Raw genomic sequence first — 262,386 nt, forward strand, 5'->3', positions numbered from 1 at the left:
GGAATGTCAGAATCAAGTCCTCCCCTCCAGGTATTTGGATCAAGTCCTCCACTCTTGCAGTGTTTGGATCAATTAAGTCCTCTCTAGGAATGTTTATATCAAGTTCTCCGCTCCAGGAATGTTTGCATTGGGACATGCACTCCGACAATGTCACATCCTCCTCTATCTGGATGTCTGGATCGTCCTCCGTTCTAAGAATGTCTGAACTAAGTCCTATTCTCTAGGAATGTCTGGATTAAGTCCTTTTCTGCAGGAGTTTCTGGATAGCGTCCACCTGTACGACGAACCAGTATCCCGACCACCCAAGCAACATGCTACATCTGTGCTAGGTAAAATGGTAACTTTTATCCATGGCACTTTGCCCTCTTTAATGCTTTGCACTGATGAGACTCCAGGGAAATGGCAAATCAGGCACAATTGTGTCAAAATCCCGTCTTCCAATTTCATTTCCAGTTGCTTCGCTTCAATGACCATAGACAAAGTGATCACGAAGTGCGCAAAAACACAAGAACTTAAGCCGAGAAGAGATGCATATCTACTCGCGCCTGTCGTGTTGCAAATAAAGGATTGCTTGAAATCACGCAAACTGGACCTCGGATCTCTGATCGCCCATTGTGTGACTAACAGTGACTAACAAACCTCCCTGTCTCGTGAGATCTCGCCATACACGCCAGCAGACGACAACCCATGTGGAAGAACAAGTTGGAACCGGACCTTCCATGGGTTGAACCACAGATGGTGGGCTTCGCAAAATGTCACCTACCTTATCACGAAAGGTAGCCCGCGTTTGTCACCTGTTTGGAGCATGTTATATGTGATACCCTCACATCACAATGAAGTTGCGTCGTTGTCTATACTTGAGGGAGAAGATACGTTATACAAACTTCATATCATGGGTAAAAGTGGAAAGTAATTGCCAAGATTACAGGCTTGCCTCGACGGTCGCCATTGAAAGGAAATACCACAGTTTGTGGTACAACATCTAGGTGATTTTGTTGTTTAACGTCGCACTCAGCAATATTCCAGCTATATGGCGGCGGTCTGGAAATAATTGGGTCTGGACCAGACAATCCAATGAGCGACATCATGAGCATCGATCTAAGCAGTTGGATACGATGACATGCATAAACCAAGTCAGAGAGCCTGGCCACCCGATCCCATCGCTTCTTGGGACAATTTGGGTTGCTGAAGATCATAGTATCAACTAGTATCATCTTCACAGGGACTTATTGTTAATGTTGATCATGATCAAAATAAATTCAGCATCTCATAATGTTGCAGATTGTGCAACTACGTGACGTTCCACAGTCTTACGTTATACCTTACGTAGTTGAACAACAGGGGCGGTGGGGTAGCCTAGTGGTTAAAGCGTTGGCTCGTCACGCCGAAGACCCGGGTTCGAATCCCCACATGGGTACAATGTGTGAAGCCCATTTCTGGTGTCCCCGCCGTGATGTTGCTGGAATATTGCTAAAAGCGGCGTAAAACCAAACTCAGTCAGTCAGTCAGTCAGTTGAACAACAAGACATCAGTGGTGACGTTGGTTTAAGCCAAACTGTTATCAACTGAAATGTGGGGTGTTGAACTATCCTCATGGTTTAAGCTCATCACATCGAAGGTCCAGGTTCGATTCTTAACATGGTTACAGTATGCGAAACCATACCCGCTGCTACGTTTCAATATTGATCTGGATAGCGCTGTCAGATATAGGCCTGTATATTGGACCATGCTCACCGTACGATACAACTTACTGGATCAGGTTCGGAAGACGGCGTGTGAAATTCCCACGTTATCACCGGTGCTCACAGAATCAACCACTCGATTGTCTGGTGCCCGTTTCGAGTGAGTGAGTGAGTTTAGTCTTACGCCGCTTTTAGCAATATTCCAGCAATATCACGGCGGGGGACTCCAGGAACGGGCTTCACACATAGCAACCATATAGGGAATCGAACCCGGGTTTTCACGTGACGAGCGAACGCTTTAACTACTAGGCTTCCCAACCACCACTGCACGTTTCGATCATATACTGTACGCCGTCAAACAAAGCACGCACGTATTTGACTAGATTAACGTTTAGTCTCTGAAATATATATAATTTTGATGTAACAAATAAACCGATTTAAATTGAACTGAGACCGAGGAAATCTAGACTTTTTTCATATAAGGCTTTAACCCGTGAAGGTCCGGGTTAAAATAATGCTCTTTAGTAACCCATGCTTGTCGTAAGAGGCGACTAACGGAATCGGGTGGTCAGGTTCGCTGACTTGGTTGACACATGTCATCGGTTCCCAATTGCGCAGATCGATGCTCATGCTGTTGATCACTGGATTGTCTGGTCCAGACTCGATTATTTACAGACCGCCGCCATATAGCTGGAATATTGCTGAGTGCAACGTAAGGCTGTAAAAACTAAACTCACTCACTTTTCATTTAGGGCTTTAGCATTGCAGAAATGGGAGGGCTAGGCTGTGGGGAATCGAAATTATATGAGCCAACGCTTTGACCACTAGGAGACCCCACCGCCCCTAGGCTGTAGGGAAAAATTATATGGTGCATTGACAGTGAGACAGACTAGTATTTGACTAGAGTAACAACTAGTCTTTGAAATGAACATATTTTACAGAAAAAAACAGTTCATAGTGAAAAAAATGAAATATAATGATAAGGAGCCCTGAGACTTTCTTAATTTCTTGAAACTGTGGAAATCTAGACTTGCCACATATTCTAGACTTGCATGGGCTTTTTGGATATATTTGTTTTAGTATTTGACCAGCAATGGCCAATGGCCCTTACACTGTTGAGTCACTGTTGGGACAGCCAGTCATAAAGTCGGCTAACCACCGTTCTCGTAAAATGATATAGACGTGCAAAACAACCGATTTTTTATATATACTCATGCCAATAATGGTTGTCACCCCACCCCCCACCCACCCCTCTCCAATTAAAAGAATTGAAGGGGGTGACAACCATTATTGGCATGAGTATATTTGTAACAAAAGCTTTGATTGTCTTGATCGCTGCCTGATTTCAGTAAATGACGTCATACCCGATCTTATACACAGCAAAGCCTTACAGATAAGTAGGTCAGGTTGTATACATTACATCGTAAAAGACTCAAGTTCTAAATCCACATGAATTAACCGTATTTATAAATATACACATTCATATGTAAGTTGAGACTCTAATCGTCCATATCTGATTGAGAATATTAAAATCATAATTAATTCATAATAATTGCAGACTCGAGCATAACTAGTAATTCGTGTTACTGAATACAATACCACAGGTACCTCGTGGTAAATATGAGTAATTGTCTAGACGAGACACACCAGCGGTCGAGATGATGCAGATGAGGCAGTAACCCTCAATCAAAGTGGTTTGGTCCCCACTTCCCGAAGATCCGACAACCCAGTGTTGACTGACAATCGGAATACAGGTTGACGTGTTCGTGCATCTCTGCAGCCGAATGCACTCATATTGTTTGAGTTAAACAGATCGGAATTGTAATAGCATTGGATCGTCGGATTGATACACCACAACTCACAAACACACAGTTGTGCTATATGGGGTGATTGTGACAAAGCGTATTGTTTCCACTCCCCTGATCCCGAAGGGGTCCGCTAACACATAACCACCGTCGAAGTCTCGCGTGAAGAAGGAGGTCGAAGGTAAGGAAACCTGATACCTTTTAGGCAGGTTTTTGACACTCAGGACGTCGCTACACACGCGATGTCAGATCCAAACTTCCCCCTCTCACATTACAACGACGCCGTATTGTAAATCACGTGACATGGGAGAACTAGCAAATCGTGCTTGCGGATCACTCGTACTTTGTCGACTTCTCTCTCGAGATTCCACGCACGACAGCACGTGCATGTGTGACGTCATTCACAAATTAAACTGTTTCATCAACTGATGAACTAATTAGATTTATAAAACAAGGGTCGTGTAGAGTGTATGGGAGCAGAGGCGAACCCAGGATTCAAAAATGGTGTGTGCGGGGTGGGGGTGGGGGGTGGTGGTGTTGTGGGGGTGGCTTGGGAAGGGATGTGGATAACAACACATTATACTCATTCCCTGTACCCCCAGCACCAGCACCACCCCCAACCCCCTTCACACCACACACAAACGCCAATGAATACAGACGCACGGGGGACAACGACCGTTTGAAAACATCGCATTTAAAAAAATCCGTTCGTTGATGCAGATATCTCTTCAAATTGAATTTCAATTAAATCACATGATGTAGCATCGTCGTATTGATTAACAAGGGACAGTCTGCAGCACACGAAATACACCGAAATTACGAACAGACTTTGTAACAGCGAGTCGCGGGATGGTTAAACCTTGGATCAGATTGCATTCTCTAAATCTGTCATACAATGTGAATTGATATCAACTATTTAACCCACGTGTTCAGCCGACCTAATCAACCTGAGTGCACTTATGGCTGCTCAGATTCGGTTATCCCCTGATTGAACGCGGTCACTGACAGCACGGTGAGTGAGTGTTCCGAAGTGTACAACGGTTCTATCAGTACTGCAGCAAAGTTGATGGTTCAACGTTAGGATTTGTCTCATTTGTTTAAACTGGGATTCGAACCAGATAGTTGATGTCCATGCATCAGTGAATGAGTGAGTTTAGTTTTACGCCGCACTAAGCAATATCCCAGCTATATGGCGGCGGTCTGTAAATAATCGAGTCTTGACCAGACAATCCAGTGATCAGCATCATGAGCATCGACCTTAGCAATTGGGAAACTATGACATGTGTCAACCAAGTCAGCGAGCCTGACCACCCGATCCCGTTAGTCGCCTCTTACGACAAACATGGGTTACTGAAGATCAATTCTAACCCGGACCTTCACGGGTTTTTCCATTCATCAGCAGAGCTTACACGGTATTGATGTCTGGTTGAACGTATTTAAATACCCAGCAGTAACTAACGAGGAGCTTCACCGCATTACGTTTTACTGACTGACTGAGTTTTGGTTTTACGCCGCTTTTAGCAATATTCAAGCAACATCACGGCGGGGACACCAGAAATGGGCTTCACACATTGTTCCCATGTAGGGATTCGAACCCTGGTCTTCGGCGTGACGAGCCAACGCTTTAACCACTAGGCTACCCCACCTCCCCGCATTACGGTTTAACCACTGCTATATATGAACAATGTGTGGATAATGTAAGAACGATATGTACACAATGTGTAGACACGTGAACAATATGTAAACATTATGTTGACAATATGTGAAACACGTGGACTCTATGTGGACAACGAAGGGCATAATGTTGACAATATGGTGTAATATATGAACAGTATGTGAACAATGGTGAACTATATATATACAATATGTGGACAATCTATAAACCATATATGGACAATATGTGACGTAAACAACACGTGAGCAATATACCATCACTATATAAAGAAACGGCGAACAAAACATGCAGCCAACCAACAGTTGGTAACCATGCAGCTTTGAAGCCACCAAACCAGTGATCAATAACGCGAACACAGAATCACGACATCGTCGTCCACATAGGGTGAAACAACCAGTTACTGGCCAGTTCGGACCACGATCGTCGCATGCCGGCACTGCTAAGGGAGACAATCTGCACACCTTATTGCGACACCTTAGATGGCTGTTCACCTGTACCCCAGTATTTCACACAGACCAAAATGAGAAGCTTATACAGCCTTTAATCTATAACAGAACGTATTTTTATCTTAAGTTTCTCTTCATTTGAAACCCATTCAAAACAGGTTTATATTTAATTCGAGAAAGAATACTCTACTCGTGATCACCAGCGCCTGTTAGCTCAAACGTGTTCACGGTACTGACACACCCTCAACAGGACAGGCATCGTGATCAGGACACACATGAGTGCCATTCACATTCGTCACAAAACCAAACCTACTCCTAGACAAGCCGAACGGAGACCTTTTATTTCACGGAAGGTGCGAGTGTGGCGACGAATGTTGCCTCCAGTGAGGAGGAATAGCCCGGATATAACGCTGTATCTTCTGACGTTATAGCGTTATCTCCTGATTGAGATTTTCCACAACAATTGCACCAAACTTTGCCGACTGTATTAAAACACAATAATCAAGTTGTTATACAAAGTGCGTTCGTGCTGCCCGCCCTGCTCGTGACTCGCCTATTGATTGCACCAACGTGCTGCTGATCAGAGGCAGGTTTGTGGGGTAAATCTCCCCCAATAAGTCCTGCTTTGTACAAAAACTTTTATTCCCACTGTGTAATATTCTCGCAAAGGTTGCATTCTTCTCGTTTATATCCCATGCTAAGCCGGAAAAGCAATTCAATTTGGATAAGATATTTTTTCAATGAATTAATGGTCACCCATGATGGCAGGACGACCTTCCGTGGGTGTTTTGTGCTGGGGTGTGTCACCCCCGGCTGACGAATCATCAGTGAGCCGTCTCTAGGCAAGGGAGGGGAAGGTCAGTTGACAGTTGTGGGTCTAGGCTGGGGTATGGGGTGTGGTGTGTTGGTGTGTTATGTCACTCCCACAGTCAAGCCTACCACACTAGGGGTGACGGATGTCTTGTAACGAAATAACTATATGGATTTAATTGAAAGGGTATATATGCGGGGATTGATTAATTAAGTGAGTTAGTGAGTGAGTTTAATTTTACGCTGTTTTTAGCAATATTCCAGAAATGCTACGGCGGGGGACAGCAGAAATGGGCTTCCCACATTTTATCCATGTGGGGAATCGAAACCGGGCATGACGAGTAAACGCTTTAACCACTAGGCTACCCGACAGCCCCCGGGGGCTGATAGAGATTAGGGATAAGGATTAGGACGGGAATGCAAGACAAGGTAGGCGGGATGAGTTAATACGTGATGGGGGGAGGAGAATGGGGATTTGAGGGCGGAGGCTGGGAGAAGATGAGGCTGCGAGGAGATAGAGAGGTATTGGCGAAGACTGGTTACACCGGTCTGGCTAAAGTATAAACACTAGGGAACATAGATCAATCCAACAATTGATTCTCGCAACTGCCAGATACTGCTAAGGCGGCTATGATGCACCAGATCTTCTGAAAATATAGTCAGTCAATATTTCCTTTGCAGTCCAGGTTAAAAATGTTGGCTTCGGAGTGTAGCCCCGACCCACAACCAAGACACTTTGCCCCAACCTAATCCCAACTCAAAGCCGTTCCGACACCTAGTCCCGTCCCACAACCTAGACACCCGGTGCCCTCCACAACCAAGTCCATCCCACGTCCAAGACACCACGTCCCGTTCCACAGCCACGCAGATACGATTGTCACCCAGACATCCAGCCCCACCCAACAGCCGTTCCGTCACCCACCCCTCCAACACCCAGACACATGGGAGTCCAGACTAAGGACCCATAACGACACTAGTCTAGCATTAATGTAAAACCCTCGTAAACATCGCCCCAAAGTGCCAGGAAATGTGACAGTTCTGTACACACTACAACGCTCCCCAATACCCGGAATATAATCAAATCTCACCTGCTGAATAGCCCTGGCCCTCAATGACAGCTAACTTGGCCATAACAACACGCATATACACTGACTTAAGGTTTCGCGTCACTGAAATAACAAATGGAACGAATCCATATAAAATGACATTAAAAATGTCGGCAAGTTATCTGGCAGGTTTTACTGGCTGTGTATGTTTGAAATACGCTGCGGGGAGTCGAAGTAGCTGACTGTGATGGAACCTCCGCAACTGTCGGCGAAACAGATTATCTAATAGCGTAGAAAAACTTCCAGGCCTATAGATGATCGTTAGACCATGGTCTCCTAAACATCCACATTTGTCGGTAATGAATACCGTAACACTCAGGATGTGTACAGGAGATTTTTATCTAGTTTGTCAATAGCAATAAATTCGGGTTGGTAAATAAACAAATATGCACAGTAAATCATGGAATTCTTTTCAGTCAATTATAGCGGGATAAAAATCTTTAAAAGCTCTCAGCGTCTAACTGGCCTCGCTTATACCCGCTCTCAAACCTTCCTTTGCTATCAAAATGTTTACAATCGGATATGATTCTGGGGAGACCGTTAAAACATACTATTTTGAACTGGACAGCAGTGCCTAGACCAACGTCTAGTCTCTGAATATATATCATTTTGATAGCAACAAACAAACCCATTTAATTTGAAAAGGAGTCCCAGACATTCAGAACCTGAATGAATCTAAAATTGCTTCATTTAGGTCTTAAAGCATTACAGGGAAGGTTAGCCAAAAGGGTAGTCTGTCGTACAGACCCTGAAGCAAATATATCCAAGAAAGCCCACACAAGTCTAGAAAAATGTGGCAAGTCTAGATTTCCTCAGCTTCAGAATGAAGAAAGTCTCAGGGCTCCTTTTCATTATATTGTAATTTTTTTACTACGAACCTTTTTTAGTAAAATATGTTCATTTCAGAGACTAGTTGTTAGTCTACCAGAAGGGAAAATAATGTGGTTGAGGGACTGTGAGACAGACTAAACAGGGCCCTGTACTGATTGAGTATCGCTTTTAGCAATACTTCAGTAACATCACGACTGGATACGCTTGAAATCGCATTCACACACATTACTTATGTGGGGAACCGAACCCAGAACTTCTGTGCGATGAGCAAACGCAGCGCAATTCGCCCAAAACAAGTTCCCTACCAAAAGCATCTTGTTTTGAAATTGAATAGTCCGCGGGTCCGTAACATGTGGTGATCGGGTCTTCCAATGTTCCTCACCCTTTGTCCACAAACATCAAAACCCGTAAAGATCTGTGTTAGAATTGGTCTTCGGTAACCCATGCTTGTCGTAGGAGGCGATTAACGGGATTGCGTAGATCGATGCTCATGATGTTAGTCACTGGATTGTCTGGTCGGTTATTTACAGACCGCCACCACATAGCTGGAATATTGCCGAGTGCAGCGTTAAACAACAAACCAACCAACAAACAGACATACAACCTGGCTGGTACCTATAACCTGGCTGGTACCTATAACCTGGCTGGTACCTATAACCTGTCTGTCATACAGACCCGGGAACAAATATACCCAGTACAACCCATGCAAGTCTAGGGTATTTGGCAAGTGTGACTACTGTAGATTCTGGTCTAAAGTGAGGAAAGTCTCTGGGATGTTTTTTATTATATTTTATCGAGGTAATTTAAGACGTTTTTGTAAAGTATGAGACTAGTCTAGTGCCTACCCAGTATAAGAGGCACTGAGTTTTTGCATCACAAACATTTTGTATTCCCTTGAAAAACAACCCAGTCCAAATTGACCTGTTGTCTAATGAACCGCGACAGGCACTGGCTCCAAACAACACACAGCTATGCGATGGAAGAGCTTAGTCAGGGGGGTATAAGATTACTTGATTTTCAAATATTTTTTTTTTGTTTTCATGGGAGTAAAGTGAAGGGGAAGGCCCCCCTGGTCGAGGAGTCGGTTGTGTTATCTCATCTAGAGCACACCTCTACCACAACCAGCTCACTAGCTTCAGTCAAGGTCCGAACGTTTTCACTGATTTTCACATTTACCTAATAGGAATTTTGCCCATCATTTGCGATGGTTTTCTCGACTGACCTCCCCTCGCCGCCCGCTGCCTATCTACGCGCAAGCCATCCATCTACGATATCAGAATCTGTCCAGCTAATAATGATTACGGTGATTTCGTCTGTGCCCTTTGACTTGGTAATTACCAGTTGCAATGGCGCGCTACGGCTCGGGACGCAACTGTAGGGGATGGGGCAGAGGTCGCCACATTGGCAAATGAGGAGAGACGAGACGATTCTCCCTGTTAACCTTTGACCTGTCATCGCCGCTCACATCGACGTTTCAGAGCTGGCAGACCTCGAGAGGTATCTGGTATATGTTAAAGTGAAATTAAATCATTAACAACATGATTAGCGATATCACGTACACATTGGGTAATCTTATCTGTAGGGCGGTTCATGCCGTGAATAGAGCTGACAAGATACTGGGGACTGATCTGAAAATTCAACGTAATGTACCCAGAAGTTATCTTATATTAAATATATATCTCCAAAAACCCAATCCAAAAGGGGTCAAATACTATACAAATGAAATTAATATAATGTAACTCATTAATAGGAGGAATGAGTATGTTTGTATGTTAGGTTGCAGGGGTGCCTATCCCCTTTTCCCAAAAAAATAATTACCTGAGGAGCATTTCCCCCTAACCTTTGGACTTCATGATTTATGTGCGCCCCACTTTTCCATAATGCTGGATCCGCCCCTGATGTAAGCTCCACAGTTGGTGTTGGGCATTTTGGAGATGAGCACCAATGGTCAAGAACAATTCCGTATAATGGAATCTGATTTGAAAAGCATGTACATCGATACTCTTGAAACTATGTACTGATGTGGTGTTCACTTCTGCTGCGACAGTAATCCACCATTGTCTTGGCCACCCAGGCAGAACTCGCATTCTTTCTTAACACAAAAAGGCAAATAAATGTTCACGGGTAGTAATTGCTTCAGTATAAATTTGCACTGTCACCGAGCCTTTACCGTTTAATGCCTAACGCCCAATGAAATAGCCGAGCCATTTCAATCAACACGAAACCCAGTGGCGCTGATTGGCAGGCCGTGAATTGGAATACCTTGTAAAACACTAGGTCGCTTGTGACAGGCAATCAGGTAAGGCGCAGTCATGCCATAGTTCCCCAGGGGGGCCCGGGACATGCGGGAGGGTGAGGTCAGATCTTGATGCAGGGTCGAGGGTGGGATGGGTGTGGGTGGTTCATGAGACAATGGACGACGGTGCACCGATGGGATGGGCAGATCTTAGAGTGCTGAAACGATACTGTTGTCATTCAGCGCTGTAAAAGTGATCGAAATTTCAAGGGTTAAGCGTTCTTGGACGTTTTTGATCAAGTATATTCCTATACGTTCTTCAACGTTCTAAGTTGCTCGGGCATGTTAGTACGTTCTTGTACTCTGTTGTTCCCGCATATTACTACGTTCTTGTAGGTGAGGTGAGGTGAAATTTGAGAATATTTCGCTCATATGACGACGTGCATCCGTTTGTATGTGTAGGTGCGGCTTCTTGTACTAGCCAAGACTGAAGCTGGTTTTATAGTGCTAGCCCACTGAGATACCATGCCGCAGTGAAGCATGAATACCCCACTCAGACACATTATACTGACTCCAAGCCGACCAGTCCTTGTTGTACCCATTAATGCCGAGCGCCAGGCAGGGACCAACAAGTACCATATTTTAACGTCTTTTGGTATGACGCGGTCGGGGATCGAACCCACGACCTTCCGCTCTCCGGGCGGACGCTCTAACCACTACACCACTGAGGCGGCCACGTTCTTGTACGGTCTTACTCACGTGCATTACTGCGTTCTTGTACCCTGATGTTCACGTGCATTACTGCGTTCTTGTACGCTGATGTTCACGTGCATTACTGCGTTCTTGTACGCTGCGCACGTATATTACTGCGTTCTTGTACGCTGTTGTTTCCGTATATTACTGCGTTCTTGTGCGATCTTACTCACGTATATTACTGTGTTCTCGTACGTTTTTGCTCACGTATATTACTGCGTTCTTGTACCCTGGTGTTCACGTACATTACTGCGTTCTTGTACCCTGGTGTTCACGTACATTACTGCGTTCTTGTACGCTGATGTTCACGTACATTACTGCGTTCTTGTACGCTGCGCACGTATATTACTGCGTTCTTGTACGCTGTTGTTTCCGTATATTACTGCGTTCTTGTACGATCTTACTCACGTATATTGCTGTGTTCTCGTACGATTTTGCTCACGTACATTACTGCGTTCTTGTACGCTGATGTTCACGTACATTACTGCGTTCTTGTACGCTGCTGTTCACGTACATTACTGCGTTCTTGTACGCTGTTGTTCACGTGCATTGCTGCGTTCTTGTACGCTGCTGCTCACGTACATTACTGCGTTCTTGTACGATATTGCTCCAGTATATTACTGCGTTCTTGTACACAGTTGCTCACGCATATTACTGCGTTATTGTACGCTGCTGCTCACGTTTATTACTGCGTACTTTCATTAACCTTGTGTTACCTCAATGACATGTAAAGGGTGTTGCACTATCAAGAATGTTGGTGTAACCGCGTCTTTCTGTCACTAGCACTAGCTAGCGCTTTCTAGGGACAAAACGATAGCTAAATATCACCGAATTGGGTCGCTTAATTGCCAAGCAACTGAATTCAGACAGGTACCATCTCTGCTAGCGGCTACAGACAGGTCAGCAGAAGCTTCCAAAATCCGCTCGAAAGGGTCGTATTTCCAGATCCCTTCACACTGGTCGATAAATGTATTAGAAGGTGGTGCTGACACTGTGGGTATGCTAACATGAAGCTGGGCCATGATTATACCTACTGGAAGTACACTGCATACATTGGTTCAACTTGGCGGACTACAGGCTAGATGGGGTTGTGTGTAATGGTGTGTAACGGTGCGTTCAACATTATTGCACTTACAGAACGGAGTACATGCATGGTTGCCTGTATGAGTCCATATAGTCTGTCTCACAGTCCCTGAACCACATTTTCCCCACTGCCAAGCCCTCTCTGCAGTGCTAAAGCCCCAAATAAAGCAAGTCTAGATTTCCTCAAGTTCTGAATCTCTGGTCTCCCTGGGCTTCCTTTTCAAATTGAATGGGCTTGTTTGCAACTATCAAAATTATATATATTCAGAGACTAAGCATTAGTCTAGAGTCCATACTAATGCCGGTGTTATAGTGCTAGGACATTTAGATACCGCAGTGTTAACATTGGCACCATGCTCTGATTCAGTATACCGACGTGCAGTCGCGCAGTTCTTCTTTTATCCCATTAGTGTCGAGCGTTAATCAGGGAAACAAGGGGCGGCGGGGTAGCCTAGTGGTTGAAGCGTTCGCTCGTGACGTCGAAGACCGGGTTCCATTCCCCACACGGATACAATGTGAAGCCCATTTCTCGTGTCGTGGAATATTGCTAAAACAGGAGTAAAATCTAAACTGACTCACGGGCAAACAACAAGCACCATTTCATGATCTGTTAACGTTTTTTTGGTAGGGCGCGGCCAGGGATCGAATAACCGACAGAGAACTCCGGGCAGAAACTCTCTAGCTGGACACAGATCAGCCTTGGCTGTTTGCAGTGTCAATGTGGAGTATTGATGGGGTATGGAGTTTCCGATTGCAAGTCACACTGGAGTATCAGACGTCACACCTGAACTGGTACTGCACTTGCTTCGTGCCAGACGCCGAAAGAACATCCGGATAGACGTGTCTGTACACAACACCCGGACTGTTCCGAATGCTGAGAATGATTGCATCGGGATATAAACATCAATATTGAACTGAAACAGCACCCGACTGCTTCCAATTACTGAGTGCACAAGACATCGTGGACATGAGTGCAAATATTGGAAACTGCGCCCGATCTATGCCGAATGCTGAGAAGGTAAACGGCCTGGTACATATGTGTCAATATTGGAAACAGCGCCCGATCTATGCCGAATGCTGAGAAGGTAAACGGCCCGGTACATATGTGTCAATATTGCATTGACACATGACCTGATCGGTGTGGAGGGCTGGGTAGGGTGTTTGCTGTAGGTTCAGGGATATGTGAGTGATAATTTTGTTCAGTCACACATTAAATCCGCCTCCATTATTTGCTATGCCTTTGATGAGTGTCTGAGGCTGTGGGGGTAATGTCCCCTACCCCGACATCACCGAACACGAGACGGACGTGGTAATGTCAGCCCCCACTGAGCCACAGAGCCATCCACAAAGGGAGCGTCTCACAACAACCGTTAACCTTTTTCTAACACTCCTGTCATATTACGCATAAATACATACAGCTTTATAAGAAATCCAGGTTTTAGGAAATCACGGTTTCCATGGCCATGGTAATACCTGCCCATAAGGAGCATCGTTGTGTTAAAACAAAATCTGATCTTTAATAAATAATTGAAATGTATTGTATAAAAAATATTACCTTGCAATGATAATGTACACCAAATAACGTTTGCACCTATCTTTTAACCTATATGTGCCAATATGCAAGCGCATTGTAACTGTACCTCGGTAAAAAAAATAAAAACATTTTTACGAGACAGTCCCTATACAGATGAAAATGTCGGCATTTGGTTAAACCTGATGGGCGCTGTCGCGGTGGGGGTCGGGGACAACCTTTGTTGTAGACGCTCCACGACATCGTCGTCTGTGTATACCTCGCTATTGGAAGTAAAGATGATTTACCTTTGTGAATCAGTAAAGAGGTGATCCCTGAGTGCCCGATATCCCCGGGCCGTAATGGCTTTCGGTATGATCATGCATACGCAGAGTTTCACACTCGCCCACCAAAAAGGGCGTTTAAAGAAATGTTCTGACACAGGAGAGAAAAGTTGATGTTTTGTAAAAGATCCCTCACACCACACATGTTCGCATGGTGAGAATACCTCAATATGTAAAAGAGCGGGTAATGAAATAACTTGGATAAAAATTAATTTTGCCCGCATGTTGGGGTTAAAGATTAATGGTATGTACGGTTTAACGTTGTTATCCAATAGACAGCAGCAGGTGCCCGGCGGATCAGTGATATCTCCACTCACTTCCTACCTGCCACCACGTTACTCTAACAGTTCCCCTCCTAATCTGGGATAACACATGGCAAGTTCCTGGATTCATTGGCGTCAAGGTATAACTAGATGAGGTATCGGGTGTGTTGTTTCATTGGCGTCAAGATATAACTAGATGAGGTATTGGGTGTGTTGTTTCATTGGCGTCAAGGTATAACTAGATGAGGAGGTCATTGGCGGATATAACTGTGTTGTTTCATTGGCGTCAAGAATCAGGTGTGTTGTTTCATTGGCGTATATAACTAGATGAGGTATTGGGTGTGTTGTTTCATTGGCGTCCAGATATAACTAGATGAGGTATTGGTGTGTATTGTTGTTTCACTGGCGTCAAGGGTATGACGCCAAGATCAGTATCAGGTGAGGTTGTTTCAGATTTCATTGGCGTCAAGGTATAACCAGGTGTGTTGTTTCATTGGCGTCAAGATATAACTAGATCAGGTATCAGGTGTGTTGTTTCATTGACGTCAAGGTATAACTAGATGAGGTATTGGGTGTGTTGCTTCACTGGCGTCAAGATATAACTAGATCAGGTGTGTTGTTTCATTGGCGTCAAGATATAACTAGATCTGGTATCAGGTGTGTTGTTTCATTGGCGTCAAGGTATAACTTGATCAGGTATCAGTTGTGTTGTTTCATTGGCGTCAAGGTATAACTAGATGAGGTATCAGGTGTGTTGTTTCATTGGCATCAAGAAATAACTTGATCAGGTATCGGGTGTATTCTTCCATTGGTTTCAAGTATTAACAGGAGCAGGTATCAGGTGTATTGCTTCATCTGAGTTATTTTTATTTTGATTTATTATAGGATATTTATATAGCGCACATATCCAGGCAACTAGTGCATGCTCAAGGTGCTGGTATTTTTGCCCTCGATCATTGGATGTCAATCTCAACGGCACATCGTATTATCAATTTCAACTCCCTGGGGATTATACAACTCTTGCTGCCACAAGGCGCACCGAGTTATTGTGGTTTTCTCATCCTAATGAGGTACCCACTCACAGCTGGGTGGACTGGGACACATAGTCATAGTACTTTGTCCAAGTTCACTGCACGTTGCTGTACCCGCAACTAGGTGTTTGCACGTATTCATGTGGCCACCATCTGGTCATATACCAACGGATTATTCAGAACTTTGAGAATCAAGAGTCGTTTCATAGAGGCTATATAAGGACCGCATTAATGGGAATATACTGAAAGCCATTAAAAACGCGATTGGTATTTGTTGTCCTGAAACTTACAAAAGTTCTATTGAAGATTTTTTCCTGCGATACAGAGGATGTAGGGATAAAAGGCTGTTATTCTGGCCCATTTCGAGTTCGAGTCCCGGAGCATTCCTCTCACATGAACTTTGATACTTAAAACTGAACCTTTGACATTTCTCGTAAACACAACCACATTCATGAAACACGTTGTGCACATGCATTACCTGCACCCAGGCCCTGTAAAAGCACAAGGAATTGTGGAACTCAATCACTTTGAGAAAATGCCACACTTGACACAAGACGAAAGGAATCAGGTTATCGGTATGGTCAGCCAAGGTGCTTCAGATATGATGATTGCCAGGCACTTTAATGTGCATCCATCCACTGTAAGTCGACTCAGACAACGTTTTCGGGCTACCGGAAGTGTTGCTGTTCGTCCGCGACCTGGTGCACCACCTGTGATAACAGCTCGACAAAACCGCAATATCCGAGTTTCACACTTGCGAAATCGGTTCCAAACAGCTGATGATTAGGCAAGGAGGACAATTGGGACAAGTCAGCGTCATTTTCAGCGCCCAAAAGGTGCAAGGACGCCTTTCTGCCTTCAACATCCGGTGTCGTTACCCGTACCTTGGTCCAACCTTATTGCATCGCCACAGACTTGCCAGACAGCGATGGGCAGCAAATGGGGCCAATCTTGGCAACAGGACATGGTCAGATGTCATTTTTTCAGATGAATCCAGGTTTAACTGATCCTTTGCAGATGGACGTCAACAGATTTATCGACGTAAAGGAGAAAGACTTGCGCCAAACTGTGTCCTTGAACATGATCGTTTTGGAAGGGGTGGTGTCATGATCAGACAAAAGACCATCAGAGGCTGCAGACCATCCAACAACTGTTCCTGAAAAATGTGTGCCTTCAATGCCCCAAAGACTGCGAGCATGTCTTGCAGCGCACGGTGGACACACACGATATTGACTGCAAGTGACCCCTCCTTTGTGTGATGTCGTTGTTGCGTCACTGATGTCGTTGTTGCGTCACTGATGTTGTTGTTGACTTGACATTTTCAGATGAAATTATTCACAGATGTTCACTTAAAACATATCTGCCAGTTAGGTTTATATATGTTGAAATTAGTGTGAGTAAAGAAAGTATGAATGTCAAATTGCATTTTTAATGTCTTTCAGTATATATTGGGTTGGGCGGAATACAAGGACCTGTGAGATAGACAGGTGTTCCTACACAGGTACAGGCACCCTGCACACCTTGCACAGTCCTGCACAACTACAGACGTAGTACACCTTATTGGTGCAGTGAATCATAAGCTGTACAGGTTTCATAATCTGTTTGTACAGGTATCATAATTTGTTTGTACTGTATATCATAAGCTGTCCGTACAGTGTATCTCAAGCTGTTGGTACAGTGTATCACAAGCTGTAGATACAGTGTATCACAAACTGTTGGTACAGTATATCACAAGCTGTAGATACAGTGTATCACAAGGTACAGTGTATCACAAGCTTGGTACAGTGTATCACAAGCTGTTGGTACAGTGTATCACAAGCTGTTGGTACAGTGTATCACAAGCTGTTGGTACAGTGTATCACAAGCTGTTGATACAGTGTATCACAAGCTGTTGGTACAGTGTATCACAAGCTGTTGGTACAGTGTATCACAAGCTGTTGGTACAGTGTATCACAAGCTGTAAATACAGTGTATCTCAAGCTGTTGGTACAGTATATCACAAGCTACAGTGTATCACAATACAGTGTATCACAAGCTGTTGGTACAGTGTATCACAAGCTGTTGATACAGTGTATCACAAGCTGTTGATACAGTGTATCACAAGCTGTTGGTACAGTGTATCACAAGCTGTTGGTACAGTGTATCACAAGCTGTCAGTACAGTGTATCACAAGCTGTTGGTACAGTGTATCACAAGCTGTTGGTACAGTGTATCACAAGCTGTTGGTACAGTGTATCACAAGCTGTTGGTACAGTGTATCACAAGCTGTTGGTACAGTGTATCACAAGCTGTTGGTACAGTGTATCACAAGCTGTTGGCACAGTTTATCACAAGCATGCACATCTTCCATTAAAACAGAAACATACATTATAATGTACACATGAATGCACCAGGGAGCATGCTTATTTCATGAATATTTTTTCATTCTTGTTGATGTATTATTGTGTTCCTGTCGTGACGTATTCTAGATGATTACATATGTATTTATTCATACATGTTTTGCTCATTCGGAAACTTCTCTTTATTTGTGTGAAGGGTTGGTTCCGCTTATTTGGGTATGATTTTGTTTGAGACCGATATAAGCTGAATTAGAATACAAAGTAACCCTCGACATGCTACATTCGATCCTGGTTTCTATTATTAATGTTAATTCATTAGCTTTTGTTCAGTGCATAAAAGATTCATAATTAAAATACTGATGGCAAGGATATACTCGAAGATCGATCGATGACAAGTGCAGTTTTTTATATATTTTTTCAACGCTTAGTAACCAATAACACACTGTATATATAGAACAGTTAATGGTAAACAGTATATCTGCTTGCTGTAAGGTGCGTGTTGGTGGAGGCGCAGGTAAGTACTCCGACATGCGAGACGGTTGCATCAGGTATGGAGACGGAGGCTGCTTCGGATCAGCGTGACACTGTACACTTCATCGTAAATAAAACATTGACAAGCGATCCAGGGATCCGTATCGCATGAAGTGGCTGCAGACCGGGCTATGACAACTTGTATAATTGGTCGCGAAAACAACAGCACGTCACCATAAGCCCGTGTCACCTTATCGTCGACTCAATAATTCAGAGAGATATGTTAAGGGGTTGGTTACTTGTAGATTGTATCTCTGTATACTCAATTGACTACGTATAAACAGGCTATAAGCGGTGTTCAGTAAAACATGACTAAATGGGGTCGCGCCGTAAGGAGTCGTTGCTTGGCCTTACAAGATTGTATCAATAATAGACGCTTTGGGACGCACTCGTCGTAATGGCTGACCGCACGTGAGGGATGACCAAGACCACTGTACCTGGATTTTTAGACTAATTAGAAAATTACAGGTGTTCAGTTTATGTCAAAGTTTTAAACAATTAATAAAATTGATTATTTAAGAACGACGGTTATTGATTTGCCAGCCGGAGGTGGCATCTGACTGGCTGGTTTCTTTGACGGAAATTACGTTAAAGTAGACTTTTCTTTTGTGTAAGTAAAAGTACATGAAATTACGTTTTTTGTTCTTTTCTCTCGGGAAATATTACGTTTTGTTTTCTCGGTATTTTGTCTGCAGAGAGAGATGTTTCTTTGAACCCATGGACCTCCATGGAACAAGGGATGTTTGGCCTGCTATTATCCGTACCACAGAGGGCGATGGGGTAGCCTAGTGGTTAAAGCGTTCGCCCGTCACGCCGAAGACCCAGGTTCGACACGCCACAAGGGTTCAATGTGTGAAGCCCATGTCTGGTGTCCCCCGACGTGATATTGCTGGAATATTGCTAAAAGCGGCGTAAAACTAAACTCACTCACTCACGTATCACCGTCCCACACATGTATATGGGTAGATAATCTCGGAGTGACAGGCGAACACCTTTACCAGCTATGAACACACTCTGTCATTTAGAAAGTGGTTAAATATAACGCATGTTATGTTTGGGATTACACTTTCTCTGTAAGGTACAGATTCTACTTCTACTACCTTTGTTAGGTTGAGTTCCGTCCGGGATTCGAACCCACACTCTCAGAGTCAGTCCACATCACGTACGTGCGCCCCTCTGACAAGGGTTCTAAATGGCATTGTGTGTGTGTGTTCATAGCTTTCGGTCGTGAGAGCCGTCCAATTAACACTTGTCAGAGAGGTACACAAAGTACATAAAATAGACTACAAGTTGTCCGACTTTCATTCTTTTGGAAGCCGCGGTTTCAGAGTGGATTAGATCACTAACTTCGTGTGCTGGCGAAAAGGCGTCTGAGTTTTTTCAGTTCGAATCCCGGAAGGGATTCAACCTTACAAATGCACTAGAATCTGTACTTTACTTGAGAAAGTGTAATCCCAAATGTAACTTATGTTACTTCAAATATTTTAACAGCTGCATCGTGGCCGTAGACTCCCGAGTGGGCTGAAGGATCACTATTGCCTACTACAGTACAAGGACTACCATTACATACATGTATACGTATATAGAGGCCACATTCACGAGTGTAAGTAGCACATATATAATGACATTCACAAAGTAATTCTGCTTTATCCTCAGAATGAATTAAACATTAAACGTCCACAAAAATATGATGCGATATGCCTACACACGAATTCGCTGGATTTAATGAAAAGAATGAAATAATACTTTGACGACAAAATCCTGTAATAATGAGACTATATGCATGGCGTATTTCACTAATAACATGTTGACACACAACATGCGGTGTTAACACGCTATGGCAGCAATGTTTCCGCTTTGGAATAACAATAAAATCTAATTTTATGGCTGCATAATACACTTTCTCTGTTTACTGTAAAAATATGCGTATTTTGAAAGAGAATATGGTATTTGTTTCAATATTTTTCAATAATTATATAGCTTATGCATATCTTGCAATGATATGAATTATTTATCAGTGTTAAATAACATCATACATGCATGGTAAACGTCCGTGCTCGGCAGCTGTGCCTTCCATGCAGAGAGCTGCGATAGCCCAGTGACTGTGTGGTATTCTATAGTATTACCGTATACTAATTCTGTGTGTCGGAGCTCCTGTAACTCCACCCCCAGGCCCGTTACTCCCGCCTCACCGTTATCAAATTGTTTGACCTTGTAATTGATCTTTCAATCTGAACACTCATTACTCAAGTGATTACGGCAATGATACGCCTAAGTGACTTCCTAACTTAAACTAACCCGCAACGAACACTCTGCCTCCAGCCCCCTTCCTGATTACCCTAGTGATAGACCAATCTAAAAATAGATTTCTCGGGATTATTTCTTTCCTCGCATTATACAGTCAGTTAATGCTATGTGCAACGTGTAAGTGACGGTAATTATGTATAATATAGTGGCAACCTCCGCATCTTATCGGCGTCATAAACCCAGCGAAGCACGTAACGGCAACAACATGCCCCAATGTTCCTAGTTACGTCACTCAGGCCTTAACAACCAGTCTCCGTAAGAAAGGTAGGCTATATAAACCAGTCTCCGTACAAGGGGAGGCTATATTAACCAGTCTCCGTCAAAAGGGTAGGCTATATCAACCAGTCTCCGTAAGAAGGGTAGGCTATATAAACCAGTCTCCGTACAAGGGGAGGCTATATTAACCAGTCTCCGTACAAGGGGAGGCCGTATCAAAGGGAGGCTATATTAACCAGTCTCCGTCAAAAGGGTAGGCTCTATCAACCTGTCTCCGTAAGAAGGGTAAGCTATATCAACCATGCAGGCTTCCTAAGAAGGGTAAGCTATATCAACCAGTCTCCGTAAGAAGGGTAAGCTATATCAACCAGGCTTCCTAAGAAGGGTAAGCTATATCAACCAGGCTTCCTAAGAAGGGTAAGCAATATCAACCAGGCTTCCTAAGAAGGGTAAGCTATATCAACCATGCAGGCTTCCTAAGAAGGGTAGGCTATATTAACCAGTCTCCGTAAGAAGGGTAGGCTATATCAACCAGTCTCTGTCAGAAGGGTAGGCTATATGCAGGCTATAAACCTAGTCTCCGAAGGGGAGGCTATATTAACCAGTCTCCGTCAAAAGGGTAGGCTATATCAACCTGTCTCCGTAAGAAGGGTAGGCTATATAAACCAATCTCCGTACAAGGGGAGGCTATATTAACCAGTCTCCGTCAAAAGGGTAGGCTATATCAACCTGTCTCCGTAAGAAGGGTAAGCTATATGAACCAGTCTCCGTAAGAAGGGTAGGCTATATCAACCTGTCTCCGTAAGAAGGGTAGGCTATATCAACCTGTCTCCGTAAGAAGGGGAGGCTATATCAACCAGTCTCCGTCAAAAGGGTAGGCTATATCAACCTGTCTCCGTAAGAAGGGTAGGCTATATAAACCAGTCTCCGTACAAGGGGAGGCTTTATTAACCAGTCTCCGTCAAAAGGGTAGGCTATATCAACTAGTCTCCGTAAGAAGGGTAAGCTATATCAACCATGCAGGCTTCCTAAGAAGGGTAAGCTATATCAACCAGTCTCCGTAAGAAGGGTAAGCTATATAAACCAGGCTTCCTAAGAAGGGTAAGCTATATCAACCAGGCTTCCTAAGAAGGGTAAGCTATATCAACCAGGCTTCCTAAGAAGGGTAAGCTATATCAACCATGCAGGCTTCATAAGAAGGGTAGGCTATATTAACCAGTCTCCGTAAGAAGGGTAGGCTATATCAACCAGTCTCCGTAAGAAGGGTTGGCTATATAAACCAGTCTCCGTACAAGGGGAGGCTATATTAACCAGTCTCCGTCAAAAGGGTAGGCTATATCAACCTGTCTCCGTAAGAAGGGTAGGCTATATAAACCAGTCTCCGTAAGAAGGGTAGACTATATCAACCATTCTCCGTAAGAAGGGTAGGCTATATGGACCAGGCTTCCTAAGAAGGGTACAGACCAGTGTCCAGGGATACGTTATATCCACAAGCATCAGATAATTCAAGACTGGGTTGTATGAACTGTAGGGAACAGAAAGATATCTGACATCTATGTTTGATGGGGGCAAAACATAAAGCATACAAGAAATGGCTATTCGTCTGTGGTGCTATAGATACGGCTTTTCAATATATATTTTGTACCATATGTTTGCATTTGTCTGCAACCTTTTTCAGCCTAATAACGTTTGTATTTCATTGGGGAAATTTCCAAGCATTACTTTCTCTTGCCCGGCAATTCAGTCGGGGTGGGGATCCTCGTGTACGCCGTCGGTACCTGGGTAGATGCTTCCCTCACAGGTATGCGTACATACCATACCATACCATACCATATCGTACCGTACCGTACCGCAGAACAGGGAATATAAACGCGCAGCAAGAATATCAAAGAAAGTTGCAGCATAGCATGAGACGGTTTACCACCTCAATACAAAATAACATAGTATAGCATTGCTTCGCAACATATAGCAGACTGCAGCTTAAGAAGCAGCAAAGCAAAGCACTATTTGTCTTCTCCACAGCAAAGCTGTGGGGAGATGGGAGGACTCCGAACGCTCAGATTTGTACCCGTCAGTCCAAGGTCATCCTTCACCATTACGGATTAAGGTACGGGTGAATGCAGTCACAAGAAATGAGGATCAACGGGAGTGATAACTCTTTCCTATACAGCTTTGAAATGATACCTCAAAAACATTTATAACTTCTCCAAACTGTGCAGCCAAACACCAACTTCGTGAATTTTACACAATACGTGCATTCCGACCTGGTGATGTTGTATTGTTTATATTTCTACTTGTCAAATAGCAGGCATACCAATGTAAACATGATCTCCTCGCCACAAACACATGTAGGTATGTCTGTGTCACACATACAGGAAGTAGAATTTCAGCCTTGTGCTTCAGGGGTCAGTATTGACGATACAGACACACTGGAGATGCCATACACACGGGAATTATTATATAAATCTGCAGAATGTAGATAGGCTTACATCGGCTCAGCACCACCTACGCCATACGCCAACACTTTCTTCTTAAGGCGCAGCTCGTCGTGCATCTAACCTGCTACATCAGCTTAGTGACACTAACTGTATTCGCATATTAAACTGAGAAAAAACATCATTCATTTATTAAAACTCGTCAGATGTGCGTACAATGGCAATTTCATGCTTATTCTGGTTGAGAGTTTATAACATTCATTTGGATTATATGCGTTCAAGCCCAGGGTTCAACAATGTTTGCAACAGGTGCGCGGGCTGGGACCTTTTTTCGGAAAATGCTTTCTAGAATTGACCAGAAGTGTTAAAATTTTCATTTTGTATCAAAATACAGTATATAACTGTCTATTCATCCAGTAATTCATATATTTTATCTAAATGCGATATGCGAATTAACCAGTGCAACCTCGTGATATTTCACTCACCCTGTAGGCTACAGCAAACCTAGTATTACTGAGTGAGTAGGCTTTTACGTCGCTTTTAGCAATATTCCACATAGTACCCATGTGTTGAATTAAAGTCAGGAACTCGGCGTGACGGGCGCTCTAACAACCATAATAACCCACCACCCCACCTTCCATTTGTTGCATTTGTATGCAGTGATTTTCTAGGCTGCAGCAGTTTGATAATTTACTTACTTTCCCTAAAAATAGACCCTGGTTAATTAAAGCACAGCAAAAGTGAAGAAAATTAAATCCTAAACTCTAAAATCAATATCTATTACCAACGGGGGACGGGAGAATGGACGTATTAATTCTGATGTAAATGCACAATGGGTATTGCCACTTAATGGTGTTACCTCGGGGCATTGGATTGTTTGAATAAGCTTTTACGATACAGTTCGAAGTAATTGTTATGTCACGCCGTTCCATTCTGCATATGACTCCTAAACAAAATAAACCCTGTTGAAAATGATGGAAAAGAATGTTATCTGTCACAATGGGACATAAAAAGAACAAATAGCGGAAATATTCAGCCAGTACCACACATAACTTTATATGTCCGTCTGACTGGCTTGCGTCGTAATAAACTAAAACTATCTAAACTGCGAGTGATATATAAAAATATATCCGAGACAATTGCTAATACCTTGTTGGTTGGTTATTTTTTACGTCGTCACCATTATTCCATCTGTTTCACGACGGTCTGCAAATAATTAAGTTGTCAAGCCAGTGATTGACATCGTGAGCATCGATCAACGCATCTAGGGTACGATGACATCAACCATATTCTCGTGTCTTACAACCCGATCATAGTCGAATCCTACGACAAGCATGGGTTACTAAAGATAAATTCCAATACGGATCTTCACAAGCAGTCTGTCCTAGGGACTGTAAAGAATGTACTAAGAAAATAACCAAACTCAAGTCGAGAATGAATTGGTAAGTTTAGACTGCCTCATAACTGAAACTAAGCACGCACTTGCATTTTCTTTTCACTATGCAGATATTTACATGTATTTTCAAAAAATAATCTTTTTCTTAGAAGAAATCTTAGTTTACTTCCGGGAGTCAGTTGTATGTACAGATATAGTAGTATGGCAAGGGAAATCAATGTATATAGAATTAAGCAGACTCATGTCTTGGTGTGCATATGCCTCAAATGTATGAAAATTGTCGTCTTTTTGTCCAAAGAGAAGAATTGTTCATTGTCAGGACCGGCGTGGTGACCACAGTGACAGCAGCAGACGGGCTACGCGGAATAATGCATAAACTCACCCCAGCGAAATCAGGTTAATACCACATTATCTCATCAAGATACTCTGCCTTTCCGACTGACAAGTGAGTTGTTGTCTATATATCCGAGATGTAATTTAATTATGTATGCAAATATAACAACCACCTCTTGCTGGTGCAGCTGAAACCGAGGTTTGTCCTTGACCTTTAGTTAATTATGACGTCAGCTTTGATATATTCACAAGTACCCAACAATACCTCAAGCTCCTTCTCAATAACACTGACATGCTGTTTTGACGTCCAGGCTCCGTTAGTTGTGGGTTCGAATCCCAGGTTCTCCATGCTAATGGCCCTTGACCCGTTAGCACCCTTGTCCTAGGGTTCACGTCATCATGCGCATCGCCTTAGCTCTCTCGTGCAACAGACAGCCACCAAGAAAACATACTCCAGGCTGAAACCGAATAATTAAACGTTATACGTAAACACCAATAACAAACAGTGTCCACCTGCTTTGAGAAAGTTTTAGTATTCTTCATAGCTAATCAATATCAATTTTGTCATTAATAAAAGAAATCGTTCAACGAATCTTTATTTTTTCTGTTTTGGTGTTTTTATTCAACGGCAAACTGGTGTGTCTGGAGTGAAGTTGCGGTAGTGTGTTATACGTGAAATGATTCTACAGGCGGACCCTTTATGTCCGATCTGGAAAAAACCCGGAACAAATTGAGTTGTGAAAATATGCATTAGCTCAGTACGTGATTATAATGGCTTGGCAGCTCTGTCCCAAGTCGCGCGCGTGTGCAGTAGCTGCACATCACACCTCGCTGAAAGTACGATGTTGACACTTGGCGTAAGAGAGATATTTACATTTGTCATTTCACACCTGTTGGATCCCATAATAACGCTTGTTTATTTATCAAAGTGACCTAAGGTGCTTCCCGTCAGTGGTAGTAAAGTCCACACAGCCCCGCCTATAGTGAAGTCGTCGAGTGTGGCCCTGGGTGCCATCTCCCCCGGCCCGCTAGTGTGACCTCTAGCCCCTACTCACTACACTAATGGGGTTGATGTTTACCTACTACAAGCTCCGGTCTCGCTGTTTATTTTTATGATTAGGGGAAAACGATGTTAAGAGAAAACTATTGTCATACAGATTTTATAGCCACGACAACGCTCCCTTCCTCACGGATGCTAAATACCGGTATGAGCGGCCCATACCAGGCCAGAGCTTGTCTCAGGATATATGCATAGTATATTTGGCTGTTTTATGTACGGGATGATTAACCGTTCTGAGCCGTGCTGCTCCCTGACGTGTTCCATACTGCATGATAGTCCCAGCCGGCCGGCTACCATACACTCAACAAAGACGTAAGCTTGTAGTATTCTTTCTTAAGACGAGGTCTGCAGTCCCCCCTCGCTGTTGCTATGTAAAACACGAGTACATGCCTCTCCTCTACCAATGCGGATCTTGTTTCGAGGCCTCGGAATAATTGGTCCATATCATGCGACAAAACGCCTCTAGAATCACGTTTTGTCCCCCGAGATGTTTCAAATGAACGCGGACAATACACGGAAATCTATTCCCCCAAGTGATAAAGTAGGTAGACTGCCTGCCCATCGCTGTGGCGCCTCGCCTCCGTCCCAACTCAACTAACTGCAAATATTTGAGGCCGTCATGATGGAATTTCGTCATTTTTTTGGTCCGGCAATATTTATTCCTTGCTTCAATAAATGTAAAAAATGTACAAGCAACCTTTTCCAAGTACACAATGGCTGCACTGGCGTTTCTGAAGATCCGTGGAAGGAGGAAATACTCTTGGAATGGAATCCATCTTTGGTTGTGTCAGAGTTGTTACAAGACGTTCCCGATGCAAGTCCTCCCCCTATACTTATATATGATATATATCTCGCCCTAGCACAAAACATGCGGGATGGTTTATGGTCAATACACGAGGAAACGCATGCACATGTGAACTACACACACACACCACACACACAAAACACATAGATACACAGACGCACACGCGCGCGCGCACGCACACACACACATACATATGCCACGTCTATTGTTCTGTGAGAATGAATTAGTCTATCAGCCTTGAGGCTCCCGGGATTACATGCACAATGAACGCATGTTTATACTGCTCGCTAACAGTAAATACTTTCTAAACATACTGTGTTCCTCTCATGAAGACTGTCACCAATGACGATGCTATATCAGTAACTATGAAACTGATAAAAGCATTTATCATGAAATTGGAAATAATTTCCCTTATAGACCAAATCAAACTCATATTTATCAGCAACTCTGCATCTGTCCTATAAAGAACCATATTTATCAGCAGCTATATTTTAAATTTTTCCTGCATTTATCCAAACCGGGAATAGACGCCATATCACGTTGACAGTTGGAAACAAATTCGCGGCGATGATCGTTGAACGTTTCAACTATGACACACACGTCAAGACGGTAGTGTTCCATCAATGCGTTACTTGATATCATCAGGCAATTACAGTAATCTCGCTGATTCCCGGTCTGTTTCAGTCAGTCGTCCACCCGCCTTTTGTTCTGTAGCCGGGTAGATCTACACCCACCAGTGTGAGGGGATTACGGTGTTCTGCTGTGACTACAACCAGTATGTTTCTGCATGAGCCTGTGTGTAGAGAAACGACAATCAGGACTATCCAATCACTGTCAGCGTCTTTGCCAAACCGATATAACACAAGGGATCATCGAGAATGGTCCAACCCCTTTTTAAAGCCTAAATACAACCTATTTTGATTAATATAAAACCTCGGTATAAGGTGACTAAATTCTTTGTAATTACCTCAAATCAAGTTCAGCTACTTTTAATGGTTTTTGATCGGTGGGTGGTCCAGTGGTTAAAGCGATCGTCGCGCTGAATTAATGGGCGGCAGTGGAGGTAACAGTAGCAGTAACAGTAGCAGTAGCAGTAGCAGTAGCAGTATGGTTGTTTACCATCGACGATACCATTACTTGTATTGCGTAAGTAACATGCGAGTAAAATTTTCATTTTAACGATTATCGTCGACCCTTTTCCTGACACGAGATGAGGCAAACATGAAACGAAACAAAAAAAGCCATTTTTTAAAATTTCATATATATTTTATCTCTTGTTTCACGTGTGTTTAGCCTGTAATATATTACGTCACGTGGGCCGCCTGAAAGTAGTTCAATCATAAATACAACGACTCTGTCACTGGAACAAAACATCGATTATATTGTTTTAGAAAAACAAAAAAGTTTATCACTGATTAAAAAACAAATAGATGTACTCCTCAATCATTACATCTATAGAGAACTTCATTACTATTTTGTCGAGCGATGATATGCACCAGGATGATCTGACGTGGGATTAACGAAGTAATACGATATCGTTGTCAATGTTCAATCATTTCCACTCCAACATACAGTTGCTTTATGATCATTTTGCGGATTCAGAATGCCAGTGGAGGGATGCGTACACACGTCTGTGCCTTTAACCAGTGTTTGTATCTCGCTTTAATCAATCAATGGTTTTGTATGTACAAGCGGGTTACATGGAAATACAGTTACAATAATAGATATAGTAGAATGAGGAGTGTCAAGACAACAGCAGCTGACGTAACATAACATCAGAATGAACGTATAAAATACTTGTGGTGGTAAGATATAACAGAAGACATACAGACTGTTTAGTCTGTAGATACATATGAATTTGACAGGGCGGTTTTATAATCAATTCCTATGTTGTTATATTTAGGGGGCGGTGGGGTAGCCTAGTGGTTAAAGCGTTCGCTCGTCACGCCGAAGACCCGGGTTCGATTCCCCAAATGGGTACAATGTGTGAAGCCCATTTCTGGTGTCCCCCGCCGTGATATTGCTGGAATATTGCTAAAAGCGGCGTAAAACTAAACTCAGTCAGTCAGTTGTTATATTTAGGGGAAAGATATGATTGTGTCTTTATCACCAAGGTAACATACGGGGAAAATACTTATTGACCTTTCTATATTTTAATGTCTTCTTTTTAGTACCCATTAAAAATGACCTAGTTCATAAATATTGTATGAATTAGGGCAAATAAAATTCGCACTAATGTAGCGCGTTAGCGTATGGTTTACGTACTGTTGATGCCATTCGATTTTCATTTTTTAGTGGCGTAAGGTTGGAATGACGTGACACAAGAAACGACGTCGTATGTGAAGTTTGTTGAAGACATTTGAAAATTACCTAAAAGGATACATTTGTTTGTTTATTTATTTGTTGTTTAAGGCCGCACTCAGCAATATTCCCGCTATATAGTTTCGGTCTGTAAATAATCGAGTCCTGACCAGACAATCCAGTGATCAACAGCATGAGCATCGATCTACGCAACTGGGATACGATGACATGTGTCAACCAAGTCAGCGATCCTGACCACCCGATCCCGTTTGTCCCCTCTTACAAACATGGGTTGCTCAAGATCAATTCTAACACTGCAAAACATGGTCGTGTCATAATCTCTATTCATTCCCTTTCAGATCCACCATCCATCACTGTCAACAGGCTAGTCTGTCTCGCAGTCCCTGAACCACATTATTTTCCCCACTGCCAAGCCCTTCTGCAGTGCTAAAGTCTAGATTTCCTCAGGTTCAAAATCTCTGGTCTCCCTAGGACCCCTTTTTTAATTTAAATGGGCTTGTTTGTTACCATCAAACTTATATATATTCAGAGACTTAGCATTAGTCTATCAACAGGTCTACCCCACCCTGCTACCCAGCTCCCCAACACCCACCACTGTCATCTGACCTACCCCTACCTTGCCTAGAGACTAAGCATTAGTCTAATCACCTGGATGAAAGCGAAAACACCATTGGCATTGTGGAAGTGTTTTGGACATTTGAAAGATATGAGTCAAGGAGAGACATAATGTTACAGCATGTATCATATCTGCAACTTTCTGAAGTGTAGGAAGTTGTAAAAATTGTACAAAATATTGTTGCAACAAAACAGTTTAATAGTACTAATATATAGATGAGATCCAACTATTTTGTCCCACGTTATGATTGGTTGGTTGTTTGGTTGGTTGGTTGTTTAACGCCGCACTCAGCAATACTCCAGCTATATGACGGTGCTCTTTAAGTAATCGAGACTGGACCAGACAATCCAGTGATCAGCATCGTGAGCATCGACCTTCGCAATTGGGAAACTGTGTCAACCAAGTCAGCGAGCCTGACCAACCGATCCCGTTAGTCACCTCTTACGACAAGCATGGGTTACAGAGGAACCATTATAACCTGGATCTTCACGGGTCTATAAACGTTATGAAATCCCCATCCTGGCAACAATTGCCGCCTTCGTGGTCTGAAGGTTAGAAGGAGCGCGGAGAGGGCTCGATGGTTCGATTCTCTGTCAAAAGATGTTAAGGAGGTGGCATTAATGTCACCCTGTCTGGCGCTGGGGGATAAAACAACAACTGATTGGTTTGGAGTCACTAAACTGTTTCTGAATGGGATCCATGCTAAATGATATGTATATAAAACACGCACGCACGCACGCACAGGGGACAAGAAAATATAATCTTTCACTCGCTTCATGATTACGTTAATGTGTACGTGTACAAGGTGCCAACTCCACGCCATGAAACATGCTGAAAACATTATTAACGATGTCAGCGGATCAGCGAGCACCCTGTTTTCGTTCTCTCCACCACACGCTGTCTACTAGTGTCTTCTGGAAGCTGACTGAACACAATACACCGCATCCAGGTCAGGGTATCGTGCAAATACACAGTTAACTCCACCAGCTCCAGATTAATGAAGGCTGTGTCACGAAGGTACTTTCTGACAGTCGCGCGATTTCCGTTTCCGTAACGAGCTATGACGAGTAAGCTAGTACGAGTTTAGCTACAGTTGAGACGTGTGTACCTACATTCCAGACGGGTTTAGCTACAGTCCAGACGGGTTTAGCTACATTCCAGACGGGTTTAGCTACAGTCAAAAGTACTAATATATAGATGAGATCCAACTATTTTTTCGATGTTGGCCACGTGTGTACCTACATTCCAGACGGGTTTAGCTACAGCCCAGACGGGTTTAGCTACAGCCCAGACGGGTTTAGCTGCAGTCCAGACGGGTTTAGCTACAGTCCAGACGGGTTTAGCTACAGTCCAGACGGGTTTACGGGATCCAGACAGGTTAAGCTACAATCCAGACGGGTTTAGCTACAATCCAGACGGGTTTAGCTGCAGTCCAGACGGGTTTAGCTACAGTCCAGACGGGTTTAGCTACAATCCAGACGGGTTTAGCTACAGTCCAGACGGGTTTAGCTACAATCCAGACGGGTTTAGCTACAGTCCAGACAGTCCAGACGGGTGTACTGCTCCACAATAGCTACAGACGGGTTTAGCTGCAGTCCAGACGGGTTTAGCTACAATCCAGACGGGTATACCTACAATCCAGACGGGTTTAGCTACAATCCAGACGGGTTTAGCTACCATACAGATGGGTTTAGCTACCATACAGATGGGTTTAGCTACAGTCCAGACATAACACAGTCTGATATAGAAGAAATAGCCTTCAGATATGGTACACATGTGAAGATTCGAACCCGGGTAGTCGCCGTCAGTGATTTTTAACGAGCAAGACTACTCCAGCAATATCAAGGCGGGGACACCAGAGATGGGACCCTCACATTGTCCCCACGTGAGGAATCGAACCCAGTCTTCGGCATGTCTGGTGCTGTTGCATCCCTAGAGCTTGCGTGTCTCACAGTCCCTGAACCACATTATTTTCCCTAAAGCCTAGCCCTCTCTGCAATGCTAACGCCCTAAATGAAACAAGTCTAGATTTCCCCAGGTTCGAGTTCTGAATCTCTGGTCTCCCTGGGGCTCATTTTCAATTTAAATGGGTCTATTTGTTACAATCAAAATTATATGTATTCATCAACTAAGCGTTAGTCTACCCTATATTAGTGCCACAGGGTAGAAGAGTAGGAGAGGAAGCAAAATGTTCACGTGTTGCATGTATTACACCGTGAGTGAGTGAGTGAGTCTAAAGCAGATTTCTGGTTATATCAGGGCGTGTCAGCCCAAGTGATGCAGGTGTAAGACGTCTACCAGTTTGGTGAGACCCACGAGCATGACTATGGAGCAGACAAACCTTGAAACATAAAGGGAGTGAACCGTACCTTTCTGGCGCGCCCGACGAACGCACAGTTCCCCCTTCACGTAATTACAAAGGTGTACCCAAATGTTTGGGGAAGCTGGAGTAGTGTTTGAAGTAGGGTAAACCCTATTCACTCACTCACTCATGTTACGCGATGTGATGACGTGGAGTGTTTCTACAGGGATGTTGGTCGGGGTCACACAGTTGGTCGGGGACGTGGACAAAGAAGGGTATCGGGGCGCTGAAAGCAAATACTGTGTTGTCGTTCGATGTCGATCGTCACGCAAGTTGGGGGAATGGATTTCTCACGACCGAGGCTCACACACACACAATTCAACTGGGCTAGCGTCCGAACACAGTTCTCACTCGACTGTTGAGGCTGCATACTCAGTGGCGTGGGACATTCCCACACTCAGGCAGTTCGTGAAATGTATACCTGTATAATACATGGAAATAACATTTGTCAACTTCAATACACTCCTATCAAGAAACTCATTTAGTAAGCAATAGATCACTTGATGCCATATGTCATACATTTTATATGCCATATGCCACACATTGTCATGCTATCCATTACACTGCACCAAAAATGTATGCAAATGCATAACGAGAGTAACTGCATCTGAATACTTCTAAGATTGTTTTTTCTATGGTATGCATGCTAATACACAAACCTGATCATACCGCAAGAGAGCTAATATATCAAATACGTATGTGCACCTTAAACACACCAAATATCAATAACCAACAAAATAATATCAAATAAAGTTCTAAAATGCACCAGCATTATCTCTTCTCAGGTATGCGAACGTGCATGGAATGATATGCATCTCTACAACATTGGAAGTGTGACAATGGCCAACTCTCATTATTAGATAAATGTTTTGGCGTTTGCTATTGTTTTTCAAGCAAGTTGTTTCAGTCTGTCTCAAATATGAAGTCTTTTATGGCGATATTATAAAATAATTAAAAATATTTTTTATATATTTGTGTCGGGCTTAATATAAGTAATGTGCTGAAAGCTAAGTGACGTGTGCGACTTTGCGTAATCCGGCGTGTCTCATTTTCTGGGGTTTTTTTTAAATCATCAAACTTAGGTCAGTAAAAAAATGTTAGACTTTAATCACTCAATAAACGCATGGTGTGATGCATTATCATAGTTGTTTGTTTATTATAGTTTATTTATACACATTGTGTAAATACAGCTCAAGTACAGGAGATTGGGCGAAATATAAAGACAATAAATTTCGTTTTCACTGACAAATTTATCAGCGTAAACGTGTGACTGGTTTATAAATGATACAGAATTTGCGATTGTAACTGCTACCATTATTTCTATGTTTGTCTATTTCTGCTCGAGAGAATGATGTAACGAAGCGATGTGCATGTAGTACAGCCTTTCAATCTAAATGATATGTTTCAAAAATCGATAAATAACATTTGACATGAAAAAGATGTTCCAGAGGAATTTAATCAACATTGATTCACCTACTCCGTGTTTGAGCCCGCCTCGATTCAGATTCATGTCAACATGCTTCAAGACGTAAGAAGCACGTGGTTTTGTTTACAGCGGAAGTAGGGGAATCTTTTCCCGAGGTGAATATTTACCGTACTATTATTGGTTAAAACTGCGTGAGAACCAACATGGCGCTGTTCAGTAAACCTATAGTTGTACATAATACTTGTTATGAAATTGGACATGGCTGGACACCGTATTGTGTTCAGGCATCTTTGGATGTTTCAAAAATCGTGTTTCAAGAGGCCTTTAAACTCTACGGCTCTCTTTACTTGGTGAGTTCTCAAATGGGGTCACAAACACTCCGAAAGCGAGTCGGTAAACAGCTAGCTCACTGCACTGACTTGACACAGATGTTTTCATTCCTTAACAACAGGAAAACTGTTTTATAGCTCGTTGGATTTAGCAATTGTTGTTTGTTGCAATTGATTGGATATACACCAGTGTATGTTTATATGCACGTACATCACTGACTGTGTATCCGTGAGTCTACAGCTGGACTATGATCGCCATCAGTGACGACATGCATTAGGGGCATGTTCATTGTGGACTTTGAACGCCATGTAGAAAATTATTTAGTGTCACACTCAAAATGTCGTCCGATATGATTAAGTTTGTATTATTTCGCACATATGCATTAAATAATCCAAGCAAGACATTGTCACCCGATATAATATCAGAGATATATTTATGCCAGGTGTCCATCGTTTTATTTTGTTTGGGATAGTCTTTCACTTTGACGTTCTTTTAAGGATTTTTTATTGATATAAAAAAGACAATTATGAAAAATGATGCTTGAAAAGGACCTAAAAGACTGGCTGGCCCAAAAGACTAAAAATATACTGATGACCAAGTGAAAAATAGTTTAAATTGATGCCCAAAAGTCACCTGCCTTGTTTTTCATGTTCGTGAAATAAAACAAATCACACCCTTCTTATCTTTAGTTCTCTGATTAATGCCCATGAATTAGTGACTATTTGGTATAAAAATTATGTGCAAATAAGTTGACCTTTGACTCCCAAGATAATATGCATGTGTCGTGCATTAGATTGTCAACTTTAGGCCATTTGGAGGAAAATGATTGATTATGGTGAGCATTTTTTAAATAAAATTTGATTTTATCGGTTAAGTGAGTGTGTTTCAGTATTTTGCAAAACTATTAATCATTGATTTATTGAACTATTATGTTCTTTTATTCATCACATGTTAAATATTATGCAAATATAAACATTTACTACATGTAGTGTTAGACATAAGTCAGGGAGGTCCTGATGCCCTAATGAATCAGCATATGTGGCGAAAACTGTGTAAAGTTACATCATTTTTACCCAGTTAATAACCAATACACATGAAGACACAGAATACTCCATGGGTGTAACAATGTGGTTGCTAATCACTCACTGTTGTCATTTCAGTTTTGCTGCAGGTAATTCCTCTGGTATTTCCTGATTAGGCCAAATAAAAAATATGTTGTGGTTTTGATTACACCTCTTTAAAATTTAGGGCAGGTGGGTAGGATTTTTTTTTTTTTTTATTTTTTTTTTAGAGATAAAGTGCAAACTAATAACACATTTATCAATGTGTAATTGTTTATTCAATCAAGCTTGCGGCCATCTTGTCGACTTTCTCTATCAGAATGACTGATGTTGTCGGTGCTGGGAAAAAACAGTGGTATCTGAAAGCTTATTTTATTCATACCTCTTTAAAAAAATAGGGTCAGCATCAATATTCAACATTGTTTTAGGCCTTAAATGCAGGCATCACATACATGAACTCCACTGTAGTAAATAATTAATAGGGTGTTACCTCTCACTGTTGTAATTATGAAATGCAGATCACATGATTTCTTGTCAAAGGAAACATTTCTACCAAATATATGTGATGCACAAAAATATCACTATATTTGCCTATGTAAAGGCATCAACACAAGATGAGGCCCTTAAAATTTGTTGAATTCATAATTGACAAACTTTAATAATTTTGTTTAGAATTAGACAAAAAGTGAGGACCCAAAGGAATAACAATATATTCAATACCTAAACATAAATAAATTGAAATACCTTTTTGGAATATGGTATATAAGTATATACATATACTTGATGACTCAACAAATTAGCTTGAGCAAGTTTTTAATCTTTGGTCCAACATTTTAACTTTGAAATATTTCACAGATTATAATATAAATCTCATGTTTAGAGATAAATATGAATTATTTCTTCTAAAGGCTGATCTTAACATGAATATAATGAGTAATGAAGTATCACCCACCCATCACTGAAAAAAAAAAGATAAACCAATAACAAGAAAAGCAGAACCCCTCCATTTCTGTCATCACACCTCCTTCCTACCAATGTGATGTTGCTCAATCTGAAAAAACATCAGTCACTGCTCTTTTAATGGGAAAAGATCATGTGTTGAGGTCTCCCAAATCTTGCTTGAATCCTCTTTGCAGAGAAAACAATTGCATGTATGTTAGGTCAGGAAAAAGCACACGTAACTGGAGAGGTAACAGCCAAGCTGGTCAGAATCAGTATTTGTAGGAAATGTGCAGTAAGTGTTGCTGATCAAGGGGTAGTGTGGTGGCCTTGTTGTCAAAACTTTCACTCATCACATGTTAGGCCTGGGTTCCATTCACAACTTCAGAATGATGTGAGAAGACCATTTCTTATTAGCCTTGCTCTAAGGCTGTGCTTACTGAAAGCTAAGCTCATGGATGTATAATAATTCTATCTTTTCAAGATGCAAGTCTAGACAAGAAGACAGTACAGTGTCTCATTGCAAATCTGGATTTCACAAGTCTCTAAGGATGCCAGTCTGTTGTAGGAACAAGTTTTTCTTTGTATTAATATTTTCTAGAAATTATAATTTAAACTGAAAATATTGCCTAAGTTCAGGTCTCTCCACTTGGTATTCCTGGAATGTTGCTGGAGTAAAACCATGCACACATACACACTGATTTAAAATTCAATGTAAAAAAATACTACATGATCAGATTTTCAGAATAATCTTATAGTTTCAATGAATAAATGAAAAGGAATGCATCATAAAATGAAACTTCATATCCTCTATTGTAATACATGAGAATCCTCACGTTGGTGCTTCAATGTTCATGCTACATTTGCACTAGCCTGTATATTCATGCTGAATGTGCATTTTATGATTTGATGGTTGTAGCAAGTACATTTTAATGCTAAGAATTAGTAATTAATGAAAACAATTGTGCTGCTAAAAGTAGGTCAGTAAAGTGTAAGCTGATTAAGTTTTCTTCAAGATACCAGGCAATACAAATCATATACAGTGTTTTTAATAGTTTAGTAACAGGCTGATTCCAGGACCATCAAAGTATGAAATCATATCTTGAGCTTTGGAAATATCTTTGATCCTGACCATCCAAGATAGACTGACTGTTTTCGTCTTAGGCAGAATGTTTATTAAATGTATGCCCAATTGTTACATAGGCGGATCCAGACAGGGGTTGCAGGGATGCACACACCCCATTTTGTCCTGAAAACTTATTAAGTGACCATTGAAACTCTTGTGAAAACAGGTGAAAATGAACTGTGCACCCCCCTTTCTCAAAAAGCTGTAATCGCCCCAGTGTTGTGTTAATATTTTAAAACCTTAAAATTTATTTAGAACTCATGTTAGCTAAAATGATGATCTGCGAATACAGCCAAGCGACTCATTTGCGACTGCATTAAATATTTCTGTAGGCAGTGCTAACATTCCGAAAAATCTATAAAGATTTAGCATGTATGCCAACAACCATGCAATAATGCATGGTACCTGTGTGACATAACAATGTAAGGCCATCAAAATAGTGTGTTGATTTTAACTATTAACCTTACTGGCTTTGTATTATCATTTACAAAGATTTGATTCTTAACTTTACAAAACCAGGGCTGTCAACATTCTATGGGCAGATAACATTTTTTGCTGGGCCAGCTGTCTGTCGAGGTGTTTTGTGAATATTCAACTCTGTTATATAGAAACAATATGGATATTGTGTATATTGCAGCTGCAGGAATAAATACAAACATATTCCTCTAATGTGACTACATGCATTTGAAGACTGTGTATTTTGGACAATATAAACTGAAAAAAGACAAGTATTACATTACCTTCAGATACCCCGTGGAGAAACACAAGGAGGGTATTTTTCATGTGGTCTGAAATGGGTGTATTACAATTTTGTCAACTATAGGTGGAGATACCTTTTTGTTTGATTTTGTTGTAAACAATAAAAGCTTGTATTTGTGGCCCAATTGTCGTATTAATACAATTACCACTGGCAACAGCTGAGTGTCTTTGTTACTGAAACATTTAATCAGCTACAAAATGCTGGAATAATTAAACTGAGATGCACATTTTATTATTTATGGTCATAACAGCATTATGTGTAACTGAATAGAAGTCTATCTGGCCTGACGTAACATCCCATTTTTTTACCGGATGTTTGTTATATTTCTCCTGAATTACCTGATTAATTGACAGGTGTTGCATATGTTATTTTGTTGTGTTTGTTTGGGACATGTTTGTTGTTTGATGTTTCTTGTTCATCAGACTTTATAACTGTTGATATGTACAAAACATACATAGATCAGTGCATAAGATTTTGTACAATGGTACCAAGTGTATTTCTTCATTGGTAAAATATTAACCTTTGCATATGTACCATGTCAAGTTTTATATGGGTACCAAACCTGTGAAGATCTGGGTTAGAATTGGTCTTCAGCAACTCATGCTTGTCAAAAGAGGTGACTATCGTGATCGGGTGGTCAGGCTTGCTGACTTGGTTGACACGTCATCATATCCCAATTGCATAGATCGATGTTCATTGGATTGTCTGGTCCCGATTTCATTATTTACAGACCGCAGCAAAATAGCTGTAAGATGCTGAGTGCTTCATTGATCTACAAACAAAAATAGGTACCATGTTCATTTTCACAATGGTAACTTGTCTTTCTGTTTTCATACCATGTCAGTGTTTATTTGTAGTTGGCTGCCATACTTCGGAAGAGGGGCAAGTCTTACTTTGTAAAGAGACTACTTCCTGAGACCTTGCAGTCCAGCATCTTCCTATCTGTCAATGGAACCTTGTTCTTGACGTTCTTCTGTTTGTGGAGGTAGGAAAGTCATCAGTTTGTGTTCCATGCCACCGAGGCTGCCATCATACATGCATATTAGTCATGCTCAGTAAAGTCTTCTAGTCTTCTAGTGCATTGAACATTGCATGACTATTGGTATTTTAGTGGTTTAATAAAGCTGAACATTTGGAGAGGGAAAAATGATATATATTTTCCAATTTTGTAGCTATCATGGCTTTTATATGCAAAACACACTTAGAGCCAGCTGGTTAGTGTCACAGTATATCACACATGTTATACATCATCAGCTGAATTGATAGACCTATGATATGTCACTGACACTTTGGGCATTAAGTGGGATATACATATACACATTGTAGATGATGAGATAATTAAACTTATGCAAATAGATATGACAGTGTATTCCAGTAGGCTACTAGAGATATACAGTGTAGGCTACGAGATATGCACAGTGTAGGCTACGAGATATGCACAGTGTAGGGGACAAGATATGCACAGTATAAGCACTAGACATACACAGTGTTGACCACTTGACATACATAGTGTAGGCTACTATATATGCACAGTGTAGGCAACGAGATATGCACACTTTAGGCTATGAGATATGCACAGTGTAGGGTACGAGATATGCACAGTGTAGGGTACGAGATATGCAAAGTGTAGGGTACGAGATATGCACAGTGTTGACCACTTGACATACATAGTGTAGGCTACTATATATACACAGTGTAGGCAACGAGATATGCACACTTTAGGCTATGAGATATGCACAGTGTAGGGTACGAGATATGCACAGTGTTGACCACTTGACATAAACAGTGTAGGCTACTAGAGATACACAGTGTAGGCTACAAGATATGCACACTGTAGGGTACGAGATATGCACAGTGTAGGGTACGAGATATGCACAGTGTTGACCACTTGACATAAACAGTGTAGGCTACTAGAGATACACAGTGTAGGCTACAAGATATGCACAGTGTAGGCTATGAGATATGCAGTGTTGACCACTTGTCATACACAGTATAGGCCACTAGATATACACAATGTAGGCCTGAGATATGCACAGATTGTCACTAAATATCCACACTGTAGGCCCTTGATAAACCCATTGTAGACAACTAGATATACATGTTGTAGGTACATCATATACACATTGTAGACAACTAGATATACATGTTGTAGGTACATCATATACACATTGTAGACAACTAGATATACATGTTGTAGGTACATCATATACACACTGTAGACAACTAGATATACATGTTGTAGGTACATCATATGCACATTGTAGACAACTAGATATACATTAACACGTGGTGTTGTAGTTTAGACTACATCATACAATCAGTAATGCGGAACTGCCAGCCGTCTCTTTGCAGCCACTAATGTGAAAACAAACAGACAACTGTAGATATACATGTTGTAGGTACACATCGTTTACTATGAAAAACACACAGTATTATGTTGTAGACAACTAGAAGCTCTTTATTTCAAACATGATGAGATGATTAGGTACATCATATACACATGTCATAGACAACTAGATATACATGTTGTAGGTACATCATTTATGCTACATCATATACACATTTTTGTAGACAACTACACATTGTAGACAACTAGATATACATGTTTGTAGGTACATCAGGTACATCATATACACACTGTAGACAACTAGATATCATATACACATTGTAGACAACATTGTAGACAACTAGATATATACATGTTGGCGGTACATCATATACACATTGTAGACAACTAGATATACATGTTGTAGGTACATCATATACACATTGTAGACAACTAGATATACATGTTGTAGGTACATCATATACACATACATGTTGTAGGTACATCATATACACATTGTAGACAACTAGATATACATGTTGTAGGTACATCATATACACATTGTAGACAACTAGATATACATGTTGTAGGTACATCATATACACATTGTAGACAACTAGATATACATGTTGTAGGTACATCATATACATCATATACACATTGTAGACAACTAGATATACATGACAACTGATATACATGTTGTACATCATATACACATTGTAGACAACTAGATATACATGTTGTAGGTACATCATATACACATTGTAGACAACTAGATATACATGTTGTAGGTACATCATATACACATTGTAGACAACTAGATATACATGTTGTAGGTACATCATATACACATTGTAGACAACTAGATATACATGTTGTAGGTACATCATATACACATTGTAGACAACTAGATATACACATTGTGGGTACTAGATAAACAACTGAATGGCCTCAAGATATACATGTTAGAGGTCCAAATATTTGGGCAACAAGCTGTTGTTAGGAAGTAATGGATATTGGGGTGCTGGGGTTCCCAAGTGGTTAAATCGTCCGCTCCTCACACCAACGGCCCGGGTTCGATTCCCCACATGGGTGTAATGTGTGAAGCCCATTTCTGGTGTCCCCCACCATGATATTGCTGGAACAATGCTAAAAGCAGCGTAAAACCAAACTCACTCACTCACTCTTTGGATGTTATTTTACATTTCACACAGGAATCACTCAGAAAGCAAGGTTTCAAGACTAACAGGGCATCCCTATATTTAATTCCACTTGACAATATTTATTCCTTGTGTTTGTAAAATAGCTCTCCTGGACTAAGGACCAATAGAGCTTGTGTTGTGTCCGTTGCATGTCATTATCAGTTATCATGCAGCACCATGTAAGTAGGGACGAATGAAGTTTCGTCAGAATTTAACCTCCACTGATTTGTGAAAATCTTAATGTGTTGGGAGCTATTTTTTACCTCTACGCTCAAAGACTTGACGAGTAAATGGTCAACTTGACCATAATCGTTCCTGAGCCCGCGTATATATTTATAATGAAGTATATTTGAGTCACAGGTATGAGTCATGTCAAAGTTAAGGTCTGGGTCAAGTCATATGCCTGGAAAAAAGTTAATTTGAATAGTTCAAGAAGCATCTGCTGAAGGTCAATGAACCTATTTTCTGTCATATAAAGAGCAGTCTGTAATGTCAATAACTGACCATAATGGTTAATCTTACACTGAAGGTCATGATTTATAAATACTTGCAGTTTCGTCTGCAATGCCTTTTCATGTACATAGTGGTTAGATAATTTGACAAGTTATGTATGACGTGATGACAATGTTATGACATCAAGTACAGGTCATGGCGACCTACTTTCAATGAATAGCATGTGCTGTTGCAGTTGGAAGGACTACTACTTGCAGAAGGTTTTCAAGTTTTCTTTACAGTAGTTTGTTCACATCAATCAGGCTCATTATGTGCCACACTGGCTGTCGTTGAACCCTACATCCAACGACACATGCAGTCTTCTTTCACAGTATTACACATGGATCAATCTGGGCCCTACAAAGTCATGCCATCAATCATCTGTTTATTCACCTGTTATCAAAAGGTCTAAAACTTTGCAGGTTTAATTCCAGCAAGTATGATTTTAAGAATGATTTTAAATACCAAAACAATAGCAACCATACTGTAGGTTCCATATTTGTTCTATATACAATTATTGTATCATTTTTAAATTTGATGCGTTGTAAGTACTTGCTGAATAACAAGGGCTGTTGAGTTTGGACACATATTTCATATTTGTGTTGACAAGGTTTTTCTTCATAACTACTGTCTTATTGATCCAGACTCAATTGTTTACAGACCGTCGCCATATAGCTGGAATATTGTTGAGTGCGACGTAAAACTAGACTCACTCACTCCTATTGAAGTTTAGATAGTCTAATGTTTATTTCGAATGTTAAGAGGGGCAGTGGGGTAGCCCAGTGGTTAAAGCGTTCGCTCGTCACGCCGAAAGCCCGGGTTCGATTCCCCACATGGGCACATTGTGTGAATCCCATTTCTGGTGTCCCCCGCCGTGATATTGCTGGAATATTGCTAAAAGCGGCGTAAAACCCAACTCACTCACTCACTCACTCGAATGTTAAGCTGTTTATTTAAAAAAGGTGAGCTACAATGTTTAGTGACATTGTTACTTTTGATCCAGAGGATGAATAATTCTTGAAACTTGTGATTGTAACATGCTTGTTGTAAGATACGACTATGCTTGTTGTATGATACGACCATGCTTGTTGTAAGATACGACTATGCTTGTCATAAGAGGCGACGATGCTTGATGTAAGATACAACAATGCTTGTTGTAAGAAACGACCATGCTTGTTGTAAGATACGACCATACTTGTTGTAAGATACGACTATGCTTGTTGTATGATACGACCGTACTTGTTGTAAGATACGATTATGCTTGTTGTATGATACGACCATGCCTGTTGTAAGATACGACCTTGCTTGTTGTAAGATACGATTATGCTTGTTGTAAGATACGACCATGCTTGTTGTAAGATACGATGCTTGTTGACCATGCTTGTTGTAAGAGATGCTTGTTGTAAGATACGATTATGCTTGTTGTATGATCGACCATGCCTGTTGTGTATGATGCTTGTTGTAAGATACGATTATGCTTGTTGTAAGATACGACCATGCTTGTTGTAAGATACGATTATGCTTGTTGTATGATCTGACCATGCCTGTTGTAAGATATGACTTGACCATGCTTGTTGTAAGATCACGATTATGCTTGTTGTAAGATCACGATTATGCTTGTTGTAAGATCACCATGCCATGATACGATGATGCTTTGTTGTAAGATCTGACCATGCTTGTTGTAAGATACGACCATGCTTGTTGTAAGATACGATTATGCTTGTTGTAAGATACGACCATGCTTGTTGTAAGATACGACCATGCCTGTTGTAAGATACGACCATGCTTGTTGTAAGATACGATTATGCTTGTTGTATGATACGACCATGCCTGTTGTAAGATACGACCATGCTTGTTGTAAGATACGACTATGCTTGTTGTAAGATGCGACGATGCTTGTTGTAAGATACGACCATGCTTGTTGTAAGATACAACCATGCTTGTTGTAAGAGTCGAGTATGCTTGTTGTAACAGGTGACTATGCTTGTTGTAAGAACCTACTATGCTTGCTGTAAGAGGCTTGTTGTTTACATTATAACAGCAAATATATATCTCTTCCCTCTCAGAAATTTAGTTGAAGACAGGTGAGCTGCAGAGCCCGGGTTTTGTTTACAGATGACAACAAGTTGTTTACATGCTCTTCTGATAACATTTCTTTATTTTTTGTAAGAGCATTTTGGACATGTAAAACTAATCCTGTCATAAACTGAATATCAACTTCAGAGATTAACCAAACTTGATTATCCACTGACTTCATTTTGCAGAAAAAGCAAGCTTGGAACGTTAAACTTAAAGTTACATTTTGAACAATTCAGGTGTCTGTTCATTTATATTCTTTCATTGAAATGCAACAAACTTTTCAAACTGATTAAAATTTAATCATGTTCAGGTATTCAAAGAGGTCAGAAAGATGTTTTCTATCTCCAAACTGGAAGAGCATGCTATCAATTTGTAAATAATGATCTGTTTGAATGAAATTATTTGTTTCAGGAAATTAGCTGGCTGTTACAATTTCTACAATGCATTTATTTGTGGAATACCTGCGTGCACAATGTCGTTACTGATAGAAAGAAAAGACAGGTATCATACACTCATTCCTTCATTATCTCCTGTAGCCAAGTAGTGTCTGTGTTGGCAGAACACAGGCCACCACAAACAGGGGGGCAGCTCATGGGGGGAGCAATTCACTGACCGCGTCTTGATCTGGACCTAACAATCTGATCGAAAGTAGTTATTGGAACGTTAATGATTTGATGAACATAAGACATTTTTCAGTTATTTGGGTGGAGGCATGTCAAGAATACCAAATTTGGCGGGCGACACGGTAGTACAGTGGGTGCTGCTCCTGTTGGTATGCCCCCCTGTGTGTTCTGTTCCTGAATGCTTGTGTGATGTGGTTTCCGACAACAAACCAACCTGCTGTTGTGTAACACAAGATTCAAAGTCCCTGTAATATTGTTAGGTCCCAATCACCAGCTAGTGATCCCAGTCTCATATTGGAGATGATAGTGGTTGAGGGTTCATGCAGCTGGTTTGTTGTCACTTCTATTTAGGAATGTTGTTTCACATATTTTTTACCTCTTTTTGTAATAGAAAACTTATTTTGTTTCTTTTGACTCTCCAGGAAAATCTTGGGCGGTTTTTATTGCATCAACTCTGCTTTTCTGTCGGCGTATTGTGGCGCCTTTATAGCTATTCTAATGGAACGGAAATCCAGGTATTGTGAATGTTCAAATATCTGGCAATAATTGGCACACACTAAAATAACTGCCAACTGTGTTACACAAAGTACAAGTGTAACATAATCATTTAAAAATAAAATCATTCCTAGATTACTACAGCTTATTGATAGCTTATGCAATGATAAATAATTTCTCATATGCATTTTGGGGGAACAATGTGACATATCAAAATTGACTTTTCATGAATGCTTGGCCTCATTAAGGAAGTTGATACTTTCACAAGATGCTTACCAATATAATGTTTACTACCTATCTATTTAGATGTTACAATTGGCAAATTTTTATGTTTATTGTTCTGTTAAGATGACCAGGATTTTGTTGGTTTGTAAGATTCAGTTATCCAACAAAACTTCTTCATTTAAAAATTATGAGCAACACACTATGCCGTGAAAATATAAGATTTAATATCCCCCATCTCCCCACATGCACAACTTTCAGAAGAGATAGTTTGATGCATGAAAGTGACAATAAGCAGTAATCCTTCCTAAAATCAGATCTCTGCTAAAATATATGTAAGGTGCCTATCTACCAGTTGCCTAACTACTACTTTCAAGTCCATTCATTTGGAGGCAAAAATTGTCAAAATAGGTCATCAGTACAATCAATGGAAATTTTTGTTTTGTCAATAAATTATTTTTTTTCCCTCCTAATTTTTACCTCATGTGACAGAAAGTCAGGTGAGCTTGTATTGTGGTGTTTTGTCCGTTGTCTGGTTTGGTTATCTGTCCTATATTACCTGTTTGCAACTTCCACATTTTTCAATTTCTGCTGTCCCCAACCAAGATATTGCTGGAATATTGCTGAACATTGTGTTCAAACTCACTCACTCACTCACTCTCACTCAATGAGGTCTTTAGTCAATTTCAGACCACCCCCCATCCCCCACCCCCAGTGAACTGTTAAACAGTAACAATTTGGAAATCTTGTGTTAGAGATATGTGAAATTAAAGCTTCACTCTTGATTAGTGTCATATTATCTCTCTCAGAATCCATCATGATTTTAAGTATTTAGTTGACTACTAATTTTATGGTCAAACTACTGATTTTGATCCTTGACACTACTATTTCCAACACTTTGGGGTTGGCATCTCTGGGTACAAAGTGTGAAGCCCATTTCTGGTGTCCCCCACTGTGATATTGCTAGAATATTGCTGAAAGCTGTGTAAAACCAAACTCACTCATCACGTTAAATACATGCACACATGAAGTGTCCCAAAAATATTTTTGTGTATGTGAGGTGAGCTACAGTGCCTAGTTTTTGTATGTATGTTGTACATTCATTTACCTTAATGATTCCTCCCTGATTCTCTCCTCTCCCACCTATATAAATTGTATAGTATAATGAACAGCAGGCCTATAAACCATATCAGTCTTCTTATTACACTTTAACCTTTATTACATTTTGCAAACTTATTAACACTTGTCTTTCTCGCCCCTTTCACACACTTGTACTAAATAATACTAGGATCTTTGTTGTGTAAATGGCTGTCGCTATAAAGATACAGGATATAGATATATAGGTGTATGTTTGTTTCACTGGAATTAATAATCACTGTCTTTATCACTCTCTGCACTTAATCTGTCATTTATTATTTTTTTCTGTATAACATTTGAAGCATGAGTTTTCAACATCTACATTTGATCTAATTGGTACAGGATGTTTGATCTAATTGGTGCAGGATGTGTGTACGATTTTTAAGCATGATTTTTATGTCTTCTTCTAGTATGTCTCATGCCAAATATACATCTCAATTTTTGATAGGGAAAATCAGATGTGTCATATTGTTATGTATACACTTAACATAATATGATCATCATTTTTGTTCATCATGAAAAGAAGAAGAAAAAATATCCCTATGAAAAGTGGAGTAGTATATGTTTTTATCTTGTAACAATTTATGGAATATAACTTAATGTATTTTATTAACATATATCTTAATATTATTGATAGCTGTGTGATTGGCGTAATGTTCTTCCTGCCCTAGCCACGTGATTCCAGCGGAAGCTCTCGTCTTCCATGATAACTAGGTTTAGTATTACTGTGATTGCTTGGAGAATAGGTGTGTGTTGAATACAGAGACACAAGGGAGACAGGAGTTAGATGTAGCAAAGGTAAAATGTTTTAATTATTTAGCCATCATATCAGCAACCTACCCAAGTAGCCATGTCCCATCCACACCGGTACCACTGAAGATCTGGGATAGAATTGTCATAAGCTTTGACTAACAGGGTTGGTGGTCAGGGCTGCTGTACTGGGTGCCGTTGTACAAAGCGATCTTAGAGCTAAGGTGACCGTAACTGCCATACCTTAACATAGGCTTAAGGTAGCCTTAGCGCCAAGGTTGGTTTGTACAACGGCACCCTGGTTGATGGATGTCATCCCAACTGTGTAGATTTATACTCATGATGTCAATCACTGGATTGTCTGGACCAGACTCAATCATTTACAGACTGTAGTCAAAGAACTGGACAAATGCTGATGAAATGTTGAAAACAACCATACAAACAAACCACTGGTACCATATACGTCCATCTCATCTATGTTGGTACCACTTCCATCCATTCCAATACCACCCTGGTACCACCCAGGTACCACCCATTACCAAACCCTGTACTTAGTGTTGCAACACCCTATCAACACCCCAGCCACCCTGCCTCCATACTCTACCCACCCAGGTACCACTGAGTACTATACCCGGTGCTATACCCTATCAAACCAAGTGCCAAACCCCCCAGGGTTAAACTAACACCCATAATCACAAGAAGCACATGTTGACCATACGCTGCCATGCCTTCCCTTTACCTGTCACACCTCCAGCCCCACCCAGTTACCTGTATATGATTCTCTAACATTTACATTTGGTAACCCAACATCCAGTGTCGGTTTCCCATGTCTGTGTATGAGCTGAGCGTGGTCATGTGCACATGATAAGCCTGGCAGCCGGCGCTGTACCATGGGATGTGGATATTACTGAATCTGCCTATGATTTGCTACCGATGTGCAGCGAACAGAGCGCGATAAACTTTCAGCGCTTGCACTATTTTGGGAACATATCTTTAAGCCTGCGACCTGAAGCCATATTTGTAGTGACCAAATGATTTGTGGGAGCAGTCAGTCAAATGCCATCTTGTATTCATAGACAGTTGGTATTCTGCTGGAGCTGGTTATGTGTCAGACTGGCTGGTCTGTCGGAGATAGGAATTTACTTGTGTATAAAAAGTAAATCAGGGAACATGTTTTGTAAGTGGGATGTAACTAAGCGTCACATTACCTGCCTGTGATAGATGACACTGAGTGATGTGATGGATAATGTTTCTACATTTACGTCCATCTTTTGTGATATACCACAGTTTCCTAGGTTTTTATATACACAGTTTGATTTTTCTGGGCTACAGTTCTATCGGGCTCAGGTGCTCTTATCTCCACTCCATGAAAAGATGGCTCTAAGAAAATGTTCATTATCTTTTAATGTTTATTGAAATAATAAATATACATACAATTTGTTGGTTTAAAATATTCATCAAAACTGATATTCATAATAATAATAATAATAATAATAGGCCATTTATATAGCGCCTTTCCACGTCACAGGGATATGCTCAAAGCGCTTCATTAATGAGCACTTATGACTGAAGCTGAAACTCAAGACATCCCAGCTGTATAGTTATTGACTGTGAATAGCCTACACTTGTCATTTGAACAGTTAAGCAGTTTGGTAGGTGTTCAGCCCCGGGAAAGCCACATTTGAAAAATACCATTTGCCGCTAAAGCCACATTTCAAGTATAAACCGAATCGCCGCGAAAGCCACAATGAGTAAGGGAATCAATACCGTTTTTTTTCAAATAAGCGTCACCCATTGATCACAATGGATTAAAATTGTTTCAGTGACTTGTCCTTTGTTTGTTTAGTTAACATATGATGGGCGGCTTCTTTATTCTCACTGAAGTTTTTAGTTAACATATGATGGGCGGCTTCTTTATTCTGGTTGAAGTTTTTAGTTAACATATGATAGCATATGTTCAGAGATAAAATGATACATGCTAATGGGTCATTCTATGGAAAAGGGCAATTTCAGCTTTTGCTCTTAAGAAAATTTTATTTGTATTTTTTAGTATTTTTTATGTCTTCATGTAAACTACTGTGGTTTGTATGATTGGTATATTGCATCAGCAGAGAAGTTTGGACAAGAATTTTCCTTTAAATTTATTGTGACGTTTCAACTTGAAATCAAAATGTCATTACTGCAACGGTGGGAAAAATACAGATTTTGGAACAATAACTAAGGCAACAACAGCATTATCAGAAAAAGATAAAACATTGAATTGACCCTCCCATAAGTTAAAATGCTTCCAAGAAATAATTGGTTTCATAATCATAATTTGACATACATGAAGGTGTTTGAGTACCTACGTGAGGCAGCTAGCTTGTGTGACATGGACTTTTCTCAACAAACAATTCAACTAGATTTCTAAATTTTACATAATGAATATTTCACGTTATTTATGGTAACATGGATTAGCTAATAGTGCATTGCCGGGAGAGCCACACCATTTTCAGCTCTGTTTTTCTTAAATGTGTCTTTCCCAGGCTATAACCATTTGGTAAGCAGAACAATGATATCAGGTATAAGAATGATCAGGCAAGGCTAGTTTTGGTATTTTAACGAATATTCTAGATTGCTATGTCAAATGAGAGGCCAAACAAAAAGAATTATTGATGTAACATTGACTAAGATGGAAAAAAATCTTAAGCTGAAAGTTATAAAACCATAAAAGCAAAACCATGTAAAAACCAATAATTTCAAATTACATGTACTTTTAAATTTAAAACTTTTTGGAAAGGTAATTTATTATAAGAAAATAAATTGGAAGTGGTCTAAGCCTAGAGGTAATGTTTTAGACACCACAGACATGGGGTCACTATTAACACACACAACAGCACTGTGGGCATAGATAAAAACATGTGTTGTCATCAGAACAAAGGACTTTCAAGGCAACAAATATCCCCAGTTTACAACATGAATTACTACATTAAAAACTGGTACGTTAATGGTGTGAGCATCCTATTTCCATGTGATCTGCTGTAAAACGGCGGACCTGGCTACCATGTGGAACAATGTGACATACGTTTTGTGACATTTATGCCTGTTTCTATTAAACAACACCGAAATGCTAATATGCATTACACACTTGGCTGGGTTTGTTTCAGCTGGTGAGCTTGCTGCAGTGCATTGTGCAGTGCATTGCACAGTCTCTGCCCGCCAGAGCATGAATGTATTATGAGGGTGCATGTTTGTCTGTTGTGGAGTTAAGAGTGACATCCTGCACATGATAAGCAGGTGAGGTGCAGTGGGTTTTTAACGTCATTTTCGTGATGGTGACGTGCATGCACATGAGTGTGTGTGTGTGTTTGGCATATACCAGTTCAGACTGACGTCGGTTAATGGTGCTAGCATACAGAAATACCATAATGCAGTTTAACATGGAAACCTGACTCGACACTATATACTGACTTTGGACTAGCCAACCCAATGTCTCTTTAATGCTAAGAGCCGTTCCTTGTCCCCTCAAAGTTAAGTGGGGCGGTGGGGTAGCCCAGTGGTTAAAGCGTTCACTCGCCACGACGAAGACCCAGGTTCGATTTCCCACATGGGTTCAATATGTAAAGCCCATTTCTGGTGTCCCTCGCCGTGATATTACTGGAATATTGCTAAAACTAAACTCATGTAAAACGGCGTAAAACCAAACTCACTCACTCAAAGTTAAGTGCTGGACAGGAAGGTACCGTTGACTTCCAGCTCTCAGGGTAGACACTCTTTCAGTTTGACCATTGACACAGTCCATGAGTACAGGAGCATGTCATCAATATTGGAGGTATCCACATGTGGGTGGACAGATGCAAGTTACACTCTAAATATACCAGGAACAAATATATATTGTCTGAGTTGTTTGTTTCTTGTTTAATACAACAATCAGCAATATTCCAGCTGTATGATGGCAGTCTGTAAATAATGGAGTCTTCACCAGATAATCCAGTGATTGACATCATGAGCATCAATCTTAACAATCAGTATACCATGACATCCATGTAAGACCAGATAATCCAGTGATTGACGTCATGAGCATCAATTTTAACAATCAGTATACCATGACATCCATGTAAGCCCGAATCAGCGAGCCAGACCTCCCTGTCCAGTTTGTCGCCTCTATGGGTTTGGAAGAGCAATTCTAACCTGTATCTTCACAGATTCTGTCAAACCACTTCATTAAATGATAACAACTACAAATATAAAAAAATGTGTTGCCCAAATTATTATAGAACATATAACATTGCCTTGTATTTTACAAAACTATTAAATGGTATGATTTGTTCAATCCCTAACCCTGGATGCTGTGGCTGTAAAGCTGCCTCCAGATCAGGGAAACCTTGCCGGGGATAATCTCTCACTTCCTGGAATATGTCTTTAGTCCAAATTGAAATATCTTCAAGAATACACTTTGTTTCCAAAAATAATTAAAAAATACATTTTGGATTCTTAAGCAATAGTGCTTTGTCAATTTGGTCCAATACTTGCAGACTTAAGAAACAGTAGTGGGTACAATTTATGTGAAATTATGTTGTCCCTCCAAGTGCAAACTGACAGAAAGATTATTCATTCATAGATTATAGTATATTTATACTGTCAGACCAACAAGACCCGCTTATACACTACATCATGGTAACATATTCGCATGAAATTTTTGAATTTCTTTCTATTTTAGATCTTTCTTCACTCCATAAATTTGAAAATCTGAATGAAAGAAGTGTATTACATTTTACAAGAAAACTGAACGGAAATGTTAACAAAGGATCCACTTGCCTGTGTTACTCAATGCTTTGTTGGTGATAATTGTTTTTTGGCATCATTTGTCAACTGTCAGATAAGTATATGATACAAATACTCTACAAAAGTTTACTTACCTAGCTGTCTTTTAACATGTACTTGTGAGTCTTAATTTCATGGCTACTTTTCTTTGTTTGAAATGTGTATCATGCATACAAACGGCTGATTAAACTTTGAAAAAATATCATACATAGAATAATTATGGCATTCAACATGTTTAATACAAATGAATATTGTAATTAATGCGAGAATTAGTGAGATAATGTGTAGCAAATGAAGCAAACCTTATGTTAGTTTATAGGAGAAATATACAAACTGCTGAAAATATTACCAAAATATTTCCGTTAAATTTTAAGAGAATAATTACTAAATTTGATATTTATCATGATTGTGATCAGTGCACATTTGGGATGAAGGGGACATAATATATTTATATTAATTTTATGGAAATATAATTTTTTTAAGATTAAACATTCAAAGTGCTGAAAATATAACAAAAATGTTTCATGTTGATATTACCAGAATAATTACAGCATTGAACATTAATGAAGATTGTAATCAGTGGCCATGTTGTGTAATAGAGCATCTCTCTACTGGAAATGGTACAGCTGCCCGTCAGTTACAGGCAGCAGAAGTTGAGGACATTAAACTGAACTTACTGTCTCATGGAGACTGGAAGCAGTAATATCTGAATGCCGTTGTCCGTTTTTCTGTGACAGTTTTCTTAACTGACATTACTACTGCTGTATGTTGATTATGTTCGCCATAAATGTATTGAGAGTTTTTGGAATACAACAAAAACTCTGATTCAGGGAGGTATTTATTACCTATTTCTTTTAACAGTTTTCACAGCACCATATGGAGATTTGGTTGATAAGATGAAGTTGAAAATGGGAGATTTATAGCAGTTATGATAAGTTCTACTTGTTTGGTGTGTACAGGCAGGGCTGATTATACACAGGTAATGCATTCAGCATGAGAACATTCCAGGGGCTGTATTTTTGTAGGAATATTTAAGCGAGGTAAAATTGACAGTGACATATAGTGTCGTTTTTAGGGTAGTGACAAGAATGCTGTGGTAGATGATATGTTTGTTTTATTTTCTCCGTGATAGATGATCTGCAAGAAGGGGCTGGAATGAAAGTGTGTCTGAGGGGAAATATTGCTGTTATTTGCTGGTAATATTAGTGTTTATTCTATGTCTGTTGGTCCTGCTTCTCATGGCCATATGTAACAAAGTATGGAGACAGCATAGAAAAGGTGACTGAAACTCTACAAGATGCAGAAACGTTATACCCTATACCTCAACATCCTTCTGTCATCCTTCCTCCATCGCCTCCGTCCCCAAAACACTGGCATAGAACATGCTGTGTATGAGTTTTATAGTCTGAAAATTTAATCGAACTTGACACAAGCCTAATGCTCCAAGTCACAGAATGCATTAAATCCTGGCCTAAATGACTTGTTTTATTGAAGGCTTCGGCAACGGTTAGCCTGCACGAGACTGATGCAGATCGCTGCTCCTGTTGCAATACCAACGTGCAGTCATCCTCCCCAGACCAAAACATGTCGTGCCTCCATTCGAAACACACTGCATTAATCTCTGTCATAAACATTTAGTTTCAAGCAGAGAAGACGAGGAATAGGGCTCGTTGTTGTTCATCATTTTCAAAGCATTTGGAGCAAAAAGTTATGATATATTGAATCGCAAATTAAAAATTGAGATAAATGCAGTCCGGAAACGTGGAAGAGTCTGGATTGTATCAAGATTGTGCATGGAGTGATGGCAGTGTATGCTGGCGACGATCCGTGGTAACACAGACGGTAACGTCTGACTCACCCTCATCCCTGACCCATGCAACATCATCACCAGGTCGGGTACTTTGTGTACGTGCTGCACGGCCTTTGGAAAATCTCAGAATTATTTTTGACTCTTCAATGTTTACAATGAAAAAATAGCAGTTGATTTATCATATTTATGTTGAGAGATTGTGGTATCTTCACAGCAGACTGCTTTTGGTTTGATGTCAGTCTTGGACACACAGATAGTGAGTCAGGCTTTCTGTAATTTGTCTCCTGGATGATAATTGCAACATTGGATCTGGCAATGAGCGATCATGTAGGATGGTGGTTTTAGAAGATAACCCAGGTTCAGAGCACTGACACCTTCACCTCCCATCTCGTCCTCCTCTTGACAAATCAGTGTCACACAGGCAGTCTCAATTGCTCAGTGTCACATCAAACACACTGACGTTTCTCCTGCTTATTGTCTCATCATACACAGGCTGTCTCACCTGCTTGTTGTCTCATCATACACTGATGTCTCACCTGCTTATTGTCTCATCATACACAGGCTGTCTCATCTGCTTGTTGTCTCATCATACATAGGCTGTCTCACCTGCTAATTGTCTCATCATACATAGCCAGTCTCACCTGCTAAGTGTCTATTCATACAGAGACTGTCTCACCTGCTTATTGTCTCATACAAAGGCTGTCTCACCTGCTTATTGTCTCATCATACACAGGCTGTCTCACCTGCCAAGTGTCTCAGTATACACAGACTGTCTCACCTGCTTATTGTCTCATCATACACAGCCAGTCTCACCTGCTAAGTGTCTCATCATACACAGACTGTCTCACCTGCTTATTGTCTCATCATACACAGACTGTCTCAACTGCTTATTGTCTCATCATACACAGACTGTCTCACCTGCTTATTGTCTCATCATACACAGACTGTCTCACCTGCTTATTGTCTCATCATACACAGACTGTCTCACCTGCTTATTGTCTCATCATACACAGACTGTCTCACCTGCTAATTGTCTCATCATACACAGACTGTCTCACCTGCTTATTGTCTCATCATACACAGACTGTCTCACCTGCTTATTGTCTCATCATACACAGACTGTCTCACCTGTTTATTGTCTCATCATACACAGACTGTCTCACCTGCCAATTGTCTCATCATACACAGACTGTCCTACCTGCTTATTGTCTCATCATACACAGACTATCTCACCTGCTTATTGTCTCATCATACACAGACTGTCTCACCTGCCAATTGTCTCATCATACACAGACTGTCTCACCTGCCAATTGTCTCATCATACACAGTCTGTCTCACCTGCTTATTGTCTCATCATACACTAGTGCATTTGGGTGCACAGGTGACCACAGGACCGATTCATCTAAGACGCCACAGTTTGCTGTGTAGAATTACTTCCCTTGAGCACACTAAAAACCCAGTATTGAGGGTTTGAATCCTGCTTCACCTGATTATGTTTTGCCAAAACCTTCATTCACTCTAATACACCCTATTTGTAAGGGAAATATGAATTTTACAGGAATTTCTATATTATCAATTACATTGTCATCTTCCTTTTGTAGTCAGCTTTATTAGAAACATACAATGTGACATAACATGGTTTTCCGTCTTCTTGAAAGTATTGGGGCGGTGGGGTAGCCTAATGGTTTAAGCGTTGGCTCGTCACGCCGAAGACCCGGGTTCGAATCCCCACATGGGTACAATGTGTGAAGCCCATTTCTGGTGTCCCCCGCCGTGATATTGCTGGAATATTGCTAAAAGCAGCGTAAAACCAAACTCAGTCAGTCAGTCTTGAAAGTATCTGTTCTTCATTAAGTTAGAAAAGGGTTTCATGTTTCCAGATATGCAGAACAAACAACTGATATGTTGTCAGGGAAAACTGAACTTTACAAACTATGCAGGAAATTCCCCAGTTTATTATAAGTGGAGTAGCCTGAATGGTGATGAGGGAGTGATGTTAACACTAACTGCTTGGATGAGGCTGGGTGAGACATCTGGTGGGTTGTCACCAGGGATAAAGAATTATCTGTCAAATAGGTGTAGCCGATAATCATCAGAATATTGTTCAGACTGTTACCTGACACAACTGATGATCTCAATCAAGTCAGGTGATAGATAGTCGTCAGGGGACATGTATGACTTGTTGTCGATAGCTGTCTTTCCAACCATTATTGAAATAACTGATGATGTGTTACCTGTATTGATAACTAGTTTTCAGGAGACATGTATAAATGGTGTCGTTAATAACTGTCAATCAAACTGACAAATTGTAACAGGTCACATTGATAACCAGTGTTTAGGAGACATGCATCACTGATGGTGTCAATTAATGTCACACCAACCGTGACTTGACGTAAATATTGAATTGTTACATACCCATCATGTAACATACATTCACTTACCGGTCACTTTGTCTAAACTTGTCCACATTAGACATGCATCCCTCATAGTGTCAATAACTGTCTCATTCAAGTCACAGTGATGACTTGTTTTCAGGAAACATGTATCACTGATGTCAGTAGTTGTCACTCCCACTGTCATACGTATGACCCTGTATAGAAGATACATGTCTTAACAAGAAGGCAGTATGGAACGATGTTCATATGTGATCTGCAATTATCATCCTATATAGCCGCAGAATATAAATGCAATTTAATATATTTAAAAATATAGCATACCGGAAGCCGAATGATACTTTTAGTGATATACAACTTCTTTATTGTACTGTGTATCCATAAAAAGTATCATCAATATTCATCACTAAAATGCCCATCAAGTTATACCAGAAGCAGTCATCGGAGAATATATTGGTAGAAGTGCTGCAAGACTTCTATGGTATTCCTGTTACAGCTGCTCTGCAAGGTCATGTTTTCTCTTCATAGACATGTCTGTTTTTGCAATGGTTTGTATTAAGGGTGCTTTGTTTAACCCAAGCAGCTGTGTTAAATTTCATGTGAGAGAATGCACATTATGACCAAAATTATAACCATTTGAAATAAAAATTGACTTCAGCGTGATAAACATGATTTTTTAAATACTTTGAATGCTCTCATTCTTCAAATGTTTGAAAGAAAATGTTGTCAGTAAGATTGTCCGAGTCTTGAAATACAACAAAGCAGACAGTGTACATTTCTACAATGGCTTATTTTAGAAAAGTGTCAGGAAAACACTTATTTGTTGTGAACAAAATTTAGAACATTAGTCAAATAATCTGTGAGCTGTTGTGCCATATGCACGTAGAGGCATTCTGCTGTGGTTGACACGGGAATAAAGTGGAGCCAAAATACATGGATGGGGGTGGGATTTCACATGCAAATAAACATTTATTTTTGGATGTGTTTGAGTTAGGGTTGAGGCAGGCTGCAGTGTGAGTGTAGAGAAACAGGCAGGTGGGATCAAGGTAATTAATGTTAAGGCTTGTGTGAACACTGGTGTATCTCACTGGTACAAGACATGCCTTACACTTACTAGGTGCCTTGGAGAAACAGGCACAAAATAGAAATAGTTGTAGATCGGAATTATCAAGGATTTAAAACATATCATTTGACCAAGATAGTTCTTCAGAAAATAGAAACAAAACTGATTATAAGAGCTTGTTTTACATAAGTAACATCAGGTCATTTATAACACTGATAGGGCCTGACACTTGGATAATCTGTGAGTTGTTCACTGGACCTATGGGTTGTTTTCTATTTACATTTATTATGAACCCCCAAACATTGTCTGATTCTTCTTTTCAGAGAAAACAGTTTTGTGATTTTAGTAAAAAATATTTCTTGAACAAAACCTCCCAGACTCACTTTAGAATTATTAAAGGAGACATTGGACCATAAGGACATGAGACCTTAAGGTAGCATTATTAGGATGTGAGACATTAAGGTAGCACCATTAGGATGTGAGACATTAAGGTAGCACCATTAGGATGTGAGACCTTAAGGTAGCATTATTAGGATGTGAGACATTAAGGTAGCACCATTAGGATGTGAGACATTAAGGTAGCACCATTAGGATGTGAGACAATAAGGTAGCACCATTAGGATGTGAGACATTAAGGTAGCACCATTAGGATGTGAGACATTCAGGTAGCACCATTAGGATGTGAGACATTCAGGTAGCACCATTAGGATGTGTGACATTAAGGTAGCATTATTAGGATGTGAGACATTAATGTAGCACCATTAGGATGTGAGACATTACGGTAGCACCATTAGGATGTGAGACATTAAGGTAGCACCATTAAGATGTGAGACATTAAGGTAGCACCATTAGGATATGAGACATTAAGGTATTACCATTAGGATGTGAGACATTAAGGTATTACCATTAGGATGTGAGACATTAAGGTAGCACCATTAGGATGTGTGACATTACGGTAGCACCATTAGGATGTGAGACATTAAGGTAACACCATTAGGATGTTAGACATTAAGGTAGCACCATTATGGTAAGAGACATTAAGGTAGCACCATTAAGATGTGAGACATTAAGGTAGCATTATTAGGATGTGAGACATTAATGTAGCACCATTAGGATGTGTGACATTACGGTAGCACCATTAGGATGTGTGACATTAAGGTAGCACCATTAGGATGTGAGACATTAAGGTAGCACCATTAGGATGTGAGACATTAAGGTAGCACCATTAAGATGTGAGACATTAAGGTAGCACCATTAGGATGCAAGACATTAAGGTAGCACTATTAAGATGTATGACATTAAAGTAGCACCATTAGGATGTGAGACATTAAGGTAGCACCATTAGGATGTGTGACATTAAGGTAGCACCATTAGGATGTGAGACATTAAGGTAGCACCATTATGGTAAGAGACATTAAGGTAGCACCATTAGGATGTGAGACATTAAGGTAGCACCATTAGGATGTGAGACATTAAGGTAGCACCATTAGGATGTGAGACATTAAGGTAGCACCATTAGGATGTGAGACATTAAGGTAACACCATTAAGGTGTGAGACATGTAGGTAGCACCATAAAGACATCACAGGCAATACCCTCTTGTAATTCATAGCGGAAGAGTTACTTTAAGGGCCTTTGAATGAATCTTTCGAAACAATAATGGTGGATAATGAAAGCTTCAAAAGATTCTGCCTTATTCCATGAAGCTTCACACCATGAAATTGAGTGTTTGTGATTAATTGTGATTCCGACATGTCAGACTGATACTGTATGGTGCTACATTAAACCTAGCACAACGTTGTGACATAGAGTGTGTACAGTTCTCACACTGGGAAGGAAGGGAGTCTGTGAGTCGGTGTGTTTGTCTGTCATGGTGTCAGCGTGACACGGCATGCCAGTTACCCTCTCCAGGATGGAAGGTCTCAACTCTAGGCCCAGGTCATTGTCAGCCTGTCAAGTTGAAAGGCAATCCGTGCACCAGTGAGACATTAAAAATTATACAGATTCATTGGAAAAAAATAATTTAAGCTTTGTAGTTTGATTACCATACCCAGGTCCTTCTCTGTGTCAGATAAATATTGTTGATCAGACAAAGTAATCTGAATGAGACATTACTCTGAATGTTCATCTCAAGTTTGAGATGGTGCTTTTCATTGGGTGTTGGTTGGGTTAAGGAGAGGGAGCTTAAGCATTAACATTGCATTAACATTGCTCAAATTCTGTTCTCCTCTCTTTGAATGCTGTAGCTGCAGGGTAATAGCTGTACAATTACTGATTTCACTACTGAAGAACATCTAACTACTGATTATTCCTCAAGTTGGCTGCTGGAAGGGTGGATGATACAGGGACAGTGATGTGGATGGTGGCTGCAAGGAGGGTGGGGGTTACAGGAACAGTGATGTGGGTGGTGGCTGCATGGAGGGTGGGGGTTACAGGAACAGTGATGTGGATGGTGGCTGCAAGGAGGGTGGGGGTTACAGGAACAGTGATGTGGGTGGTGGCTGCAAGGAGGGTGGGGTTACAGGAACAGTGATGTGGGTGGTGGCTGCAAGGAGGGTGGGGATTATTACAGGAACAGTGTGATGTGGATGGTGGCTGCAAGGAGGGTGGGGTTACAGGAACAGTGATGTGGGTGGTGGCTGCATGGAGGGTGGGGGTTACAGGAACAGTGAGTGGATGGAGGATGGTGGCTGAACAGGATGTGGATGGGGTTACAGGGTGGGGAACAGTGATGATGGGTGGTGGCTGCATGGAGGGTGGGGGTTACAGGAACAGTGATGTGGGTGGTGGCTGCAAGGAGGGTGGGGGTTACAGGAACAGTGATGTGGGTGGTGGCTGCAAGGAGGGTGTTACAGGAACAGTGATGTGGGGGTTGCAAGGAGGGTGGGGTTAGGAACAGTGATGTGGATGGTGGCTGCAAGGAGGGGTGGGGTTACAGGAACAGTGATGTGGGTGGTGGCTGCATGGAGGGTGGGGGTTACAGGAACAGTGATGTGGATGGAGGGTGGGGGTTACAGGAACAGTGATGTGGATGGTGGCTGTATGGAGGGTGGGGTTACAGGAACAGTGATGTGGATGGTGGCTGCATGGAGGGTGGGGGTTACAGGAACAGTGATGTGGATGGTGGCTGCAAGGAGGGTGGGGGTTACAGGGACAGTGATGTGGATGGTGGCTGCATGGAGGGTGGGTGTTACAGGGACAGTGATGTGGATGGAGGGTGGGGGTTACAGGGACGGTGATGTGGATGGTGGCTGCATGGAGGGTGGGGGTTACAGGAACAGTGATGTGGATGGTGGCTGCATGGAGGGTGGATGTTACAGGGACATTGATGTGGGTGGTGGCTGCTAGAAGGGTGGATGTTACAGGGACAGTGATGTGGGTGGTGGCTGCTGGAAGGGTGGGGGTTGTAGGTTACTAGACTGTTGGACTTCCGTGGTCATGGTGATGACTTGGAGAAGAGCTGGATGTATTGTGGGGAGGGGGTGGGTTGGGAAGGTAGACAGACCATGCCCCTAACATCCCCTTACAGCAAACACCACCCACCTGGTCATCCCTCTGACACCCCCTTACAGCAAACACCACCCACCTGGTCATCCCTCTGACACCCCCTTCCAGCAACCACCACCCACCTGGTCATCCCTCTGACACCCCCTTCCAGCAACCACCGCCCACCTGGTCATCCCTCTGACACCCCCTACATCAAGTAGCCACCATCCATGTGACCAGTCGCCAACCCTAGCCCCTCCCCCTAGTCCAACCCCTCCCCTAACACTGTGTGGTCCAGCACCATCTGACATATGTAATGACACAAGATTACAGCCTGATCTGCGCTGCTCCTTGAAGAATGTTATATACCACAGATGTCCTTGGTAAATAATACCAACTTGTTTGTCTGTTTTGCTATTTATAATGAGGATCAGGGTTAGATAGGCCTCCATTGGGCCAGGTCAGTGTCAGGGGATATATAAGTGAGGTAGATAGGTGTAAGATAAACTGGCAGATCAGGCAACATGGTGACACCAAGGTGAAGATTTGTTTGTGGGAGGAGGATCGGTGTCAGGGAGGAAAAATACTCTCTGAGGCTTGGTGTCAGATGTGACAGTCTACCTAGGATCATAGCAGATTTAGATGGCAGCTGAGAGAACTGTACACCTCTACCTGGCCAGATTAAAGACAGGGATTAACATAGCCTCATTGACTGACTCCTGTCCTGGTTTCATGCTAGTGTGGTTAGGCAGGATGGTGAATGTGATAGGTCAGCAACTGCCATGTGGCAGCTCACACCGGGGGGAAGGGGCCTTGATTGCGTGACATCTACCTGTCATACCCAGATTATGCACACATAAGAGGCCTGGATTAACTGGGGGGTCAACACAGGGTCTGCACACCTGGATGGTTGTGTTGACCAGGGATCTACTAGTGTGACTTGGGGTCAGTGAATCGGATTGAAGCCAGTAGATCTAATGTAGGGGATCAGCGATTCTAAAGTGGGGTTGCCTGCTGCCATCAGCCAAAAAGACATGTAATTACATTTGTCCAAAGGCCAAGTATGTTACTTGTGCCTCTTCATGTCAGCTGGTAATATACTGCTTGGCTAATTCTATACCCCCAACATTACATGGCCATTAGAATACAACAATCACATTAGCATGTGCCACCATTGTAACATTAGTATATCTTTTAGTGTATACATCTGTTTGTGTTGGTTTGAATAGCCTGAATGTGGCTCACGGTGCTCTACATACAGTGTGACAGATTGTTATTATTTACTCTCCCTTGACATGCTAGCTCCGACATCAATCACTCCTATAAACCCCATGACTTGAATAACCCACAGGACATCCCACCTAACCTCATTACCACCTCTCTAAGCCCACTGACCACGTGTCTAACCCCCCATGACAACCCACTTAACCCCATGACCACCTCTCTAACCCCCATGACCACCTCTCTAACCCCCATGACCACCTCTCTAACCCCCCTTGACAACCCACCTAACCCCATGACCACCTCTCTAACCCCTCATGACAACCCCATGACCCCCTGTCTAACCCCCATGACAACCCACCTAACCTCATGACCGCCTCTCTAACCCCCATGACCATTTCTCTAACCCCCATGACAACCCCCATGACCACCTCTCTAACCCCCCCATGACAACCCACCTAACCCCATGACCACCTCTCTAACCCCCATTACCACCTCTCTAACCCCCATTACAACCTCTCTAACCCCCATGACCATCTCTCTAACCCCCATGACCACCTCTCTAACCCCATGACAACCTCTCTAACCCCCCATGACCACATGTCTAACCCCCAATGACAACCCACCTAACCCCCATGACCACCTCTCTAACCCCCATGACAACCTGTCTAACCCCATTACCACCTCTCAAACCCCCTCAAACCCCCATGACCACCTCTCAAACCCCATGACCACCTCTCTCTGACAACCTCTCCCCCAATGACAACCTCTTTAACCCCCATGACAACCTGTCCCTAACCCCCATGACCACCTCTCTAACCCCCCATGACCACCTCTCTAACCCCCATGACCATCTCTCAAACCCCCATGACAACCTCTCTAACCCCCATGACCACCTCTCTAACCCTAACCCTCTAACCCCCATGACAACCTCTCTAACCCCCATGACCACCTGTCTACCCCCCATGACCAACTCCTAACCCCCTGACACCCCAACCTCTCCTAACCCCCATGACCACCTCTCTAACCCCCATGACAACCTCTCTAACCCCATGACCACCTCTCTAACCCCCATGACCACCTCTCCTACCCCCATGACCACCTCTCTAACCCCCATGACAACCTCTCTAACCCCCATGAGCCTCTCTAACCCCATGACAACCTCTCTAACCCCCATGACCAACCTCTCTAACCCCCATGATAACCTCTCTAACCCCCCATGACCACCTCTCTAACCCCCATCTCTAACCCTATGACCCCATGATCCCATGACAACCTCTCTAACCCCCATGACCACCTCTCTAACCCTCTAACCCCCCATGACCACCTCTCTAACCCCCATGACCACTTCTCTAACCCCATGACCACCTTCCTTATCCCATGACCCATGACCCTCTCTAACCCCCATGACCACCTCTCTAACCCCCATGACCACCTCTCTAACCCCATGACAACTTTTCTAACCCCATGACAACTTTCCTTATCCCATGGCAACCTCTCTAACCCCCTTGTCTAACCCCTCTCTAAACCCCATGACACCTAACCCCCCACCTAACCCCATGACCACCTCTTTAACCCCCATGACAACCTCTCAACCCCCATGACCATGTGTCTAACCCCCAACCTCTCTGACAACATGACCACCTAACCCCCATGACAACCCACCTAACCCCATGACCACCTCAACCTCTCTAACCCCCATGACCAACTCTCTAACCCCCATGACCACCTCTCTAACCCCCATGACCACCTCTCTAACCCTAATGACAACCTCTTTAACCCCCATGACAACCTGTCCAACCCCATTACCACCTCTCAAACCCCCATGACAACCTTTCTAACCCCATGGCCACCTCTCTAACCCCCATGAAAACCAACCTAACCCCATGACAACCTCTCTAACCCCCATGACAACCTCTCTAACCCCCATGACCACCTCTCTAACCCCATGACAACTTCTCTAACCCCATGACAACCTTCCTTATCCCATGACAGCCTCTCTAACCCCCTTGACCACCACTCTAACCCCATGACAACCTTCCTTATCCCCATGACCACCTCTCTAACCCCATGACAACTTTCCTTATCCCATGGCAACCTCTCTAACCCCCTTGACCACCTCTCTAACCCCATGACAACCCACCTAACCCCATGACCACCTCTTTAACCCCCATGGCCACCTCTCTAACCCCCATGACAACCTCTCTAAGCCCATGACCACCTCTCTAACCCGTGACGACCCACTTAATCCCATGACAACCCCATTACTACCCTCCTAACCTCATGACCATCTCTCTAACCCCCATGACCACCTCTCCTAACCTTATTACAACTCTTCTAGCTCCATGTAACCAAACCCTCCAACCATAGCCACCCATCTAACTCTCATGACAACCCTTCTAAACCCATGACAAACCTTCTAAACCCATGACAACTCTTCTAAACTCATGACAACCCTTCTAAACCCATGACAGCCCTTCTAAACCCATGACAACCCTTCTAAACCCATGACAATTCTTCTAGCCCAATAATACCAAACCCTCCAACCCCCATGACAACTCTTCTAAACCCATGACAACTCTTCTAAACCCATGACAGCCCTTCTAAACCCATGACAACCCTCCTAAACCCATGGACCCGTGAAGATCTGGGGTAGAATAGGTCTTCAGTAACCCATGCTTGCCACAAAAGGCCACTATGCTTGTCGTAAGAGGCGACTAACGGGATCGGGTGGTCAGCTCGCTGACTTGGTTGACACATGTCATCGGTTCCCATTTGTGCAGATCGATGCTTATGCTGTTGATCACTGGATTGTCCGGTCCATACTCGATTATTTACAGACCGCGCCATATAGCTGGAATATTGCTGAGTGCAGCTTAAAACTAAACTCACTCACTCTAAACCCATGACAGCTCTTCTAAACCAATGACAACCCTTCTAAACCCATGACAACCTTTCTTAACCCATGACAATCCTTCTAAACCCATGACAATCCTTCTAAACCCATGACAACTCTTCTAGCCCAATATGACCAAACCCTCCAACCCCCATGACAACTCGTCAAGCCCAAATCCAAGACTGAAAGCGGTCACTTGATTATAGTCTACGTGATATTGATTGGGGAAAGGAAAATAGAAAATAAAAAAATTGTCCAGCTATGTGGAATAGGATCAGCTGGAGCAGGAAGGAAACATTTGATGATAATGTGGTCTTGTATATCAGAGATTCAATCAGGCATGCCCGTAGAAAATAGTTCCTGAAATATATACTCCCCATCAAAAGTTTAGACACACTAGTGTAAATGTAGCCATTTACTTAAGTCAACTGTTCTAAAATAAATTTTGAAAACTTTCCATACTGTTTAAAGGTACTGTTTACACATGAACTGATGTATTGAAAAACACATTTGTAACATTGAACAGATTATTGTCATGAGTTCAATAAATGATGAAACTCAGTGAAAATTGATGAATTAGTAACAAAACTGTACACCAAAATGCAGCTGTTCACATGCATGATATTTGCACAGGCTTTACAGCAATTTGATGCATGATTCTCATGCAATTCATCTGCATAAGGTTTTCAGTTGGTTCCCCCAAGTTAGTGGAGAAACTCATCTTCAATGTAACCATACATATATACATAACATATAGTGAGTTCTTTAAGTGAGTCTAAACTTTTGATGAGTAGTATAGTAAGCTTTCTGTATTCTGTATCTGTTTATATTATTATCTTCCTGTAATGACAAGTGTCATCTGACAAAATTTACACTTCAGTTCCTATGAATCAGTACAATGACTGGTGTTGTTAATCAGGGAATATAAACTTCATCAAGCATTAACTTGTCCTTACATAGGCATCAAGTGTCTTGGTTTAATCACTGTATGTGGTGGAGTGTTGTATGCATCCTCCAGGACTGGAGACACACTGACTCGTCACGTCGTCCTCGCAGCCTGTCCATTCCAGGCATTCATCATACCCAGCAACAAAGACATGATCTCATCACTGCCTTTCATATTATTTGAAGGACTTTGTTTTTTAGGAAATACTTGTGGGGCAAAAATAGCCGTCTATTTTCTGTATCAATCACATCAATGTCCACCTGTTTTTCAAATGGAATTTTGTTTCAAGGCCAGGGCTTTTTCTGTAAAAAAAACAGAAACTTCTTTTGGGGGGCTAGTAGACACATTGTCACCACAAGACCACATCTGAATAGCTATGTTTTGTTTGAAGGGATTATGAAAATCCTGACTGACAGAGAACCTGATTTCTGATATGAACATGATCAACTTTCTTCCATCAAGATCTCAACTTGGCAATTTTGGCCAGGAATGAGTGGAAGGGGGAAAGAGATGCTACCCATTGATTGAGCACTTTCCCTGTTGTATGAATGCCTCTTTCACTTTTTGGGGGAAAAAATACAAGTATCTGAGCAATTTTGTATGTTCTTGATTTGCAAGCATCAGAATTTGTTTGATATGGCTAGAATGAAGGATGTAAATAAAACTCTGGTTAAATATAGTGTTGTCAGTAGAGGGAGGGAGAGGTGTTTGCCAGGCTTTACCTGGAATCTCGTGGCAGGTACTTGTTTTTGTGGGCAAATTACACACTTCCCGGCAGTTATTTCATGAATGTGTGACAAGCTAGCAGGGGAGAAGGGCGTGGGGGCTGATTGTCACGATTACAACACTATATCAACTTATCTGTCGAAATTCAATTAGCATCGGTTGTGTGATTGTTTGTACATTTAATGTTGATTTGCTGTGTCCCTTGTAGTCTGTGGGCTGTTGCGTCATGTACTGCATCCTGTCATTGTCCCTCTGTCCACAGATCGACCTTGTGCCCCATGCTTTGTGGACAATGATGAAGACATGTTCACAAATACTGGGGACGTTTTATTTGCTGATCTGACGTGATTTTTTGGTGTTTCTTTTTTAGGCGGGGACTGCTGGCTGTTTACCTTACAAACTTGGTGAGTTGCTTGCCCAGTGATGGCCTCGCTGCGCGTCTGCTTCAGGCACAGTTTGGAACCACATGCAAAACACAGCACATGACTGCAAAATTCAACATGGCTGCTCCTGCTGGGTTTCAGCAGGCCACAATATTTGCTTTGACCCCTGCCCATTTGAGCCAACATTTGGCAGTAAGGCTACTGACCTCTCCCAAACCCATCTAAACAAAGCTCCCAGTTTCTCTCCAATAATTGCTTCAAACTGGCAGCCTGTAGAAAATTGCCCAACATTTGTCAGCATGTTATTTATAGTGTTTTCTCTATTTGTCCACAATCAATCTGACATCTATTTCCTCTCTTGGTGTGGGAATGTGGAACAATTTTAAAATCCTTTAGCTTTTGCTTTATTGCTGGCTGTTTGATAGTATGATATAGTGTGTTTCATGTCAGGCAATCTCCCCATGTGGCTGGAACCTGTCGTCCACTGGGCATGAAGGTGTTGTGGTTGGCACAGATACTGCAGCTGAAGGGGTACTACAGATGTGTACCCTGGATGAAATCAAAATATAGAAACGTACCCTAGGACGATTTAATTCCGCACTGAGTCATATCTTGATCGGAACTGTCATACTATTGTATTAGATGCATATGATTGACCATGCACAAAAAGATATATTTCACGAAGCACAATACCACTCGCAGTCAGGTGAACAGGAACTACTAAATGCTGTTTCGGTTTTCGGTTGCGGAATATGGACTCGTCCGCCTTGTAGGGTACCGGCTACGTTTCTGTATTTTGACCTGGGGTACATATCTGTAGTACCTGTGAAGCCAGTGACCCCTTCAGCGGTACTACATGCTGAACCCAATCAGATACAATGTATCAGTCTGTGGTTTCTTTGGTACGTTTCTGTATACAGAAATGTACCTTAGCCACAATTAGAATACAGAACAGTACTTGATACCCAAACTGCTGGATGATTCTATATTCCTCAACATGAAAACAAAACTAGTTCATGATGTAGTTTCACAGTGCATGGTGTATAATGCTGTGCACTGCGGAATATAAGAGTATTAATGTACATCATTGAAGATGCCCGTTTATTTTTATTAAGGCTCATTTGAAAGCCTTTCATACAACAGTATGAAATTTGAATTTTTCTGTGTCTGGTAACAAGGACCTTTATAAACACACTGCACATTGAGGAATGGACGCATCAGTGGGTACTATTTGTATTCTAATTTTGGTTAGGGAACATTTTTGTATATAGAAACGTACCTGGGATGCATAGTTGTAGTACCTGTGCCGAAAATGCCCCTGCAGCCCTACTATGCCTGCTGTGCCTGCTGTGTATTGCTGTAGCCTGCTGTGGCCTGCTGTAGCCTGCAGTGTCTTGCTGAATCACCTCTGTAACTCTTCTGGCACCAACCATGTTTAACACACTGATGCTGATGTTTCAACAACTGCTCCATATTACTACAAAACTAACAATCTGTCTCTGTGAGAAAAAGGAACACAATGCATGAAATCTGAAAAAGAAATTTCAAAAGGTTTTGTGTCGTCGATACTTTACCAAACTGATTTCACTACAGTCATGTAGACTTCCTTACATATAGACTTAATTAGGGATCCTTTTTGTAACACCCAATAGAGCTAAAAAAGTGAAACAGTTTTAGGAGCCTAAGCCTAAGCGGAATATAAGAGTATTAATGTACATCATTGAAGATGCCCGTTTATTTTTATTAAGGCTCATTTGAAAGCCTTTCATACAACAGTATGAAATTTGAATTTTTCTGTGTCTGGTAACAAGGACCTTTATAAACACACTGCACATTGAGGAATGGACGCATCAGTGGGTACTATTTGTATTCTAATTTTGGTTAGGGAACATTTTTGTATATAGAAACGTACCTGGGATGCATAGTTGTAGTACCTGTGCCGAAAATGCCCCTGCAGCCCTACTATGCCTGCTGTGCCTGCTGTGTATTGCTGTAGCCTGCTGTGGCCTGCTGTAGCCTGCAGTGTCTTGCTGAATCACCTTTGTAACTCTTCTGGCACCAACCATGTTTAACACACTGATGCTGATGTTTCAACAACTGCTCCATATTACTACAAAACTAACAATCTGTCTCTGTGAGAAAAAGGAACACAATGCATGAAATCTGAAAAAGAAATTTCAAAAGGTTTTGTGTCGTCGATACTTTACCAAACTGATTTCACTACAGTCATGTAGACTTCCTTACATATAGACTTAATTAGGGATCCTTTTTGTAACACCCAATAGAGCTAAAAAAGTGAAACAGTTTTAGGAGCCTAAGCCCTGTACAGATACAACAGACTGGATTATGTTCCTTCCAGAGAGTCAGTAGCACTCCAAAATGGTAAATGGCAACTTATTAGAAGTATATTTTTGTTGTTGTAAAATATGTTTGAAAATATATAAATGTTGTATGAGGAAACAATTGTCTTGGTGTAGACATTAAAACATTTTTATACAATATGTCCTTAAAGGGGACATTTGGGTAGCCTAGTGGTTAAAAGCATGTCAAGCCAATGGCCGCGGTTTTCTTCTGATGTGGAAGGGTTAAATTCTAAAATGGGATCAGAGTGTGAAGTTCATGTCTTATATGCCTTTACTGATTTGATGGAATATTACTTAAGCATAAAACCTCACTCACTAACTCAAACAAATCACCAAATGAAAACCTCACTTACCAACTAAAAAATCACTCACAATTCACTGATGACCTTGGCTACTGTTTGGTGAAGGTCACTAATAACACTGTCCAAAGCATGTGTTTATCAGTCTTGACTTGATTGCATTGTGATGCTCGTTTGTGTTTTAAATCATTAATCCCTTAAAATGTCTTGTTCTAACAAGTTCATGTGTGAAGCTCATTTCTGGTGTCCCCTGCCGTGATATTGCTGGAATATTGCTAAAAGCGGCGTAAAACCAAACTCACTCACTCACTCTAACAAGTTCATCTTTGTGGTAAACTTGAGTTTATATTGATTTTATGTTTGTTTGGATATTGATTTTCAAGGTTTTGAAAGTAGACCACAGTTCTATGTAATTGTGCTCACAGGATTTATTTCATTAGTAGATCTGAGAGAAGTACAGAGGCTTTGGTGAGCAAATTAAAAACATCTTCCTTGAGTAAGACTTTCATTTTAAAATGTGATTGGAGATATTGTATTTCTAATGTATTTTTAACCAAAGACAATATCTCACTGAAAGGGATGTTAGTAAAATTGATTGAATGGTTTTGTTATAAAAATTTGTTTGGTGAGCTGACCATTTGAAAAAGATATGGCCTCACATGTATGTTAGTGAAGAAGCTCTGAGTTCACACTGCCAATCAGACTTTGGCAATGCGTTGTTTGATTAAATTTACATACACAACAACTAAATGTTAGTTTTTAATGAAAAAGATGTATCTGTAAAGGGATATTTTATTGGGGTTTTTTTAACGTTCATTTAAAAAATTACATATTTTAAACAAAAGATCTGGCCCCAAAGCATGCTTTAACAAGGAAGCAATGAAACACATTTTCAGTTTTCATTATTCCTCCTATTGTTATTCAACAAATCTCAATACTAGCGAATGAAAATAAGTCTTAGATAAAGTAATAACAACCTAGAGTGGTTGGATTCTGATCGGACACAGCATTTATCAGGTAGCATTGCAGACATTGAGAGGTGTAAATAGAAAGACTCAGGAGATACCAGGTGGGTGGTATCTGGTTGACAGTGAGTTCTTCCTCCAGTGCCTCTACACAGTGCACTTTTCTTCTCCCCAACCCCCCAACGGCAGCGGGCAGCATCACAGTAATGTGAACTTTCCATCCCCCTAGAACGATAGCGCTGTGCACTCACCCCCCCCATTCCCTTTCCCTCCTTAAAGTATCACAAGACACACTTCCCCAATCAGTAGTCATTATGTTCTTCTCCCACCCTACCCCCACCCCCAAGAAGGGGAAGTGCTCCTACTCTCTAGTGCTGCCTCATTGCCCTCTTCTCCCACACCACCCCATCAGTACCACCACAGCATGCTCCACTCATCCAGTACAGCGCTATACGTTCCTCCCCTGATAACCACAACACCACTCTCTCCTTCCCTAGGGATCGCAGCTACAGTCCTCCACGCACCTTGTCGGGCTGTTGTGCCGATACTCTCTCCTATAAAAATTAATTAGATTGAGACGAAACTAAAATCATTGCTTTAATGATGGGTTATTGATAAAAATAAAAAAGTAGCTAATCTTCCCCCTCGTAAATCTGTCAAGTGAGTTGCAAATTATGTGGGAGTGATGATTTTCTCTTGTTACCGTGGGTACGGAAGGGTTGAGGAAGGGTAATATTTCTGTGTGCTGATTGTTTCATGGAGGATTTAATTACATAGATTCTAGGCTAAAGTAGCATATTTAGACTTGGTCTTCATGGGGCATGTTTCAGGCAGTATCCCATAGGTGCAGGGGCTATCAGGGTAGTAGAGTGGAGTATGTTGGTGGTAGGGGTGGGAAGTCAGGTGGAGGAGATGGTAGTAGAGGTTTTGTAGAGTGGAATAGATGGGTTCCAGATGGGTAGTAGAGGTGGAGGAGATGGGTAGTAGAGGTGGAGCAGTAGATGGATAGTGGAGGTGGAGCAGTAGACGGATAGTGGAGGTGGAGCAGTAGAGCAGGATAGTAGAGGCAGTAAATGTAGAGGGGATGGGATAGTGGAGGTGGAGTAGAGGTGGAGCATGGATAGTAGAGGGGATGGGTGAGCAGAAGAGATGGGTAGTAGAGTGAAATAGTACAGAGATGGATAGTAGAGTAGAGGTGGAGTAGTAGATGGATAGTGGAGGTGGAGCAGTAGACGGATAGTAGTGGAGAGGTGGAGCAGTAAATGTAGAGGTGGGAGTGGGGATGGAAGAGGTGAAACAGATGGATAGTAGAGGTGGAGCAGTAGATGGATAGTAGAGGGGATGGAGTAGTAGATGGATAGTAGAGAGGAGGAAATAGTAGATGGGTAGTAGAGGTGGGAGTGGATAGTAGAGGTGGAGTAGTAGATGGATAGTGGAGGTGGAGCAGTAGAAGATAGTAGAGGTGGAGTAGTAGAGATGGGTGTAGAGGGGATGGGTAGTAGAGGTGAAGCAGTAGATGGATAGTAGAGGTGGAATAGTAGATGGGTAGTAGAGGTGGAGTAGTAGATGGATAGTAGAGGTGAAATAGATAGATGGGTAGGAGATGGAGTAGTAGAGGTGGAGCAGTAGATGGATAGTAGAGGTGGAGTAGTAGATGGATAGTAGAGGTGGAGTAGTAGATGGGTAGTAGAGGTGGAGTAGTAGATGGGTAGTAGAGGTGGAGTAGTAGATGGATAGTAGAGGTGGAGTAGTAGATGGATAGTAGAGGTGGAGTAGTAGATGGATAGTAGAGGGTGTAGTAGTAGAGAGTAGTAGTAGAGGAGATGGGTAGAAAGAGGTGAAGCAGATGGATAGTAGGGGTGAAATAGTAGATGGGTAGTAGAGGTGGAAATAGTAGATGGATAGTAGAGGTGGAGTAGTAGATGGATAGTAGAGGTGGAGCAGTAAATGTAGAGGAGATGGGTAGTAGAGGTGAAATAGTAGATGGGTAGTAGAGGTGAAATAGTAGATGGATAGTAGAGGTGAAATAGTAGATGGGTAGTAGAGGTGAAATAGTAGATGGATAGTAGAGGTTGAAATAGTAGATGGATAGTAGAGGTGGAGTAGTAGATGGATGGGTAGTAGAGGTGAAATAGTAGATGGGTAGTGGAGGTGGAGTAGTATATGGAGGTGAGAGGTGAAATAGTAGATAGTAGAGATGGGTAGTAGAGGTGGGTAGTAGTAGATGGATAGTAGAGGTAGGAAATAGTAGATGGGTAGTAGAGGTGGAGCAGTAGATGGATAGTAGAGGTGGAGCAGTAGATGGATAGTAGAGGTGGAGTAGTAGATGTAGAGGAGATGGGTAGAAGAGGTGAAGCAGATGGATAGTAGGGGTGAAATAGTAGATGGGTAGTAGAGGTGAAGTAGTAGATGGATAGTAGAGGTGGAGTAGTAGATGGATAGTAGAGGTAGAGCAGTAAATGTAGAGGAGATGGGTAGTAGAGGTGAAATAGTAGATGGGTAGTAGAGGTGAAATAGTAGATGGATAGTAGAGGTGAAATAGTAGATGGGTAGTAGAGGTGAAATAGTAGATGGATAGTAGAGGTGAAATAGTAGATGGGTAGTAGAGGTGGAGTAGTAGATGGATAGTAGAGGTGGAGTAGTAAATGTGGAGTATATGGGTAGAAGAGGTGAAGCAGATGGATAGTAGAGGTGAAATAGTAGATGGGTAGTAGAGGTGAAGTAGTAGATGGGTAGTAGAGGTGAAATAGTAGATGAGCAGTAGAGTGGTGTAGATGCATAGTAGAGTGGAGAAGAAGGATAGTAGAGGTTGAGTATTAGAGTTGAGTGGTTGGTAGTAGAGGTGGATAGTAGACTGGGTAAGTGGATAGCAGAGGTGGATAGTAGAGTGGAATAGGTGTAAGTTTGGTAGGTGGAGTATCAAAATGTTTAGAAGCAGTATAATCAGTCACTTTTAACCTGTTTATAGAAGGAGCCAAGCATCTGTTTATAATAGGCCTGTCATTACCATGTTTGTTGCTATTTATGCTACACTGATTACACATGCTATTCAAACTTGAAGGAGCCATTACTTGAAGAATGTGCGCTTTTTGCACCCTCACTCATTTGAATGAGAAATGTGACATATATATCCTGCAGGGAATCCCTGCTCAGACACACGGAGGATGTAGATAAAGCTGTCAGTATGTATAATACCTAGACACATAGGCCAGGTGGGGGAACTCACATTAACAACACGACCAGCTGAGATGAACCCTCATAAGTGAGGGTTTATGGCAAGGTGAGCTGAATGCAATTCAAACGCTGGAGACTGATCCTACTGGCTGTCATGTAATTTACTGATCAAGAAGCAAGCTTGTGTGCTTCCTTATGTGTCCTGTTATTATCACGTATTATCAGACTGGAAAACAAAGACAAAGTGGTTTGTGATGAAAGATATTGTAATGCATTTCGAAAATTCAATAGTCAAGGTGTTGTTTTCAAACCTGAAACACATGGTAGCAGCTGTAAAATTGAAGCTGAGCTTCTTGTAGGACTATGAGGTCATAAGGCTAAGGTGTGTACTTTTGAAATGGTGTACATGCAAACATTGCTTCATCATGATAGTGAGCAATGTACATTTACCTGATCTGGAAACACACCTGAGCACTGGTAGATCAGACAGCCAGGTAAGCTTGATATCCTTCCAGACATGATGTAATCAGTTATTGTTGTAATTAGAATAGTCCACTGTAGAAAAAGCTCTGAATTGGCTCTCATGTTCTATTTATTCAGTTTCCTTAAATATTTGTGGAGTTTGATTAACTAATGTAACTTTCAGATATTTTTTTTCTACTTAAATCTCCATAAAAGTTTGTTTAAATCTTTGTACAACATATCTTATTCATGTCAGTTTCTAAGGAGTGGGAGGCGGGGGTGGGGTTAGCCTAGTGGTTACAGTGTTCGATTGTCACATGGAAGACTTGGGTTCGATTCCCCACATGGGTACAATGTGTGAAGCCCATTTCTACTGTCCCCAAACTAAGCTCACTGACACTCTAAGGAGTGATGTCTACATGTATCTTAACAAACCCAACCATGTGAAGTGTCAGTTGCAGGGTTCCTTGAGGTCATTGAAAAACATGGTTCATGTCATCAGTCATTGCAAGTTATTTACAGCCCTCAGAATTGTGTGAGTGAGTGAGTATGGTTTTATGTCGATTTTAGCAATATTCCAGCAATATCACGGCAGGGGACACCAGAAATGGGCTTCACATGTTGAGCCAATATGGAGAATTGAACCCAGGTCTTCGGCATGATGAGCGAACGCTTTAACCAGTAGGCTACCCCACCGCCCACTCAGAATTGTTAGTTGTCTTAATTACCTTCAAGGTTAGGACATAATGTTTCAAACTGAAAGAGTGAGTGAGTATGGTTTTACACCGCTTTTAGCAATATTCCAGCAATTTCACGGCAGGGGACACCAGAAATGGGCTTCACATTGTACCCATGTGGGGATTCAAACCTGGGTCTTTGGCGTGACGAGCAAACATTTTAACCACTAGGCTACCCCACACTGAAAGAATATAGTTATATGTTCGGTGTCTTTAAGGTAACCGTGGCTTCTGCTTTCAAAGCACTTTTAGTACCTCTAGTTTGTGAACATGCTATGCCTGTTGTTTTCTTGGAATGAAGGTCAGAAAGTGTGTATATATTGAACATTATTAAATCTCTGTGTGACTCCATCATCTAATCCTAACAAGGGGTATGTGCCAGGTGACAGACTGATTCAATTGTGCCACTAATATAAGCCATGGTTCAATTTCTTGTTCACCAATTGTCCCACAATTGTTGTCAGTGAATAGCTTTTCTTAGAGAGTGTCGCATTCATACGGATGAGATTATCGTATATTGTGTCGGAAAGGACTAGGAGTGGAGGGAGGAGGGGACGTTCAAGGGACAACTGCTGGGTATTTGCAACAGCTTGTGCCATCCTATGCCAATGGAGCTCCCTTGTATTCATATAAGTGTCATTTTCTTGAGTTATCTGCCCTTTAGTTGTAGCGATTTCAGTAGTACTGTTGTTGTTTACTCAGTCCTATCCTAGGTGGAAATGCTTGTTTGTTGCCCAGTGTGGAAGGACTGTAGTATTTCTATTGTACTTTGTTCCAGCTGTTGTCTCCAAAGGTCACCAGGTACTGATACTCAGTCAGGTGTGGCTGAGAGATTGGTATTACCAGATCTGATCAATGGCAAGCCAGAATGTCATTCTCACCTCAACAAAGAACGTACTTTGTTATTCTCCCAGCGCTGGGTTAAGTAGCTGAATTACTCCGTAATTCCGAATTAAAATCTGATTATACTTGGAAATTACAAAGACATATCACAGCTGATTTGTACGTTGTCTGTGTGTAACTTTGTAGTACGTGACTTTGAACCCCAGTCCCTGTGTCAAAAGTCCTAAAGTAATAATTTGCTTCAGTCAAAAGCATGGACAAGCACACATCTTGTTTATATGGTAAATACTTTTAAATGCGACAAGGTTCAAGGAAATTCAAGGGGAATTATTTATGATTAGGTTTTTGTGAGATTGCTTAGACTGTGTAACTGAATACATACTGAGGGTGGCCTGTTTCTCCAGATAAGACAGGGTAGCAGTCTTCAGGGTAGGAGTCAATCACAGCCTCGTCAGGGTACAGGTCTGAACACAGAACACTTTCATGTTCTCACTATTGATCCCAACTAGTCAATTCTAGCATTCTGAAGTAGAAGGTGTGTGACAGAAGTCTCTGAATCTGCTACTTTCAGTGCTAATCCATTCTCATTACTTCAACAGCAGTTTTAGAATGTAATTTAGGGGATTAAATGTTGGATAATCATTCTGAGAGGAACTTGATCAGAATACTGAGGTCAAACACAAGGAACACCATCGCGAATGCGGACTCCAGCTTTGAGGACCCGAGTATACTCATGTTTTCTGGGAGTAAAGGCGGCAAGCTGTCAACTTCACTCACGACGCGGGAATGAGCTTGCATATATTATAGACAGAAGAAGGAGAAGGCTGTCAGACATCAAAGTTAAACGATCATAATCTGCTCTGTGAGTGCCACCGATTGAAGAATGTGCACTTTGTACTGTGGGAGTGATTCGCTAGACCTCCCCACCTCCTTCTGTTGTTGATGTTGCATCAGACTTCGCAACAGACTGCTTGTTGTCAGTATGGGGTGCTGTGCTCCAACCAAGGATTTGCTTCTTCCTTCAACAGATCATAGACCTGAAAGATACTTGACTTACATATGATATATATATATATGAAATAAGTATGAAACAGAGACCAAATACCCTAGGATTTTATTTTGTTAAAATTTGTAGCATAAATTGTAGAAAAAGGGTGTGAAGGTTATTAAATGTGGTCATATATGTTGGCGTGAGTGAGTTTAGTTTTATGCCGCTTTTAGCAATATTCCAGCAATATCACGACTGGGGACACCAGAAATGGGCTTCACACATTGTATGCATGTGTGGGAATTGAACCTGGGTTTTTGGCATGACGAACAAACGCTTTAACCACTAGGCTACCCCACCACCTTCATATATGTTGGACGTGCAGTGTTTAACATAACACTTAAGTTGGGCAGTGTATTATGTGCTGGAATTAAGATTACCATGTGTATTTGTCTGGCATATAGAGCCTGAAATAGCAATCAGCTGCGCACACGTTTCCAGTGATTTAGTTGAAACATGCCCAATAATATAATGAGCTGAATTCCGATACAGTGGTCGTGAAAGTATCTGAAAGTATTATTTTATCAAGAGAAATATAGTAATTTGATACAGTACGGCACAGCTGTGTACCACAGAAGGGGTGGATTATATCTTTTACTAGGCAGCATAGTGATATGAGTTACATCGATGTACATGTAAATGTTATGATGCAGTATTTTTCATGCTTTGGGCTATTTTATCATACCAGATGATACCCAGCAGAATGGTAGAATTTCATTGCCATAAATACAAATTTGAAGTTTAGGCCAGACCAAATTTATTTCTTGTTTACGGATATTTGTCATCAGAAAACCTAAAGGCAGGAGGGAAAAAAATAAAATAAAAATCACCAGTCAAAGTAATATTCCTTTTAAATGCTAAAAGTATTTTACTATTGGCAATTTATGAAGTTTATATGGGGCAAGAAACAATCTGAAAAAGAAAATCTTGTAGGTTTACATTTATGGCCAATAATAACATTAGGATTTTATTTTTTGAGTGGGGGGGAATTAATTTTTATTTTTATTCTTATTCTTGAAAAAATATGACCGGCGGATCCGTAAACAAGAAATAAAATTGGTCTGGATTGTATTTAATATGTATACATCAGAAAGGTCTTACAGTAGACTCCATATCATTGACTCTTCAGGATCACAGAGCTGGTGATGCTGGTGTCGTTGACCTATCATTGACTGTTCAGTGATCACACAGCTGGTGATGCTGGTGTAAATAGAATCCTGATGATGTGACCTATCATTAGATGGTACTGATGATGTGACATAGTGGACGTGACAACCACCTGTTGATGACATGGTTTGTGGGTAGAATGTTTGATGGTAAATGTGATGTTACATCTCATATTTGACACAGTTAGAACTCTGAGGATACTGTGGCACAACGTTTGATGTTAATGTAGCTGTTATCATCCTTGAGACAGTCTGTTCTCAGAAGGAGTTTCAGGACAGACTGTATGTTGGCATCCTCAGAAGGAGTTTCAGGACAGACTGTATGTTGGCATCCTCAGAAGGAGTTTCAGGACAGACTGCGTGTTGGCGTCCTCAGGAGGAGTTTCAGGACAGACTGTGTGTTGGCGTCCTCAGAAGGAGTTTCAGGACAGACTGTATGTTGGCGTCCTCAGAAGGAGTTTCAAGACAGACTGTGTGTTGGCATCCTCAGAAGGAGTTTCAGGACAGACTGCGTGTTGGCATCCTCAGAAGGAGTTTCAGGACAGACTGCGTGTTGGCATCCTCAGGAGGAGTTTCAGGACAGACTGCGTGTTGGCGTCCTCAGAAGGAGTTTCAGGACAGACTGTGTTGGCGTGCTCAGAAGGAGTTTCAAGACAGACTGTGTGTTGGCGTCCTCAGGAGGAGTTTCAGGACAGACTGCGAGTTGGCGTCCTCAGAAGGAGTTTCAGGACAGACTGTCTGTTGGCGTCCTCAGAAGGAGTTTCAAGACAGACTGCGTGTTGGCGTCCTCAGAAGGAGTTTCAGGACAGACTGCGTGTTGGCGTCCTCAGAAGGAGTTTCAGGACAGACTGCGTGTTGGCGTCCTCAGGAGGAGTTTCAGGACAGACTGCGTGTTGGCGTCCTCAGAAGGAGTTTCAGGACAGACTGCGTGTTGGCGTCCTCAGAAGGAGTTTCAAGACAGACTGTGTGTTGGCGTCCTCAGGAGGAGTTTCAGGACAGACTGCGAGTTGGCGTCCTCAGAAGGAGTTTCAGGACAGACTGTATGTTGGCGTCCTCAGGAGGAGTTTCAGGACAGACTGTGTGTTGGCGTCCTCAGGAGGAGTTTCAGGACAGACTGCGAGTTGGCGTCCTCAGAAGGAGTTTCAGGACAGACTGTATGTTGGCGTCCTCAGGAGGAGTTTCAGGACAGACTGTATGTTGGCATCCTCAGGAGGAGTTTCAGGACAGACTGCGTGTTGGCGTCCTCAGGAGGAGTTTCAGGACAGAGTGCGTGTTGGCGTCCTCAGAAGGAGTTTCAGGACAGACTGTGTGTTGGCGTCCTCAGAAGGAGTTTCAAGACAGACTGCGTGTTGGCGTCCTCAGAAGGAGTTTCAGGACAGACTGCGTGTTGGCGTCCTCAGAAGGAGTTTCAGGACAGACAGACTGTGTGTTGGCGTCCTCAGAAGGAGTTTCAAGACAGACTGCGTGTTGGCGTCCTCAGAAGGAGTTTCAGGACAGACTGCGTGTTGGCGTCCTCAGAAGGAGTTTCAGGACAGACTGCGTGTTGGCGTCCTCAGGAGGAGTTTCAGGACAGACTGCGTGTTGGCGTCCTCAGAAGGAGTTTCGGACAGACTGTATGTTGGCGTTCTCAGAAGGAGTTTCAGGACAGACTGTATGTTGGCGTCCTCAGAAGGAGTTTCAGGACAGACTGTATGTTGGCATCCTCAGAAGGAGTTTCAGGACAGACTGTATGTTGGCGTCCTCAGAAGGAGTTTCAAGACAGACTGTATGTTTGCGTCCTCAGAAGGAGTTTCAGGACAGACTGTGTGTTGGCGTCCTCAGAAGGAGTTTCAGGACAGACTGTATGTTTGCGTCCTCAGGAGGAGTTTCAGGACAGACTGTGTGTTGGCGTCCTCAGAAGGAGTTTCAGGACAGACTGTATGTTGGCGTCCTCAGGAGGAGTTTCAGGACAGACTGTGTGTTGGCGTCCTCAGAAGGAGTTTCAGGACAGACTGTATGTTGGCGTTCTCTGAAGGAGTTTCAGGACAGACTGTATGTTGGCATCCTCAGAAGGAGTTTCAGGACAGACTGTATGTTGGCATCCTCAGAAGGAGTTTCAGGACAGACTGTATGTTGGCGTCCTCAGAAGGAGTTTCAAGACAGACTGTATGTTTGCGTCCTCAGAAGGAGTTTCAGGACAGACTGTGTGTTGGTGTCCTCAGAAGGAGTTTCAGGACAGACTGTATGTTTGCGTCCTCAGGAGGAGTTTCAGGACAGACTGCGTGTTGGCGTCCTCAGAAGGAGTTTCAGGACAGACTGTATGTTGGCATCCTCAGAAGGAGTTTCAGGACAGACTGCGTGTTGGCATCCTCAGAAGGAGTTTCAGGACAGACTGCGTGTTGGCGTCCTCAGAAGGAGTTTCAGGACAGACTGTATGTTGGCGTCCTCAGAAGGAGTTTCAGGACAGACTGTATGTTGGCGTCCTCAGAAGGAGTTTCAGGACAGACTGTATGTTGGCGTCCTCAGAAGGAGTTTCAGGACAGACTCTATGCCAACACAACACAGCATACAACAGAGGTGAAAGATCATGGAGCCTGACTGTTGGTACATCGTCTTACCCATAGGTGTGGATCAAAGCTGCTGACAGATGTGCTGTAACTGTATCTAACTACATGCAAGTCTGAAGTGAATGGAAACTCGACTGTCTAATGACTAGATCCATATATTGTTCACTCTGTGGTCAGATGAGACTGGACAGTCAAGTGATGAGTTTCATATACCATGCTCTCTGGTCAGATGAGACTGGTCAGTCTAGTGATGAGTGCCATGGGCCATGCACTCTATGGTCAGATGAGACTGGTCAGTCTAGTGATGAGTGCCATGCACTCTATGGTCAGATGAGACTGGTCAGTCAAGTGATGAGTGCCATGGGCCATGCTCTCTATGGTCAGATGAGACTGGTCAGTCTAGTGATGAGTGCCATGGGCCATGCACTCTATGGTCAGATGAGACTGGTCAGTCTAGTGATGAGTGCCATGGGCCATGCACTCTATGGTCAGATGAGACTGGTCAGTCTAGTGATGAGTGCCATGCACTCTATGGTCAAATGAGACTGGACAGTCAAGTGATGAGTGCCATGGGCCATGCACTCTATGGTCAGATGAGACTGGTCAGTCTAGTGATGAGTGCCATGGGCCATGCACTCTATGGTCAGATGAGACTGGTCAGGGTCAAGTGATGAGTGCCATGGGCCATGCCATGCACTCTATGGTCAGATGAGACTGGTCAGTCTAGTGATGAGTGCCATGCACTCTATGGTCAAATGAGACTGGTCAGTCAAGTGAGTGATGAGTGCCATGCACTCTATGGTCAGATGAGATGGAGACTGGTCTAGTCAGATGAGACTGGTCAGTCTAGTGATGAGTGCCATGGGCCATGCACTCTATGGTCAGATGAGACTGGTCAGTCTAGTGATGAGTGCCATGCACTCTATGGTCAAATGAGACTGGTCAGTCAAGTGATGAGTGCCATGGGCCATGCACTCTATGGTCAGATGAGACTGGTCAGTCTAGTGATGAGTGCCATGGGCCATGCACTCTATGGTCAGATGAGACTGGTCAGTCTAGTGATGAGTGCCATGGGCCATGCACTCTATGGTCAGATGAGACTGGTCAGTCTAGTGATGAGGGCCATGCTCTATGGTCAGATGAGACTGGACAGTCTAGTGATGAGGGCCATGCTCTATGGTCAGATGAGACTGGTCAGTCTAGTGATGAGTGCCATGGGCCATGCACTCTATGGTCAGATGAGACTCTCAATTTTGGGATGTTCTGGAGAGCTGAAGGCATCAGAGTGGTGAGATGGCTGTGGCAGGTAATTGCCAAACCCCAACCTGACCTTCAACTCTCCAGTTTAGCTTCAGCAAATAGGGATAGTCCACCAGCAGAATTTCAACAATGGTGAAAGGTGTTGAGGAATTTGTTCTTTCAATTGTCTCTAAGGTAAACCTGAACACTGAGCTGTGCCAAGTATAAGCTTAAATCATAGCGCTGTAAATACTCAGTAAATGGCTGTGTGTTTGCGTGAAGCTTGCCGCGTTGTCCCACGCTGTCTCGCTGAGGCCAGGCAGACCAACCTCTCAGATTGTCGTGGTCTTGCTACATGTACTCACACACATGCCTGATCTGAATGTCCAGTAGTCAAATACATACATACACCAATAAGACAATGTATAAAACGTAGTTAATCTGACATAATATATCAGTTCGAAGCTCTCTTAGCGCTAAGATAGTCGTAAGTGTCATACATTAACATTAACTTACGACTGTCTTAGCGCGAAGAGAGCTTCGAAAATCTAGGCCCAGGGTATTGTGACTGGTGATACAATACACAATGACACCACAGCAATATCACAGCAGTGTCATGGCGTGACATGCCTGTGCCAGACAAACCAGTTCCTAAGTATGTAAGAATCAATACCAATGGTATTTGATGACATTCCATCATCCAAGTTTACAAAGCTGGACCCCTCTTTAGTTGACTGTTGTGATAAGCATGAGGTTGTGGGACCTTTTCTGACCTTGACCCCCCAGAGGGTGATCAAGTGTTTGAAGTGAGTGATTAAACAGGGTGTTGTAAGTGGTCTGGAGTGCTGTCTTGAAGACTGACACGTGGTTGCACTCAACTCTTCTGCATCTCACAGTGAGGAACATGATTCTGTAGTAGAGGGTCTTCTTCCCAGACAAACTATGACCTGAACATGGTATGATGCTGACAGACCATGGCATCCTGGGTTCAAACCCAGGACCAGTGATTCCTGACATTACCAGAAAACCTGGTGAGGTAGCGAGTGGTTGAGGGGCTCGTTTGTCACTCTGAAGACCCAGGTTCTATTCCCCACATGGATACATTATGAGTGAAGCCCATTTCTGGTGTCCCTCCATCATGATGTTGCAGGAATAAAAGCGGCATAAAACCATACTCACTCGCTCACCCAAGAGACCCAGCTTTGCTCAGTAGTGTGTTGAATGACCGGACCTCCTTGTCTCCTATGCAGTGAAAAAGAGGATAATATGTTACATAGTGTATGTAGTTGAGAGAGTTGACAAAGATTCCAGCGCACAGGGTTCCAAGACTTTTAAATCCTGATCTAAAATGCTTCTGGCTCACTCTTACATCGTTTTGAAGCAAATCTGACTGATTTTGTTGAGCACACTGTGACTATGGACAACACACTCCGGCGCAGTGATGACTTAGCATAACATCACTGCCACAGGCTAATTTGTATATCACGTGACCGGACTTTTCTCTTGTTTGTAAACAAACACGCATATTCATAATAAGAACAGACTGGCCTTACGCAAGCTTTTCGGCGTGCTCTTCACAATGTTTTACATTGTTACATATATATTCTTCCACAACTGCGACAGTAAGATTTATGACAGTACATATTTAGATATCAAACTGGCTGCATCATTGCTCTCCGTCGGCTTCGATGACAGCACATGGAGCCGTACAACCTAGGTTAACAAAGGATCCGCTACGCAAATCGAAATAGTGTTACATGTTTTAGGATATTTTCTCAGTGAAACTAAACCATTCTATCAAAGATGTTTAATTAGACGTGTAGACTCGTCAAAAATAAAAGAGTTAAGAAATATGTACATGATATTGAATGGACAGTGCAAGATGTGACAAATCGTCACATTTTTATGGCCTGTGGCAGAGGTACTATGCTGGCTTGCCGCATGGAACTCTGGGTAGGAGAGTGTATGGACAACTCTTTGGCTCACCTCTTACAGACATTGACTAAACAACAAGCAGTAGAAATGTCTAAAGTCTTGAAGGAAGCAGCAAAGTCTGTCCCAACAGCTGGCAGGTGATGGCTTCATTTTTCTGGAATTTCAAAGGAATCCATTCTACTGTTGACTACCTCCAGAATTGACAGACTGTTCATGGCTGATATAATAATGCCTATCTGCTTAGTCACAATATGAGAATATCAAAGCTTTGCTGCCAATGTGCTCCATATTGCTGAACATGAAATAATACCACTCACTCATTCACTCACTCACCCGCACACTCACTCACTCACTCTTACACACTTTGTGTCCGATGGGATATTCCTGGTACATTATGGGACATAAAACCTACCTCACACTGTGCCCCATGTTTTACATGCCAAAATATTGCTAACTGCATCAGTAATTTACTCACTCACACATTGGTTTATTGTGTTTGTTGAGTTTTTTCCAACCATTTCATTTTGAAGTTGTCATAGCCTTTAAGTGGCAAAAGAGCTTCGTAAAGAACTTAGTGCTCACTGAAAAACCACATGTTCGACAAGAAAACTGAAACCTGTTTTTCGTGATTGAGCAGATAAAATCGTGAGACATGCAAAGTTTTTATGTCCATTACCAAATAAAATCCTGTATTTTGTGTGTGTGTACGAGTGTTATGGTTAAATCATCATGAAAAACACGCAAGAGGCAATCTTTACCCAATATGAAATGTTATGTTCCATGCAATGCAGTTATAAGCATGGTGTGACATGAAACAGGACATAAAGGATGGGAGTAGTGGCGGAGGCAAACAAACCCACTGCATTAGAACCATCTTTGTGGCTCACGGTTTTCCTGGTATCACGCTCCACTATATAGTATGTTTTATATTTCCCTGTATGATGCTACATTAAAAACTATATATTCCCTGTATCAAACATGTTTTATATTTCCTTTTATAAGGCTCCAGCTATATGCGATATTTCCTTGTATCAGGCTCCGTCCATATTGCATATTTCCTTGTGTCCAGCTCCACCAATATGCTATATTTGCCTGAATTAGGCTTCCACCACATACTATATCTTCTTGCATCAGACTCAAATCATATTTGATATTACCCTGTATCAGGCTCCAACCATATCTTATGTTTCCTTGTATCAGATGCAAGCTAAATGCTGTATTTTCCTGTATCAGTCTCCAGCTATAAAGATTATATTTTCCTATATCAGGCTCCAGCTATATGGAGATTATATTTTCCTATATCAGGCTCCAGCTATAAAGATTATATTTTCCTATATCAGGCTCCAGCTATATGGACTATATTTTCCTATATCAGGCTCCAGCTATATGGACTATATTTTCCTATATCAGTCTCCAGCTATAAAGATTATATTTTCCTATATCAGTCTCCATGGACTATATTTTCCTATATGGACTATATATATTTTCCTATATATCAGGCTCTCCAGCTATATGGACTATATTTTCCTATATCAGGCTCCAGCTATATGGACTATATTTTCCTATATCAGGCTCCAGCTATAAAGACTATATTTTCCTATATCAGGCTCCAGCTATAAAGATTATATTTTCCTATATCAGGCTCCAGCTATATGGACTATATTTTCCTATATCAGGCTCCAGCTATATGGACTATATTTTCCTATATCAGTCTCCAGCTATAATGACTATATTTTCCTATATCAGGCTCCAGCTATATGGACTATATTTTCCTATATCAGTCTCCAGCTATAATGACTATATTTTCCTATATCATACTCCACCTATATTCTATATATTCCTTATCAGGCTGCCACTATGTGCTGTGTTTGCCTGTATCAGGCCAGCTCACACTGTGATAGGAGACAGGTTGTTGGTAGACAGCCTGGCTGTATCTCCTGCCTTCAGGGCTGCCACCAGATGTGACACACTGTTGCAGGATGAGTTGCTTTATGATGTCCCTCACCCCTCTCTGCCACATTCATCTTGGTCCCATCCCACACCAGCCAGATTTATGATGACATACCTGATAATGTTCTCAGAAACCGTTAATGCCCCTTTTATTGCTCTTGTATCATGAGTTTAAATATAACTTTTCACTTGAGACACCATGCAGGAGTTAGCAAGATTCGACTGACGCCTTCCGTAACATCATTTATGTTAATGTAGAATACCCTATGGCATGCAAACATATAGTATAATGAAATGAAGTCATTACCATATATAATTTCTACTAATCCCACAGCAGGGAAAGAATAATATCTTTGAATTTTAGTAATTGGTTGATAAAGAAATGATACGGCAAGGTTGAAGGAGTAGAATGGAGAAAACTGTGACTTGTTCTCAGGGCTTTTATTGTTGAGATTCTGCCAGAGAGGAGTAATACAAGTTGGAGGTTTTAGTCGGGAGATTGACAGTACGGCTTGCCGCCCCTGTTATCAGGCGTCTCCCAGAGCCTGGTAGTCTTTTCCTTCACCAGCACCACAGCCTTCACTCAAGTTCACATTGTCAAAGGGAGATAACCCTTGTTTGTCTCTTGTTTCAGGCACTGGAGACGGGCTACAGAATGGCCAAATACAGAGGCCTGGTGAAGCCAGTCCCACATGGAGAGGTAGGTGTTGCTGGCTCTCAAGAACCTCTCTAAGAGATGGTGTTCAATAAAATAAAACAAATAATAAAATTTATGAAATTGAAGAAATCATCATTGTTTGAATTCAACAACACTCATAGTTTTATATTGTCTTAATAAACTAGATGAATAAGGAACCAGATACACCTAATTTTCAGAACTCAGGGATCAGTGCTTGCCGATTCTGCTAGTCAACATTTGACCAAAATAGTCAAAGTTGTCCTCTTCAGCAAGTGTTGAGAAGCATATTTTAGTCTTGCTGTGTGTGAGACATACTACATGACATCACTTGCACATACTGTATTCATTCACTCACATGTCTAACACATGAATTATTTGGTTCATTTCTCAGAATTGTATACCTTTTTTAACACATACCTTTAGTTTTTGTTTGTACAGTATTTGCCGGAAGATAATCATTTCAGTATATGAATCATCTGGTTTTTGTATCATACTTGATCTTATCTCCTTGACACATCTTTTTTGTAATATTTTCAGGAATGCTTAAAGGGATTTATTTCCAAAGATACAATCTATAAAAATAATCTATTAAGTCACTGTTACAAAAATTGTAGTTCTTGAAAAATCTGTTGATGTAGAGCAGCTGAGCCTGTGTAGAAGAAGATGAATTGATGCAGATGTCTCCATGATGTGGAGCCCCTCTAGGAGTGAAGCTGTACACTAAGCAGCCTCCTGGTCCTGCTCCTTTACATAGAGTAACTGCAATCAGTTTAAACACAACCATTATCTATCTACAATACATGTTAGTCCCAGCATCAGCTCTGTCTGAAAGTCACAGCCATATAATTTTAAGTCTAGTCCTTATTGTATTGAGTGAGTGAGTGAGTTTTAGTTTTACTCGGCAATATTCCAGCTATATGGTGGCGGTCTGTAAGTAATCGAGTCTGGACTAGACAATCCAGTGATCAACAGCATGAGCATCAATCTACACAATTGGGAACCGATGACATGTATCAACCAAGTCAGCGAGCCTGACCACCCGATCCCGTTAGTTGCCTTTTACGACAAGCATGGGTTACTGAAGATCAATTCTGACCCAGATCTTCATGGGTCCTTATTGTCATGCTATAGCTCTAAATGATTACATACTCTAGTGTTTACATTTTCAACATGTTATGAATCTGGCATGTCACTGGGTTTCCTTTTCTATTTAAATTTAGTTGTTTGTTTCTATCAACATGATATATTTACAGAGACAAAGCGTTTGTCTATCTAAGCTTCCTCCGACTGTTATAATATTGTCCCTCTCACAAACCCAAGGAGATAATGTTTTACACAGTAAGAAATGGCATTCCATTATCACCTATTGGTTTGAGGGTTCCTTTACAGAATTATTTTAAAATCTTATAAAACTATATTTGTGGGACTATTGTGGTCTATCCACAGATATATTGATTGTTCCACTGTCCCCATCAGGCACAGGGGATACATTCAACTTGCACATGTCTCTCTATAGGTAATAAGCAATAGTTTAAATGATGATTTCTAAAAAATATAAATATCCCTCTAACAGACTAGCGTCCTTATTGTACTGTCCGCTTTTGTAGACTTGTCTCTTTAAGGGATAGCATTATTATAGATTCATGGGCTTAGCATACAGTACAGCCTTGGCACAAGGCTAGGGACACATGTATAGAGACTGCTGTGTGATGGGGCTTGAAGCAGTTATAGCTTGTGTTCCTATTGAGGATCCTAACACAATATGATCGACAGTCCTGAGTAATAAGTCTTAAGACAAATCCACTTACCGGGTATGTTTTTTTCATATGACAATATTTTTTTTCAAATACTCATTAGAAATCTTCTTGCACCCAATGGCCACATCAGATTTTAGCTCTCCTGGCCTAAAGTAATTTATACTGTCAGACTGTTATTATCTGCCTGTCATAAAGTTGTACAATTCTGACAACTGGACTCTGCTGAATGTTTCATGAGTGATCCTAACTGTATCTCTAAAAGGTGCTCACAAAAGGAGACCTGAATATAAATATTGCATCAGTGGCAGCCATAATGAAAATGAAATGTTGATAATTATTCATCTGCTTGGTCATTTCTTTTTCGTAAAATGGAATACGAAATTAAATTAGGTTTTTAACTTATTTTTTTATTAACTTGCAATATGCTGGAAGAATTGAGATGTTACTGCAGTGAAGATTGGTTAATATTTAGACATGATTACAGGAATTGCCGTGAGACTGTGAGCGAGATGTGCTTGTGTTGGGGGTACACAATTCGAATTTTGCTGATGTAAACTGGAGTAGTCAATATGTTTTGTTGTTCATCATATATATGTGATTCATTATATATCTTGTTTATGTAGTTTCTAGAATATTGTCACTGTTTCTATATGGAACGTTTGCACAATAAATATATTTGATTTGATTTGAAATATTTGATTTGATTTGATATGATATTTTGAAACAGACTTTTGAAATGGAAATATGTAAACAAACCAATTGACATTTACCTAACAAGAGAATAACAGAAATTTTAAAAAAAAGTTTTGTTTAGATTGAAAATGTATTTGATATACCGTTTTTGCTCCTAAAATTTCCATTTATTTGAACTTTACATATAAGACTTGAGGAACATCTGAAGAGCATCTAATTACCCTGACATTTATAGAAGATGGCAAACTTAGTGATTACCACACAAATGGATTGTCTTCCTGGCTAATTACTGGGAATATATTGTCCTCATAAAGTTGTAATGACGCGTTCGCTCATCACGGAAATGTCAGGATCCCACACAGATGTGGCTGGGGTGTGGGGGGCTGTCTAATTAATCAGCTGGCCACAAGCCTCATTTGCCACAATCATCATCTCCTCTGAAAAAAACCTTAAAGATGTTTTACTGGTCTGACAGCGTTGACAATGATGGGACGTTTCCTTTCATGGCACAATGGCAATCTATTAACAAGATCATGTGGAAATAGCTTACATATGGCTTCAGATACGTGATGGTTTATACAGCTCAAAACAATAAGGATAACCCAATTAACTGCAGTAATAAAGAAGAATCTGTGCACCTTAACTTCTTTTCGTAGCATATATGTGAGTGCATTTGAATATAAGTGTTTTCACACGTTATCTAATTACATGTATGTCTCCTGATTATCAGTTGTTATCTAAATGAGTGTTATCATCTGCTTGCTAATATTTGTTTCAGGAAGCCATTGTTTTACCAGATCTGTTTTGTCTGATAATTCATTGTCTAAATCACTGAAACATGTCTTAATGATGTGCTGCATGTGAAGAAAATGATGTCCCTTTTTAAATTTATGAGAATTGTTGAAATAAACACACAAAATTGTATCAAATTACATTCCTTAAGTAACATTTGTCTGTTGTTAACTGAATACTGAAGTCATTCAATATGAAGTAAGATAATTATGTCATATTTGCACAACTTAGTGCCCTGCGTCACTAAGCACTCTCTGACCAACTTTCAGACAAGTCTGCAAGTAGTCTCTGTAACGCTACTAAAGCTGACAATTTACTTCACAGTCCATATTTTCTTGTGTACATAATAGAATTTTTTTACACAAACCGCAGTGTCATCGATGCCTGAATCATGTTTGTTTTCTCTGATCCCTGAAACAAATTGTTTTTTCTAGTTTTGCTTTGCATTTTGGCAACAAGTTGACAAGAAAGACATGAAACTGTGACGTACCTCTGATATTAGTGTAGTGACTTGGAGGTCCAATCCTCAGTACTGACTGTATAGCCAGGTACTTGGAGGACTAATGCTCAGTACTGACTGTGTATTGACTGTTTAGCCAGTGGCTTGGAGGACCAATCCTCAGTACTGACTGTGTATTGACTGTTTAGCCAGTGGCTTGGAGGACCAATCCTCAGTACTGACTGTGTATTGACTGTTTAGCCAGTGGCTTGGAGGACCAATCCTCAGCACTGACTGTGTATTGACTGTATAGCCTGTGACTTGGAGGACCAATCCTCAGTACTGACTGTATAGCCAGTGACTTGGAGGACCAATCCTCAGCACTGACTGTGTACTGACTGTATAGCCTGTGACTTGGAGGACCAATCCTCAGTACTGACTGTATAGCCAGTGACTTGGAGGACCAATCCTCAGCACTGACTGTATTGACTGTATAGCCTGTGGCCTGGAGGCCAGTACTGACTATAGCCAGTGACTTGGGACCAATCCTCAGCACTGACTGTGTATTGACTGTATAGCCTGTGACCAATCCTCAGCCTGGAGGACCAATCCTCACTGTATAGCCAGTGTGGAGGACCAACTCAGCACTGACTGTGTATTGAATGTATAGCCAGTGACTTGGAGGACCAATCCTCAGCACTGACTGTACTGACTGTATAGCCAGTGACTTGGAGGACCAATCCTCAGTACTGACTGACTGTATAGCCAGTGACTTGGAGGGAGCCTGTGGCCTGGAGGACCAATCAGTACTGACTGTGTACTGACTGTATAGCCAGTGACTTGGAGGACCAATCCTCACTGACACTGACTGTATAGCCTGTGACTGTATAGCCAGTGACTTGGAGGACCAATCCTCAGTACTGACTGTGTATTGACTGACTGTATAGCCTGTGACTTGGAGGACCAATCCTCAGCACTGACTGTGTACTGACTGTATAGCCAGTGACTTGGAGGACCAATCCTCAGTACTGACTGTGTACTGACTGTATAGCCAGTGACTTGGAGGACCAATCCTCAGCACTGACTGTGTATTGACTGTATAGCCTGTGGCCTGGAGGACCAATCCTCAGTACTGACTGTGTATCTGAATGTATAGCCAGTGACTTGAGGACCAATCCTCAGCACTGACTGTGTACTGACTGTATAGCCAGTGACTTGGAGGACCAATCCTCAGTACTGACTGTATAGCCTGTGACTTGGAGGACCAATCCTCAGTACTGACTGTATAGCCTGTGACTTGGAGGACCAATCCTCAGTACTGACTGTATAGCCAGTGACTTAGAGGACCAATCCTCAGCACTGACTGTGTATTGACTGTATAGCCTGTGGCCTGGAGGACCAATCCTCAGTACTGACTGTGTATTGAATGTATAGCCAGTTACTTAGAGGACCAATCCTCAGTACTGTCTCTGACATCCCTCTGATATTAGAGTATTGAGTCTATAACCGGAGGCCAAGAAGACCAACCATCTCTGACTGTTATTACCCAACTGATTTTGTATATATCCAGGTAATGAGAGGACCTCACATGTTAGAATCCTGATTTTCTCTAAACACTATTTCCAGAAACTGTGACATTTGCTGGGTATAAATGCAAACTGACCCTTCTCATACACTCAGAAATTATGAGAAGTTTCCTCACTTTTTCAGTCCAAACCCAAAGTATTCAAACTATTTACAGATGTGACATAGACATGAAGCGTTATTAAGCAGGTCAATAAGTAATTATATTCCCCATCTGCTGTGAAGAAACTGTGTCATGTCTGTCATGTTTATGACATGTGTCTAATGGATACAAATTTCAAACCTCAGGTGCTAAAGGTCCATAACATACACATGCACCCAAGTCTAACACAGAACTTTTAACTTTGAGGAGCGACAAGAGAAGTTTTGCTGGCCATAAACGTACATTTGGGTTTATGGCTACTTGAGGTGATCTCCGCAGCCCCTGCCATGATGTACTTCCAGTCTTCTCTCAGTCGTGAGGAGAACCTGGGGGCATTGAAACTTATTTAGTCGTCATTGGCTTGATTTACAGGTGCACTTTTCTCCTTTAGACATTCTTACATTTTAAATCTCATAGTTTTTGAGGAAGTGGGTCTACTTGTAGCCTCTGAGTAGGTGGTATGGGAAAAGGAGTGTGCCAGTTACCTCCCCTGACAAACCTGTTTTATTGGCCATTTAATGTTTCAGTCCTAACATTAGACCAGATCAAAGGTAGTTAAGTAACATTTTTCTAAACATTTGTTTTATCTGATGCCAGTTGCTTCATGTGGTTCACAGAACTGTCAGGGAAAGTGTCGATATTTTGAACAAATTAAATAACAAAGTCTAGAGATTATGTGCAAGTGGTGCAATTGTCAGTGTGGCTTACAAACACACAGATAAAATAACATTGTTGAGGAAGGTCACTCTCCTAAACGTGGTTGTAGCTGCTCTTGTAAAGTTTCAGCGTTTGTTGAAAGTGGTTGGACAGATCCCTTTGTTAGGAACATAGAAAGGCTTTACATATGACCCTTCCTGCATAATGTATGTACCCCAGTATATGTCTTCTGTGTATTAGTTATATCAGATAGTCAGATGTTAGTCTCATGTGATCTGTGGGTCTGAACAGTAGGAAGGATATACCACTCTGTGTGTTTAAACAGAAAATATATATATATCAATACTACCATGTTTGTCTGAACAATGCAGGAGGTATACTACCCTGTGTGTCTGAACGATAGAGGTGATGTACTACCCTTTGTCTGAACAATACAGAAGATGTACCACCCAATGTGTCTGAACAATACAGGAGGTATATTATCCTGTATGTCTGAACAATACAGAAGATGTACCACCCCTGTGTGTCTGAACAATACAGGATGTATATTACCCTGTATGTCTGAACAATACAGAAGATGTACCACCTTGTGTGTCTGAACAATACAGGAGGTATATTACCCTGTATGTCTGAACAATACAGAAGATGTGTGTGTCTGAACAATACAGGAGGTATATTACCCTGTATGTCTGAACAATACAGGAGGTATATTACCCTGTATGTCTGAACAATACAGGAGGTATATTACCCTGTATGTCTCAACAATACAGATGTACCGCCGGATTATTTGAACAATAAAGGAGATAGATCACCCTGCGTGCTGAACAATAAAGGAGGCATACCATCCTGTGTGCTGAACAATATAGGGTATATTCCACCTTGGAGGTCTGAACAATACAGGAGGTATATTACCCTGTATGTCTCAACAATACAGGAGGTATATTACCCTGTATGTCTCAACAATACAGATGTACCGCCGGATTATTTGAACAATAAAGGAGATAGATCACCCTGCGTGCTGAACAATAAAGGAGGCATACCATCCTGTGTGCTGAACAATATAGGGTATATTCCACCTTGGAGGTCTGAACAATACAGGAGGTATATTACCCTGTATGTCTGAACAATATAGGGTATATTCCACTTTGGAGGTCTGAACAATGCAGGAGGTATATTACCCAGTATGTCTGAACAATATAGGGTATATTCCACCTTGGAGGTCTGAACAATACACTAGATATACCACCCTATGTATCTGAACAATACAGGCCATATACCACTGTGTTAGTCGGAACAATAAAGGTATTATGCCACACCTATGTGGGATTCCCACATGTCTCAGGGCCCACTCTCTCAGTCTGACAGAGATGTATAAGTGGATTTCTTTACCAATTTTTCTTCCTAGGGAAAACAAGAAAGTGAAATGGTTCGTGTGACACATTCTGTGTAATTCCAAGCAGTGTCATGTTCAGGAGGATAGCACATATATCACACGTAAGCTATCACTCCCTGTGTGTAATCCTTGAGACAAAATGTGGGAACGATGTTCGCTTTGCCATAGGTCATGGAAGGAACATCTCTTAAGAGAAGTAAAGAATTTCAAAACATTGCTGAAATTTTGAATATAAATCACCAGAACCTTTTTAACTGACATAGTTTCAGAAGTGATGATTGCTGCAATTTATTTTTTAATTTCCCTGTATGTAAATTTTGAAGATGGGAAGAGAAAGAGCATGTTAAGTTTTCACCATGTATGGCGAAAGGAGTAGGTTCAGGGGGGTGGGGTGTAATACAAGCCAGTGCTTCTCCTCCAGGGCTACATACAACTGGCAAGACGTGACTCTTCAGGCATATTTCTGTAACAGCTCCTAATTAACACGGGAGAAATTTCACAATGTATATTAAACACAACTTTTATGTATTGAGTCAGTGTTTATCTTACAACATAGTTTGTGATATTGGATTTGGGGAATTTAATCTACAAGGCAATTTGTTCTCTCATTTCTGTAATGGTGTTTTGGTCTTCAGTGCTGAGAGGAGCCTTGACATCACGTCCAGCCGGAAGTGTGTTTCGTGGGGCTTCACATGTAATTACACCAGTTCAAAGACTCTAAAAGCAGGCTATTCTTCCCCTATCTGTTCAGTAAGTGGGGGAAATGTAATTCCAACAGGCCTTACATTACCCTCTCAATCATGTGATGGATAGCCTTAAAGATACAACATCCCATAATGGCCGTTGCACACACAGATTTTCTGCCTTGTATCACAAAGTAAACGGCATTATTTGCGTTCTGTTTCTTCTAGTGCATGATATCATGCATGGATGCTTAGTGGTTTTCAATATCATCTTTCTTTTACTGAAGTTTTATTGTCCGATTAGTTTGAATGGTAAGCACATAAAACTTTAATGCATCATTGTCAGAATTTTATGTCGTTTAAAATGTTTTTATTGATAATGTTTATGTTTACGTAAACATGATAAATATGATGGTTATTGCATTGCAATAATTGGTTGTAGATTATGTGTATGATTGAACTCATTATGATGGGAGGTTTATGTAAACAACTAGGGTCATACGGTTAATTGCAGTATTTCATGGTTGGAAATGAAAGCTTTTAGTTGGATGATATGGGTCGTATCCTTCTGGGTGCATATGGGCCCCACACACATACCTATGTCAAACCAACCACAGCCACCCCTTCTTCTAGAGTTACTCTCACTTTGTAATGGGAACAAACACACTGTTAACTTCTAAAATTGTTAGTCAATAATGTTTATTGATTCTTTCTATCTGCTATAATTCTCTGATACAGGCCCAGTAGTACTGTCTCTTGTGTTGAAATGAACAATCTCAAAAAAGTGATTTATCAGACTTGACCAATTTATTTATATTTTCAGCCTGAATTTTGCAGGTTATAAATTCATATTTGCTGTGATTGTTTGATAATTTGTATTTTAAACATGTTTTTGTTCATAACTTTGTTAAACTACCCATAATTAAGCTTAGCAACATTTTCTTCCCATGCTGCCTATATGCCTACTAAATGAATCTTGGGAACTTCAAACCATATACAGCTGCCGCATCAATAATAATTCACTGTCTCTAAAAAAACACTCTTGTAATCCGATGTATTAAACTTAAAAACTCCAAATATTTTTCTTATATTTATAATTCTTAATTACAATAACTCATCTCTTGTTATTATTGGTGCTTTAGTTTTGACTAGTTTTATGTTCTGAAAATATCTTCTTTCAAACTGTTTATTGTGGTTGTGATTTAAACAATATTTATTCATTATTAAATGAACGGATTGGTAAACTATTGTGGTTGTCAGACTAATTTCAACACCCAGTTGTGTAATAGTCTGTATAGTCGAGGGGCGGTGGGGTAGCCCAGTGGTTAAAGCGTTGGCTTGTCACGCCGAAGGCCCGGGTTCGATTCCCCACATGGGCACATTGTGTGAAGCCCATTTCTGGTGTCCCCCGCCGTGATATTGCTGGAATATTGCTAAAAGCGGCGTAAAACCCAACTCACTCACTCACTCACTGTATAGTCGAAGGGAGGGTACAAGATCATTACCTGATCTTCATACAGTTTTACCCACAAATAATGGAGACATTTTAATGTATATTTCCCAGAAAGAATAAACATGCTAACTGGATTTGTAATTTTGGCACATATTATTTTTAAACTGTGGGTTTTTATAAGGAGTTGGCAAGGGATGATAACCTGATAATCAGTTTATACTGGCCTTATGATCATTCCAGATGAAAATAACTGATCCAAGTTTTGAGTTTCCCCATGAGTTATAGTACGGTGAAGAGAAAGTGATATCTCTCTCAACGTGGGCCCCTAATATTCATGATGTCACTGCTTTTGAACTATGCTGGCTGTAGAGAATTTTACATTGATTTGTTGTCGTGGTTTCAGGAAAAAGAAAATGAAGAAAAAAATGAGCAAATTTCCAGCCCGAGAGTTTCAGCTGCATTTAATGAAATAACTGGTGTGGAGGTGCTTTAAACAAGCAGTTTCCTCTAACATAATAGGAAATTCATTTGGTGATGTTGTTATCAGGCAGAATTTATAGTGTTAGTATTGACAAAGTGTCAGTGGGCCCACATTGTATAGTGCTTGCTCTTCTAGTGGTACGTGCCTTGCAGAGTAGAAGACGTAGTTTCCCTCAACACTGTTGTCACTGATGCTGTCCTTCCATCCCCAACCTCATCCCAGTTCTGGATACACATAAATTAACTTTCCAGAAATGAAGGCAGGAAATTGAGCAATACTACAAAATGTTATCCTTGCTCGGGACTGTCTTTTGTCAGAAGGGATGATTTAAGTCCTCGTTATCTCACTGGTAATTATCAAGTGGAATATAAAATATATGGCTGCCAATGCACAAGCCATGGAAGAGGGGGCTGTTTATGATTTCAGACATTACTGGGAGCATTGCAGTCGGAGTTATATCTTCATTGAATCTGTTTCAGCTCTTATTTCCAAATAACAGGATCACCTTGTACTTCAGTTGTATTTTTTGTGCTTTATATTTTTTAAAAAGTGGTTTGCATCTGAAATTGAGGCATTAATTATGAAAAAAAACAAATATCAAGGGTGTTTTAAATAATGCTTTTATGTTGTCGAAGAAGGTAGTCTCACATGCTGCTAATTATAGATGTGAAGCATATATGACTAGTTTCAAGGAAACTTATTTCATTCAGTTTGCCTTGATGCATAATAATATGTGAATATACATCATTCACCTGATGAAGGGTAAAAATATACTGTGAAACTTAGTGTCCCTCAAAATAAAGAAGTTGATATCCACAAATTCACCTTCACTGAACACTAGTATATCACATAGATAAGATAAGATATAGATAAGATATTTATTGCGTAGCATTCCATGAAGTAACGGTGGCAATATTCTTTAAAATACAAATATAAAGCAGGTACAACAAATACAGATATATTTCACTCATAAACCATGTACATTGTAACAATTTTTAGAAATCATGTGGTATAATGACATGGAAATAATATATGAGGAGACTATGGTAATATACCAAATTCATTTAAAGTTGTAAAGATGGTGACATATTTTGGGAATTGTGTCAGGACTTCTGTTTGTGAAAATTATTAGGAATTTTTCATTTTTAGAGAGTGTAGGAAATTCTATGTCATAATAAAGCATTGTTTGTTGAACTGATTCCCTTTCTTTGCTATACTTGGTACATGATATAATATGGTGTTGCTCATCTTCTAAGACACTGCATATTTCTCAGAGACTTGTTCTAATGGGGTTGCAGGTTTTATGTGTCTTCCAGTTTCAATTTTGAGTTCATGATTACTTAACCGTAGTTTTGAAAAATGTCATCTATGAGCTTTATTATACTATTATACTCATATTCATTTAGAACTGTTGTAACTACACGATTATTTCAGTATGGAAAATCAATTCAAGTAGGACTTTAGTAATATGTTTAACTCTTCACTAGGGCTACAGTAAGTGACTGGGTCTAAGTTCCCAATTCCAAGATGCTATGAGTTTCAATTCCATGGCAGGGAATTGGCATATCCAGATTTAGAAACAACCCTGTTGTTCTGCATTTTGATCATGGACTTGAACTATATCTGTACTGGAGCTGTGGATTGAAAACAGATGTAGATCATCAGTTGTATTCAGTGTTTTTGTTTATTAAATTCAGCATGAGAAAAAATGTAGTTGTGTATTTCATGATTTCACTGTATGTTAGTCCAGATTCGTATATGCCATAATCACTCACTCACTCACTCACTCACTCACTCACTCACTCACTCACTCCACCCTCACTCACTCACTCACCCACCCACCCATATTGTTATACCCTTAACTTACGCAGTGGAGAGCCCAGTTGTTGCCGTGTCATGCCTCCAATTCTGGTTCAACTTCTAGCATGGGTATATTGTGTGAAACCTCTTTTTGATTATGTCTGAAATATTTCTGAAAATGTAAAGCAGGACTTCATCATTCCTTCTGGACTTAGCTGAAAGGTGATCTTTTGTTTGATATTTGTGTACAAGATCGCAGAAAGGAATAAGTTTAGACATTTTCAAGGACAATTAGACATTTGAGTGAAACAGCTCAGTTTCAAAATTTCAAACTTAAGCAATTAGAAAACAGTTTTGGCTGACTATCATAGCATATCTATTATTTCAAATACTGATAGATCCAACGACTTAATTCAGGAAAACATGAAGTGTCACACTCTTCCTTACCAGGTCTCATGTTCAGTCGTTAAAAAAATCTTTTGTAGTTTCATCAAATTTCAATTTTATGATCTATTCAGTAATTACTGTCACAGTACACTCCATCATCTTATTGATTCGCCTCATATCAATATTTGTTTCAAGTGGATTGTGGATGTATAAATATTTTTGAATAATTGATCTCAACAAAGAAGTTACTTCATAGGTTTCGATCATGTTAAATCCTGTCTTTGTGATGTGTAAAGTGGCAGAGGAGCTACCCAAGGCTTGGAGGAATCCTCTTTGAAGTTAGTTTGATCTTGTGATATCTGTTGGATGATGAGGTGATGATCAGAGGGATGCAGCTGAGGTACCTGGAGGGTGGGCAGGGACTCCAAGTCCTCAAGAGGGGATATTACTGTGGTTTCATAAGCTGTCACAGCTAGATGAAACTGTTGGATTTGATGAAGCATGGAGCTTGAATAAACTAATTTTTCCTCACTCCTCTTGAACCGTTTTTGGTTGAATATGGTCGCGTTTTGCCCATGGCATTGTTTGCCTGTGCTATAATGGCAGGCGGTGAGCAAACAGCATGTGTGATGGTGTGTCATTGATTGCCTAATTGCCAATTATGAGATCGTCTCTTTGATGTCTGTCTGCTTCAGGACTTGTAGGCCACAGAACCTTGTCCAAAGTTGTTTGCAGATTTGCACACCTTGCTTCTTGCTAGCCGAATGATTCAGACAATTGTTTTCATCATCGACCTAATAGATCATTGACACAACATCCACAGCCACATCACATCACATGGTCGTGCAGCAAAAACACACTGGGACAAAAGCTGCATTTTAACAAGTATTTAAGTGGAGTTGGGAAGTTTGTGAGATGCAAGAATAAGGATTGTCAATACACTGCGTCACCATCACTCAGGTGAGGGTGTGTTTAGGCACAGAATGCTCAATACTAGTCCAAGTGTTTAGTTTTCAGGAGGCGTAGACACGTCCATTGTGGAATTTGCGAGCAGACATCCTCCAGGCCATGAGGGTCTGGCACCTCTAAACACTCGTCTACCGCCCGATGTATTATAAACTCCGCCATTGTTCCCTACCTGTGCCTTTACAGAGCCCATCTTTGATGTTGGGACCCAATCATATAATCCAATCACCATTAGAATGACAGTGTATAATTACAGCCTTGTTGTACCTTGTTGTCAGCGATGTCTTCGACTTGTTGGCAAGGTTATCCCGCTTCAAAGCTTCCAGTGAAAGGAAGTTGATTTTCCCCCATAATGGGATTCTGAGCTCAGGTAATCAGAGTCTTCAAGTCAGGAATTATCTTGGATTGAATGTTGTCCAGATGCCCTGCATCTTACGATAAACAAAACAAAATTCCAGGGCTTTGCTTTTATCAAAAATTACTTTTTCAACATGGCTGATTAGAAAAATAATTGAATGACGAATTGGGCAGTATTATAAAGGGCTGTGATGTAGGTCTTGTTTGGGAAGTCCTATTTGAGGGATATCGCTGGCACTCAAAGGAAGGATTTATGCTCAGGAAATTTCGCTCTCTATACAGTTGCTGGCTTTCATGTTACCTGCTCCCTTCATTAACTACCATGATATATGTTAGATAGTTTCCAGTATTTAGTGACTGTACAGTTTTAGCATCCATATTCATTTGTGTATATTGAAAGTGAGGTGAAAGGTATTCTTGATGACTCAAATTCTGAGTTTACATGAAATGGCTGTGGGGATTGAGTGCCATGTTGAGTACCAAACTGTTGTCAACATTTCTTATTCTTGATTTTGTAACAATTGTCCATTGAGCATCTTATGTATCGACCGCCTCCGTGGTGTACTGGTTAAAGCGTCCGCCCGGAGAGCGGAAGGTCGCGGGTTAGATCCCCGACCGCATCATACCAAAAGACGTTAAAATATGGTACTTGTTGGTCCCTGCCTGGCGTTCGGCATTAATGGGTACATCAAGGACTGGTCGGCTTGGAGTCAGTATAATGTGTCTGAGTAGGGTATTCATGCTTCACCGCGGCATGGTATCTCGGTGGGCTAGTAGCGCTAGCACTATAAAACCAGCTTCAGTCTTGGCTAGTACAAGCAGCCACACATACACATACACACGCATGCACGTCGTCATATGAGCGAAATATTCTCAAGTTGAACCCAGTTTCACTTCACCTCACCTCTTATGTATCCTAGGGTACCATGCCTACCATTTTTGCAAACACCTGGTGTTGTCACTGATTTTCAGTGATCCATTTGCATTAGGCTCACCACAATTTGTTCTTTTATCTGGAGTGAATAATTTTCAGCAGATAATCAAGACTGTTTATACTCTGGCTTTGACCGTATATTTGTTACACATGTGTTGTTCGTGCAACAAAGGGATCCTCCTGAACAGAATATGGCCCAATTGGAAGCTACTTTACAAGAGGAGGGGGTATGAGGAGGAGGGTGCTGGCCGTCATACAGTCACATGGAGGCTACACTCGGTATTGACCTTGAATCGTGTAAGACACGCAAATAGACATTTTGAATGTTCACATTCACCAATAAATTCAACATTAGACCATTCTTGTACAGACATGGTTTTGTATGAAAATCAGTGGGTTTTTTTTTCAGAATGAGCAATTATCATCATAAAATCAACATGGATTCCAATCATTTTGTTGTTTATTATGAGGCAAAGGATCAGAAAAACACATTTTCCCATCATGGTCACCACAAGAAGTTTTATGTACATGTTGAAAACCTGTCATTGTAAATATATAGGGGGGTGCTTCATTAAGTTCTTTGTGTATATATTAATATCAGATGGTTCTAGAGTGTTATAGTGGGGCAACTATGACAATTGTAGAGGGCAATATCCATTATGATACATGTAAAATGTAGAGTTTCTCCAGAATGTCTTGTGATGTAAATTATATATTACACAAGTTAGATAAATGTTTAAACATCTATCATTGTCCAAGGCTTATCGTCAACTTGTGCTGATACATCTGATATTAAAAGACATGAGGGATAGATTCCATTTATCATGCAACATCTTTCCTCCAACACTGTTTGAAAACAATATCCACTGTCTTTGGTATGAAAGGTACAGCCTACCAGATTCAGTGGCATAGAGATTAGTGATTTTGTTTGATTGTGATGTCATTGTAACTGATGATGTCACAATGGTTTGCAAAGTATCTCACCCTGGCAATTTCTGATGTGGAATTTAGTTTTGGAACTTAAAAAATCATTAAGTCCCAGATAGTTTTGAGAGCCTGATATCCTTTAGGTGTCCTTATGAGGTGTTACAAGCTGTTTCTTCAGATGATTCAAGCATATGATATCCACTGTGTGTCATCATAAGGTCTTACAGACAATTATATATCCCAGGTGGTGCAAAAGAGTGATATCCCCTGGGGCATTGTGTGGTGTTAGAACACATTATATCCGAGATGATTCGATATTGTGACATCCACTTTGTGTCATTGTGAAGTGTTATACAGCATTATGTCCCAGAAGATTCAAGGGTATGATATCCACTTTGTTGGTTGGTTGGTAGTTTAACGCCGCACTCAGTAATATTCAGCTACATGGCAGTGGTCTGTAAATAATCAAGTCTGGACCAGACAATTCAGTGATTAACAGCATGAGCATAATTCCAGGCTATTGGGATACATTGTCACTTAAGTCAGTGATCCTGACCACTCAGTCCTCTTACGACAAGCATGGGTTACTGAAGACCAATTTTATGATCTTCACGGTTCTTATCCACTTTGTGTCATTGTGAGGTGTTATAGAGCATTATGTCCCAGACAAGAGCATGGAATCGTGGGCATGAGGGGAAAGTGAATGATCCTGGTAGACTGTGGATGTTGGACAGAGGTGTCCGTGTTATCAGTCAGTGATGATGATGCTTCAGCTTCCCATGTTCAGATACAGTGTACTGTTGACAGATAACGTCTGGGTAATCATGCTGTCTTCATCCCAAGAGGGGAGACCCCTTTTTACACTGGCACATAATGTTTCTGGCAGACCCTATCAGTTGATCAGCTGCCTGCCTATATCATCCAAACAAATGTATGTGGCCAAGGTTTGAATGGTGATAAAACATAACCTTATCAGTAGTTTTCTTTTCCTGAAGTGTAATTTATTTACCCAAAGCTGGGCTGACTAGCATGAAGATGATAGGAGAGCCAGCCCAGGGCTTATCTAGATGTTGCTGGAGCCCTCTCCCTGCCCCCACCCTAGTTGCCAGGGGTCATAGCTCTTGGAGATGTATACTTGAAACACCCCTATAGACGCTTCCTGATGCAGGCCTTGTTCAACCTGTCAATCAAAGTCAGTGGAGAAACATGGGTATACTGGAGTGCTCAACTGGACTGATTGGAGTGCTCATTTGGACTGATTGGACCCTGAAAATATATGCATCTTGATGATCATCACTGTGGATCTTGATGATCACCTTGCTGATCACCTTGTCCATCTTGCTGATCACCTCTGTCCATCTCTGTCCATCTTGCTGATCACCTCTGTCCATCTTGCTGATCACCTCTGTCCATCTTGCTGATCACCTATGTGCATCTTGCTGATCACCTGTCCATCTTGCTGATCACCTCTGTCCATCTTGCTGATCACCTCTGTCCATCTTGCTGATCACCTCTGTCCATCTTGCTGATCACCTCTGTCCATCTTGCTGATCACCTCTGTCCATCTTGCTGATCACCTCTGTCCATCTTGCTGATCACCTCTGTCCATCTTGCTGATCACCTCTGTCCATCTTGCTGATCACCTCTGCATCTTGCTGATCACCTATGTGCATCTTGCTGATCACCTCTGTCCATCTTGCTGATCACCTCTGTCCATCTTGCTGATCACCTTTGTCCATCTTGCTGATCACCTCTGTCCATCTTGCTGATCACCTATGTGTATCTTGCTGATCACCTTTGTCCATCTTGCTGGTCACCTGTGTGCATCTTGCTGATTACCTGTGTCCATCTTGCTGATCACCTGTGTGCATCTTGCCAGTCACCTCTGTCCATCTTGCTGATCACCTCTGTGCATCTTGCTGATCACCTGTGTGCATCTTGCCAGTCACCTCTGTTCACATAAGCACACTTGCCAGTCACCTCTGTTCACATAAGCACACTCGCACACACACACTAAGGAACACAAAACCATAACTAAGGAAAGCACATAGTTATACCAAATAACTTCTTTTGAGGGGTTTAGAATTATTTTTAGGAACAAAATTTAATTTACTTCCTGGTGATGAATTTCTTGAATTTACGACATTGTAGTTCATTCGACCAGCAATATTCACTCACTCACTAGCCTTCTGTATCCTTGTTTGTCTGTCAGCAGCACATTTTGCTTGTGGTTTTTGTTTGATTATAAGACTTAGATTAATATTTATTACTTTTCTGACAAAAATTCAAAAGTAAAGTAGCAGAGTAATTATGATTGCAATTATGAATAATGATTCTACTGGTATTTCTTTTTGTAGAAAATGCAAAATAACGGTTGTTTTTGTCATGTATTTTTATGTAACAGAATTAAAATTGTCCTGTTGATAAGACAAATTATCTATGTCTATGCCCTTTAACATTGGTCCATGAAAACCACAGCATTTCTTTGCAGACATACGTGCATACAATTAAAAGCTGTAATTTCTGTCTATTTTGCGTCTTCAGTAACATAAGAAAACTGAAAAAATCTGACTTATTTTAGCTCAATCAATTATCAAAGCACAGTAATTAATCTGTCAGCAGGAGGTTCCCAGTTTTCTGCTTTTCTTGCTCCTGTTCCCAGATTGATCAGTGTGTGGTGTCAGAATATTCTGGTTACAGTCAGAGTTTGCCGTAACAGAAACAGACAATTTTACAAATATTCCATTATCTCTAACAAATATAGTTGTCATGTATAGACTATAGAGATTGTGCAATAATGGCTTTTTTCTGCATCTACTCAGTGAAGATGTAATTTTGAAACTGATATTAAATTCTTATTAGATACTTCTATCATTGAATGAGATCTCGGATTAATATTTCAACTGTACAATGCAAAACAAATATGAAGACAATATTCTGTATGTCTGGATAAGATTTGATATATAAAATATCAGATGTTAAGCTTCATGTTCTTTGAGTTATTATAAGCCTCATTTCTTTAACTGTAATGTTGTCCTAGTTTTCAAGTAGGAATTTGTGAAAATGTTTAACCGAATTTCTATATTGAAATGTCAGATTCTTTAGTACAGGCAGTCCCATCTCTCCTGTTGTATTGCAGCATATTAGTGATAGAAATTCACATTATTCAACTGATGAAGGGCGGTGGGGTAGCCTAGTGGTTAAAGCGTTGGCTCGTCACGCCGAAGACCCGGGTTCGATTCCCCACATGGGCACAATGTGTTAAGCCCATTTCTGGTGTCCCCCGCCGTGATATTGCTGGAATATTGCTAAAAGCGGCGTAAAACTAAACTCAGTCAGTCAGTCAGTCAACTGATGAAACCCAGTGTAAAACTTTCCTGATCAGAAACTGCTGTGTGTCATTATCATTTTCTGCCTCTAAAATGCCCATTTTTCAATAACTCATCATCAGTAGGTTCAAAACCATTATGTACGGGGTGTTAACAGTTAAGCTTATGAAAAGTTTAAATACACTTTTGCCCTTGGCAGTATAAGGCCTGTGTTAAAGAGTTTTCAATAGCCCAATGTTACAGTTGTGTGAAGTGACGTTGGTGTTAATTACAGAGATATCTAAAGAGACAATAACTCATCCATCCCATGACTCAGAGTCCTGCATGAGACAGTAACAGGGGTGGTGTTGGAGAGGTGGTGGCGGATGCATCAACACAGGACGGACACATAGTAACCAGATCAATCTTCAGCCTGCGAAACATTTCCTCTTATGCCTTTACTAAAAAATGGAAATGCAGGATTTTTTTGTTAATTTGTGTGGTGTTGAGCAGACGTCATATCTGCTATCATTTGGGCAAGCCAGAGAGGTCGTCCTGCGATGTTGGGCTATAAATCACACACCATTGTCATTGGATCATTCTCTCTGCCAAACTGGGGATACCGTTAACAAAGGTTGCTGTCAGAACTAAACTCCCGTCATGGCCTCTCTAAGACTTGAGGACAGGCATGGGACATATTTGATACAACTGAAGATGCCTGTATATGCATGGGTGAAGGGACAGGGCTGCGTCAGACAAGAGGATCACGTGCATCCCATAGGCCTCATTAGGGCTACAGGCACACATTCGCCTCAGTGCATACTTCACCCATGTTTTCTTTAGAGATGAAAGCAACATTAGGAAGGTTTCCTGTAGGGCTCCAACCCATAATAAGATGATCGCCAACAACTGGCAGTGTTAGCGTTAAACATTGCTCAATTTTGACATGGTCCGTTCGTGGAAAACTATTTATTTAGGCTTATAATGAATTATTAATATTCAGAGAGCTGCACTAATGCTCTGTTGAAGTGAGTCATAGTGTTAACCTTAAAATGTAACTTTTAGAATTGACAGTAAATCAATTTTAGTCAGAAATAGGAAATTTGAAATATGGTAAAAATTTGACAATCAGCTAATGAGCTAGATGTTCATTATGCCTTTGTTGATGGATGACCAACTTGAATAAAAAATTTTGGGAGTGAATATGTTTCATATCCTCTATTTCTGCTACTTGAAACACAATCTCAGCTACTGCTACGCAGCCTCTGATACAGTGTATGTCAGCCAGACTATTTATTCCTATCACTCCAGCTAGATTAGTTTCATAAACAGCTGATTATCTCTGTACATGTGTCATGTTTCCACAACACAAAATATGTGCTTTTCATTGTGTAATTATTTCTGTTCAGTTTGTGAAAAATAATCAGATGAAGAAGAAGAAGAGGAGGAAGAAGAATAATCTTTCAACGAAAGTGAATTAATCATTCCAAGATTATAGAATATTAATTGCCACTCTTCCTTCATAGAATGCTATGCAATAAATATCTTATCTTATCTATTTCTAATTATGTCGGGGAGGAAATATTAAAACTTGAATCAGAATTTTCAGGAAAGGTAATTGTGCCATACATCTGGAATGGGAACAGAGACTGGTTACTGTTTTTGTCAACACTGGTCAGGCAGGCAGTTTGTAATTTATGTTGGGTAAGCCTTGATTAGGTTCACTAGGCTTCAAATTCAAGATGTCTGACTACTCTTTCTGTGAAATAACGTACAACTCAATCCTGATTACGGAGTAATGTCCTGATTAATGTCACTGAGCTCTGACTTTTTGGGCTATCCAGTTTCAAACATTTTCGAAAAAATTAACAATTTCTCATATTTTCATCAAGACCAAGGTTTAAGATGAATAGAAGATTTGGTTCATCATGTGAAAAACATGAATTTCATCTGCATTCTGATCATGATTATATTGTTGATATTCTTGAAGTCTTTTAATTGATGCGGAAGAAAAAGAGGGCAGAGTTTTTGTGATTTTCCCAGGGTTCAAGGAATCCCGCTACTACCAGTCACGAATACCCCGTGGAAATGCTGCATCACTTTTACGTTAAAATTAAGTTACTTGGATTGCGATGTTTATACTTAGTTAGGGACTGTATTGAGACAGCAGCGAGGGGCTAGTTATATCAGATACGCAGCCCAACCCTGGCAGGCTCGTATTGGTAAATTTCATTTTATTGTATTGTGGTCATGTCTGTTCCCCATGGAAGGATATCTGTTTAAGTGGAAATTGGAAAGTTTAGATAATTGAATCACTTGGTGCTGGGTTTGTCACTTGTGAACTACTGACTCAAGTTATTTGATTAAAATGGCGTGATGTCAGGGAATTCATCAAGTCCATTGAATTACACCGACTTTTTGTGCGTTAACTTAAGATTACTTTTTGTGGCTGGACAGCTCCGATGGTGTTTCGCCTGCTGCTGATAACTAGAATGTTTCTCTCGGGGAAATATTTTAAGGTAAAGTTTGTTTTATTATGTGTTTGTTAAACTCGATCATCCCCACCCAATATAATGATGGCTTTCATCTTCAGCCTACTTTAAAACAACATTAAACCTTCGTATGCTCTATTTCTGCTCTGAAGCCATTCTCTCCAAAAGCAAAAACAGTCATATAGAAATAGAAGAACTTGTGAAAGGGACTTCTTTACTAACAATTGCTTTTATGACTTGAATAAAATACGGTCCCTCATATGCATGGCATGATCCGTGCAGCAGAATTTGATATTGATGAAAGTGCCCAAGTAGACATAAGACTGGAGCAAAATGGTAGAAATCATATATTTCTAATATAAATGCAAAAAAGTACCGCCACTAGAGTATTTTGTTTCTACAGATTACCCTTATGAATATTCATGATATAAATGCCCAATTTGAGGGTACAGACGTCTATCATGATGATAGAAGGTGCTGTTTTCAGGGGAGCAGCTAGTACCGTTCCAAGATTGAGTTACATGTTGAGGATATTCAATTCCCTGTTATTTCCTTGTCTCAAGAGCATTTCAATAGTCCGGTCACAGACCTGTGTACAGCGTCTCCCCCTTGTAGTCTGCGGTAGTGTCTCTTGTGGGGGGTCAATAGTCCCTCACAGATCTGTGTCTCAGACACTGTGGTAGTGTCTCTTGTGGGGAGTCAATAATCCCTCACAGATCTGTGTCTCAGTCACTGCGGTTGTGTGTCCCCTTGATGGCAATCGTCTTGTCAAAGCTGCCATTTCATAGTAACAAGAAGGTTAGTCAGGTAGGAAAGAGAAGGACATTATGGTACAGAGTTGCCATCATGGCTACCTGGAGCCATGTGATAGAAAGCAGGCAGTAAGGAAAGAGAAGGACATTATGGTACAGAGTTACATCATGACTATCTGGGGCCATGTGATAGAAAGCAGGCAGTAAGGAAAGAGAAGGACATTATGGTACAGAGTTACATCATGACTATCTGGGGCCATGTGATAGAAAGCAGGCAGTAAGGAAAGAGAAGGACATTATGGTACAGAGTTACATCATGACTACCTGGGGCCATGTGATAGAAAGCAGGCAGTAAGGAGAAAGAAGGACATTATGGTACAGAGTTGCCATCATGACTACCTGGGGCCATGTGATAGACTGATTGACTGAGTTTGGTTTTACGCCACTTTTAGCAATATTCCAGCAACATCACGGCGGGGGACACCAGAAATGGGCTTCACGCATTGTGCCCATTCAAACCCGGGTCTTCGGCGTGACGAGGCAACGCTTTAACCATTAGGCTACCCCACCCCCCCCCGTGTGATAGAAAGCAGGCAGTTAGGAAAGAGAAGGACATTATGGTACAGAGTTGCCATCATGACTACCTGGGGCCATGTGATAGCAAGAAGGCAGTAAGGAAAGAGAAGGTTGCAGTAGGAGTGTCCGTCTGTTGGTAGTGAAGAATCAGGACAGTGAAGAAAGGAAGGAGAGAATGATGAACCATGGCGCCCCTGCCTGCCTAAGTTGTGTTACCAGATCCTTTGTCTGTCAACACCGAGATTGGCAAAGTTGATGTTGGGAAGTCAGGGCCTGAATGAACAGAGCCTATGTTGATGGCTGATGCACTGTAAAACCTTCACTTCCCTGGATCACTTACCACAAGACCAGGCAGGAATGTTCCCCAACTCAAACTGTTGTGCCTCCAGTATTCCTTGAATGTCAGATGGAATACTTTGATGGGTCACTTTTCAGAACTTTAATGGATTTGATCCCTACAACTTAACATCTGGCTCTTTTTAACTAGGGAATCATGACCGAACAGTGGATTATGAAAGTATTGCATTTGAGCTCTGTAATTAATATCTGACACATCATTATGCTGAGGGGTCATTGTCAGTACGGGTACTACAGATATGTAAGTAATGAGAATACACAGTAACAGATGTTTTGCGATGCACATGAATACCACTCGGAGTCAGTTGAACGGGAACAACTACATACGGTTTTGGGTTTTGGATCAGGATATATGGACACGTCCGCCTTTTAGGGTACCGGGTACATTTCTGTATTGTGACTTTGTTTATGGTACATAACTGTATACAGAAACGTACCTGGGGTACGTATCTGTAGTACCCGTGCCGACAACGACCCCTTCAGCCATAATTATTAACGCTGAAGGGGTCGTCGGCACAGGTACTACAGATGTGTACCCCAGGTATGTTTCTATAAACAGATATGTACCCTAGCCAAAATCAGAATACAGAAACGTACCCTTGGACAATTCCATTCTGCATTGCGGAGTTTTCTTGATCGGAACTGTCATACTGTTGTATTAGATGCAATTGATTGCGTTATATAAGAGCGTACACAGTAATGAATATTTCACGGTGTACAACGTACACCACTCGCAATGAGCTGAACGGGAACAACTACATTCGCTTTTGGGTTTGGGTTGCAGAATATAGAGTCGTCCGTCGTTTAGGGTACCGGGTACATTTCTGTACTTTGTTTTTGTTTAGGGTACATGTCTGTATACAGAAACGTACCTGGGGTACATATCTGTAGTACCTGTGCCGACAACGACCCCTTCAGCATTATTAACAGAAATGGTCAAAGACCTGTAGAGCAGAGTATATTGTGTAGTATCCGTTCACAGTTGGCTGTCATCTGTCTGTCATCATGTTCAGTTTGTCAGGTTTTTAGATGGTAACTGTCACCAATTGTGATGTGTCGTGACAGTAGTATGTGAACATAGGGCAAGTTTCAATATCTGCCTAATTTACCAATATGTAGGAATTATATATGTTGGTTTGATGTTTAATGCCAAGCTCACAATTATTCAAGCTAAATGACTCCAGTCTGCAAATAATTGAATCTGTACCAGTCAATCCAGTGATTGACATGAGTGGGATATTGGGTTCTTGGAGACATATTCTTACCCTGATCTTCATGGGTGAATTGTAATGGTGCAACTTCTACCTCCAGGATGGGGAATGAATGTGTCCTGTTCATCTTCAGAACAACACTCGAAAGGTGCAATGACTGTCTGTCTGTCTGTTTACTGTATGGTGGCGCCACACAGAATGTGATTGTAGTCTCCTGCAACTGTAACCAGCCCTTCATACCAGTCAGGTTAGATGGTGAATACATGTGGCAGCTTGTATTAATTATTCATGTGTAATATGATGGTTATACAACTGATGGTAAGTATGACTGTCATACCATCTCCATGTCTGTACCTTGTCATGTCATTGGCAGCTAGCTAGTGTTTGGTACAAGTTTCAAGATTTCATTATTCTCATCAATCAATATTCTGCATGAATGTTTGAACATTAACAAAACACTTAAGAATGACATGTATAACTTTCAAACTTGAACAACAAGACGCATGTAGAACCTTCAAACTTGGTCTCCTTGGTACATGCATAACCCATAACCTTCAAACTTGAACACCAAGCCACATGTATAACATTCAAACTGGGACGCCAAAACATATGTAGAACCTTCAAACTTGGTCTCATTGGTACATGCATAGCCTTCGAACTTTAGCACCAAGGCACATGTAGAACCTTCAAACTGGGACACCAAGGCACGTGTAGAACCTTCAAACTGGGACACCAAGGCACATGTAGAACCTTCAAACTAGGACACCAAGGCATGTGTAGAACCTTCAAACTGGGACACCAAGGCACGTGTAGAACCTTCAAACTGGGACACCAAGGCACATGTAGAACCTTCAAACTGGGACACCAAGGCACGTGTAGAACCTTCAAACTAGGGACACCAAGGCACGCGTGTAGAACCTTCAAACTAGGACACCAAGGCACGTGTAGAACCTTCAAACAAGGCACATGTAGAACCTTCAAACTGGGACACCAAGGCACATGTAGAACCTTCAAACTAGGACACCAAGGCACATGTAGAACCTTCAAACTGGGACACCAAGGCACGTGTAGAACCTTCAAACTAGGACACCAAGGCACAGTGTAGAACCTTCAAACTAGGACACCAAGGACACCAAGGCGTGTAGAACCTTTCACCAAGGCACAAACTCAAGGCACCAAGGCATGTAGAACCTTCAAACTAGGACACCAAGGCACATGTAGAACCTTCAAACTAGGACACCAAGGCACGCACATGTAGAACCTTCAAACTGGGACACCAAGGCACATGTAGAACCTTCAAACTGGGACACCAAGGCACATGTAGAACCTTCAAACTGGGACACCAAGGCACGTGTAGAACCTTCAAACTAGGACACCAAGGCACATGTAGAACCTTCAAACTAGGACACCAAGGCACGTGTAGAACCTTCAAACTGGGACACCAAGGCACATGTAGAACCTTCAAACTAGGACACCAAGGCACATGTAGAACCTTCAAACTGGGACACCAAGGCACGTGTAGAACCTTCAAACTAGGACACCAAGGCAAGTGTAGAACCTTCAAACTAGGACACCAAGGCACGTGTAGAACCTTCAAACTGGGACACCAAGGCACATGTAGAACCTTCAAACTAGGACACCAAGGCACATGTAGAACCTTCAAACTAGGACACCAAGGCACGTGTAGAACCTTCAAACTAGGACACCAAGGCACATGTAGAACCTTCAAACTGGGACACCAAGGCACATGTAGAACCTTCAACTATGGACACTATGACTTGACTTGGCAATTTCTAGCTGAAACCAGTTGGAGTTTGGATTTTAGTTGTTTCTGTTTAGAGATGTATGTGTTGTTTATTTATCTACATGTTGTATACATGTCAATAGTTTATTTTTGTGTACACAGACACATAGTCACAGCTTAAAGTAAGTACATTTTACATTTGCAAACAAACTACAGGTGATTTACCTGCAAGATATGCTGCAATTTATGTTCACCATGATTGAAATGAACAAAACAACCCAACAGAAAAATGTGCACATGAAACATTCAGGGTTTGTGTATTTGTTACTGAAAACATGCATTCCAGCATTAATAGATAACATATACTGCTCAAAAGAAGTTAAAGAACACAATTTTTTCATATTACTACAGTTAATCTGTCATGACATCTTCAAGCTTGGACACCAAGGCACATGTATAACAGATGGCATACGTGCAATATTTGAGTTAATGACCAAAAAATCAAAAATCAAACTGGCAAAAGGAGCAAGGTACATTTCCCTAACATCATCTCACAGCAAGGATTACTGGTCCTCAATTCAGGAGTACAAACCAAAAATTGAAATACTACTATTGTTTACAACTCGGTAACTGTAGACCATAGTCTATCAAACACACAGAAGTTGCCATATATAATTGACAGCTAATTGATGATATTATAAATTTATTATATGTCTCTGATATAACCAATCACATATTCAATCCCTTTTGTAGTAATGGCTGCCAGAGATGTTTGTAGCGTATTCAAGGGGAGGTAACCATGTGTTAGACAACAGATGTTTCCATAACCAAACAGTAAGTGAAGTCAGGGTCTGTACCTATGGCAAATGTCAGATGGCATCAGTGCTGACGTGAGACTGGAAGGAATGTGGCATGTTTATGGTGGGATTGTTTACCTGTGTGTACATAGTTAAAGGTGACATGCTGTTATTCAAGAGCAGGCTTGTTTAATATTTTATGACATTTCAAGTACCCCCGCCCACAACCTATGTCTCCGCCCTATACAGAAATAACACCTTGCTAACTAGGGTTTACCATTAGCATGTGTTTGTAAACATAGAAAAGCTGCTTGCTTTGAGTGACACTTTGATTGTTTTCCTCTGTTTATCTTAATCTGGTAGTAACAGTCAGCTGTGATATATTACACCTCTAAATCTTACTGCTTTGTTTTCCCCAAATTTGCAGAAAATAAATGTCATTGTGAATGCCAATCAACTGGTTCTGTTGAAGGTGGAGATTGGTTTCGCTATCTGTTTATTTTGCTTCCATGTTTAAAATTGTCAAATGCCAAAATTAGGCTGTCTTTATTCTTCTGAATTGGGGTTCATGAAAAATATCAATAGAACTTTCAGAATTGAGAAAACAAAGTTTATCACCATTGAATGGCCTGGATTAGAGAGATATGGGGACATGACCTCCAAGTGTGACCTCGTGTCCTCGTGTGGCACTATTCCAGTATTATGACAGATGGTAAAAATCACTATCAGCCTCCCTCCAAGCCCCTCCCCCTCTTCCCTCCCCCCTCTTCCCTCCCCATGTCTTGCTGCCACTGTGATTCAGCTTCCTGTGGCACAAATTAACTCCACGTCCCTAGCAATACAAACAAAACAATGCTTTTAATGCATTCATTTCCAATGTGTTTGTTTGGAGTGAAAATCTGAAAAGTATAGAATATCATGGAGCATATTATTTCTTGTGTGGCTTCTATAATTTTGTCCAGGTTTTAGTCCAGATATTGTAGCCCATATAAAGAACAAAATGTGTTATGGGTCATGGAATAATTTGGGGGATATTTCGTCGTCGTGAAGATTCAGCACGCAATGATCCCGAAGTTTTGTTTCTATGTGTACTGCATATTTAGGGAATCAGGAATATAAGAAATGATGTCCTTAAAGAATATGACAGACTTACAAATATTAATACACCACTCAAAATAAGTTAAACAACATCCAATTCTGTCAGATTACTACCACTCATAAAGCACAGACTAGGAGATTTATGGTTGTTTTATAAGAGAATAAGATCTTTTCCTTTTTTATGCACGAGAAAATCTATTCTTCATAAAACTATTATTTTTTTAACCTTGTTTGAATGATGATGTGTCCCGAAACTCATAAGTAAACATAAGAAATATTTCCTTATATATCTTATACTTAATTTGCTGTATGCATCATTAGGAAAACGGTTGCCTATAATGTTTTTTTAAAGATATGTTTTTGTAATGTTATTACACATCCAGCTGTTGCTAAGGTCAAACCCAATGATACGAAAATGTTTTATGGATTAGGAGACGGCCCTTATCACTTGCAGGGTATACGCCGCGGTATCCACCTACTGCACGTAGCAAGTGCTAATTGAAGCTTAACGAGGGTATTAATGAATTTACAGTCATTATCTCCCCTGACAGATAGGATAAGCTGCAGATGAGCAGCAGACGTGTGTTGGAGGAAGGATTACGTGTATATCATGTCTGCAGCAGGATCGTTAAAATGTCGGCACATCGTGATATACTTCTGTCAATGTATTAACAAGTTAATTATCTGACTGAAATAATAGAATGTGGTGAATTAGAAGTATTAGACATGAAATGCCATGTTGTCTAGATTAATGCTGCACATATCGGATGTATTTAGAAGTAGTGGCATGGATTTCCAGGAAGTTGAGGACGTTGTTGTAAAGTTGGAGTGGACCTGGTGAGATAAGGTCTCATGCATATAACACAAATGATGTTGGATAAGGGAGAAAGTCAGCTGTGTCAGTGTTGGATATGGCAGTATGGGTTCGAGTCCTGGATGGACACCTCAATAACTTGTACTTTGTACTTTATCAAGATGGAATAAACCAAAATACAACATTTGTTAGGTGTGGCTTTTATCTGAAAGCACATAGTTTATGTATCTGAAGCAAACGAGGACAGTGCACAAGCACAAACGAGGACAGCGCACAAGCACAACAGTTTGTTTGGTTGCTGTGTAAGGTTTCAGTATTATTATCCTGTTGTTGTTAGTTCATCTTTCATTATCATAATCGTCATAATAATCATCAATCATCAATGGTCTTCTGTGTCAAAACTGGTTTGTTGGTTTGTGGAATAAGTACAGTTGGGATACTTTAAATGTTAGTATTTCAGTGATATTACCGGATTGTTGGGGTGGTGTTGGGATCTTTGACACCCTGCACTTGGTTTATATGTACAACTAGGCACTGTCACTAGGGACAGTGGGTAGCCTGGTGGTTAAAGCGTTTGCTCATCACGCCAAAGACCTGGTTTCGATTCCCATGGGTATAATTTGCGAAGGCCATTTCTGGTGCCCCCACCGTGATATTGCTGGAATAGTGGGGTAAAACTATGCTCACTCACTCACTCACTGATCATCATTGCTTATTATGACAACATTGGGTGAAAGAAACATCAGGAACAACAAATAGAGAATCTTACCCAATTGTCATTTGATATCAAATATGTCAAGATAGATCAATAAAAGTTCAAACCCGAGGCTTGCCGAGGATCTTGATACATTTATTGTCTTGTGTAAATGCTAATAATAACAAGTCACTCAGACGAACCGTCGACGTGTTAACTTTTGGATATCTCCGATTGAGGACAGACGTGAACAGTTTCACATAGAGGCACATGAGATTGACACAACAGTGTGTAATGTTGGACCTTTGAATAGGAATTAGCTATCATGGTTTAGTCATCTGAAAGATCTTCAGTTTTCCCACAGAGAAGGACCTATTGATATGGTCTTAGGAGTCCAGTACATGCTGACCAAGAAGTAAGAGAAGGTCAGCCCTTTAAGCCGATTGCAGAACGTACAAGACTAGGCTTGTGCCTATGATAATTTCTTTAAAAAATATGAATAAAAATAATGCATTGTCTGTCTAACAGACTGGCGTCCTTCGACCGCTTTTGTAGACTTGCCTCTTTAATGGACAGAATTACCCTACATCCATGTGCTTAGCATTTAGTACAGTCTTGGAGCAAGGCTAATCCTAATGCACCATGAGCTTGTGTTTGAATATGGTGTAAAACTCTTCATCAGAATGCTTTCATATTTATCCATAAAGTTGCATGTTTATGTATCGTAAACACCCAGAAGCCTGAATGCCATTATTCATATATCTTGATAAATACTATTTTGAATATTCCATCCTTCCCCATGTCCAAATTTACAGATCAGTAAATCAAATATATGGAAGCTGAAAACAATGGCAGAGATACTTATCACTTCTTTTACAAACTGATGCAAAAATACTTGAACTCTTGATGAAAGTGTAAACCGAGACTACACTGTTCTGTATCATTGGCCATTTCATCTGTAAACTTAAAAAACAGAAAGGGATTCAAAATACATCCTTGAAGGAGGCTGGTAAAGCAGATGTATGTATCAGATACCTCAATATTTAATTCCACAAATGTCATCAGACAAACCGATTTATTGTGGAGCCCCTGATATCCAAGTTGAAGTTCAATGGCATCTGAGGACTGACTGTAAGGTTTTTAAAATCAAACGCCTACTTGAAATCCATATAAAAGTAGCTTAAGTGTTCCCTCTTTTATTGCATCATGACCTGTATAAAGAAACATCACCCACAATGTTAGAACCTTTCCGAAAATCACTTGTATGGTATGCATCAGACCAAACCACCAATCATTGATTCAAGTCAGAGTTTGCTATCATCTGTTTGTTCACATGAATTGATGTGATGTTGTTTTTGACTGTGCGTCTTCTGTATGGTTGCCGGAATATAAGTATCAGAGTGGCAGACTTCTTGACAGATCCCATGCAGTAACAGGCTAACTAGGGCATAGGTGGAGCAGGTGTCTAAGATGAGACATTTGCTGTACACAGTTGCTGGCCTTGGACATGCCCCAAACCTCTTAGTCTGGGTTTGAATGAAGTTATATTTCTCATTGGTTTTATCAAAGTGGTCAATGTCTGAGACTTGAATCACTACAGTCTTTCCTCCCATGTTTACTGTTATGCCAAGGTTTTGCTGGAATATTGTTAAAAAGCGACATTAAGCCAAACTCACTCACTCACTCACCATAGACTAGCCTATAGTAGGAATGAAAAGAAAACTTCATGCTGTTCTTAAAGGACTAAAGAGCTTCTTCTTATAGTCATCCATTACCTGACCTCCTTCAAGGTCACCTTCTCTTCTTCTTGATTACCCCAATAAAACACTTTAGTTCTATTTTAGTCATGGTTGGTCTTGTTGAAGTCTTCAAGTGCCCTCAGACAGCCAGTAAATTATGTTTCTGCTAGCATTTATATGGCTCTGGGCAGCATTCATTCATTGTTAACTCGAGGAATGTTATCCACCGTTGCATTATGGGTCGTCAGTATCTGACTGGTTGAAGTATACTGCCCCTGGATTACCAAGACAGTGAAGATCAGAACATTGTGTAAGCATCCTCAAGTCTTGAGGTGGTGCTGTTGGACCATTCTGTTTTATGGTACTCAAGAAACGTGGAGGTACCCAACTGGCCAATTTGGTTTGGCTCGAAAGTGGACAATGCTGGTCTGTTATTGATCTGCTGAAATTGCAGACCCTAAGCCATAATCCTTTTTTAATGGAGTTGTATATTGGGTATTAGACATGACATAATATTCACACAATGGAATACTTGTTTGCCAGATCAAGAATTGTTCACCATAAATCATTGGTTTACCAGATGAAGATCTCTTCACAACATCGACCACTGCTTTACCAGAACATGGTCTGTTAACACCCTTGACCACTGCTTTACCAGAACATGGTTTGTTCACACCATCGACCACTGCTTTACCAGAACATGGTCTGTTCACACCATCGACTACTGCTTTACCAGAACATGGTCTGTTCACACCATCGGCCACTGCTTTACCAGAACATGATCTGTTCATACCATTGACCATTGGTTTACCAGAACATGGTCTGTTCACACTATTGGCAATTGGTTTACCAGATCAAAACCTGTTCACACCATCGACTACTGCTTTACCTGATGAATATCTGTTCACACCATTGACCTTTGGTTTACCAGAACATGGTCTGTTCACACTAATGACCATTGGTTTACCAGATCAAAATCTGTTCACACCATCGACTACTGCTTTACCAGAACATGGTCTGTTCACACCATCGACTACTGCTTTACCTGATGAATAAGTGTTCACACCATCGACCACTGCTTTACCAGAACATGGTCTGTTCACACTATTGACCATTGGTTTACCAGATCAAAACCTGTTCACACCATCGACTACTGCTTTACCTGATGAATATCTGTTCACACCATTGACCTTTGGTTTACCAGAACATGGTCTGTTCACACTATTGACCATTGGTTTACTAGATCAAAACCTGTTCACACCATTGACCACTGCTTTACCAGAACATGGTCTGTTCACACTATTGACCATTGGTTTACCAGATCAAAACCTGTTCACACCATCGACCACTGCTTTACCAGAACATGGTTTGTTCACACCATCGACCACTGCTTTACCAGAACATGGTCTGTTCACACTATTGACCATTGGTTTACCAGATCAAAACCTGTTCACACCATCGACCACTGCTTTACCAGAACATGGTTTGTTCACACCATCGACCACTGCTTTACCAGAACATGGTCTGTTCACACCTATTGACCATTGGTTTACCAGATCAAAACCTGTTCACACCAGAACATCGACCACTGCTTTACCAGAACATGGTCTGTTTACCAGATCAAAACCTGTTCACACCATCGACCACTGCTTTACCAGAACATGGTCTGTTCATACATTGACCTTTGGTTTACCAGAACATGGTCTGTTCACACTATTGACCATTGGTTTACCAGGTCATAACCTGTTCACACCATTGACCATTGCTTTACTGAACATGGTCTGTTCACACCATTGACCATTGCTTTACCAGATCAAAACCTGTTCACACCATTGACCATTGCTTTACCAGAACATGGTCTGTTCACACCATTGACCTTTGGTTTACCAGATCAAAACCTGTTCACACCATTGTCCACTGCTTTACCAGAACATGGTCTGTTCACACCATTGACCTTTGGTTTACCAGAACATGGTCTGTTCACACTATTGACCATTGGTTTACCAGATCAAAACCTGTTCACACCATTGACCATTGCTTTACCAGAACATGGTCTGTTCGCACCGTCGACCATTGGTTTACCAGTTCATGATCTGTTCACCATTGACCATTAGTTTACCAGTTCATGATCGGTTCACACCATTAACCATTGGTTTACCAGTTCATGATCTGTTCACACCATTGACCATTGGTTTACCAGTTCATGATCTGTTCACACCATTGACCATTGGTTTACCAGTTCATGATCTGTTCACACCATTGACCATTGGTTTACCAGTTCATGATCTGTTCACACCATCGACCATTGGTTTACCGGATCAAGGTCTGTTCACACCATTGACCATTGGTTTACCAGATCAAAATCTGTTCACACCATTGACAACTGGTTTGTCTCATCTAAATCTCTTCACTCCACCAACCATATGTTTGCCAGAGCAAGATCATCATCCATTGTTTGGGCAGATCCTGATCTTGTTAGGCCATCAACCAATGGTCTACTGCTGTTTATGTCATCAAGTATGACAAGAGCTTTTAGTAAAAGTTAGAAATTGGATCCAAGTTCCGAGTTCTCATGCAACATCTCAATCACTCCAAGAACAAGAGTGAGGTGGTCAGTGGTTCAGAAGTAAACTGTAAAAGTAAGATAACTATCAAATGATTGCATGCTTAAAGTAACTGTGATGTGATCAATCTTGGTACACTATATGCTTGTCTGGACCTTGTTCCCAGTACTGTGGTATACAACCAACTTGTGGTACCCAGTGACAGCCAGGGATCCAAACAGTGTCCAGTATGTGGGATATAATGTTCCGCACATGTCATCAGTAATGTGTTCCTCTTGGCAAGCTATTTTGCTGTTCCCCCGTCATTACCCACGCATTGTTTCGTTTAATCATGTGTAAAAAATCTTCCACTCATTTGTCTGGTTGTAGATGAAAAAACAAATGAGGGTGTTGGATTTTGCATGCAGTAAAACAAGTCCCTTAATGTGTAGGCCACGGTTAACGAGTGAATATCGTCATCTCTGATTGAGTTGGGGAAGATTTACTGCAATACAATCCTCCATAAGGCGCATTATAATCCACACAGCACAAAAACGCCCACCATTTTGATTACAAATCTGTCATCTGTTCTCCTCACTGGAATATCATTGTAGATGTATAGCCTGTTAGCTAATAAATTTATGATCTTAATGAAAATTATGTCATCAGTGAGTGAATGTAGTATGTCACAAATAATAAGGGCTGATTAGAACCCAGTAAGAGATATTCCACGTGGGATTCATGGGTCGAGTGGGAACCCTGACGGGGCATGCTTCGTCAGACGAGCCTCCTTCACGAGGCAGACACCGAGACACGATGTCGAGCTGGTCCGAGCTTCGCTGCCTTCGCTGATCATTCTTCGTGCTTCTGTGTATCAATTTGGTTACGTGATTATAGCTGGACAGAAAAGGCATCAGTCATTCACATGCGATTGTCACAGACTAATTGATGGAAATCTTAAAATGTCTGTATTTTTCTGACAATTACCATTTATAAAGTTCAATTTGAATTGGAAACTACTCTCTTGCATTTCTCAAAGACACTTTCTGCCACCATTTTCCCCAGAAGGATGCTACCGTCAACTACTAAATGAGTTTATCATTTATCAAATTTAACGTAAAGAAGTATAATCTCTGGGAAACTCTGTCTGAAATATGACTGAAATATGACCATCCTTCATGAGGCGATGTCAAAAGGTCATCAACTGAGTCCATTACATCCAAACAACTAATGTTCAGTTGGGACAGAAAATGGATATTGATGAGGGAAAAAGGTAAACAGGCATAAACTAAATATATATACAGCTAGACAGCGAAGTGACTTTGGTTGAATGAATACAGATATTGATGAGGTCAAATCTAGAACTGTCTGTCCAGTATGGCAAAACTGGGACAAAGTTCAAATAAAAAGTTGCTCAAAGGTCAGATAGTCAACTTTTGGTATTGTGAGTGAGTGAGATTGGTGTGATGAGTGTGTCAGTTATATCAGTTTTTCAGTTATATCACAGTGTATCATATGGCCAGGCAAGCTAGTGTTATGAGGAACAGTGAAAGCAGCTTGGGTCTTACAGGTTGTATGACATGATATGTGGGTCGCTATGGAGACTTGATTTTTTTCTGCTTCAACTGCAGATAGTTATTTAATCGAAGATGTGAACTCTCATTTCATTTTTTGGTAAAGATCTTGCGTTGTGGCTGGACAAGCAGTGGACTGTATGGACTAATGACATCCTGTCCTGAGTGCAGGAAATGTAGTGTACAGGGGGGACATCCAGTTGTTAGTGCAGGTAATGTGGATGTACAGGGGGGACATCCATTCGTTAGTACAGGTAATGTGGATGTAGAGGGGGGACATCCATTCATTAGTACAGGTAATGTGGATGTAGAGGGGGGACATCCATTCATTAGTACAGGTAATGTGGATGTAGAGGGGGAACATCCAGTCGTTAGTACAGGTAATATGGATGTAGAGGGGGGACATCCATTCATTAGTACAGGTAATGTGGATGTAGAGGGGGGACATCCATTCATTAGTACAGGTAATGTGGATGTAGAGGGGGAACATCCAGTCGCTAGTACAGGTAATGTGGATGTAGAGGGAAGGACATCCAGTCGTTAGTACAGGTAATGTGGATGTACAGGGGGGACATCCAGTCGTTGGTACAGGTAATGTAGATGTACAGGGGGGACATCCAGTCATTAGTGCAGGTAATGTAGCATGGGGGGGGGGGGACATACAATTGTTAGTACAGGTAATGTGGGCATTGAGAGGGGACATCCAGTCATTAGTACGGGTAATGTGGTGTAGAGGGGGCGTCCATTCGTTAGTGCAGGTAATGTATAGAGGGTGGATACCCAGTTTACAGTACAGGTAAGGGGGCATAGAGGGTGGATACCCAGTTGATAGTGCAGGTGAGATGTGGAAGAATGACATCCAATCGTTAGTGCAGGTAATGTGGCATGTAGGGATGACATCCAGTCGTTAGTGCAGGTCATCCAGTTGCAGGTAAGATGTGGCAAGTAGGGATGACATCCAGTCATTAGTGCAGGTATTGTGGCATGTAGGGATGACATCCAGTCGTTAGTGCAGGTAATGTGGCATGTAGGGATAACATCCAGTCGTTAGTGCAGGTAATGTGGCATGTAGGGATGACATCCTGTCGTTAGTGCAGGTATGTGGCATGTAGGGATGACATCCAGTCGTTAGTGCAGGTAATGTGGCATGTAGGGAGTGCATCCTGTCGTTAGTGCAGGTAATGTGGCATGTAGGTAATGTGGCATGTAATGTGGGGATCCAGTCGTTAGTGCAGGTAATGTGGCATGTAGGGATCGTTATGGAGGTAATGTGGCATGTATGGGGACATCCTGTCGTAATGTGGCATGTATGGGGACATCCAGTCGTTAGTGCAGGTAATGTGGCATGTAGGGATGACATCCAGTCGTTAGGCATGTAGGGATGACATCCAGTCGTTAGTGCAGGTAATGTGGCATGTAGGGATGACATCCAGTCGTTAGTGCAGGTAATGTGGCATGTAGGGATGACATCCAGTCGTTAGTGCAGGTAATGTGGCATGTAGGGATGACATCCAGTCGTTAGTGCAGGTAATGTGGCATGTATGGGGGACATCCAGTCGTTAGTGGAGGTAATGTGGCATGTAGACATCCTGTGCTATGGAGGGCATGTATGGGGACATCCAGTCGTTAGTGCAGGGATGACAGGTGCAGGTAATGTGGCATGTAGGGATGACATCCAGTCGTTAGTACAGGTAATGTGGCATGTAGGGATGACAACCAGTCGTTAGTGCAGGTAATGTGGCATGTATGGAGGACATCCAGTTGCAGGTAAGATGTTGAGATATGTCCTCAGTGCAGGTGATCTGATATGGAGGGAGAGAGGGGCAAGGTGAGATGAGGTCCAGTTATTAGCACAGGTATTGTGAGGTTGATGGAAGGACTGGCAGTGCAAGATGTACACATAAATCAGCCCAATTACGGACTTCTGGCTGACTCCTATGTTAGCTTGGTAATGAGACTTTAATAGCTAGTGTCAGAGTGGGGAATGGCTTTAGTATCCTGGCTGTCTCTCACGCATAGCCACAATCGTAAAATTAGCAACAGGCAAACTAAAGTGCATGAGCATTGCATCAGACTGCCTGAATAGGTGGTGTTGGTGCTGCAGTAGTGATGTAGAAGTAGATGAGAGCAGCGGCCGTGGCAGCAGCACGCTGCTGTACGAAACCAGATTCTTCCCCTCCTCTGCGGAGGTGCACTGTTTGCACACATTGCCATGTTCGCCAGAGCTGTAATTAAACTGAAATTTATCAAGCATAGGCTGTCAGACAAGGTACACTGCGAGGGAGCGAGGCTGTTGGGGATAATGAAATTCTTTTTAAAAAGTGAAAAATAAAGACTAGCTTTTAAATATTCATTTGTAAAATCATTTTACAGAATCATTTTTTTCAACATTAATCCATTAACTTGTCTCTTCTTTTCTGGCCATTGTTAAAAAACACGTCATGCTTACCTGTAGAAGACTGAAAAAACCCAGATGTATTTGAGAGTAGGTTGTATATTTAGCTCTTGCTTGTTTTGGTCCTGCATGAACAGTTCTTCATGAATCGGCGGACACATGCTGTAGCTCAGTTACAACGCTTTTCTATTCTGACACTGGAGTAATGACAAATATTCAACTATTCCAGATTATTTTCAGTATGAGATTACAGGTAGTCAGTTCTGTAACCTTGATTGTTTTCAGTTTCAGAGTGAGTGAGTATGTTTTTACTCCGCTTTTAGCAATATTCCAACAACATCACGGCGGGGGACACTAGAAATGGGCTTCACACTTTGTACCCGGACCCATTGTACCAATCAAACCCTGACCTTTGGTGTGACAAGCAAACGCTTTAACCACTAAGCTACCCAACAGCCCCTTCAGTATCAGAAATGCACTAGTTAATTCTATGTGACAGATAATTATCAGTATCACAAATACAGATAATTAATTATGTATGATAGATCAGTATCAGGAATACAGGTAGTTAAATTCTACACGCTAAGTCGTTATCAGTAACCTGTATACAGGTAGATAATTCTGTATTTTAGATCAGTATCAGAAACAAAGGTTGTTTCCATTATCTCAACATAAGTAATCATTACTTCTTTATCAGAAAATAACATTAACCATTTTGGATGTTGATTGGAACTTACTGACATTTCGGCATTTAAATCACACATGATATGATGTAAGCAATAGAAGAGAGTAAGTCAACAGAACACTGGAGGAAAGACCATGAATTAATGGCCTGATGATGAGATACTGTATCTCTGTATATTGAACACCCAATAATTAACATGTGTGAGCTGAGGACTGTCAAAATTGAGACGATGGTAAGCTCACTGTCAAAATTGGGACAACTGGCAAGATCAATTACAGAAGTGTGAAATTTCACTGTCAAAACTGGGATGGTCAAAGTTGGGACTGTCAAAATCCGGGACTAAACCTTATCCAAGCACCAAACTGGGGTAGCCCAGCGGAAAAAGCATTGACTTGTCATTCTGAATACCTGGATTCGATTAGCCACATGGGTACAATATTTCATGCCCATTTCCTGTATCAACCACTGTGATATTGTTTGCCTACATGACAGTCTGTAAGTAATCTATGTAGATACCCCGACCTGTTGTAAGCACCACTCAGCAAGACCTAGTATTTGCAGTACAGTCCAGTGGTTCTTTGTTACAGAAAACAGCAGGGCAGAAGGTGCATCCATTTGGCTGGGCACTGTTTTTTCGACAAACTTAATTTCATCAATGTTGGAATGAAGTTTGTACACTGACGTTCATTCTGTGAAAAGAAAATTGTGTATCCGTATTAATGAATGAGGTGATTAATAATCTATGTCTAACTGGTTTGTGGAATAACTACAGTTGGGATACTTTAAGTGTTAGTATGTCAGTGAAATTACCGGATTGTTGGGGCGGGGGTGTAGCCTAGTGGTTAAAGTGTTAGCACGTCATGCCGAAGACCCGGGTTCAATTCCCCACATTGGTACAATGTGTGAAGCCCATTTCTGGTGTCCACCTGCCGTGATATTGATGGAATATTGCTAAATGCGGCGTAAAACTTAACTCACTCACTCACTCACTTATAGGATTGTTACAAACAGCATGGTTGTCATCGCAGCTGTCTATCATGGAGGGGTGCAACCTTGGCCTCCTGGTGAATTATTTCACATTCCTCTTACCTATTTAATATAATTTATAACTCTCACTCTCTCTAAGATAACCACAGCCAGTTATGACAGAGCTTCCAGAATTCTGCCCAAAATATTATCTGCCAAAAATTGGTTGAAAAAAACAGGTGTATGGTGATTAAATAACACATCACATCCCGTTTTTCGCCAGTTGTAATGATAGATGCTGGCAAGGTGTTTGTTTTTGAAGCAGACAGAACATGAAGCTGTTTTGCTAGGTCTCTCTGGAGGCCATTCGCTCATCACCAGGCTATTTCTTGTGTATCTGCTGCTTACTGAAGAGCCCCCCCTGGGATCTAACATGGGAACCCCACGGTCATTGCAGGTCCCAATCCACCCATACTCCCCTACTTATGTATAGACTTATGTATATAAGTTACCACAACAGTTTGTTCTGTGAGTAGACCAATCAGAAGGTGTATTTCAGGTGGGATATCGTTGATATATTACCTATGTTGTTGCCATATCTGCCAGATGCTAATTATTAAAGATTTAGTGGAGATATACGAATCCAGTATTGTTGGGCATGATGAATATGTGTGTTCTGTTTGAAGATGTCTCTCAACATTTGTATTATTTTACTGGTTGTAAAGTTACGGTGTATATTTTGTTTTCTTTTGTTTCCACGGTAACTGTAGAAGAATATTTGCCCCCACATGCTTTGAACTCTACAAAATACTCCATATTGTATTACAGCCCACCATTAGGATGCATTACTAGCACCACAGGGAGAAAAGTATACAAGTAATAGGGTTTGAGGGGAAAAAAAGCATTATTATTTTGTCATTTTGTCTGAATTTTCCTTGCCATGTAAATCATTCAAAGGTCTATAAATAGATTGTTTTCTCCCATTTGGGTAAAGTTTCACTCAACTTTGTTGAAAATTTGAATTTGATACCAGTTGAGCTGTGTAAAAAGTGTGGTTTGGCTTCAGTACGAGGCTCCTGTGGTTTTTGTACTGACACAGGAGTAGTGCGTCTGCTCTGTGTTTTTGGGTGAGATTGTGGCAGGGAGTGTGAGTGATCGCTGGCCTGACACGTCAGACAAATGTAATGTCACTCCCGTGAACAAAAAGGAAACTCAATTTGCTTCAGGAAAATATTGGGAATTTAAAGGAAGCCGTTGTTTTATCAAGAAAAGTTTGAGCGATAACAGGACAGTGTGTTTGTATGTGTCAGCTGAAATGTTTACTTTGTTGAGGTTTTGCAATCATGAACCAAGTCGTCTTCCATCATTATTCTTAATCTAAAATTCTTACCATTTTTCCATTGCTCTAAAAACTGTTTGGACAACTGATGTCAGTTTGATTAAGTCAAACACTTGTGTTTGCTGATTAGTGGAGTTTTCATTGCAAGAAGTTGGTTTGGACATTTGATCCGGGAGAGATATTTTTTTATCTATCATCATTCTTAAGTATGCCATAACTCCTGTTTTAACAGAAGGGGATTGTTATTGAAGGGCTGACTCAGGGCTTGTTCAAGACAGCCGTTCACTTTATCCAGCCAATTTGATCTTTTCCATTTTCAGCTAGAGGGGTAATGATAATATTCCCTCTGGATACAATACAGTGTATGCTGGATGCTGGATGCTTGTACTGCGCGAGATGTATCTCATTGCTTTTACTGGAGGGCACAGGTACCCCCCAGATTGTTTGCTGCTGCCTAACTGTGGCCCTTAGTTAGACCATGATCCACTGATTCAAATTTCAAAGCCACAATGATGATGTCTGTGAGCACAACACCACAAAACACAACACAACACCACAAAACATAAAACCACTACACAACACCATACAACACAACACCACAAAACACCATACAACACAAAACCACAAAACACAACACAATACCACAAAACACCATACAACACAATACCAAATAACCATACACACACAGTCCCTTTGGACATGCCTTTGGACAGCGCACAGCACTGAAGTGGATACGGTATTTTTTTATCTTGCAGTGTTGCATGTATGGTTCAATGTTAATTTCAAGTTAACTTCATTGAAACTTTGTGTTTGCATTGATATAATGTATTGAGTAGAAGATAAAGCTACTCTGTTTTCAATTTTGCGGTCCTTTATCGTTGATTTAAGACCGCTAAACGTTTAATTTACCGGTCTTAAATCAATGATAAAGGACAGCAAAATTGAAAACAGAGTAGCTTTATCTTCATTCTAGCACAACTGATAAGCGTTTTAAAACCGAACTGTTTGGCACGCAAGAACACAAGGCGTAAAGGGGCCTTTTTCCTGGAAATCGCTTGGAATCGTCCCGTTGAGGGTCAGGTTGTGTAATGAACAAAATAAGACATTTTCAACAACATAAATGCTATATTTCAGGAACCAGTATGCTTGTATTTGTAACAAGTAGCATACATAAATAAGCAAGTACAATTATTTGATTTTTCTCTAGCAAATTATTGATATCCCCTACTATATGACAATTGACTTGCCCAAATGCAAGCCGTGAACTCACTAAGTTTAGTCGCCGCTAACTTTATTCACGGAAATAATTGTTGATAACCACCCTACTATTCCCAATTTGGAAAAGACCTGACATGCCACGTTTTATGTGGGATACATGGACAGTGAAAGTGGAAGAACTGGGCATTAGGGCCGGGACGGAAGCGGTCAGGTTAGGATGTGTGTTGTCGACGTCAACACACGTAGATATGGACCCGCTTTGAATATACTGCCGCCTTTGCGCTGCTGACGGATTTTCCAGCTTTGTAGTTTCTTCACTGGGATTAGAGTCAAGAAATTCTTCTTCAAACCATTCGCTTTTTACTTCAAAAACACCAAAGATGCTGCCGAGATAGAAATTGCCGATGTCCGACATGTTTGTTTACAAACAATAGGGTCAACGAGTTCATTGTATTCATACGCGGTGAATCGGTCACTTTAATTAGCGGTCCTTAAACTGTCATTTAAGTACGGTTTTGATGAGCTCTCAGCCAATCAGAATCGAGTATCACACATTGTCGTGCTAGAATATACATTTATGGCATTTGAAGCAGACCCATCAAGATCTGGGTCAAAATTGGTCTTCAGAGTCGACTAACGGGATCGGGTGGTCAGACTCGCTGACTTGGTTGACTCATGTCATCGGTTCCCAATTGCGTAGACGGATGCTCATGCTGTTGATCGGGACGGTGGGGTAGCCTAGTGGTTAAAGAGTTGGCTCGTCATGCCGAAGACCCGGGTTCGATTCCCCACATGGGCACAATGTGTGAAGCCCATTTCTGGTGTCCCCTGCCGTGATATTGCTGGAATATTGCTAAAAGCGGCGTAAAACTAAACTCAGTCAGTCAGTCATGCTGTTGATCACTGGATTGTCTGGTCCAGACTCGATTATTTACAGACCACCACCATATAGCTGCAATATTGCTGAGTGCGACATAAAACTAATCTCACTCGCTCACTCATTTGAAGCCATTTTAGACTTCGCATATCAAAACTGATGAGGTCTTAAGAGATTATATGCTAAGTCCTACATGACCTGGTACATTGTGAGCTGTTCTCTGATATTTTCCTGACACAGTATACCTGAAATAATGTTTGAAATGGCCTTAACGAACCAAACTCACTCACTCATTCGAACTTGAATCGTAGGATTTTCATCACCATTAAATTTGTGAAGAAAGATTTTGAACTATTTCTTTATATTTTAAACGTAAATAACCTTACTTATAACTTTGTCTAGTTATGATTAAGGTCGAAATTAAAATTTAATAACCTGATATTGACACTAATATTCTTCATGTTTGTTCAGAGACATCACATAGGTAATATTTTCAGTTCAATATTCTCCTTTAAGCTTTGGCTGAAACAAATCTTCAACGTTTGAATTCTTTCTGTTTCTCACATGACATTTTAACGGACAATAAAGCTGTAAGTGAGTAGCCTCGAGATTGATATCAAATTCATAATGCCAGCTGCTGATGACCAGCATCTTCTGGCTGATTAAGTTCTTGATGTGTTCGGGTCCATTTTCCTCATTGTATACAGTGCCTGTAGATGTACACTTTATTGATACTGGCACTACAAAAATCAAACAGTAATGTGGATTCCTTGTTTTTGCAGACAGTGAGTTGGGAACGCGAACAGTCTGGCTTGCCCCAGGCTTTGACGAAGAACTTTTATTACCAAATTTGCCTCTAAATTACAGTGTCTTCCAATTTTAATGTGTTTTTTACCTGCCATTAATGACAGTGACATTTCAGCACTGCTGGAGGCTGTATAATGTAAGGAAATATGCCGGGAGGAGATGGATGTGGAATCCCATTTCAGAGAAGCAGTCAATTATTACTCGATATGAGAACTTTCTAATTTAATTGCAATTATTAACTTAAAAACTGCATTAGAATCGTTCGTTTTACAAGATTTCAAATATGATGTTTTGAAATGAGGATTTAATATTTTCTTAGACTAATTTGTTGAGTTTAGAATCAACAAATGTATTTTTGGGATCAATATCTTCAGCAGATTGGATTGTTAATCATTCTGTATATGTTTGTGCGTATACTGGTGTGTAACATATTTATTCAACTTTTGCCATTGTGGAGCATTATCTGTGAATTTGGGGATAAATGAGCCAGTGAAATGTTCATATTGCCCTTGCTGCTCTGTCCACCCATTTCGGGGTTGGATATCAGATAAAACTGGAACCAAATTGTCTGCCGGTCTCCCTGGAGATTCTTGATGACTTTGACTTCTTCAGGAAAGATTGGGATAATTCTGGCCCCAGTCACCGTATTTCTAAACATGTTTGACAATACAAGTGTATCATTCTGACAGGAGAAAGCTCCAATGGCTGCTACTCCAGGTCATCTGTGATGCAGAACAGCTCGTATTGTAGAGGAAATTATGGGGTAATATGGTGATGGCGCCTGCACCCTTCTCACGGTGTAGCATTCTAAAATCATCCTTATTGATTGTCTGCAACATCCCATCCAAAGTCTTAACATGTCAAAGTACTGGAGTTCACCTGGACAATGCTTTGGTCCCAATTCAGGCTCTTGTTCTAATGATCTGTTCCTGTAAACCCCAGAGGAAACGTTTTTTAATCAAAAGCAATTGAATCCATTTTTTGTTCTTTTGCTATCCTTGGTACTGTTAGTCCCAGATACATCCCACAGTGTGTGACTCATAGAGACAACATATGACCCATGTGTACCCAGTAGAGACAGGTGTCCTGGCTGCCCTTTTAACCCATGTGTCTGTGTACCAACTCGAAACAGGTACCCTGGCCGCCCATGTGACCCATGTGTCTGTGTGCCCAGTAGAGACAGGTACCCTGTCAGTTCATGTGACCCATGTGTCTGTGTACCCAGTAGAGACAATGTGACCCAGGATGTGTCTGTGTACCCAGTAGAGAGAATGTGACCCATGTGTGTGTGTACCCAGTAGAGACAATGTGACCCATGTGTCTGTGTACCCAGTAGAGACAGGTACCCTGGCAGTCCATGTGACCCATGTGTCTGTGTGCCCAGTAGAGACAGGTACCCTGGCAGTCCATGTGACCCATGTGTCTGTGTGCCCAGTAGAGACAGGTACCCTGGCAGTCCATGTGACCCATGTGTCTGTGTGCCCAGTAGAGACAGGTACCCTGGCAGTCCATGTGACCCATGTGTCTGTGTGCCCAGTAGAGACAGGTACCCTGGCAGTCCATGTGACCCATGTGTCTGTGAGACAGGTGCCCTGTCAGCCCTTGTGACCCATGTGTCTGTGTGCCAAGTAGTGACAATGTAACCCATGTGTCTGTGTACCCAGTAGAGACAGGTGCCCTTGCAGTGACCCAAGTGTCTGAATCCCCACATGTGACCTCTGTGTTTCTATGCCTATATGTAACCCCATGTCTGTGTGCCCATGTGGTTGGAATACCATTTGATTGGAGCCACTCTGGCTTCTATCTTGTTCCCCGTTCTGACACGGTAGCCACCAAGGTGATCTTTTCCTTTCTGCCTTTCTAATTTAAAAAAGCTTGGTTAGTTGGTGATTGGCAGGAGCTGACATATGTGATCTTTCTCTTTTGTCTATTTGTATGTGAGAAAATCAAGATGTCAGGAAAGTGTGTATGAAAACCATACTCAGTTATGAATCCGGTGCGCCTTTGTTGGGAGATAGGCCATCTTCCTCTAGACCGTTCTTCATCATGTAGATCAAAAGCAGCTCGACAGCATCGCATGCCACACTAGAGGACTTCCTCCTCATATTCAAGCAATATCAGGACTTTCTAACCCCAGGTTCAAGAAAATAGTCGACACAGAACACAGCTCTGTATTCACCCAACCTTACATTTGTTTGATGTTTACATCTAAAGCACTTCATTTACTTCATGACAGATGAGTAAGTTATTTCTGATATTACTTTGTCAACAATCATACCCTGAACTAGAGAAGTAAGTCACACCATACTGGCCAGCAACAGACAGACAGGAACAATCAAATGAAACTTCTCAACAACAACTCTTTATTTATTAATAATGGTTGTTTTGTGTGAAGCTGTTTAACTGATATTACTTTCTTTACCACTGCTAAAGTTAATATTATTATTTTGCTTATGTAGATGGAATCACAGTGATTTATGTTGCAGTAAATTTCTAAATAAAACTGGTGTATCCAGATATTCATTTAGAATATTCATCTTCAGTAACCCATGCTTGTCGTGAGAGGCGACTAACGGGATCGGGTGGTTAGGCTCGCTGACTTGGTTGACACATGTCATTGGTTCCCAGTTGCGCTGATCGATGCTCATGCTGTTGATCACTGGATTGTCTGGTCCAGACTCTATAATTTACAGACCGCCACCATGTAGCTGGAATATTGCTGAGTATGGAGTAAAAACTAAACTCGCTCACTCACTCACTCACTCACTGTCTCTCTCTGTCTGTCTGTGTTGGAGACAAATAAATGGGTCACATGTCAGTCTTGAAATGGTAAGAGGCAGATTTGTAGAGATGCAGGCAGAGGATGCAACTTTGTCCTCCTAACTACGCAGAAGATGATCAGCCCACACTACACAACATATTCTGTTGAAAGGTATCTCCTTTTCAGTATAATAAACTCGGAGAACATGATTGTTTGGTTACAAAGATGCTGGTCCTTATTCTAAACACAGGACCAGACCATGCCAAAGTCTTCTAGTCGTGTTTTACATCATAGTGCTTCTCAAGGCAAAGTTGGCGATTCAGGGAAAATTGTCATAGTGTTCGCCTATCACCTAAGTAGCTAAGGTTCAATTCTCCCCATGGGTAAAATATGTCATATTGAAGGAATGTTGTTTAAAGTGTCGTAGACCCCACTGCTGGACTAGATAGGCTGAAGTGAATACAATGATAATTTGTGAAAAAAGGATTAGTAAGAGAGTTGGGATTTTCACCACCTCAGCAATATGCCAGCTAAACTACAGCAAGGAATACCAGAAATTTGCTTTGTAGTTTGTACCCATGTGGAGGATCAAACCCAGACCTTCCGTGTGAAAAGCAAATGCTTTAACCAGCAGGCTATCCTGTTGCCTTTCTTTTTAAAAGGAGTAATTGACCATGTTATACTCATAGCTTTGTCATCATAACTGTAATGCCAAGCTGTTTTGTCATAGTAATTGTACTGCCAAGCTTTGTCATAGTAATTGTTTATACGCGGAGGAGTTTGGCCCTTTTCAAGCAGAGAATTAATGTGTTGGATCTATTGTTTCCTAGCAGCTGAGCAGACAAGCCGTTTCACTGCAGGCTGGCAAGTTGGCCAAAACATCTGAGGCCATGATCTGGCCACCCGGTTGACACCTCATATCATCTTCATCAGTGGAGACCCACATCTTTCGTTACTTGCTTGTTTCCACAGGTTTTTTCTTTAAGTGAAGTCTTCTATTTCTGTCATAGATTTGCTCAAGAACTAGCTAATCTTGCTGCCTATCAGAACGGCAATGTACAAAAACAGCTGAAAAAAGTGAAGAATTCGGATTTGCACATGATTTGTGTGTATGTCGACAGCGAGCGACTGTTATATCTATCTACTGCTGGTGAGATCGCCTGCTGTACGACTGCCAGCAACCTGGCCTGTCACTTGTATCTGCCACAAGGGGGCAGCACCAACATCCTCTACAGAAAACACAGGTACCCTGCCTAACAGACGAACTGGGTGTGATCGCCAACCTGTCCGGGCCAGGCTTTGTAATCAGCTGAAACTCAAGAACCGAGAAGAACTTTTTCCTTTCGGTAGAAGAAGATGAATTAGTCCTTCGTAACCTCCTGGTAAAATCTCAAGAGAATGTGTCTGGATACAGAATGTATATGGACTTGGCAGTCAGTGCTAAAACAACTCACTGTGTTCCATCTTCAGCTGGCATTTCCCATTCTGACAACATGTCAGCATCCCACACTCGCCTGAACCTGGGAATTAATGACGGCATCACAAATGAAAACTATTACTTCCCCAACTGATACTGGGGAACCTAGCTTCCCTTACACGTTCTGCCCCCACGGCCTCCAATCATTAATCAACCTTAAAACCCCTGTGTTGATTTATGTGCCAAGGTTCTGTATCAACTGTTGGGTCGATGGGGAGAGTGTGATGAAAACATAAAGCCATTTTGTTTTGGGTTTCTTTTAACTAAAGCCAGGAGACGATAAATCTGTAGAAAAAAAATAGTAAATGTCAGCATGGTTTGGTTTGGGAATTATTTTTCTTGTTTTGTTAATGTGACTTAAACTGATATAATATCAGTGAACAGACAGTCCGTTTCAGGAAATGAGTGCGGGCAAGAACCCAGACAGCACTGATGATGACAGAACCCAGTACCCTCCTAGTAACCATGCACATACCCAAGTAGCCCTAAGTACCCATGTGACCAAGTAACCCAGTAGCCCCAAGTACCCATGTGACCAAGTAACCAAGTCACCCCAAGTACCCATGTGACCAAGTAACCAAGTCGCCACAAGTACCCATGTAACCAAGTAGCCCCAATTACCCATGTGACCAAGTAACCAAGTCGCCCTAAGTACCCATGTGACCAGTAACCAAGTAGTCCCAAGTAACCAAGTCGCCACAAGTACCCATGTGACCAAGTAACCAAGTAGCCCCAAGTGACCCATGTGACCAAGTAACCAAGTCTCCCCAAGTACCCATGTGACCAAGTAACCAAGTCGCCCCAAGTACCCATGCGACCAAGTAACCAAGTAGCCCTAATTACCCATGTGACCAAGTAACCAAGTAGCCCCAATTACCCATGTGACCAAGTAACCAAGTCGTCCCAAGTACCCATGTGACCAAATAGCCCCAATTACCCATGTGACCAAGTAACCAAGTCGCCCCAAGTACCCATGTGACCAAGGACCCAAGTTGCCCCAAGGACCCATGTGACCAAGTAACCAAGTCGCCCCAAGTGTCCATGTGACCAAGAAACCAAGTCGCCCCAAGTACCCATGTGACCAAGGACCCAAGTTGCCCCAGCTGTGATAAAGTAGCCGAATGGTCAAAGCATTCATAGAAAGTATTCAATCTAAGTTTAATAACTGTGAAACAGGTCAATGTGTGAAGTTCTTGGTTGTTGTTTCTTCCCAATATTTTTGTAGGCTGGTTGAGTGTCATTCTGTGGGCTTATCTCACCCAGGGCAGCTAACTAACTCACTCACTCACTCAGTCACTCACTCACTTGCCCCTTCTAAATGCAAGTGTTAAATTTCATTTTACTCAAAATCAAAAATGCATTTTCATCCCATATTGGCACAAATTGCAATACATGTCTGATGAACATGCTATTCCTTATTTGACTTGTGAGGCTTTCAACTGCTCCATGTTGAATTATGTATCAATGGGGTAGGCCGTTTGCCTGGATATCTTGCATATGCCATCCAATTACTGTGGCCAGCTCAGCATCATGGTGGGAGCTGAAGGAAGGTGAGATCCTTGTTGAGAGTGTGATTAATCAGACCAGGAGCATGTGGGCATGTTCCTCTAAAAACAATATGGCCACCTTTTCTAATGATGTTTAGTTTGGGAGATCCATGTTCCATGAATAGTTTATGTCTTCACTGGAGAAATCACTCAATTAGAGACGAGGGGGATCTCCTCTTTTATCCCGATACATATGAGTTTAAACTGTTTCAACTTTCAAGTTTGACATGTGTAAGTGACTTGTCCCACAGGGCACTAGTGACAGAGCTTTTGGAGCTCCGCTGAAATTAGCCTCATTCCTGCTTTCTAATTTCAACAAGGTTTGTTTTTCAGCTTGTCAGCAAGATAATTGAACATCAGCGAATTGATGTTTTTGGAGGTAGTGTGTCTGTGCCATGTCTAGGTAGGGTAGTTTCAATCCAAGGCTCGTGTGTGCAATGTTGATTCAGCATGCCCTGGGCCAAGGCTCAATTGCACACATCCCTGTGTACCATCCATCACTGTGACACAGTAATTGCTTTCTCGTTATGTTTCTGCATTTCTCCACATCATTACGCCACTAAATTGCCACTAATAACACGCAGGCTGCAAGTTTTGCCTGCCAATATCATGATTTTGATTAAAGTGTCAGTCTGCCTGATTAATGGGAGGGACGGGGCCAAAGACAGGTGACTTTAGTCCTGTCACCTTGAACTTGTTTAGATAACCAGATACATCCAATGAGGCTGATTGAAAGCTTTCATTACACCTTCGGCAATGTTACGCCAATTTCAAACTAAACATGGGATTACCTCCTTACACAAATGTTTCATACCTGATTACCCCTAATGAGGCAGGAGTGATTGGGGGCTGCTGTATACCTGATGCTTCAACACCGATGTTCCTCTCGTTCATGATGCTGTCGATGATGTTGTTCAGATTTCTACTAATAGCAATACATCCCGCCCCTTTCACATTCCAGCTTGTACTGTCAATGTCGATGTCATCACCAGGTCTGTCCCTGCAGACTGGTAAACTTCATTTAGATCTCCAGCAGATATATATACGGTGTATATTTTTCACACTACTGTTATTTGTAGAACTGTTTGATGTTGTGTGTGTGTCTCAGAGACAGAGAGAGTCAGGCAGACAGAGAGAGAGAGAGAGACAGACAGACAGACTGACAGCATACAGACAGAGACAGAGAGAGTCAGGCAGACAGAGAGAGAGAGACAGACAGACAGACAGACAGACAGACTGACAGCATACAGACAGAGACAGAGAGTCAGGCAGACAGAGAGAGAGAGAGACAGACAGACAGACAGACTGACAGCATACAGACAGAGACAGAGAGAGTCAGGCAGACAGAGAGAGAGAGAGAGAGAGAGAGAGATAGACAGACAGACTGACAGCATACAGACAGAGGGAAAGAGAGATATTAGTTTGTGTAACTCTTCCCTGACTCAGGGATATAATAATTCTTTATTAGTGAGTGAGTATGGTGTTACGTGCTTTTAGCAATATTCCAGCAATATCAAGGCGGGGCACAAAGATATGGGACACATTGTACCCATGTGGGGAATAGAACCTGGGTCTTCAGCGTGACAAGTGGACGCTTTAACCATTAGGCTACCCCACCGCCCCCTTTATTAGTAAATTCTTATGTGGTCTTTGTTTGACAGACTGTAATGTAGACATCCAGACACCTTTAGATCGTTGGGGTAGCCTAGTGGTTAAAGAGTTCGCTCGTCAAGCCGATGACCCGGGTTCGATTCCCCACATGGGTACAATGTGTGAAGCCCATTTCTGGTGTCCCCCGCTGTGATGTTGCTGGAACATTGCTAAAAACGACGTAAGACTCCTCACTCACTCACTCACTCACTCACTCACTCACTCACTTTTAGATCTCATTAAGTTTACATTCAGTGGTCTTTGGACTACCATAGAAGATTCGGAATTGAATGGAAGGGGGTACTACTTTTAACACCCCCAACCCCACCTGGCCATGATATCAAGCAAGAACACCAAAAGTGACATTAAAACTCACAGAGAGAACAAACCTGAACGGGTTGCAACTGATTGTGTACTTTAACAATTATTTCCTGATACTGTGTTGCGATGCATGATGTTATCAGCGGAAAGCGGTTTATGTGTGTGAGCTTGACTATGTGATTGCTTGTAATGAGGATAGATATTCGTTTGCTCAATATTTACATCTCATCACTAGTCAGCCATTCGCTCTGCCCCAAATGCTGCTTTCCAATTAATTATCTAAATTTTGTACGGCCTAAATTTCAAGCCTCATGCAATGTCAGGCATGCTATTTTTATTGAATGTATAGTTTGTAAACCATGTGTTTCTTGCCAAGTGAAGTGTGACATACCAGCAAGTGATTTCGTTAACATTTTCAGGAACGCTTACCAGTGTCAGTCTGGTCCAAGGTACCTTTTCAGCCAGAGAAGACAATGAAGGTTTTTCTACATGCAGGATATTCTTTCGCTTCATTCTGGCAACATCATTTATACACTTGACTAACTGAAAGTCGCACATGATGGTTCTTGTACCAAGTACTCTATAAACACGGTTCTTTTTTTCACTTTCCGTATTGATTTTCACACAGTCATAAGCCATTCAGGATTCATTCCTGGTCATGTCCACTGATTCTTTCAAGATGGTTGTTTTGTGGAGAAAGATAAATGTTTTGCCACTTTGTGATAGTTTGATGGAAACAGCTGTTCCAGTGATCTTTGACTTCACTTCTTTGAGGTCACCGTTTTCCAATCTAAGCCTTATCAGAAAGGTCAGCTGGTGTGAAAAACTTGAAGCTTGGATTAATATCTCAACAGATCTCAAATGTTGATATGAAACACTTTTTGCTGCAGAATCAAAGTATATTCACTCACACTTCTGGGATCACAGTGGAACAGTAAAGTGTATGTTACACCATTGTGGAGAGATTGAGTGGCCTGATGCTGCTTTAACGATATTTCATTTGTATGTCTGTGCGTCTGCTTGTGTAATGCAAGCCTGAGGTAATGTATGTCTGGATGGTTCACCTACCAACAAGCAGTAGGCGTTCAACCTTGTACAGCAAATATGGCCTTGTTATTTACTGCCACATTCAGCTTACATTTAGGTAATATCATGACAGTCGAGACTGGTACAGACAATCAAGTGATTGACATAATTTCTTATTCTGCAATCACAGAGTGATGACTTGTATCCAACTGGTCAACCATATGTTGTCTTCTGTTCAACCTTCACTGCTTCTGAAGTAATTCAGCCATTCTTTCCTCTCTCCTTGGCCAATTTCAAAGAATATAACTGAAAATTTAAATGATATTCATGCCTTAATATGTGGTTGTGGAACAAGTGGCGAATCATATTCTCTCTTTTCTGCCAGCTGAGATTAGTGTTGTTAATCATTGCCTTCTGAACATCAACCTTTTTTGAGTCTGTGTTTTGGACACATGACCCAGACTCAAAGATCAGTTGGAGGTCATAATTGAGAACCAGATTCATGTGTTTAGACATCCTTCCTTTCTTCTTCCTTTTCAATGATGACTGGCATCCATTACAGCTGAAGTCTGACAGTTCATTTACATTAATACTGACCTTCAAAATTGAAATATTCAACTTTCCTGGCGTATTGTTCTGCTCCCAGACAGATCAGAAATGAGATTTTTGGCCTCAGAATTCAGTCCATCTTGAGTCTGGTTGATGCTGATTTATCCAACCTGGAATAAAGACCATTCAATTTAGTTGGGACATGCGGAATGAGTGATGTAAGGGAGGATGGATGGGGCAGGGCCACTCTGTGTAATATATCAACATCGTAGAAGAATTGATAATAGGGCTATGTTTGTTTACACAGGGCTTTCTCATTAGTTGAGGTTGTCAGCAGTGAGTGAGGGCAAGACAGACACCCGCTTCACTTAACATAGCACCCACAGATCAGGCGGCCATCTTGTGTCTTCGGGAGGTTGGGAGCAGACGTGGATCTGTTGCCTCATCTGTCATTTCCGAGAGGAGCTTAATTTAGTATGTTTTCAAACATCTCCTGACCCTGGTTCCCGGGTTTTAGGTCAAAACTTTGCTCCGCTAATGAGGGTCACATACTCTTTTTAGCTATGACAGACTTGAAATTCTGGTCCTGGAAGAGTCTTGTGGCTGTGTTGGCAAGTGATTGATGAGAACAGGGCCAAACTAATACTATTTCTTACCTCATGTCTACCAAGTTCAAGATTTATTTTTACTTCACTCTCCAGAATGATTTTCATGGGAAATCCCAACAGCCTTGTGTGATAATGATTTTGGCAATTTTATAATACGTGCAATTCCATTGTCCATAACATGAAGGATGACTGACTACTAACATAATTACATTGAAATATTCCTTGAAGGAACATTGGCAGTATTATATATGCTAAAAGAAATAGAAAGAATAACTATACCATGCCGTCATATGATTCCGTGGTACTTACGTTTCCGTGGTATTTTCTAATGACATAATTTCTCACGAGCCACTCGCCAAATCGCGCCACCTATCGATTGTTTACGTTAATCAGTTGATCGGCACGGGTCTGAACAAAAATGTTCAGACTTTCATCAATTTGCGTACGTACAGTCATCTACTATTTAAAAACTAATGCAACTTTATGTCTAGCACGTAATGCATTTTTTGCGCGATCTTTGCAAGCATTTTCTATAAACTTACTCAGCTTCAAAGTTTTCCAAACATCGCTCGTCTGCTAGCTGATGTCATCTATAAAAACTATCACGTGACCTAAGGGGGGAATCCCAGCTCTATTTTTTAAACTATAGAAGCCCGATAGGGTCATCTCTTAAGTGTTTTTATCACTTTTCATTTCACGTATCCCGTATCAACTCTACATATTTTATGAACTGGAAATTTATGCTGAAGAAATGTGACTATTGTGTTAATTCTACAAAATCGTTTTCTGTATTACAATTTATCAACTTCGATATTTCTGTAAACCTACATTGACACTCGCCGGATTGGCTGTTGACAAGGTGTGAGATTGTGACATGTGCTTTGCGCCCGTAATTTGATCTGAAGGAAATACCACGGAAACATATGACGTCACCAGAGTCTGTGCACAATGGCCGCCTGTCGTCCGATACGGACAACAATGAACTTCAGAATGACAAAAGTGTTTTATTGACATTAAATGATACAAAGGTATGTCGTCTAACACTATGTTATGTTTATATGACTTGGCAATATGAGCGATCATATTCATAGTCGTAAATTTCTTAAAACCACGGAAACCCATGACGCCAGGGTATATATACACAGATACATTTCACATATCAATATGGTACATTATAAGAATTTCCTTGACCTTATTATTATTGTCCCCCGCCGCAGCGCGGAACAGGGGACTATGTATTCAGCGGCGTACGGCCGTACGTACGTCCCGATTCTTGTTAACACGATATCTGATGAACTGTTGTACCCAATGTCTTTAAATTTGGTGACAGCCTACATTGGGAGATTTTGCAGACACCCGTCGATTTGGGTGACCTTGACCTTATTTTCAAGGTAACCACGACACTTTGACCACTTTTCAAACTCTTGTTAACGCGATATCTCATGAAATGTTGTACCCAATGTCTTCAAATTTGGTGACAGCCTACATTGGGGGATTACGCAGACACCAGTTTATTTTGGTGACCTTGACCTTATTTTCAAGGTCACCACGAGACTTTGCACGCTTTTAACTCTTGTTAAAGCGATATCTCATGGACTGTTGTACCCAATGTCTTCAAATTTGGTGACAGCATACATTGGGGATTATGCAGACACCAGTTGATTTTGGGTGACCTTGACTTTATCTTCAAGGTCACCACGACACTTTTCACACTTTTAACTCTTGTTAAAGCGATATCTCATGGACTGTTGTACCCAATGTCTTCAAATTTGGTGACAGTTTACATTGGGGTATTACACAGACACCAGTTTATTTGGGTGACCTTGACCTTATCTTCAAGGTCACCACAATACTTTGACCGCTTTTTAAAGGCGATATCTCATAAAACATTGCACCCAATGTTTTCAAGTATGTTGACAGCCTACATCGGGTGATTATGCAGACACCAGTCATTTCAGGCATCTTGTATGTGACCCAAAAATAAAAAGTAGTAAATATAGATATTCCATTCAATAGTGGCGGGGGACATTGCCATATCAGTGGCAAACACTTGTTATTATTATTATTATCATTATCATCATGCCAAAGACCCTGGATTAGACTAACAACTAGTCTCTGAAATGAACATATGTTACAGAAAAAGTTTGTATTTAAAAAAATAAGATATAATGAAAAGGAGCCCTGAGACTTTCTTCAGATGTGGAAATCTAGACTTGCCACATTTTCTAGACTTGAGTGGGCTTTCTTTGATATATTTGCTTCAGGGTCTGTATGACAGACTAGACCCGGATTTGATTCCCCATATTGGTACAATGATTGAAGCCTATTTCTGGTGTCACCACATATTCCTGGAATGTTGCTGAAAGCGGTGTAAAACCATACTCACTCACTCACTCTGTAATGATCATTGCTCAAGATCTCTAAGACCAGGAGGCTGCAGCAGTGTTAACTACAGTGTACTGGTCTTTCTTATTTTATTTGGCTGTGGTCTTTTTGTATGTTTTTACTGTATGTTGTACAGTATTACACATTAATGGGCTGGGGATATTGTATTGTTTATCACATGAGTTCCCATTTATTAACAGCATGAGCTGTCGTTGTTATACAATACATGGTCTTAAAATGGGGAATGGCCAAAAGCCCCACAGGACAAAAGCCACCTAGGTACAAAAGCCCCTCGACCAAAAGCCCCTCTGGAAATAGCTGCTAGCTAATTTGAGAACTGCTGTCAAAAGCCCCTCTATTCATGTATTTTATGATAAAACACTTGTTTCAAATATTTCATAATAATTGACAAACAAACATTTCTCACAGCCAAACTCAGGCTTTCCCAAGGAGGAAATGGGTATAATGCAAAACAAAATATGTTTAAAATTTATTTCTTTGTGTATTTCTTGCTCTCAAATGTATGTCTTAAAAATGTAAAAAATGTATTTCTTACATATTAATATATATAGTATTTAGGGTCATTATGTTATCAAGCAATACAATGTATCATGTTGTTTAATCATTTCTTGTCTTTAATCATATTTTCCCATGAATACGTCAAGTGAGGGGCTTTTGGTCATTTTTCTAGGGGCTTTTGGTTGAGGGGCTTTTGTCCCAAGGGGCTTTTGACCTAGACCCCTTAAAACAACGTCTCTTTGAAAAAAGAGTGTATATATTTTGAGGAAACCTAATTACTGTCCTGCCTTTTCTAATTAAGGAATAAATCTTGTGATAGCGAGAAGACATTTTACAGCAACGAGTCTGTCACTTTGTTGGTCATCTTAGACTTAAGTGTTAAGAACTTTTTCAGTCGTGTTGGTGAGATCAGGCGAAACTCATCACAGGTCCCTGGTGCATGCTGGGATTAGTTAGTGTCTGTTGCAGTGTTGCATGATTGGAGCGTACTCTGGTTCCACACTGACCATGTAAAGGAAGGCTTACTCTTCATTATATACAAGTGTATGCAGTCTTTTAACATCATACATATTTTAATCATGTTGGCAAAGTTTACATTCGCGACAATATGAATTGAAATTATAATAATCAGAAAGTTTTCAGTATTTGATGTGTCTGTAACACGACATCCAACAAAATGCCAAACATGCATAAATCTGTGTCTGGGTGTGGGTGGGGGTGGGGGTGGGGGGACCACAAATTATATCTACAGACAATGTGCTCTAGTTCCTAAAGAAAATTTATTTCATGTATATCATTAAAAAAAAACAGAACAAGGTAGACATACTTAATGAAACTCGTTAACTCCCCTTACTACTATGTTCTACCTTTGTATTACTCATTAAATAATATTTCCCATATTACCGAGGCAAACATATTTCTGCAGACATGGCTTTCCCATATTGCAACAGCAGTGACCATGAACAATAATAACCTGTTCCTATGTCTTGTATATACTTCCAAATGATGATATATTCTTAACTTAACCAGCAGTCTGTGTCCCCGGATACTATTTTAGTCGGAGAAAGTGTCAGGGATATATTCATACGCATGTCATATGTCATAATAGTTATTAGTACTTAGAACATTTCACACCCTGTACAGACATGTATATGGATGTTGGGTAATAACATGAATTCTTTATGTTATAAATGTTCCTGTCTTCCTTTTCCATCTTGCCCATACAGCTGACATTTGATTTATTTGCAACTACGATTGTAGATTGTGTTAATTATGTGTCAACAGGTGCCTGTTTCGTAACACTTCTTAATGAATGACTGTGTAAATTGATAGTACAGGGGCACAGTATATCATGTACATTCCGTGTAGTTTGTCTAAATTCCTACATCTGATTAAGTGTTGGAATTCCCGGATGTCTTGCTGGTGATGGTCATTGTTTTATGGTGCTAATTGCCCGACAGGAAGTTGACAGAACACGGGAAGTACATTATGTGGAACAGGGGGAGGCAGGGGAACGGAAATAAATGAGGAGCAATCTAAAAAATACAAACAGTAAAGGAAGATGATTGTTTTGGTGTGTCCGTGTAGAGATGCATGTCTAACGTGATGAGGAGAGCGACAAGGAGCCCTCATGTGTCAAGGAGTGATGAAATTGACAGTCGGGCTCCATTGAATGTTTGTTTGTGAAAGTTTTGTGTCACTCCATCCACTTCAAAGAGCCCCATGTAAGTTTAGTAGTGTTCACTTTATCCAGTGATGAGAGCCTCATGTAACTATAGATGTGTTCATTCCGTCTTCTATGAGAGGCCCATGTGGGTCAAGGTGTGTTCATTCCATTCATTTCTAGGAGCCTCATGTAAGTCTAGGTTTGCACATTTCACCCACCAAGAGCTTTATGCAAGTCCATCTGTAGTGTTCCGTTTGTTAGCCATGGCAAGTGTTGTGCCTGGGACTGAGACAGGAAATCAGTGGAGCTACACCCATGAAGATTCCTGCTCTAGACATGGCAAGTGTTGTGCCTGGGACTGAGACAGGAAATCAATGGAGCTACACCCATGAAGATTCCTGCTCTAGACATGGCAAGTGTTGTGCCTGGGACTGAGACAGGAAATCAATGGAGCTACACCCATGAAGATTCCTGCTCTAGACATGGCAAGTGTTGTGTCTAGACATGGCAAGTGGACTGAGACAGGAAATCAGTGGAGCTACACCCATGAAGATTCCTGCTCTAGCCATGGCAAGTGTTGTGCCTCGGACTGAGACAGGAAATCACTGGAGCTACACCCATGAAGATTCCTGCTCTAGCCATGGCAAGTGTTGTGCCTCGGACTGAGACAGGAAATCAGTGGAGCTACACCCATGAAGATTCCTGCTCCCAAATGGTTCCCTTCTTCTTTTCACTAACATGGGCTCCAAGTTGTTAAGAGAAAGTAAAGTATTAATAAAGGAATAGGCAAGAAGAGGGAGTACAGAGAAAGCTGTAATGAACTAAAGGAATAGACATGGGAGTACAGAGAAAGATGTAACGAACTAAAGGAATAGACAAGAAGAAAGAGTACGAAGAAAGCTGTAACGAACTAAAGGAATAGACAAGAAGAGGGAGTACAGAGAAAGCTGTAATGAACTAAGGGAATAGACAATAAGAGGGAGTACAGAGAAAGCTGTAATGAACTAAAGGAATTGACAAGAAGAGGGAGTACAGAGAAAGCTGTAATGAACTAAAGGAATTGACAAGAAGAGGGAGTACAGAGAAAGCTGTAACGAACTAAAGGAATAGACAAGAAGAGGGAGTACAGAGAAAGCTGTAACGAACTAAAGGAATAGACAAGAAGAGGAAGTACAGAGAAGACTGTAATGAACTAAAGGAATAGACAAGAAGAGGGAGTACAGAGAAGACTGTAATGAACTAATGGAATAGACAAGAAGAGGGAGTACAGAGAAGACTGTAACGAACTAATGGAATAGACAAGAAGAGGGAGTACAGAGAAAGCTGTAATGAACTAAACAAATGAAGATATGAACCAGACCACCCAATTCTCTATTTAGTTCGAGTGGTTGCTCAGGATTCCTCTGATTCTCTACAGGTTGGGGCAAGTACAGAGAAAGATACAGTGTTGACAAAATGAAAAATGGAAGTGGCCATGGTAGTGTACAGTGTGGAGTGACGATTTGGGGGCCGAGAAGCAGAGGGTTGATTGGTGAAGTAGTTATTTTTGTCAGTTTTATGCTCTAGCAACATCTGTCGGTCAGAAGTGGCTGAGGCTGGTCTCAATAGAGTCTGATAAACCACTCTACTAACATACTGACACTTTTATGGCACAATTTGCTGACAAAAGTCGTAAATTGTCCTGATACTGAATAGTGTAGGCAGACTGAAGCATAAATCATGGAGTTATCATACATGTGGAGTAGAAGCACTGACCACTCAACGCCTCACTTGTTCTACCTTCAACTGGGACATGGAAGATATGGGCTGCTTATGTTAACATGCCTTCTGAAGGGGAGCCCTGAAGATAAACTTTATTCAAATTATCAAATACAAAAAGGTATATATAAAAAAAGAGTCCAGCTGAAATGTGTGAAGTATGGCCTTTGTCACATAGTTCATGTTTTTTATTCAGTTGTGACATTGGAGATGAAATATTGGTACCAGTGGAGTAGTGAAAATTAATTGATAAATGTTTCATTTAGGACAGGAACTATGTCTGTGTGAATGGCATAATTATTTTATAGTTCTCAAAAGAAGTTAAAGCACACCCAGTTTGTTCTTATGGTTGTAGTTAAACTGTCATGTCTGATAAAATTGCAACACACAGCCTTTCAATTATTTGTGATAATTTGTTCTGAACAGTATATAATCAAAAGTTATAGGTCCACAAGTTGTAGAGAACATTGTATAAACCTTACCTTAAACAGGAAATACATTTTAGTCACTGGAAACATTAAAAGTAGCTTGTTTTTGTCCATCCTAATTTTGGATCAAGATGAGGCAGATCTGGTATCTTGTAATAGAAGCTGATAACCTAATCGCTAATCATTAATCTAGTTGTTGTGGAGACAAATGACGACAATAGGAGACTTACCACTGCTGGTAGTCTGAGGGAGTCTCCATTTATATCAGGATGAAATATATTTATGATATCTAATATTTCCAAATGTCACTATAAAACCATGTAATATCTGCCTGTAAAAATTGTAACAATTCAAACATTCCAAAACCTCATTAAATTATTTTTCCAGAGCTCTTGAATCCATTCAAAGCACACCAGTGACATCTTGTCTTTTATCTTTTTTAATAATATTTTCCAGATAACTGCTTTTGGTCCACATTGCTGGAGGGATAGGTAGATTTGAGATGTTTTAAAAAATATAACATAGTCTAAAAACTCCTGGGAACAATAAAATGTTACCTCATGTTTTATAAAAAAAATGGTTATTTGCTTAACCTGCAGGATATCCTGAAAACGTGTTTGTTTTGAAGAAGTAAACACAATATTATCCTGTCACTTATACAGACAAAATTCCAGTCCCAGGACATTTACGTGGTAAGATTAAAAAGTGACAGGATTCTCCTCGGCTGATGCTTGCACTGTGTGTTTATTTCCCAATATGTTTTACAATGTATGACCTGTAAATAATCACTAAGATTAAGCACTCATGGGGTTGAACCATTTTTTGCCAACTTTGTTACCACGATGTTTTTTCTGGTTGCCTGAGTCTATCACAAAATTTCCATTAACAAATCATTTCGTAGCGAAGACGGCATTCTATAAACAAATACTGGGTATCCAATTTTTATTCGCTTCCCAAATTGTTTTTATTTTTACAAATAATTCATGAACATTTTCTCTTCATTTCTTTCCCTTTCAATGTAATGATTAATAAATGAAAGAAATTCCAGAATAACTCAAGACAATGATTCATGGCATGCCAAACATTGTTTAAAACTTGCTCTTGCAATCATGGCATGATATAACGGGGACATATCGGCAGTATTGGGTTTTTTTGTGGTGATGAAAGCCGCAAGGAATGTTCACTTGAATGTGTTGTAAGTGGTCTGTCCCTGTTATGGTGGCCCTGACAGGTAGTCATACACGAACACGTCACTATTCTGCAATCCTGAGCACCTGATGGGTTTACCAGTTATCAAGGCAAATTAGCTTTGCTATTGAACAATGATAATCTGCCTGCCATTCATGGAAATGTTTTAAACAAATAGCCCGGCGAGCATTGATTTGTCGTCTCAATGTATTAGACGGGTACATTTCTGTCAGCACACACACTTCAGGCTTGTTGTAATTACTGATCAAACAAACCTCGTAAAAACTCCATTTCAGATACCATTAATCATCAATCTTAATGCAGGGAGGATTTTTTTTATGGTAATTTTTTGTGAATGAAAGCATGCGAGTATGGACGCATGTATGGTATTTTGAAATGGGGTTAAGTGCACTGGCAGAGTATAACTTAGTTTTATTACTGCCCACATTCACAGAATCGTGGCAAGGGTTAAGAGGAGAGTCTGACGGAGAACACTTGTTATTTCGAGACAGGATACCTGTGTTTAGTCCATGTCAGCTGGGCTTTGTCAAGGTGTAAACACAGCGGCTCAGCCCAAGGGAGATAACTCCACACCTGCCAATACCACCGTTAATAGGTGTGATTTATGTGAAGGCAGAACCAGGGGGCGGGGCTAGGAAAATGACGACCTGTCAATCATTGAGCTTACAGCTACACTGATAAGTCAGTTAGGAAAGACCATATGGCTATACTCCCCACGATAACCCCTGCAATAAATCTTCACTGTCACCTGCCAAAACTGGCCTGACCTCGTTGTGTTTAATTCCTTTACATGCCATTAAATAAGAAGAGATATAATGTTTTGATTTTGATAGAAACAACGTGAGTAGGACACATGGTAGTGGTCCCTCTTGTCTGTGGTAATGAAAAAAATCAATGCATCTGAAGACCCTGTGTGATATACCCAGTACCTGTGCTCTCATGATTTTGTGCTGGAATGTCTTACAACATCAGCTTCCTCATGCAGGGTATATTCATTTGATGTGTTATTCTGAAGAAATTTTATTTATTCTGAAATGATTCCTGTGCATCTGAATTTAATATGTGAATTCATAAACATGTTTGTATGCTGAATACACTTACCTGAGTAACGTATGGAATCGGATGTGAATACTGGAATGGAATTCGGAATGAGACAAATTGAACATACTGTGGCTGAATGTATAATGTAGGATAATGAATGAGATAGGAATAGAAATGCAGATCATGCATGCATGGTAATGTTTGTGTGGATGAGGTATTTGATAGTAATGCTTAATAAGAAGGGTCCCTGGCTCTACGGGGCAATAAGCTACATACAAGCGGGATGGTTTTACGGCAGGCAGTCTTCCCAGATCACTAATAAATGCCAAGTAATTTAACCCAAACTCCCCCAAATACCATATTATTGAAACTGGAGTCATAGTGTATGTGGCTGGAAACTACCGACTGTTCTTAAAAAGCGATAATGCGTTGGGAAGTGACTGTTTCCTGTAGCTGGGAGTGATGGTCAGCCCGAGGCTGGTTATTTCATTAGCGCGGTTATCAGCGGCAAGCCGGCATCTGTAGGGTTCACTCTCAGATTTATGAGCATGTCTGCTGTATGGTGTTATTTAGGGTTAATAGGTATCAAGGTATTTCATATAATGCCAGTAATTCTGTCAGTTATTATATTGAGATCATCTGCTGTAGCCACAGGCAACATATTTTTCCGTGTCTTGCTTTGTTATATTCTGATTTGTGCTTACGCTATCAGTAACCTGATTGCTGGTGTGACGTTCAGATCACTCACAAACTAACTCTTGTGGATAGGACCCGCAGCTGTGTGTAAAGAATGGAAATAAAACAATAGATCAATTCAGGCTTTGAGTTTAGAAAATGTCTTAGAAAAACATAATTCAATAATAGTAAATCTGAAGCATGAGGTCAGACCAGAGACCATATTATATGGTCTCTGGTCAGACCTATATGTATAATGTTTAGATTTTGTATTAACTCTTATATCATTGTTGTTACAAATATAGTTATGTTCATGGGAATAAATGTGTGTACATAATAGTGTATTATGGAATAAATGTGTATACAGAACAGTGTATTATGGAATAAATGTGTATACAGAACAGTGCATTATGGAATAAATGTGTATACAGAACAGTGTATTATAGAATAAATGTGTATACATAACAGTGTATTATGGAATAAATGTGTATACAGAACAGTGTATTATGGAATAAATGTGTATACAGAACAGTGTATTATAGAATAAATGTGTATACATGACAGTGTATTATGCAATAAATGTGTATACATAACAGTGTATTATGGAATAAATGTGTATACAGAACAGTGTATTATAGAATAAATGTGTATTCATAACAGTGTATTATGGAATAAATGTGTATACATAACAGTGTATTATGGAATAAATGTAGTTTCAGATGCTGGTTTAATGCTGTCATGTGATATTGATTGTGTACTTCACTTGAGTATGTCACAGATAAATGATGTGGTGGGATCTAAAAATCATATCTTGCCATGAAGATCCGGGTTAGAATTGATCTTCAGTAAGCCATGCTTGTTGTAAGAGGCATCTAACGGATCAGGCAGTCAGGCTCGCTGACTTGGTTGACACATGTCATCTTATCCCAATTGCGTAGATTGATGCTCATGCTGTTGATCACTGGATTGTCCGGTCTAGACTCGATTATTTACAGACCGCTGCCATATAGCTGGAATATTGCTGGGTGCAGCGTTAAACAACAAACCAACCAAATGATGTGGTTGTTTCTACCAATTGGTGTGGTCGGTTCTACTAAATGGTGTAGTCGGTTCTACCTGATGGTGGTTCTACCAGATGGTGTGGTCGGTTCTACTAAATGGTGTAGTTGGTTCTACCTGATGGTGGTTCTACCAGATTGTGTGGTTGGTTCTACTAAATGGTGTAGTTGGTTCTACCTGATGGTGGTTCTACCAGATTGTGTGGTTGGTTCTACTAAATGGTGTAGTTGGTTCTACCAGATGGTGGTTCTACCAGATGGTGTGGTTGGTTCTACTAAATAGTGTAGTTGGTTCTACCAGATGGTGTGGTTGGTTCTACTGAATGGTGGTTCTACCAGATGATGGTTCTACCAGATGATGTTTCTACCAGATGGTGGTTCTACCAGATGGTGTGGTTGGTTCTACCAGATGGTGGTTCTACCAGATGGTTTGGTTGGTTCTACCAGATGGTGTGGTTGGTTCTACTGAATGGTGTAGTTGCAGTGTTTACACTGACTTAATTATTTATCGGACACTGTTTCCAGCGACCTAAAATTTTACGGGTCATGAATGAAACTTGCCGGTCATATCCTATTATCATACTGTAAGACCTAACTTACTAACAAATTCGAAATAAAGACATAAACATACCTTCAAAGATTCCTCTTTTTAATTCTGAATTGAGTTCGGGCTGTGTGTCTCTATGGCATGCAAGTTTAAAAGCATCAAGTTGGAAAGGCGATATTGTGACAGATGATTCCTCCTCGCGGTATGAATGATATTTGGAGGCTGAATGCCCTCTCTCCGCAGGGACACTGCTGACTGGAATTGTCAGTGCTATATGTGCGAGAACATCAAAATTTGGGTACACATCGGCAAAATCAGTAATAATTGCCCTACAGTTCTGCTCCATCGAAGTTGCAGCGAGACCCGCGACTGTAGTTTTGAAATGGCTAAAGTCTTTTTTTGTGTGATAGCTAGATGCTCTGACTTCACCATCGTCTTGTCCAATCACAGGGCCAAACTGTTCTAATAATAGATCTAGGGAATCCCGAACATATTGAGCCAAGTGTCTTGTGAATCGGGGTAGTGAATTGGGTTCAAAACTTTATCCAGACAGGTCATCACGTGCATGGAATCTTCTGGAAATCTTTTGTGCAATGAATCACTAAAGTTCATCTTCACCGATTTTTCCTGAGATGAACCAGGTGACTGTCGACCTTCACTCTGAGTGTCTTCATCTGTTGTTTTAGATAATGATTCATCATCATCATGTTTTCTTTTAGAAGCACCCCACTGTGGATTACTCCCCAAGAAATTTGAAAGCGTCATCTGCCTTCGAGCCATTTTGACATGTGGTTAGACAATCGGAAAAACTTCGGCTTACTCCGTTTCATTACGTTCTAAGCTGTAATCCGAGATAATAGTATTTGAACTGAAAATTCCAAATGACTGATTACATTGACCAATCACAAGGTGCCGGATCGACTGTCATTTTAAAGTTATTTTTAGCCTGGGTATTTCCGAAAAATAACATTTTTTGTGACCATGAAAGCACAGCCAAGACTGTCATTTCGCTTACTCATGATTTTATTATAATACATGATTATTTACCGGACATAGTGTCCGGCTGGCTTTCAGTTTACCGGTCCCCAACAAATTTTATGGGCGATTTTCAGGTATATACCAGAGAACAGAAACACTGTAGTTGGTTCTACCAGATGGTGTGGTCAGTTCTACTAGATGGTGTAGTTGGTTCTACCAGATGGTGTGGTCGGTTCTACTAAATGGTGTGGTCGGATCTACCAAATGGTGTGGTTGGATCTACCAGATGGTGTAGTAAACCGAAACACTGAGCGTTTATACTGGGATAATTGAAAACAAAACATTGTGCCCAATCACCTATGTGGCCATGTTTAGGACCTGCAACACTTCATGACTTCCCCAACCATTAAACTGACTTGCCATGATGTCCACAGTACTGGTCACAGCAGGTACAAACAAGATAAAAAATTATGGTTATTTTTCATTAACAGGTGATATGAAAAATGAATATATTAAGATTCATAATGTAAACTAGAAAACCCCAAACAATACTTTCAATTAATGTTGAAGCATCACTTTCTATTGATTTTATATTTTATCCAAATTCGAGCATGAATTATTTCATAAGTAAATACTTTTCTCATACATTTGAATTATCTCTAATTAGAATGTAATGTCTGTTTGGTATGTTGAAATAGCATCTAAATGGTTTGTATAATTACAAGTCACATTGTTGTCAAATTGTCACTTTCAAAATGCCAGGAATCATTTTGCGAATGAATAAACTAACAAATATTGTTAGGTTTGATTTTATTAGGGTTGCTTTCCTAAACTTGTTATGCATATTTATTTTGTTGTTGGTTTTGTGTATAAAATTAAATCAAAACAGTTTCATACAATATCTTTTTTATAACTCAGGGTAGGCTCATATATCAAATAAGTCAAGATTTGTCTGGACATAAATGAACTATTTGGAAGAAATTGATCATGTTTAGATGACATGGCCATTGGGTACGTAGTAATGGAATATGTACTACCTTATTTACAGACTTTATAAAGTCAACCTCAAACCTAATCCTAAGCTGACTGACTGAGTTTGGTTTTACGCCGCTTTTAGCAATATTCCAGCAATATCACGACGGGGGACACCAGAAATGGGCTTCACTCATTGTACCCATGTGGGGATTCGAATCCGGGTCTTCGGCGTGACGAGCCAACGCTTTAACCACTAGACTACCCCACCTCCCCTAATCCTAAGCTGAAAGGCGTTCAATGAAATATTTTACTACATTACACATTTCTCTCTTCTGTAAACATGATGAGTTTGTTTTGCTGATTTTCCTATGCTAGACTTGCCCATGTTTGTGATGCAAATTAGATTTATGTTCACTGCATTCCGCAGTCATGGTGCGGTACCGTCTGAGGTTTTACGCTAAACACAAGATTTTATGTTACAGGTGCTGCTGTTCAGTATCGCCTCAGCTGTGTACTTCTACTTCTTCAGGTAAGCTGGGTGTTTTCTATGGGACATGTAGAGTATGCTTGACCTGGTGACTGAATTATTGTTCACAGCTTTGCCGAAGTGGACACTGGTCAAAGATCTACCCCAGAATTCACTTTCTTGAAGGATACAGCAACACACTGCAGAGACATATATTTTTATGAAACTAAATTCACCTTTTACAAGGGCAGTGGTCTAGTGGTTAAGTGGCCTCATCACACCGAAGACCCGGGTTCGATTCCCCACTTGGGTACAATGTGTGAAACACATTTCTGGTGTCTGTAACTGTCATATTGCTGTAATATTGCTAAAAGTGACATACAAACTATGTTCAGTTACTCTCATTTTACATCTACAGAACAACCAGCTAACAAGTGAGAATAGACATATTGTGTCTATAATATTGTAGTATTTTCACTCAGCACACTCAGGTGAGCTTCAGCTTCAGATGGTGTCAGAGTCGTCAGGTTAAAGCGTTTGTTCATCACGCCTAAGACCCAGGTTCGATTCCCCACATGGGTAAAATGTCTGAATCCCTTTTCTGGTGTTCACCACCATGATATTGCTGGAATATTGCTAAAAGCGATGTAATTTCATACTCACTCACTCACTTACTCACTCACTCATTAGAAGAGTGTTGTATGTTTTGTTTAGGTGAGCTCCAATATGTAAGTGTAATCTAGAATCAATGTATATATGTTGTTGAGGTGAGGTGAGCTATACAAGAGTGTGATATCTACCGTATATCCCACCACTGAGTGCTCTGACCAGCTACAACACAGCTACAACAGTCATTTTGAATTTTCCCAATCTGCAGTGATCCAATCAGTTCAGATTAGATTCTGAGACACGCAGGTGAGCTTCAGCCTGCAAATGTGTGAGATTGTTAGAATTGGCAATGACAGTTTGTGTAGCCACCAGAGGTAGTTGTAGGGAAATAGCTGCAAAGTAATTGAGACTCATCACTCCTTGGGGAAATAAGTTTTACAAAAAACACACAATTCCTTTCTCAACTGCATAATTTAGTGTTAATTGGAAGTTGCATGTGCCGCTTTTTGCCTGTGTCTAAAACATGAGCGGCCGGCGTTAATTGTGGCCAGTTTAGACAGAGATAGTTTTACTGTCCGGGAAGAACGATGGGGTTAATTCCACCTGTTACATTAGCAGTGTGTGAGAGATGAAGCAGCTCGAACTGCCCGAGTAATGGATGATCCTCGGCGTCTGCTCCTCAATCGTCGTGGCGACCATGTCAGGGGAACCACCAACCTTCAGTTTAACACTGCACAAAACATCCGTTGTCACTACCACCAACACAAACGCTGTGAAATCTTCTTTCAGGAAAGACATATAATTAAATTGCAGTTTCTGGTTTTCCTCAAGAAAATTACACTTCTTTAATCATGTTGCCTTGCATTGGCCACTGACATTTAGTAATGAGTTACCAAGTAAGTGTAAGCGTTACCTGAAGTAATCACAAAGTGCTCTATATAAAATCAGTAAGACTTATTCTTACATTTCAATTGAATTTGAGTCTGTTCCACGCTGAAATTGCTCATATTTAGCTGGTAATATGAGACGATCGTGAAGTGAAAGGAGATCTGTATGAGCTATTGTGTTTGGTATGGAGGCAATCTTTAATTACAGGCTCAAAAACTCAGGAGTTAAATCATTGTGCTGCAAAATTGAATTGTACAGATTCAATTATTCTCAGAAAATTGAGAAAAGTTGCATGAGCCTGTATGAGTTCTACAGATATGGCTAGCATTTTCCACAAACATTCTGTTTATTGACTTCATCCATGCTACAATGGTGGCAGAGAACATTTACCTTTTTTCCTAAATATGCAATGAGGTTGAAAAGATTCATAACCTGTATCAATGGAGACTAATGTGTAGATTTGGTTGTTATATGAAAACTGATGACTGTGTCAAACAGGTTTTATTGCTCTTGTTGTTGACCACTGGTTTGCCTGGACTGGTCTATATTACTTACAGTGGGTGAGTGAGTGAGAGCGAGCTAGCAAATGGTGTTGCCACAACATTGAAGACAGATGAATGCTGTTTAGAACATTTACACTGTCTTCCAGCAACAAGTGAATTGTCTGTTCGGTTGAAAGACTTCGTTAAATTGGTACTGGAAATAGTTCAGCAGTTCACTGCGTATGAATACTCTTCTTGATAAGTTTTTCACAGTCCAGTATGTGGAGAAATAAACCATTCTTCTTGGTTAAATGGTTACTTTACTAATAAGATATTCGCTTTGATCAATATACATATATATTAGAACTCGAGTTGTTTTTTCCACAGTCATATTTCCAGAAGACATTGCAATATTCCTGTTTGAGAAAGCCACAGAAGGTCACTTAAAACTTTTATCTTCAACAAATATTATTTGTTTTCAGAGTTGCCTGTTTAATTGAGCATTCATTGTTTGGCAATATTAACAATGAAATCTCTGTACCGACACCATTAGTTAAAAATAAAATGTTCTTTCATCAAATACTCGTTAACACTGATCTGAAAACACAAAATGTCTTTGCATCGAGTCACCTATGTGGAAATGTCTTCTGTCAGAAGTGTGCAGGGCAAAATGGCGACAGTGATAATTGATTCTGTAAGCTGTAAGGTAAATATCGGAGGCAGTAAGCAGAGCCATGAATAACAAGCTGTTTGTATCAACTTATGGCGTATTGTTTGAGACCAAGCAATGTACTGTCTCCGAGCAGGACGAGGGGAAGGTGAAGATCCACTTACACTTACAACAAAGATTCTTTTCAGACAAAACTTCTTGTATTTCTCTAACTCTGGGCTGTGTTTGTCTTTGATCAGAGATAAGGGCTAACTGATATCTATTCTTCTAACACACCCAGATCTCCTCGTGTCTTCCCTGATTGGGCAGCACACTGCCTGGCTATCTGTTTATGCAGGGAATAACCTTGTTTTCATATGTAATTTCTGTAGTCTTTTTAGTTTGTTTACTTTGTAAGGAAACTGGATAAAAGGATATAAATTATGCTCCAGATTACACCTGCCTCTTTTTAAGAGTTGAGAGTCAGATAAATCAATAAATCTTGAAGTTCGTGTACTTGTGTTTATAACTTCCATAAACACCACCATCGTAATGTATCTTTGTTTATATGTATAATTCCCTATAAACATATTTTATTATCTTCCTGATATATTTCTTGAATCAGCTCTGGTTTTATTACGCAGCGTCATCTTAATTCTATCAGCTACAACTTCATATGCTGAGTGCAGAATACCAGCCTGTCAAGTATCATTAAGCCGCGACAGTTCCAGAAATTACTCAGTTGTTAATAAAGCACAGATTTCTTTGATTGTAAGAAAGCCTTGTGAGATTCTCCTATGACTCAGAGGAAGAGACCAATCAAGCATGGAATGGCTCCAAAAAGCAGTTGTATGGAAGAAATAGTTCGCTCATTCCAACATCACCCTTGGAACTGTGCAGTGCCAGCATACCAGAAGTGGTGTTCTCTCTATAGTACCTCGGGACAATGGAGTCCATGGGACCCATGAACACCAATGGCAGGGGGCTCTGGGAAGCTGGCAGGATGGATGGCTCCATTGTCTGAGGCAGCCGGACAGTTGTCTGTGGCTTGACTCTCTGGTCTTCCCCCGTCTTTGTTCACTAACTCACAGAATGGAGGACAATTGAGCATTTTGATTGAAAGACTTTGTTTCTGGGCGAAGGGATTGGAGTGTAGCCTTGTCTGGTTGATAACCAGCACGACAGTCTAATTAATTAATTAGAAATGGAGGAGACAGTAAGTGGTGCAGGCTCTCAGAACAGTCACACTCGCCAAATTAGAATTTGCACAATCAGGATCCTGCAGAACCTGTGAGACTCTCTCCCAACAAAGAGAGTCCCTGAGATGTCAAGTCACATCACTGTTATTGAAGTCACTCAACTGGAAATCTTGGGTCACAAATAAACTGGGATTTGAATCATTCTTCAACAGTTTTGTGCTTAAATGATTAATGCCCAGGTTCCATTTTAAGACTGAATAAAAGCTGTATTTTTCAAGATTTGATTTGTGAAAGATTAGTGCTGTATCCCCTGCGATCTGCAACATTGAGTAATTGTCCCTAGAGTAGATTATGGAGGGAAGAAAGTCATTAGGAGTTGAAGTTTATCACCTTCAAAATCATTAATCATTCTTATTAAACTGAAAATATTTAGTTTGTATCTCATTCGTCTTTATTAAACCTGCAATTAGCCAGCTCACAGGAATCCACCATGGCAAATACATCTTCCAGGCTCATTCCAGACGCCTTGAGGGCGTTCTCAATCAAGGTTCAGTTGAATGTAGTGGAAATATTTTAAACTGTCGCTTTTAGAAACCAAGAATGAATTTCATGAATAACGTTCTAATGTTATAGGATATTGTATTTGTTAAAGTTTATTTATGAGATGTTTGAAAAACGGTATTTTGAATGAGACGCACTTAAAGTGATATTTAAGATGAGGTCAGTGTATTGATTCGATCTATCTTTTGGATGTATGGAATCCCTTGGGTTTAATAAGCTAATTTGTTTTTGGTAGTGCTCAGTGGTGATATTTGTTTGGCATGTTGCACCTTGATTGAACTGGGATCAGAACTTCTGTCTGCTTACAGTATGTAGTCCTGATGTGGAGGAAATACAAAGGGAATCACAGTTAATAGTCCTTTGAGAAATTCAGATCAGTTCTTGACTGACATTCCAGAGATTTTCATATCCCGAGAGAGCAAACCTGATGGTCCTATGCATTGTAAGGGAGTTTCCTCAAAGGTTTCCCGAGTTGGCACATGTGTAGGCCACAGCAAGCACATGGATGTTGTAGTGTTGGAGCAGCCATACTGAGGAAGAAGCAGACGCAGGCTTTGCCAGCAGACGCAGGAATCTCACTGAAGATGATCCCATACATGTATGTGTGATTTAGACCAGGTGATGGGACACCAAGGTTATGATTAAGAGCCTTCCATCAAAGGTGCTAATATTAATTTGATGGCGAATGTTTTGAAGCATTATCTGAGAGTGGAAGAGTGGTTTGTAGCTGACGGATTGTCTTCAAGTGGGAGCTGTCAGAGAAGCATTATTGTCACTTTGATATAGCACCCTTGGGCTAGCCATGTTGCCGGGCTGTGACCGTCTGCTGTAGCAACAGCGATGTGTTGAGGTATGCGCATGCCCCACACCAGCCACAAGGCACAGGAAGGTGGCTGCTGGGACGACATCCCAACACGATCCCTCCAGACTGTGTGCCCAAAGTGTGACATTGTCAACAGTTGCGCAGCAAAACTCCTCCAAACTCACCTGCTAAGTTAATGCTGTTATGACAGATCTGTAATTTTGATCTCTCGTATGGATGTATACAGTACTTCACATAATCGACATAGTCGCTCCAAGGGGCAGCATTACATACAGAGCAAATTAGACCTCTTAAAATAACAGGAAGAATAGAATGAATCATGCTCTTGTTTACAGATATTATGGTTTACATGTCCAAAAATATTCAAGCTGATTGTTTGTGGGGTTCTGTTATTCCGTATGACGTGCAGCCACTCAGTGCAGGTGGTCCGCTGCCAACTGATGTCACCTTGCTTCCATTATGGACACAGATTGATAAGCGGGGAAAATGGACATTTTATTGTAAAGTGTAAATGTAAAGTGCTTTTGCATTATGCCTTTTTGGGGAGAGTCATGAAAATAGTGTACATGGGGCAGTCATTAAAACTATGATATGCAATCGTGGAGGGTCATTACTTGCAGTACATTAGTTCATAGAAAATATGTTCAAACCATCATGTCATGCAACCATACATACGTTAACACTGTCTTCTCTTGAAGGATGTGACCATGTAGCATGTGACCCTATGTTAACACCATCATGTCATGTAGGATATGACCATACATTAACACTGTCTTCTGTTGAATGATGTGACCCTATGTTAACACCATCATGTCATGTAGGATATGACCATACATTAACACTGTCTTTTGTTGAATGATGTGACCCTATGTTAACACCATCATGTCATGTAGGATATGACCATACATTAACACTGTCTTCTGTTGAATGATGTGACCCTATGTTAACACCATCATGTCATGTAGGATATGACCATACATTAACACTGTCTTCTGTTGAATGATGTGACCCTATGTTAACACCATCATGTCATGTAGGATAGGATATGTTACACCACCATCATGTAACACATTAACACTGTCTTTTCTTGAAGGATGTGACCCTATGTTAACACCATCATGTCATGTAGGATATGACCATACATTAACACTGTCTTTTCTTGAAGGATGTGACCCTATCGTTAACACCATCATGTCATGTAGGATATGACCATACATTAACACCATCATGTCATGTAGGATATGACCATACATTAACACTGTCTTTTCTTGAAGGATGTGACCCTATGTTAACACCATCATGTCATGTAGGATATGACCATACATTAACACTGTCTTTTCTTGAAGGATGTGACCCTACGTTAACACCATCATGTCATGTAGGATATGACCATACATTAACACTGTCTTTTCTTGAAGGATGTGACCCTATGTTAACACCATCATGTCATGTAGGATATGACCATACATTAACACTGTCTTTTCTTGAAGGATGTGACCCTATGTTAACACCATCATGTCATGTAGGATATGACCATACATTAACACTGTCTTTTCTTGAAGGATGTGACCCTACGTTAACACCATCATGTCATGTAGGATATGACCATACATTAACACTGTCTTTTCTTGAAGGATGTGACCCTATGTTAACACCATCATGTCATGTAGGATATGACCATACGTTAACACTGTCTTCTGTTGAAGGACCCATACTTGTCGTAATAGGTGACTAACAGGATCGGGTGGTCCGATGAGGCTCACTGACTTGGTTGACACATGTCATCGTATCCAAATCGTGAAGATCAATGCTCATGCTGTTGATCACTTGATTGTCTGATCCAGACTCGATTATTTACAGACCACCACCATATATAGCTGGAATATTGCTGGGTGCCGCGTAAGACTAAACTCACTCACTCACTCACTCACTCACTCACTCTTGAAGGATGTGACCATGTAGGATGTGACCACATGTTAACACCATGTCACGTAGGATATGACCATGCGTTAGCACTGTCTTCTCTTGAAGGACGTGACCATGTAGGATGTGATCCTATGTTCATACCATCATCTCATGTAGGATATGACCGTACGTTAACACTCTTCTCTTGAAGGATGTGACCATATGTTCACACCATCATGTCATGTAGGATGTGACTGTATATTCATACAATCGTGTCATGAAGGATGTGACCATATGTTCACACCATCATGTCATGTAGGATGTGACTATATTCATACAATCGTGTCATGAAGGATGTGACCATATGTTCACACCATCATGTCATGTAGGATGTGACTGTATATTCATACAATCGTGTCATGAAGGATGTGACCATATGTTCACACCATCATGTCATGTAGGATGTGACTGTATATTCATACAGTCGTGTCATGAAGGATGTGACCATATGTTCACACCATCATGTCATGTAGGATGTGACTGTATATTCATACAGTCGTGTCATGAATTATGTGACCATATGTTCACACCATCATGTCATGTAGGATGTGACTGTATATTCATACAATCGTGTCATGAAGGATGTGACCATATGTTCACACCATCATGTCATGTAGGATGTGACTGTATATTCATACAGTCGTGTCATGAATTATGTGACCATATGTTCACACCATCATGTCATGTAGGATGTGACTGTATATTCATACAGTCGTGTCATGGAGGATGTGACAGTATGTTCACACCATCATGTCATGTAGGATGTGACCAGATGCCCACCCCAATTCACTCTCCAAGAAGCTGGTATAGTCAGCACTCCTTGACTCATCAGTTCTTGTAACTTCCACAAGTTGAAAAACACCACCTTTCAGTGACACATTGTCAGATTCATGCTTCTCAATTGTGTGAGATTTAAAGTGTTAATTTGTAACATAAGCCTTCATTGAACGTCTGCAGTAGATTTCCATTACAAGTAGTTGATAAATTCATAACACAGGACTGCAAGAAGTAGTAGTGTATTGATGGCTCTCCGCAGGCTCCTGGCGTAGCCGCCTCTTCAACAAATGATGGCATTGTAGTGTAATGTGTCGTCTGATGGGGCACATCCTTGTCCAAACACAGGTCTACCCACTTCTATACTGACAGGCCTCATGCACATACCTTCTGAATACATCCAGTCACAGTGGGAGGATACACAGTCACACTGAGACCAACACCATGGGGACACCCACAGTCACACTGAGACCAACACCATGGGGACACCCACAGTCTCACTGAGACCAACACCATGGGGACACCCACAGTCTCACTGAGACCAACACCATGGGACACCCACAGTCACACTGAGACCAACACCATGGGGACACCCACAGTCTCACTGAGACCAACACCATGGGGACACCCACAGTCACACTGAGACCAACACCATGGGGACACCCACAGTCTCACTGAGACCAACACCATGGGGACACCCACAGTCTCACTGAGACCAACACCATGGGACACCCACAGTCACACTGAGACCAACACCATGGGGACACCCACAGTCTCACTGAGACCAACACCATGGGGACACCCACAGTCTCACTGAGAGACCAACACCATGAGGACACCCACAGTCACTGAGACCAACACCATGGGGACACCCACAGTCACACTGAGACCCACCCACACCATGGGGACACCCACAGTCTCACTGAGACCAACACCATGGGGACACCCACAGTCTCACTGAGACCAACACCATGGAGACACCCACAGTCACTGAGACCAACACCATGGGGACACCCACAGTCTCACTGAGACCATGGGGACACCCACAGTCTCACTGAGACCAACACCATGGGGACACCCCACAGTCTGAGACACCCACAGTCTCACTGAGACCAACACCATGGGGACACCCACAGTCTCACTGAGACCAACACCATGGGGACACCCACAGTCTCACTGAGACCAACACCATGGGGACACCCACCACTGAGACCAACACCATGGGGACACCCACAGTCACACTGAGACCAACACCATGGGGACACCCACAGTCACACTGAGACCAACACCATGGGGACACCCACAGTCTCACTGAGACTGACACCACCATGGAGACACACCCAGACACACAGTCTCACTGAGACCAACACCATGGGGACACCCACAGTCACACTGAGACCAAGACCATGGGGACACCCACAGTCACACTGAGACCAACACCATGGGGACACCCACAGTCACACTGAGACCAACACCATGGGGACACCCACAGTCTCACTGGAGACCAACACCATGGGGACACCCACAGTCTCACTGAGACCAACACCATGTGGACACCCACAGTCACTGAGATACACCATGGGGACACCCACAGTCTCCAGACTGACACCATGATGACACCCACAGTCACACTGAGACCAACACCTGAGGACAAGGGACAGTTTCACAGACCAGACACCATGGGGACACCCACAGTCAGGGACACCCACATCATGCAGACACAGCTGGAGGACACCCAGTTTCACAGACACAGGCAGTCCTTGTGAGCACCACATACCACATTGATACACCTGGACCATAGAGCTAACATTGATACATGAGCTGACATTAATGAGTGCCCACCCATTGATACACCTGGAATACCACATTGATACACCTGGAATAGAGCTAACATTAATGAGTGCCCCTCTTACCACATTGATACACCTGGAATAGAGCTAACATTAATGAGTGCCCACTCTTACCACATTGATACACCTGGAATAGAGCTGACATTAATGAGTGCCCACTCTTACCACATTGATACACCTGGAATAGAGCTAACATTAATGAGTGCCCACTCTTACCACATTGATACACCTGGAATAGAGCTAACATTAATGAGTGCCCACTCTTACCACATTGATACACCTGGAATAGAGCTAACATTAATGAGTGCCCACTCTTACCACATTGATACACCTGGAATAGAGCTAACATTAATGAGTGCCCACTCTTACCACATTGATACACCTGGAATAGAGCTAACATTAATGAGTGCCCACTCTTACCACATTGATACACCTGGAATAGAGCTAACATTAATGAGTGCCCACTCTTACCACATTGATACACCTGGAATAGAGCTAACATTAATGAGTGCCCACTCTTACCACATTGATACACCTGGAATAGAGCTAACATTAATGAGTGCCCACTCTTACCACATTGATACACCTGGAATAGAGCTAACATTAATGAGTGCCCACTCTTACCACATTGATACACCTGGAATAGAGCTAACATTAATGAGTGCCCACTCTTACCACATTGATACACCTGGAATAGAGCTAACATTAATGAGTGCCCACCCTTACCACATTGATACACCTGGAATAGAGCTAACATTAATGAGTGCCCACTCTTACCACATTGATACACCTGGAATAGAGCTAACATTAATGAGTGCCCACTCTTACCACATTGATACACCTGGAATAGAGCTGACATTAATGAGTGCCCACTCTTACCACATTGATACACCTGGAATAGAGCTAACATTAATGAGTGCCCACCTCATTTACACCACATTGATACACCTGGATTAGAGCTGACATTAATGAGTGCCCACTCTTACCACATTGATACACCTGGAATAGAGCTGACATTAATGAGTGCCCACTCTTACCACATTGATACACCTGGAATAGAGCTAACATTAATGAGTGCCCACTCTTACCACATTGATACACCTGGAATAGAGCTAACATTAATGAGTGCCCACTCTTACCACATTGATACACCTGGAATAGAGCTAACATTAATGAGTGCCCACTCTTACCACATTGATACACCTGGAATAGAGCTAACATTAATGAGTGCCCACCCTTACCACAGTGTTGCACCTGTCTCCATCTATGGTCTCTGTGACTGGGGTACTGTTTGTTCCCATTCTCAACTCAGTTTTCTCTTCAGAATGAACAAGATAGGTCTCGATAAAGGTACACAATTTTTTACTTCCCATTTTGCCAGAGGGGTGAAATCTTTGAATAAATAGAGAAAATCCACTCACTATTAAACAGTTTGCACTGGTGTTCTTTGTACACTGCACTCTCATATGTTTGTTTTGAGCAGCGTCAAATCTTTAAAAAATGAAGAGATTATTGAAAAAAAAAATCAGAAATTGATGTATTTGTTTTGAAAAAAGATTTTTATTATGATAAGAAAATATAAAGTACCTTTAGACTGTCATAATGTAAATATGAAGACTTTCAGTTGTTATGATAAGGACCAGCTGTTGAGAAGCAGATTGGGTGTTGATCTTGGGTACCGAGTGGCCTTTCTAACTTTCCTCATGGAGAACTCCTTGCACAGTTCTCAAGTACAATGCTATTCAAACTCAATTACACACAGACATTCACAATGTCAGAGGTAAATTTGTGTGTTGTCTGTAATTGTATGTATGTGTGTGAAGAATGGCCAGGGTATACTTGCTTCTGTACAGCCTTCGGTCAGACAATGATGGAGTTACCACCAGCACAATGTGGCTGAATTGTGGAGCAGGAAACAGTCTCTGCCACAGTTCGGGAAGAATTAGCGTTTTCCATATATCTGCTTCCTGTTTACAATCATATTCTCAATTTTCAGTTTTGTAAATAAACAATGACATTCAACACAGCATGGTTCAGAATAGTGGGAGTCTTAGATAGTTGTCTTTATGGGACCGTAGCATGTGGGGTAATACAGAGAATATAGCACCTCACCCATGCTTACCTCAAGTACAAGAACAGTGCAGGGAGTGTGAGATAGTTGTCTTTATGGGTCCGTAGCATGTGGGTAATACAGAGAATATAGCACCTCACCCAGGCTTACCTCAAGTACATGAACAGTGCAGGGAGTGTGAGATAGTTGTCCATGTAGGATCCTAACATGTGGGTAATACAGAGAATATAGCACCTCACCCAGGCTTACCTCAAGTACAAGAACAGTGCAGGGAGTGTGAGATAGTTGTCCATGTAGGATCCTAACATGTGGGTAATACAGAGAATATAGCACCTCACCCAAGCTTACCTCATGTACAAGAATAGTGCAGGGAGTGTGAGATAGTTGTCCATGTAGGATCCTAACATGTGGGTAATACAGAGGATATAGCACCTCACCCAGGCTTACCTCATGTACATGAACAGTGCAGGGAGTATGAGATAGTTGTCCATGTAGGATCCTAACATGTGGGTAATACAGAGAATATAGCACCTCACCCAGGCTTACCTCATGTACATGAACAGTGCAGGGAGTATGAGATACTTGTCCATGTAGGATCCTAACATGTGGGTAATACAGAGAATATAGCACCTCACCCATGCTTACCTCAAGTACAAGAACAGTGCAGGGAGTGTGAGATAGTTGTCCATGTAGGATCCTAACATGTGGGTAATACAGAGAATATAGCACCTCACCCAGGCTTACCTCAAGTACAAGAACAGTGCAGGGAGTATGAGATACTTGTCCTTGTAGGATCCTAGCATGTGGGTAATACAGAGAATATAGCACCTCACCCAGGCTTACCTCAAGTACAAGAACAGTGCAGGAGAGTAGGATGAGATACAGAGAATATTGTCCATGTAGGATCCTAACATGTGGGTAATTCAGAGAATATAGCACCTCACCCAGGCTTACCTCAAGTATAAGAACAGTGCAGGGAGTATGAGATAGTTGTCCATGTAGGATCCTAACATGTGGGTAATACAGAGAATATAGCACCTCACCCAGGCTTACCTCAAGTACAAGAACAGTGCAGGGAGTATGAGATAGTTGTCCATGTAGGATCCTAACATGTGGGTAATTCAGAGAATATAGCACCTCACCCAGGCTTACATCAAGTATAAGAACAGTGCAGGGAGTATGAGATAGTTGTCCATGTAGGATCCTAACATGTGGGTAATACAGAGAATATAGCACCTCACCCAGGCTTACCTCAAGTATAAGAACAGTGCAGGGAGTATGAGATAGTTGTCCATGTAGGATCCTAACATGTGGGTAATTCAGAGAATATAGCACCTCACCCAGGCTTACATCAAGTATAAGAACAGTGCAGGGAGTATGAGATAGTTGTCCATGTAGGATCCTAACATGTGGGTAATTCAGAGAATATAGCACCTCACCCAGGCTTACATCAAGTATAAGAACAGTGCAGGGAGTATGAGATAGTTGTCCATGTAGGATCCTAACATGTGGGTAATACAGAGAATATAGCACCTCACCCAGGCTTACCTCAAGTATAAGAACAGTGCAGGGAGTATGAGATAGTTGTCCATGTAGGATCCTAACATGTGGGTAATTCAGAGAATATAGCACCTCACCCAGGCTTACCTCAAGTATAAGAATAGTGTAGGGAGTGTGAGATAGTTGTCCATGTAGGATCCTAACATGTGGGTAATTCAGAGAATATAGCACCTCACCCATGCTTACATCAAGTACAAGAATAGTGCAGGGAGTGTAAGATAGTTGTCCATGTAGGATCCTAACATGTGGGTAATTCAGAGAATATAGCACCTCACCCATGCTTACATCAAGTACAAGAATAGTGCAGGGAGTGTAAGATAGTTGTCTTTATGGGACCGTAGCATGTGGGTAATACAGAGAATATAGCATGTTACCCAGGCTTACCTAAAGTACAAGAACAGTGCAGGGGTTCTGAGATAGTTGCCCTTGTAGAACCTTACAATGTGTGTAATACAGAAAATATAGCACCTCAGCCCAGCTTACCTCTTGTACATGAACAGTGGGACAAATCGGATCATATTGATAAGGTCTAACATCCATTTCAGAAATGACATCAGGAACATGACTTCAGAATCCACGGACACTGTTAAGTTGTGAGGTAAAATCAAAGAGGCAGCCATCAGCAACAGGCACTTATGACGTCATGTCACGTGATACCCCTCTGCTCATTAACTGTCGGGTGTTTCCGTAATAGGCGGAAATACGAGTACGTTTTTGTGTTTTTATTGCTATTTTACAAACTTTTTGTTCAATTTTAATCACGGAATGTGACTTTAAGAATGTCCTTTACAATATATCAAAAGTTTTGTTTTCGTTCGTATTCTCCTTTAAGCTTCTGCCAGACAAGAGTTGTGAGCTCGATCCTATACCAACTCAACTTGTGAAATCATGCCTGGAGGTTCTAGTACTTCCAATAACCTACATCATCAATCTCTCAATATCATCAGGCGAGTTCCCTAAAACCTTTAAACAACCCTGGTGAGACTCCTTCTGAAGAAAAGTAACCTGGACAAAAATACTCTGAACAACTACAGACCTGTATCTAATCTCCCGTTTGTCTCGAAGGTGTTAGAGAAGGCTGTGTGTACCCGCCTCTCTGAACATCTGAAGAAACACAAGCTGCTTGACAAACATCAATCTGCATATCGACCAAACCATTCCACTGAAACAGCACTCATAAAAGTCACCAATGACATTCTAACAGAAGCAGACAAAGGAAATGTATCAGCACTGGTTCTTCTAGATCTTTCGGCAGCCTTCGACACTATTGACCATCACATGTTGTTGTCAAGAATGGAAAGTGACCTGAAAGTCAAGGGTACTGCTCATGGTTCCAATCTTACCTATCAGATCGATCTCAAGTAGTTAAGATTGAGAGCAAATTATCATGTCCCACAGATCTCAGGAGTGGAGTCCCACAAGGTTCCGTACTAGGACCAGTGCTGTTCTCTGTGTACACTACACCACTGGGAAGAATAACAGACAAGCACAAAGTCAACCAACATCAATATGCAGATGACAATCAAATCTATTCTTCATTCCCTACCACAGAAGCCCTGCCATCTTTGGACACTCTTTCTGATTCCTGCAATGACATTCAGACATGGATGACTTAAAACCTACTGAAACTTAATGAAAGTAAAACAGAATTCCTGCTTATTGGGTCGAAAACAAAACTTTCCAAACTTGACAAGCCATCTTTCCAAATAAGGAATACTGCCATAGATAGCCCCAACCCGAAGGTCAAGAATCTAGGGGTTATTCTCGATGAAAATCTGAAAATGGACAAGCAGATCTCCAACATCATTAGCACGGCTCATATGCATCTCAGGAACATTGGAAAACTCCGCAACTATCTGAGTGCTGATGCTACTTCAAAACTTGTCCTATCTCTGGTCATGTCCCGAGTAGATTACTGCAACAGCCTTCTCATCAACGTCAACCAAGATCAGCTATGTCGCCTTCAAGCCCTCCAAAACACTGCTGCAAGAATCATTACAAAGTCTAAAGTCTTCGATCACATTACTCCAATTCTAAACGATTTACACTGGCTACCAATCACCGCAAGAATTGACTACAAAACTATTGTAATGACGTACAAGTGTCTCAACGGAATGGCAACTGACTACCTCTCAGAGTTACTGCCCCTGTATCAGCCCTCACGCTCACTGAGATCACAAAACCAAATGCTAGTGACAGTGCCAAACATCAAAACCAACTTTGGCAAAAGGTTGTTCGCTTTCAATGCAGCAATGAAGTGGAATGCGCCACCGCTTGAACTCAAAACCAGCGAGTCACTAACATCTTTTAAGACTGCCCTCAAAACATTTCTTTTCAAGTGTCCATTTCCATCTTAAGCGCACAGAGCATTCATTAGTGAATGATGCGCTATTTAAATGCAATTATTAATTAATTAATTAATAGTGCCTTCGTTATGGGAAATTCGGTAAATTTATACAACAAATTATCAGTTCATTTGGGTCCTTGTAACAGGTGAAAGATCAACCTTAACTTGAGTTTTAATGCCAAAGAAGTTCCTCTGTGAAATCCTGAGCACAGAATTTATTTATGTCAAAACTTTAACAATAAATAAAAAAAGTACAAATAGAGTCGAACACAGTCGAAGACAGTTTTACTAGAGTTAGAACTGTCCTTCTCCAAAACATATCATTTACAGTAGAGGGATTTGGGGTGCTATATTTCAAGTCTTTACAGTTTCTTGTTTCTGAACTTTTAATTGATTTGTAGGGGTGACAAAATTATATGAATTATTACTTGACTACTTCCATGGAGATCTCATTGGGATTTCCACCTCCATCTAAAATCTGATTGTTTGACAGTCTTTTTGAGCACCATAAATAACACTGTGTCTGTTAATGATCTTGAAGATCACCATTGTACTTTACAAACACTTCCTCACACTTATATATGCCTCTTAATCCTAATTCTGTTCATGATTTGCTTGATAGCTGTGTTAGAACCTACACTGAAATGTCACTCTCATTGTAATAGAGAAGTTGTTCATCCATAGATTGTTATCCTACCTTACTTCTCTATTTCCTATCAAAGAAGTGACTCTGTTTATTTTATATTGTTGCTGTTACTCTGTTACCTATAGCATCATGAAGAATAAGTGTTTTAATTTCCTTTGGCTGGAATATATTGAAAGCAAAAGATTCTGAACAGGTCTCAAATAGGTAATGAAGCACAAAAAAACATAATTATAAAAGATATGCCACCTTTGGAATGACACCATATATCTAGTCTTGTAAAACATCTGTGGTATCTCTTGTTTCAAAAGGTTATGATTGCCATTACTTGTTATACATTGTTGAATACCTCCTGAAGATGCCGCCAGCTGACTGAAGTGTCGGTGTCGGTGGATGTTATTTAAATCCAAACACATGGTGCCAGTGTACTGATCGATGTGTTTTACTGTAATAACAGGAATATGATCTCATGAGAATGTCCTGTCTCCACGGACATCTGGGGCTCTACTGACATTTTGTGACAGCCGAAACTTCTATTAGGCACTAAATACTGGATCTTTAGGGGACCAACTGGGACCCTTGTTTGTTTTTTTAGTGTTTCTTGAAATCTTGAAATTGAAAGCAATTTTGACCACAGATTTTCCCCAAAATATATATCTTGCCCAAGAAATACAGTTAGAAATTTGTTGGATGTTTCTTACTGGAGAAACAAGGATGAATCTGATACAAGGCACATGTACTTGAAATTACAAAAGATGTCTTTGTGCCTTTGCAAACACATTTAATAAGATTCAAACACATATAACAGCAATGTTGTACTTTTTTCCTTCATGCCTAAATATCCAAACTTCATTTGATATTGCTCTCCATTTTGACAAGCTTTAGAAAAGTTGAATTTGCATGTTCCAAGTGGTTCAATATACAAGGCACACATGCTGCATCAGGGGCTTATAAGAAACATAAGAGTTAACCATTGTCAATGCTGAAACACTGCCCCAGTAGCAGCATCATCCAGCTGAGCAGTGCTCCCCGTGATGGAGCATAACAGCCCTGATCACGACAGTACCCATCATGCAATATTCAGTTCTGCTCTTGCAATGTCAAACCGATTTCATAAAAGCTTTCAAATTTCAAACTTGAAAGTTTAAATTAAATTTCTGAAGTTGAAGTTATCAACATCAATGAACTGTATTGATTTTTCATTCCTATGCAGTAACTATTTTCCGTCACTACAGTGATTCACCCCGATCCTGCTTTATTTGGTTCTTGTTCTTCACCATGCATATGCAGCAGTAGATTGCCCTGTTTGATGGACTGCACATGTTGTAGCCTAACAAAAATATTAAAGGCTGTTCATGGTATGAATGGAGGATGAGCTATTGTATAGACCATACATATCCTAGTTTAAATGGACAGCAGGCTGTTTTAGGATCATGTATGGCATGACATGATTTGGGGGATGGGATCTGATGTGGATCATGCATGTCATTGCATGAATGGTTCTGTATGTTGTCGATTCTATATGTCAGCATTCCTGTAAATTTATCAGAGTGATGGTGTGTATATGCCAGTGATGATGTATCTGTCCAAGTGATGGGATGTCTGTCCCAGTGATGGTGTGTCTGTCCCAGTGATGGGATGTCTGTCCCAGTGATGGTGTGTCTGTCCCAGTGATGGGATGTCTGTCCCAGTGATGGTATGTCTGTCCCGTCTGTCCCAGTGATGGGATGTCTGTCCCAGTGATGGTGTGATGGTGGGATGTCTGTCCCAGTGATGGTGTGTCTGTCCCAGTGATGGTGTGTCTGTCCCAGTGATGGTGTGTGTCCCATGATGTCTGTCCCAGTGATGGGATGTCTGATGATGTGTCTGTCCCAGTGATGGATGTCTGTCCCAGTGATGGTATGTCTGTCCCAGTGATGGGATGTCTGTCCCAGTGATGGTGTCTGTCCCAGTGATGGGATGTCTGCCCCAGTGATGGTGTGTCTGTCCCAGTGATGGTGTGTCTGTACCAGTGATGGTGTGTCTGTCCCAGTGATGGTGTGTCTGTCCCAGTGATGGTGTGTCTGTCCCAGTGATGGTGTGTCTGTTCCAGTGATGGTGTGTCTGTACCAGTGATGGTGTGTCTGTTCCAGGTATGGTCCATCTGCCCCGGTGATGGTGTGTCAGTCCCATTGATAAGAGTACAATCCCAACTCGCTCGCTTATTAAGGTAAACTCACACTGATAGATATTTTGTTGTAGTGAAAATAGTATCCAGTTTTTAAATGATGTTTTCCTAAGTATGTATGGCACAGGAATACAGCTTCAGAAGGTAGGGCATCAAATGTCTTTATTATATACATGTATTTTCAAGGGATTGCATGTTGGTATTTGATGCCATTAACATGGAATTAGTAGAAAACTCTCTTGCAAACATCTTAAATCTAGCAGCGGTATGAGGGCTGTGATGGGACATGTTTATAAACAGTGACTTAGGTGATCATTAATCACGTAATGGGGTCAAATACAAACTGCCTTTATGGACGGAAGATTTCGTTGTCAGCCAAATATATAATGAAGAGAGATTGTGAAGAGCTGTCGTGCATCTTGGATAGGGAGGAATGAGGCCCCAGTCATGACATGCATGACGTTAAAGTCGTGTTAGTTTCAGCTTCACTCTTCGATGTGTCAGTGCACCTTTCCTCTTGGTAGTGTCAGTACGTATGCTCTTGGTCATGTCATATGCTCTTGGTCATGTCAGTACATCTATGCTCTTGGTCATGTCAGTAAGTCTATGCTCTTGGTCATGTCAGTACGTCTATGCTCTTGATGCATCAGAAAGTCTATGCTCTTGGTCATGTCAGAAAGTCTATGCTCTTGGTCATGTCAGAAAGTCTATGCTCTTGGTCATGTCAGAAAGTCTATACTCTTGGTCATGTCAGTAAGTCTATGCTCATTGTCATGTAAGTAAAGCTCTGCTCTTGGTCATGTCAGTAAGTCTATGCTCTTGGTCATGTCCATTTTGTCAGGGGCCGTGAGGTAGCCTAGTGGTTAAAGGGTTCACTCATCACACTGAAGACCCGGGTTTGATTCCCCACAGGGATACAGTGTGTGAAGATCATTTCTGGTGTCCCCCGCCATGATATTGCTGAAATATTGCTAAAAGGCAATATAATCTTCACTCACTCATTCATTCATTCATTCATTCATTCATTCATTCATTCATTCATTCATTCATTCATTCATTCATTCATTCATTCATTCATTCATTCATTCACTCACTCACTCCATTTTGTCATGTCAATGCAGCTTCACAGTTCAGTGTGACAGTTCTGAAGGAAGTAGAGATTGTGTCCCTTGTAGAAACTTAAAAGAGGCTGATGACTGGCAAAGGTTCAATGCAAAAACATTTGTTTTATGTCTCTGTTGGTTTTACTTTCATTTTCTATTACCAGAACTAAATTCCATTTCTATTTTGCTACAGGTTTTTCAACAAATTGTTCATAGTAAGAATTGTTAATTTTAGAAAACATTTAAGAAAGATTGCTCACGTAGAAGTTTAATTAACAAGGAAAAGCCAATTTATCACGTTTATTAAACATCCAGTGCTTTGCTTACAGTTGTAATTAGAAGTGAAATGTAATTTGTTGAGGTTACTTGTTCATTTATCACAGCATTCCCGTGATGCCAAGACAGGCGTGAATTGAGTAGCGTATACCAGTCCACAGGTGATGAAGGCGCAGTCCTTAGATAACCAGTGATGAATTCACTCAGACTAATGAAATAGTTGTAATAGCTTTCTTCTCTTGTCTAGATTACAGAGGAGCAGCAAGGCACTGAAGGCATGGGCCTTTACCGAGCAGAGGCTTGTCTCTGTCAACACTAAATACTGCAATAGCTTAGAAACATACAACTGTGGTATTTTATTGATTTTGAAATGATTACCTCAAATAGATTTTGATTCTTGACATATTCAATCATGAGATAGGAGCACCCCCCTTGGTGGACTATGGGAGGACATACCAGCATTACCTAGACGAAGCTTATCCTCATTAATAGTGAAGTGTCCTTAATCTACCCAGGTGGGTGGATGAACCGGTAGCCATTGTCCTGGCTGATAAGGCTGTGATATGAAGAAAGCATGGAGAGTTGGGTTGACTGCATGTCAAGAGGGCCCGGTGTGTCAGGGAAGGGGAAAAGGAACAAGCAAGAGGGGAAGGTGCTCAGGAGGGAAGCAAGAGATCGGAAGACTCTCCCAAGAGGAAGATAGCACAGGAAGAACCACTCTCGCATCTTGACCAACGGATTATGGAATTAAGATAAAGCCATTCTTCTGTAGTCAATTGCTGATCTTTTCTTCCAACCAAAAGAGAATCCTTTTCCGACATTTAATCAATATTAGCTATCACTACATCCATTGACAGGATATTGCCTTTCTTGTCTTTGCAGGTATATCCTGCATGTGTTCATGGACTGAAAACAGAAAGCTTAAAATATTACCAGGTTTCCTGCATATTCTATACACTCTTGCATGTCAGGCAAAATGGAGAAAAATGTTCAACTCTGTCCGATATGTGTGGTGTCATAATGACAATCAATAGGACGCTGTCTTAGTTTTTCGAAACAAGTACGGCATTAGTGTCCGAGTGCGATCAGTGTATTGATCAGCAATCAAGCCAGTTGTCTGTCCCTTGTGCTTCAGGCGGATGAACGTCTCCCTGCTCGGTTCGATGACATTTTGTTGTTTACAGCTCCCCTCCTCTAGAAGCTACTCTTACAAAGTTCAAAGAACTAATGCTAAATACCTCTTTTAAGCAGCATGTGTGCAAATGACTACTTAGGTATGCTACATTGATCCGAGACGGTGCAGGATGTCATCTTTCATTGAATACCAGTGACCGTGATCGCTGGAGCAAGGGTGGTTATTATTGACGAAGAGAACACTCCTCCCCGGGTACAGGTTCTGATCGAGGTCACAAATAGGATCTTCTTGTGTAGGAAAGGTGTTGGGATGCTTGTCAAGCTACTCTTTATCTCACACATTTCCAGCTGTTATAAAGTATAGACATAAAGCATCTAAGATTATGAACAATGTTAGAACAGTATCATGACGCTGAGAGGTTGCCAAAAATTTACTACCTCTTTTCATAAAAAGCTGGAGATTTTATTCCCTTTTCAGACTCATGATCTGGTTATTTTTATGGTCGTTTGGACTACCGTAAATAAAACTGGTTCGGACAATGGTATTGAAGATGGCCAGTAATTATTGTTGATGTCTCTCACACTGAAGGATGTTTAACTGTTTAACTGTGTAAATGTGTCAGACAGTTGACGGAGAAGGAAAATTTAATATAATCATGATTGTACAATATCATGTTTCACATGAAATATTGCAGACACAAACTGAAGTAAGTAACTATTGGTTGATTTCCGATGTCCATTTTGCTCAGGTGTTATGTCCTGTAACCATGGCAACATCTTATTATATGATGCTTAACCAGTATTAATTTCCCTCAAATAGCCGAGTAACACACAAAACAATATTTACCTGAGACAGTAAACATGTTTTCAGCCAAGGATTGTGGTTGAAAACCAACTTTACCAAACTTGTGGCAATGATATTTATCATTTTAAGTCCTCATTATGATTGATAACAATAATCCTAGCTCATGATACTTCACTCATTATGGCAGTTCCGCCTACTGGCAAGTACAGTAGTCATCGTCTGTCACTAAGATATACTGGAGGCAGCTCCAGCCACTAGGATGTGCAGTAGTCAGCTCCAGCCACTAGGATGTATAGTAGGCAACAGTAGGCATCTCCAGCCACTACAACATACAGTAGGCATCTCCAGCCGCTAAGATGTGCAGTAGTCAGCTCCAGCCACAAAGACATACAGTAGGCATCTCCAGCCACAAAGACATACGGTAGGCATCTCCAGCCACTACAACATACAGTAGGCATCTCCAGCCACTACAACATACAGTAGGCAGCTCCAGCCACAAAGACATACAGTAGGCAGCTCCAGCCACAAAGACATACAGTAGGCAGCTCCAGACACTACAACATACAGTAGGCAGCTCCAGCCACTAAGATATACAGTAGGCACCTCCTGCCACTGAAATATGCAGTATGCAACTCCTGCCAATAAGATATACAGTACGCATCTCCTGCCACTAAGATATACAGTATGCATCTCCTGCCACTAAGATATACAGTACGCATCTCCTGCCACTAAGATATACAGTACGCATCTCCTGCCACTGAGAGATGCAGTATGCAGCTCCTGCCACTAAGATATAAAGTAGGCATCTCCTGCCACAAAGATATACAGTACTCAGCTCCTGCCACTAAGATATACAGGTGGCATCCCCTGCCACAAAGATATACAGTACGCAGCTCCTGCCACTAAGATATACAGGTGGCATCTCCTGCCACTAAGATATTCAGTACGCAGCTCCTGTCACTAAGATATACAGGTGGCATCTCCTGCCACTAAGATATACAGTAGGCAGCTCCTGTCACTAAGATATACAGTTGGCATCTCCAACCACTGAGATATCCAATATTCAATGCCAGCCACAAAGATATACAGTAGGCAGCCCCTGCCACTAAGATATACAGTAGGCATCTCCAGACACTTAGATATACAGTTGGCAGCTCCAGACACTAAGATATACAGTAGGCATCTCCAGCCACTGAGATATCCAATATTCAATGCCAGCCACAAAGATATACAGTATGCAGCTCCTGCCACTAAGATATACAGGTGGCATCTCCTGCCACTAAGATATACAGTACGAAAATCCTGCCACTAAGATAAACAGTTGGCATCCCCAGACACTAAGATATACAGTTGGCATCCCCAGACACTAAGATATACAGTAGGCATCCCCAGACACTAAGATATACAGTTGGCATCTCAGGCCGCAAAGATGTACTGTAGGCAGTCAGCCACTGAGGTGTACAGAGATGTGTCAAGAAACTAAAGTAGTTATATAGGTATGCTTCAGTGGGTCGACCACATGCACTTCCATTCCATCAACTGACAACTTTTTCACAAATTAAAACTGATCTCATATGCATGATCTTCCTAATTTCCATGAAAGATACATTTAGATGAACCCATTATTTCCCTAGTAGGTATTCATTTGCTTTTTAATTCAAATAAGATTAGAAGTTGGAATGTGACTTTGTCTGAACATCTTAATCATTGATGACAAGATAAGGCTTCCCATGCTAGACCTGGCCATGGCTGGAGCAGTGGGTCTTCCTCCCTTGTGACAGAGGATAGTCTGCTCTATCAAACATTCATTCAGGTAGACAAACATCTGCCATTCTTGTTCCGTCCCACACCAGTCAATGCTATCTACATGATTGCTTGCCTAATCAATTTTCCACCTCAGGAGCTACCTGTAGTGAGTACTGGGATCTTGGAGGGCCAACTGGCACATGGCATCTATAATTCACACCCATGTGAATTGACGGCTATAAGGAAATCACAGGACTTAAACTATCAGCCTTCATTTCTCATGTGGAATGTCTACTGAAATATGGGTTCTTGGAGTGTACAGATTATTTGCTTGACAGGAGTGTAAGTAACTACAAGGGCACTGATGTTAGGGGCCCAGTGGTTTAAGGAACAACGGGTCATGTATGAGTTATGTCCCTTTGATGTACCAGGCTCTGCTTTTCATTGGTTCAAAACCTGGTCTGTCCCAATTTTATTCCTTGATGGGCTATGGAAGGTGGCTCAGAGAAGATCTATCCCTAGTTCTGTACTTCAGGATTCACAGAGAAGAAAATAATCGTGTAGGCTATGTAAGACTACCACTACTGGGGTACATAGGATGGGTGCAGAAGGACATTGTCCTGTGTGGCAAGTAGGGTGGATAGGGTATGACATATTCCCATGTAGTAGGTGTAAATCTGTCCTGATGGGGTGGAATTGAGTCACGTACTGTTATGTCAGTAGTGTCTAACTGCACTGTAGGGTATGTAGGGTGGGAAGAAAATGACATACCCGTAAGTGGGGTAAACAGGTTTGTAATGGAATGCCACATGCTGGAGTTGAAGTCTGCACTGTTGGGGTATGCACGGTTCATAGAGAGTGATATACTCTCAGTTTTGTGTTGGGTAAGCAGGTTTGGAAGGGGAATGCCATATACTGGGGTTGAAAGTCTACGCAGGTGGGGTATGCTGGTGGGTCACAGAGGTACATTCCAGACACATACTCCAGCATCAGGTGTTGATACCTTTCACCCAACAGAATGAGTTAGCAGATTAATTTGAAGTGACAGTGTTTTGTATCCAGAAGCTGTATAGAGCCTATTGTCTGCCTGTCACAGGTAATGGAGGTCTCTTAGTACAAACTGCCAAAACAAAACGTACACCCTTCAGAGTTCATTTAGCTCTGGTGTTGACTTTCTGATGGATACCAATGTCCCCAATTTCTGATAAGGGTCAGTTCAGTTTGATTAATGGTGACATTTGTGCCATGTGTTCACGTCAGAATGCGGCAGCCGTGAAGTCCTGCTTTCTATTATGCACTGTTCAGCTTTTATTACAAAGACTGGACGGTTATTCCCAAGCCCTTCCCAATAAAATTTCACTTTATGTCTCTGTTATGATGGTGGTATTAATTCATTCCTCACCTCATCAGGACACTGTCTGGACACAGAATGATTGGTACCATCCATCACCCCTATTTTTGTGAATGGCAGCAACTGTTCATCCAAATTTGGATTATCCTATTTGGGAAATGGGTGTTTTGATGCTATGATCAAGTTTATTTCAAGGTTTGATGGCCTCCTGGCTTAATTTGGCTGGTCATGGTGATGAGGTTGACATTTATGGGGGTTTGATGTGTCATTTACAGGCTGTGTCTTGTTGTCAATTGATAGAGTAATTCGGACCAGGTCACTTCCCTTGGCCTTTGCTGTACAATGGCTGCAGTGCAAATGGCCACACTTTGTCATATTGTGAGAAATGTATGCACTCTTTTTTTTTCACATCACGTCACCTCAATCGCCCAAATTGCATTTGCAACTAAGCAAAAGGCAGTGACATAAAAGACAGAATCAGCTGAAGGTTGTAATGGCTGTCTCCTTCAAGTAACATGTTTCTGTCTCAGTTTTCACAAGTGATGCTAATTTATCTCTCCACATTGTCAATGAACAGTGAACAGTTATGAAACAACTTTTGAAAATTACAATAAATTTTCCTCCAACAACAATGTTTTGTGCACCCCAAATACCCCAGGAACTCCAATATCAGACTTACTGAGGATTAAGATAATTCTTTCCTGCTTTTATTGATAGGAAAAATCTGATATGAGATTATTTGTCTGCTGCAGATAAATCTCAGATTCCAAGAAAGCCTGAGCTAGGTCCCTTGGGCCCACAATGAAGGAAAGCGCAACTGCTCTCCACATTTCTGACCATTTGGTGGCACTGGTGTTATCAAGGCGTATCTGATTGGCCAGCCTCCAGGGCATTTACATACTCTCTGACCCATGTGTGCCTGTGTAAACATGCACTCGGATCCTATGAATACACCCAAGAGTAAAACACACAATTTCAGTCGGCTCCGAGGGGGGCCTCTCAATTTGCTGTAATTGCATACATGATGACTTAATTCAAATATTCTAAAGATTGATAGGAGAAAAACTCAGATGTTTGTCCGCATTTTTCTTTCTGCTATTATAGTTTGTGGATGTTGTTTTCCCTGTGCGTGTGTTTAGGGGATGACTGCCCGTTAGCTATATGGACCAGGTCTTGGAGTGCAGGAAACCTAATGGTGACTGCTAGTCACACTGGAGAGTATGCAGCCCTGGCATGGAAGCTAATCTCGTTGTCAGACGTTTTTGACACATTACACTATGATCATTCCATTTAACATTTAAATTATTCATTTGGTCCATGCTAACACATTTTTCTTGGATATTGCAAGTGTCAAAAGACTGCCATACGGAAAAGGCTGCCCGATTATTCGTCAGGCTGGGCATTTTATGGGCTTTCAATCATGGCTTACATTCCCTGGAGTCAGGAAAGTTAGAAATGAATCTGACGGAAGAAACCAGTTTGTTTAAATTTTTTAATTTTCGCATTTATTAATATCATTTTGGGACAGTTTTAGATATTATATGTTATTTTCCTTGTTTAATATCTCTTAGGGTTTTAATTTAAAACATTACAAGGGCAGCTGATGGGTGGCTGTAATTGAAATATTCAAAATATTTGAGCTTTGTTTTCACATTTAATAGCTCTCCTGGCAGATTTAAATTAGGAAATAACAAATACAAGTGAATCGTGATGGTGAAATTAAACACAGTAGTCTTGATATTACTGACTTGAGCTTTTAGTTCTCGTTCTGATAACTACATACATGCACAACTTGATTCTCCCGAGAAGAGCTTGGTTAATTCTGTGTATTTTAGATATAAGTGTCTGTTTTATGAATTTTAAGGGAATGATTGTTTTTCATGCAATAACTGTCAATACCAGAGCATATTCATGTGCACATAATATTGTAATATCAAGCTTTGACATTTGTTTGATGACACACAAATATTAACTGTTTTTCAGTCTCAGTAGCCATTATGCCATCAGGGCTTGCTGACAGAATTGTGGTCATCATGCTACTTATACATTCCTTATGCTAAGTAAACTGTTGTAGTTTCTATCCCCTGTAGACTCTCAGTTACAATGATTACAATGATCCCTCCATACGGAGGGAGAACAGACCAGGGTGCTGTTGAATAATAAACCTTAGCGCTAAGACTAGCATAAATCTATGTTAAGGTGTAGGAGTTACGATCAACTTAGAGATGAGACTAACATAAGTATATTTTAAGGTGTAGGAGTTATGTCTAAGACTGACATAAGTATATGTTCAGGAATGGGAGTTACGATCACCTTAGTGCTAATACTAACATAAGTATATGTTCAGGAATGGGAGTTACGATCAACTTAGAGATGATTCTAACATAAGTATATTTTAAGGTGTAGGAGTTATGTCACCTTAGCGCTAAGACTAACATAAGTATATGTTCAGGAATGGGAGTTACGATCAACTTAGAGATGAGACTAACGTAAGTATATGTTAAGGAATGGGAGTCATGATCACCCTAGCACTAAAGTCAATTTATACAAGGACACCCAGGAGTCCCATGATTAAGTGACTGATTATATTTCACCATGATGCTCATGTCATCAACCACGGGTTGATGAAGCTGGGAAAATGCTCCATGCTTTATAAAATAACATCCAGTCTGTTTCTCATGGACGGCAAAAGAAGGAATCAATTGACTCACACATGTTAGCCAGTCTGCTGACTACCCACAAGACGACATGCTGAAGACACCATGGTTTACCAGCTTCCTTCTCGGGGAGAGAGAACCTCGTGTGTAATGACTTCATTTATCAGAGCAAGACAATTGAAACATCATGGTGAGCACCAGGTGTCTGAGATCTGTGGTAGGCGGGGTATGTCAAGGATGATATTTGAAGGGGTGTTTATTCAACTGGTCAGATGTGTGTTTGACTCATGTTGGAGAACCCCGTACCTACCTCAACATCTGTCAGCTCACAACACTACTCGGGGGTAAAATACACACACGTTTGCCCATACAAATGTTCTCCAGGTTGGGAAAAGAAAGTTTAAAAAGAGTAGACCCAAGTGACATGGATAAGGATATTGTCTTTATGCACAGTTTATTTTTTCTATCACACGATGTGTATATATACATGATAAGGAGACAGCACACGATCTACAAACATTGCCAGATTCTTTAAAAATGGTTAAAAATTCCCATGCAGTAGTTCTTGATGTGCACAATTAAATGAATTTCTCATGGAAGGTTGTAGTTAGGAAAACAGGCTTGACATTAAATGTCTTTCTACAGCTGTATACCAAAGGTGAGGTAGGAAAGGAATGTAGGTGGAAGTGGCAATATTTTGCTGATACCCTAACAATTGGGACGACCCCCCTCAGTCATACACAGTGCATAATTCCTGTACTGGAACCCCGAACAAATACATCCACAGCGTCAAGTTGAAGAAAACTTTATTCCGGTTCTCATCTTCATCCAGCTATCGAGATGAAGCCAGAGGATGCAAAGGCAACTAAAAATTCAATTACTTGCATTGGCAGTGTTCTAGACGGTGGGCATCGGTGGTGGGGTGGGATGAGAGTGCTACTGGGGAGAAGGGTTGATCTCGGGATGAATGTCAACTGAGACAAAATTGATGAGCTGTCAATCATTGTATTTCACACAGAGGAAGTCTGCCACTAATTAAGAAGCAAAGAGCAATGTGTCAATCCGTGAGTGTTATGGGGTGTTTAGCTGACCCCAAGCTTCTTTATTTTGTAGATCACAGCACCCTCTGGTGTAGCCTCATTCAAATGACTGCGTGTGAGCCTGGTTGCACTGGGATCCACTACAACACTATCAAATAATTGATCATGATTACGTTCATTGATTTTTATGTCCACTTTCATCAGATAAAATTCAAGTAAATGGATATTTTCGTCTTGAATCAATCTTGTTGAGAATCTTCATCAGATTGCCGATCCAAATTTTTGTCCTCCAAGTGATGTGAAAAACTTAAACAAATGTGAAAATACAAATAGGGAGTATGCGTTCACATTTCTCACCCACTATCAGCAAGGTTTTCTTATTGGAAGAGATTTGTTTTGTCTTAATCATTAGGTTGTGTGAATGGGTGTACTTGTGGTGTGTCAGGCATGCAGTTCTATTCCTCTACAGTTACAGTGGCTGAATATCTTGTTAATTTCTTATCCAATATGGCCACAAGTGGAGATAACAAACTGTTTGAAAAGTATTCTGTAAAATTACCTCTGTGTTAACTGTTTTGGTTTTTTCAAAGTGTAATTCTGGATCAGTCTCTCAGTGTGATGATGTGGAATAGGATAGTATTAATAGCTGCTCTCTCATTTCAAGGAGGGTTCCACTTGCAAACCACTCCCTGTCTCCAACAGAACTGTCTCAACCCCTAGGTCAGTTGTTCTTGAGAGCGTTCCACCCCAAATTGGGTTTTTCTTCTGGAGGTTTCACCTCTTCCTGGGCTGTTCTTTTGAGGGTTAAAAATATCAACTCTCTCCTTGGTTGTTCTTGCCTTCAGAAGATTTCAGCCTACATCTTAGCTGTTCTATAGGAAGTTCCACACACACCTGGGCTGTTCTTCAGAGGGTTCCATCCCTTCCTTGGCTATTCTTTTGAGGGGTAAAAATGTCCACACCCTCCTAAGCTGTTCTTGACGTCAGAAGGCTTTAACCCTCACCTTTTAGTTGTTCTTCAGAGGGTTCCACCTCCACCAGGGCTGTCCTTCAATGGGTTAACAATGTTCATCTTAGCTGTTCTTCAGAGAGTTCATTCCATCCACCTGGGGTGTTCTTCTCAGGGTTTCCAACGAACACTCAGGTTGCTGTGTAGAGGATTTCCAACACAAATTCCCAAACTTCCCATCCCTAGACTGTATTTTAAAGGGTTTCCTACCCACAACCTGGGCTTGTTCTGTGGATATTGTGAACCGCTCTCCTTGGCTGGTTTCAAGAGAGTTTAGTTTATATCCCTCAGCCCCCCCCCACCCCATCCTACACCCCACTATCCACCTGGGCTGTTCTCCAGATAGAGACGAGTTGGCCACAGATGAGAGGGCAGAGAAAATAGTCCCAGATGGCTTGTCAGAATGTTGTCAATGGAACAGACAATGCCAGTGTTATTGGCCAATCACACAATAGACGGGATAACAAAACACAACTAGTCCAGGGTCACTGGAGGTGATGGAATGACGGGAAGGGTGTGACTAGAAGATTGAGCCGCAGATTACTGGCAAGAAATGCATACACAACCCAAATTGCATTTAATTCATCAGTGTTGATGAGTAATTTGGCTGCACGCTAGGGGATCAACTGAAGATGGATTAACTGCAAGTGATATCAAATCTTGAAGCCCTGCAATAAAATTCATGTCATCCGTGAGACAGTGTGTCTATTCTTAAGTGCTGTCTAAAACTAGGATGTTTTCTTGAAAAGGAAAACGCTCTGGAGAATATCTGTTTCAGAGCTGAAAGCACTGAAATGTTTTCAAAAGTAATTCTGCTTTGAGAAATGTACTTTTGTGATTTTGAGGTGTGAAAGTTTGTCTCCTGAGTAAGGTACAATTTCTAGGCACTTGAGGGACTCTGTTGCTGTTGGTGTAGGCAGGCTTGCACGCCAATGTACAGAGCTTGCATAGTTTGTAGCTTCCAACTGGAAGACATTGATCAAGGTACAGGAGAAAATTCAGTTAAAACAAAGAAGAATTAACGAAATGTGTTTGTGATAAAATTAAAAAGATGTTTTTCTCTTTGTATATTGAAACAAAAAGATATGACTAAAGTCTATTAAAGAAAGGCCATTATGGAGAAATTAACTTTAACTCTTATGTAGTCTGTTGCTGTTTTGTGTTTCTGAGCTTGGTTTGAGAATAGACAGATGAACCATACATAAATATTAATGTAGTTAGTCATTCCCACAGGACATGAAATTGTCATGAACCATCCCAAACCATTTCACTATTACTTATTCTTGGAATCACTGGAATCATGTTGCTTGATCGATTGGCAGATTGTCCTCCAAGTTTGAACCTAGAGGATTTATGTGTACAGTTCTTCAGGAAATAACTTCTCAAGAAGGAAATGTCTACCTCCAAGGCAGTTCAAATGATAACTCTGGCATGTTTATTAAATTTCTTTGTCCCTATCGGCCTTCCTCTACGCCAGTTGTCCTTCCTGTGCCAAGTAGCCAGCAGCGTGCTGCGCCCCACTCCCCCACCCCACTCCCCATCCCTGTCCCTACTCCCAACACAATTCCCCCACCTGGCTTCACTCCTCCACGGGGGGTCCAACCTCGGAATGCTTAAATATATTCACTCAACATCATGGAATCACCTTTCATAGAATATCAGTAATTACTGCTCAGTCCTTGAAAGACACTTTGTCAAGTCTTGTAATAAATATATATTGTAATGTAAATCATTCCCTTTTTTATTCCATTTCCACAAAAATTAATATTTTGAAAGTTTAACCATAACAGAAAAACATTTCTCAAATAATTTCTCTGTATTATATATAATCTTACAATCAATCAAAACAAAACAAACTTGTATCGTTGTCTTGACAGTGTTTATATAGTTTATAATATGCTACAGTTTTAACATACTTTCGTGTTATGGTGTGGAAGGAGAGTGATGCAGGTTAGAGACATTTAAACTTTGCTCCTGTAGACCAAGAACCAGTCAGTGAACCTGGGATTTAAACCCAGAACTATAGGACCCTTACACACCTGTGATGATGACTGTAGTAAATGTGTGCTTCTGTGTTATGTTATGAGGGCCAAGATATTTATTTATGAACATCGATTGGTAGTGATCGGACTTGTGGCTTGTCAACTTGATTTGGGAAATGATTGGACTTATGGCTTGTCAACTTGTTTTGGGAAGTTATTAGACTTGTGGCTTGTCAACTGGATTTGGGAAATGATTAGATTTGTGGCTAGTCAGCTTGATGTGGGAAGTGATTGGACTCGTGGCTTGTCAACTTGTTTGGGGAAGTTATTAGATTCGTGGCTTGTCAACCTGTTTGGGGAAATGATTGGATTTATGGCTTGTCAGCTTGTTGTGGGAAATGATTGGACTTATGGCTTGTCAGCTTGATGTGGGAAATGATTGGACTTATGGCTTGTCAGCTTGATGTGGGAAATGATTGGACTTATGGCTTGTCAGCTTGATGTGGGAAGTGATTGGACTTATGGCTTGTCAGCTTGATGTGGGAAGTGATTGGACTCGTGGCTTGTCAGCTTGATGTGGGAAGTGATTGGACTCTTGACTCTCCGTGGCTTGTCAGCTTGATGTGGGAAGTGATTGGACTGTGATTTGTCAGCTTGATGTGGGAAAGTGATTGGACTTATGGCTTGTCAGCTTGATGTGGGAAGTGATTGACTTATGGCTTGTCAGCTTGATGTGGGAATTGATGTCAGCTTGATGTGGGAAGTGATTGGACTTATGGCTTGTCAGCTTGATGTGGGAAGTGATTGGACTCGTGGCTTGTCAGCTTGATGTGGGAAGTGATTGGACTTATGGCTTGTCAGCTTGATGTGGGAAGTGATTGGACTCGTGGCTTGTCAGCTTGATGTGGGAAGTGATTGGACTTATGGCTTGTCAGCTTGATGTGGGAAGTGATTGGACTTATGGCTTGTCAGCTTGATGTGGGAAGTGATTAGACTGTGGGAAGTGGCTTGTCAGCTTGATGTGGGAAGTGATTAGACTCTTGGCTTGTCAGCTTGGTGTGGGAAGTGATTAGACTCGTGGCTTGTCAGCTTGGTGTCGGAAGGAGCCTTGAAGTGATGAAGGTATAAGAAATTCAGGACTGTTGAAAAATGTGAACAGAAGTATGACGTTGACAAACCAAGAATCTTCTTGAATCTGGGATTCAGGACTCTCTGATGCCCAAAGAATGCAGTTCAACACACTGAAATGCATCATCATAGACAAAGGCTACCTCTGCACCTTGTTTGAGCTAAGCATCCCGCAGCAGTCGTTAAACATTTACAGTTGGAGGGCTGTTTGTTCTTCAAATATACTTGATTGTTATCATATTTGTTTAATTTTCATTTTTCTTATTGCAGTATGGTCTCAAGTAGATGTTGTGTTTCTGTAAACTATGAATAAACTTGATGAGGATAGGTTTCAGCTGATGAACCAACCTGATCTTGACCTTCAGAGAAAGGACACAGATTGTCACCTGACAAGGACAATGTCCAGACAGGAATGTCCTGCATTGTCCAGCAAGCTCCATGGGTGGCCCCAGTGTGACAGAGAGACATGGCTTGCCATGTAGCTAGCCACTTGATGCCGCTGACCTTCAGGACATCCTTGAGGCAGAGCTGAAAGGTTGTCCATAAGGAGGCGTCTGCTGCCACTTGTCTTCTGCCAGGAGGCAGTACCAGATGAAAGGTCGACCTGAGAAGATGTCTGTTAATGTATAAATGTAGATATGTCACGATGAAGGAGGGTGGCAGACACTTGGCTTGTGGCAGCTTGGAACACATGGCCGGGTCACTTCCAAGGAGGACATACAACCTCCAACATGGCTGCCAGCCATCTGCAGGAACATTACACGCAGTGGTCAAATGTCATACAAATATTGGCAATTGTTCCCAAGGCAACTGAGGAGACTGTAAGATGTTTCCAGTGATCACATGGGGTGGATCAGTATCTTCAGTGTAAACACATCTGCCCCGGAGGGTCCCACAGGAGGAAGTTTACAATGCACTTAAATACAGTTATTCCTAGAAGTTTGTCGTAGCCGGTGTAATTCAATTATCTTTTCATAATTGTTAACATACACATGGAGACATGTTCTTGTGTGGGTATATCAGACATGTTTGAGTTGGATCGACTATTTCTTGCCTTGAAGCATCTGACTGAATCATGACGTCCTTTCCTGTTGATTGTTGTAGCAAGACATGTTTGCATGTGTATGTAAGAAATGTAACACTGCATAATGAGCAATTGAGTAGTGATTAAAGTTTAGTTTTGGATCCAGATTATTGCCACCACCACTGCCATGCTCACCACCACCACAACCCAGCCACCCAAAGCACTGCAGCTCCCTGTGTACAAGAAAGCAGGGGTGTTATCAAAACTTGAGATTAAATTTGATATGTTTTGTTGCTGACAATTTGATTACTGGGAGTGTAGGGATTTTTTGTATCTCTTCCACATCCCAGCGAGTAGTATCAGAGGCCAGCCTGTTTCCATTACAAATATAATACAGTTTTCCTGCTTTACTGCAATTGAATACACTGTATCATATTTAGCCGTGTTCAGCCAAGTGTGACTTGCTGGTGGGGCCAGGCAGAGGCTTGCAGGCACTCAAGTGTGGATGATTTATTACACAATTGTTCGACTTAGTTCAAAATGTCCTCCTTCTAATGGGCTTGTGTCAGGGAGGGGACTTGGCTGTCTAAGCAGGCCTAGTCTGTCAATGGAGAGATCCCTTGAGGAAATGCTGTTAAAGTAGTAAGGTGCCTAACATTGAGCCCCAGCTTTATAACGTATTTGTACGATGTTTGTCCCTGGTGTGTGGTGGTCACCTCGCAGAGAGATACAGACTCCCGACAGGCTTGGTCTTCATGAGCACATGGGCATGGCTTGATGCCTTCAGCAGGAGCTCAATAGTTGGGCGGAAGAAGAGGGCCATGGAAACTTTCAATCAGTTCACTCATCTAGATTCAATTTCCTGGAAATGCCAGAGAATGTTTTTACCATTACATTAATGTCCCTCAGTACATCTTAACATTGTAATATTTTCTATTCAAAACTTCTGTTTCATTATTTATGTTTCAAGAATTTGTCCACAATATGTTCCAAAATTTAAATAAAAATTTAAAATATATTGTGACAGACGAAAAAATGTCAGTTTATATAATCTTCAATAAGCTCAGTAATTTATTCTTATTTCTACCCATGTTTATGTATTTATGATATTTATGACATGGGTGTGTCTTGTACAGTAACGGGGCGGTGGGGTAGCCTAGTGGTTAAAGCGTTGGCTCCTCACGCTGAAGACCCGGGTTCGATTCCCCACATGGGCACAATGTGTTAAGCCCATTTCTGGTGTCCCCCGCCATGATATTGCTGGAATATTGCTAAAAGCGGCGTAAAACTAAACTCAGTCAGTCAGTCAGTTGTACAGTAACCATCTTCTCAAAACTGGTTTCTTTAAAACTAGTTAAAATAAGTCTGGGTATATCTTGGCAAGACATTGATAACTGATGAATGAAATCCTTGTGTATTTAACTCATAAATATTCACCAACCCATGGGATTGTTATTGTCAGATCCTGCTGGTCTGTATGCATATTGGCTTGGCATTAGACAATGGTTGATCAAATCGCTGTTAGGGGAAGTATTAGTCATAATCTGTTTCAGATCAGTAATACGCTATGGCACTAGGTGTGTGAGCTGTATTCATTCAGTAGGTGTTCCCCAGACTAATGCAATGGACTGGTAAAATGGTAAAAAGATTACTCAAAAGCACTCCTTGGAGCTATCAATTTGACATATAACATCAGACTTATATGAGCCAAGACCTTGTTATGGAAATACATTCAGGTGTTTATGGTTGGGTTTATTGAACGTGTTGCGTGTCAGTTTACAGAAACGTCAACAGTGTGACAGTGTACGAACAAATGCTCCCTAAACCACTGCTGTAAGTCAGAGGCCATTGCCGGCATGCATGTAGGATTTCTATACTAAACCTTCTCAATCTCCTGCCGGCTGACACTAATCACTTGTATTGATTCCACAATTGACTAGCATTACTGGCCTTCTCAGACAGTGCAAGAAGGTGTCACAACTCACCTAGTATATCGCTCAGGTAACATGACCGCCAGGTCGTGCCTCTGTTCCGTGAGGATTACGTGTCGCGGTCATATTTCAGATTATGACAGTTGACATAATGATTGATCGGCTGTCAGTCCCAGTGCATTCAGATGTCAAACCATCCATGATGCACCATAGCGCCCTCACAGCAATGCAGAAGACATTATGCTGCGCAACACAGTAGCAACTCTGGCGGCTGTATTCTCTATTATACCACACTGCACACATGATAAAGCAGTCAAATTCAATTCAATTTCTAGTTGAGATGACTGGTCTTGCATAGGAATGTAGGGGGCACGTATGCCTGGGTAATCAGCTGGAAATGATTAAAGTATTAGAGGTTCACTTGCCTACTTTGGTAAAGCTATTTCATGCATGTGAGTTTAAATTCTGTCAAGCCTAAATCATTACATCAAGTATTTGTCCAATTTGTTTGGCCACTGAGTCGAGTAGATGTCGGTTGCGAGTTTCCACTGTGTTTGTCAGTCGAGAAAATACTGACACGTATTGATGTGTTATGTCATTTCTCATTGCTGAACTTGCCGTGATGACAGAAAGAGAACTGGTAACTTCAGGCTGATTTTTTTCTTGAATTAACTACCGTGCAAATGAGAAATACATTAAAAGCCTACGTTTGCTATCTTCTTTTGCTGATTGGGCCATTTAAATGTTTAAGTGATGATATATAATGTGATGGTTGACAATTGTGTGACTAAAAACACCAGGAGAAATAGTTGTCTTCGAAAGTAATTTTCAGTTTTTACTGCAAAACAAATATATTTTCCAACCATAAATGGCTACTTTAGATAGGCCTGTCTCAAACTCACGGCAATGCATGGATGAGATGAACAGCTATTGTCGTGAAATGGAATTAGAGGCACTAACCATTGCTTGAAAAATGTATTTTGTTCAGCTGTAATCTTATGATAAAATATTTTTGAAATATTTACTGGTGATCATTGGTATTACAGTGTTTATTTGATTATTGCTTTTAGATTTTAAATGAAAACTGCATTTCTAGTCCATCCTTAGACTATTTTAATTTATTTTCCTGAAAATATTTCAGCAACAAATTTTCATGTGCCTACCAACTAAACTGACATGGCTGAAAGTGCAAATTGGGATGAGTCCATCAGCCTTCAATATTTGTTCTTGTCTACCAGCCTGTGACTACTAACTTCTACTTAGGACCACTAAAAATTCAGTGTTATCCTCAGTGACAAGTAGCACTTGAGGTTGATAATTCTTAACCAGTTTTCAATGAGAAAGTAAGATTGTTATGGATAACAACTTCTTTTATTATAAATGATGCGACGTTTCGGTATGGATTCTTATACCGTTGTCAAGCAAAAGTGTATAATATATAATATATAATAAAAGAAGTTGTTATCCATAAACAATCTTACTTTCTTATTAGTCACCAACTTCTAAATGCCAATCAAACAGATCAGTTTTCAATGCATCAGTTTTGTTCCAAATTTAACTGAATAAGAAATAGCAAATTTTTTCTCATGCAACAAGACTAGCTACTAACTCTGGGGACTAGTGAAATAGGGTTTACACTGGTCCTGTGGACTAGTCTTAGAAGAACGTAAGATGCTGAGGCTGTGTCTCACCAGTCACGATACAATTGTATTTTGCTGATGATACAGAATACAAGGTCTATATTCCCATTAACACCCACAGTGGGGCACGTAGCCTAACAACTAGTCTCTGAAATGAATATATTTTACAGAAAAAATAGTTCATAGTATGAAAAATATAATATAATGAAAAGGAGCCCTGACACTTTCTTCAATTTTCAGAAACTGTGGAAATCTAGACTTGACACATAATATAGACCTGCGTGGGCTTTCTTGGATATATTTGCTTCAGGGTCTGTTGACAGACTACGGGGGAGGGTACAAAACATGAAACAATGGCTAGCTGTAAAGGAAGCACAGTTATATGAGATATATCATAATGATATAACCTTGATCAGGTTAAACTTTAACTGTCTTACTATGGTGTTAGTGTAAGGTGTAAAACTCTCCATCACTGTAGACGTCATATCTTCTGAAGCCCTGTCATCTACATCAACTTAACTGCAGAATAAATCTTAAAATGTAATTACATATGTTCTTATGTCAGGCTGAAAACTCCATGCGTGTGTTTATGAAACATGTTTTGTGATACCAACATGAACACTGTCACTCTTAAGATACATGTTTGTGGCCACATGGCTTGTCCGCCAGATAAAACCCAGTCTCCCTCTTGAAGGTGGCCTCTCGGTAATCAGATCATTTTTCTGTGGTGTAGCAGGGAAGGTTGTGTATCAGATTCTACCCAGCTATCTTGAGCAAGTGCCCACCTGTTAAAATATTATGATTGAGGTGATTATTACAACCCCAGAAGCAGCGGGGATGGAGCAAGCATCAGCGTTCTCTCCAGTGTTTCGCTGAGATTGAAGGTGTTTTATGTGTTTGGACATCTCTGGCTTGCGGGTATTATGGATTATATGGACTTAGCTAAGTGTGATAAATGAGACCGTAAGATAATTGTCCCACGCTGACAACCTCTTTCGGGTGATTCTACAGCCTTCCAAATTCAAGAGGTATAATTTATCACCGCTATCAAAAATCTATAAGGTTCACACAACAAAACATGTTAAATTGATGAACACGGCCCAAACAAGCAGCCAAGCTGGTGTCAATTACTAGTGAATAATTAGGTAATAACGATTTACTGATGGGATTTTAAAGGTTTTATAGGAAAAGATTTGTTGAGGTTAAAATATGTGGCTAAGCCAATCTGGGTGCTGGTGATAATGTTTCCGGCATATGCGCAATTGATACATCGCTATTAAATATGATTAGACCTGAAGGGTGACAGTGTTATACATCACAGTTTAATCACATCTACATTAAGTCGGAATTAATTTTCCATGACAGGGTCGTCAGTGTTGACGGCAATCCATCATCTGTCGCTGTCAGCGATACAATGAGAGGTCAGCTCCGTGGAACATCCTTCAGTGTTACCCCCTACCTACTCTGTTTTCTCGTGACCGCAGCTCCCTCTGTAGACAAACTACATATATTGTCAGCTCTATGTTTCTCCAATTTTTGAAAAAGCTTTTGTTTTAAGTCACTCGTCTGTGTTTGGGCTGTCTAAGTGTATCATTGTTGCATGTCCTTATACTTTAATTTGCTCCAAAAAATTCAAGGATTATGTTCCGCCATGAATTGGATTCAGTCTTGCATAGGACATAAAACGGTCATAAAAGTGTCAGCATTCTTTCAACGAAAGCCTCATCTGAAAAGTCAATGATTGGCCATAGAGAGAAGTTATCCAAGCATTCAGTGCCACTCGCCACATGGAATAATGCTTATTGGTCAAAGGGAGATAACTCCTCTAGGTGAAAGTCATTTTTACTCAATCCTGGCGTGATTTATGCAAGATATGGTCATGTGTTAGTAAATATGCACACAACATTAAGATGGGGTTCTTGTGGGGAAGGGTTATTTCATGCCATCATGTAGCTGTATATATTGTATAGGAGTTGGTTCTGATTATGTTTTGAAGATTTTTGTTGAACTACAGAGAATGTTTTCTTTTTACTGTCTAGAAAGGTGAAGAGCTGGCAATGGGGAAATGGCTGGAAATTGGAGAAAGTGAAAAAGAAGTTGTAAAAAGTTGATGGCAGTTGCAAACAGATATCAGACGTAAATTCCAAATATCTGTAACATTCGTAGTTAACTGGTTAGCCACATGTTCGTACAGGGAGAAATGGACGAGACTGTCAGGTCGGAGAATTGTGTTTCACTTTGTTTTGTTTTGACGTGGTTTTCGCTGTTGTTTCCTCCAATCAAGTTGGAAGAAGTTTTGTTCAAACTGTTTCCCATACTTGTCTACAGAGGCTGGGTACCCTAGCCAAACCTTTTCTTCTTATGAACATGACATGCCAACTGCACATCAGCTTCAAAGAGCCTTCGCAGGTTGCCGTCTCTAGAATTGCCTCAAAGCCCTTTGATGCTTTCAAGTTTGGACATTTATCAACACTCAAATAATGATTCACAACAAAAGTGATTTTTCATTTGTTCAGGTGAAAATATATTTTGCCATCTGTTCTGTATACGAAAGGTCAAACCACGTACTACTGTGTCGATGTGTGGGACAGAAAAATCAATGTATTCATTTTTGGCATAAAAAAAATAATTAAGAAAAACATTTTTATGTCTCAAATTGTTTAATTTAAGTATTGTTTTATAAAAAAATTAAATCATTTCCATCACAATTTCGTAGAAAATGAAACAAAGAAATTCAAAATTAATACTTTTTAAATCTCTAGCCTATATTCATTCATTGTATGAAAGTGTTATGGGAAAGATTTTTCATTCCACTTTGTGCGTTGGGAATTACCCAGCATGGTAGTTTTATACAAAAAAGTGAATTGAAATTGAATTTTTGTATTGAGCCCCAAGTGAAGGATTAAATCTAGAAAATATGCCTGAAAGGTAGATTGAGGGGGGGATGAATTCATCTTGCACAAGAAGGCCAGTCCTTGTCCTCATGTTGCAGTGTTGTCCCATATCCTAGGCCTTCTCATCTATCACTGTATATTGTAGTGGTTGTTTTTAACTAAGCGCTGTATTCATGATGGAAGTGTGCTGTTGTAGGGGTTGACGGATCCCCACTGTGGGCCAAGTTCCCTTACAACCCTATATAGAAGCAGCCCCTTTGCCCGGGCGCTCCTATACAACCCCAGTCAGGATAAATGGATAAGGTGCTTGCCTCTATCAAACACCAGCAGGGCTACTATACACTACCTAAACCTCATCTACATTTGAAAAGAGTCCGGCTTGAGAAATGTTTTGGGCTCTGAGTCTCAATCTCAGGGCTGTCAAAACTGTCAAGGCGGTGTATAGCAAGATGGATGAGGGTCTGCTCAACACCACCACGCATTCCACAGGGAGCCCACAGTTCCTCCACCAGGGGGAGCTTCATACACAGCTGCCTCAACACAATTGGTCATCAATCATTCCTTGACATCATGACCTCCTGCAAACTGAATGACCAATCACTGCGGGTGTATTAATAGGGCTGGACACAAAGTGACCAATCAGGCAATCCTTAAATGATTAGGGGTCTGTTATTGCACAGCTCCTGTGGTGTTTGGGGACAATGGGGCTGGTGTTATCGTATAACAATTAGCTAGTGGCTGATTGCTGCTTGTACATATCTACATCACACACTGTCAGTCCACCTCAGTGTTCTGACAACAAGCTGTCATTTGGCCATATTGTCCGAGGTTAAGGAGGCAATCAAACCAGGGGGAAAATAACTGTATCTGGCGCCAGGGCTGCTTCTGAACAATCTGATCGTGCAAGTGCTGGAAGAGCTGTTGCTAAATTAGGGAATGACAAAAACTGAGGAAATACTTAGGACCAGCTATCTTTCTCCCAAATGTCACGACAATATGTCTGTCATATACAGCGTCTACCACATTTCCCGAGTTACTTATTTATATCTATCCCCTCTGTAACAACATAATTTCAAGCACTAACATATCAATATATTTGGGTTGGTTTTTACAGTAATAAAACATTTGCAAAACATATGTGAGCAACTTTTGATAATTTGAATAAGAGGACATTTAAGATAGGATATTTATTACAAAGAACATCCTAGCGACAGATTGCAAAACTTGTTACATTACATAGAGAGAGCAATATCCCACAAGAATATATGAATGTTGAAAGTTGATTTACTTGATATGGTGATGTTACCAATGTTGTAGTTGTATATGTTATATCATGCAGAACTGAATCAATAGGAACTAGGTGGTGTTGGTGCAGTCCGGAGCAGTACATGGCATTCGTTCATTCATTGAATACGTTTACAGTACAAATAGCTATACAGGTTAATACCTCAGGAATGGAAGACAAAATGGTGTAGTTCATACAAAACAGAAATACTTATCAACTACAAGTAAATTCAGAAATAGGGGCAGCATTGAGGTGTAATGACTTCGAGTTTAGCTAAACAATTATATGGAGGAAATTGGTTGCATGTTTTTAATGTGAGAAAACATGGCAGCATGTATTGTAGCTGAACTATTATGTGATGAAGGAAGAATAAAAAAGCGTGATGTAATGAACTCATCCTGTAGGGGGGTCGGCTCGTCCATTTTCCTGAAGTAAAGTAAATTATGTTTGTGTCGTATTTTGATCGATCATGTGGTGTGCATATGGAAGAACAAGTTCCTCAAGTATTTCAGCTGGTAGACAAAACTCACGTATTTAGTAAGTGTGGGAAGAAAAATGAAAATTGGATTCTCGTATAAATACATAATGTTGCCATGACAACATAATACGTATTGTGATGATTACATGTTATACAAGACCGCCTCCATGGTGTAGTGGTTAGAGCGTCCACCCGGAGTGCAGAAGGTCGCGGGTTCGATCCCTGGCCACGTCATACCAAAAGACGTTAAAATTTGGTACTTATTGGTCCCTGCCTGGCGCCCGGCATTTATGGGTACAACAAGGACTGGTTGGCTCGGAGTCAGTATAATGTGTCAGAGTGGGGTATTCATGCTTCACTGCGGCATGGTATCTCAGTGGGCTAGCACTATAAAACCAGCTTAAGTCTGGGCTAGTACAAGCAGCCGCACATCCACATACACACGCATGCACGTCGTCATATGAGTGAAATATTCTTAAGCACGACGTTAAACCCAATTTCACCTCACCTCACATGTTTATATAATTAATTATTTTAATGAAAGTACGGCAATACTTAGTTGCATTCTGATTGGTTTGTTGTATTTTTACAATAATGAGACCAGCCTCCTTGCTGGTGACAGACGGGTGTTACTGGTGACTGAACACAATGCTCCTCTCCATGACGGAAAGATGACGCACAAAGATGAGGCTTTTATATATTTTAGTGTGAAAGATAACTAAATTAATTGTCTGTGTGTATAATATGCATCTTGTTACATTCGATGATGTATTGCCTGTAAAACCTCTTCTGTAATATACCAATCAAAACATTGTACTTTTAACAAATAGATCATTGTCTCTGGTTTATGGCAAATAATATGTCTCTCATGAAATGATATTATCATTACTTTGTCATTTGTTGGTGACATTTACTGGTGTTGTGACTCCTAATCCATCATGTGAATAATCAATCCATATACCGTACTCCATATACCGTATTCCATATACCGTATTCCATGTACCGTATTCCATATACCGTAATCCATATACCGTAATCCATATACCGTACTCCATATACCGTATTCCATATACCGTATTCCATATACCGTATTCCATATACCGTGTCTGAAACTACTCGGAAGCGGTGAGCAATCACTTTAGTCTTTCTTATTACTACAGTTAATGCCATAGCTAAAGCTGTATGAAAAAAATGAGCAACTCCTTAACTTTTTGTGAGTAGTATATTATGTTACAGTGTGGACTAGTATAGATGATGTATTGGTGCCTCAGATCTTCAGTATTAAAATAAGCATTATAGATGTCTGCTTCATCTTGCTGTCATGTTTGTTTGTTGTTAAATGCTACAGTAATATTCCAGCTGTATTGCCTGTAAAACAGCGGCATGTAAATAATTGAGTCTGGACCAGACAAACCAGTGATCAATATTAAGTGATATGTTCACTTTTCCTGGGGTACTTTGTTCCACATTCAACCAAATCACTGAGCCTGACTACCAGATCCAGCATTGGTTGCTAGGGAACAACTCTAACCAGTAATCTGCCATCTGGCCGTGATGACACTGGACTTACTCAATACTAGTGGTGGTCCGATTAATTGAAATAATTGAAGATTGGTCGCAATGACTAAACGACCAAGCAATCGATCATGTTTTCTCATAATCGAACACAAACAATCTGGAACATTTGTTTGCATTGACAATATTTTTCACAAGGTTGGTTTTGTCTGTTACATTTCATAAACATTACAAGCTCGTTCCAAGTCAGGATTGAATTTATCTTAAAGACTCCAGGAAATTTATGTTCCTAACATACTAGTCATCCTTTAAAGATGTTAAATTTGCACATGCATTTTGTGGAATTTGCAAAAAGACTCATAAGAACTACATTTTTTTTTTCTGTTTTTTTGTGCAGTAACAAACATAACCAGAAAAATTTGATAAAGGATGCTGACCAATTATTTTCGATGATTGATCGGTTGTAATGAACCAATCATCAATTATGAGATTTTATCCAATTCCCAACTCTACTCAATACACATGTATTATTCAGATGTTCAACAAATGCATTATTGTTTTAAGACATGAGTCAGTATTTTTCAGTTTACAGAGAAATAGGGTTAAAGCTCTGTTTTGCATGTTGGATGTAAAACAACTCCAGTAAGATGCATATTCTAATGTGTCTGACATCGTCTTTATTCATAGAAAATTTGTCACAGACATATTCTTGTGTCTTATTTCAATTAATTTAAGTCACAGACATATTTTTGTGTTTTATTTCAAAGAGTTTATGTCGCAGACATATCAAATCAGCCTAAGAATATCCCACTTTTATGATTTATCTGTGTTTTAGTCCACTATGAGAACTTTAAATGAAACAAACTATAATCTCATATTGTTCCTGATGATTTAACTGCAGAGTAACCAAGTTGTACATCTAGCATTGTACAAGCAAGCTTTCGACATGAGTTCCAGCGTTTGACCTTCAGTGTAGATACTCTGATCCGTTGGCTGGATGTAATCCCTTGACATATTCCCCTTCACAAACAACATCATCTCCACAATCCCCGGTGGACATTTTGTATGCATAATCTCACTCAAACTGCAGATTGATCATGTAAAAACTATTGCTATTCATACATTTTTGGAATATTGGTCATTGTTTCTGGTTTAGCTGCATGCAAATAAGAAGTGAATTACTCAAAGGACTTTGTTTCTTTTGCAGAAGGGAGTCAGGCCTGCCTCAGTCCACGATCTCCAGCCTCCAGTGAGTAGCCCCACGTGCACATGATCAGGCTCGACTGTGTCATATTTGCTTCACAGAGAGCTACCCTCACATGTCTCAAAGTGATGAATGTAGCCTCAGTTTGATTACTTGTGTTGTCAGGTGATGGTTTGTAATTACAGGTTTGTTTTCAAATTTGCTCTGACAAAAAGTGGACAAATTACCTGAATTGCAAACTGCTGACTGAAATAATTGTCCTTTCACTATTTCAACAGCAAAAGTACCTACTGTGTTTATATTTGTAGTTTATAGAATATTGCCACTGTTCTTTCATGGAATGCTAAGCAATAAATATCTTATCTTACCTTATTCTTACGGACAAGACCAGTTTGATGAATAGTTCATAAAACATGTGTGGTACAACAAACTATTTCCATTTTTACACCAACCAGGATTCATCACACACAAAACTCCCAAAAGCAAGATATCAAATTCTGGACTGGCAGAATTTAGTTTTGCTTGGCAGAGATTTCATAACCTTGAAAATTGAAAAGGGCTTTATTCTTTGTTTGTGTTTTCCAAACAACAAAACACTTTTGGCTAACTTAAAGTCGAACTAATGTCAAAAGCAGAAATTAGTTTTTTGTAACACAGCATTGAGATTCCATGCTATCACTAATTTGAAGCACTAACCCTCGTACCAACAAGTTTTACAGAGACTAAAAAAATTAACACTGAAGTACCACATCTGATCTGTGTGGACTTGGAAGCATGTGCCACAGCATCCTTGGCACGTCACAGACAGTGATCTAGATTCAATTATATGGATATTACAGGAATAAATGGAGTCACTGAGCTGTGAATCTTTAATAGTGATTATCATGTGACACAGAGTGACCTTATAAGTCTAAGTGACCTTGGCTTGACTCATCGCGACCTTGGTTTAATTCATAGGTGTAGACTTTGACCTGATAGAAAGTGACATTCCTCTTATTCTTAGATTAAGGGACACGGGTGATGTTTTTGGAAGTGAGTTTCACCTTGACACAACATGGATAGTAGCCTTGATGTAATTCTTAGTGACCTTGACATGACCTTGACATGACCCACATAGAAAAACTTTGACATATACATCTGCACTTTAATCTAGTTCAGAGAGTAATGTTTAACAGATTGACAGTAACAGAGTTTACTGATGTTTGCTTAGATTGATTTCAACAGAACCTGTTTTGGTATTGTATGTTTCCGAAATACAATTTTGACAAATCTTTCACTGTTGTTCCATAAAGAAGCCCTTGTGAAGGATTGGTCTTGAGGTATATCTTGAAATGAGAAACGTAAATTCTGTTATGGAAGGCCTAAAGCTTCAATCTGACTTGCATGTACCAACTCAACTGATTAAAATTCATTGAATTTTTGTTCCCCGTAATTACCTTGCTTGTGTGGTGAGCAGCGGTCTCGCACAGCGTATTTTGGGATCAGGATAAGGGCTGCTATCGGAATGAGACTGCTCGCAGGCTGACCTGTTAGGATGGAAATTACTGTGTGTTGGGTTTTTTTTATCGGAATTACCAGAATAGTGCATGATGGGAAGGGTCGGGGTCAGTGGCCCTGTTTGCATGTGGCGTCATATAGGATTAATCTTGCAGATTGGAGATGGTGCTATTGCATGAATATATTAGTGTCAGTGTTTTGTGCAAGATGGCACCGAGGCGAATTTAATGCTTATTTAAAGTGACAATCAGGGCCTCATCAATACCATCATCCCGGTTATTTCCTGGTTGAAATTCAAACCCATTCATTACACTTCGTTTCCTCACTAATCAATTTGAAGAAATTTCTGTTTCACCTCGTGAAAATGGAATTAATATTGCTCAGTCATTTATCTCTATACATTCCAGCAACCAGATAAAAACATTTAATTTTGGTCTCGTCTGAAATGGCCTAATCAAGTACTCCGTTTGTAATACAAAAAAAAGACCTGACAATTTGATGACGGAAAAAGCCAAAAATACCCCAATAAATGGAACGTTTTTGCATCTGAGTAAGTGTTGTAATTGCATCTCAGCAACACATTGGGAATGTGTACTTGAAAAAGAAATAGTATCCAGAAGAATAGACTGATGAGGGAATAAATTTCTTATTATGTCAGTGGATCTGGAATATCTTTTCCTTTCAGGAAATGGTACTCAATAGTTGTAACTTTATGTTACATGGTATCAGTTCGAGAAAATTAAATTCTGAATCCTTTCATTTTGGCAAACAGTGGTATTGATAACTTTTTAAAACTTAGCGTCGCACAAAACTTTGAATAAAAGTGTCAGTAAGTAATGAAAATTCACACTTGTCTGTTCAGAGTGAGATCATCATTGGCTTCCAGGGAAAAATAGGTCCCCAGTACCTCACACTTATCTTCTCTTGTGACTGGGACTGAATAGTTCCCCTGTTATCATGATTGTCTCCCCTGTTTACTGGGACGGAATACGTCAGCATTACCTCACACTTGCCTCACAGGTTTAATAGGGCAAGTACTTACTCACTCACTCAGCTTCTCACTCACTCACTCCTTCACACTCACTCCTTAAAAGACCCTTGTTTCACATGAAGACTTTTTCATATTTTCCAATAAGATTAATCACCTAAGTCGGCTTTTTGGAGTTTCGAGCACTTTTTTACTGTAATTGGCCAAAATTTACTGTAGACATTACACAGATATTCCACCCCTAGACATGGTGTATCTGGAGATATTCACTCCAGAGACCTTAGTTTGTGTAACCCTACAGTTGGACAAAGATCTGATCAAACTTTGTGACAGAGTGACACTTTGACAGCCGCACTACTCTCACTAAGTGATCACAGACAGGAGGACTGTGAAGCTGCAAAACCGTCCATGATGCTGCTCAGTGTCATTGGTCTGATGATGTCACCAACAGCAACTGAAAGACAGATGTGAATATGTATGAAGGGGAGGTAACACTGTCACTCAATCTGACTTTTGGCACTTTCTCACCGACACCTGAAGAGCACTGATCTCATGTACAGTGTATGATTCTTGTATTTTATTTGTTCGCCCATTGACGTCAGTCATGTTGACATGTTGATGTAATAATGTTTGTGAAGACTTGGAGAATCCTTGAGCATTCTGTCAGGAGTTCAGAATGTTTCATTGAAAAAAAAGTACAATCCATCTGTCATCATTTTTTTTTTTCATGTAAATTCTACATTGCAACCTTGAGACTGAGCTGTTACCTTCAGGTACATCGTAGGGTCATCTGAGAGCCCCCAATCAGCCACATCACCAGGCCACAGTTCCAACAACAATGAGGAACCTCAGAGGCCAAGGACTGGGGTGGCTGTGCTGGACAAGATGGTGGCTCGTCTGGAGGCTGGTCCTCGACACAGGTTGTGTCAGCATAGGAATGGATGTGTCCTGTATGTCCTCAAGGTAAGTGTGGCTTCTTCTCATGTAATGTTTTTCCTCAGCTGAAGTTTGGTATATGTTCTCATTGTATGCATCATGTCTGCCCTCAAAGTAGATCCCATATGTGTCTCCAATACAGATGGCCAGTGAGAGGGGCAATACACCCACCTTCTGATATCTGAGCCACTGATGTGAACACTCATTGTATATCTATACCACAGATGTGAACACCCACATAATGTCTGAGTCACTGATATAAAAACTCATTGTTTATCTGAGTCACTAATGTGAACTGCTAACTCTTGATATCTAAATACCGGATGTGAACACCTATCTGATGTTAGAGCCAGTGATGGGAACACCCAAATCCTGATATCTAAACCACTGATGGGAACACCCAAATCCTGATATCTAAACCGCTGATGTGAACACCCAAATCCTGATATCTAAACCGCTGATGTGAACACCCAAATCCTGATATCTAAACCGCTGATGTGAACACCCAAATCCTGATATCTAAACCGCTGATGTGAACACCCAAATCCTGATATCTAAACCACTGATGGGAACACCCAAATCCTGATATCTAAACTGCTGATGTGAACACCCAAATCCTGATATCTAAACCGCTGATGTGAACACCCAAATCCTGATATCTAAACCACTGATGTGAACACCCAAATCCTGATATCTAAACCGCTGATGTGAACACCCAAATCCTGATATCTAAACCGCTGATGGGAACACCAAAATCCTGATATCAAAACTGCTGCTTCAGGGTCTGTATGACAGACTAACCGCTGATGTGAACATTATGAGAAGTATTATATTGATATCCAACATGATAGTTTCCTGCTCCACCACTGATATGAACAATGGACATACACTGTGGTGTTGAGCACCCTTTGAGCATTATACATGTGGTACAGTGCAAGAGATTAGAGGTAATACTTAGCTTAGAGCAGTGGCATGTGCAGAAATGCTTGTCATACAGATGTTCAGAAAGAGGAGATTGATAAATTACAATAACATAGCCCACAAACCTGCCATGTTGTCTTTGCTTATAACACTCAAGAAGTATGACAGCTCAGAAATGTTTTCTGTTGATGTTCTCAACAAGGCAATGGGGGCCATGGTTTACCTCAAGGGGTGGACTTGGGTTGAGCATGGCTTTACACTGCAGGGGGTTGGGGGGCTAGTGTTCCCCTGGGGTGGAGCATGGCTTTACACTGCAGGGGGTTGGGGGCTAGTGTTCCCCTGGGGTGGAGCAGGGACTGTTGTTCCCCTGGGGTTGGAGCAGGGCCTGTACACAGCAGGGGATGGGGGCTTGTGTTCCCCTGGGGTGGAGCATGGCTTTACACTGCAGGGGTTGGGGCTAGTGTTCCCCAGGGGGTGGAGCATGGCTTTACACTGCAGGGGGTTGGGAGGCTAGTGTTCCCCTTTGGTGGAGCATGGCTTTACACTGCAGGGGGTTGGGGGCTAGTGTTCCCCAGGGGTTGAGCATGGCTTTACACTGCAGGGGGTTGGGAGGCTAGTGTTCCCCTGGGTGGAGCATGGCTTTACACTGCAGGGGGTTGGGGGCTAGTGTTCCCCAGGGGTTGAGCATGGCTTTACACTGCAGGGGGTTGGGAGGCTAGTGTTCCCCTGGGGTGGAGCATGGCTTTACACTGCAGGGGGTTGGGGGGCTAGTGTTCCCCTGGGGTGGAGCATGGCTTTACACTGGAGGGGGTTGGGGGCTTGTGTTCCCCTGGGGGTGGAGCAGGGACTGTTGTTCCCCTGGGTTGGAGCAGGGCCTGTACACACAGCAGGGGATGGGGCTTGTGTTCCCCTGGGGTGGAGCATGGCTTTACACTGCAGGGGGTTGGGGGGCTAGTGTTCCCCAGGGGTGGAGCATGGCTTTACACTGCAGGGGGTTGGGGGCTAGTGTTCCCCTTTGGTGGAGCATGGCTTTACACTGCAGGGGTTGGGGGCTAGTGTTCCCCAGGGGTGGAGCATGGCTTTACACTGCAGGGGTTGGGAGGCTAGTGTTCCCCTGGGGTGGAGCATGGCTTTACACTGCAGGGGGTTGGGGGCTAGTGTTCCCCAGGGGTTGAGCATGGCTTTACACTGCAGGGGTTGGGAGGCTAGTGTTCCCCAGGGGTGGAGCATGGCTTTACACTGCAGGGGGTTGGGGCTTGTGTTCCCCCTGGGTGGAGCATGGCTTTTACACTGCAGGGGTTGGGGGCTAGTGTTCCCCAGGGGTTGAGCATGGCTTTACACTGCAGGGGGTTGGGGGGCTTGTGTTCCCCTGGAGTGGAGCATGGCTTGTACACTGCAGGGGGTTGGGGGCTAGTGTTCCCCAGGGGTTGAGCATGGCTTTACACTGCAGGGGTTGGGGGCTAGTGTTCCCCAGGGGTTGAGCATGGCTTTACACTGCAGGGGTTGGGGGCTAGTGTTCCCCAGGGGTGGAGCATGGCTTTACACTGCAGGGGTTGGGGGCTAGTGTTCCCCAGGGGTTGAGCATGGCTTTACACTGCAGGGGGTTGGGGGCTAGTGTTCCCCAGGGGTTGAGCATGGCTTTACACTGCAGGGGTTGGGGGCTAGTGTTCCCCTGGGGTGGAGCATGGCTTTACACTGCAGGGGGTTGGGGGCTAGTGTTCCCCAGGGGTTGAGCATGGCTTTACACTGCAGGGGGTTGGGGGCTGTGTTCCCCTGGGGTGGAGCATGGCTTTACACTGCAGGGGTTGGGGGGCTAGTGTTCCCCAGGGGTGGAGCATGGCTTTACACTGCAGGGGGTTGGGGGCTAGTGTTCCCCAGGGGTTGAGCATGGCTTTACACTGCAGGGGTTGGGGGCTAGTGTTCCCCAGGGGTTGAGCATGGCTTTACACTGCAGGGGGTTGGGGGCTAGTGTTCCCCAGGGGTTGAGCATGGCTTTACACTGCAGGGGGTTGGGGGCTTGTGTTCCCCTGGAGTGGGAGCATGGCTTGTACACTGCAGGGGGTTGGGGGCTAGTGTTCCCCAGGGGTGGAGCATGGCTTTACACTGCAGGGGGTTGGGGGCTAGTGTTCCCCAGGGGTGGAGCATGGCTTTACACTGCAGGGGTTGGGAGGCTAGTGTTCCCCTGGGGTGAGCATGGCCTTACACTGCAGGGGGTTGGGGGCTATTGTTCCCCTGGGGTGGAGAATGGCCTGTACACTGCAGGGGGATGGAGGACTATTGTTCCCCTGGGGTGGGGTGCAGAATGGCCTGTACACTGCAGGGGGATGGAGGACTATTGTTCCCCTGGGGTGGGGTGCAGAATGGCCTGTGCACAGCAGGGAGATGGGGCACTAGTGTTCCCCAGGAGTGGTGAAGAACTTGGCTTGTACACAGCAGGGGGGTGGGGCACTAGTGTTCCCCTGGGGTGGTAAAGAACTTGGCTTGTACACAGCAGGGGGATGGGGCACTTGTGTTCCCCTGGGGTAGTGAAGAACTTGGCTTATACACAGCTTGCAGGGATGTGAGGAAAGATGAGACAAGGGGCCTGACTGACTGCCTTCATCCTAATCCATCATTCCTGACAAGTCTCACTCTGACACTGATAGTTCCACCATAATCACAACCGGACTGGCTGACTCCAGTAGACTTGCTGCCTGGCACCCCAACCTGTATTTCCTGTCTACAACTGACTAGGCTGGTGCAGGAGGCTGGTGGAGGGTTTCCTGTACAGAAACCTCCTGTAATAAGGTTATAATTTTTAGCAAACTGACAAATTCATATACATATACATATCAGTCCTTAGGGATGAAGAACACTATTTCATGTCCCGTAGTAAATATTTAGATGTAAGACACTCCTTATTTAACTCCCTTTCCTCTCAAATTAATTACTTTCAAAGCCATACCACCACAGAAATATTTAGCCTCCTGTTTACAAATAATGAACAAAATAATATAGATATGATCTGCTACCATATGTACAACTTTAAACAAATCTAGATTGTACTAGGCCATTATACATTTCTATTAGTATATGTATTGTTACTCTGTTTCATTATGTATCTTGTTTATGTAGGAGATTGTCACTGTTTCTACGTGGAACATTCGTGCAATAAATATCTTGTATCTTATCAGAAATAATTACATCAACACAATGTGTGGTATACATTAGCATGTTTACAATTTCAGACAATAATTTACAAACTTATCTTACAAAGATGTGTGTGCATGTTTGGTTTTCTTTCACTTCTGGGGCGGTGGGGTAGTCTAGTGGTTAAAGCGTTGGCTCGTCACGCCGAAGACCCAGGTTCGAATCCCCACATGGGTACAATGAGTGAAGCCCATTTCTGGTGTCCCCCGCCGTGATATTGCTGGAATATTGCTAAAAGCTGCATAAAACCAAACTCAGTCAGTCAGTCTTTCACTTCTGTAAATATATTCTAAATGTATGTTGTGTAAACTGATAATATGTTGTCTTCAAAATTGCCTCTTTACCAAAATCAAATGTTTTTTTATAAGAAATATATCTTATCTTATTAAATAAATATTTGACCTCTTAAGAAGAAGAAATGTACTGCATTTAAGTGAAATTATTTTTTTTATGATCATGCTGTAGCCTAGAGTGCAAGAAATCCACTATAAATTGAATATAATACAAATCACAAGTATTGGCTAACAAATCCAATATTGCTAAATGAATACAATAACAAATTGTAGATGTATTATTTACAATATTCAGTGAAACAATAACAAAATAATTTTTTACAGTGTTAATTAATTATGAAAATGAGAAGTGACCATATTACTGTCAAATTGAATAAAATGGTATAGGATATATTTTATATTGCATATCTGGCTTTGTTGAATAACACACAAATTCAAGTAAAAGCATTTCCTTTTAAAATATTTATGAATAATCAATTCTAGTGATCGTGAATAACAAATTGAATTCATGAAGGGATACGGTTTGATTCACCAAATGCACGATAGCATCATAACAGGCCTGCTGTAGGCGTCCATGTTCATGGTTTCTACCTGAAGATTAATGCTTTACATTTACACCAATGATAGTGGTCTTAGTGGAGGTGTTGTCCATTGAAATTACCACAATTTGATGTTATCTCGGGCTATTTCATCACAAAAGTTGAATAAATTTCTGAGGTCATTTCTGCAAGTCATGTCACTAATTCTGGTCAAGACTGCCATGTATATAATGGTGTAATCATCTTGCCAGTATGATATGTAGCAAAGCTGTCCTATCCCTGGCAATACTTTGTGGCTCTTTGATGATGTCTGGGACTGTGAGGGTCTCTACAGTGCAGGGGAGGTAACTCTGTCATGATTAATGTTCAAGGATTTAGTACAGGGAGGAATGGTGTTAACAAGTCATAAATCATGTCCAGCAAACATTTGTCCACAGTCAATCAGCACATGTCTCAATTTGAGGTAGTTAACACATTCTGGAGCCCTACTTGAGAAGAAGGCAATTACAAACTAAAGTCGTGACCTTGATGACCAACTGATGGCCATGGTTGGTTTGTAGGCATAAAATGTCAGTTATTTTTGGAGTAGTTGAATAAATTGGCATATTTGTGTAGTGGAAACTAGTTATGTTTTTACACATAATTATGGTATGTTCTGTTTTTTCCACTTGATTATGAAGGTAAAGTATTTTCTTCCACATAGAAGGATTTCTGCTCTGTATCATCTTCCAACACCACACCCACCCCCAACACCACACCCACTTCTCCAACACCACATACTCTTCCAGACATCTTCCAGATATTGCTAACACCTTATCTACTTCCAGGCATCTCCAGCACCACATCCTCTTCCAGACACCTTCAACACCTCACCCACTTTCTGACTTATTATCCCCACACCACTCACTTCTCTCCCATGCCTACCTCCTGAAATATCCTTCAATACCTACTTCTCAATGCACCACACCACACCACACTTCTCATGCACACCACACCACACCAACACCCACTTCTCTTCTCATGCACTACACCACACCACACCCACTTCTCACTGCATCCACACCACACCCACCACCACACAACACACCCACTTCTCACCACCACACCAATACCACTTCTCACTTCTCATGCACACCACACCCACAACACACCAACACCCACTTCTCATGCACACCACTCCACACCACACCACACCAACACTTCTCATGCACACCCACTTCTCCACCCCCTTTTCATGCACCATGCACCACACCACATCCACACCCACTTCTCCGCACACCACACCACATCCACACCCACTTTTTCACGCACACCACACCACACCAAACACCCACTTCTCATGCACACTAACTTCTCACACCACATCATCCACACCCACTTCTCATGCACACCACACCACGCACACACTTCACACTCACCCACACCACACCACACACACCCACTTCTCACACACACCACCACACCACTTCTCATCCACACCCACATCTCATGCACACCACACCACATCCACACCCACTTTTCATGCACACCACACCACACCAACACCCACTTCTCATGCACACCACACCACATCCTCACCCACTTCTCATGCACACCACACCACACCACACCCACTTTTTCACGCACACCACACCAACACCCACTTCTCACGCACACCACACCCACACTTCTCATGCACACACCACACACCCACTTACATCACTCACACCACACCACTTCTCTCCCACTTCTCATGCACACCACACCCCATCCACCCACTTCTCACACACCACACCAACACCCACCACTCACACCACTCTCTGCACACCACACCACACAACACTTCTCATGCACACCCACACCCACTTCTCACTCACACCACACCACACTCACACCCACTTCTCACACACCCACTTCTCATGCACACCACACCACACCACACCCACTTCTCATGCACACCACACCACAGCCACTTCTCATGCACACCACACCACACCCAACACCCACTACTCACACCAACACCCACACCACACCACACCACACCCACTTCTCACTCACACCACACCAACACCCACACCACACCCACACCAACACCCACTTTTTCTAATGAACACCACACCAACACCCACTTCTCATGCACACCACTGTGGGTAGCCTTAGTGGTTCTCAGCTATTCACACCACACCAGACCCGGGTTCTCATTGCACACATGGGCACAATGTGAAGCCTATTTCTGGTGTCCTCCCACCATCATTGCTGGAATATTGCTACCAACACCCACTTCTCAAAACTAAACTCAGTCAGTCAGTCAGTCACGCTCACCACACCACACCAACACCCACTTCTCACACACACCACACAACATCCACACCCACACCCACTACTCACGCACACCACACCACATCATCACCCACTTCTCATGCACACCACACCACACCCACTTCTGTCACACACCACCAGACATCTCTGGATCCAGCATCTGCTATGAGGCATGAAATCACAGCCTGCCCCTGTAGTGCAATTACAGCAGGAATGTTATATTTGACAGGAACTAACATGTGACTTGCCCTTCTCAAAGACTAATGGAGAAGACAGCATTATAGGCTGCCAGTCTTCTGTCTGTCAGCTTGTCAGTGTACCTTCTGGACCTGCCTGTATGTGTCATATGGTGGATCTGTTTTTGTGTGTCATCTCCAGGACCTGTCTGAAGGTGTCATCTCTTGGACCTGTCTGAAGGTGTCATCTCCTTAACCTGTCTGTAGGTGTCATCTGCTGGACCTGTCTGAAGGTGTCATCTCCTGGACCTGTCTGTAGGTGTCATCTCCTGGACCTGTCTGAATGTGTCATCTCCTGGACCTGTCTGAAGGTGTCATCTGCTGGACCTGTCTGAAGGTGTCATCTGCTGGACCTGTCTGAAGGTGTCATCTGCTTGGCCTGTCTGAAGGTGTCATCTGCTGGACCTGTCTGTAGGTGTCATCTGCTGGGCCTGTCTGAAGGTGTCATCTGCTGGACCTGTCTGTAGGTGTCATCTCCTGGACCTGTCTGAAGGTGTCATCTGGACCTGTCTGAAGGTGTCATCTCCTGGGGACCTGTCTGAAGGTGTCATCTGCTGGACCTGTCTGAAGGTGTCATCTCCTGTACCTGTCTGAAGGTGTCATCTGGACCTGTCTGAAGGTGTCATCTCCTGGACCTGTCTGAAGGTGTCATCTGCTGGACCTGTCTGAAGGTGTCATCTCCTTGACCTGTCTGAAGGTGTCATCTCCTGGACCTGTCTGAAGGTGTCATCTGCTAGACCTGTCTGAAGGTGTCATCTCCTGGACCTGTCTGAAGGTGTCATCTCCTGGACCTGTCTGAAGGTGTCATCTCTTGGACCTGTCTGAAGGTGTCATCTGCTGGACCTGTCTGAAGGTGTCATCTGCTGGACCTGTCTGAAGGTGTCATCTGCTGGACCTGTCTGAAGGTGTCATCTGCTGGACCTGTCTGAAGGTGTCATCTGCTGGACCTGTCTGTAGGTGTCATCTCCTGGACCTGTCTGAAGGTGTCATCTGCTGGACCTGTCTGAAGGTGTCATCTCCTTAACCTGTCTGAAGGTGTCATCTCCTGGACCTGTCTGAAGGTGTCATCTGCTAGTCCCGTCTGAAGGTGTCATCTGGACCTGTCTGAAGGTGTCATCTCCTGTACCTGTCTCTTGGTGTCATCTCTTGGACCTGTCTCTAGGTGTCATCTCCTGGACCTGTCTGAAGGTGTCATCTGGACCTGTCTGAAGGTGTCATCTCCTGGACCTGTCTGAAGGTGTCATCTGCTGGACCTGTCTGAAGGTGTCCTGAATCTGATTGTATATGTTATCTTTTGAACCTGTCTGTGCCGGCTGCTGGACCTGTCGTCTGTTCATATGTGCTGTCTGCTGAAGCTGCAAGTGTCGGCTGCTGGACCTGCCTGTCAGTGCCATTGCATATACCAACCTGATGAATGAGCTGCCTAATGATCTCACTTGGAAGGAGGCTGGATTAGGGAAAGTGCAACACTTATGGAGTACTTATCTCCTACTTAGCCTCCTCCTCCCTGCTGCGGGTGTCGGTCATGGTGGATGTGGGAATCAGGGAGCCCATGCAGCAAATGTCACCCTCCAGTCACGGCTGTCATATGGAGACATACTCTAGATTTATGAAGCACCCAGCCAGACAGTAAATGAGATGGCAATTGCTTTGAATTTATAATTTGTTTTTTCCACATGTTGTTCAGAAGCCCCCCCTGCTGGTGATGTGTGAAACTAGAGAAGGACAGTGCTGCCACCTATAGGTCAACAGGTCACACTGAAAGTGACTTATTGTCCCTATCATGGTTACATGGTGTGAACTCTCAGTCATCTGTCAAAGTCTTACATTAGCATATGCCATGGCGGAGGATGCTCTGGACAGACTGCTGTTACTTCCAACAGGAAGCAACAGAGAGATACGTTTGTTTGGCAGTTTGCACTGTCCATATGACTTGGCTCTTGGGAGATTTTAAACTTTGAAAAGAAGTACTGTACTCAAATACTGAAGGAACTTCCTGATCAGATAGGGGCACAGTACACTACACTTGGTGCAAGAGCTCCCATGGGGACAGAATGGCAGATAGGGGCACAGTTACACTACACTTGGTGCAAGAGCTCCCATGGGGACAGAATGGCAGATAGGGGCACAGTTACTCTACACTTGGTGCAAGAGCTCCCATGGGGACAGAATGGCAGATAGGGGCACAGTTACACTACACTTGGTGCAAGAGCTCCCATGGGGACAGAATGGCAGATAGGGACACAGTTACACTACACTTGGTGCAAGAGTTCTCCCATGGGGACAGAATGGCAGATAGGGACACAGTTACACTACACTTGGTGCAAGAGCTCCCATGGGGACAGAATGGCAGATAGGGACACAGTTACACTACACTTGGTGCAAGAGCCCCATGGGGACAGAATGGCAGATAGGGGCACAGTACACTACACTTGGTGCAAGAGCTCCCATGGGGACAGAATGGCAGATAGGGACACAGTTACACTACACTTGGAGCAAGAGCTCCCATGGGGACAGAATGGCAGATAGGGGCACAGTTACTCTACACTTGGTGCAAGAGCTCCCCATGGGGACAGAATGGCAGATAGGGGCACAGTTACTCTACACTTGGTGCAAGAGCTCCCATGGGGACAGAATGGCAGATAGGGGCACAGTACACTACACTTGGTGCAAGAGCTCCCATGGGGACAGAATGGCAGATAGGGGCACAGTACACTACACTTGGTGCAAGAGCTCCCATGGGGACAGAATGGCAGATAGGGACACAGTTACACTACACTTGGTGCAAGAGCTCCCATGGGGGACAGAATGGCAGATAGGGGCACAGTTACTCTACACTTGGTGCAAGAGCTCCCATGGGGACAGAATGGCAGATAGGGGCACAGTTACTCTACACTTGGTGCAAGAGCTCCCATGGGGACAGAATGGCAGATAGGGGCACAGTACACTACACTTGGTGCAAGAGCTCCCCATGGGGACAGAATGGCAGATAGGGACACAGTTACACTACACTTGGAGCAAGAGCTCCCATGGGGACAGAATGGCAGATAGGGGGCACAGTACACTACACTTGGTGCAAGAGCTCCCATGGGGACAGAATGGCAGATAGGGACACAGTTACACTACACTTGGAGCAAGAGCTCCCATGGGGACAGAATGGCAGATAGGGGGCACAGTTACTCTACACTTGGTGCAAGAGCTCCCATTGGGACAGAATGGCAGATAGGGGCACAGTTACACTACACTTGGAGCAAGAGCTCCCATGGGGACAGAATGGCAGATAGGGGCACAGTACACTACACTTGGTGCAAGAGCTCCCATGGGGACAGAATGGCAGATAGGGGCACAGTTACACTACACTTGGTGCAAGAGCTCCCATGGGGACAGAATGGCAGATAGGGGCACAGTACACTACACTTGGTGCAAGAGCTCCCATGGGGACAGAATGGCAGATAGGGGCACAGTACACTACACTTGGTGCAAGAGCTCCCATGGGGACAGAATGGCAAATAGGGACACAGTTACACACTACACTAAGAGCAAGAGCTCCCATGGGGACAGAATGGCAAATAGGGACACAGTTACACTACACTTGGAGCAAGAGCTCCCATGGGGACAGAATGGCAGATAGGGGCACAGTACACTACACTTGGTGCAAGAGCTCCCATGGGGACAGAATGGCAGATAGGGGCACAGTACACTACACTTGGTGCAAGAGCTCCCATGGGGACAGAATGGCAGATAGGGGCACAGTTACACTACACTTGGAGCAAGAGCTCCCATGGGGACAGAATGGCAGATAGGGGCACAGTACACTACACTTGGTGCAAGAGCTCCCATGGGGACAGAATGGCAGATAGGGGCACAGTACACTACACTTGGTAGTAACAAAAGAGCTCCCATGGGGAAAAGGAGCCCAGATAGGGGGACAGTTACACTACACTTGGTGCAAGAGCTCCCATGGGGACTCAGGGCTTCACAGGTGTGCAGTAGGCTAAGGCTACTGATGTTTACTGGACCTGTTGGTTGATTGCCATGACAAACTTACCACAACCAAAGAGCTTCTGTCTGTCTCTCCCAGACCCTAGAGATTAAATATAAACTTTACCCAACCCTATTCTAAAGTCATACAGTATTCTAGAGCCATACATCGCTGAGTGCAGTGTAAAACTAAACTCACTCACTCACTGTTTCATTGGAAAAAACAACAACTCATAGATCACATTTCTTAAGTCATTTCTTAAGTAATCATAAACTCAAAATTAAGACTGGAAGATACACAAAGCCTGCAACCCCACTGGACCAGCGTCTCAGTGAAACATGTAATGTCTAGATGTCATTATACAGCATATGTGTTTCCAACTGAAACTGTTGTAATTCACTTCATTTATTTCTCAAGCACGACGTAAAAGCCAATTTCACCTCACCTCACTTCATGTATATGTGGAACGTATCTGTGTATTTCTATATCTTTGTACCAACTGTGGGTAGCCTAATGGTTAAAGCGCTATTGGCCACCAAGACCCGGTTCGAATCTCCACATGGGCACAATGTGTGAAGCCCATTTCTGGTGTCCCCCATACGTGATGTTGCTGGAATATTGCTAAAAGCGTAAAACCAAACTCAGTCAGTCAGTCAGTCTGTGTTATATTTGTAGTTTATTACCACTGTTCCTTCATGGAATGATAAGCAATAAATATCTTATCTGCCTCACTTATAATTCAGGATGTTTCAGTTCTCAGTTTGGAATATAGATTTATGTCTTGTAGATTTACATTCATATATATAATGTAACCGCCTGTAGTGGTTAGAGCGTCCGCGTGGAGAGCGGAAAGTCGCGGGTTCAATCCTCGACCGTGTCATACCAAAATACGTTAAAATATGGTACTTGGCATGGTATCTCAGTGGGCTAGTACAAACAGCTGCACATACACATACACACTCATGCATGTCGTCATATGAGCGAAATATTCTCTAGTACGACGTTAAACCCAATTCCACCTCACCTCATATATATAATGTAACTTTAATTCTGGGACTGCATGTTAGTCTGCTCCAGCTCTTAACACTGAAAGTGATTTTATCCATAAAATGTTTCCAGCTTATCATTTTACCATTATGAAATTACTACTGAAGAAATGGTTGTAAGACAATACTATTGAAAACAACATTCCTGTATTAGATTCCACATTATATATTGTTGGACTGTAGGTATTGATGTTATTCTATGTCATGTGCATTGACCACAGATTGAAGTAACAGTGATGGTGGGGTCAGCTAGCTGGCCCTCTACTGCCCTGTACAAGGAGGAAGGCTGTGACCGACTGCTTATATGCTGCAAGCATAGTATTTAGTGGTCCTCAGTATCAAATAAAAACAAATAGAAGACTATGTGAAGTTTGTTGGTGAATACTGGCTGTTGCCAATATAACATAAGCAGTTCAGATTTTAGTTACACAGTCTAGTCTGTCTCACAGTCCCTGAACCACATTAATTTCCCTACTGCCAAGCCCCTCTGCAGTGCTAAAGCCCTAAATAAAGCAAGTCTAGATTTCCTCAGAATCTCTGGTCTCCCTAGGGCTCCATTTCAATATAAATGGGTTTGTTTGTTACTATCAAAATTATATATATTCAGAGACTAAGCCTTTAGTCTATAACACAGTCCTGAACCATGTTAATTAGTCTCCTTCCACCAAACCCTTCCTGTAGGGCTGTGACTCCAAATGAAGCAAGTTTAGATACTCCACAGGTTTGGAATCCCCCATTTCTAAATGCCTGTTTCCATTAGAATTCTATATTTCTAGAGAAGAGCAGTTTGTTATGATTTATTTACGCTGTTGCTAATAGTTGGCTGATACTGGTTGGCAAATGGAGCCGAGCATGCTGTGCACAATGACAATGGAGCCATCATGCTAGAGACTGCCGTACAGTCAAGGACTAAACACTATTGCCACCATATTATACAGCAGGTCATTTGTACAGTATTATGCCCAGAATTGGACAAGATTAATGATGCTTGAAAATTGATGGTTTTAAGGTATAGCTGTGCTTTTGTCATTCCATGATTTGTAACTCCCTCTGCAAGGGGCTACTCCACCCCACTGGGCACTCAAGTAGGTGATCAGCTCATTTAGTAGGTATAACCTGTCAGGGGGCATTGTGGGTATTTGGTTCAGCAGAGGTCAGAGGTTAGCAGAGAGGGAAGGGGAATAAACAATGGATACCTGTTGGCTGATGGGCTAAGCATAACCTTGTTCGAAATTTGTACTGACTGATAAGTCCATGTGAGTGAGTAAGAGTGAGTGAGTGAGTGAAATGTTGCATTGCATCAGCATTATTTCAGCCATACAGCGACAATACCAAGTCTTCACATTCCTAGAGGTATTAATTATATCTTTATCGATAAATCTAATACAACTGACAGTCTAAATACACCAATCTTTTACAGTGACAACTTATATCTTTTAATTACCACTAAAACAACTAATTATTGCCTGAGGGACTTGTGAAGGTTTAAAAGGGGACTTTGCTGCAGACCCAGTGATCCCAGCCATTTTTCATATAGAGTGTCAAACATGAAACAAAGACTTTGTCTATATAACTAGGAGAGCCCTTAACTCACAGATTGATGGACAATATAATGTTTATGGTAGCATACAAACACATTGGTTTCTGAAAGAGGAAAAAGACTAATATTGTGGTACGTGCATATCAATTTTGATATGTTTATGGGTAACTATTCAAAGATCAAATAATAGACTAGACATTACGAAAAGGGATATTATATCAGAGACCATAGCTTCAGCTGAATTATTTTTTTATCAGTCATTGTAACAATGCCTATTATTAGGGCCCACTGAAGGTATTTTAGGTATTGCTGTAGTGTTCTGATGTGTGGTAACTAATCTTTAGCTTCCATTATAGAAACAATGTGAAAGTCGTACAGTTGTAAGTTTAAGAGTGAGTGTGTGAGTTTAGTTTTACACCGCGCTCAGCAATATTCCAGCTATATGGCTGTGGTCTGTAAATAATCGAGTCTGGACCAGACAATCCAGTGATCAACAGCATGAGCATCGATCTGCACAATTGGTAACCGATGACATGTGTCAACCAAGTCAGTGAGCCTGACCACCCGATCCCGTTAGTCGCCTCTTACGACAAGCATGGGTTACTGAAGGCACATTCTAACCCTGACCTTGATGGGTTCTAAGTTTAAGAGGATTGTTCAATATATGGTCAGTTTTGTTTTAAAACTCAGCACCTGATTTGTTTCCTTGTTGTTGATACTGCTGTCATCATTATTGCAGCTATATGATGAGAGTCTTCAAATAATCCAATCTGGACCCAGACAATCCAGTGATTGATATTATGAGCTTTGAGCCATGCTGTTGGGGCATGAAGACCTACAAGTAACCAAGTCACTCAGTCACAACACAATCCATATAATTGTCGCATTTTAAAACTGACAGGCTACTGGGAATCTGTCCTAACCCAGAATCCCACGTGAGAGGTATACCTGTCAATATTGTATGCTATTATTTCATGATCATATCACCAATTAATATATATCCATTGTTACCTCACACAAGCCAGGAGTGTAGCTACCATTATGAAAAAAAAGCCCAGGCTTATACATGATTTTGGCCTAAAAGGTTGGGGATCATGCATCAAATATGTTATGTATGAAAAGCATGTGCACTAATGGGGAGCCAATCATGCATGTGAACGAGGATCATGTTCTGAAAGTGTAAATATCATTTGAACAGCAAGAATTAAGAATTCGCCAATTTTACTGATTTTTATCATTTATTGAACTCATGACAACAATCTTTTTAATGTTATGAATTTGTTTTTAATTATATCAGTTCATGTGTAAATAGTACCTTTAAACAATATGGAATATTTTGCAAAATTTAGTTTAGAACAGTTGCCAGAAGTAAGTGGCTATATTTACACTAGTGTGTCTAAACTTTTGATGGTAAGTATATAAAGCTTTGCAACCTATCATGCTTACACTGAAAAACTTGGCTTGCTACGCGCCTGCAAGCTATATCTATGATACACATGATCTCATATTTTTCTTCCGTTTTCTCACAGCTGCTGAAACCCCCTTGTAGTTACTGATGTTGACTGATGTAATTTCAACTCATTATCTCTGTCAGTGACCTGCGATAATGAGGAGGATAATGACTACATAGGGGTTTCAGTGAGCTTTGATTTGGGCTCGATTAGAATTTTATTTTGAATTTAGTTTTATAGTTTGTTGATATCTATTTCTAAATAAAATAAGGGCGGTAGGGTAGCCTAGTGGTTAAAGCGTTCTCTGATCACGCCGAAGACCCGGGTTTGATTCCCCACATGGGTACAGTGTGTGAATGTGTATTACTTGTGTTCCAACACTGTGATATTGCTGGAATATTGCTAGAAGTGCTAAAACTCACTCACTCACTCTAAGTAAAATAATTTTATAACTGAGACTAGTTGTTAGTCTATACTGATCCTTGTTGCTGCTGGACCGTGTGATGACATGTGTGGTCAGTCTGTCACGGCCACCATGACCTCCTGGCCCAGGTTAATTCCTCTCCTTAAGCCACAGTTTGATGGTCCAGTTCACTGTGGGATTAGTGTTACATGGACATTTTATTCATGAAATATTCAGATTCAAGTGATTATTATTTTGATCTTTTGGTAGTCATTATCGTACTGTTTGCTTCTAATGGTATGGGTCTTGACAGTAATGGAAACAAACAGTACATTAGATCCATATCGTCTCCACATGTCTTAAGACATTGTTAAAAGTATTAGCTAAGTAATATATAGATATTGTGTACTAATGTGTGGTGTTGCTTTTCCTTTGTCATGTTGACAGCTACATTATGGAACTGACAGACACAAATACATGTAGTATACTGCTCAAAAGAAGTTAAGGATCACCTCATTCTCTCAGATTGCTGTAGTCTATTATATCATGACAATGACAACTCCCTTTAGTCTCCTCTTGATGAAGAAAATCATTAATACTTTGCCTACAAAATTATGCAGATATTTGAGTATGTTTCGTTGTACTGGGAATGCTTTTGATGATATTCTATACTAGCAGTGTAGTCTGTTTCTTTATATTAGGTGTACATTCACAAACAGGAGTCTCAGACAAATTATGACTGAAAACAATTTGAGTTCATGCAGAATGCTTTCATCGACTGGCATGCTCCAACAAGTGTCACCTCAATACATGAGTGTCTCCCTTGCTACAAGATCATGAAGGCCTGCTGTTCTTAACTAGTTCCTTGCTGTCTTTGTTCTGTCACAGCTTTTGAAGTGATAGATTCCTGTAAATCTATTTTTGCTGTTACACATGCTGGAAGTGCCCTTCTGTTTTATGGCTTATATGTTTATGGAGAACGGTCAGCTGCTTCAGTAGAGCGTACTGCCATTTTGTCCCCACCAGGCGGGGTGAGGGCTTTAATGTCATGTTATAGATTACCGGTATTGTACTAATATGGCAACAAGCAGGTGAATGTGTCTGTCTCACATTCCCTGAACCATATTAGTTTTCTTGCAGCCCACCCCTTTCACTAATGCAAAAGGCCAAAATGTAACAAGTCTAGATTTTCCTTACATTCTCTGGAATCTCTCATCTGATTTAGTCTCCATTTCAGTTTAAATAGGATAATTTGTTTGTATCATATTTTTCAGATATTAAGCATTACTCTAAGATACTTTGCGCCAGTTGAAGATGGCATACCACTCAGAAAACAAAATTCTTACCTAACACTCCTTCTGTTATCCCCTTATTGCCAGGCAGGTGAATAACAAGTACCATCTTTGAACATCCTTCTTTTATTTCCTTAATGCTAGGCAGGTGAACAATAAGTGCCATCTCTTAACATCCTTCTTTTATGCCCTTAATCCTGGCCAGGTTAACAAAAAGTACCATCTCTTAACATCCTTCTTTTATGCCCTTAATGCTGGCCAGGTTAACAAAAAGTACCATCTCTAAACATCCTTCTTTTATCCCCTTAATGCTGGCCAGGTTAACAAAAGTACCATCTCTTAACATCCTTCTTTTATCCCCCTTAATGCTGGCCAGGTTAACAAAAGTACCATCTCTTTACACTTAATGCTGGTCAGGTTAACAAAGTACCATCTCTTAACAACCTTCTTTTATCCCCTTAATGCTGGCCAGGTTAACAAAAGTACCATCTCTTAACATCCTTCTTTATCCCCTTAATGCTGGCCAGGTTAACAAAAGTACCATCTTTTAACATCCTTCTTTTATCCCCCTTAATGCTGGCCAGGTTAACAAAAGTACCATCTCTTAACATCCTTCTTTTATCCCCCTTAATGCTGGCCAGGTTAACAAAAAGTACCATCTCTTAACATCCTTCTTATATCCCCCTTAATGCAGGCCAGGTTAACAAAAAGTACCATCTTTTAACATCCTTCTTTTATTCCCCTAAATGCTGGCCAGTCAATGTTTCTGAAGGAATGTCTCATGTGACATATGCAAGTGTGTGTACAGATAACAACTCACCATGACAGTCTAATGGAGATCGATGTGGTATATTTATTCACAGCAATAATTGCCGCAGTCTGTTCCACCTCAACCCTCCAGTCTGGCATTTAAGAAAGCTAATATTTATATATTCTCAGTGGGTGTCAGGCCGGCATAGGTCAGACTTAATAACCGTGATGTTTATTATCATATGTGTCAAGAAATCTCCTAATGTGGGATTACTTTTAAGATGTTTGTGTCAGTAATAAATGTAAATCTGGCCTCAGTACCTCCAAGGATGATAGTTAGTATGCAGGTGAGATAATGAGTTGCGTTTGTACATAATGTTCTAAGCCACCTGTTCCCCCACCTGTGATCACGAGGAAGGTTCACCAACAGGGTCATCTCAGTCTTGTTAGCATTGTACGTGTTCCGGATCTGTCATTTGGTGGGCCACAATGTTGAGCTTCATCAGAAGACTTAGAAGACTTTTGAGGGAACGGGATAATGATGTAGAATAAAATACAATTTGTGAGAGCACCAGGTACCGACATGGATGGTGTAAGGACATTGTTTTGTGGTCTAAGACTCGATATGATTATTTTGGGGAGGTGAAATAAAGTTGCTAGCATCGTAGTAATGACCACCAAGCCACCTGACCAGAGTTGATCATTTTGAAGACGACCAAGCAGATTCTGTTGAGCAATTTGTAACCAGTGATGAGTTTGGGTTTATCCACTAAACTGATGATGACGTCAGTTCTTCTGTGGAATTCTTTTTAACCAAGAAGGACACTTTCAACACCTGTGGGGTCCAGGGACCCAAGCATCATTGGTGGAAGTTTGTGGACCTTGTCAAATATTTGGTTAAAACAATATAAGGAACCAGCTCCATCAAAACAATCCATCAGTTAGGCTCAGAACTTTTCAGTCACCCCTTGAATATTTGAATCCTTGATAAATTGCTGTTACATACATCATGTTAATGCCCAGATCAACATGACTGTGCCAAGTTACAACAGGAAATTGTAAGATAAGAGTCCGCTAATTGATCACAACTGGTTGTTACAAAATTAGGTAATCAACACAACCATACAATAATTGCCTGCTGACACTAATTGATAATTGCTGCATAAAATATCTATTTATCAATAAATTCAGGATGGTGTTTATAAGCATATGAAATTATTTAGCAATATTTTCAGGGGGTTTATCTTTTCACAATGTGGCTGTGTATCTGTAGGTTCATGTGACGTAATTTTGTGAAATGACAAGATTGACGTCTAGTCGTCTACTGAGTGTGGTAGAATTCAGTATATGTCAGCTGACTCTTTGTCATCTCTCAGATTTTCTTGAAAGGTATTTGGAAGTCTAATGAAAATGATTACATGACACGTGTTATGGATAACAACTTCTTTTATTCTTTTTCACCTCATTTCAGAGCTAAGTCTTGCCCCTTCATCAGGTGGGGGAAGAAAGGATGAAGGAGCAAGAATTAGTTCTGGAATGTGGTGATAAAGGATAAAAAAGTTGTTTTCCATAAAACATGTCATGTATTCACCTCTCACATCTCATGCAGTTTCAGAATGGCTAATCAATACATGCTGGTATAAACTGCTGTCACTACTCACTCACTCATTTCACTCACTCACTCACTCACGCACTCTATGTTACAGGGCTGTTACAGACTGTTCGGAATGGGCTACGCGATACAGGCTGGTGTGAAACTGCTGTCAGCTCTAACAAGACTCCACAAACAGCCCCGACTACTGTTTGATGCTCTGTTCAATAAAGACAACTTCAGACTCGGTGCCTTCCTGGGATCTTTCTCAGCGTTATTCAGGGTACGTAGATCCATTCCTGACTCTTCATGAGTGAGTGATTACATACTTGACTGAAGCAGTTCTTAATACCTCTATGTAACAATGTCTGTGAATAAAGTTATCTCTGAAAGACTTGTCACAGACAATATATGGGTGAAATGCTAATGGACAACCATAGCAACATTTTGTAGAGGATATGGTCAAAGGGAGATAACTTTTGTCGATACTCGAAACAAGCAAGACAGTTTACAAATTTTGTTTGGGCTTCCATGTGTTCTAGTGTTCATAGTAATATTTAATATATATTTTATTTGTAGTAGAGTGTATTGACAACAAATTTCTTGTCAACAGTAGTAGATACAAATATTTATCATCTAACTCTGGTCTCTAGAGGTGTCACTTCAGTGAGATCAAACAATCTCTCCCTGTAGATAAGGCAACAACGAAATTGAATCTCAAAACATTCAGGCTATTGTGACATCATCAGTTACCATGATGTCACAGTCAAACAACATCACTTACCTGCCACTGAAGCAGGCAAGCTGTACTTTCTACATCCAAGACACAGCTTATTTAGGACATAAACCTACTGTGTTCAAAAATTTGATGTAGTACTTCTGTGGATAAGATACCTTATATTTGAATTTTGGACTGAGTGCATTAGAGGTTTCAGATATATAGATAAGAGATATCTAATCCACAATGTGACTACCAGTGTGTATTCAATATGTAGTTGGTTTTTACGCAGTGAGTGAGTGAGTTTTACGCCGCACTCAGCAATATTCCAGCTATATAGCGGCGGTCTGTAAATAATCAAGTCTGGACCAGACAATCCAGCGATCAACAGCATGAGCATCGATCTACGCAATTGGGAACCGATGACATGTGTCAACCAGGTCAGCGAGCCTGACCACCCACGCCTCTTGCGACAAGCATGGGTTACTGAAGATCAATTCTAACCCGGATCTTCACGGGTCTTTTCAGCAGTCATTGTAATATATCAATGTGTATGCTGTGGATAGATCATGGTTTTCATGTGCAGGTTTTTGTGTGAAAAGATTTCAATGTGCAGAGGTGTCATTTGTAACAAGGATGCCATGTTTTCAACCAATCAGAATCAAGCATTCTTCAAATACATTGTAGAATACTGAATGCAGCTGAAAACAAAAAAGTTGGAAGAATGATGTTAAGAGACAAATAGAATCTCATTGTAGCAGCCATTGATAGTATGTATATCAGTACTAATCTCATCTTTCTTTAAAACTCATCAGCATGTGTCAGAGTTTTACCCGACACTGATGTGAGATTGTGTGTTGCAGCTGGTGAACTGTGTGTTGCGGTGGGTACGTAACCGTGACAGCAGCTTCCATGGTCTGCTGTCCGGGTTTGTCGCAGGCTGGTCCATGCTGTGGTACAAGAGTACAACTATCGCCCTCTACACTGCCACCAAGATGGCTGAGGTACGCCATTGTCGTCATGGATAATGTTTAATTAACACTGTGGAAGGAATTCTTGTAATCTGTACTGTGTTCTAACATTAACACTGAGAGGGACATTGTTGTAATGGGTACTATGTTTTAAAATTAACACTGAAAGCAATTTAATATTGGGAGAGGTCATCATTTCAATAGTGTATTTTATCCAAATTTTAGTGATGATGTGATGTCAGCTATTTTACTGGTGAGATTTGAGGAGGGAAGTGGATGTTATACCCATATATGGATAAAATATCCTTGTGAAAACTGTCCTAATGATACAAGACAATTACAGACAGGAGCAATGCTTCCAGGGGATGAAATATCCTATACATGGGCAATAATTACCAAATCATTCTAGACTGGAGTTTGATAACTATTTTCATTTCTTCTCTTTAGTTTTAGAGACAGACTTAATAAGGCAAGATTCTCTTTACCTCTTCATAGTTACACCATCAGTTATTAATAGACACTCGGTAGCTCAGTAAGGCTGGATAAACACAATCTCCTTACACAGGTTATTTACCATCCCAAACACTACACCCTCTATGTATGGAACACTGTGTTACAGATGCTGTACGTCAAGGGGATCCATGCTGGTTATCTCCCTTACATCAAGTGTGCTGATATTCTCATATACTCCGTGTCAACAGCTGTTGCCTTCCATGCTGTGAGTTTCGGCTGTACAAACAGATGATCACTATCATTAGAAGTCATCTGATGTAGAATGTAAAGTTTGTACTATATTCATGATTCTAAAAGCCCTGACCAACTTGTTGACCTGGAGTTTCAACCATCATAGCAGTAAGCTTTGTGCAAGTGGATCCTGGCCCCTTAGTTCTGTGTATACAGTACCTCAAGCAAATTTACATTATAAGTTGTATGCTATAAAAATGGTTAATTATGTTTAAGTTGAGTGTGTGCAAACAATTCAATGTATAAAATAGTTTAAATAAAGCACTGAAAGTCGGTAAAATAAATCTGTACATAGTGAACTCAAAAACAGCTAATCGAACGGTCTTCGAACTCCGGGCACTGCATGCGTCATATTATGACGTCATACGATTGTTAGCGATACAGCTTCTTGGCGGAGAGTTTGGCAGTTATCGTGGCAGTGGGTAATGTTTTTTCCAGTTGTCACCCTGCTTGGAGGGGTGACACGGAAACTTGTTAAAATGTCATTGACCAAAGAAATTAAAGTATTTTACATAATTGCATTTATAAGCATGATTTTAACAAGTCTGTATCGACTTTGCCTATTTTGTTCATGCTCCCCTTCCCACCTGTTGGGTGTCACTGTGTAGATATAGTGTGTTAGTTACAATGTGTTGACTTCTCCCCAGGCTGTGCTGGAGCCTCACACACTGCGGCCGGCATACTGGAAGTTCCTGGTACGGGTCACCCATGGAAAGTAAGTGCATTCACACTTGGGGGCACATGCTAATCACAGTACAACATTCACAACCTCACTGAGGGGACCTGCTAATCACAGTACAACATTCACAACCTCACTGAGGGGCACCTGCTAATCACAGTACAACATTTACAACCTCACTGAGGGGGACCTGCTAATCACAGTACAACATTCACAACCTCACTGAGGGGGACCTGCTAATCACAGTACAACATTTACAACCTCCCTGAGGGGCACCTCCTCACAGTACAACATTCACAACCTGCCTGAGGGGGACCTGCTAATCACAGTACAACATTCACAACCTCACTGAGGGGGGGGGACCTGCTAATCACAGTACAACATTCACAACCTCACTGAGGGGGACCTGCTAATCACAGTACAACATTCACAACCTCACTGAGGGGGACCTGCTAATCACAAGTACAACATTTACAACCTCACTGAGGGGGACCTGCTAATCTCAGTACAACATTCACAACCTCACTGAGGGGACCTGCTAATCACAGTACAACATTCACAACCTCACTGAGGGGCACCTGCTAATCACAGTACAACATTCACAACCTCACTGAGGGGCACCTGCTAATCACAGTACAACATTTACAACCTCACTGAGGGGCACCTGCTAATCACAGTACAACATTCACAACCTCACTGAGGGGACCTGCTAATCACAGTACAACATTCACAACCTCACTGAGGGGCACCTGCTAATCACAGTACAACATTCACAACCTCACTGAGGGGCACCTGCTAATCACAGTACAACATTCACAACCTCACTGAGGGGCACCTGCTAATCACAGTACAACATTCACAACCTCACTGAGGGGCACCTGCTAATCACAGTACAACATTCACAACCTCACTGAGGGGCACCTGCTAATCACAGTACAACATTCACAACCTCACTGAGGGGACCTGCTAATCACAGTACAACATTCACAACCTCACTGAGGGGCACCTGCTAATCACAGTACAACATTCACAACCTCACTGAGGGGGACCTGCTAATCACAGTGCAACATTTACAACCTCACTGAGGGGGACCTGCTAATCACAGTACAACATTTACAACCTCACTGAGGGGGACCTGCTAATCACAGTACAACATTTACAACCTGCCTGAGGGGGACCTGCTAATCGCAGTACAACATTTACAACCTCACTGAGGGGCACCTGCTAATCTCAGTACAACATTTACAACCTCACTGAGGGGGACCTGCTAATCACAGTACAACATTCACAACCTCACTGAGGGGCACCTGCTAATCACAGTACAACATTCACAACCTCACTGAGGGGCACCTGCTAATCACAGTACAGAGGTGCCTCCCTTGGTTGTGCCTGGATCTGGACCTGTCAGTTCAGATTCCAGCCCTTATTGGCAGCTTCATTACATAGGGTTGCTTTTGGTCAACTGCCAGGGATCTTTCTGATGTCTATTATGTGTAACAGCTGTGATTATTATTTCAGGGGCTTCCAAATGGCCTTGAGGAATGTTTTGACATATCATAGAAAAGGTCAAGGTCATGAGTTGAAAACTTTCTTCTCTTTCTAAAACCATATTCATGCATATATTATTGACCTTTGTGTACCTTCTCCGAAATGGTCCATCGTTGAAAAGAATTACACTGATTTCCAACATACATGTATTGAGTGTATTGAAGGAATTGTTCCTGACATATACCTATAATAACACTTAGAATTATGCTGAATGGAATGAAGTGTGTATGTTCATTCAGACATGTGGCTTTCATGCCTTCGTTTGTGCTGTCCAAGTTCAGCCTTGTGTAATGTGTTGATCATTGTTTCCAGATTCTGCCATATCAACCGGAGACTGCTGGACGTGTTTGGGACCAATTCCTCCTTGATGTACCCAGACTACTGGCCTACCTACGACCCAAGGTTCACAAGCATCAAACCTCCCACCAGTTGATGACATGACCCTTCATAGTGCCATTGTATTCTCATAGTTGATATATCAGGACAATATTTCATCAGAGTGTGACACATCAGGACACCAGATGATACCTGGTTACATTTAGACACCAGTATTTGACCTGTCGATTCACTATCGATGCATCATGGACAGCAACATTTACCTTGGGTCATCACATGGACAGCAACATTTACCTGGGGTCATCACATGGACAGCACCATTTACCATGGGTCATCACATGGACAGCACCATTTACCTTGGGTCATCACATGGACAGCAACATTTACCTTGGGTCATCACATGGACAGCAACATTTACCTTGGGTCATCACATGGACAGCAACATTTACCTTGGGTCATCACATGGACAGCAACATTTACCTTGGGTCGTCACATGGACAGCAACATTTACCTTGGGTTGTCACATGGACAGGACCATTTGCATTGGGTCGTCACATCGACAGCAACATTTACCTTGGGTCGTCACATGGACAGGACCATTTACATTGGGTCGTCACATGGACAGCAACATTTACATTGGGTCGTCACATGGACAACAACGTTTACTTATGGGAATTAATTTGGGCACTGACATATATTACACATATTGACTTGGGATACCAACAATCAGTGTGTTTGTAACAGTGAAGCCAGTGCCTTCTACAGGTGTCAATGCATTAAGAAGCCAGTGTTTTCTACAAGTGTCCATGCAGGTCAATGTTTTCAACAGGTGTCAGCACATCAAAGGACAATGTTGATGCCAAATCAAGATGCCAATGATTACTATTGACTAATGTGTCACCAGCTGAACAGTAAATACTCGTGGCTTTTATGTTTCATGGCAAATTCTCGCAATTCCTTTCCTTTAATCTGTCTCTACTTTTCTATCTACTTACCTATACTTCTCCTTGGTTCTTTTGGGGGGTGCGGTGGGTTAGCCTAGTGGTTAAGCATTCGCTCGTCGCGCCAAAGATCCGGGTGCAATTCCCCACATGGGTACAATGTGTGAAGCCCATTTCTGATTTTGCTGGAATATTGCTAAAAGTGGCGTAAAACCAAAACTCAGTCACTCACTCTTGGTTTTTTTAATATTAATTAGTGCTGTTCTTAATTAGTGTCCGTGATTATGATAACTGATGACACAGTAATTATCATCTCCTATGCATTGTGCTGAGGCAGACAGCTCTGACTGCGACACTCCATCTGTAAAATACTAGTGCCTTTTGAAATACAGTAAAGACAGCTAGCCCCTTAATAACCCTAACATACTCAGATGGAATAATAGTAGGGAACTCATATCGCTGAAGAGTGTCTATTCCTGTTATTCAGACTTCATATCTATTTAGTGAAATGTATTTAGTTAGCTGTGTTGTATAGCAGTCAGGTATGACAGTCGGGTACAACAATCAGGTAAAACAGTTGTGTATGACAGTCGAGTATAACAATCAGGTAAAACAGTCAGGTATAACAATTAGGTACAGCAGTCAGGTACAACAGTCAGGTATAACAATTAGGTACATGAGTCAGTTATAATGGTCAGGTACAACAGTCGGGTATGACAATCAAGTACAACACTCAAGTGCAACAGTCAGGTATAACAGTCAGGTATAACAGTCGGGTATGACAGTCAATTCAGGTACAACAGTCTGTTATAACAGTCAATTACAACAGTCAGGTACAACACAGTCAGTCAGGTACAACAGTCAGGTACAACAGTCAGGTATAACAATCAGGTACAACAGTCATGTATAACAATTAGGTACATGAGTCAGTTATAATGGTCAGGTATAACAGTCGGGCATGACAGTCAAGTACAACACTCAAGTACAACAGTCAGGTATAACAGTCGGGTATGACAGTCAAGTACAACACTCAAGTACAATAGTCAGGTATAACAGTCGGGTATAACAGTCATGACAGTCAAAAGTACAAGTAGATTACAACAGTCGGGTATAACAGTCAATTACAACAGTCAGGTACAACAGTCGGGTATAACAGTCAGGTATAACAGTCAGGGGCCATCTTAAGGGTACCTTCAGGTGTCATCTTGTTTTTCCTAATTAGACTGATGCTGAGGACATAGCTTGTTTTGTAACATTAAGCATACATTCCAGGGTACATAGTATTAGCATAATTATTCACAATAAATATTGGACATAATGTGGTGAGAGCACTGATCTTATGGTGAAATGCTAGGTGTGACCAGGTTGGTTATATGCTGCTATTAGACATGTGGAGTTGTATCTCTTTGGTATACCAGGATATAGCTAGCGCTTGGACAGGTGGAAATTGTGGACCCTGCCCTTTCAGCTTTGTTTTGAATAATATCCCTTACCATAAGTGGCAGTCATGGCAAAAAAATATCACAAACTGATTATTGACTACATTGGTTATTATGGCATTCATTCTTGAATGTACTAAAATTGTTCAAATCATGTTCGCTTTAAGTCCAGTGTTTGGCCAAGTCATTGTCAGCATGGTGGTGAAACTGTGGTAGGTTTTGATTGGTTGAGAGAGACACACCCTTGCCTAAATGCACAATTAACACAAAGCCTCTTATACAATTAGTGATTTTGTCATGCTCATGTTTATGTTGAAGAAAGAATATAAGCTTAAGTTTTTTGTTTGATATTTTGGTTCTGTGAATTTACGTAATGTATCAGACTATCACTTACCCCTGACGAGCATTGGTGCTGACCAACTCGGACACATACATGGGGTGGACTGGGACTTGAATCCATGGTAACAGGTTCCTGTAGGGCTTGGATGGTTACCTGAGTACACAGATGAGGTAAATAATTCTATCTACCTGGGTCATGAATAAACTACCTGAAACTATTTCATCACCAGAAATATCACGGCGGGGGACACCAGAAATGGGCTTCACACATTGTACCCATGTGGGGAATCAAACCCGGCCTCATAGTTAGGAGTGGTGGGGTGGGTAGCCTTGTAGTTAAAGCAATCGTTCGTCACTCCAAAGACCCGGGTTTGATTCCTCACATGGGTACAATGTGTGAAGTCCATTTCTGGTGTGCCCCGCCATGATATTGCTGAAATATCGCTAAAAGTTCGTTCACTCACTAAGTTCACTCACTCACTCACACTCACTCACTCACTCACTCACTCACTCACTCACTCACTCACTCACTCACTCACTCACTCACTCACTCACTCAGCACACCAGAACCATGTATGAATAGTTCATGAACAAGTGATATAAAGATGGCTCTGACCCCAATTGTCACCATTTTGAAAAATATTCTTGCAGTATTTGTCATATTAATAAGCAGTGGAAAGTGTATTTCAGCTGTAGTGTCATCTCTCAGTTGCTAAATAATACCCTGTAAATTCATTAGGCATTGACCCCACTCTCTCACTCGCTCTCTTTCACACTCGTTTAATACATTTTTGTTTAGGTTATATGTTACATTTCTTTTTCTCAGTTAAGCTTGTTTTGTTATATTTAAAAGTTGCAGTAGTTCTGTTCAGTGAATGATACAATGTTGTACATGATGCTGGTTGTTTTCATGTTTCATGAAGTCAAAATATTGTCATGATAGTAACATATTAATTTATGTATACCTTTGTAAAGCTATTTTCTTACCAACCTGTCACCTCTGTCTGACATGGTGTATTCAGACTGCTTGTGTCAGCCCTGCCCAGATCTGTGGAGTCACGTGGGATCTGTACAGTCACTGATTGCTGAGCTTTGCCTTAAAATATGTCTGTATGACCATTATATTGTATATTCAGAAAGATATAATATTTATACCATTTTTCAGACTTCAGTGTAGCATCCAGATGTGAAGATACTATGAAATAGTTGTCTTGTTTTGTGATATCGTACACCAGTCATATGTAGTTGTGTTGAATATAGTGTCTCTAGATTATATAGTCATGTGACTTGGAGATTAACAATTATTTATGTTTTTATGTATATCAGATGTACACACACCAGGTAACATGAAGTAATTTTGAACAACAGCATTTCTTATTTTTTTGTAAAGGTGTTTGTGGAGGTTGAGCGTAATGAGTTTAACGTAGCATTCAGAATTATTGCACTTATATAGTGATGTACATGCACGTGTGTGTGTGTGGCTTCTCCTACTTAAGGTTAGCAGTATCTTGGCTCCAGGATGACAGGTCCTTATTTCACCCCCTTAATGCCATACAGGGTAACAACATGTACGATCTTTTAATGTTGGGAAAATGGGAGGGTTAACCTCATGCCTTTATGTCACATCAAATCTCCTTTCACAGAACCTTATATTTTTTTTATTTTTTCTATATTTGGGTATTTTTGTAGTCATCATCGTTTAGTTTCTATTATTATTGTTTGTTTGTAGTAAGTAATAAGTTGCCTATAAATGTGTACAGTGAGCATATATCTATGCACCTAGGGTATGATGACATGTGTCACAATCCCCACTGCTGATGATCAATACTGAAACAATGGGAGTGAGAATCAGGAGCCAAAATGAACTAATTCATAGTTAATCTGACGTTAATTTGCTAATAAGTCAAAGGCAAAATCCAAAATTGTATAGATTAATTTCACACATTATTGTGTATTTATTCCGAAATCAGCAAAATAAAAAACTAGGAGATGTGACCTGCGAATTACAGCACAGAAAACTCAAGGTCAGGAAGGTCCCAGCATGCTCCAAACACACATTCTTGCCAAAACCGACATTGACTACTTGACATTGATTTGTGATGGAGAAACACAACAGTTAAAGAGTTAAAACTGCTCTGTGGAACATGTTTTAATAGTGTCGAGAATTAAATTTCAAATTATTGTGAAGATTTCCTCTCAGCTTCTGTTGAAGTTGGTTGGAGTCTGTTTAGCATTGTGATATCACTTGATTTTACCGTGGCCCCACTTGTTTTGACCATGATGTTAATTGAATGTAACATTAATTTAATGTCACATTGTTTTATCATAATATTACATGGTGTGTGTCATCATGATGTTGTATGGTTTGATCATGGCATCACACAGTTTTATCATGATGTCACATTGTGTGATTGTGGCTTGACAATGTGACCATATTGTCACATGGTTTGATCAGTCATCACTGTTTGATCATAATATCACATGGTTTGAATGATATCTCACATACTGTGATCGTGCATTGTTTGATCAGGAAGCCAAAAGGACATTGAACAATTGTTACGCCTCTCCGCCTAAAGCTCTCTGGGCTTGCATTACTACCTTCTGGTTGTCACAGTAACCCTCGTGTCCATACCTTGTATTTATGTTATCAACTTCAATGATAAATATTTCTCTTTTGTACATGATTCAGGTAAACATGAGATTATGCTCAATTCTATCCTGCATGAATGACTATGTGTATAGTGTCTAATACATAAGTATAACATGTCTTTGACAAAGATAACCCAGTTCCTCATTAGATGTACCAGTGTAGTATGTATTGTATATTGTGCTGTCAGGAAGTGACCTGGTTGGACATTACCAGCTAGTTCGTCTAGTCCAGTGTGTATCTTGTTCAGCCTTAGACTTTTACAGCCACAATGACCTGTAGTCATCAATCTGAAATAATAATCTGTGTTCAAGCAATCTCCTTAGCATTAAATCCTTAACTCTGACAACAAAACATCTCTTCATGAACACATGAGGACATCTTCATGTGAGGCCCTGTTGTTATACTATTTATTCAGCCAATCAGCATCAAGCATTTTTAAATGTTGGCACAAGGGAGGAAAACATTAAGTGTACCTGATCTCTGAATCTCCAAAACTAATATATTCAAGGACTTAAAGACAGCTGATAAAGTGTCATCAAAGTGCTGACATTCGCTGGTGCACAGTTGCTTGCCTTAGGCACCTATGATTACTTTAATCACAGTTTCACCTGGGTAGGTCATCGTCATATCATCAGGTGGTAAACTTCCAATAGGTAAGCCGACAAGCCTGAGGGTAACTAGAATATTGTTCCAAGTCAAGTTAAACCACATTACCTCTGAGCGGTCAAAGGTATATTTGTGTTCTTCTTGGGTTTTCAAACCGATTTCAGAAACTGACACCTCCTAAACTAGATGGCAAGGAAATCAAAACAAATAAAGGCTGAAATCTGATTCGCTCAGGACTCCACACTCCTTTCTCTAGATTGGGTGGTCACTTATGTTTCATGTGACAAGACCCGGGGGTGTCCTCAGATCCTGACAAGAGCTGTATCAGAGTTAGAGGCAGTGTACTAAGGAGATTGGTTCATGTTAGTGATATGCATGTATGAACTGAAAGTTGGCATATCTATTTTTCTATGACTAAATGCTTTTCATAACACTTGTGTTTATTCGTTTGTTCTGGAGTTGCTGGTCAACCTGTAAAGAGAAGGCTGATCTTCACAGGTCCTATATCAGTCTGAAGGGAGAGGGCAGTGTCAGTGAGAAGGCGTCGATGTCATTATTTAGCAGATTTAACATGTTTTACAGATTCCTTGGCTCTTTCCAACTAAACAGAAAGCACTGGAAATTCACGTCAATATATATTGACAGACGGTTTTTTTTTATGGATTTGGCACTTAATCAACGCTGTCGGGTTTGTTCATTCTCTGCTGATTTTGTAAATCTTTTACTTCATTCCTCAGATTGTTTGATGGAATCCTGAATGTGTTGCGTGTGGAAGTACACAGCTACGTTCAACTAATCATATAAACACTTGCCGTGACCAAATCAGTTAACTCGGACCTCAGCCTCGGCCTGTGTGTTGTAAGGTCTAGTGGGCGGCAAAGATTGCGCCAGAATAGAAAGTTATACATGAATAAATAATACCATTGAGATTAGCAATACTCCCAGTCGAGACGTCAGCGGCATGAGTACCCCGAAGGATGAGGTACCAAGAGTGCATTTATGTTATCCCTGAACTACCTCGTAATATCGGGGAGTCCGCCCAAAACGCGAATTGGTTTGTTTGTTGTTTAACGCCGCACTCAGCAGTATTCCAGCTATATGGCGGCAGTCTAAATAATCAGGTCTGGACCAGACAATCCAGGGATCAACAGCATGAGCATCGATCTACACAATCGGGATACAATGGCATGTGTCAACCAAGTCCGCGAGCCTGACCACCCGATCCTGTTAGTCGCCTCTTACGACATGCATGGTTTACTGAAGATCAATTCTATTGATACATGCCCATGTTCGGGATTTCCTCCACGTTAAATAGATGCCCTAGCTGGAGCTGAAATGGTATTCGAAACAGAGTTCGATCCAACCCACACAATCAGCTCCGGCCTTTGGTCCGAAATGATCATAAATTGTCATGGTAATGTGACTGTTTAACAGTAGAATTATCTCAGCTACGAGAACACCCACTGATCCCGGAGGTGCGAACACTATATGCTATAGCGATTCATAATAAGACGCTTATTATATAGTCGGAATCGATTTTCTACAATTCCGATAGGTAACAGAACAGGGAGTACTATTACGTGGGGAAACTCACAAAGTTTTCAGTAATATATACTGTCATAAGTACATTAAAACCTTGTGAGTTTCCCCCCATGTTCATGGTATGTTATCGTTCATATATTTGTCAGGGTAGGGATTGCGATCTGGTAGAATCTCCGATTGCGATTTGAGTCTCTACTTGTAGAATCTACGATCCTACTAGTAGAGATTGCAATCGGAGTCTCTACTGGCATAGAATCAGATTCTACCAATACAATTTCCAAATCGTAATCTCTACCCTGACATATACACTGCCATAATGTTGCTGGAATATTGCTAAAAGCGGCGTAAAACCAAACTCAGTCAGTCAGTCTAAAATCGGAGATAAACACCAAATCACTCATTCACCGAATGTGAGACAGGTAGCTCAACGGAACGTCTCCTATGTCGCTAGTAATGACACGTAATGAGGTACATATGAAGATCAAATTATTTAGGGAATGTTGTTTCTGGAACATATATGTCACCTTAACATGACCCTTGGACGTAAAATTAATTAAGAAACCTTCACCTTTGTTATTGTCGGCAACATCAAAGGGTGTGTTGATGAGACGCCTGATATCAGTAATATGGTTATGTCTACCTGTCAGCTACAGGTGAGATCAACACAGCCAATAATCACCAGCTTACTTTCGTTAACGCGCACTTGTCTGGTGATATCTTACCGTTTACCCGGAGTTTCAGGTGTAAATAAACAGGTGTGTCCCCAAACAGAGGTAGGTCCAACAGTTCTGACGTTGTACTTGTAACACTTTACATGCGGCAGGTAAAAACACTTAGTCTACTATCTGTGTACAACACTCCTACTTTTTCACAGGCGAATTCAGCTTTATTAATAGGTAACTCTTAAATGATACTCCAGCTATTAAAAAAAGATGTTTGTATGCAGTTTGGTCAGTAGTTTACTTTGTTTTAACGGACAAAAGAACTGAAAGAGAAATATTATCTTGTATATCATTCCTGGTCCATTTAACTGGTATGTGGTCGATTTTCGTTAGATCAGATGAAAGTTAAATTGTTACCACTGCTGAGATGTATATTCTTCTTCTCCAAGTTATCCCCACTCATGTTAGAAACCTTCTTTTCAATGTGGTTTTCGTCATGTTTGGCAATGGCAACTAGGAAACTGTTTCCTGGGTCATGTCGGCAACGCGTTACCGATATTCTACTGAACAAGTATACCTCGATGTTTGATCATAAATCTCTTGAATTGTCCGCTTTATGTAGTTCTATATTTGAATGTGAATTGTCTTTAAGGGTTATTAACTCTGAATGTTATGAAAAACCTATGCCAACATTTACATCATGTATGAATTTTCTTGGTATACGAAACTTCCGTAAAGGTAAATGCGAATAATATTATCATGAAAGTGTGTGTGAGGCCTGTTTTGTAATAGAAAGTAAAAGTAATGTTCTAATTTATCGCTCATGCTATGCAGTAGAAACTAATGTGTTCTAACAAGAATATATAGATATTTCTAATTTTATACTGTTTGCAAAAAATATATGAATATATCTTGTTGACTGGACATCGAATCACCCAGAAGCAGTTATTGGATGGCCGATGTAATTTGACGCGGATATCACAGTTGTGCGTTGGATCTACGTTTGCAGAGGCTGAGAGACTGTTTTCATCTTGTAGCGTTTTCATAACGAATGTAAAGTATGGTCGTCAAATGGAATTTTCTTTGAAACCTCTTTAGCCCTGCTGTTTATCAAATTTTGAAGATTGTTGGTGTTGCAGTCAGTCTTCAGATTATTGCTCTTGGTTTTCTGTATGTTCAGATTTTACTGAATTACCAATTACAATGATTCTGACTTACTGACCCAGTATATATGAAATACAATACATCTACAACCTTGGGTAAATATGTGCAGCCTATTTCAACACTTTCACTTACAACACTTTATACACGGGGACATGTACCCCAAACACAGAACCAGGTGAACATTCACCACTGCATAATGAACAGTACAGTATGCAAATAGACATGATAAACGCTCTCTACTTCTACAAGCCTGACATACATGTCTGGGGGGAAACTCCGCGTTATTAGAACCTTTTAGATTGCTTTGACCCTTAGACCGGTCATAAATAAAGCACTGGAAGGCACTGACTTGAAAGAAATCAGAAAGTGAGTGTGTATGTTTGACCTGGGCATGGGCGCGACATTATGCTTCAGACACTTTTATCAGGAATCGAATTATTTACAAATGAATAACAAAGACAACCGCCATGGAACAGATTAAACGAAGGTAAATGACTCGTTCGGGAGCATTTGTCTGTGAAAACATGGCGTTTGGTTGTAAAAGGAATAACTGCAGTGGTAGAACCCATGTTTTCTGGTCCGTGTTATTGTGTGTGTACAATATGAGTTATTGCAGACAACAGAAGCGTGCAATTGTATTTTCATATTATAATACTTTTACCGTGTGGAACATTATTGAACACATTCAGACAAAACAATAAAGGCCAGATTACCGAAAGAGAGTGTTATTATAACTGCTGAACGTCTAATACAGTGTACGTTTCGGTAGGGCGACTTATCTCGATAACCGACACAATCCACTTCTCAAACCATATGATTTCTTGGCATCATGGCGCCAGACTCCAAGGGCCATAAGTTGTCTAATCTCGTGTTCTGTGAGACTTTCTACTTATCAATCTCATAATGATATGGTCCCTTTATCTCTTAAGAGGCCCATATATGATATTGTTCGAGTGTGATGCCTGTTTATGTATTGATCATGTAGCCTGAAGATATTAAGCAAACAAGGTAATAAAATATATTTATTACATAGGCATAGTGTCAAGCTGATGTTTGATTGGCCATTCTGCCACCAAGTGTTTACCCTTACACATAGAGAGACCTAATACCACTCGACCCTCTCGGGAGAGCAGTGGCACAAGTAGGCATAAATACCCATGTATTGGATAATTACTAGGACCCGTCTCCTTCAGCCACTGTAAGAGATGAAAGACCTTCCCGGGGACGGCGAAGATTGTTTAACTGGTTATATGTGTTTGGAACGACACACCAGGGACGCAGCCTCGTGTCATTAAAGTTTAACGTAGGGAGAAATGCATTGATGGAGAGTAGAAGCTGTGTGTTTGTACAGAGCGAAGGTAAGTGAAGTCGACAGAAGGAGATCGGTTTTATGCTATGAAATTTATAGCACTAAGAGTTTATTGATACGCAGTAATTCTGCAGAAATGTTGATAATATTTAGATTGTGATTTGAGCTATACGAATCAGTCCGGACGTTTAAATAATAATTGGTTAATCTGTTTCAAAAGATGATAAAAATAATTCAATTTTCTAAAAATATTCTTTGTGGACTTAAGTTTATATTTCATGTTATTCATTTCGAGTTTTCAAAAATGGAAAAAAATGACAATACGATTTTGCTAGCAACATGTCTCCCTCCAAGGTTTTGGACTGTACACTGGCCAGCACATTCCTCTAGCAACACTGTTGCCAGGGTGCATAAGTCTTTGAAAGTCATTAATCAGTGTCTCTATTTCACTTATATGATTATACACTATCAGATAGGACGTATAGGACATGCCGGGGAGGGTTTCCACTCACAAGATTGCACTCATATATCAGTCGGGGGATTTAACCTGTTCTGGAGAGAGACACCGAACTCCGTGCGGGGTGGAGACAGATGATGTTCGGAGATTATATACCGACGTTGTGAAAGTCTAATCAGAAGATACCGAAAGAACTTGATTCAGATGTGTGTTTTTCATACTAAGATTTATTTTTTTAAATTTCAGATCTTATATCAATACGTACTTGTGAGTTAAAGCAGCAAGGTACTCGTACTGGAAGCTTCAACATTGCTTCTACTTTTTGTCATTTGTCTACACACGGGAATTGGATGTACACACGTGCTTGCTAAACAATTTCGCCTCAGGACTGTAGTATTGAGATATGGAATAACACTTCTTGTTTCACGTGCTTTGAGCGGTGCTGTGGACGATATTCAGACCAGTAGCCACATTGCAGCCCCTCAACCTGATACTTTCATAGCTAGTGCTTCCTTGACACAGTCGAGATGACAACGTAGTCAAAGTCAACGGTTTATACTGATATAACGCATCAACGTCATCGTCATGGAGGACACCGACGTCGACCGTTACCTAAAGGAGAGCTGTCGCAGCTTCAGAGAGGCAAAGGTGAAGAACTCCGCCAGGAGAAACTCGTTGATGAAGAAGACTCTCGGGATTGAAAATGAGCGCAAGATGGCGACGGTACAGATGAGCAGGGAGGAGAAACAGCTGAGAGAACAGCTGCGGCAGATGCAGATGGGGAAGAAGGTCACGGGCAACGCACACAAAGGTAGGGAACTCGTCATACTGTAGTAGCAGGTGACAACCAGTGTATATACAGATATACAGTGGTTGACACCAATCATACATGTATGTTTGATGATGCTGATAGGGTCATGGATTTCCATCAAACCGGTTATAGTGAAACCCTGTTATCCGAATTCCTCGCTTTCCAGACGATTCTGCAAGTAACGTCAACATTTATACACAGGCAATAACCTTGACAATCGTTTCGTAAATATAAATGCACGCTTGTAGATGCAGACAGGAGCGGGAACGGAACTGTCGTGGTGGGTGAACTTATGGCTTTTTACCGTGTACCACATGAAGATACTCACTGAAACATTCAAGCATTCAAATATCACGAATATCTCTACATATTCATTTCAAGATTTCTAAAGACAAAGGAGAGAATTTGATTCAATGTTTGTGGATTCTTATGCCAGGACATCCGCATGTATTTTCTGTGTTGGTCCGAACCATCCCCCTGCTGAGGCTTTGCCGTCACATCAAGCTGGCACGCCGTAATATTACCCAGATGCTGCTCTGAGCAGCGTTTAACACTCACCCTCCGAATTGCTATGATATGCTTTGAGAGCGTCTTATATGCATTAATACAGCACACTGCAACCAGTTTGAAGGGTTGATATCAGTGCTGGTCCTCCCCAGTAATTCTCGTCACTGCTGAATGCGTTTATGTAATTATATAACTCATGTTTGTTTGTGTGTTAGATTCTGGTCACCATGAAGCCCAAGAATCTTTATTGTTAATTTATTTATGCAGCTGTAATTATATTTGAAGGTCTTGACAAGAAGACGAAATCCAAGCCTGATACCAAGAAACGTCCGATCCCTTCCGGCGATGTGGATCCTTACCCTGTCACCTTCGCCGACAGGACACCCTCGCCCCACCGGAAGGGCAGACTCGAAGAAAAGGGTAGGTCGGCTCTGTGTTACAAGCTGGTTGATTTGTTGATATCGTTAGACCTGATGTTGGTTGATTTGTTGATATCGTTAGACCTGATGTTGGTTGATTTGTTGATATCGTTAGACCTGATGCTGGTGGATTTGCTGTGATATCATTAGACCTAATGTTGGTTGATTTGTTGTGATATCATTAGACCTGATGTTGGTTGATTTGTTGTGATATCATTAGACCTGATGCTGGTGGATTTGCTGTGATATCATTAGACCTGATGTTGGCTGATTTGTTGATATCGTTAGACCTGATGCTGGTGGATTTGCTGTGATATCATTAGACCTGATGCTGGTTGATTTGTTGTGATATCATTAGACCTGATGTTGGTTGATTTGTTGTGATATCATTAGACCTGATGTTGGTTGATTTGTTGTGATATCATTAGACCTGATGTTGGTTAATTTGTTGTGATATCGTTAGACCTGATGTTGGTTAATTTGTTGTGATATCGTTAGACCTGATGTTGGTTGATTTCTTGTGATATCGTTAGACCTAATGTTGGTTGATTTCTTGTGATATCGTTAGACCTGATGTTGATTGATTTCTTGTGATATCGTTAGACTCAATGTTGGTTGATTTGTTGTGATATCGTTAGACCTGATGTTGGTTGATTTGTTGTGATATCGTTAGACCTGATGTTGGTTGATTTGTTGTGCCATCGTTAGACCTGATGTTGGTTAATTTGTTATGACAACTTAAAACTTAATATTGGTTGATTTGTTGTGATATCACAGCTGATTATGGCTCTTTCCTCTGGTAAGTTTGATATAGACCCAGTAAGTACCACAATTTGCTTAGAAGAGTTGCGTCCCTTTTCTGTGTCAGGGCATACAGGGTTCAAATGCCAAATTTGGGAAATGCCACGTGCCATCGGTTTCACTAGTGTTGTAAACACGCACGCACGTCAAACCACCGTCCTGAAAGAGGACTTTTAATCTCAATTAACACCTTCTTTTTTGAAGAGACACAAGTTATATGGATTGACAACTTCTGTATTGCGATTGATGCATATTGACTCTGTCTGTGATGGACCTGGATGGAACTCAAGCTTCCATGCTTCAACCATTTATTGTCTCCAACCATGTTTTGCTTCCTGACATGAGTGAGTGAGTTTAGTTTTACGCTGCACTCAGCAATATTCCAGCTATATGGCGGCGGTCTGTAGATAATCGAGTCTGGACCAGACAATCCAGTGATCAACAGCATGAGCATCGATCTGCGCAATTGGGAACCGATGACATATGTCAACCAAGCCAGCGAGCCTGACCACCCGATCCCGTTAGTCGCCTCTTACGACAAGCATGGGTTACTGAATGTTCATTCTAACCCGGACCTTCACGGGTTGCTTCCTGACATGGATCATGTTTCGTGTGTTTTATACATTACATACCTAGCATTCAGAAATGTATGTGTACTTTAATAAATCGACATTTCCCAGTCGAGACTGGCGTGACACGGTGTAGTCGCGTGTTATCTCCGCCGTGGTGTACGGGTCACGGGCACATCGATTGCCTGTCAAAGGATGTGTTTAGTCAAGATCACCAGTGAACTTCCGACTTATTTAATCAAACACGGCGCCGAGGTTACCACGGCATCAGACAAATGAAATATTTGCTTCAATATATAGCCAAACTGTACATCGGCGATTGGTCTTAGCGATAACTGAAACCGGTCCTCCAGATATCCCTGTATCTTTGTGAAACCTTGTGTATGTGTAAGCACAGATCAGCCAAATGGTGTAATGCAGATCTTAGGCTACCGACCCATATACAATAGTTAATGTCATGCAGCATTTTACAAGCCATTTATGAAATCGCAGCTATAAGTTTCCCAAATTCACATACACACGCACACACAAGTCCCATCTCGTATGAAGATACCAGTTGTTTGCTCGCATGATTTCAGCTTTAGTCGCGCCACAATTTCATTTTCATTTAGTGGCAGTCTTGTAGGTTTTAACTCTTTCTTTGGTCAAGTATTGCCTCAGTACTTTAAAGGTGCTACCACATAATCAACCAGAATCCGGCCTGCGTTCCACTAAGAGATCACAGAACTACAGACTCGTGCCCTATATATTCGGACACTTGATGTAATTCCCATGTACATGTTATTTCAGTGTAGCATAAATAATTTTCATGAGGGAGTGTAGGATAGATCTTTGTAAAATTTGACAGGCAAATTTGAAACCATCTCTGCTCTGCGCACAAAGTTTCAATTTCAATTTTCCGACCACTATTTTACTAATGACATCACATTTACCCTCTAATTCCACAATGCACAACCCCATAGGCCGCCATGTTAAAGGAGTTCACGGCACTGTACATATGTTGATTAAATTGTTGCCGTTCGATAAATAAGCAACGGAAAATTAAACAGAAATTACCGTATGTCATTGTAGGTAAGATGATTCCTCACAAATGTGCATAATTTGACTTGGATCATACGAAAATTAAATTCATGAAAATTATTCATCCTACACTAAATTAACATGTAAGTTTATGGAAGTTACCTCAAGTGTCCGAATATAACTGGCACGTGTCTGTACTTTGATACACTAACATAGACTGTGTGGCCTACAATTGGAGCCCACGATCCTAGGGTTCTGACCCATCTAAGAGGAGCAACTCTGCACAGGGAATTCGACGCCTATGGCGACTGGGAAAGTCGTGACATGTATAGAAGTATTTGTAAGATTATACAATTCAACATGTTCCCAGTGACGAAGGCATCTAGCTCTGTAGAAGTGCGTTTCTTAGCCGGTCTAGAATCCAGTAGCCGATGCTCCCGAGTCCGAATCATCATTTGGGTGGAAGTGAATGATTTCTTTGACGTGTTTTCCAGATCAAAACTCCACCCCTTTATCATAACGGAAAGTATTCTTTCACCAATCCTGTTTTCTGTACACTGTTTCAGGTCGACTGTACGCTGCCAGACGACAGAGAAGAACTTCGCGAGAGTTCGAAGATCTCCGCGTGAACACGACGACAGGAAAGCTCCTTGCAGCGAAGACTCACAGCTCCAAACTGCTCATTCCATCTAGCCTCTCGCCCTACATAGCCAGGAGGATCATAGGATCGCAAAACAGCATGTCTTCCAGCGATGACCTTACTGGATCCGATGAAACGGAAATTCCAGGACCAGAAAGTTTGTCGGAGGAGCCAAGGAGCAAAGAAGAACTCCCGACCTCCAAGACTAAAGGTGGTTCAGCAGAGAAGTGACATGGACAGAAAATACACTTCTGTACAAGTCTTTGGTACAGGCTCTGACTCTTGATACACGAATGCCCGATTTCAGCGGTAATATCCCCCACAATCGACCTTGCGTCTCTTTGACATAAGCGACGTCTGTGTGTCAGTGTGAAACGAGTCAACTCAAAGACGTCTCAATTTTGATGTCATCAAAGTGGGTTTGAATAGTCAAGATGTGGATGTATGTAGATTACATCCTCATGAGACCTTGGGGTAGGATTCGATTCCATCGACAGACGACCCTTACTCGTGTACCAACCAGGGCCATACTTGTCCCTCCCATGACTGACTTCTTGCAGGATGCATGTTATATGTATAGTTTCCACAACAGGTACAGTGTTTATACCCGTACTGTGCATGATTGAGTTGTTTGATTGTTGTAGAGACTTCCATTGCCATTATAGTGTTGTTGGGTGGAAGTAGTATATAACTAAACCTGATAATTAGCGTGTATAACCTTTGAATGGCTGCCGAGCATTATGCTTGCTATGTTAGTAAAGATGGGGATATTTTCATTCGAACCAAGAATAGTAATCAACTTTGAAAGAATGGGTGTCTTAAATACAGAAGGAAGTCACACCAATGATATTGAAAAAATCTGTCTGTTATGGTGCCTTCGCCTATGGATTGACAATAGTGTCCCATCTGAAAGGAAAGCAAACGTATAAATATTGAAGGAGTGGCCTGACGGATTGGATCAGATGTTTCTGAACATCTCTTGGGAACTGGCAGGCTTCGCTTGGTTTACTGTTGGTGCAGTGACCATGAATTGATGTAAATGATGTAAATTCATTAGTAGTCCCTTTAGATGTGTCGTATCGCCTTCAAACTGACTTAAATATATACTACGCCGAAGATTACGACATATGTAGGAATCAGGTGTACATTAACATTTTAAGTTGATACGGTGACCATATTATGTCTAGAGCATGTATTTGTACCCTGTTTAAATCTTAGACATAATCATAATGCAATGAGGGTTATTGAAATACATCATTCAGATGTAACTAACAGAACAAGAACAATCAATCAATTTGCTGAGGCTAGTTCCCTTCTAGTGCTATTTACGTTGACATCTTCTGTCACAGATATCGAGGAACAAAACAACATAAACATACACATAGGTGTTATTGACCTACACTTATGACACCGGGTGTTTGGGGAACAGTGCGCGCTAATAGTTCAATCATTGATATGTTACAGCATGTTAACTGAGAAAAGAACTGGTATTTGAACTACGCATGTTAAAGTCGGCCGGTACCTTAATAGTTTGCGACAAAATAAATTGCGGTTGTTAGTGCTGGGTCATTATTGATTATTTAGCTAATGATGGTTCATTGGGAAAGATAAACCTCCATTTGTAATGAGTTCAGCCTCAATAATCCAGTGTGTTACGTCCCCATTAGGTCGCAACAGCTTTGTTTCGGATGTGACGTCACACCTCCATCGCGCATGTCCCTAGTTTAAGTAGAACGTCTGCTCGTCAAAGTAATTCGACTAGTAGCTTGCTATTTAGCGTCTTTTCTCATCAGATCAGACATTATATATAATGCACTGAATAATCGAAGTTTTAAAGACTCGAATAATCTAGATTTCAGCAGTCGCCCAATCACCAGACGAGAGTGCTAAAATAGATTTACATCTTTATATACCATTGTTACGAAGTTCTGTCACTGATTGCACAGTTATTTGGTCATTCATATTGGTCAAGCGAACTGCGGTTTCTTCCAGCTTGACCACTAGTGTGTGACACATAGCTTTACCATTGTTAGCATGGTGTTCGTGTCTGGGCCTAGCCGTCGATGTGTGTCTCTGATGCATATGAATCACTTTTACTATATTCGAATATGTATTAGTTTGTATGCGTGATATCTGTTTCTTTGGGGTTGATGTTTTATACAAAGACAGGGGTTTTCCGATAACCTTCGTCATGCACAAGGTGAGATCTTGTCCCCAAGCTGAGACCGGTTTAAGGAAAGGTCAGTTACTTTGTCCAGCGATCTAGTATGGCTTTTAGTTTACAGATTGCTAGAGTAGTTTAACAAGCATCCCAATAACATCCGTCCGCTGCACTGTATATATACTCCTATCGGAAAGTTAAGTTGACTTATAGTTTTCGAGTTGTAGCAAGCCCCCATAGACGGGCTAGCAGGTCTAGTTTCTAGCAGGTGTTGTGTTCAGACACAAGAAGGACACCAAATACATTGTCGACTATTAACAAAAGTTATAGGTATGACATTCTAACGGCCAATCAAGAGTCTTTACTTCAGAGATTCCATTTTAATCTGGAGTCCTGTCTGCTTGCCCAGGATATGAGACCCGTTCGTGTGGTTTCACGTTTCACCAAGACAGTAGACACCTATGACCTGATTCACTGAGAGCTGTATTCCCACTTAAGCGAGTGAATGAGTATAATGTTACGCCGCTGTGTACAGTACTACAGTTATATTACGGAGCGTCCGCTTCTGTGGGAGGAGAGCCCGGATGATGCAGGTCGACTTTCAAGAAACCAACGAGAACGGCTAAGATGCAGAGAAACCTAGAAATTTACCGGAATTGGAACCCGCAACCATAGGTTCCTCCCAGTTTAAGCTCACATAACCATTCAAAACTGCGTTTCACGCCACTCGCCTCCCGTTCCGCACCTAACCCTTCCTCCCTCCCACACTTCATCCCAACCAACCAAGGACATGTACGTTGATGTACATGTATATGCCTTTATGAAGTGTACTCGGTGTTTGACATGATCCTGCTATCCTTCTTAGGTTTAATATTTAATATCCAATTTAATGAAGGCGTAAATTTGCTTATAATGTACAACAGTTTTAATATGTTTAATAAATACAATACACTAATTAATTACCGGGCTCTGTCCTCTATCTGCGATGATCACACAAGAGTCGGGACACCACCTGGCCGAAAGGAAGAAAATGGCCCCTCGCTACTACATGTGTTTAGATCTTAAACACAAACATAATTGGTTACATGTTAATCTTTCAAAAGATCAGAAGCCGTTGCACGTCCAAAGGACTGGAGATGCGTATAGTTACTAGTTTGTCCTCAAGTAATGGCATGCGCCCCTGAATGTGGCACTAATCCACAGACCTATATGTACACTTAACACTGCATTACAAACATCAACCTTGCGGTTATCATTATCCTGATAAAGAGACCAAGTCACTAATTACATACAGACCCAAGTTTCAGATTTGAATACATCTCTTATTACAATGTCTACAATAAGACCGACCATGGACACAAGATCTTGAGGAAATGTGCCTCCCTTTTATTCAGGAAAATATTCACCATTTTACGTATTGTATCGTGTATGACATATTTGTATGACCTCTCTTTGAGATACTTGTTGCGTGACAACCCTGTTCCCATCATCGATTATGCAGGGACATATATCCACATTATGCTTTGATAAATGCCCGGGATCCATTGACCACCAAATTCCGTTTGCAAGGAAGTGAGTTTACTATGCCATGTTTCTTACCACTAACGATACACAGAACGTCTCTGACTGGATGGTTAATGTACACGCTTTCTTAATCGGACTTAACACAAAGCTATGGTAGCTAATGGACTTAACACAAAGCTATGGTAGCTAAATTTTTATCAGGATGGTGATATAATACACTGGATAATCGAGGACGCGCAACATCATGGGGCTAGGTGAATTGTAGCTGCTCACCAAAATCGTTAGCTGTTCCCATATATAACTACACGTGGTCAGAATAATGAGCATAGTGACATCAACATAGACCCATCTTCGATCTCACCTTCACGAGGATGTCATACACTCTGGTATCCAGCATACTGCTATTTGTCTTGGCATCCTTGAGTTGAGTTAACTAGACTGGGATTTCATACAGAACGCATGACCATGCCTGCTCAAAAATTCATTGACATATATTTTATTGATTCGTCAGTCCTTTGCAACATAAAACCCCAAAACTGTCAATTTTTGGCATACCGGATAAACAATTCAGTACATCCAGCTTACATCACTACGGGCCCCCGGGATGCCGCTTAACAGGTCCAGGCATCCGTCGTCCCAAAAGGGTGCCAATTGGCAGCTCCTTTACAAGCATCCTGTTTGTGAGCATGGCGTTGTGGTCTGTCATTTCTTCCCCAGTCGTTTAGGTGAAGCATTTGTTTCTTTCTGACCTCTCCTGCTGGGTGGGCTTCCTGGAGTGGGGGAACGTCCTGGATGATCACCAGGTGGCGCGCCAAGGGAGTTAACTCTCTTATGAAGGTCTGACACCGACCTCTGTAAAGGTCGATGTGACTTGTGCAGCAGACTGGGCTTGTTGTCATCTATCGACTTGTGATGTGACTCGTGTCCAGTGGGTGGTCGTCTTGGGCTGGAAGTTTTGGGGCGAAGGAAACCAGATTTATGTGTGAGCGCAAACAGATGAAGACTTCCGGTGGCAGTATGCATCAGCAGATCTTCAAATTCTTTGGACTTCCGGCGGCCACGACTTCTGGTGTACTGGAAACCTTGACCAAACAGGAAGGGGTTGTAAATATTGTGAAATAAGTAAAGTTGCTTGCCTTAACGTTCAGTTTTACAGTTGCGCTTGTGGGACCCACCAGGTAAAAACTGTTCTTGGAATCTTTGGCCTTTTCACTGTTTGATAGTCTCTAATAACTTCGGGGCTAAGTTTGCACCATTGCGCTGAACGATTTCATTGACATTGTCTACATTTGTGTGTGTGTTTACGATTAAATAAAAAGTCTGGGAAGTTATCATTCTTTGCTTATTTATTGCTAAGAATTGACTTTAGTTAATATATGTCTTTTGAGGGCAAAAACATAAAAACCACTTTATATCTCCATAAATACTGGGCCACTTCGAAGCTAAATGTGCTTACCTTCCGTACTGAATCTGCTGGATGGGTCGAATACATCATTGCCACACTTGTTCTGCATCAGGGTGACGAGATCCACCTCCGCCTCGCTGTCATCTGTGAAGAACACATTAAAACACATGTAAAGCAAGGAGACTGCAGGGAAACAGTTCTCATAGGAGAGACGCCTTCTATACGAAATGCCCAATTACAACAGTAACTGTACTTAAACTATGTATGCAGATAACACTGCCGATGTTGTTCTTTCCTGTGACTGTGTTGGTCCGAATGTCTTATAACGCTGAACATGCAGTTGATCAGCTACCAGGTGATCATGAAATGGTTTTGTTTGACCGTAAATATCGCTTTACGCTATATCGCTTGCGCATATACCACTGCTTGCTGCAAAGAGGAATGACACAAAACACAGTTGCCAAAATTTAAGGTTCATCGGAACAGAGCATCAGAGACGTCATCAGACGTCATCTACAGCAGGGCAATACTCATGACTTGCCATGGGCCGGTTGTCCACGTGTGACGTCACGGCAGCAAGACAACCATGTTCGGTTTGTGCATCTACGGAATGTACACTAAACTGCAGCATTAACAACTCGTACAATTCGTGGGGACCAGTTAGTGGTAGAACCGTACGCATCCAGTTGAAATAGCACCACACCCGACCCCAAGGCCTGGCAATACCCCAAATTTGCGTATCCAGAATGGAGGAGAGCATTACTCACTATTGGCAATTTGTGTATGGTGTACACATGACGACATTCGACGTCATAATCTACCCTTTGTTCAAATACAATGGGTAACGTCACCTCACAGCAGGGCCCCGTTCCTCAAACCGATCGTAGCGCTAGGTTGATCGTAACTCCTATACTTTAACATAGACTTACGACTGTCGTAGCGCTGCGATCGCCTAGAAGAACGGGGCCCAGGACCATTACCATGGTGCACGCATTCCAGAATTTGTGAAGCATCAACGTTGGCTGGATTTGGCTAATCTTTGGCTGACATGAGAAACAACATCCCCAGCCAGTTTGCAATCATCTGGTGTCGTCAATACTAAGTATGTCGACGTTGTCACGCCTGTACGTATATATGGTGGTCACGCCCGATATTGACATTGTTAACTGAGTCGTTGCATCGCCCATCTTTTAAAGCGAGTCTTTTTGTCTCCTGGTATGTTTTTCGCCAGTTAATATCTAACCATAAAACACTGACAAAATGAATGACAAAATATTATGTTCTTATTGTGATTAACATGACATTTACGCTATATTATGTGAAGCACATTTACTTTCTTCCGCCAGTATGTAAAGAAAATCTAAAGTTCGTATAACATACATACGATTGGTAAAGAATAGAGATTGATTGGTACAGACGTAAGTTTCATTTGATAGTCATTTACTCTATAGTGTCTCGCCGACCATTACAATAGAACTTTGTTATCGCTTCGTCTGTACAGGATACTTAAGCCTAAATAATAGGCTTGATGGTTGTTCATTGACTGATTGAAAGACAACCCCGTATCCATGCTGCAGGTGTTTAGTGTCGACCGGCAGACCAAAGTTACTGTATCAGTCAACAACAAGAGTGTTAACACCTGTAGGCCGGAACGGCAGGTGATAAGGGTATTAATGAGACACGATAGATCGGAAATCAGGCTTTGATCAGGTTTAACCCCTGTGATAGCGACGCCACGTGAACATGGCTTGGCGCTAGCGTCCATTGCACCTGCCCTGGGGGACCAACACATTACATTGATCAATGTAGACAAAAACTAATGCAAAGCAACGTCAGTTTTACCGTAATCCAGACAAATATTTCGTACAGCGGGTAGATTATTTGTCGTAAAACGTGAATCGTCCTACATAGATGAAATTCAGAATCGTCAATTGTTGTACAGCTGAAGATTTTTAATACGTACAACTTTCCTTCATACAGCTTACTGATACGTTAGAGAAATAAGATGAGACATTGCCGGTAAACGTGCCACAACATTATAACTAAACCATTTGCTGTTATATTTTTAAAACTATATTTTGAAAAGTTATCCACCACCAAGATGTTACCCTATCCCAAACAGCTTCACTACATTTCTACAACAGTGTATCCAACATTCAACTCCCCCGGGACTTCACAAATCGGGCTGCATAGTTCAACAATTACCATCCGATCAGTCAAATACCAACAACGAACCATTGCTTATTAGTCCACTAATACATACCACAAAATATACAACTGATATATACAACTCAACGCTGAGAAGTAGTAAGGGAAAGCCATACCGTCTGTGCGTGATTTGTGTTGGTCAGTCCTCAGCTTTGTCAGTCTGTCCAACATGGCCTTTCGTTCCACGTCCACTCTCTTCGACATTGTCCGAGGGGACACAAACGTGTGTGTTACGGTAAGGATGATACACAGAGGTCTTCAGAACATCAGTGTTTGATTTCTCTGGGTGGTGCACATTCCAGGGTAAGCGTAATGGCCGCTATCACGTACCGATATGTGCTGAAGATCTGTATAAGTCGCTTTAATACATTAAATGCGGCATTGGATCAAGAGAATTGTGAATCACCCCAATTTTGACTCAGTCGCAAATCCGGGTGAAATCACTATCTCATGACGTCATCCATGTAAATTCTGTAATTCCATTCTCATTTATTTATCACAGTTACATCCGACGTACTTTATGAGCACGGGGTGTACACCTCTAGGTGCCCTTGACGCCTGCTGGGCTGATTCCTGTCATACACGACATCACCTTCAGGAGTGTCTATAGCAGTGAAGGGGGCGTGTCGCCGCACGGACCTCAATGTAAACAACCCTTTCAGGCTCGAGCGTGGTGACGTTAGACTGTAATCGAACCCCTTCTAATTAAATCCATGATAAATCGGAGGAGTGTTGATTTCGCCACTTTCATGTCGACCTTTGATTGATCCTTCGTAATATTATTTCAAACGTTAACAGTTTGGGTCGATAAATGTAACATTCTTCAACGAGCATGCCTTTGCACTGTTTCTTCTATACGAGCTACATGCAAATAACTTGAAATTGATAATGTCTACCAGTTGTAAACAGCAATAAGCTTTGATTTCAGTCATCGCTCAGACTGCTGACACAGTTGGATATACAACTGTATTTTAATTCTCATAATCGCCACTTTGTATTTTTCCATCTGATTTCCTTCCACGGGATACTTATTATACTCAACTCAATGGGAGTCCAGTTCTGAGGACACTGTTTAGAAATGGGCCGTGGAGTTCAACAGGGGAGGAAGGAGCCCGGACTAAGAAACATGGAAATCAAAGGCTTGGGTTCCCAGTTATCAACCGGACACTTTACAACACCCAAAGCGTAGATGTAGGAAACAACCTCCGATGATGACGATGTCAATTTGGCTTCGGTTTCCTGTGGATTCCAAACTTTCTCTCAAAAGGTCAGACCATGAATCGGTCAATATTATGCTTATTCGCTAAAGCAACTGCGTGATAATACCAAGGCTCAACGCCGTGTATAACTTGCTTTAAGTGGTTCCTTCACTATGACAATGCAGCTGTGAAGACGTCTGCTGTCGCCATGGTTGCGATGCATGCATGTGACTTTGAACGTTTTACCTTATCTACCAGATTTAGCGTTTGTCCCAATTGTGTAGATAGATGTTCATGGTGTCAATCTCAGGATAGTCTGTTCCAGACTTGATGATCAACAGAATGCTGGAATACTCTGTGTGTGGCGTTAAGCAGCAAACAGAGAACTAACAAAAAACAAAACTTAACTTCACTGTGGATTCTGGAGTGAATTTGGCGTTAGGCTTCATACAGGATATCGCCATGCAGTGCGTGCATGCTTCAACAAAGAGTTTTGGGACCTTTTTGAAAGCCTTATCAGGGATATGTGATAAATGTGTTATAATACCGAACGGGTGTATGATATTGATTAACAGGTAGCAACAGTGTGGATGATACTAGTATATAACATTCTGGCGTCAGTCTGGTTATAGTGATCTTATGCCTAGCGATATGAAAGAGATATTTCTGTTAATGGAAATGATTCTTGTATCTGTTTCTTGTCCAGTCCGATTTATAATGATGAAAGAAATGATTCATACTTTCATGACTGCTTGCTTTTGCTAAAAGTATTAAGTTAATGATCATGTGATTTTATATAATGCCTTCATAGCTATAGCCATGTACTGGAGAGGTATTAGGGGCGGTGGGGTAGCCTAGTGGTTAAAGCGTTGGCTCGTCACGCCGAAGACCCGGGTTCGATTCCCCACATGGGCACAATGTGTTAAGCCCATTTCTGGTGTCCCCCGCCATGATATTGCTGGAATATTGCTAAAAGCGGCGTAAAACTAAACTCAGTCAGTCAGTCAGTGGAGAGGTATTAACATGAGACTTCTTGGCTTGTATACCCATCAAGATTCAAGAGCATATTCTTGTTGAGATGTAGGGACATACTTGATCTGAATTTAAAATCAAGTTCATATTATCCAGGTATTACATGTAAAATCATCAACTTGGTTGTAGAAATCAGAAGCACTATTGTACTCGCACATTTTAGATGCAAGAAAATGCAAATCACTAAATACGGGCTGGTTTAATATTAGGGCGCAGATTCAGGGACCGTTGTGACGTTTGATTGACGTACGCTAAAGGTGGATTTCAAATGGTATTAAACTGACACATGTCAACATAGACGAGTGTGTTATCAGTTTGGTAGGTAAGACGAATATTGGGGATTTACCAGTGGGAAACAGATTCAAATCTTTACTGCCATTCAGAAAGTGGCCAGATGTAACAGCTGTTATATTTGAGAATTAACTTTCTCAGGAAAGTCCCATCTGGGATTCCAACCCACACTCTCAGTGTGGGGCACGTAATCGTTAGCACACAAAGTCAGCGATCTAACCCACTCAGCCTCCACAAAACAGAAGTCCGACAACTGGTGGTCACGATCACGTACTTTGTGTACCCTCTGAGAGTGTGGGATCGGATCCCGGCTGGGACTCAACCTCCAAAATTACTAAAATCTGTGTGAGAATAATGTATAAGGATGGTTATATTGTGGACGAGTACGAGCATGTTGCTGAAACCGGCAAGAAACATATGGTCAAGGCGAACCAGGTTCCAACCCACGAGGGGCGGTTGGGTAGCCTAGTGGTTAAAGCACTTGCTCGTCACGCCGAAGACCCGGGTTCGATTCCCCACTCGTACAAAGTGTGAAACCCATTTCTGGTGTTCCCCCGCCGAGATATTGTTGGAATATTGCTAAAAGCGGCGTGAACCCATACTCATTCACTTGAGTCATTTACTCCAACCCACAATCATAGGTTTCTGTCACCCTAGGGCACCGAGATGTCAACACTAACGTATTTGTATCTACTGTAAATCACCTAACGTCTGTGAGTGTTGTGGTGGGGATGCGTGAGGCACGCAGATTATAAGCATATCATAGCGTGTCATCTTAACGCGGGGAAAGACTCTAGGATGTTTACCACTTTGAAACCCACGAGCAAGAATATGGTGCTGAGCAAGCTAGAAACGAAACACGGGATAATAGGTTTTATTGCGCCAAAGGGTCGCACTTCTTCACAGGGAACTGCACTGCTTCAGATGATCGGCCACCAATGCCCCTTATGAGGGTGAAGTAAAACTGTATAACTCTTTGTTGGAACGCAATAAAACCAATATACCATTAAGGAAGGATAACATTGGATGAACAACTTCTTTATTGCTGTGAGAGCGACGTTTCGGTGTAGGTTCTAACACCGTTATCAAGCAAGTGATGAACAGCATAAGGATGGAGGAGCATATATACAAGTTAGAGCAGATGTTTGTACAGTCCAATGGGGATTAGGAAGCCAGACACAATAACAACACAAGGGCTAGAAGCCAGACACAATAACAACACAAGGGCTTTGATGAACACGTTAACAAATGAAGCCTGGAAGGTACACAATGAGAAGTGAAACCTGTGGTATAAACAGGAGATTATGAGGATGATGCGTTGTATACATAAATGGGGGATTATGAGGATGATGCGTTGTATACATAAATGGGGGATTATGAGGATGATGCGTTGTATACATAAATGGGAGGATTATAAATGGAGATTATAGAGGATGATGAGGATCATTAATGATTAGCTGGTAGTACGCAGGAGGTATGTAGTAACCTTGGTCACGGTTGATTGATGGCTGGAGTCTTTTGATGTAGATGGCTTCTTGGAGTTTCCTGAGTTTATAGTCTTTGACGTTGGTGTTTAGGGTTTGGGTTTGGTCCCACTGGATATTGTGGTGGGGATTGTCTTTGATGTGATCTGAAAGGGCTGATTTTGGTTGCCGACAAAGACATTTTAATCTGAGTGAGTTGACATGTTTAATTGTGATAGAACAATGTATATGAGACTGACAAGACTTGTTCACTTCTGGTCGGAGTTACCCGTTTCATCTGTACAATCCGGCACGCTGTCTAAACCGGATTATTTCTTTAGTCTAGTCCCGACGAGTGTCGGTTTAGACAGCTTCCACTGTATATTGTTATCCTTCCTTACTGCTCCAACGTCTAGATGCCTCTCAAAGAAGCAATATACCATTAACATCAATATGTATATACACACTGTCCATGTTTACACAAGTGACGACCGTGTGACTTTCACATCCTGTGACCGATTCTCACAATAAAATGTGTCGGAACCAAAAATGAAAACATTAGTGATATATTTATTCAAACACAAGTACAATCAAAATACTGTTTTCATATCATTTAACATCATATTGCGTAAAAGAGTATAAATCGTAAACGTACTGGTTTGGCGTCGTGGCACCGTTGTATAAGAAAGAACAAGACTGGTCGTTACTTACTGGCAAGTTATTACGGGTGGATTTGTCATCATTGATTACATGGCTATTGGAACGCTTTCCACACTGAGGTCACTTTTATTTCGGGTACGCCACAATGCAGGCGTGAAAAGAAGACTTGAAAATGCTTTGGTTAGATAGCACTATTTTGGATGAGGCTTGATTCGACATTAAAGGTCCATGAAGTGAATTGGTGTTCGACGTCTACTTGACGGTGGTCTCGTCTGGTGGCAATCACAGTTCATGTACCGGAATATCTTCACGCAGTGCTCTCCCTTTACGCTAAATTCCGTGGCCACCAGATGTCCCTCTCGGCCGACGCTGATGGAGTGTATTGCACCTGCGCCGTCTACAGGGGAGAGGAGTTGTTGAAGGAGAACCCCTCTCTCGGTGTACAGGTTCACTGTATGGTTAAGCGTGTCGGAAACGAGTACCTCACCCACAAGGTTCACACAGATTCCCCCTGGAACAAGCGCGAGAGCCTCCCCACAAGAACTAGGCCGGAACCTGTTCAGACAGCGGCCATCATACGCGAAGAACTTGACCTGGGAATCAGCTGGGTCACTGACTATGATTTCTTCTTTGTTGTTCGCACAAATTTGAACAGGGCAGCTTGAAGTGGCTTTCCCGCCAAGTTTGAATGAGCGCAACAGTTTCCCAACACGGCCATGTATTTCTATTGTCCTCGCCGTTGTTGCCACTATGATCTTGAAAGAGATATCACAGGCAAGGCTATATGGTTCGTGTTCGGTTGGAAACAGATATTTAAATTTTCCTTCCGCTGTGAAGACTTGAATTCTCTTGTTGCGTCTGTCTGCCACAACCAGATCGCCATTGGGCAGCTCACAAACATCAACGGGCTCATTAAACTGACCTGGTTCCGTGCCTTTGACTCCAAACTTCACCTTGTAAACGCCCATTTGATTTAGGATTTGGACACGGTGGTTCTGACTGTCCGCAATGACGATGTCGCAGGAGTCAGTAGCAGTCAGGCCGCGTGGGTAGTGGAAGTCGCCGCTCTGGGTTCCGAGCTCACCCGTCCTCAGAAGGAGCTTGTCTGGTCTGGACAGAAAAATGGCTATTGTCTTCATGACGTATATTTTGTCTGAGACGTTAGTTTTGTTCAGATAAAAGAAGTGAAGAATGTCCCGGTTGAAATAATGAATGTATATTGTTTCCTGAACAACTGAATCTTATTGAATTTATTAACACACCGGAGTAATATATTCAAGAAATATAATTATTATGTAAAACGACTTTGAACCGATATAAAAAAGGCAGAGTGGAAAGTTTTGTTTGTTGGTTTGTTGTTTAACGCCGCACTCAGCAATATTCTATGTGGCGGTGGCCTGCAAACAATTGAGTCTGGACCAGACAATCCAGTGACCAACAGCATGAGCATCGATCTGTCCACTCGATAACGTTATTCGTGTCTTACGACAAGCATAGGTTGCTGAAGACCATTCTAACCCGGATCTTCAAAGATCGATTTTAAAAAATAATGATGGCATAGCATTGGTAAAATCAGATGCCAATACAGTTAGGCGTAATCAGGTACTGACGGTCTCTTGCCACGCGTCTTCTCCTCGGGCGTTTTGTGCAGATTCTCCGTGTATTCATACGTCTGCCTCAGACCACGTGACAGCAGTTTCGCCTCCCAATCCCGGGGGTCTCTCATTTCCCGGGCAAACTCGGGTCCACAGTCATGCGCTGCAAAGAAGCGATATAAGGACGAATATTTAACTCAAACGAAAAGATGGAAATTCCTTGAACTGAAAAGCAATATTCTGCTGAAGTCCATGTTCGAGACGGCATACTCAAATTTAATGGTACCACTGGTCAAAGGAGCTACACAGTAAAATATACATGTATATATTTGAGATATATGTATTTGAGATTAAATCACTTATAAAGCATATTACAAAAAAGGATAGTGAAAGAAAATTGTATAATTTGTTTTGCTATACAGTTCGTAACTCGTAACTATACAAATTTAACATTACTAAGGGTGGTAATTGAAGCGTTCGTAAAATAGCATCTTGAGTATTAAAAGTTCTGGCAGGTTGTTGTAGAATATCAAATGTTCTTAGTTTGTTTGCGTGTAAGTGTCCTTTGTCGTACACAATTACGCCGACCGCTATTGTTAATCTAAATTTTATGAGAAAATAAATCTATTTGGGACTATGTTTTCTTTCCTTTTCTTTTAGGGGTCAGTCCTTACTAACAATCTAGCTTGCACTGAACCTTCCAACAGTTAGTTAGTTTTACGCCGTCTTTAGCAATATTCAGCAGTGTAACAGCGGAGGGAGGGTGGGGGTGGCGGAACAGCAGAAATAGGCTTCACTCAAACTGTCTGCAAGAAAAGGGGTTTACAAAGGACTGGGTAACTCACCTGGCCTGTCCCCCTTCTGCTTGTACAGGTGTCTGTTGGCATCATGGTACAGTTGTCTGTAAGACCTGGCAGGAGCCGGGGGTTGGGGATGTGTACCCCAGACTGTACAGTCGGTAGCGGGACAGGTAGTCGACCATACTTCACCTGACACAACACAGTTGGTTACATAAGTGTGGGTTATGTTGGTTTTATGACAGGAAAGTATTAACACTGTGTGACAGAGAAAACATTTATTTTTCAAACGAGATAACCCAAACTCGTTATAATGGAATATATTATTCCGAAACGTTATTGTTCTGCGTGAAGATCTGACAAGCTTTCCACGTGAGGGCGTCAGGTGGCATGACAATCAGCCAATCAGTGTGAAGGGATAAAAATTCTCAGAATGACCGAACCAACCATTCAGAGAAGCATTTCTGAAGCTGGAACACGAGAGGATATCGTGTCGAGGTTAAAGGGCTTATTTTAAGGGATACTGGAGATGGCATGCGAATGTGAAAACTTATTATTAGCTGTCGAGACGAAATCGTAGCATCTCGCCAAGACGGATAGGCCGTGATGTCAACCATGGTGACGTCACAATTCAACAATGATGTAGGAAAATATAATAAGCTGGGCCCTGTATCTATGACGTCAACAATGCTACCTACAGGAAGTTTAGTCTCGAATGATTTATTTTTTCCAATTCCGAGGGACTTTCAACATTATTTCATTTGTGAGTTGTCACGACACTTTCCTCTATTTCACTCCTAATGTTTCTTTCTGACCAAAATGTGGGTCTCTTGATCCTAAGTTTGATACGTCATGAACAATCGATGACGTCATCTTCGAGTATTTGTGTAAAGAGATACTACGTGACCATGCCAGCATGGTCTTCTTTGAACACAATCACAACGAGACATGTGGAACAAGCGTTTGATCTATGATCGACCGTTAACTATCAGTAGAATGAATGAGAGCAGTGGCGTTACATCAAAATTATGATACATTTATTACAGTTTACTGGGAACCACTGTGGTGATGAATAGATATTGTCCCCGACAAATGTCCACATCTCGTGACATCTCTTTGATTGGTATTAATATAATATAGAAATCGTTATTTGGTTATCTTCATTATGTATTCAGTGGATAAATACAGGCTTCTTCGAAGTAGAGCATAAATTATGAACAGGTGTTTTCTGACAGTCAGTGTATAATAAAGGGATACATCGAACATCACTCGCTCATATCCATATATTGCTTGTTACCTTCTCTTGACCAATATGCTTCTGACATCAATTCCTCCTTTTTTTTCCTTCAGAAATGTCCAGTCGATTACTCATTGTCATTCTGATGAGGCCATATTCAAGGAACGCATTTGTGTTCATTATGTTAATCGACCGCCTCCGTGGTGTAGTGGTTAGAACGTCCGCCAGGAGAGCGGAAGGTCGCGGGTTCGATCCCCGACCGCGTCATACCAAAAGACGTAACGGTACTTGTTGGTCCCTGCTGGCGCTCGGCATTAATGGGTACAACAAGGACTGGTCGGTATGGTACCTCAGTTGGCTAGCACCATAAAACCAGTTTCAGTCTAGGCTAGTACAAGCAGCCACACATACACACGCATGCATGTCGTCATATGAGCGAAATATTCTCCAGCACGACGTTAAACCCAATTTCACCTCACCTCATTATGTTAATCGGGTGATGAGAAAAGTAGTTAACTGGATGATTCCTGGATTGTCTTCAATGTGATTTTTCCAAAAACATTAATAGAAGGACTGTTTGAGCTTGATCATCAGCTACGACTAGCTCCTGATGTTCGGTTTCAGCAGACTTCCAATGTTTACACCAAAAGAAACACGGATTGTGTGTTTACGGTATGCTGGGACGGTCAACACGTCCCAAAACCTCAAAAACACATTATTTTATTAAATATGTCAATCTTTCCACGATCCAACATTAACCATAACCCTCCTGATCGGCAAAATGCCTAGACCAGGAGTGTCCATGTACAGATATCGATCTTATTTGGGTGAGCGTGATCGGTGTATGTTGTAGAGGTATGTGTTTAGGGGATGTCTGTTGATACAGGTCCGGTGTGTTCCAAATTGTCATTCAAACATTGAAAGCTGTTGTTCTACAATTCTATATGACGAATATTACATTGGGGCATATTTATTATGGGTAGATAATTGCTACATTACCGTAATATTGTATGGTTGTACTATAGTATCCAAACTGAATACCTTGTATACTGGTCATTGGCGGGTCAACATTCATTTCAAAGTACAAATGAATCTAAAACCAATGGCCAATCTCTTAGCGATCAGCGGGAAAAAATACGTTTGACATTATATTGTATGAGATTCAGTAACTGCACGCCAGGTATGTGATTACGAGATAATTGATCAATCACAAGTTGAATAATTTATTGACGTGACAGGTCTAAGAACCCTTGTAATTATATCATTAGTTATCAACGTCGCACAACAAAATCCAGTAATGATGTCAATATAGTATTCTCCGACAGATATTAATATCAACAATTTTTAAAAGCAGTATTCCAGCAAGTTAGTAAATCACGGTAATAAACAAAAGGGAGATAACTCGATATCAGAACGTCTTTGTCGCCTGTCACAGTTATGTGACAACATGATCAAATATTTCGCTTCTTTTCCCCAAGTTAGCTCAAATGGACACACACAACAGCTGCTGTTCACATGTGACCTTCTGACATTATTGTCGTAGTGCAAGTTACACAAGTTTCAATTTATACCGACCTACCTGTCTCGATATCACAATCTTATCACCATGATGACATTCGATCCGATAGCAACGCGTCGTTGACAACCAGCAAAGTCTACTACGCATGCGCGCGGGCGTCGCATAACAATCGTATCCTGATGCATGGAAAGAACAGCTTTGTTCCCAAACCAACCGGAGCTTTTTCAAACATAATTAACGTGAAGATTTAACCAATTCTACCTTACAAGGGCATCAGGATATTAATTCGTGTGTTTCCCATAGTGAAAAATATTTTCATTTGGTAAACATTGGCGGATCCAAGGGGGGTTCAGTGGGTTCGAACCCCGCCCCTTCTGAAAATGACTGAAGATCACATTGCATTGAAGTTAATGTTTTGCATTGGAAGATTCCTGGATGCGCCTATGTATAAAATAACCATTTTTAAATACAACATTTCACTGTAGAGCATTCCTTTTGGTGAGTGAATGAGTGAGTGTGATTTTACGCCGCTCTTTACAGCATGGGTTCGGCGGGGGACATTTTATTTGCCAACGTCTACATCCGTAGAGTTAAAGTTGCGGTTACAGTTTTGTCAAAGGAGAACAGGCTAACAAGGAATAACCAAACACTTGATGTATACATTGTCTAATCTTCACCATCCTTATAAACGATAGCGACTGTTACTTTATATCTGGTTGCGATTGTCGTTGCGATTGCGAAATCGTTTATTACAAAGCAGCACAGAGATAAGGTTCACGCAATTAACAATTGTTGATGTGTTTTTGTATTGTTAGAATGTGTTTATTTATACAATTTGTTCTTTTTTTCATGATTTACAATAATTGTTTGATGACTATTTAGGTTAAGTGTTGGAAAGTAGAAATTAAACGGCAGAATTTTAAAAGATCCTGTTCTTATTTTATGTGTTTGGAGAATGATTATATTAAAAGATCAACTATGCATTTGATCACAGACATTAAAAAAAACAATCTTACTTGGTTCCCTGTCGGAGAGGTGGGGTAGCCTAGTAGTTAAAGCGTAAGCTCGCAACGCCGAGGACCCGAGTTCGAGTCCCCACATGGGTACGGTGTGTGAAGCCCATCTTGGGTGTCCCCCGCCGTGATATTGCTGCAATATTGCTATTTTTGAAAGGCGACGTAACTAACTCACTACTTCCCTTTTTTTGTTCGTTTTTTAAGGTGTAGAAAAAGGGACCAGCAAGAAAACTGAAAATGATATTTTACAAAATCCTTGATATATTTTCCTTAATTGTTCTTTTTTACATTCTGTTTAATTCTCATTCTATTTTACGTCCGGGGGTCGTTTAGAATTGTGAAATTAAAGTTTATTAAGCGACTCTTTGAAATATTGACAGATTCTCAAAACTCGTGCGTTCAAAACATGTACAATTAAAAAAAAATGTTTATTGTGAATGACTGGTCGAAAGCAGAAAAAAGAAGGATGTATCAAAACGCAAGCAAACCATCAGACTTCAATTTGACATGAAACCCAAAACAATATCCCAACCCACGTCTTCGGGCCGTCGTGGTAATATTGAACGGTGCGATAGTAAAATCCTTCCATTAAAACTACTTCGCGTTTAGTATTTTTGTCTGCAGAGTTCAAACAAACTGTTTCATGTCGACGTCTGGTCAAACACATTTTTAAAATTGAAACGGAGAAGACGAGACACCTTTTTTTCGTGCTTAATTCCATGTTGTATGTGATTCTAATGGTTGTCCAGCAGGATGCCGAACTGGGCTATGTTCTCTTTCCGCTAAAGAAAATGGAGTTGTCTCCCTTACACCAATGTTTATCTAAACAAATTTTGTACCTTAGGGACTGTTCATAAGTTATGGCAAAAGGTGGGGGTTGGGGGTGTTATCAATTTTGTACACACGTACTGGGTGGGGGCAGCAATTTTGTGCAGAAAAATATGTTTCAAATTATGCTTAAAAATTAGGGGGCACTTATTTTGTATATAAATTTTAGGGGGAATCATTCACATTGTACATGCTCCTCCATAAAAATCATCATCTCCTTCGAAACACTTCATATGCCTGTATCCTGTTGAGTTTGGACTGGTGTTTCTTTCCAAAATTGAAGAAGACACTTAAACTTGTATTGTAACACCGTGCATGGGGAAAATGATCACAGTTCATGGTATTAGGTATCGTAGGTTTGATATTCCTCGCGTCCCCAGGGTCGGAAGTTAACGGACGGAAGGACTATGGAGTGAAGCGAGTCTCCATGTCGTCTTTGTATAAACTCCCTATTTGGATCATCGGTCCAAGTGAAACGATAGAAACGGTTTATTTTGCACACTCGACATTTCATCTGGACAGCTCAGAGAGCAGTGCAAGTGTGTACAGACGGCGAGGTGGACGGTATGCTGACACGTGCGTTGTTCAACGTCGACAGTGTGGTGTCGTTAGCGTTATGGTATGGGGAGCCATCACATCTCATGCTCTGACACAACTTGACATTGTCAATGGCAACCTGACAGGTCTGAGATACACGGATGAGATCATTGGGCCTCATGTGTTCGTTCAAGGACAGAGACGTAACTTCACACTTCAGCAAGATAATGCCGTCGCTCGTGTTGTTACATATCTCCTGAGACAGCAGAACAGTCTGGTACTTCCCTGGCCAGTTGTTTCTCCAGACCTGTCCCCTATCGAAGGATGAAATGGAGTGACGTTTACGTCAAGCCCAGAATCGGCCATTAACGTTAGCTGAATTGAGACAAGCATTGGTTCTTAGATGGAACAACATTCCCCAAGCTTTCTTCAATCGCTTAGTGTCGTCTATGCATCGTCGTTGTCAAGCCTGCATCAACGCCAATGGTGTATATATAGAGGATATTATATGAGTGCCCTTGTCATACTATGTTTGCGACACGAATGTCTAAATGTTGGTATTTCCCGAGCGAGAGCGAGTGTCGTAAACATAGTATGATATGGGCACGAATATAATATTCTGTTTGTTACCGAAGTCGTCAAATTGAGGAAAATAAACCCAAACCTACTTTCAAACATAGGCTGGCTACCCGCCGTCGCCGTGCCTAAATATCAGACACTCGTGCCTAAATATCAGTATATCCCTTGCTCTCGCTCGGGAAATACCAACATTTAGACACTCGTGTCGTAAACATAGCATGGTATGGGCACGAATATAATATTCTGTTA

General features: G+C 41.3%; 4 protein-coding genes across 4 annotated transcripts; 2 read left to right on the forward strand and 2 right to left on the reverse strand.

The window, feature by feature from the left end:
- Positions 1-33,924: 33,924 nt before the first annotated feature.
- LOC124290589 (transmembrane protein 135-like) lies at positions 33,925-232,616 on the forward strand. Its single transcript, XM_046727336.1, has 18 exons — positions 33,925-34,073; positions 38,797-38,924; positions 44,450-44,539; positions 45,084-45,176; positions 66,979-67,012; positions 86,353-86,418; positions 153,489-153,535; positions 198,266-198,307; positions 201,521-201,710; positions 221,330-221,497; positions 222,796-222,936; positions 223,523-223,621; positions 224,295-224,362; positions 226,187-226,351; positions 226,383-227,771; positions 227,837-227,862; positions 227,902-227,984; positions 228,017-232,616. The coding sequence occupies exons 1-14, from the start codon at positions 33,927-33,929 to the stop codon at positions 226,305-226,307; spliced, it is 1,434 nt and encodes a 477-aa protein (XP_046583292.1). The 5' UTR covers positions 33,925-33,926; the 3' UTR covers positions 226,308-226,351; positions 226,383-227,771; positions 227,837-227,862; positions 227,902-227,984; positions 228,017-232,616.
- Positions 232,617-237,518: 4,902 nt separating this feature from the next.
- On the forward strand, positions 237,519-244,860 carry LOC124290541. The gene is made up of 3 exons (XM_046727289.1): positions 237,519-238,130; positions 238,923-239,057; positions 242,013-244,860. Exons 1-3 carry the CDS (start codon positions 237,905-237,907, stop codon positions 242,315-242,317), a joined length of 666 nt encoding a protein of 221 aa, XP_046583245.1. The 5' UTR covers positions 237,519-237,904; the 3' UTR covers positions 242,318-244,860.
- A 752-nt stretch (positions 244,861-245,612) lies between these two features.
- Positions 245,613-249,986, reverse strand: LOC124290648. The gene is made up of 3 exons (XM_046727435.1): positions 249,501-249,986; positions 247,228-247,320; positions 245,613-246,853 (listed from the first exon to the last, which is right to left on the reverse strand). The coding sequence occupies exons 1-3, from the start codon at positions 249,586-249,588 to the stop codon at positions 246,474-246,476; spliced, it is 561 nt and encodes a 186-aa protein (XP_046583391.1). The 5' UTR covers positions 249,589-249,986; the 3' UTR covers positions 245,613-246,473.
- Positions 249,987-253,921: 3,935 nt separating this feature from the next.
- On the reverse strand, positions 253,922-259,299 carry LOC124290651 (tripartite motif-containing protein 2-like). The gene is made up of 4 exons (XM_046727437.1): positions 259,238-259,299; positions 256,470-256,613; positions 255,640-255,787; positions 253,922-255,139 (listed from the first exon to the last, which is right to left on the reverse strand). Exons 3-4 carry the CDS (start codon positions 255,753-255,755, stop codon positions 254,248-254,250), a joined length of 1,008 nt encoding a protein of 335 aa, XP_046583393.1. The 5' UTR covers positions 255,756-255,787; positions 256,470-256,613; positions 259,238-259,299; the 3' UTR covers positions 253,922-254,247.
- Positions 259,300-262,386: the final 3,087 nt, after the last annotated feature.

This window comes from Haliotis rubra, unplaced genomic scaffold, assembly GCF_003918875.1.
Source record: "Haliotis rubra isolate DU_JTF1 unplaced genomic scaffold, ASM391887v1 Scf47, whole genome shotgun sequence".
Lineage (NCBI taxonomy): Eukaryota > Metazoa > Mollusca > Gastropoda > Lepetellida > Haliotidae > Haliotis > Haliotis rubra.

Excerpts from the sequence above, each read along its gene's own strand:
- LOC124290651 (XM_046727437.1), bottom strand. The coding sequence starts at position 255,755 with ATGAGAGACCCCCGGGATTGGGAGGCGAAACTGCTGTCACGTGGTCTG. Across the intron at positions 255,140-255,639 it reads AAGACGCGTGGCAAGAGACC|ACCAGACAAGCTCCTTCTGA; the intron begins GTCAGTACCTGA and ends TTTTCTGTCCAG.
- LOC124290648 (XM_046727435.1), bottom strand. The coding sequence starts at position 249,588 with ATGTCGAAGAGAGTGGACGTGGAACGAAAGGCCATGTTGGACAGACTG. Across the intron at positions 247,321-249,500 it reads ACACAAATCACGCACAGACG|ATGACAGCGAGGCGGAGGTG; the intron begins GTATGGCTTTCC and ends TGTTCTTCACAG. Across the intron at positions 246,854-247,227 it reads CAGCAGATTCAGTACGGAAG|GTTTCCAGTACACCAGAAGT; the intron begins GTAAGCACATTT and ends TGTTTGGTCAAG.
- LOC124290541 (XM_046727289.1), top strand. The coding sequence starts at position 237,905 with ATGGAGGACACCGACGTCGACCGTTACCTAAAGGAGAGCTGTCGCAGC. Across the intron at positions 238,131-238,922 it reads CACGGGCAACGCACACAAAG|GTCTTGACAAGAAGACGAAA; the intron begins GTAGGGAACTCG and ends TTATATTTGAAG. Across the intron at positions 239,058-242,012 it reads GGGCAGACTCGAAGAAAAGG|GTCGACTGTACGCTGCCAGA; the intron begins GTAGGTCGGCTC and ends ACACTGTTTCAG.
- LOC124290589 (XM_046727336.1), top strand. The coding sequence starts at position 33,927 with ATGGCGCTGTTCAGTAAACCTATAGTTGTACATAATACTTGTTATGAA. Across the intron at positions 45,177-66,978 it reads CTAATGGAACGGAAATCCAG|GCGGGGACTGCTGGCTGTTT; the intron begins GTATTGTGAATG and ends TTTCTTTTTTAG. Across the intron at positions 223,622-224,294 it reads CAGCTGTTGCCTTCCATGCT|GCTGTGCTGGAGCCTCACAC; the intron begins GTGAGTTTCGGC and ends ACTTCTCCCCAG.